We start from the raw sequence: 217,137 nt of genomic DNA on the forward strand, positions 1-217,137 counted from the left end.
AAAATTAAAATACACATTCATATATTATTCTGAATATCTTTTTATAAATGTTCTGTGGATTTTGGCTTCAAATTAAACAAGATGGAGCACATGAGCAAGAGCCAAAGGTCTCTTTGCCCGGGTCGTCCACCGACTGATTGCTAGTTATTGCCCTCAGAGATGGAAGAGTACGCTGACACAGCGCGACCTTATAAAAACTGTCCTCGTCCCACCCCGCCACATCGTGCGGGGATTCATCCTAAACACCCTGTGCCAGGTTCCTGCTATTGCTGCTCACTCATTACTCTCACCGTCAGCTTACAGTCATGCGTGCACAGTAAGTATGAAACGAGATGCGTCTTTGATCGCTTCTCGGTCCCTGAATGCATCTATTTTTGTTACACTGTCATATTTCAGGGGCAAGTTACATGGACGTGGTTTTAGAAAGACTTTATTATGCAAGTGAACACTAATGCGGCATTTCACTTAGCAGACAACACGAGACAAAGAAATAATGAAACATTTCACAGGCAAATAAAGAAGAAAAAACTATATAATTTAAACAACTTGTATAAATAAAAGTCTACACAGCAGTGAATATGAAATGGTTCATTTTACACTAAATACACATTTTCTGAGTGAAAGCCTGCTGCTCGTGTAATTGGAGAAAGCATTTTGGTTAAAAGTAAGATCAATTTCTGTGGCACATATTTGGAGTTTGCAGTGAACCTTCTGCAACTGTAATTGGTCCCATATGAACCTTGATAATATATCAATAAAATCACAACGTTAACTTTTTGAACATCTCCGTGTGATAAGAGAGTTTTTAATATTTTATGTTTTCTATATATTCAGTGTCATCTATTGCATTTTGGTTAAAGCTAACAACTAATCCAAAGAACCACTAAGTGAACGTAATGCAGGAAAACGAGCATGATGATAGGAGGTTTCTGGTCAACAGAAAAATAACAATAAATCCAGCTTTGGTCAAATCCCACTGCTCTCTCTGCTTTTTATGTTTGTTTGTTTTTTTGTTTAAATCAAGCCACTGATATGCACCTTTTCACACAGACCTGTTACTGACAGGTAGCCAGGACTGCAACACACCTATATATAACAATTTAGCAGCTAGCGGCTTTTATTAAATCAATCCTTCCTTCCGTGTAAAGGATTTGTCCACAAGCAAAAATGTAGACTTGATTGATCCTTCTTTGTGTTAATGACATAATCATTTCCACTCCAGGACAAGAAGTCCAGTTTCATACTGTTTTTGGTGTATTTTTATTTACTGTCAACCTTCTGTGCACCTCATGTCTCTTGATCCTTTCTGCAAAGCAACGATTCTTTCTTTTTTTTGTTTTTTACAATGAATGACGAACACGCAATCGACTGCTAATCTCTACCCTCTCCACCACATTGCACATTGCTTGAGCATCCAGACATTTCTCTTTGCTTTTATATTCATCCGCCAGTTCACGCCTGAAGGAATCAATGGAAAGGCCTTAAAGATCACAAGACGTGACGATGTAAAAATGAAAAATCCTTTTGAAATTGTTACTGAAGCAAACCAGGGTGTAATTTCAGGCATGCGGTAATAACACGCTGTGCTTTGCTTTTCAAGTGAGCCTATGATAACAATGAAACTGAAAAGAAAAGCATATATTTCAAATGGAGCTATCTCAGTTTGGTCTTACAGTTCCAGCAGAAAACGATAAAAAAAAAAAAAAGTCACAACAAATAATGAGAACATAAAGTCATACAGCTCATCTGTTGAATCTGTGTTACAGTGTTACTCTGAAGTGGCTTTATATGTTTATTACCTATCAGATGCATGAAGCTAAACACAAACAGCGCAGCTCAGACTGGCCTTTAGCAGCATTATCGCACGTCGCTCAAGCTCCTCGCCGTGTTCAGTTTCAAGAATGCAGAAGAAGAAAAGCAACGGAGTCATGAGTGGGTTAAGAGAATTTCTACATACAGTACATTGTAAAACAAGTAGTTAAAAAAAAATGTAAATGTAACTGCAGCAAAAGAAGAAAAACATCTTTAGCTCAAATTGTAACAGTGTACACAGAACAGAGTACATTAAGAACATTATACATACTTCCTATTTTCATCTGCAGCAATCAACTCTGGTTTTTTTGTGTCTGTTTTTTTTAAGGTAATACAATCTTTAAACTCAGCAGACATCAGTTTTTAATTTAGTAAAATATTAGGACTGGGGAAAGCAGCATGGCTTTTTAAATCTTAATAACTGTCACAGAGACTTAACCTAATTTTATCTCTGCCACAAAAAAAAAACAACCCAAAAAACAAATTATCCACAAAGTTTGACTTAGTAGCTCAAAACTCAAAAACTTGGAATTTTGGTCACGCTTTTTAATAATGTCACACTATTAAGGATTAGGAAGGTATTAGAAAGTGCTTGATTCACCATTTATATAGTAGATATAATAGATATATTATGATATGATCATGAGTATGATTATGATTATTATTAGCAGTGATATCTGTGCATGGTGTTAACACATCTGTATTTATAAATGACATAATAAGGAGGAGTAAGAATATATAAATGATGAATTAAGCACTTGCTAGTAGCGTACTAAAGGGCCAGGATTGTGCCTGTTTCATTGATATTTCTTTAAAATATCTCACAGTTTTAGGAGTAACTGTGACTTTCCTTGTAATCTTACACTTTTAAGTCATCTTGTGTTTCCAGTGTCAGATTCTACCTTTTTACTGGAATGTGTGAGAAACCCTATAGCCTCCAGCTACTAACTCTTTACAAGTGCCCTCTCTGAAAACAAGAGAACGGGTCAAGCTACGCCTCTGTTTAGCTGACAGGTAAATGTCAGGAAGGTCATCAGTGATATATTGTTGAGTTACATGGTTTAGAAGGGTGTGTCTTTCTAAAGGTGTCTGACGTCTGATATTTTAGCTCTCAGATTCCCTCTTTTCCAAGCCTGTCTGGTTATTACAGGTTTTGAGTTATAAAAAACTGAAGAAAAACAAGATCACATCCTTCGTCACCCATCTATAACATGATAATGCTTCACCAGATATTATACTGAGGATTCTGGGATGTGTGGTCTTTGGAGCAGTAGGTACCTGAGTTGCCTGATTGCAAGGCAAAGTAAAAGAACTTTAGCTTAGTTTGTCGTAGTTTTTGGTGCCATGAATCTTGAGATACACAGTCGTTCTATTAAAAGGCTACAGAGGGTGGAGAACAAGGTTCTGTATCGATCCCCAGAGTAAACTAAGGTGTAAAAAAAAAAAGAGGACTCTAAGGCTCACTTTATGGCCAGTAAAGGGGATGCGATGGCCCGCGACGCAGCTGCATAGAAAGACCAACTGTAGTTCGGACAATAATACAGGTTTTAATAGGGTTTTAAGATCTGCAGTGTCTTTAAATGTGCCTGCGGTGATGGTGGTGATGGTGGTTGTGCATGTCTTCCATTGAGATTCTGCCCCACACGCCGATCACGAATGTTTCGATCTCACACTCGTTTTCCCCACGAACAATCCGGAAGTAGCCGTTTTCACCCCAGTTCTTTCCCCAGGAGTTGGCGGCAATCTGGGGGAAATAAGATCAGACTAACTGTAAAATACAATAAAACTTTTAAAGATGACAAAAGGTTTTATTTACTAATCCCTACACCTCACCAATGAGGGGAAAAAACAGCTTTTTACAACAGACTTTTTAATTTAATATCGAATAACCACTTATAGTAATTAAGATACTGTTTGTAAACTTTAATCATATTAAAAAGAAGTTTTAACTGTTTAATCATTAAAACATATTGCCTGTGCTACAGCAGCAGGGTTTTTCAGTCAATCTTTTTAAAAGGGACCTATTACACTTTTCCTTATTTCCTGCTGCTCAGTTTGAAACTCATTTTCTACTCTTGTGTCGAGCTGACATCAGCCTGAAACAGACATCCTTATAGGATCATTTCAAGCTGGGATGAGGACTTGCAAACACTTTAAAAACTCAATTTGTGGAAGCCAGGAGAGGAGCAGCCAATCAGAAAACAGCGGCCTTTTAGAGTGGGAGGATAGAGAGTAGATTTAAAAGTACTCATTTTTATTTTAAGTCTAAAAAACAAAAGTAAGGAGCTGGAAATGAGCACTATGGGCTACCTTGAACTACTGGTAAAGAAGGTGTAAAGTGAAAACTTACCCAATATTTTCTTGATGTTCCATCAACATTTCTGTCTTCTCCCCACCTAGTGCACAGATCAGAGATGATAGTGAATTAAAGCGCATTAAAATTAAAGTATAGCTACGTCTTATTAGAGCTGTAAAAAATAATTTAAGATTTAAGACGAGTCATGCTTTACTTTGTCTCAGATATGCTCAGTGAAAAGCAGATATGCAGGGTTCAAAAGTTGGAAAAAATAAACTTTCCCCTTGTTAACAACATCCTGAGTATTTATAGCTGGACATCATTTTGTTGCACTTCTACATCATTCCAATACAAAGAAACACGGAGTTCCCCTCTTCATCGGGCATAGGTCACAGGGAAGAGGAACAGCACCTCAGCTTCGTCAGAGCACCGACACAGCAAAACACGAGCAGCCCACAGGCACACTGAACTTTATCTTTACCTTCTCCGGTGGCTGTGGCTTTGTTCTCAGGAAACCCTGGCAAAGGTCCATAAATTCCCATCATGCCATACACTTTGGTCTTAGCATAGCTGCTGCCAACCCCTGCCGTTTCTGCTTGTCATGATCAAAACAGTCCTAAAGTCAATTCTCATCCTGTTTTTCCACACCCGGCCTTTCATTTCCCAATAGACTCCCGGACCCCAATCGGTTGTTATCTTTTATAAAGTAAAGGAATGCTGGGAAATACACTGGACGGCCTCAGGCCCTGCCAACTCAGTAGCCTGCCACCAAAACACTGGCAAACTGTGCGAGGCTTCATTCAGTCTAAAATAGACCCTGGCTGGTGTTTGTGAGCATTGTTCACACCTGTATACAAGTGTGTGACCCCGTATGTTTACTTGTGTGCATACTTATTGGTATAGAGAGAGGCAGACAGAATCAGACCACTGCTGATCTCTTATCGGTCTTCCAATCAACTCACTTGCTCACTTGGGGACAATGATGGGCATACCGCTGTGCCCATGTACCCCCGCCCTTGCCCAGCGCCCCTCATCCCAGCCCTGACCTCTCCTCTCGGGCACTGATCCCCCTCTCTCTGTCCAGTGCAGTCAGGATCAGCACCCCAGACAATGCTCTTTCCGCCACAGTGGACCTCAATGCTATCTCCACAAACTTTCCCAGGCCCTGGGCTTAAATGAATACACAGCTATGGGATTTAGCCTATGTAAACATACTGAAGCTGGCAGGTTTGGAGCTCAAAACACTGTGCCTTCCACAGCCTCCATCCATCCCTAAACCTGCGCCGCAGCTACAGCCACATCCACATCCAGCCAAACCACATCCAAAGCAGTCAGAAATCACAGCAGTTGTAGAAGGAGGCTGAATCCTCATCCTCACCATCATCTCACACTGTGCATACCTCCACAGTTTACTGACAATGAAGCTGCAGAGATGTAATTACACTCCAGAGGGTGTGGTTCTAACACGAGCGTGATAAGAAAACACGAATGCTTGAAGAAAACTGAGAAAACTGTGTAGGATTTAAATAAGCTAAGTACAGGTTGGAGGATGACAGAATTTATTTATTTTTTTTTTTGGGGGGGGGGGGTATCCTACATGTGCTCATGCTTATGCATGAAAGAAAAACTACAGACAGTGAAAGCTTTGAGAAGAAATTGCTTCTGTCATAATGCAGAACTTGCATGTTTGCTGTTTTTTTGACACTCAGGTAAATGTTTACCTACAGTATGATACACACCCACACATCATTGGATGAATTAGCCGGTAATTGGGGTTTTATTATCTCACATAGAAACTGGATTAGCCGGGGATCGATCTGACAACGTTCCAATTACTGCCCATCTCTGACAGTCAAATGTTAACAAATACCAATTACTCAGAACCACTGTCACAGTTTAAAAATGTAAACTGAGCCTTGAGAGTGCCAAATATATCAGTGACATATGTCAAAGGCAGCTGGATAAACTACAGCCTGTAAAATATTCAAAAGCAAATAGCAGTTTATTCATCTTAAAGGTCAGAATATTTAATAAAACAAACCATAAAATAGTATCAGTCTGTCTGGAGTCTAAACTGATAAGAGGAATATTTTTGGCTTAAGTGTTAAGAGGAGTAAAAGAAAGGAAGTGGGACAGTCTGACGGCCAGATGAAGAGTGATGATGGAGACATCACAGAGCCAGAGAAATGCACGGCAGTGGGTGTGGGCAGGCAATCCAGGTGTGTCAGCCGTCTACCTGCCTGCATATTTGCGGTTGTTAAAGTGACTAGATGGGGGGGCAGGGGGGACTGTCTGGGGCAGATGAAGGAGTGGAGCCAAGGTGTGTCTCCGAGAGCAATAGTCTGGAAGGGAGGGAACGCTTATTCACAAGCAGACAGCTGGCTGTGTGCAAACACACGTGCAAGTGGAGCTTTGAATCAAACCCAGTACCAACAAGGACTCAATTAAAACCCTGATTCATCCTTATTAAACAACTTCTGAAGAGATAGGGCCACTGCTAAGCATGTAGCAACAGTTAAACCAGACACACTCTGGTTAAAGATGTAGAAAAGGTGAAAGCTTTTGTCTAGACAGGAGTCAGGTAAAGAAAAAAAATAGATAATTAAAACCTGGTGAGTTTATTTTAAGCCCAATCAGGTCTGTATAAGCATGTCTCAGAGCCACATTGTGACAAAGCATGATGGTTCACTAAACGGGGGCAAAAATATGAAATGTTTTGGATTGTCTCGGTATTCTGGCAACTTACCCGGTGATCCTGACTGAGTGTGTGCCATGTTTGCGGTATTGCGGTGGTTTAGTGAAACTGACATCTGTGTGTTTGTAGATCCCAGTCTTATAGACAAAGAAGTCCTCGTGGACCTCCATAATAGCTGCAAGAACAAACAAGCACGGAGAATTAGAAGGCGGAAATAACCTGCATGAGTGCACACACACATTTTGATTAGCCATTTCCCAAAACTATTAAGCAATTTCACCAAACAAATTCTGATTTCCCCCCTGAGTCACACACCCAAACATCAGAGCTGGTTTGTGTGCGTGTGTCAGTGTAAGCTGCACATGGAAGCTATGTGTGACTTTCTTATTCCAGCAGCTGTTTATGGATAAAAGAAGAAAGTTTTTAAAGCTTTATCGGCACTAGATGCAGTGTCCCCTGGTTGAGAATATAATGTAGACTTTCACTCTTTTCAGCAGACACACACAAAGGACCAAACACACTCACAACTTTCTCAAAACTCTTCCTGCCTGGACTGTTGAACAATAAGCTGGCACATGCTCCCATACACACATGCACACATCCCACGACACGTGACTCCTTTATTCAAGTGTACTTGACAGAGGTCCAGATGGGCTCCAGGCAGCTAGCCGCGCTAATATAGTAAAGTCAGATCAACCCTAGCAAGCCGCGGAGGCCGCTCGTTTCTGACGGGGTGACTGGGGTCAGAGTTAAAACTCTGGTCAAAATTAAGATGAACGGGTTAAATATGACATCAGCCTAGGTCAGATACTTCAAGCTGTGTGTGTGTTTTAATTTGTGACAAGTCACACCCACGTGGGAGCAATGTTGACAGTAAAATACAAGCATATTTGAGGAAGACATACACACACAGAAAGGCATCGCGTTACCTTGCACGGGGCCATTATCCATAATCTCCTTCATAATCTCCTTTTCCTAAGTGAGACGATAGAGAGAACGATTTATAGGCAAAGGAGAGTGAGACAGACACAATGATCATTACATGTCAGTGAAACAGAGAGGATAAAAACAACCCCCTGGAAGTTAAAAGTCAGATAACAAGATTGAGTTCAGCAGGGCCCCTTGGTCTTAATGCTTGGCTTATTGACTTCACAGGCTATCAAGAGACAGGAACAACAGGCTGTAATGATTTTGAGAAGCATTAGCCGTCACTTAGCCCTGACGGATAGCTTCTGGTGGAAACCACATGTTGGCTGCTGCTCAGCGGTTGTCTGAATTGGAGAAGATCCATGCAGCAGCGTGGAGACACTGCTTCGGGAGGCAGTTTGTGCAAATGTTACATGATACTAGTGCATGGGATGCAGAGAGGGCAGGGATAATGTCTCCATGAAGTGATTTAGATTCATCCACCCATATTAGCAACCAAAATAGAGATATTTTACTGTTTTTATTATTCTACTGAAGGATGGGGGCTTATGTAACTCACTTCTGTCTCTGAGCATAAACAGATGACAAGTAGAAACACTAATATGAAGAGGAAATCTCATTTCGGATTAACCTGCTGGTCCTGAAATGATAGCAGATAATGCGTGTTGTCTTTAAATTGGTGTAATTCACTCACTGCGGTGTTTCTCAAGGACAGCCTTTCCAAGTCATCGTACTAGAATAGTTTATAATTTAGTTTTATACACAAAGCTAACTCTTCAGTCCTGAATCCTACCTCCTGAAATATGGAAAACAAGCAGGTACACACACACACACACACAAAAAAAAAAAAAAGCACACCCCACTGCCCTTCTACAATCTCAGACTCATTCCCAGGTGAGCCAGGCACACCATGGCTGATCAGTGTAGTTTTGTGAATGAGAGTGGATGTTTTTGTGTACACTTTCTTTCGCTTACATTGGATGAGAGCCTGTAGGGTGGCGTGGACTGGTAGATGTCGTTGTGGTAGTTTTGCGTGTTGGGGCATCGCTGCGTGGCTTGCCTCTTCCCTCGTCCAACTGAGCGGCTCTGCATCATGCAGCGACCCACCTCTGCCGGCGTTTGGTGGGGAGGTTGATATGGGTAACAGTCTTCTGTCACAACTCTGAGGGAGGGATGGGAAGATGCAAGTCACTCATCATTCATTCACGAGCAGTAATAACTTTGTCTGGGATGAAGGAGGGCTTACCCCCTACGCCGAAGATACCACCAGGCTCCATCTATGCGTCCTCCGGCACAGCCTCCCTGGTTGCGTGTGTCACAGGAAATAAGATTTTGGGGAGATAGCCGAGGAGTCATGTGGCCCATGGACTGGATGGAGATTCTGTCTGATGCCACAGCTGGTGGCAACAGAAGCAAACGCATAAACATGAAAATAAAATTATACAGTTTCATGGTGGAAACTTCACTTCACAAGAAGAAACTTGAGAACTAAAGAACTTCTGTTTCCTAGTTTTCATGCACGCTTGCATGTGACACATTTTAAGGATATTTCTCTACAGTTCCCCCATTAACCCTACAGATGTCATTTTCCCTAAGACAGCACCTGCTGTTGAGAAGGCCCAGGAAGCAGCGCAGTTGCCCTGATCGAGCGGTTCGTGAATCTTCCCCGGCCATTTCTCTGCTGAATTGAAGTAGGGCGGCAGATTGTCGGTCTGAGGATCCATGTTCATCTGCGAGAAAGAAAGAAGTTTGTTCGTTCTTGCTTCAGCTCCATTTTTTTTGCATCAAGTTTAATGACTGTTACTCTTTCACAGGAGAGCAACCCACAAAGAAAACATTTATATTTCTCAGTAAAAGCAGTCATTATTACCAACTGACAGTCCAAGATGTCTGACATGAAGTTATAGGGAAAAGAAAGGAAACGGTATTTAAAAACAGCCTAACATTTACCTGCAGCAGCACGGGTTGTTTGAATGTGGTGTCAGGTAGTGTAGTGTAACTGGCCACAGCAGAACACAAACTGAAGGCTGCAATTAAAATACTTGTGGGCAGCTTTGTAATACAAGCTTGGATCATGGGCAGATTACATAAATCTGCTAATCAAACGCCACATAAAAAAAAAAGATTTCTTTACAACCATTTGAACCAGAATCCATTTCTGACGTTGCAGAATAGACAGGACCCTCTGAAGCCAATCCTCTTTGTGAAACAACGAGTCTCTTTGGTTATATTAGGGTTTCATCATGATGATAATCTTCTGTTATAGAGTGTAACTGTCTCCCTGATAGAGCGCTTTCACTCAGAGATACTCCATCATTTAATCGCCACCTATTGTCAGATGCTCTCTTCATATCTCCTGGTATTATGTGATGAACATACACTACAGCTAGCTTCATCTCTTTCTCTCTGACAAAGACTCTGGCTGCCCGTGGTGCATTCCACTGCTTAATGGTGAAGTATTCAGAGCACAGACGGCCACCTGATACATCACTAAGGAATGTGCTGCTGCTCAGAGATTTGGAGCTCTGGCAGGTCAAAGTGCAAAAAGCACCTGATCCGAAGCCATCAAAATGCTGCATTGCGTGCGTTTGACACCAGTACGCAGAAACAACAGGAAAGGGGAGAGAGTGAGAGTTTTGTGAATGGGCTGTGATCTGATTTGTGGCACAGGCAGCGGAAGGAGTAGGGGGTGTTACAAAATTTCAAGGAGGGATGGATGCACGCAGGGCAAAGTAGGGAGGCGCAGACCCAAGAGGAAGTCTTGGGTCTGCGCCTCCCCACTTTGCCCTGCGCCTCCCCATGCAGGGCAAAGTGGGGAGGCGCAGACCCAAGAGGAAGTCTTGTCTTTATTCTCAAGGCATCTTCTCTATGTGATGTTTTGGTTGCGTCTTATGTAATCTTTCTGGGTAAAATGTAAACAAAGACAGAGCAGGCTGAGGTCTCCAAACAGAGAGGCCGTTACATACCAGCAGGCCACCACAGTTAAGTGAAGCAGGTTTTGATCAGTGCTCACTTGTTTGTAATAGGTTTCAAGCGTGCAAGAGCTTGTAAAAAAAGAAGAAAAAAAGAAAAGTAAAGATATGAGTAACTTTTTCTTTTTATTCTCACCTGTCTGTAAAACTTCCTGCTTCCACCCACATCCCAGCTCTTTATGTCATACACTCACACAAGTGGGAAACGGAGTTTGTGACTAATTCAGCATATGTTCCTATCATGACTACAGAATAGAAACGATAGTTCTTTAAATTCAGCGTTGATCAAATTTCATACACTCTGATTTTAAAAACTATTTCTATGTAATATTTCAAATGTCTGTGTTTAAATACAAAAATTAGCAAACAATGTATAAAATACCAATCTTTTCTGTTGCCAAATATTAGGAATATTCTTTCCCATGAACGTAAATCTCTATTTTACTTTTTTCCTGGTATTCATGAGTGAATAAAGACATGGAATATATGGTCCAGCCAACCGGTAATCCAGCGATTCACTGCTCAGGGAACCTGAGTATGCACGCTAACCACTTGGTTATCAAATCACTCCATCGTACAATTCTGAAAATATCTAAAGACCTCATTTTGGTTTTCTCTCCATAGTTATAGTATTAGTGGAATCAGGAGATTAATGATATGTTATCCGTATGTTATGCCTTTTGTCGTTTTTAAGTGGAAAGTCAGCGTTTAAGAAGTTACAGTTATATTCTTAAAATTCCTGTAGGGATATATCAAGGGCACCTAAGTGAATTTAATTTAATTTTATGTAAAACTCAGCCAACAGCTCAATGTGTTTTATATTGCAAAGTAAAGATCCGACAATATTAGAAAGAAATCCCAGCAATCACACAACCTTCTATGAGCAAGCATCTGGTGAAAGTGGGAAGGAAAAACTCCCTTTTAACGGGAAGAAACCTCTGGCAGAACCAGGCTCAGGGAGGGGCGGAAATCTGCTGCAACTAATTGGAGGAAAAAGAAGAAAGGGCAGAGAGAGGCAGGACAAGAGCCAGACTACAGGTGAGAGATTTAAATAAGGAGTCCAATCAGTGAAGTTTTGTATCTGAGCCTTTAGAAAGTTCACCCATATATTTATTTTTCTAATGATGATTTGATGATTTAATGATTTAATGAACGAAGAGTCCTGTACCTGAATCTCATTCATGTTCATGACTGTTCTTGATGGTCTTTGTGTGCCCAGTCGGTAGCGGATGCCTTCGTTCAAAGTCATGCCATACAACTCACTGTAGTTAGCTGCCTTCCACCTGAAAACAATATGAAAGAGGCAGAAATCACATGTGTTTTTAACTACAAACAATGTATTGTAAGTACATGTCTATATTTATTTGTTTCTTACCCATAGTTTCCTCTGTTGACGGCTTGGATAATGTCCGGCTCAATCAGACAGGCGTTCTGTTCACACTCCCAACGTCCAGAAGTCCCACATGTACTACAGGAGACAAAAACAGTTGGTAGGGGACATTCAAAGAAACTACAAGTGCCTGTAAAAATGTGTATTTTTATGCTACAGTCACTAAAGTCTATTAAACAAAGGCAAGTGAGCAGAGGCTGAGTCGATTTCCCAAATAAGACATAAATTGAAAGAAGAATGTTAGCAGCCGGAAAAGGCTGGAGAAATTATGGAGTGGGATGGTTAAAAATGAAAAGCTTAGATTATTCAACCTTTTAAGGCTGCAGAATGCAGATCCATTTTTATTCGGCAAAATGGAAAATAAGTGAGCAGGATATTAAAGATGACACACAGATGTTTACTTTGGAGATGCTCAGAAACAGAGGATTTACTTTCTGATGACTCACTGCCGAGAAGTGTGCCTTTGTGTGTTTGTGTGTGGTAATACAACATCAGAATGGAAAGGCTTTAAAAAAAACCAAACCCAAACATATACAAGCAGTTCCCATCGCTATCACGCGTATTATAGTTGACAATTTCCAATGCACAGGTAGCCCTCCTGTATGTGTGCTCCCCTCCACCCCAATCATACCTCAGTCAGCAGTATCCGTCACTGGGTTATCGCTTCAATCACTTGCCTCAAAGCTGAGATAATGCAGAGTGGATCTGTTCAGTGTTATCTTTTTACTTGTACATCCAGTATGCACCAGTGGATGTTTTAGCTATTTCTAATATATTTTCATGCACATGACATGTTTCAGATTATTATTTTAAACAGAACCCCCCGACACACACACACACACACAAATCCTGCATAAATGAAACGGAGAAAACAACTTCATATTTCCCTATGAAACATAGAAAAGCACGAAAAAGAAATGCATTCTCAAATGTATAGCAGATTTTCACTGATAAATGTATTATTGCAAATTATTAATATTAAACACACTTTACATGTCTTTAAACCATTGCCTGTTTTGTGCAAACCTTGTTTTTAAACATGCTATAAATAGCTGTGTATCATACGACACATTGAGCTTGCTCGTATTTTTGTTCTTGTGACAAACTCAGTTTTAAAAATACATCAAATGTGCTAAAACTATAAACTGTCTGTGCAATTTTAAACAGACGGATCCACATATGAGTAGACGGTAAAATCTAGACACTTAATTTAAACCGAGGTGACATATACATAAAAACAAAACCAGGAACATAAAGATAAAGCAGCTAAAGTTCAACTGCTAAGAGCTCAAATACAGTCTGGCAGGGAACAGCGGAAGCGTATGAGACAGACAGGTAATTAGGTGATAAGACACGGTGAAACAAGACAGAGGGCTGTAAGTAAAGTCAACAGAAGTGAAATATTGTGATCTTAAAGTCAAATTGAAACAGAAAGAAGAATGAGTGTGTGTAAAGTGACTATATTTTTGTCTTTAACAGTCACATGATCAGCAGCAGTGTTGAGGATGTGAGCCAAACAATAACAGGGGGGTTTCTCAGATAATTATGTAGCTAGCATGAAATGTTTTACTACCCAGGACCATTACTAAACAAATGCGATGTGTGTGACTGAAGAGGAATTTGACCTCTTCAGTCACACAGAAACCTGCAGACGGTATTCCCCTCTCAAATGGCTCACTTTCCTGCTGGGACACATGTGCCACGTTCATGTTACATTAAAAGGTTACACCAGTGTGTTTTTGCTCAGCATCCTACAGGGACCATCTGATGGCTTTTGATTGGTTCAAAGCAACTGCGACCTTTCACCTCTTCCACCCTCCAGCAGGAATAGAGGCATGCAGCAGCACAGTGCCATTAGGTCTGCGATAAACACACAGGGATAGGCTTGATTTATGGAGATTGAGGGACAGAGTGGGACTGAATATAAAATATGAGGAATCTGAGGACATATTTAACATTCCCCGTCACACTCCCCATTTAAGATCTACTCGCCTGAGAGAGCATGGATAACAGCTAGACAACACAACGTGTAGTATCTCACCATATCTGGCCATTGATGCTTCCAGATCAGTCGGAGCTGAGCCATGTTTGTGTGTGTGTGTCTGCAGATACGATGCATCTACGCCATCTGAGCAAATAAATAAACTTAGAAAGTCTATGCTGGCATTGGCTGTTGTCCCATCTGACATAACGAGCCAACAGACGAAAGCAGCTGCCAAATCAAATTAGAGATCAACTGCTCCTTCAGGCTGCTACCCCAGAGACCATCTTTGAAAGGAGAGGTCGCCGAGGTTCAGATCTTTCGGGACAGATAACAAGTTATCGGGATGCCAGCAGATCTGTAAATAACCAGATTAGCTAGAAATCCCATCGAAAAGCTGACACATACTGTATTATACGTTAACACTCACAACAGTAAATATAAGCGCAGGCTGAATACGCGACACTTTTTAAAAAGCAATCTGCGGATGATTAATTTTGTGCTGCACAGACAGATGATGTTTATACTGATTGTGGTGCTGATGTCAAAGCAAAAGTGCATTACGTGCAGCTGTTAAACCAGTTAGTAATTAGAACAGTTTCCCTTTTCTGTTCAAATCAGCAAAGAAACACAGGCGGTACAGATAAGAGAATGCAGGGGCGCTGCTAATGAGAGCCTCGGGAGGGGGGAAAGGGCGAGAGCCGTTTTCTGAAAGAGCTGGAAGGACATGCATTTTAATAAGTGGAGGGAGTGGGAGTAGGAGAAGCATGTCCGCGCGTATCCGTCCCAGCCAAAGTTGTGGCGTAAATTTTCAAACTCCTGTGTGTATTGGTTTGATAAGCATGTGTGAGAGCACATGATACCGAGACTCGCTTGTTTTCACAGTGAACGGGGGAGTTAGCACATTAATGCTGGTTTTTGGGAACTGGAACACCAGAGGCTATTTTTAAACAACCGTGCAATGTGGGTTTGCTCAACCTCCACAAGACTTTCCTCAAGATAAAAATGGGACCCCCGCCCTTTATCAACTTCCATCAACTGTATTCCTTCCTAATTGCTGCCGTGATAAGATTGATACACAAGCACACACACACACACACACACACACACACACACACTTTAAAGAGCAACAACTGACACAGACGTGAGAAACCGGCGTGGAGGACAGGTGCGGAATTCAATTTCCGCTGCTCCTGCCTTCACTCACTTAACCTCCCTCCACACTCTTGGGAACTACTACACAGCTCCTTGACTGCAGCTTCTATCATGCAGAAAAATGGCAGCCGTCGCACACAGACTCCGTTCCCCTCAGGGTGCTGAAGATCACTCAGACAGAGATACTTTGCTGTCACTTAGAGTTAATCCACAATGCTCTTTGTAGAAGCTCCTGACTTCATGTCAGGGTAGTAAAGTGAATTAGAAACACAGTGAATTGGAAAAATAATACAGGACTGTCAAGGAGATTTACTCAAGGAGTCAATTACAGAGAGCTGTATTACAGTGTACAGAGTTTATTATAATGTATTAAAGCAGAGTGGTTTTCTATCTCTATTAAAGTAGACTCAAAAACTTAACTGGAAAACTGTTTCAGTCCTGATTCAGTCTATCAGGTCACTTAGAAAGGCAAATGCAAACCTCTCTTCTTCCCAAGGGAGAAAAATAATTCGCATAAGGGCTGTCTAAGCTTACCACTAGGCTATCCTATAATTTATAATAACAGAAAAGCCTTTGGAGGACAGGCAGTAGTAAGTTTGAAAACAAGGATCTACTCCTCAAAAAAAATCTTTGTCCTCATAGACATGAAGCAATGATTCTGAGTAAAATGCAACTCAAATATATAAAATCAAAGGTTTATTTATTCAAATAATTAATCATTAAGGGAAAAAATGCTTGGTATACACTCAGCTATAGCAATCAAGCTAATTATCTTTTGTGCTCGTGTAACAAAGTTACATGGGAAATTTACACGTTATCAAATTATTTAAAGTCAGCATTTTGGGCATAAGTAATTTTTGAGTGTGTAACAGAGTGCTTAGCAGGTGTGGTTTGTAGACTGTATACAAAAGATGAACACCATGACATCCTTTAGTTTGATTGAGAGGTGTCAATAGACCAAGTAGCCTAAAAATACCCTGCTTTTTCTTCTAATTTCCTCCAGATGGGACCAAAATTTACAAAATAAACTGCATTTGGTATCAAGTAACACTTTTAGCGAGGGATTGAGAGTAAAATCTGAAGTTAAACAACAAGACAGACATCTCTACAACTGGGCTTCTATTTGCAGCCAGAGCAGTCACCCCCTGCTGGCCATCAGACAGAATGCAGCGTTAAAACACGGATTCACATTTCAGCCCCAGAGGCTACATCCATCTTTTATATACAGTTTATGATGGAGGTGTGATGGAGAATCACCAGAAGTTATTACAAGGAATCCTAAGGTGGAAATGATCTCTAAACAAAAAATCATAATGAGCTGAGATATTTCATTTTTTAGGCCTAAAGTCATTTCTCTTATTTGGACCAGAGCCCTAAAACTAACACGGCTTACCTTTCATCTTATCTTATCTATACCGGCGCATTTCATACGGGCATTTAAAAAAACTCAACAAAATGATGCACACAGAGCTGGGCAGGAGGAGGCAGACAGAGTTTCAGGTGCAGGTGACTAAAGCTCATATGTGAGTAAGGATCATGTGATCAGCGAAAGATTTTCACTCAAAACAAGGATATAAAAATGAATAATGAACATTACTCCACAAAGCCACCAGCATAGTTAGAAACACATGCTGTGCAAAGGCACATTTTGCAACCTACAGCTTCATTTTAAACTGTGCAAATCCCCACAGCTTTTAGGAATACCAAGCGCTGCACGTCAGAGAGGGACTCAGAGAAACTTGATGGTAAAGACAGATTTTGCAGCTTTTGTAAAGCCAAATCCATAAAAAAAAAAATTCCCCTCCAAATGATAAAAAAAATATTACATGCATATTTTATATAATGTGTGGTGTTTACACAGGTTAAAAAAAAAACTGGAAACCTGAAAATGTTCAAACTTAAAGATACTTTAGGGGGCAATTAAAGGGAAAACTCTTGATTTAAAAGGCAGAAAGAATGCATGGAAAAGGCGGGGTGTACATACCATAAATTGCAATTTTCTTTGTATGTTTGCCCCGTCAAGAACGTGTTTCCATTTCTTTCACAGGTGCCTGAGAAAAGACAAAGAGTGGCAATTTAATATACGCAGGTTTGATGTGGCTAAACAATAAAGATCCTACCGCTAATCTCAACAAAACTACGCACAGTCTCAATCACAGAGACACAAATGAGACACATACTGTACATGGAGGCTTAAAAGCACACATACACACTTGACATTAATAACACAGTAACCACATTCCTTCACTTGCAACCACAGTAAAAGTTAACAGCAACTAGTCTTAGCAGTAACACACAGAATATGTGAGGTCTAAGGAGCTCTAAGCCAGTAATCCAGTGTAGGAATGTGGCGTTAGCTTCTTTCCTGCCTTCCCAGGCTCTCGTCATGCTTTAACCAGCTTACGCTCCACTGCACCAACTCTACTGAGATAGCGTGGAAACCCCCCACTTCCATCTATAATTAAACATCAAAAATTTTTCGAAATTTGGGAGTTGCACACCCTGCGCTGTCACAACCCCAAAAGTGGCCCATCTTACTCGACTGTTAGAACGTTGGTGTTTTGGTGACAAGCTTACCTAAAGTGGAAGATGCTGTCAGTGGGGACTCCATGTGGAATTTAAGGCATAATCTGGCTGAGAATTTACAGTGTGAGCAAGTTTTCCCGGCCTCTGGTGCGAGGCCCCGAGCCGACAGTGTGATCTGTGACTGATGCTCTCACAGCTGTCTCACCCGGTCTATCGTAATTCAAATTACTGCAGAGCTTCAGCAAATGGCAAGTTACACATTAATACAGAAGGAATGTGTGCAGACTGAACATATGTAATGGTTACCGTGACATTTTTCGTATAGCATTCCTTCAGCGCAGACCGAGTGAAAAACACAGTAGCAGTTAAGAGGAAAGACCGATCGTAACAGTGTGTCTTTCAGTGGCTTCCCTCCACGCTGACTGTGTGATCAAACATGCTTGCGTGCACATGCTTGTACGTCGGACCTCCTTATCGAGCACGGCCCACATACCTGCATCGACCTCTCTAACTTTGTAGTCCTGTACCCATTGTGTGGCCGCATACCCCACATTCTTTCTCCTGACCTCCATTCATCCCTCTACACACCCCTCCTCCCACCGTCGTGGTTAATAAGAAGCCTACTGTTCCCTACGCTGCTCTCAGGTAGCCCTTTGCCTTTGCTGGCACATTTCACACTTCGGCAGAGAGGATGGTGCTAGAACTGTGAGGGGAGTCCAAATGTAGTCAACCAACCAGTAACACAGGTGAATGAACAGGAGTTTAATCTGCAATACAATTAGATGCTATATGTAGATGATTTAAGGGACAGGGAACGTACAGATAATTATTATGTTTGATGAAATATAATTTGACTTTCCTTTATTATTATTATTATCATCATCATCATTATTATCATCATTATTATTATTATTGTTGTTACATCTGTTATATTAATACTGTTGTTTACCCTCCCACGCTGTGATTAATCACACAGAGAAGAGACATTAGAAAGATCAAAAGTTTCTTAAGAAACATTGGTATGATCACTTCATATAAATGCTGTAACAAGCTGAAGCTTTTAAAAGAAGGTTAACATGAAAGCAGGTATGCAATTCTAATCCATTTTCAGCATATTAGGGGTGTCACGCTGCTTTCCATTGTGGCCCAGCGTGGTGCTTGTCAGAGGGGTTTCCTGCAGCTCTCTGACAGAGTTTAACTAACAAAGACATGCCCACACACTCACACACATGGCTGCAACACTTTCTGATGCCCCCATAAACGCATTTGCACCTTCACATACCAATGAAAGGTGGCTGCACGCCAAGACAGTGACCCCAGAAGTCGGGGCAGCAGTCGGACACAGTGCGGTTGCAGAACAGGTCACAGTAGCAGATTGTGTCCAGGTACGGCACGGTGCACAGATCGTCTCTGCCAGGACAGCAGCCTCCTCTTCTCTGGCAGTAGGAGCCAAACGGGTCTCTGATGCCGCCAACATGGAGTGGACTGGCAAGGTCCCTCTTGGTCCTTCTGGAAAGGATTCTGTCTGCAGTGCCTTCTCCCACCACCAGGAGTAGCACGGTCACAGTCAACAGGATGAGCTTCATGATAAACCTGCAACAGGGAGGGGGCAGAAATTTAAAATTTAAGAGTTGTGGATAAAGGCAGTGTTATCCAAGGCATACCTCTGCATGATGCTCGTTATAACAGACAATCACAGGCCTGTGATAGCCACTTTTCTCAAGAAGACACACTTCAAATGCTCCACTCTGCAGGGGGAAGAGCAGCAGAGTGCAGCAGAGTAATTGGGCATTACTGCTGCCAACTTCTGAGCAGTTCATATAAACAATGATGCACACACACATGCACGCACACACACACACACACACACACAGAGGAGAAAAGTTTAAATGGACTTGGCAGCACATGGTTTAAATAGAAACCCATGTGATCCTTGGAGATTGTCTATTTATTTCCTCAACTTTCCTTTTAAACCGCCAAGACAAACAGCAGCTAAATATGAAAATACACACAGCGTGATGGAAAACATCATCTCAGTGGCAAAGATTATGTTATCAAATATGTTGAACGGTGCATGATGGGCAGGTTCTCTGACATGTGTATATGCACATGTAATACCTTCAATGCCCACGTTTAGTCTGTTTGTCCCTGCTCAAGGTCTCGGGATTATTAAAGATCAAACAATCCCGTGCATTGTTTTTTGTTTGTGTTGGTCTCAGGTCACTGGATAGGGGAGTCTCTGCAGGGTCGGACCAAGAGGAGGGCTTGCCCCCGCTGCTTACATAAACAGCATCATTAATTATCCAATCAGATCTCTGGGCACAATGGACCCTGTGCACATAAAGCACAGCTCCGGAAAAGGCCTTTGCTCTGCTGTTTTCTGCATGACTGTGCCTTTACTTGGTGCATACACACACACACACACACACACACACACACACAGTAACATATGGCAGTGTGGGATGGGCAGGTCTTGTCCTTTACACAAGTGTTTTGTTGTGGTAGACTTTGAGCAGCAATGCAATAAAACACCAGCCAGTCTGCTCATCATGCTGGTGACGTCTTTAGGTCAAGCTAAAGCTAAAAAACTTCTGCAGAGAGCATAATGCAGCTGCCTTCAGAGGCTCTTCTTTATCATCTGTAGCTTCTTTACACAAATTAGATTAGATTGTTAAGCTATAAGAACATATTTTGCTCAATTGCTTACTTAAATGAGACAGTATTTATAGATTTAGTCCATATTACCGTGTAAAATATCCTGTTAACACCCAATATTTCAATCATACGATCCTGAGAAAAAGATCTTAAAGCTTTCAGTAATGTCACAGATGGCATATGGTCCATCAGGGCTCCAGACAGCTGTAGCCAAGCTATTGATCCTCCACTTCAGCTACAGGACAGATGAACCCTCAGTAAGGGTTACCCGCTCACTTTCTAACACACACACACTATAGTGCATGGACACATAACACAGTGGCAGATGAGACATGCAGGTCAGTGTCAGCAGCTTCAGGACCACATTCGAGTTCATAAATCTGAGCACTAATTTCATTCCACAGCAGCACTTTTTTTTCCTTTTTTTTATGCAAACAATATAAACCATAAATACATTAATGCATCAACATATTTTTTATTTTTATGCTTCACTGCTGATGAACAAGAAATTAAAACCTATCATCCAGTGATTTGTGGTGGAAGTAACTCATACAAACTTTTCAGCAACGAAGCAAAAGAACCTCCAAGGCTAGGGATATTTTAAAAAACAACAACAACAACAACAACAAAAAACATAAAAACAAGGGCCAAATCTTGAACTGTAATTAAGGTGAAACAAACTTTCAGCTGCTTACACACGTGACTCGATCACTTCTTTCCCAAGGTTGAACTTTGACATATTGCTGCAACACCCAGCAGATAATTCATTCTTCAGTGTGTCGCTATAAAAGCCCTCTCAGCACCATTTTTCCTGTGTTACACAGTCCTCGACTATTCTCTGCTCAACTGTTTGAAAAAACTAAAAACTGAAAAACACCAAGCTCGATTTTTAAGGGGGAGTGGGTTGGATCGTGTATAACACCTTACAGGTGTCCAGTGAGGACTGCACCTCAACAGGTGAGTGAAGAGATTACTGGTGTCTGGAGCGGCCACTCCACCTGAACCCAACAACCCTCCATTAAAAAAAAGAGAGACAAAACAGCCTTCCGTTGATATTAATGTAGCTCTAATGTGCCCAACACACCCTGAAGATAAATATGTCGTAACAGCAAAGGCTTGACTTACCAATGCTCTGCAATAAATCTAAGTAATTATACACAGAAAGACTAAGAACATGGAAAGTGATGACAATCCTCTGAAAGAGAGCTTAAAAGTTTCCTCTTCTTCTGTTTAAAGTAACTTGATAATAGTGTAAGCCAGACTGTGACGCTCAGGCTGCACCTGCCTGGGGTCTAACAGAGAGCTCCTGCTGAAAAGTGCAGAGAAACAGAAACTGCTGTTACCTTGAGTTTAGAGAGAAATCCTGGTTTTTTAATCCAGTAAGAAACAGCTTTTTTACTGCTGGTGTGCTGCTCAGGAAGTCCCTCACAGGTAGAGAGAGTTTAGGTAAAGGTCAGCCTCCTTTTCTCTGTTCCTCACTCTCTCACAGGATCTGCTCTGACAGTCTCGGTCTTCTCTATATACAGGCAACAAGCAAGCGTAACCACTCCCCCCTCCAGCCTCTGGCTTGTCCCCTGCTTCACTGCCTCTCCCTCAGCAGCTCACACGCACTTTTGCCTTTCCCTTTGACTCCCACAGGTTGACTATCTCTGCATGCTTTTCCTCTTCTTATCAGACTGGAGCCTGCACAGTGAACTGGCTTGCACTCGGGCACATCTCTGTTCACGTCACTGCTTCTCTCAAATTTTCTTCCCACTGTCGCTATCAGTAGCCATGACCTCCCCCTTCTTTATCTGCGACTTTTCCCCACACAGGGAGGTGGACGCCATTGCACGTCCCCTAGCGGCCGCAGGTTGAGTAGCTCCACCTATCAGCCACGAAATTATGGAGCCAGAGGGAAACCTCCCTCCTTCTAGAAAGTTACAGATGAGTCTCCGGAGGTCAGGTTTTGGTACGCATTGTCGGAATGTGAGAAATATTGCGGATGTTTTTTTGTTTAGTTTTTTTGTAAGATGATGAATCTGTTTGCATCATCAGCCTCTTGTTTTGTAACATCTCCCTCTTTCCAAACAAAATAATTTCAGTGAAGGAATTTGATTTATTAAACAAATGAAGTTCATGTCTATAAAAAAACAAGTTTGACTTTATTTTCTTAAATCTTAATATTGTGTGGTTTCCTGAGCAGTGAACACAAACAGGACACATTACACAGCTACAGTGAGTGAATGACAAATGTTTAACCCTCTTCTATATTTGGTAACCAATGTGCTGAATGTCAGCTTTCCTTAAGTTTATGAAAGTACATAAATGACATAACTGCTTCTGCAGAAGAAAGCTGAATAAGGTTTTACTGAAGTGTGGCGGTGGCCCAGAAAGACCCAGCTGACCACTTTTGGGCTGATCAATAAGCTAAAAGCTGAATCAATAACTGACACCACATGGTGTTGGACAGGGTGGGTGAGGCTGCCTCAGAAAATGAAAGAAAACACTGAACACACAAAGGCACTGCTTTGCTTTTCATTCATCAACTTGTAGAATATTTAGAAAAACATGAAAAAAATGCTTTATTACTGAAAAATATCCATAAAACAAACAATTGTTTCCCATTTAATAAGTAAAAGAAAAGAAAAATCAAAGAATCTTCTATTACTACAATAACAACTCCTACTAATAATAATGATGATGATAATAATGATTACCTGTTAGCTACAGAGTCGCTGCTTGCTGCCAGATTTGGCAGGTAACTACTTAGGGCTCCAGGCCATTTTTGAAGGGTTTGGGGCTGATGTAATTAAAACTACAGCAGTGGCATGTGCAAAGTTTTCTGTGATAATAGGAGAGCCCTGACCTCCCTAAGGAGGTCAGTACATCTGCAAGTGGCATGTGTGATTCTGTTTACACAAACCCAATGACAAAAACAAAAGATATTCAGTGAAAATGAAGAGGAGTTATCCATCTGGGAGTTAGAAAGAAAGAGGATCAACAGAGGAAGAGGAGAAAAAAAGCAAGACAGAGGTGAGCAAAGGAGACAATAATGATTAAATGTAAGGCTGGATAACTAAATGCTGCTAGTTTAGCCTTTACTGTGGAGGAGAGACGCTCGTGTGTACGGAGGAGTGTTGGAATGAATGTGAGGCCATATGTGTGTCTGCATGCTGCAACATGTTAAATCTGTGGTCTTATTCAAACTGTGAAACACTGTGACTATATGATTTTTAATAGTGCCATACAAATAAAGTTATTATCATTATTATTGCCAAAATAAAGAATAAATGGTCTCTGCGATTTATAGTGTACTTTTTACATGTTTTTTCATAAGACTTGTTGTTGGTAATGTTTGCGTCAGGTTACTTACAAAATAAATGTGGTGAATGCTGGTCCGAGGGGCCCCCTATAAACTTTTGCCTAGGGCCCAAAAGGGCTCTAGACTCGCCACTGGTTAGCTGTTGAGCTGCAACAGTTAACTTAGTCAAATAATCAGTCCAAAGGGAAACTTCAGCATAATTAAATAACTGTTTCATAAGAAAAATAAGCTAATCCTCTCACAATATAAATATTTACTGGTGTACTAAAACAAATTATTATTATTATTATTACATTAGACTGTAGAGAAAAGTGAATTACTGTCTAATTTTGTAATATCTTGGATGGAGCCAACAATTTAATTGAAAAAAAATGATTCGGGGAAGCCTCAGCAAAAAGCCCACTGGGATGTTTTCTTTATTAGATAATATGCTGTAGGATTAACTTACTTGGCAAATTAATATTTATAGTCATAAGAAAAATTAAGAATTTAGAAAGCAATAAAACACAAAATTGACCACCACTAAAACAAAGCACTTTATATTTGCATTTTGAAAAATAGCTTGGGGCATCTTTGAATGTAAGTAAGTAAGTAAAGTTTATTTATATAGCACCTTTCACAGACATGTGTCACAAATTGCTTTACAAGGTAAAAACACAATACAGTCATAAATACATCATAAAAGATGTGAATGCGAGCCAAACGTGGCGTTTACAGCTTCTCGTGCAAGTCCTCTCTCTGAAAAACATTTTTCACTGACTTCAGAGATTTTTGTCAGCCTTTACTTCCTGATTGGAGCGTGTCTATGCACACGCCATAGTCTTTTGTCCAGCCTGTGCCAGTCATCCCCAAGATTCAAAGCAGCATCTCTAAATTACACATATCTGAAAAGCTTTCAGACGGCTTCTGTCACTGATGTGAGCAAAGATGAGGCCGTTCTGCTTTTCATACAACTCGGTAATTATAGCTATAACATCTCTTACACAACCTCATACCTTCTGAAGAAAGGTGCCCGAAGCGATGTATACCTCTTTTTCACAGTCATCGCCTTCTCAGTCATTATCATACCTCTTTACTGTACATGCTGTTTACCTTTTAGTGATGATTGACTCATTGGCGCTAACATGCGAGGAATGCTGTTTTGCACACATATTGGTAGCTGCAGAGTAGCGTAGCTCTGACGCTTCACTGACCATAGACATACAAAAGCTTGACTGTAGCAATCTGCAAGAGAAGACGTGTGTGTGTGTGTGTGTGTGTGTGTGTGTGTGTGTGTGTGTGTGTGTGTGTGTGTGTGTGTGTGTGTGTATGGACCTCCCTGAAAATAAGACCCCTGAGTCAGACGTCACCAGACGAGGAAGCTTGTGTGTGATTCATCAGTGAAGGCGAGGATACTAAATCATCTTGGATGGTTGCTGGAAATGTATTTCACAAGATCTGTAGGTGGTGTGTTGCAAGCCTCGTGTACATTTAACACAAAGCTCTGACCCACACTGTAGTGACTCAGGCCTTAAGAAGCCCTCTAGATGTTTAACTGTGACACATTATCTGTCAGAGCAGAAAAAAGCAACCCTAAACCGATCAGCAGTGCTTCTGTTTGTGAGGTCATTTCCCGAAAATAGACTGAACTGTGGAGGCTGAGGCCACACGTGTTAACAATAGAGGCCATACATACGGAGCTGTCAGAGCGCGCAATCAAGGGAAAAGCAGCACGTTTGCACACAGGCTAACACACACAATCAAACACGCACACACAAAAAGGAGTTGTGTGTGCATTTTGAGCGATTTGCTCTGTATGTTCCTGATAAGAACCTTCAGGAAGAATCAATGATGCTGGAGCTGACAGGCGCATGACAGCAGCCAGTCAGACAAGCATGCACACATGCTCATCCTGAGGAACAATCCCCCTCTTGAGTTTTGCCTCATAATCCTCCCATGACACTACGCAGCAAGGCCAGATATACCAGCTGCACTGTGTCGGGGTGGAGGTCTGCACTTCTGACCCTGGGAAGGAGTGGACATGTATCCATCTCCATTTCTCTGGAGCATTTCCTGTTCCAGGAACAAGCAGGACATGTGGTTGATAGTAAACAAGAATGGGCGTGCTGGCAGCACACATCAGCATCAAGTACAGAGTGTGTCAGCAGTGTCTCTGGGTGTTTTTGAGGCAGTTAGTCGTAGGTGTATGGAAAAATTGTCCACATGTCAGTGTTGATGAGAAGCACAGACGTTTGGGAGAATTTCACTGTACTGTTTGTTCTTCTCTGCAGCTGCACAGGGAGCAGTGGACGTATCTTTGTTTGGTGGATACGTATCTGACAGAGCCTGAAGATTATGATTCTCTCTATCATCTACTGGTTCAGGTCACTTTCAGGCTGAGATTCCTACTCGTGTAAAACAGATCTGGGGGGATATATCTCCATTTGCACTAAAACACTGGCTCACAGTCAGCTGGTGTTGGAGCAACAAGGGTGGAAAAGGAAGACATTTACTGGCATTTATTGACATTTAAGTTTTTAACTGTGGAAACTGTGGAAAGAGGATGTGAAAATGATTGACTTTAAATGAACAGCAACTATCGTCTATGTTCCCATTACTGGATTGATTTGCATGACTCAAATAAGCCCTGTTAAAAAAAACCTCGTATAAAGAGTTACCTGTGGAGCTCTTTCCAGAGATTTTTAAAATTAGAATAATTTCGCCACAAATGGAGGTAAATATAAGTTTTACAATCAGCTCAAAAATTTCTCCTGAGGGGAATGAGAGACTTCCCAATAAAATTTGTTCACTGTGCTAAATTTCTTGGTAATATATCTGATAGCTACCAAGAAATGTCTCCAAATTTGGAGAACCACAGATATCTGGAAAAAAACAAATCATATCAAATCAAACAGCTGTTCAGACTCAAAGTCAGGAAAAATGGAGCGACCCCCCCGCTGGCACGACAGAAGGATGTAAAGTTCAGCCTGTGTCACCCTCACGTGTCTGTCACCTCTGATTCATATTGATTGTGAAAATGCCGACTTCCATATTGATTATTGCTGACTGAAATTGAGAGATTCTGAATCATTCAGTTATACTAAAAACTAAACTGCTGAAAATCTAGAAGCTCTTTTAATGTCAGCAGAGTAACTTCTGCTTATTACGATTCAGCAGTGACTGTATATGTCTAGCAGTCTAGCAGAATTTCAGCAGTGATAATCACTTTTCTATAGAACAAAGTGCAAGAAAATGTGTGGATCATGCATAGTCATGAAACTGTTTACATGCAAACAAAAAAGATTATTGAGTCAAACCTGCTTAAATATGGGACAGATCTGGACCTGCAGTCACTTTAAATGCGTTCAGGGCCAACAGTTACATATTATGGAACAAAGTCGTAGCCTCAAGGCGTTTCTGTATAATCAAATAAAAATCTCCTTCATTTTTCCTGCCACATGAAAAGGTGGAGGTGACTGCATGTTGCATGCAGGGGCTTGTCGTTTTATTTCCTTTTTATTTGTCCTGATGCATGAGAAGTGTTTTCATGGAGCTTTTCAGATATCATGGATTAATTGGTTACACTGTGTTGCAAGCACTACATCTTATGTAATAAAAATTGATTTTTTATTTATTTTTTTTGCCTACCAAAGTAAGGAAAGAAACAGGGAATAGTGAAGGAGGAGCTGGATAGATCTGTGTCCACTGTGAGTAGAGAGGAAACGCACCCTCGAATACACACCCTTTTGCCTTGTTGATGATGTCATCTTTGGTCTTTAAAAAGAAAAAGGGAGGCCTCAGGTGGACCTTTATACAACCTTCTCCTCCAAACCCTCCCCCAGCCATATTCCATCCATCCATGCATCTCCACAGGGACTGACCCTCGCTCAATACCTGTCACCCATCCCTGTGTTCATCCATCTGAAGGCAATCATCTCTACTAATGGAGAATACATGCTAGGGCTGCTCTTTGGACCTCCTTGAAAATTCCAGCTTTTAAACAATATTCCTTTTGAATTACTTCAGTCTGTAGCTTCACTCACCGGCCCAAAGTAAATTTTTACTTTGACACTTAGATTCACACTATCACAAACCAAACTGAAAGCACACAAAGAAGAAGTGTTTAGAGGTACTTAAGCCTGCCTACAGCGGCAGCTGTCACTGACAAGCACTTTAAAACTCACCCCACCCCATTTAATGCTGCCTGTTGTTTACCCAAGAGCCTCTACAGCACCAGTGTCAAACATAAGGCCTGTAAAGAAAGTCATCTGTATTACTTAATCGTATAAAGATGAGTGATTTTAATATTTATATCAAAGGAAAAGGGCACTCATACAAAAGTTTGTGGTTTTTTTGTTTTTGTTTTTTTGCTTATTTGGCTATAGGTTTTCCTTGTGGGCAGTCTTCCAGCTGGTACTGTTTAATGTCTGCCTAGGAAAGAAAATTTCCATTAGTACGAAAAGTTTGGTTAAGTTGGTGGAAGCCAAGACTTTAACACTTACCTTTTAAATAAGATTATCTTACCTGTGTTTGCTCTTAATGGTGAGGAAGGGATTGAATAGCTACGTTAGTTTATTGTAGATTGTACAATAAACTAACTACTAAACTAAGATTGTAGATTGTTGTTGTTAGGCCAAGTGGGAAATATTTAATGAATATAATCATGGTTGTCTGGAGTATTGATTTGATGTTAATATAGTTTATTAGATAAGCAATATGTGTGTAGTTTAGTTTAGTATATAACCCCAGATAGTGGTATGGCTTGAGGGCCAGTTAGCAGCAGTCTATAAAGGGCTGCTAGTTAACATCAGAGGCTGTTGCTGGAAACAAGTCCCACCACTGGGCTACATTGTTTTATTTTGTGTTTTATGTTTCTGGAATTTTAATTTTGGTGAATAAACAGATGGCTGGTCAGCACCTCATCGCCTCACCTCTGCCTCAAGCCTCCTGTTTGAACCCAGCTACTACAGGCTATCCTAACAGGCCCAGGGCCAGAATGGGCCCACCAAAGACTCTAATCCGCCCCACTGGAAAATGTGAGATTTTGGACTTGTAACTGTATTTCATAGGTTCACAGCTTTTCCTGCTTATAAAGACCTCCCCCATAGTCACTCATAGTGCAGTAAAGTAACTAAAACTAGATTAAAAAATAGAAAAAAACATTTTTTTTTTTTACTTTAGAGATTTCTATGTTTAGTGGATCCACAGTAAAAAAAAAAAAAAATCTGTGAATTAACCAAAACTTTGCTACCAGCATTGGTTCTGTGTTTTTACACTTCCTCTACTTTTAAGATTACCCTTTAAAACTTTGGTTTTTGATAAAGCCAATAGTTAGAGCTATATCAGGTGACCCTGACAGCAGCGGGACTTCCTCTGATTTACTGCGATGCATCGAGCATCTCGTCCCCACTCACCTCTTGTCACTCCCCACATGTTTATATACCAGTTTATATACCAGTGTAGCAATCATTAACTTTTCCTCTTCTTCCCTTAGTCAGTGTGTTGTCTGTCCTTTTCTATGCTCTTCTTTTCTTGTCTTGTGTTTCTTCTTTTCTCCCTCCCCTCACCCCCAACTGGTTGCGGCACATGGCTGTCCATCCCTGAGCTTGGTTCTGCCGGAGGTTTCCTCCTGTTAAAAGAGTTTTTCCTTCCCACCGTCGCAAAGTGCCTGCTCATACATGGTCGCTTGATTCTTGGGGTTTTCTCTCAAATACTATAGGGTACAAAACAAAGTCCTTTGGAATGACCGTTGCTGTGATTTGTTGCTTTGTTAATGACAGTCTTGGAAACAAAGTAACAGTCTATGAGAATAAACCCTGGAAGGAGCAGGAAGCACAAGTTTGTGAGTAGTGCTAAGAGGATGTTTCTTGATGACTAAATGTAGCCCTACAAGTTGTCAAAAAGTCAGAAATTACCTTTTACAAGGACAAAAATTTTAGTGAAAAGCTTTCAAATTGCAAGACTCCTCACAGAATGACACGTATGCAGCACAAATATTTGTTCCATCAAGAGCGGGTAGGTTGGTCCAAAGGAAGATTTTTATTGTGTTTGGAGCAGAGAAGAGTTCAAGGGGCCAACAATGCGGGCAGCAGCATCAGCAGTGCTCCTCAGCTCTCTTATGTTTGTTATCTGTTCATCTGATCTTGTTCCCGTAAGTGTAACACAAGCCTTTCACAGGTCTCAACAGGGATTTGAGACTGAGGAAAGAGTTTATGGTTCAGGATAATTTGGTGTCTTTGTCAGTATTATTTTAGGCCATTATTGGACATTCTCTGGTAATTTTATCTCTGCACATGTCTCCCCACTCCTTTCTCAGAGTTTAGCAAGTTTTTTCATATTTCGTATCAAAGAACAGCAGGAGGGCATGGAGCTTCACGTCCAGGAAGTGAGCATGTTGGCATTTAAAATAATCACACAAACATCAACATATGCCAGGCAGGCAGCAGTACAGTACGAGCTTGTCATTAGTTGTCAGTGTCACAGAAGCAAGATTGTCTCCGTCAGAGGCTACAACAAGCTGGCAAAGACTCGAGGTTACATTCCTGGAACATTCAGCTTCATGTTCTGTGTCAGGCGACTGCACATGGGGCATAAACACGGAGATGCGGGTGCAAACAGGCCAAACAGTGGAGAACTGGGATAAGGAGGGAGTCTCACAAATGTCAAGAGAGAGGAGGAACAAGTTCAGTCATCAGCTTGAAACTCAAATGATGTAAATGGAAAATGATATCAGCTTGGTATTCAAATGTTTGCCGTCAAGGATTATAATATTGACCTGAAGTACAGTAAAAAAAAAAATTAAAAATTAAAAAAAGACAGGAGGTTGAGCTGCAGATTAAGATTTTCATTGTGAGGTACAAGATTAGAAATGAATATATCAGAGGAACACCTCTGGTTGTGCGGTTTCAAGACAAAGTCAGAGAGATGAGGCTGAGATGGTTTGGGCATGTGCAGAGGAGGGATGGGGGATATATTTGGACAAAGGGTGTTGAAGGAGGAGAAGAGGAAGACCACAAAGGAGGTTCATGGAACCTAGGGAAGGAGGACATGCAGAGAGTTGGTGTGATAGAAGAGGATGCTAGGGATCGGGTGAGATAAAAGCTGGAAAAAGAAGAAGTTGATGTCTGTGTCACTAAGGGTATCACATACTGGAGATTTCCTGAAATTAAGAGGAATTTCAGCAGTGAAAGTGGCCAATGGATGGCTGCCAAACACAGAAGAAAGCTGATGTGAGGTGGATGGCAGAGAGAAACAGCGTAAACTCCTGAGCCGGAGTAACAAGTGAAGACCAGACACTTCTAGGAGGACTGTGCCGAAACCAGCAGAGGTGTATTAGCAGATTATTACCTTTGTGATACTGAGGTGAAAGCAAATTATACTTTCAGAACCTCAGAATGGGAATCAACTGATAATTATCTCTGCAGGTTCACAGAGCTGCATGGTTCACTTATGCTACATCTAATAATTCTGACTTCTGACCCTTGCACAGCTGAAACCTCATTGTCTGCCAAACCACCACGTTAATCCTGTAAAGAGACCATAGCCACTGCTCCCCAGGGACCATCGCTATCTAATGACTCCACCTGTTATCCATCAGTAGGTTTTGAGTTGCTGACAGCACTGAGTTAAAGCGAGTGTGGTGAGGAGCCTCAGAACAGACAGTCCACAGATATGATCAGACACACGTTAAAGGGCAGGCACACTGGTGAAGGTCTTATCTTAGCAGGATTTTTATGTCTGTAGCCCTCCACCCCCACCCCTCCTCCATCCCTCTTGTGTCTTCTCTGATTTAGTCCTCCACCTCGGCATGCCCCTACAAGGCTCCTTTAGGAATCCCAGAATCTCTTTAATGCACTATCACTCAGTGAAGAAGGAAAGTAAAAGAAGAGAGTGTTCTCACAGGAAGATGGTCGGAAGTAGTTCAGGTTTCTGGGTTTGTCCGATGAGGCAAGAGCAATAAAAATAAAAGTTCTGCTCGCATGTTTCTTTCTATAATTGCACAGAGCTGTGTAAAAACCAGGTGGTAAATAGATTCAGAGTGGTGAGAAAACAAGTCTATGGGGTCATGATGTGATTACATTATGTTGATGTGTTTTCTTTCTAAGTCAGGCATTTCTCTTTTTTTATTTATTTTCCTTCGTCTTTCTAAAACTTTAATTGAAATGACTTAAAATTAATTTTAGGAGAACAAACTTTTGCCACTAAAGAATGAGCCAGACACAAATGTTAAATCTATGACGACTGAACTAACAGTGATAAATCACGGCGTTTGGGTATAGTTCCTGTATGTTGACATGTGTGATGCTGCTCCACAGCATCACAATATGCCGTGCACACACACAGCAGCTGGGTGCTGAGTGACTGAGAATAACTAAGATCCCTTTGGGACTCCCAACTTGTGCTGACTGACCCTGAACAGAATCAAAAGAGCTCAGTTACGCCATGACATCATCAGGAAAAGCTTCAGATAGTGATTCATTCATTATCAAAATACTCCAGCAGCATTTTTCCATTGTTCTCCAAGTCTGGGCACAGCCCTTTCTTTCGATTCCTTTGTTTCAACAGTGCCGTTTCGTCAATACGAGTGTTCTGTAACTAAAGCAAATGTTCATGCCTTTTTTTGTGAGCTGGAGTTTTTTTTCCATTTGCAGTATGTTTTGGGAATAGGAAACATGGCCATCACTGAGTCAGCAGCACGAACCAACATACGGTCACGACGTGGAGACTGAGCACGCTGCTGCCACAGAGGCTTCACACAACGCTGGCTTTCAAAATGTTTTTAGCATTTCAAGCACTTGATCTTGAACTTTTTGTATCTGTCTTCGTTTGCTTCGTGTCACTGTTCAAAACTGCTCCTACTCCACAACACTTTCATGTTCCCAGGCACAGTGAGCATGGAGCATGGTGAATAACTATGTGTTACAGTAGCCTCTTGCTCAGTTGTGAAGGCACAGGTAAGAAAGAGTCCCTCGATGCTTTTCAGGGATTCTTCTATTACTGTTATGCTTTTGATGTGGAAACACAGATTAAATTGGACCTATTGTGATTTTTTACTGCCTTGTGTATGCAGCATCATGCAAAGGTTTTAGCCACTCCTATGCTTATGTAACACTTTATTACTGTTACATAAGCATGCATATGCTTTTACTGCATCGGCAGTGTGTTTTGACAAGCTCTCCCCTGGTGAAAATGCGGTGCCCAGACCATGATAGAGCCTCCACCATGTTTCACACATGGCTGTAAACTTATTATTGTCATTTTGTTCTGGTAGATTTATGAAAAAAAAATTACATTTGGATTGATCACTCCATAAATCCAGTTCTTGTATAATTTGACATACCAAACTGAGAGGATGCATCTCTCAGGTCTTGTGTCCGATCTTTGCTGGATTTTTATTTTCAGGTCATGACTTTCAGATACTGTTTTCTGGAGCATTTTTTGTACATTCAACTAAAGGGAACAAATTATATGTTGTTTTTTCCCAACAGGCTGTGACTAACAAAGTGCCTGAAGATCCACTTTAAAATTGAATCTCTGGGCACTTTGCTAATTTGTGTGTTATGTGTGGATTCAACACTGATTCATCTCTTGAGTGAATGATTCATAGGTCAATGTTAAAGGGCTTGATTTTGAGTCAAAGACAGGGCTTATCTGAAGGACACAGGACTGCCTGTGAGCACATGAACCCCACATAACTAGTTTTTAAACCTGACTGCAAGAGACAACCAATCAGAAGACAGAAGAATGGGTGATCTGATCTAAAAGGAAACACTGTGCTGAGATATAAAATCACAATAAGCTGCACAGGGATTTAGTGTTACTGATGAGATTTTCTCCAGTATAAACTACTTCCTCCTTACGCAACTTATCAGGGAAACCAAAAGTCAAAAGAAAATGTATAAAATATATAGATAATTGTATTTTTCTTATGATTTATTCACTAACGGTAGGTATCAACATGCAACATGCATGCTACAATTTAATACTATTATATAATGCTCAGTATATTGAAAGCAGATTGTCTTCATTATATCCTGACATGGGTGTAAGTGAAGAAGAAGAAAAGGCAAAAAGCAGGAAATACGTATTCGTTTATTCATTCACTGTGCTGTGGTGTCACTATGTATGTACATATTAATATGATTATTGATTTTTAATAAAGCTTCAGTTTGTTTAATGAGCTCACTTTCCATTGTTTAGCCACTGTATGGCCACAAAAGCAGTGAAAATAGTATATGAAACATAATTTCTTACACAATTACATAAACATTTTAGAGTATCTGTCATGGATAAAGAGAAAGATCAAGGTATAATAGATGCAAATGATGATTTTAGTGGGTAAAATCATCATTGAATATTAACAACAGTGTTAAAAACTGACTTCAGAGTATCAGCCTTGTCCTTACTGAGAGGAACTACAGTGAGCGATCTCCTCATATCCTTCATATCTGCCCCTGAATCTGCTTGGAAAGACTGAACTCGCCTCCCAACATTTCTCAGCTCTTACATCGTCTCACCTGCCTGGGCCTCCTGTTTGCCAGGCTGCAGTGTTTTGATCCTGATAGATCTAATGAGCAGGAATCAGGCATAATTACTACAAAGCAATCAGCTGAAAATGAGAATAATTCTTTTATTTTAGTAACCTGAATCAGTTATGTTATGTTATTCCCTGGCTGTACGGTGTCAAAACAGCAATTTGGCATAATTTTCTGTCTCCTCCAATCCATTCATTGGGATGTAATTTGGCCCCATTTTGGTCCCATCCTGCATCCTGTGCTCTGAGCTTGTCACTGTCTAGACACACCGAATTATCCCCCGGCTGTGTGTTTTCATTATGACAACATGATATTTAACTATGGCTCAGTTTAATGCTCCATTTATCATCATTATTTTTAAGGATGGTCTAATGCTAAACCTGTATGGCTAATGAGGTTTCATAGAGTGGTCAGGCTCACAGGACTAGTTTTTAACCACTGTGTCACCAAATAAAACTAATTAAAAAATCCCATAATTTTTTAAAAATATTAACCCTTAGGATATGTTGAAGTGTTTTCTTTAAAATGGTCTGATATTATTCATTTCCTTCCTCATTTATCAGCCGGCTCCCTGTATGCTTCGTGAGACCGAGGCAAATAAAAAATAAAGACACAACATTATATTATCCTGTCTCCAGGAAGGGTGTCCCCATATCCTCTCTTAGAGGGATACGGTGTCCTGCACTGGAATGTGGACCAAAAGGATCGCACATCCTGGAATGTTGGGAATGTTAGGAACGAAATAAGTATTGGTGCCAGAAAGAAGTTTGTAGGGTTCTTAGTAAGACCTTCCTGGGATTTTTTTCCTTTTTTTTCCTAGAAGATTCTTTGAATGTGACGTCCAAAAGTGGCATGTAGGGTAAATGTTAAATGGCGCCTCGCCTTTGTGGTGCCCCAGGTGTTCCTGCCAGATTGTGAAATTTACAGGGAACATTTTGAAAGGTTGTTTTTTGGAATTAACCGAGTATGAAGAAAGAAAAAAAGAGAAGTTGAGGCTCAGTACAAAGAAAAATGACAGAATGAGGAATTAGTTAACAAAACCAGGAAAGAGGAATTTACATTTTGTGTTGACAGATGTCATGAAAATAAAGTCTGCTTTCTCTTTGGACGGCATCACATCGTCCTCATCAGCAAATCCCATTAAACAGCCGACAGCAGGAGTTCATCCTCATACTGATAGATTCATTTCAGTGTCACTGGTGTTTATTATCATTTGAAACCCATTACAAAAGTACCAGACTTTAAATTTAAATTCTGTTATCAACAGCAGTTTCCACACTCAGTAATAAACTGTTAGATCTGGACTGTGATCTCATTGCAGTGTAACAGGAGTTTATTACCCTGAAAAACTAACAGTTCCATGTTTGGCATGTAGATAAAGAAGGAGGAAACCAGAAGCATAAATAAGACAGTCGTGGAGATGGTAACACACGATCACTGAAGCTGAAACACGATTGAAGCACAACAAAGCAGTATCCATCGAGCTGTGGAGCGTGTTTCTGAACCCGGATAATGTCGCCCTCTTGTGGCTGACAGGAGAGGGTCGCCTGCCGAGTGAGTTGATAAACAAAATATGACAAAAATATGGTTTACGACATTTTTTTACACAATTATGTGTGGGATTTATAATATATTTTATATACATACGTTTTTATTCTTTAAAAGTTTAATTTTAAATTTAGAAATTTAAAAGTACAAATAACTATTTCGATTATTAGCGTGAACTGTTGCGCATTTGATGTGGAACATGATCATCTTTTCCAATACCCCAACATAATGACCACATTTTTGCTGTTCTGTTTTTTATTAACTGCGTGAATTTTACCCTCTACGCTAAAAATAAAAAATAAAATAAATAAATAAATAAAATAAATATGAATCAATAATTTTGAGTAAATGCAAATACACACACACACACACACACACACACACACATATATATATATATATATATATATATATATATATATATATATATATATATATATACATATAATTTAAATTGAATGTATACATATCACGTTACATTTCTTTTAACCAGATTCTATAAAATTTAATACTGTAATTTTAGATTGATCTTGTGTTTCAAAATTAGATGGAAAATTTACAAGTAATTAAATTACTTAGAGTCGGAATTTGGGACATATTTTTTATTTTACTTGAGATTATTTTATTGTGTTTTATTGGGCCTTTTTGAGTGTGTTTCAAAAACTAGCATATAACACAACTACAGCCTGTACATACTTATAGTTATAGAATATTCATAACATACTTCACACCGTGTACATTATAACATACCATAATAGACCCATTTCTGTAATATACTTACACATCTATACTATTGCTAATATATATTGTAATATATCTATATCGCGGCTAAAGCACTTCTGGATGGATGCAAACTGCATTTCGTTGCCCTGTACCTGTGACATGTGCAATGACAATAAAGTTGAATTCTATTCTATTCTATTCTAAATGTTTTTTTTAATGTAATTTTATTAACTTATTTTTAATTATTTATTGCCAATAATGCACAGTATTTGGCTTTTCGGCATTTGAAAAAGAAGCTTCCAGTCCAATTTGAGACGTCACCGGAGTCCGTTGCCAAAGCAACAAGTAAACGAAACAAACCTTGTAGTGGCTGGTCGTGAGGACACCTGTCGCTGATTGACCTGTGAACCGCCTGCACTCGTTTATGGGCAAGAAGCGAGTCCTCATGTTTCGCTTAACGATCAATTAAAGGAGTAAACATGGACGAAGAAAAATACGCGTTTGAGCAGACTTTTTCTTTTAACGCTCTTCACACTAAGACGTTTTATTTCCTACAGGACAAAGACACCTTGGCACGGTTGATGAAATGGTGACGTAAGAAGTTAAGCCTAAAAAACAAAAGAAAAATCATCTTCCTTCGTTTATCTGCGGTGTTGCTACCTGTTGGATGCTCTCTGATGGTTGTTTGTTACATTCAGGTCCATGCTGGGGAGGATTTCCGCTCAGTCGTTCAGTTTTGACCACAGTTTCTCCCCTTACAGTAGTGAAAGGTTTGCTCTGGTACGTCTCTACGATTAAAATATAAAAATGTAACGCTGCTTTGTCAAACCCAATGTGACTGATTAAAACGACGAAAAGGCGTCTTGGTGTGTTTGGTCACTTTTGAACCCCCCTCCATGTGTGCTCAGTGTTTCTTCAGAGACCCTGAGGTGCTGTCCAGCCTGAGAAAGATGGAGGCTGGAGTCTGGATGCCTCTTGGTATGTCACGTACCTTCATCACTGATATCAGGAAATTGCTCTCATCTGCTCCTGTTTTTGCAGTCCGATCTCTGTGGATGTTTAGTGGATGTGTGTGTGTGTTGCAGACAAGCCAGTGGTGTCTGTCAGTGTGGAGCCCACGCCTTGCACTAAGGTCTCCATGGAGCTGTTTGATCCAATTTATTCTTGCGGCATCTTGAGGCCCACAGGGCATGTAGTTAAATGCTTTCATGATGTTTACCCTGACTATGATGAACTCCGACAGGTGATTCTCTCATCGCTTGTCTGGCAGGCTTTTTTCTTTTTTCTTTTTTACTTTATTTTATTTTGTTGTTTTTATTAACTTGGAGTCAGTTCATGACCTCTTCGGTTGTTCCAGATGTTGCAGGACGAGGAGTCTGAGCACTACTATGTGGTTGGGAGGAAGGAGAGGGGAGAGTTTCTGTTTAGCCTCTTCAAGCACCTGTGTCTTGGGGGTGAGCTCTGTCAGTATGAAGACACCATTGATCCTTACATCAGCACCACAAAGCAAATATACAAAGATCTGATCAGGTGAGAAGCATCTAGCTCCATGTTTATTTATATGCATAAATGAGTCATGACCTAATAGTGAGATTTTGATAAATTTGTTTCGCAGTGTGCAGAAGGACCCAGAGACGAAAAAGATCAGCGTTGTCTCCAAAGTGATCAAAGTTTGTGCCTTTGTAAGTCCCTGGTTCAACCTGTTCCCCTGTGAAATATAGAGAAAATGTTGTGCTGCTCATAAATCTAGTCTAGATAAGAAGCTAGAGTCATTTTAGAAAAGCGAGTGTCAGGGGGAGGATTAACATACAATGTAAACATGCATGTACTGACAGTACATAGACTTATCACTTACAGCTATATTTTATGATGTAATTTAATATTTAGCTCATTTGAAATTTATCAAAAATGTATCATGTCAGTATTGCTTTGAAGATACTCTGTTTAATGACCCTATCTAACCTCAAAAGATTTACACACACAGGCCACTTTATTAAGTACACCTTTTTAGGCATATCTGAAACATTCCTCTGAGATTTTTGTCTGTATTGACCTGATAGCACATCCCAAAGGTGCTCTACTGGATTGAGATCTGGTGATATTTGAGTACGGTGAACATTAACAGATAGACATGCTTGGTAACAATACTCAGGTAGGCTGTGGCATTTATAAACGATGCTCAGTTGGTACTGGGGGGCCGCAAAGTAAGAAAAGAAAATATCCCCCTCACCATTACCCCACCAACAGCATGAAGTGTTGATACAAGGCTGGACGGATCCATGCTCTCATGTTGTTAATGCCAGATTCTGACCTGACCATTTGAGTGTAGCAGCAGAAATCCAGAGCAGTCTGGCCACGCTATGCTACATTCAAAGTCTCTTAATTCACCTTTCTTCTCCATTCTGATGCTCAGTTTGAACTTCAGTACATATAGTTCATTTCTACATGTCTAATTGTATTTTCTGCCATGTGATTGGCTGATTACACTTATCCGCTAACGAGCGGATGAACAGGCATGCCTAATAAAGTGGCCAGTGAGTGTATTCTTGAGACAGATTGAGACAAATCAGAGACATATGTGTTGTTTCCACATGTGTTAACCACATCATAATTTTATCGTCTGTAGGACGAGTCTGGCCGATGTTTCCCTGGGACGCAAGAGGAGGAGCAGACATTTGCCTATTTGATTGTCGACCCTTATAAACGTCACGTGACTTTGTTCTGTCACTTCTACGGTGTGGGCAACTTCACAGTGTGACAGCAAAGAACTGGAAATAGAAAACCTGCTGATTTCCTGCTGCTCACCATGTATGCATAATAGACTGTATATAAAAGATGGGCATCTCCTATGGGTCTGGAAAGTAAAGCAAATGTTAAAGTGCCTTGACCCTGCATTCTCGGCCAGGAGGGGGCAATTGTATAGAAGCCAGTGACCAAGCAAATACTACTGTTGCATTCATTTATGACCTCACGAAAATCTTCCATGGTGACTTTATAGTAACAATTTCTACTTTTAAGCTTTATTGAATACAGCATGATTTCCATTTTGTAAATTAAGGTCCTATTTAAAAAAAAAAAAAAAGACTATATATTTTTAGGTAAAGTCTCCAACAGCAAGATGGTGACAGTCAAAATGCTCAAAACAGGAGTCCACAAATCAGTGGATGACATCGTTGGAGGCTACAGCCATCTTTTATATACAGGCTATCATACATTTTCAGTTTTCTTCCTATGAGGAAAGCAGCTGAAGACCAGTTCCCTGTTTTGAGTGTAAACTGTGCAATAAAATGTTTTAATCCTGTCACATATAAATTACTAAAAGCGTGTCATTGACTGCAGCTGAATGTTTGGAGATAAACATTTAAATAAAGATGTCAATATTTTAAATAAATTCTGCATTTTTGGTCAAATATTCACCTTTAAACAATCTTGTTTCACAAAGTCTTGAATAAATTGACTTATTTCTTGTATTTATTATTCTTTATTAGTTCTATTTCATTTCTACCTAAGGTATGATATGTTGCGGTTGTCATGCGCCACCTACTGGAAGGCTGAATTAATTAGAAGTTTGAGTGTGGATGATGTACATCGGAGCCGTCAGGGAGTTGAGTAGCAGCTCTTTTTCCACGTTCGTCGGCAGACCTTGAGTATCATTTTATCTTGAAACAGAATTTTTAAGTATTTTTATAGTTCCTTTTTAAATGTTATATTATTACCAGATAAAAGACACCCAACAGCAAACAGTCCAAAGAGCTTTAATAAATTAATAATTAGTCAAGTGATCCAATTTCTTCTCCAGCAGATACACTTTTTTGTTGTTGTTGCATCTCCTATAGGATCAAATGGAGGTGCTCATTAGATTAGAAAATAAATGAGTGCCATGTTTCATTCAACCAGTAGCCACATCAATTAGAGTTGGAAGACTTTGTTCAGTTTTCTTATTGCTTGATCAGTTTGAGTTTCACTTTAACGACAGTTCAGACAAATAAGAGAGACACTACAGAGCAATGAGCTGGAATGTCGGATGGCAGCAAGTCAGTGAAAGATGGGCGTCATGAAGAAGACATGAAAAAAGAACGTGCAGATTGAGTCATGCATAGCATTCAGTCAGACGGTTAAAGTTTCTCATACTCGGGTTTCTAGACTAGCGCCCCCTAGTGGCCTCAGAGGTAGTTGTGTGGAAGCCATTCTGAGCTACGTGACATGCTTATGACGAGACATGACAGCAGAGATTCCTGCGACGACACAAATGTCCATGCCTCCAGCCTCCACATCTAATACAGAAAGGGTGTCGATGCAATAAGGACCTGGTAGGTACAATGATATCCCGAACATACAGCAAAATTCTCCATATACCAATATACCAAAGTTTACAGCAGTCAAAACAAATCTTTAGAACAATCTTGTGACCATCCTCACGTGATTTCAGTTAAACACGTCTCTTCGAAGCGGGCTTACGATAAACGAGGGAGTAGAAGGCACAGGTAATTTCCTTTCCTGTCTTAACTCTAGGTTTTACATCCTTAAAGTTGGTCTTCTAATACTGGGGCTACCACGAAACAAACAACATGCAATACAGAGATCTCGCATACATTTTCATAATGCTCGACATTCCAGGTGACAATAAAGTGACGGCGGGACTGTTCAGTTTAATAATGCCTCTAACAAATAGGCACCTCTTCTATAATCTAGGCCACGTAATAAAGCTACCGAGCGCCTCTCCGTGAAGTAAATGAGAGCAAAACTGTAAGCTCATAGTGCCATTTTATTCCTCATGGCAGCGAGAGCAACAGACCATAAACAGATCTAAAAGGACCGTGCGAGGAAGTACATTCACTGTTTAAAAGTCTAAAGTGGAGCACCTGAGTCAACGGGCGTGACTGGACCAAATGAATGAATGATTTACAGGGACAGAAGACGTGTTTTTACTGGCCAAATACAGCAAGATGGATGTTTTCTCAGTCAATTATTCGAAGACATTTTTTAAAAAAATGTATATATATATATATAATACATATGAGCTCTGCAATTCGTGTGTGTGAACCATGATTTAACTTGAAAATAAAATGCTACATTAATTGAACAATCATATCTAGCTTAATTAAATATATTAACTTAAATCCTGCATTCACAACCAAAATCGCTAAAAAAACATCCTCTCCTCTAGGTTACATGAAATCGAGTGCATGAACACAATTACAGTAAAGAAATCAAAACAAAAGATTCATCAAGTGCCAGAGTATTTAAGTAAAAAGGACTCGCTTTCATTGTTAATATATATATATGTGTGTGTGTGTATGTGTGTGCATTTGTGCACTCTCCAGTTTTTTCCATCAGCAGAGAGCATTTAGAGCGCAAAAGGGCAACGAGAAAGAAACTGGAAAAGACAAAAAGAGAGCAAAGTGCGCCGGCTGCACGCTGAGGCTGTAAGGCTGCAACCGTTTCCCAGTGCACGAGCATTCATCTGGGTAATGAAATTCATGCATTTGACCTGGATGCCTTTCAGGATATTCAATGTTTAACAAAACTGCGCCAAACTGGGGCAAAACGTCCCAGTGAGAGTAAGAGCGGGCGCTGCAGACTGCCTGAACCGGCTGACCTGAGGGTAAGGGTGAGTGACGAGAAGCTCCGGAGAAAGTGACGCGTTTGTGTCCATAAAATTCTCATTTTTTTCCTATCTGGTCTGAGGAGCATGCGTGCCGGGAACGTGGGCTGCAAGACAGCGAGTTTTAAAGGGCGGGTTTAAATTTAAATACAGGTTACTGAGATAAGTGGCATTTGAAAGCCTGTTAAAGAACATTTTGGCTCTATTAAATCCTAAACAAGTACGAGCATTCCTTATTTCAGTCAAACAGGGATGTGTGTGGGTTGTTTTCTTTCTTTCTTTGTTGTGTTTTTTTGCACGTGGGCTTTTGGAGACCAAACTTCTAAGCAAAAATGTACTGTATGCACACCAGTCCGACACATTCTCCTAACTCTGTTTCATGTGTGTAGTTTGGGCAATTAAAGCAGGATTTACACGTTTAACCCCTTCCTTTTGTTCAGATGATACCACTGAAGTCTGGTGGCTGTCAGCCGAGCCTGAGAGATCCTTCCCCTTTCCACGGGAGCACCTTGTCTCAGCTCCTTTGGTGCTACTCAAGAGCTGTGATGCCATCCTAAATTATCAAAGTACTCACAGACAAATCAGTGTCTGATGAAAACTGATGGTGTGGACAAAAGATTTCTCTAAAACTTTAAAAAACTTCAGTGAACCGCACCGATTATCTACAGCTGGAGCTTTAAAGTAGGCATCGATGTATATATAGCATGAAGTGAGCGGCTGAGAGTGGTTCAGTAGTCAAGTATTAGTCGTTCACGTGTCCTTTCTTCATCTCCATCCTCCTGTACAGTAGTGGGTTCAGAGGTGTGTGCGGTGAGCAGCTTTGGCTGTGGCTCCCTGTCAGGTGGAGCCATCTGGTGGCCTCGGGCTGGAAACGTTCACTCGAGGGGGAAAGTAAAGGAGGGACACGGAGTGAAGACTGAAATGAAAGGAAGTGATGAGAAGTCATTTAGGCTGAGTGAGGACACAGCCTTAGGAAGACATACTGTAAAGGGTTCGTGTCTTTGTTCGAACAGTCAGCTCATTGTCATTCCAAGTTGCCGCTCTCAGACTGAGAGATGTTGAGTGTGTTAGCAGAGGGGAAGAGGTCTCTTTGGTCCGTGGGGCTGTGGTAGTCAGAAGTCAGGTCGGGGTCGAGGAGGGAGGACAGGGTAAAGTTGGACGAGCCTTTCTTCAGGCACTGGGAGTAAAAGTTGAGCAGGAGGTCCAGCTTGTTTTCTATGGACTGAACCTGAACAAACACACACAGACATGAATGGCACTCAAAAGCCAAGCTACATCTCATCACTTCCTAACCGCACATGAGAGCTACAGAACACTGGAACAGCTCCATTGTTCATAAATCAAACTCTACTCCATTACCTGTTTCTCCACCTTGACTACACGGCCCATCATGCTTAGCTCATCCAGTGAGTCCAGTTCTGGCGGTGTCTTCTCTCCCTTTTCAGGACGTGCCTTCTTATCTGGCTGAACAGCTCCTCGTCCAATTATCTGGTCCACCCTTTTACACAAAAAACCCCATAAAAAGAGTAAGTACCCGAAAACTGCGAGATTGTTTTTTTGGCTCAGCATGGTTGTTGGGAGGGAAATGGAAGAAGTGAATAGTTTCACAACTGAGTTCAGGTACTTTTATTTAACAAGCTCAGTTCAGCTGCACAAACAAGCAGTCGTTGCTGCTCATCAATCTGGGAATGGTTACAGGGCCATCCAAACAATCTGAAGTCCATGTTTCAACAGTGAGGAAGATTATTCAGAAGTAGAAAACATCCAAGACAAGAAATCTCCCCAGGAATGGACATCCCAGCATATGCACACAAAAAAAAGAGCTATGACTCTACAGGCCTCAGTTAGCATGCTAAAGGTTAAAGTTCATGACAGTACATGTTTGGCGAAAACCAAATAGCCTATCAGGCAACAGATTCTGTGAAGTGCTGCCTCTGACATTCACAGATAGGACATCTTTATGATCTGATACCAAACCATTTTGGTCAGGATCAGAGTCATATTTTGGGTTTTTGTGTTCAGAGTATCTTTGGCTTCATGCAGTTAAACCATCTTTGCAGAGAGCAAAAGAGTAATGCAACTTTTTATTTTTATTAGCTTTTTTTGGCCTAAGTTCATCTGCATTCACAGTCAGACTGAAAACACTCAAAAAAATGTTTTCCATAATCCAGACCTGACTGAAGTCCCTAAACACAGATTATTACCCTAAAAGGATAAAACACGACACAAAAAGCCGGTGAGTTTCTAGACTGTCCTCATAGAGCCACAAGTCACTTCTTCTACTGATTTTTCTTTTCTTTTTTTTGTTAAATAAACAAGAGATAACATGTTGTTTGTTGAGCTTTAAAGAGTGCTTCAGAGCAGATTCACAAAAATATCTTCCTATGAAAGACACAATTAAAAAGGCTACCTGGTCTGCAGGCTCTTGATGCGGCCCAGCATGTCCAAGTGTCCAGCAGAATACTGCTCTATGACATCCTTCACATCGTACGGGCGTAGCGTCTCCTTAAACTTCCTCTTGGCCACAAGGAACTTCAAGATCCTACACACAGACAACACACAAAAAACTCACTGTTAATGCTCGTCCGTCCACCTTTAAATGGCTTCAAAGCGCACACTCACACAAACGGGGGTTGAGTGAACTTTTGGAAGAACGCAGGGGCGGGAGGCTATCACATGATGCAGCCCACCTTGACAATAACAAGATTAATTAAAGTCAGCGTGACCTTATCGTTCACAAACAGCCGCATAAAGGGAGCAGTCACAAACCTGCTAAACCATGTGGATATATTGTGACGATGAGAGCATCTCCCAGAGACATTTCCTTATCAGTATTTGCTGTTTCAGCTTTTCTTCGGACAGAAACGGGTAACTCACGCGCACATGCCTCTAGCCCCCCCTCCCCCTTCCTCTTTTCTCAGTGTGACAGCCACACTGGAGCCACTGGTGGACCACAGCTGCTCCGGCTCCCAGTGGATGCAGCTCATCATCACCATCCACATCCCAGTGTGGGGGGAGTCACAAACCGAGGATTGTCGAGCCAGCACTACTGTACCCAGCAAACACATCACTGACAACATCCGCTGCCAGAGCTGTTCTGGTCGGACGTTTCGCTGGAAGGAGCAGAGCGAGTGCAAGAGATAACGGGGAGAGAGTAGAGGAAAGTTTGAGGATGGGTGCGAGTGCGCGCCAGGCTTTCTGTGCTGGATGGGTCATTCAATTTCCTTCTTATCACTTAGTCAGCTTAGATATGCTGGACACAGATACACATTCAAGCTTTCTCCACACCCTGTGATAGATTGTCCTTCACGTCATGTCAAGAGAGTTTGGGGAGAATGAGGGAAGGAAAGGCAAGGAACCAGAAGGACGGAAGATGGGATTTTTTTTTAAAATGAGACAATCCTATCTCTCTAACCCCAGACGACTGAGTCCGCTGTAATAAGCTGGAAATCAGAAATGCTCAGCTGTTTTGGGAAATAAAAACCACACATGCATAGGTAACTGTGTGCACAAACACAATAATGTAATGGCACACATGCATACATGAATGTACCTGCTGCTCGCTGATGTACACACCAGCACAAGTGCACATGTGGGCGATGCACGAGCAGTGAAATCTCAACTCGCGAGAGGGGTCATTTTCTGTGATAACCACTGTAACCTTTGTTGAGGTCTGCAGCTCTTGCATTTCCAGTGACCGCGTGTTGTATAGTGAGCGTCCTGCAAAGAAAGGGAGAAGGTGCAAGCGAAGGAGAAGAGGAGCGCGAGGAGGAGGAGGAGGAGGAGTGGAGGTCTGCAGCTGGTGCCGAAGCAGCCGTCAGCACACTCCTCCTCCTCCTCCTCTCGCAGCACTCTATTTCTTGATGACTTCTGCGTTTGGGGGTATTTTTGCAGGCGATCTTTTCTTATTTTGCAGGTAGGTGCAGATTTTTTGCCAGGGTGGGTCTCAGGTGTGGGTAAAAGAAAAGGTTGAGACAGGACGGGAGGGGGGGCGGGCTTAGATTTGGATCCTCCAAGGATTTCTTCAAAATGCTGACTCTCCTTCCTGGCCACTGATATGGTTTTCATAATACACAGTCAGGTAAGAGCAGGGCTCCCCTCTCCCTCCAGTTAACTTCCTGTCAGTCGCAGTTCTACACTACAGCTGGCACTGCTCACAGAAAGATACCATCACCACCACCCCCCCCCCCCCCCCCCCCCCCCCGACTTCTCGGAAGCTGAGACGTAAAAACACAGTAATGACTGAAGGGATAGAAGTGTCAATTGTGCCCTAAAATGCTTGCTTAGCCAATGCAAATATTTGCAAGTCAGCAAAGTTGGATCTCTGATAGTCTCAAATGGCAAGGTTTTATCTGGGAATTAAAAACGACTGTTGTGCTGACACAAATTCTACGTGGGCCATGTAGGGTGAGCCCCTGCAGGTCTGATCCTTCACTAGATTACTAGTCTGCCTGCCAAATGAATGAACCCTATAAGCTACAGTATGTGGCTAGCTATGCTTATGGACAATTTGAAGTGTAAATCTGATAAGTTTAAAAATATTCCGCTGAAACCCTACAAAATCTGATGATTCAAGGTTAAAATAAATAGTGGCCGTGCCCAAGCTATTTTTGTCACTTCATCAGAGCCCATCGTTTCTTTTTGTTTTGCTTCCCACGAGTCAGACTTCAAAGTGGGCTTGACCAATAGTTCTCCAGGCTTCCTGAAGTTCTTTATGAGGAGAGTTATTTGTTGGACATTGGCTGCTTTTTCACTCATTTTCAGTTCAATCCTTGAACCTGATCATTTTCAGAGGAATATTTGTTTTGTTTGTTTGTTAAGCCACTTAACGCAGACCTATGAATCATTCAAATTACAAGAAAGCTTTCCTAAGAGAGTTCAGGCTGCGTTAAAGAATAAAGGCCATAACAAAAATTCACTTTGACGCTTAGATTTGTACAAACTCAGTTTTTGCCTCATATACTGTATTTCCACGTATGTTTGTGCACATTTCAATAACTCTCTGCACCTATTTCCCATTTTTCTAGCAAAATATAAACACATCAGCAGTGGCTCAAGACATTTGCACAGTACTGTAGATTATTGGATTTGTTTTGAGGAGACTTACAATAGAGGAAATACAGAAAAACACCAGACCTAATTTCCCCACACCCTCCTCCTTTCTCCCTCTACCAATCCCTTCACACATACGCAAACAGAATGGGCATTTACGCATTTATCCAGTCAGCCGGGCACTGATTAATAACGTGCACCGAAAGTGAAAGATCAGCACTAAGACCTGCTGCAAAATGTGGTGTTTTCACTTGCATCGCTCAAATACCTTTCTGAGAAGCTGCATGCATGTGTGTGTTAACACAGTGACGCACCTGCTGTTTACACACCTGCACTATATATAGGAAGCTCCTCACTTCTATTGTCTGCAGCACTGAGCAGCTGAGGTCAGAGCTATCTGCTGAGTCAAGTGAAAACCAGAGGAGAGATCATATAATGGCCTATCAGTGGCATTACACTATCAAACCATTATACATCATCCCTGCAATGGTAAACATCCATCTGCTGTGCACCCAATGAGGAGAAAGCATCACTCTATGTGTTAACAAGCACTGTGTTCAGACAGCTCATTAGTAAGTGGACAAGAGTAAAGTCTGATCGGTTTAAACAGCATCAAACTTAGAAAACCTGAGAGACGGGACAGAGATGTCCTGTTGACCTTGTGGGTCAGGAGATAAATGTGCTGCATTTCATAACTGCCTGTCTTTAGAACGGATGCAGCTTTTCTGATATGATACTGATACCAATATGATACCAGTGATAAATTAGCAAGCTGTATCCACAGATACAGACACCTAAAAAACACCATGCGACAAATCCAAGACTGGTGTTTTTATTAGTGAAATAATAAATGCGGGCAGGCCTCAGATAAATACAATAAAGAATCAAAGCTGTAATATAATCTTCCATTTTTCCAGTTTATTTCACTAGTTTAATTTCAGCATATTATCATATTAAGAGTCAATGAGTTGCAGCGGTGTGGCTATTTACACTCACACCAGCTGACAACATCTTTTGCCAACATGCACGGAGGAAAGCAACAAGTGTGGTATGAAGAACAACTTCATCAATGCATTTTGGTCTGTGGCCTTTGTCCAGGTAATCAAAACCATGTTATGTTACCATAAGTGTAATAAATATTCCAACACAATCAAGCTTTTCGGGTCCAGATCAGACTGACAGCATAAGCTGTTCACTTGCTAAGTGTCTGCATATGTACTGTTAACTATTCGATCATAATACTCTTTGAACCTTGGAAAATATACAACTGATTGTTGTTTCTCCAAGCTATGAAGTCACCATGGTAACCTGCACACACCTTACCTGCTCCAGAGCAGGTCATGTTTGAGGTAGGAGATCAGAGATAAGAGATAAACAAAAATACCACCTACTCAGATCTCCGAAAAATATTGGTGGATTCTTTCTCTAGCTTGCCTCTGTTGCAGCTAAAAAGTTAGAGGTAAAGATGATGGCTTATAAACACATAGGAGGTGTACGGTACATGAGACAGCAGCTACTCTGTACCTAATGGAAATGCTCCTCGCTGTAGTAAAGCATTCCCTATGCAGTATGGAATGATTTTCTTCACAGAAAAATATCTACAGTGTTCTATGTGAGATTATAAGAAGAGGGAAAAAACATTTCTAAAAAAGGGTGTTGATGTATAATACACAATATAAACCAAAAGAAGAGGTTTTACAAGAGAGAGGTGAGCATATATGGTAACTTACCCACTAAGCATGAGATGAGAGAGCGTTTAGCAGCTTTACTCTCCTGTAAACCTTCATACAGTAAAATAATCCTGAAGCATCAAGGCTTGAACTTGTAGTATACAATTTACTTATCTAGTTTTGCACACACTAAGTTTACTGACTGACACAGTCTGCATTTTTTCCTTCTTGGCTTTAAATGGACTTTATTTATTCAGTGCTTTTACACTGCAGGCTTTTTCACTTAGCGTACACATTCGTACCTTAGTTTTAAATAGATTACTATGGGCTGTACATCTCCTCAGACACACTGAGTGGCTACACCAAGAGTGTTGCTTTTAGCCCGTGTTACCGCTATAACCTCTTTGGCTTTTTCAGCTCACGGTTTACAGCCTCAGCTGACAATAGAAATGTTTACAATTAGTCACATGTTGTCAACACCGCTTGTTTTGTAGCTGGAGTCCGGTACCTTGAGTTGACTTACCAACTGCCTTTGTGTGATTGCAGCAGGGAAAGTGAAGTTATTCTGGATATTATGAACTTACAGGGCAGAAATCGGTCTAAAACAAGTTATTGTTGAATGACAGCTGAATTTCAAAATCCCTGATGTCGTGATATATAGATTTTTATTTTATGCATATGACCGCTATTTTTCAAAGTGCATATGGAACCACACAGACGCTGTCACGCTATCAAGAGAAATGCTCTGAGGGTACAGTGCTGACATCAGGGACCAGAAACACAGTCATTTTAATGTGCTCTCATCGTCACCCCCCGCCCACCCCAACCTGCACCCCAGGAGACCAGCTAGACCCTAACACCAGATGTTTGCTAGCAATTGTAGTTTTTCTGCCACAATGAGGAAAAAACTGTGACTCTGTACATAAGGTGGGAGGACACTGGGCCAGTGTCCACATGTCTCTCCACTTTTCTTCTAGTCTAAAGAGAGGACAGCGTGATAGGAATTAACATCAATCTCAGCACAGGTATAAACAAATTCTTATTTTTGGTGTCATTGTTGAAATGACACAGCATCATCTGGATGTGTGTGTATTCCCTAATACATTTTTCCAGTCACGCCACCTCACACATGAATGAGTCGGGCCTGCTGAGACACAAGGTCACATGGAGGGAACTAACCCTGCCTGCAGGAGGGCTCAGTTACCTCTCCTAAGAGGACATTTCTCCTCAGTCAGCTGAATCTGCGCACGCCAGCTCTTAAATGGAGGAGAGGCATGTTCACCTATTAATGAAGGCTGTGTACAATAGGAACCACCACTGGTGGGTGAGTGATCTTATCCAGTCCATAACAAGACGGACAGCAGCTCCGGCTTGTAGCTGAAAATTATGATTTAATAGAGAAACTACACTCATGTAGAAAAGAAAGCACAACCTTGTTCAGTTCAAAGATTTTACATCTCAAAATATAAAAAAGTCGCTTTCTGCTTGGCGCGTTACAACCATGTATGAACAGCAACATATTACACCGTGTCACTATTTACTCAACAAAGGCTAAGCCAAATACAGAAGCAGTGTTTGTAAAACTAAACAAATCCATGATTCAGTAGCTTGTAGCGTCACCTTTGCCAACAATAAGTTGAAGTAATGGTTTTATCACTCTCTCACATCACTGTGGAGGATTTCTGACCTGTTCTTCTTCACAGCGTTGCTTCAGTTCATTAATGTTTGAGTCCTTCGTTTAAGCAAAACTCTGTTAAGGTTCCTCCACAGCTTTTCAATCAGGTTGAGGTCTGAGCTTTGACTCGACCAATGCCACACCTTGATTCTTTTCTTTTTCAGTCATTCTGTTGTATATTTGTATATATATGCTGCCATTTTCTTTTCAGAGAGACGAGGATTTTGTCCCAACAAGTTATATTAGTTTTCCACTTGTGAATATTCACAAGGTTAATCTGCAAACATGCAAACTGCCAAAACCTCTGCATCCACAGAGGTCTTCACAGTTGCTGATGGTCAGTTAAGTCCATTCTTGCTACTACTGGAAGCAGTAAGGGTGTTTTTTGCTAAATAAGTAACGAGACAGTGTAAATACAGATGAACTAGTGTTTAAGTTTTTGATGTCAAGTACAGAAATACAATTTTAAAAATTAAGGAAGGACCTCCAAATGTTTATTTCACACTCACACAAAAAGAAAAAAAACCTCAATTTCAGGAAGTACAGCTGATGGCAGGACTCACCTGACAGCTCGTATAAGCGTCTTCACTGCTGGGATCACCTCCTCCATGGTTACGTCACAGTATGGTTTGTCTTCCACGCTGTCCTCCCCGAGTCCCTCTATTGGGCCAGAGCAGAGGTGAGTTAGTCAGACACATTTAAATGCAAAGAGAATAGAAAGTGTGTGTGGGCTGCTCACCGTCAACAGGGGGACGCGGTTTGAGGCGCAGGGAAGTGCGGAAGCGTGTGCGGTCATTGAAGCTCCAGCTCTTTTGGACCTTTCCCGGGCTCGTGGCCTCGGGGACGTTCTCCTGGCTGGGAGAGCGGCGGACGCCGGAGCTAGGGGGCAACGGCGAAGCCTTGTTCCGAATGGTTTGAGATGAACGGGAATTGTTCATCCTGATCCGATCCCGAAAGCCTATTTTACCGCTGACAGCGAAGTAGAAAGAGTTAAACATATGCAGGCACTGGTATTCACTTTGGATAAATGCAGTTTTGTCACTGATCGCAATGTCCATGCCTTTGACTTTACAGGTCACTACACCGTGTTATCCTGCGAGCTTAGGGAAGCAGGAGAAGGGCAGCCTGAGCTAGTTAGAAAGGAGTCTGTTAGTAATTGTGGAAGAACACCAAAAATGTGGCCTGTCTTTCTAAACAGTCATCACATATACAAACAGACAAAGCAAGGAGACGGACAGACATTTATATTTTGTCTCAACGAAGGACAGACTAGCTGACTTATCACGGAGGCAGTGTCCAAATGCAGCACTCTGAATTGCTAGAAACTCATTCTGCCCTGAGGATTTGTTCATTTAATGTGCCTATCACAGCACCTGAATCAGCAAAATCAAAACCTGAAACCTGATTCAAGACTTGCACTAGTGCTGGGACGGCGGAAAAATGCTCCACCTACCATCAGAAAAGCTCTCTTAATCCGTTCAACAGAGTGTATAAGCATCAAAATATTGGCTTCAAAGTGCAGCCATATAAAAGGTGTCTCATTAAGTACTCTATACCACTCACCACCAAGTCAGCCCCATACGTGAGGTCATCTCTTTACAGTACAAAAGCTATTTGGCAGCCTTTCTCTACGGATGATTGACTCCTAACGCTGTTGTTATGGCATGCACTTGTAGTCCAACCCAACACTATGGCCACTCACATGTTCCTGTCACGGATCCTTAAGGCAACGCAAACATGCACCACGGAGCAATTTCAGCCAAGTCATTCGCTCAAGAATTTTGTTTTTTACGATGATATACTCTTTGTTTTGCGTGTGTTACAAGGTAGCCGGCCATTTAAATGAAAATATAAACAGCTTGGGAGTGTTGTTGGGAACCGCATTTCATCCAAGCAATGAGAAATGCTTTGGTTAGAGTAGAAGAAATGGGGGAGGTAGAGTGAAAGGAGTGTGCATGCTGCTGGGAAAGGACGTAAAATGATTTGGATCCACTGAGGACCACGAACTTTACTGAATCTTTCCACAGCCATGCAGGAATACTGCATGCAATCAAAAGTATTTGAGCACTAAATAATACACTGTATGCAAACTAATATGACTAATATGAACAGGAAAGTGAAAAGCATGCTTAATCATTTAAGCAGTTTCTCCAAGAAGAGACTAAAAACTGAACCGAATAACTGAAATGAAAGCAGGAAGACTAGAGCATGACATTTATCAGACTTTTCAAAGAGTAAAAAGTCACTGATTTTTGAGGGAATACTCAATGTCCTCAAAATCCTCGAAATCCATGTGTTTAACTTGTCAGAGCCGTAAATCACCCACGACTTTTGTAGTGATTTTAACACATGGTTTCGTCGCTTCTTTGCCGAAACAAAAACATTCAGCTCTACATTCTCCAGCAATACAATAAAGATGAACTTGGAGAAATTTCCTCAGAATAAAACATAGGAGAGCATGTCTTTATAATAAAGGATTCACGCAAGCATTTGTGGACCAGAACGTAGTGACTGTTTGAAGTTTCACATGGTAGCTTGTTGATTGTTTAAAACAAAATGAAATGCTTTAGCATCAGCTAAGTCGTGCTACTTTAATTTAAGTGATTATTGTTAAAAGACTTTCTTTTTCCATGAACAAAACATTTAAATCACTGCACTGGCCCACAATTTTTTGGGTGTTTCAGGCAAGGTAAGGAGGATGTGCCGTTAAAGGAGGATGCTAGGTATTGATCTGTGATGTTTTAGCGTGCCCCGTGCACAGGCTTGTTGCCGTGGATACCTCTGCTTGCGGCCAGCGTGTATCCGGAAGAGACCCCGCTTTTTAGAGAGGAGTTGACTGGGGAGACACACAAGGCAGAGAGAGAGAGGAAGTGAGGGGAAGAGAGGAGTGGAAGAAGTGGGGGAGGGTGGTGGAGAAGTTCTGGGACACAACCTGAGTACGTGTTGTTACCCGTGAGGATAAAACACAGCAGAAGCAAGAAACGGAGAGAGGAGGGGTGTGGTGTAACATCTCAGTGGTCCAAACAGCCTCTTCCTTTACCTTCAACTGGAAAATATATTTCTAAGAGGCAAGTTTGGATTACTGAGACACACTCAGTTAGAGGTTAGGAGGTGGGTTGGATCAGTCGGTGGGGAAGGGTCATGCCAGGGTAGAAGGTAATGCTTCACCTGAGTATATTCATCAAGACAGTCCATTAAACATCACGGTGGGACAGCAGCTCCTCAAAAACGAGACAATCCTACCAACAAAACTTAATATTCAAAAACCTTAATGTGCTTCGCTCTCATGCATAACTCCACTGTTTACAAATTAGATAAACAGCCCTGTGTTACTTTGGTTTGAGTTTATGCTAATAAATCTATCCCAGCTATGAATGCCCTTTACTCAACAAGCACATCTCATGACTTGGAGAACAAACCTGCATGGAACTTCTGCCTTCCTGAGAACAGATGGAGGATGGAGGATGGATGGCATGGAAAAGATACGATGGAAATAATAGGGGAAGAAAGATGAAGACAGGAAGAGGAAACTGGTGAGTGAACAGCAAGAGGTGGTGGAAATGGCAGGAGTATGCGCTAAAGCAGACAAAGATGCAGAGAAGCAGGAGGGCCTGCAACACAGTGGTCTCAGATCACATTAGTGAAGAACTGTTAGATAAAAGGCGCCCATGCAGAAAGCTCTGGAAGCAGCGCGTCTTTTGCATGTGTACACCTGCTGAGTGTATTGTTCTGTGTCTTATTGCCTACAGCAGGACTGTAGGCAGACTTTTTACACCCTGCCTGAATGTACTGTGAGGCTGTTGCGTACCTGTCCCCCGACAGGTAGGGGGAGCTGTAGGGCCGCAGCCCAGACAGTAGCGTGTGGTAGGAGTTGTGGAGAACCTTCTTGGTGTTACGCTGTCTCTGGAGGTGACTGAACAGTAGTGTCAGTTCTCTGACACCCACATGCACAAATAAACAAAAAACACATGAACAAATGAACAAAAAGGCAACAAATGGAGGAAAAACTCACAAAAAGGCCAAATCGATGGTCCGAACGCTCAAAAGAAGAGGGATACATGAGAGATCTAAGATGTAGAGTACTGCGCAAATGTCTTGAGCCAAAGCTGATTTGTTTATATTTTGCTATGAAAATGTGAAATAGGTGCACAGAGATATTAAAAACACGTGAAAGCGTACATGGAAACACAGCATACTAGGGACAAGGCAAGCTTTCTTATCGTGTCTTTGAGCAGTCTTCAGGAATATTTCTTCAGACTCCTTGAAGGACATTCAAAGCTCTTCTGCTGGCTGCCTTTTGTTCTGTTCTCTGTCAAGATGATCACACTGTTTCAATAGTGTTGATGTCCGGGCTCTGGAGAGGCCAAGCCATGACTAAAAGTCTTTCCTTGTGTGTTTTCCTTGTGTGCAGGTTTGCTTTTACTCGATTGGCAATGTGTTTGTGATCACTGCAATGCTGAAAATTGAAGCCGTTACAAATCAGATGATTTCCATATGGTACTAAATTAGTGGATCAAAAATTAATGGTACTTTTTCTGTGTTCATAATTCCATCAGTTTTGACAGTTTTTGATCCCTCTGGTTTAAATGTAGCCCCAAACAAGACAGAGGCTGTTGACACTCACTGTTCTACCTCTCTCCTGACCTCCTCCATGCATTCTGAAGAGTCGACCAAAAATGCAAAATTTGAATTCATCCCTCCATCAGACCTGTTGACACTATTTTTCAGTACAGTTCTGGTGCAGTTTGGCATACCTCAGCCTTTTCTTCAGGTTTCCATTCCTTAATAATGGCTTCTTGGCAGCCACCCTTCCACTGAGACCATTTCTGATGAGGATTTAGTGAACAGGAGATGAATCGACTAAAGGGCCAGATGCATCTCTTAAGTCTTGTGTCAGGACTTTGCTGGATTTCTTCCCTATTTTAACAGCCATAGCTTTCAGATACTGCTCATCTGCTACAGATAGTTTTATTAGATCTGCCACTTGTCCACATGTTCTTTAAACTGATACAATTTAACCTTGGTTCTTTGTCGTCTGTTACGCACAGAAGCAGAACTGGTTCAGCGCTTTATTTATTTTTTTGCTTGAATGATTCATAGGAAAATGTTAAGTGGCTTAACAAATTAAATAAATGAACAAACAAAACATTCCTCTAATAATTGCCAGGTAACAAAACATAAAGAAATGGGGAGTAGTTCAAGACTTTTGCACAGTACTGTATATGTGTGAAGAGTAAGAATCGGGCAATGCAAGCCTGACTTAATTTAAATGTAAACAGATGCACGTGTCTCTTCATGTTTCTCAGGTTCCCCTCCTTTTAAGCAAATCAAAAATAGTCAAATTAAGACATAAATGCAAAATGTAAGAAACCACTGCGTAGAAGAAAAATATGAAAAAATCAACGAGGTGACAGAAATCTGAAATAATAAATGGAGAGCAAATCAAAACCATTTCTGTCACTACAACCCTCAGTTTACCTGAGAGAGGGTTACAGGTAGCAGACATGATGTGTGCAGTTTTTACACAGCGATATGAACGCATGAGCAGAAACTAAACTACAAACTTCTCTACGTGTTTCAGGATTTGCGTTTTGGGAAATGTTCCGATGCAACTCTCAAATCTCTGTCTGCCTTTACACTCCAACCAAACACTGCCAAAGGTGCCCGCAGATTTCTGATGGCTGAATCCACTCAGTGCTCAGCCTGGTAGGAGCGCCTACCTGAAAGAAGGCAACATGCTGTCGTAGAAGTACCAAGTAGCTGTTAGATAGGAGTGTTTGGCATCTGTAGAGTAGAGACGCCATGCAGCCTGAAGAAACAAAACACAAGGCAATAAAAACAGAGTGAAAGTTAGCAGCCTGTGTGGTTTCCTGCTTGAGTGCGAATGAAACAGCTTTTGTGACTCTGTGGCCGTCACCTGTATCAGGTTTGCTGCAGGCATCCTCCTCTTCTCAAAGTGTTTCTGCCTGTGTTGCTCTTGAACCTTTAAGGCAAAGCCCGACCCCAAAATTCCCTGAGGGTCAAAGATCAAATTAAAGTCAGGAGTGCAACTCGTGACTTTGGGCTATGCCGAAGGAGTCGCGAACTGTGAGTAAATATAGGAGACTTACAGCAGGCAGGGCAAAGAAAGAGACTCCCAGAAGAGCGAAGCCGGCAGCTAGGAGCCGTCCCTGCCACGTATGAGGGGTCTTGTCACCGTAGCCAATCGTAGTTAAAGTTATCTGAGTAGAGGAAGAAACACAGATCTCAAGCTCAAAACAGGAGAGGCTTAATAAATTACCAGTTTTCACAAACTGCACTGACATGTTGCACTTTCTTTTAAAAAGAGCAAATTATTTCAAGCATTATTCACAAAAGCTGAAGTTGCTCCCACACTCTACAAAAGATCTGATACGAAAGTGCACTCACTTCCACCCGTGATTCGTGTCATTAAAAAACCACAGCAATCTTTCATGACATGTTTTGCAGTGACTAGAGGTCACACGTTTTGTTAATTATGAAATCACTGTGAATTATCTCACGCTGAACCCTCCTCTAAGACTAAGAGTGAGAAGTTTAATAAAAGCTCTGTGGATCCACGCCAAAACTTAATGGGCTCTTCTTTTGCTCTTGCTCCATCGCGGAAGATTTTTTGCAGTCTTGCTGACAATCAGACAGACAAAATGCACAGCTCACATGCCTAAAGGTTTGTGAAACGCACATTCAGATAACACAACACAACAATCAGTCACCTACAGCTGAGTCTTCTTTAAACAAACTTGCCAAAAACAAGACATTTACCATTTATAGATCCCAGAGGTCCTGTGATATTTGCAAGCCCTCGATTATGTTTGTGTCATCTGGGTATACTCGAGCATTTAAATCACCGATGATAAGATGATAAAGGGATGTTTGCATAAAAGAAGGGAGTCCATATATGGGCACAGTTAGCAATACTCACAGTCCCCCACCAGAGGGAGTCTGCATAAGTGTTGAAGTCTGAGTTGATGTCTTTCTCTGCCAGGTAGACGAGGAAGGAGGCAAAGATCAGGACCAGGAAACCTATGTACCAGGCTGTGATCAACTCCTGTGAGACAGACAGTGGTATCAGTCACACCTGTCAGCAGCATCACAATCCACCACAGTCTCTGCTGTATCTCTATTATCATTGTGGGCTAAAATCTCATCATAATCACATTTGGCTTCCACTTTGGCTGCTCAGACAGCTGATGCATCAATTCATCACCATCATCATCATGACAGCTGTATATATGTGTTCTCCAACCGAATGCTGGGTGACAGGCGATGAAGTCAGCACAACAAAGTAACAGCTAATTTGCCAGAAATGAGCAGCGAGTTTGATGTTTGAGGGCTGTGAATGTAATCAAACAACGGCTGGTCATCCATTAGAGTTACAAGATATTCCTTAACGCTGAAAGCTATTGAGATATTTATCCCATTAGCTCCCATCATGTCATCGCGGGCCTTTTAATGGCAGCCCTCAGCCTCCTCTCTGCTCTTATAATAATCCATAATGCTGCAAGTGGCTACTGTGTATTAGCTTACTTTTCATTTTCAGTGTACAACTTAATCAATGAAATGTTATTGCTTAAACATAAACCAGATAAACTGTGTTTACATGGCAGAACATGTGTATGAGTTTGGACAACGTACACCACCACAGTGGGTTTTAAATCAAACAATCATGATGCCACCGAAGTGCAAACTTTCACCTTTACTTTTAACATGTAGATGAAATTTTGCATTTAGTGACTGAAGTGTAGATCCCAGGGCCATCATTGAAAGCCATGTTTACTCCTTGCTTGTTTGTGGGTCTCTCCACCTCCAGTTTTGACTTCAGTAACTGAAAAGCTGCTCTGTTGGGCTGAAATTAAGTAACTGATTTGGCCATTGTTTGATTTGAAAAACTCTTATTTAAGCTACTTTTGAAACTCTTACTTTGTGTCACCGCCCAAAAACATAGGGAGCTAACTGCATATTTATCAGCCTCTCATTCCCACCTTGCTGTGAGCATACACCACAGAGCCCAGAAGTTTCCAGGTGCCTCCTCGTCGGTCCATGCGCACCATACGCAAAATCTGAAGAAAACGCATGCTGCGCAGGGCGGACGTGGCAAAGATGTTGCCCTGCGTGCCTGCTGCAATCACTCCCAGTGACGCCACGAACACTATGAAGTCTAGAGAGAAGATGTTCACATCATGACAAAGAAAGAAACAGCATCTGAAGGATACTTTTATATGAATACATTAATAGTTTCACCTATTTTCCAGCGACGTGGCGCAGGCTTATTCCAGTGTTACATAATGTAGCTATTATAGAGGCAACTCCCATAAGAGGAGAAACATCCCTTACAGGCTCCTTCTGTGAATTATGAAATTTCACCCCCTCTTAACGCCATAAATGTCAGTGGTTCCAACTTTAAGCTGCTTTTTCAGCACCACATCAGTAGAAAACAGGTGGAAAACACAAATAAACACACTCTAACCTATGACACAAAAAGGTTTCCTGGCAAATTTCAGTCGTCCTTTCCATCCTCGGTATCTGCAGCAACATCCGGCTGCCCAAATCCTGATGAAGTACTCCAAGCCAAACACCACGATCATGACAAATTCCTGCAAGCGACAGACACAGAGAGCGAGAGAGGGGTCAGTTATGTTTGTTCAACTAATCATCATTTTACAGGGTTCCCATTGAATTGTTAAACCAGTGTCACGCTCATCGACTGCCTCCCAAACAGAGCTGTCTATTTTATTCAAAGTAGCAATCTGGTGTTTATATTGGAAACATACTTATGATCTTATGTGCCCAACATCTATCAAGTTGCCAGTGATCCATTTTGGATCATGGTTATGTTTAGCTTGTGTTGTAGCCACACGCTAAATACCATTTTCGGAAAAAGGACCATGTTACCTTTCAAGTGAACTCAACACAGCCTCTATGTTGAGCGACCACAAAGAAAAACAAAAGGAAAAATATCAGTCCTGTGGAAAGGATCATGGTAACATGAAAAGTACACAATATGTCACACTGCATGTGATGAACATCTAGCTGGGAAGTATATTTTCCATTTTTTTACAGCAACACATGAACTAATGTGAATCTTCATAACATGATTTACATTCCCTGCACTCTGTTTATTAAACCTTTCCCATGATATCATTTTAAAGGTCTTTGCTGAGAGAAAAAAACGTAGCCTGGGACATTCGTGTCATATGTTCAGCTTCTAAACTGAAAATTCAAGAGCTTTAGAGTTCTGACTTAAGTCAAACCATTTTCCACGCGTCTTTCCTGCTTTCAGGTTTCTGGACCGCACAGACGGTTTAAAATGCGCCGAACCAATCTGTCATTAGAGCAAATGTTCGTGTAAGTAAAATCCACTAATGGGTGATTGTCTGCTAATGGCCAGGTGATTGATCGAAAGAGTGAAGGGAGGGAATGTGGAAGTGAAGAGTACTCCCATTAAATAACACGTTATGAAGCGCAAGGTGGGAAGAGAGAGGGGAAAAAGGTGGCTGAGAGAGGACGAGTCAGGTTAGGAAGGAGGAAAAGGGTGTCCATTACCTTTCACTAAAGCAGCTGAAGTACAGAGGAAGAGAGGAGATTAAGGGATAGCTATTAGGATTAGTGCATCATGTCTGTGATTTCCTGCGCAGTCAACAACACCTGAATCCTCCCACCTGCTTACATGGCTATCTGCGCCGCTAACGGTAAAGAAAAGCACATACGCAAGCACGCATGGATGCACTGCAGTAAGTGAGACGGCATGCATGCAAGGACAGCGTGTGACGATGTGCGCTGGAGCTGCCATAAATGTGTTTGTATAAGTATAAACAAGAGGGCAAACTAGAGGGAAGAAAGGGGTCCTACCAGGATGAAGAGACCTTGGTTTGCGGCTTTCTGGTGGTCGGGGATGGTGGAGAACACGGACAGCACTAAGCAGCTGAACACCAGAAGAAAACTGAAACACACACAAAAACACACCAGTTGCACACACAGTTCATTACATATGTTGTTTACTCTCTGCATGGCTAACCGCTAACACAAAAAATTACTGCACACAAAGCAAGAAAACATTTGCTGATCCGTAACACAATGCAAACGGTCATATTCAGTGAGTGGGACAAAAATCACTCTAATGGAACCAAGTCTGTTTGTTTTTTGCATAAATTGCCAGGCCATTCAACTGCCACTTTATTAGGTACCCTGATTTAACTGTTCATTATTGCAAATATGAGCAGCAATGGCAGCAACTCTGTGCACAACCATCTGTACGGTTTACTGAGAATAGTTTGAAGAAGAGAAAATATCCAATGAGCAGCAGTTCTCTGAGTGAAAAAACCTTGTTGATGCCAGAGGTCAGAGGAAAAGGGGCAGACTGCTTTGATAGGAAGGCAACAGTAACTAAAGATATGCAGAAGAACATCTCTAAATACACAGATTAGCTATAGCAGCAGAAGACCGCACCCAGTCCCAGTCCTGGGAGCTAAGAACAGGAAACTGAGGTTACAATTTGCATGGACTCACCAAAATATCCCCCTAGCAACTGAATATATAAAAGGTATAAATAAATGCATTTTAAAATTGTATTTCATATTCAGATTTAATTGTATTTTTATTTTTATTATCAAAAAATAAAAATGTGGTTCATATACAAGCCAGAAATGATTTCATTCTGTTGTGAAACATCCTGAATAAACTCTGCGAACGATCAATGAAATCAATAAAACAGTTAAAGATAAATCAGAAGACGAGAAAAACGGCACCAATCACTCGATATTCTGAGTGTGGTTTGCGTATCAGAAGTACTGCTTATTCCTGCCATAAACCTTTATTGTGACATGCTAATGATATTTTAGTCTCGCTCTCCACTCACAGCACAAAACAAGCCAATCTTATACAACACCTTTCCCACCACACACGACTCAAACATCAGGTAAAGTTTTTAGGGTTGAGTATCTTGGTCAAGGACAAGTCGACATGAGGAATGCAGGAACCACAGATTGAACCACCAATCTTCCAATTAGTGAAAAAACAACTCTGCTTCCTGCCACCAATGAGCCATTAAGTTTTACTGGGTGACTCAGACGCAAGAGGCAGTAAGTTTGCACATATAACATCACAGTTATATATATATAATCATCAGGAGTAAACATATATATATATATAAAATTATATAATATAATAAAAATTCAGCAGGGTTGGTCTCATGGGACATGGATAATGTAATTATTATTATTATTCTTATGGATAAAATAACTCAGAAACCCCACAGATTAATAGTATAGTATAATATAGCACAGCATAGTATTGTCTTAATCTTTTAGTTGAATGTTAAAATTAGAAATGTCCCTTTGTTAAGCAAATGGAAACCTGCAGTTCAGCTAGGAAAAAACCTTCACCCCACAGAAGTAATGGCCACTTGAGCTGAAGAACTCCCCTGAAATTAAACACAACATAAATTCTGACTGATTCTGTCTCATGCTTAAGCCGCTCTCATGTTAATATAAACACTTAATTTTTTTCAGTGTCTCTGCAGATGTGGGAAGTCAGAATTTCCATCATTAAGTTCAGGACAACTGTTAGGGAACATTTTAAAATGCCAAATCTATTATCGCGGTAAAGTTCTCACATGCAGACATTAGCTGTGAACAACAAAACATTTGATGCTATTCAACAATATTTTCCTCACTGTGCACAGGGCATCAACTCTAATTTCATGTTAGTGTGTTTCTGGAATTGTGTGGGGCTAAAAAGAGAAAAACGCTGGCACTACTGTACCTCGCTGTCCCACTTAACAGGCGGAAAAAGTTATTGTTAGATTCAGTGTAAGTGTTGACAGTGCGATTAAAGGAAGCTCAGTATTACCCGACAGCATGCTGATTATGTTAGAAAATAATGTTTCTTTTTATTTTCATTATCCGTTAATGATGTTATTGTTTTTATATATATATAATTGGTTCCTCAAGAGAGCTACAATGAATTTATTTAATCGCATATTCTCGGTGAGAGGAGGATTAAAAACTAGCTGTCAGACAACCACAAAAACTTCATTACCCACACCGAGATTACCTCAACAATGGTAAGATTATCACAGATCACCCCAATAGCGTGATGGAGCCCAGCTGCTTTGCTTGTGGCTTTAACCACATACTGCAACTCTGCAGCTCCACAACATGATGCACAGCACAATAACAGTGAACATGGAAGGACCATTTGAGAACAAAGTGGGTAAAAGATACAGCAAAAAAGAGCTGAGAGAAATGAACAAACACACAACCACTCCCTGGCTGCCCTTTGTGCCATTTGAAATCTAGAACAGCAAGGCAGGATTATCCAGGTGGCAGCTGCTGGTCCAGCTGGTCTACATGTCACAGCCCAAAGTTAGAGAACACTTGCTGGACCCCAAACCAGTTCTCAAAGCCTCGCACAATGGTGCCCTTTATCTTCGATCGGTAATACGATCAACAAGTCTCTAACCGGGCTAATGTGTGAGAAATGAAATGCATTTTAAGCGTTTGCATTAAAAAGCTGCTTTGCAAAAATGCAGCAGGTCAGACGACAACAGCTGAACCGAGAAGCACACAAAGCCTGATCTGTATACCGTTTCCACTGAGAAATTTTCCACTGGGACAGAGGACAACAGCCAAATGTGAAACAAAAACAAGAAGAAATTGGGAACCTATTTATTAATAAATGTTCAACAGAAGAAGAAATGATAAGAAAGACCTGATTCGTCTTTCCTATCACCATCTCTTGGGTTCACATGAAGTGTAAGAAAACATCAAAAATAACAGGCAGCAGCAAGAATAAATGAGGAGATCTTTTTTGTGACCTCTTGACTGATTGATCAGGAAAAACCAACAAATGTCCAGGGAAGGCAGCACAGATAGACAGGAGGCAATATGTGGATTTATTTCTTTGGTCATGATGTGAAGAAATAGATCTACATGTTTGTTTTTAGGGGGAAAATAATCATTCAAACAGCATCGTCCATTTCTGTGTGACGCCAGGCTGTAAAGTTACAATTACAAATGAGCTGCTTTACGATGTGGCTGACGAGAATATACAGCTGCACATAGCCATTCATTGCTACATTAAAAAGCTGTAGCAAGTCGACGTAGATAAGGCTACACTGACATGTGCATGGGTATATTTTTAAATGGGGGCTTTCTGCTTTCACTCTTTAAATCCCGTGCACACAAACACCATCTAAAACACATCTGCCTCCACACGAAAACTTAAAAAACTACATCAAGCGCTGCCAAGACCACGCCAAAGCGAATGTATGTATATAACTGTAGGCCAATCAGAAGCCTGGGAGGAAATCAATAATTAGGTGAGCTACTCCCCTCTGAGGCCTTTCCCCAAAACCGCAGCCTCAATTCACGCTCACACCTCCTACAAATGTGGATGTGGCCCCAGCTACTGAAAAGTTATTTAAGACAAGTGAAATGACCACATTTGGAACATGACGACTGAGGAAGAGGAACTTATTAAAATCAGACAAAAAGGGCGGCTAAGTAATGCTTTAAAGGGCTACTATAACCTGCTAAAATGTATAGTAACACTAACCAGTATATCATTAATATCAAAAATATATTTTAAAAAATGTATAATTGTTAATAAATTATAGAGACTGACTGATTTTTAGGAATTTTAAATGATTAAAATGGAATGATTTAAAACTCTGATTTTCCAGTATATCGGCTGATTTTCTTTCTTTTTTTTATACACATGAAACAATCAGATTTGTTTGAGTTTAGTTTTTTATTTAGTTGTTCACACTCTGCCTGACTTTTCTTTGACTGTGTCTCACAGGAAAGTTGGAAAGTGCTCTCTGGTGGTCAAACTATGCAACCCCAACACACGTAACACGGTTTATGGGTGTTTCTCTCATTTCTTCTTTTATTTTTTTCATTTTCACTTATTGGCCGTTAGAAATTTCAATATAAAAACAGCTAATATCAACCGATAATATTAACCTTAATTATCAATTTAGCTGATTAAAATCCAGCAGTAAAGATTTAGTTGATCTGAATGGTTTAACTTGTGCTCTCGTAAAAAAAGAAGAAGCAGCAATTCATCAACACTTCTCATTTTCACTCTTCTCAACTGAATGTGCGTCAGTGAGCGACTTCTCAGACTGTTTTTGTTTTGTCTGCCTGCCCAGCCGCAGTTTCCCAATAGTGAGACGCTACAAATAGAAAGACAGAGCAGATCTTAGACAGCTAGAAAGACACCGGACACCACGCGTGAATAAACAGACACCTCCTAATTACCATTGTATATTTTTTTGATGCGTAAACAGTGCTCCAGCCACAGAAGGGATAGTTTGAAAAATACACTGAGATGACTCTCGGCAAACAATGCATTTTGGTCATTCATCAGCTGAGCAATGTGCTGACTAAACCCTCTCCTTCCTCTCCAATTAACTCAAAGCGTTGTGTGTAATACAGTGAGGAGGCGATTCGTTGGGGCAGCATTTCAGGGGGGTTCATTGACTTGTGCTTTATGACAGGAAACAAGTTAGAGCACAGACAGCGGGATCGACAGCTTGACTTTTACAAAATGCAGACACAACATTCCCGTAGAAACACAACTCTGCATTTACCTGAATACAATACTATCCCTTGCATACAGCAATTTCTATACACTTCAATGAGTTACCGCCAACACAGTCATCGTATCCGCTTATGCAACTAGACTGCATATTTATAAAATCTACTTCTGCTGTGATGTAACAAACCCTTCAAAACTCATCTCATCCTGTTCACAAGCCACAGATGAGCATGAATATCATCCAAACGCACATGTAGCATTAAAAGACCACAGTAGATTTTTAATCAGACAGTCACAAAGTGCAGAATTTGAGCTTTAATTCCACATGTTTGATAAAACTATTTCATTAACTATTCAGGAAATACAGGCTCCAAATTGTTTGATTCAAAATCCACGGTGGTGCTACAGAGAGGTAAAGTTACATAAATGGTGTGGACATTATCACATTTTCTCCACTGTGTTGGATATGTACCCTTATCAGTCACAACATTAAAACAAAATGTCAAGGAGGTCCCCCTTGTGCCGCCAAAAATAGCTCTGACCAATCAGGGCCTGGGTGTAGAGCCTCCGTAGGTCAAGATCGCATCAACATCTGGGGTGAACACCTCAAGTGCTCCTCAATAATACTCCTGAGTATTTTTGTTCTAATGGGGGAGGCTGCTGCCTTCGGGGAGTGCTGTTGCCATGCAGAACTCTGCTCTGCTTCTAAAATATACATTAACCCTATGGCCCCAGGTTTCCCAGCAGAGCACTGTAATGAGTGAATAAATGTTAATTATTCACTTCACCTATCAGGAGTGTGCCTGATTGGTGCAAATGTCAGAGGAAAATAAGATACTAAAATCACTAAACACAAAGTGTTACTCCCTCTTTCAGCTTCCCTCCATTTTTTGGGATTTGTTTGGATGGCAACGCTGATTAATGCTCGTTTTGGTGTGGTCATATGTGGAAGCTAGGGAAAATACAATATGCTGAAATTCAGTCAAAGAGTCCACTGATACTGCATAATATCCAGATTTTTAAAGTTATCTGACATGTATGATGTCCTTTTTCATTGCCTTCACTTTTACGTTCTGTTACGGCTCTTCTATATATTTAAGACGCCTGTTAAGATCCACCAAGTAGACGCATTTGCTTCTTTCTGCTTATCATACATTAAGATATAAATGCATAATTAAGCAAAACAGACGAGCAGACAGTTAGGCCACGCATGATGAATATCGAGAGGGAGTCACATTTCTGCTGAAGGCACATTTTCTCCATCCACCCCAGTATCACCGCACACCATCACGCCCTCCCTTTCAGGGAAATGTCAATTAAGAGCAAAGCATCAGTTGAAATCCACCAATTCAGCATGGTTGGCCTCATGGGACATTGAAAGAAAATTGACTCAGCTTTGACTTTAACCTGCCTCAATAAAATACCCTTATATTGAAGTTATTTTTTAAAGATATTCAAAATGGATTGAGATGTAAGAATTTTGAGAAGAAAGAACAGAAATATTAGAGTAAAAATGCTCTTTTGAGGTAGGCATTAAAGATATAATGTTTTTTATGAGGTAGAGATCAAAGTGCCGTTGCTTTACATATTCAGCACAGGATGATTACAGGCCCGGGTGACCTCAGAGGAAAAGGAGGTTAAAAGCACATTATAAATAAACATACATCCAGTCCTGTAAAAAAGAAAGTTTTCACAGCACTCTGTGCAGTCCTATGAGGACCTAAGTACAGCCCATGATTCAGTAGCTTATAAAACCACCTTTGGCAGCGCTAACTTGAAGTAATCATTTTTTGTTTGACTCTCACGTCGTTGTGGAGGAATTTTGGCCCAGCCTTATTTACAAACCTTCAGTTCATTGAGGATTGCAGGCATTTGATTATGCACAGCTCTCTTAAGCTCCCACTACAGCTTTTCAATCAGGTTGAGGTATGGACGTTTACTGGGCCTTTGCAGCACTTTGATTATTGTATTTTTCAGACATCCAGCTGGAGATTTGCTGCTCTGCTTGAGAGCGTTTTCCTCTCGCATGACCCACATTTGACTTGTGTTCTTCGAGGTCTTGGTCGACTCGGGTCATGTGGCTACATCTATCCACCATCATCATGACACTTGATGTGTGGTGTTTGTGCTAATATGCGGTGTTCTCCTAACTTGGTGCTGTACATCATGGCCAAACATCTCCACTTTGGTCTCATCTGTCCAAAGGACATTGTTCCAGAAGTCTTGTGGCTTGTTCAGATGCAGCTTTGCAAACCTAAGCTGAGCTGCTATATTCTCTTTAGAAATAAAAGGTTTCCTCCTGGCAACTCCTCCAAACAAGCCATGCTTGTGCAGTCTTTCTCTAATGGTACCATCGTGCACTTTAACATTTACCATGATGACTGAGGCTGGTAGATTCTGAAATGTAGCTCTTGGGTTTTTGCAGACTTTGGGGTGAATTTACTGGGACGCCCACTCCTGGGTAGACTGACTTATATGTTTCTGCTTGTGGATGATCAAAGTGTTTGGATGGCCTTGTAACCCTTGATGAGCAGCAACACTTGTCTATCTGAGATCGCTGCTGATGTCATTCCTGCTTGGCACTGTGTTAACACACACACGAATGCTCCAGACTAGAAGCGTACCAAAACATCCGCTTTTATAGCGGTGCTCACGCTTATTATTTATCAGTTAATCAAGTGGATTTGATTAGCAACACATGGTTGTTACTTAATTCCTATAGTGAGTGTGTACTTAATTTTTCACAGGACTACAAATGTGTCCTGTGAAAACTGTAGTGTAGATGTTTCACATCAAAAAGATTGCCATGATGTAATGAATACAATACATTATGTAAGTGAGCCACTCAATAAGTTTACTGAAAGGCTGTCTGCTCAAAGGCTTAGTAATTGCCCCAGAAGTTTATAAAAAGAATAATGCATGCTCTGCTTTGTGCAGAGAATATCTGACTTTTCTCCAAAATCCAAGAGTGTAATTTGTCTCGTGGACACGGTGGAGAATCAAGAAAAATGCAAGCACAGTAAGAGAGGGAGAGATAGAGAGACCAAGAAAGAAAGAGAAGCATCTCTATGCTGAAAGATCTGTAATACAGACCACAAGCCTCTGTATGTATAAAGTGCACAGAATTTGGCTCTGGGCCTTTAGACCTCCAGAGGGTCATTGGTCTGCTGGCGGGGCAGACAACAAATGAATGTTCGGCAGCTCGCAGAGCAGGAAGATTGCTTTTAATGGAAGCTAGGCAAGGTGCTTTTACTGCTGTTTTCCTGTAAGCATACATAAGTGAAAAAGGAGTTCTCACATTACTTCGGCCGGCCTGTGAGTACGCTGAAGGGAGATAAAAAGGTGTTACCAGCTCTAATAAACATACATGAAATTGTGTATTGTTTCATTACACTGTGTGTGCATGTTAGCACTCTATGCGTACACCAGCCAGTATACCAGGTCGAGAGAAACAGAGCTGGATTGTGGGAAAATGCAGGTTAAATTCAATCATGACTTGGTGATAAAGCAGCTATCAGTTACAGAAAACAGAGGATGGGGAGGACGAGGAGGCGGCAGTACAGAAGACAGAGAAAGAAAATGAGATAATGTATTCTTTATTTTCACCATATATTTATAAGAATTAGGTATCAAGTACCTAAAGTGAAAGTAAAAAATAGTTCCACAATTTCAGTCAGTGAAGGGAAAGAAGTTAAAGAGAAGCAGGAAAATAAGAGCAGGTGAATATGAACATAAACCAGGGGTGTCCAAACTTTTTTCGCTGAGGGCCACATACATAAAAATATAGGAGGGGCTGGGCCACTTACTAGAAATTAGGTATATAACCTTAACTGTAGTGTATTAAAAATCACTTAAAAGTGGTCAAATGTGTTATATTGTTGAATTAAAGACAAAACTGCCTTCATCACAGCTTTTCATAAATGGATCTTTATTAATTTATTCAGAAAAAGCTTTGGTAGCTCATTCTCAGAACAGCAGCAGATTTCTTCTTGGACAGAAGATTTACAGCACAGAGAAAAAACAATAAAGGGGAAAATGGGACGGGGACATTTCAAGCTTGTTATTTAAGTTCTTAGGCTTAGCAACACACCTATTAACGTTCGTTTGAAACGGTTATCAACATTAACAGACTGCACTGGACTTAATAACAGGAGTCCATATAATTTTAGTAAATTATTCTGGAGTATCAGCTGCGCTGGGTATGTAAATCGGGCCATCCAGCTGCGGTGCTGGTCCGACGCCACTCGTGGCAAAAATCCGGACAAATGTCACTTGATCAAGGAGCAGATCTGCATCAGATGAGATCAGCTGACTTTGCGTGTGCGTGCGCTGTGCACAGCGGTGTGTACTCTGTGTGTTAACAAGAAAAACGCATATAAGAAAGTGGTGCGCAAAAGCAGGGTAGTGACAGAATTGATGCGCATTATTGATATTTGAAGCATGTGTACCTGCACATTAACACACGGGTACTGTGGAATATATTTTTACTCACCTAAAGCGCTCGTGCTCTCGTCCACTCCCCGCAAAACAATTAGCAGCTGTGCGGCGTCTGTGGCATCGGTGCTCTCATCGCATGCGATGGAGTAAAAATCAAAAGCACAGCTTTATCAGACAGTTGCAGTTTAATGTTGGCTGACAGTCTTCAGTGCGTGGCACAACTGGATTTCTGGACATGCTGACGTTGTTGAAGTCCTGCACTTTTTCCGGGCACATTATTTCGGTGACTTTAACGAGGCAGCGTTTTATGAGGTCTCCATCTGAAAAAGGCTTGCCATGTCTTGCCATGAGTTGGGCGACCTCATAGCTGCTATTGGAGCCTTTTCCTGGACAATTTGAGCACGAAAAAAAATATACTGTTGCTGACCCTGCAGGAGAGCTACCCTTTGCTTTACTTTCTGCTCTCGCTCAGCACCAGTGTAGGATGCATAGGCCTGATGTTTGGTTTCATAATGACGTCGTACATTATACTCTTTCATAACTGCCACAGTTTCAGTGCAGATAAAACAGACACACGTCTCCTTGAATTCTTTGAAGAAATATTCACTCTCCCAAATTTTCTGCATTCACTCAACCTTTGGCTTCTTTGGTTCTGCCATGTTTAGTAACTTGGGGGTAAATTTCTTCTGTGATTGTCCTTTTTGGTGGAGCAACTGCCTTGATCAGCAGCAGCTCCCCCTGGTGTTAAAACTAAGAAGTGCAATACACTCAAGCAAAAGTTGAAGTGCGGGCCATACTCTATTCTATTTATAAGATTACTTGCGGGCCAATTAAAACTGGACCGCGGGCCGCAGTTGGCCCGCGGGCCGGACTTTGGACACGCCTGACATAAACTGAAAGGGCCATGGGGTCACGTCATAGTACCTATTACTGTACATGTGTGTGTCTGCGTGTTTGTGTGGACGGCGCCGGCCTGGATCCCTGAGGCTCTGACGACGACTCTCAGGCATTGACCTGCAATCTGTGCACATGCTCCAGGTGCACAAACACAAATAACAGCACGGTCCGATTATTGAACACACACTTGCAGTGACACCTTCTGCAAGGGCACGCACTGGCAAACATATAGACCGGCTTGAACAAATGCTCAGAAAAGCTCGGTTGGAACGTGAGATTTATTTATAGAGTCTGACAAACACATCAGAATCTATGTCAAATGCCACTGTGGCAATTTAGCATATCACAGTTACACGTAATGGGGACACAAAAAGAAAACTACAATAAACACAGTTCTAGACTTTCATTGGACTAACGAGCTGTGCCTGGAGAGGAAAAAAGGGAGGAAAACGGTGAAGTAGCAGGGAGTGAAAAGGAGGAGGAAGCGTGTCGTCAGCAGAGAAAAAGAAGAGGGAGAGACCGGAGAAAGGTGGAAACGGTAGAAAGATATTAATAGCGTTTCACTCTCCTTAAATAGCGACCGCAGGGAAAATGTGCGCAGGTTGGCTGCACGGCACCAAGCAGGCCAGCCTCTGGGCCTATTGGTTACCCCATCCCTTCCCCCTACTCCTACTCCTTCTGGGACAGCAAACTTTTTAAGGCAAAAAAAATGCAAACAAATGAGATGAAATGTGCTTTTTCACAAGAAAAGAAGCTGACTGAGCGATTCATAGGTTCTTGTACTGGCACACCAGGAAAGGCGGGAGCTGATGTGTGTGGTGGCAGCAGTGGGTGTGTGTGTGGAGGGAGGGGGGGGGCATAAGTGTCTTGTGCAGGAACAAGAGGAACACGTTTGTTTTCCTCTGAATGCTACAACCTACAGGAATATTAGACTAGATAAATTATTTACATCTTGAGAGGTCAAGAGAGAAGCGGTGCTGTGCAACCTTGGCAGTTTGCATCACGAGATGTGGCGCTACCTGACACTTGTGCCCAAACAGTTTGTTTTACATACGCAGGCTCCTGCCGCACGTTCTCTCTCAGTCGCAGGCCAAGCCTGCTGCAAAGCCAGACGATCGAACGTAGTCACCAAACAGCCACTGACTGCCACGCTGTTCCACTGTCTGTCCACAGATGATGAATTTTAAACAGAGTGCCAATTAGACTGATACATTTTCCCTGCTGGGGAATGTCACTCCCAGTCACAGCAGCCTTAAAAGTATCTGCCAGCCACACATATATACACACACACACACACAACTAATGTGACATCACAGTGTAATCGAGTCCTTTGTTCCTTGCTTTTGATTCATTGAAACTATTAGTTTAGGTGCAGGAAGAACAGAAAGCTTCTTCCGTTCCCTGGATGTTTGCTCCAGCCTCTCACTGACTGTGAACATGAAATTTAGCTTAAAGGATTATTGCAAATAACAGTGAACTTTTAAAAGGCCCAGTTTCTTTAATGGTTTTACTGTGTGTCTGAATATCAGTAACATAATGTTTCAGTGACTCTCCACCAGAGTATCAGGTCTAATTTTGTTTTTGTTTTTTTTAATCCACAAATTCATTTCCAATATTTATTATGTTAGTTTTCCAACAATTTATACTTCCAAGACATATTTTCAAACCGTATCATTTTGAAAACACTTGACTTCAAACTCCCTTGTCTAATTTTCTCCTCTTTTTTTCCACTGCTGTCAGGGTTAAAGTTGAAATATGAGCTCAAGACTGTGCACCTCTTAAAACCACAGCAGATATTCATCCCAGCAACAGTCGGTTTATAATGTTTTAACCTTTGGCAGGCAAATTTTCCCTTTTTGTTTTCAACCTCAGTCCAATACCTTGAGTTGAAGAACTCATAAAGGTACTAATAAACATGTCAGTTTTAAGGAAGGCCTAAGTAAACAGGTGAATGTGGTCTTACAGCGGATCCAGAGATGCTGGAGTTGCACACAAGCTGTCCTTTGGCTGCACAGCTTGAAGGTCCAGTTTATGGCATTAACGAGACAGGTCTCTCACTCTAATTTGTCATTTTTCAACATGCACGGTTACTTGTGTGAAGGGGCAACTTTGATCCTAAACCTGAACCTTTTCCTAAAATGACCAAAGTATGTTTTAGTACCTACATCTAACCAGTCAGTGAAAGTAAAACTGAAACAAATTAGCAAGTGACAAAATAAAAGCACACAATATGTAAAAACACACAGTCCCACTTTAATCTCATTGGTGACATTTAAAAAATATTTTTTCCTTTGTTACTTTGACCAGCGAGCAACACTTTGATTAACTGATCATTTCATGGACATTGAATAAAAATCTAGCAATCTTCACATAAATTATCGAGGACATGACCCTTGTGGTGTCAGTGGCTGCTCTGACCTTGACATTATGTGAAGACCTTACTGAAACATGTAACAGTTACATTTGAATGAACTGGAATGGCTTGGTTTCAATTTAATGCTCCTAGTTTTTTCCATTCCTGTTATTATTCTACTATGCTGGGTATTATTTCTTGTTGCATATGAGTTGATGGAGTTTGTTTAGTTCCCTCAGATTTTCCTCTTCGTCTTTCTGTGCAGAAGCTTTTTTTCTGTATTCTCGTAGTTACTGTTCTTGCTGTTCTACAGTTTTAACTTTTCGTGTGTCTGAGTATTTTGGTTGTTATCTTTTAGGTTATTTCATACTTTATTTGACAGTTGGTGGTCTCCTGTGCCTTACTTCGATCTTTGCCCTCTGTGATTGTTCTGATTGTCTGCTCCCGATTCGTTTTCCTCAGATGTCTCTGCTCTCCTGGGAGTCTATACTTCCTTGGAGCCTTTGTTGGGTTGGTCTTTGTTGGTTGAATTGAATTCAAAATCCTGCTCCTCACTTACAAGGTCTTAAATAATCAGGCCCCATCTTATCTTAATGACCTTGTAGTACCATATCACCCTATTAGAGCACTTCGCTCTCGCACTGCAGGCCTACCTGTTGTTCCTAGAGTATTTAAAAGTAGAATGGGAGGGAGAGCCTCAGTTTTCAGGCCCCTCTTCTGTGGAACCAGCTTCCAGTTTGGATTCGGGAGACAGACACTATCTCTCTTTTAAGATTAGGCTTAAAACTTTCCTTTTTCTAAAGCATATAGTTAGGGCTGGACCAGGTGACCCTGAATCCTCCCTTGGTTATGCTGCAATAGACGTAGGCTGCTGGGGGATTCCCATGATGCATTGAGTTTTTCCTTTCCAGTCACCTTTCTCACTCACTATGTGTTAATAGACCTCTCTGCATCGAATCATATCTGTTATTAATCTCTGTCTCTCTTCCACAGCATGTCTTTCATCCTGTTTTCCTTCTCTCACCCCAACCGGTCGCAGCAGATGGCCCCGCCCCTCCCTGAGCCTGGTTCTGCCGGAGGTTTCTTCCTGTTAAAAGGGAGTTTTTCCTTCCCACTGTCGCCAAAGTGCTTGCTCATAGGGGGTCATATGATTGTTGGGTTTTTCTCTGTACCTATGAAGCGCCTTGAGGCGACTTTTGTTTTGATTTGGCGCTATATAAATAAAATTGAATTGAATTGAATTGGTCTGTATGCTTCCTTGTGTTCCTTGTGTGAGTGTCTTACACCTAGTTTGTTTTCTGGAGTTATGTTTACTCTTTGGTTTATTCACCTATTGTTGCCTTTATCATGGACCTATCATTCAGCTTTTAATAGAGCTACTTTTTCTGTGTTTTTACACCATGGCCTGGTCTGCAATCAGGTCTCCCTTCAAACCAAATAATGACATAAGAAGGTTTTCATCTTTGTCTTTCTCTGCAGAAGAGTTTTTTCTGTCAAAAATTAGTATTTGATTCTTGTGATCTTGGGGCCCACAGGCAGGCAATACACTAAAAACAGGCATGATTCTGTCATAGTAATCAATGTGGATGAACACAACATCTTCTCTTCAAGGTGAAAACTGACTCAGACCAGTCGAATCAAAATCTGAATTTTTGGGGGGGATAATATGGACACTACATTATCCAATCTAAAGAGGAGAGGAACAGTTTAGCTTGTTATCAGCACACAATTCAAAGGCCTGCATCTCTGATTGTATAGGGGTGCACTAGTGCCTATTAAATTGGCAGTTTTTATCTGGAAAGACAGATGCTGAAAAGTCACATGCAAGTATATACAACACATGCTCCCATCCAGATGATGTCTTTTTTAGGGAGGGCCTTGCATATTTCAGCAAGACAATGCTAAACTGCATGCTGCATCTATTACAGCAGCATGGCTTTTGGTTTTCCCTTTTCAAATGTGAATAAAATAAAGTTTAATGAGATTTGCACATCATTGCTTCTGTTTTTATTTACATTTTATACAGCATCCACACATTTCTAGAATTGGGCTTGTATCTCGGTGACATTTAAAGAAATTTCAGTGTACTCAGAAGAATCCAGCGATGTGAACAGAAAGTAAATAAAGCCTCCCTTAAACGGCACCAGGGCTGTCGCCAGTTACTCCACTCTTGCACCCGAGAGAGATACTGAGCTGAAGAGCGAGGGAGGGCAGAAAGTGAAAAGAGAGGTGAAAAAAGAGGCAGCAAACACAAAGGTAGGGCACATAACACAGCTTACTGTTTGTGTTGCTGCTTTTATCTACTCTTTATACTTATTTGCATTATCAGCAGTGATTCACTAAACAAATTGATTTAAGAACTATAATTAAGACCCACCACAACCTCTCTTGATGCAGTCATCTTACACTTTTATATCTGTGCAGATGCATTAACTCATCCTGGAAGTCTGAGGGTTTTTTGTTTTTTTGTTTTTTTACCTCTCATACGCTACGCACACACATTTTATGCGCTAATGTAGAGTCAGCGTATTCTGATGGTTTCCTGTGGCTCAGTGTTATGACGATTCATATACAGTATACAGTACGGATGGTTAGAGACTAAAGAAATATGTCTGATGTGGTCAGCTTTTTAAATAGTAAATGGAGTGAAATAATAGTATAACCACAGACAGAGGGTCATTTTATGATGACAGAGTGGTTTCATGGGGGCTGCAAAAGCCTGCGTGTGTATTTTCTAACCAGAGTTGGATTGATAGAAATTACACATGATTTTCTTGGTGATTGTTGAGATGTTTTCACATCAAAGAAATCAGTTCAGTGTGTTTTTGTTTGTTTGTTTGTTTGTTTTTACATCTGGACAATTCAGCATAAAATTGTTTGCATGCGTTATATAAGATTTATGTTCCTGTAAACAAAGAGGCTGGAAAATTGAAACTGGGAGATTTATATAAACAATATTAGCATAAAGTATCCACTAAGCTGGAAAATAGTGACCTGAATGAGCTTATAATCAGGCTTACACACTAACCCACACTCCCACACACACAACCTCCCACTCCAGCCCAACTCACGGGGTCTATTGTCTCCTGAGTGGGGTTTTTTCTAATCAATGAAGAGTATTATACAGAACTGAGAAGCAACCAGCATGGAGACAAAGTGCTGAGGGAGCCCTGACATTTAGCTGCTGTATTGTTACCAGGAGCAGGCCAATTAGCACAGTGCCTACAAACCCTTTAGTAGGTGTATGGGCAGCCACTTCACACACCAGTGTGCTTCCATAACGCTGACATTTCACCAACACGAGCTCAGCTTTCACACAGCTTCCATTGGAGGGGCTGGAGGTTGATTAAGGGTGCTTGCTGAAACCTTGTTTTTGAACAAACATTTACATTTTTTCCTGGATATCTTGAAAACTTCTCCCAGAAGAGAAATTAGTCTTGCTCAGAAAACCACCTGACTTCACAGGGGTTTATTGGGCATACATCCCCGTGACTCAAAACACATGTTCACACTACTCTACAGATACCCCTGCCCCCCCTTGACCGAGGCTATGACTGAATTTCAGGCCAATCATCATTACTCTGTGACACGTTTAATTTGGTTACTACGGCAGCGGGGATCTCCAGTGATGGATTACAAAGGGTCAGGGGCAGCTCTCAAGGATTGAGAAACAACACAAAGAAAGCTGTGACTGTAACATTTGAACTCGGTGTAATGGGATTGAGGCAAAGAGTGTGAGAAAGTGAAGACAGGTGGGACACAACTGAGGTGGTCAGCGGATCTCAAGAAGGAGCTGATGGGATTTACACAGAAGTAAAGCTGGGGCCACCATTACCAAGGTTTGAGCGCATTTAAAGAACTGCAATATGAGCAATGACCTCACCTAAAGTCACACAGGTCTGTTAATAATACTTTGTTGGTCTGACCCTAAATTAGTGCCAATGTCATTACATCTATTAAATTATATATTTGTCAGTATATCAGTCAGGCTCATCAAGATAACTACCATTTATTTCACATTTCCTCATCTGTAAGTGCTTTGACCTGACAGCCACACAAACATGACCTAAAGTAGACTACTCCCATTAAGCAAAAAAAAATAAATAAAAAAAAATACAAACATGAATTCTTTGAATAAACAGGAACTTTAAAAAAAACTGCATATATCCACTGCTTTGTTTATTTTTTATTTTTTAATGGAAAAGGGAGTTACAGAAACGTGAAGTGAGGAAAAACAAGAGCAATGGCATGCAGTAAAACCATCCTGCAGGAGCTAAACTGGGTAGTGACACATTATGTGTCTTAATCACGACTGACTGCAGGAAAGGCCCGCACTCCAACTGCTTCCAGCAACTTGGAATCACTGAGAAGCAGCATAATATTTTGGCCTTCTATTAAACTGACACAAAAAGACAGCTACAGGTTTTCCATGTCAAATGAAGGACGCGCTGTCTCAATGCTGCTGCATGCTTTGCACTCATACTTACTATTTTAAAGGCAAATACGGCTCCATGCAGCGCACCTAGTAGCTGGATGGCATTCATATACCAGTAAAAATATGGCTGAAATACTTTACACTCCTCATTCTCAACTATCACCATCTTGGCTACACAGCAGACACCACCATCGCCACAAAATTCCCACTCAATGGTCATTTCTAATAAGCACCCAAATGGACATAGGTGATTTAAACAAATGCACTGTTAAAGCCAACACGGTGCTAGAGGTGGGCTGACTATCACATCTATTTTATTTCTAGCCTATACCACATTTAAACACAGAAGTCAACCCAAAGCGCTTTAGCAACCGGCACATTTACATTCCACGACCCATCACACAGCGCTACACAGTGCACTACTGAAGCCTATCTAAGGTGTCATGGGACAAGAAGCAGGGTACATCCTGCACAGGTTAACAGTCTAGACCAACACATAGAGGCATTCACACTTGCATTAATACCTATGGTCGATTTAGAACCACCAATTAACATAACATCCATGTGTTTCGACTGTGGGAGGAAGCCAAAGTGCCTGAGGAGAGTCCACACAGGCACAGGTAGATAAAGCAAGCAAGCAACACACAGAGGAGGTGCATTCGATCCCGAGACTTTGCTGTGAGGCGATATTGCTAAATACAGTATCACCACCACTAATTATATATGAAAATAATGCACATAATTGGGACACATCAACTTTTTCTTTAAGCTGTGGGAATGTAATGTCTCTGTAATGAGTTTAGATCGTTCTGCTAGTTTAGTCTGAACGAACTAAAAATGATTTCAAATGCATTAAATTGTATCACAATTAAAAATGCAGAATGAAGTCTCTTTGATGGTGGCCTCTGAGTTGAAACGGGACAGACGGGTAGCAGCTATAGGTGTGATGAGTTCTCTAATGAAAAACTAGAGTCTGTCTCACTATTCATTTATTAATGTCGGTTCTATTGTTTTTATGGGTAAACTCATGTATCCAGGTCGCATCACACGGAGGGGCTGCGCTGTGTTACTCCTCAGCTATCGCTTGCTGTCACACCGAATGTTTCTTTGTGTGCCTCTGCGTGGCTTTGTGTAACTGTCAGTGTCTCTATGTGTAATTTTAGGACAGAGTCCAGAGCCATTTGAAAAAGGCTTATAGTACATCACCCTCCAGTGAAGCTATTTTCCACACAGACATACCACACATATGCAGGGACTTTGCCATTTTCCATAACGACTTCCTGAGTTGCGCCACTAGCTACAAACATCTTTGGCAACACTGAGAGTTTAACACTGGGCTGGTTATAATTTTTCATTGTACACTGAGCAATATCACAATCTGAGACAGTGGGTAAAAGAGCACAGTCAGAGCAGGCTTTATACTTGTAGGGCGAAGGGCACCGCTCCTCACTGTACTACTTCGAGTAAACAGATGCTGATTAAATAAACACCAAAACCACTCTGTGAAAACTTTTGACCTTTGTTGAACGAATATAGCGAAGAAAGCATGTGTGCACTACTTTAAAAAAAGGGCCTTTTTTTCTTTTAATTTCTCTTACATTTATCTAAACTATGAGCAGTGTAGTGTTGTTTTTTCCCTCTGACACACATCCCCCTACAGACTAACAAAAACATGAAGCAGGATGGAAAGCAGTCATCAAGCTCCCACTGTGGGTCCAACACACAGAGTCCCTCCTTCATGTTGCTGGGCTGGAAATGCAAACACAAGTAAAAATCCCCAAAACTCAACATTTCCCTTCACATTAATACAGAGGACTGATTATGTGATGCTGCTGAAACAGAAATACGAGAAAGTTATGTTTGAGTAACTTTATCCATAGCTGCTCTGTGACTTTCAATTTTGATCTTTTTCTTTTTCTCTCTCTCTCTCTCTCACTCTCCCCTGCTCTTGAGAATGGACCACTTTCAGGCCTCTTAGTTACACGTGCTCCCCCTCTTTAACTCATTACAGCCAATTAGATGATAGCAGAGTAGATAACACTCGTCTGCATTATTCATTCCTATACTGAACCTCAGCATACCTCCACATTACTCCAGCTCTCCTGCCACCCAGACGTGGTAGGTTGCTCTTCTTTCTCTGTTGTCCCTTCAGATTCTTCCTCAAACTGCCGACACTGCAAGTCTCTGTACTGGGACCAGTAACTATGTGCAGTGCCAGTTTTGCTAAGCATGGCACAGTCAGTGAAGAGGCTGCATAGTAAGCTGTGAAGCTTATGTTACATTGTAGCGCTTAATTTGTGCTGAATCAAATTTGAATGAAATTAGAACAGGGTTCATTACATTAATGTTTAGAAATAATTTCAGGTTATGAAAATTGCCCTGAGCTTAACGACTTAACCTCTGCAGCTTCTGGGAACACATACTGGCACTGTAGGGTGTGCATATAACTATAAGTGCATATTATTTATGGGCGCTCGAATAACTTGATTCTCCAACACATCAATGTAAAGCTCTATACTTTAGTTTGAGATGGTTGGGTGTTCTCAGCTGGGAATGACGACGCCGCTGCAGCACGTTCACGGCTAGAGCCTGGTCACTGTTCCACGTGCGGATCATTGAGCGAGCCACAAATTCTGCACACGGGCAGCACAAAGTTTTACAGTTTTACTACTGTTTACATGCACTGCTGCCATCTTGGATTGTGAAGATGGGTCTGGTGTTTCTTCTCCTACTCTCCAAGTTGGAAATCTGACTTGAGGTTCTATCCCAGTTGAATATTCGCACACCAATAAGGTAGAAAACCACCTGCTTAATATTTACAGTTCTCTAGTGCTACCAAACACAACTTTGAACCACTTGAACCAAACTGGAAAGTGGATTTCTGGGGGAGTCCTGTGGTGTATGGCAGCTCCTTTGGCTCCTCTGACTCTTTGTTGTGTTTCTCGAGCTTGGCTGGCACTGTTTTTTGTAGTGTGACAGGGCACACTGTCCTGCAGGGGAAGCGGTTGTCCTTACAATAAGAAGGTGTGCTCGGTCTCCAACAATGATGGGTGGCAGATGTCAAAGCAACATCCAGATAGATGCCAGGACCCAAAGCTTCCCAGCAGAACGCTACAGTGTAACAAACCGATTACTGTTACTGACGTCACGCATCAGCGGTTTTAATGTTTCTTTCTTTCTTTACAATTTTATTTTATCAGAACATAAAACTTTCAGTAAAATCGTGCTTTTGCTGGTCCTGTGAACGAGTCATTAAAAAAATCTTGTACCACAAAATTATAAAGGTGATTATAGAGCAAAAATGGAAAATCTTTATATACATTCATTTACAGATTTGACAGCTTAGTGTGGATTTCTAATCACACAGTTTCATGTCGTATTCATCCTGCTCCCCCCAGTAATGTTAACTCTGGCGCACTGCTTGCACATCACAGGAAACCACAAGGTCTGGCAGTCGGAGGGCAAAATGATTGAGTGTGCAAGAGACAGCGAGAGCGCTAAGAAGAGACGGAGGATGGGAGAGGGAGAATAGATATAGTACAGTAATATATATTAAGATAGGAGGAACTGCAGTGACCACAAGGAGTTAGTATCAGTCAGACAGCGAGAAAGATAATGAGAAAAAAATAGTAGACAAGAGACAGAAAGAGGTGGCTGAATAATGGATTGGACAGACGAGAGACAGCGAGACAAGGAGAGCCAGAATGGAAAAGAGCTAGCCATCGTCTGTGAGGTCTCATCACACACTTGCTGACATTGCTTTAATCTCGGGGCCAAGACAAGACCAGAGAGTCCGCACACACTCTCACACACGCATGCATGCATGTAGAGACAGATTTACTTTTTCCCCGTGTGTGTGTGTATGCATGTGTGTGTACAGCTGTAGTTCTGAAAGCTGTTTTTTGCAAAGGAAGTGTGAAAAAAAACTTCACTTCAGTCAGTCCTGCATGACATCAAAACATGCAAAAATGAGGACAGTTTGATTTGGCAGCTTTATGTTTATGTTTGCATTTAACCTTTCGCAAGAAAACATGTCTTGACATCTTGCGTCATCAATAATCTTTCATTACCTTCAACTGCTGAAAAGAAGGGGAAGGTGAATTAGGGGGCGAAAGAAGCCATGCAGAAGAGCATCTATAGCTTGTGGGGTGGTGGAGTGGGGGCAAAGAGTTTGAAAACAGGGGCAAACTGACTAACGAAAATTCTCCCCTCCTCCTCAGCTTGCAGTGGGACTTGTTGACACAGAATCACTTCACGTAGCGCGTAACAAGCAGAAAGAGGTTAAAAGCACAGATAACATGGAACTGAGAAGAGGCGCAAATGACAAAACGGAAGCAAAACTTGCTGATGAAGACACGAAGATAAGAAAAGCAAATATATCACAACAGGAACTGAAAAAGTAACCGTCGAACAGGAAACGAAAAAAATGGTGCTGTGATCAAAGGAAGCAGTTGCAAATAAGATATTTGAGAGCAGTGGCAGGGTGTAATGGAGGAAAAGAAAACAATCTCACCAGAGTGACAGCCAGCATGACGTAATTATGGCTTTCTCGTTAACATTTGATTATTGTTTATGGTGTGCCCACAGCACAACTAACCAATCCTTCACACACACACACACGTGCAGGCAAACCCACACACACACGCTCGATAAACACACACTTGCATGAATGCACACATGTCTTGCAAAAGTGCCAATCAAGACTTCTTCTGACAGCATGCGCTTTCAACCATATGAGCAATGACACACACACACAGCTGTACCCGGCTTTTTGCACACAAGGCAGGCCTTATAAATACTGTCTTACATTGTGATTTTGTTTGAGCTCCATCTCCATGGTGCTGCTTCCTCACATGTTTATAGTGACTGCCATTATAAATTAAGATGATCTTAACAACTCTTAAGCTGGGCTGTGCATGCGGGTGCAGCCAGGCAGGGTCAACAGGAGAAAGAAATAGAGAGAGAGAGAGAGAGACACGGGCTATCCCGGCCTTTACAAGAGACAGAGCAGAATGAGAAGAGAGGGGAGAGAAAAAGAAAGGCCAAGGTTCATCCCAAACAGCAACAGCACCTTTATAATCATGCATACAAATCAGGCATGACTGCACAGTCACACCGCCTCCGCATCCCGAAAACTACAGGTTATGAAAAGTGCTCACGTGCCTGATTGGTTCAAGTTACAAATACGTGGAGAGAGGCTAAAATCTAACACCAGCAGCCAGCGAGACATGGCGTGATATCCCGAAGATGCTTGTGACCGAATCGCATCCATGAGATATCCATCCATCTCTTCTGTGCAGGGATGCACATCATGAACGAGAGCGCGTTAGAGCTTTATTCAGTATTCCGTTTGATGAGGACTACTTTAATATATTTTATGATTTTGAACTGACGTGATAATTCACTTATAAATCATTTGCCAATTTTTTATTTATGTTTATTTTCTGCTTAATCTCGTGTTTTTGATTATTTCAGTCATTAGCAGATTACATAAATCTGAAAATTCTGACTTTAAATATGAAATAAAATATATTAAATTTGTGAAGCACAGTGAAGAGAGCACTGCTGGCTCACAAGAAGACAAAGCGACCGGCTGGCCTTTCTGTGGGGAGTTTCCATGTTCTCCCTGTGCCAGCGTGGGTCCTCACAGTGCAAACACATGCATGCTGGTTTAATTGATCACTCTAAATCAGCCACAGGTAATCTAATTAATTGGAGTTGTATAACAAGAAGTTTTTGCTGTACATTTTCATTTCACTTCCTTCCAGTCTCATGGCAAATTGACAAATCAATTTAACAGGACGTATATTTCATGTGTACAGTTTCCTTAACTGGCCGTTGTATCTGAACCTAAAGCAAGTTTAATCACATCATTTTGATGCCTGGCCCTAACAAAGCATTTTTTGAGTAATAATTAACAATATTTTCAAAATAAAATGATCCAAATGTAAAACACAACAGTCTCCAGTGTGAACCTTGAAAGCTTTCACGCCACCCACAAATGCAATGAGCCTCTAAATGCAGACTCATTCATCCTTCAAAAATGGAAATATTCATTTTGTGTACATGGACACAAACCAGGAGACCGGTCAGATATAAATATATGTTATGGGCCACAGAAATAAGGACGGGAAATTTGTGCCCAGCAAAAAGAAATAAACTGGGAAGTTCACGTCCAGAAATATGAAACAACAGATTTAAAGTCTATTTCACAAACCTCTATGAGGCTGGGTTGCTCCCTCGCCAGCAGTTAAAGTCCTCACCCCTATCCCCCTTCACTTATCCACGAATGCCTCAGTGCTGTTGAAATTAATTCAGTAAATAAGATAAGGAGACACGGGCTATTCCACATTTCATATAAATTAACATGTTAATCTCTTATCAGCGGTTAGCTACAGTTAGTTTCCACATTATTCAGCATCTGCTGATCATCTGTGGTGCGCTGGTACAGCCACCCATTAGGCTGAGGCTTTAAGTGTGCTGCCGAGAGATAATGGCTAAAGCTATTGATTTATTTTCGACTTGCTTTATGGTCTTCGCAGCTGCTGGCGACACACAGACCCTGCTTCCTAAGCACTCTAAACACTCGCACAGAATACCTTTATGGACACATTCAACCTGCTCACTGCATTCACTGAAATCGCCAGGACTTGCAGTCGCAGGAGAAAATCACCCCGAACTCGGGTCCGCGTTCACACACTGAGCAAGCTGGGTCTGTCGCTGCGTAGAAGGTGCACGGTGCTTTTGTGCACAATCATATTTAAAGTAAGTATATTCAGTGGATAACGGCAAGTGATTTTAGAGAGCAGCTTTCACATGGCTGGTTGAATTGAAAAAACTGGTCTGTTTCACCTACAGAAACTGGTGGCGTGCAGCTTTAATTAAAATCAGGGCAAAATGAGAATGAGGCTCAGAGAACATGAAAGAGAAAGAGAAAAAACTATGTTTAAATCTAATGCAAATCAGAATTAAATTATTAAAGTCTCGTAATGACTTTGTCACTTGTGTGTTGATGTGTTTGTTGAAGTGTGGCTTCAGCTTTTTCCACATATTCATACGCCCTTCAAGTGAGTTATCTGACATCTAATAATTAACTTATCATACATGTGATGGAATGTGGAAATCAAACTGAAGCTACCCCACTTAACTTCAATGTGTGCACAGAAATGTATCTGCACATAAAGAAAGAGGAGCACTGTTATTTATTAGGCACCAACATTTATTTTAACAGAAGACTTGCTCTTAGCAGTAATCTAATATTCATGTTTCAATTAAAATAGTTACATTTACACTGACGATCATCCTAAGAAGTAGGAGTGTTGTGTTTTGAATTCAGTGACTACAGATATAAGTATCCCCCTACGCAGGGGGGATACTTTGGCAACAATCCCAGACAACTGCTCAAACCCCCCCGCCCCCACCACCTACTGCATTTTGGTTTGAATAACAGCTACAGTAAAATGACATATCAATTTGTCAGTATTTGCAGCTCCGGTACTATGTCTACTTGAGCAGATTCACCACCTCTGCAGAAATTTCTGTAACTATACAGCGCGTTGTGTACTGAGACATACAGCAAACTGGAGCTAGGAGGCCGTCTTTGGATTTTCCTGGCTGTCAAAGCAGAACTGGAGTGTTTAGAGGGTCTTGAATAATCAAAATAAACTCTTGGCATTCCCCTCAGAATCCTCCTGTCTAAATGTTACAGTATTCCTGGCACGCTTCCGCGGCAATAACATTACATAAACACAGATTACAGCAGATTAGATGGTGTCAACACCCCTACTAGTCAGTTATCTCCAAGAGAATAAAACAAAATCAGTGTCGGTGGCTCAAGGTCTCTGCTGCGTGTGTGTGTGTGTGTGTGTGTGTGTGTGTGTGTGTGTGTGCATGTGCGTGCGTGTGTGTGTGTGCGTGTGTGTGTGTGTGTGTGCGTGTGTGCGTGTGTGCGTGTGTGTGCTGGATTTCACCTTCAGTATTTTGACATGTTTTGCACTGCTGAGTAAATAAACAGCAGTAGTTTGTTTTCCCCCTGACCATAATGGTATGTGTGTGTGTGTGTGTGTGTGTGTGTGTGCGTGTGTGTGCGTGTGTGTGTGTGTGTGTGTGTGTGTGTGTATTTGCACTTGTCCTGCTCCTTGGTGGAAGTGAGCACAGGGAGCAGTTCTGGTTATTGGAGGGAAATCTGATTCCTGATCGGCCATCCCAGGACAGACAGTCCCCTCCCCAGGGAGACACATTTTGCCCCGAAAGGAGAAATTAATACAGCAACTAACCTCCACTTTCCTCTCTCTCCAGCTCACTGCCTTCCACTTTTTTCCTATTTCCACCTCCACACAGACACTAATCACATGTCCTGATACAAGCTCTTTCTTCCTCTGAAGGACGATCAGGCTATGAACACCAATGTCTTTCTCTGACTCTCCAAAGCATGGGTGGGTTTTTTTTTTATTCATTTCAGCTGTTTTGGGGGTATGCACTGTGTGTCCTCTCATATTTTTCAAGCCAACCTTTAGCATATCAGTCACCAACAGCAAGCATCTGCCAAACTGGCATTGTCCTTGAGCAACATTTTATACCTCAGCCAGCTGTAGCTGTTGAAGTAGGGGACAAGGGGAAACAGAATTTTCCTACAGGGATCAATAGAGTATCACATTATCATTATTATCATTCATTCTTAGCAACCAGAATGAATCTCTCTCCTGCTTCTTCCTCCTTCTTGCCCTCTGTCGCACGCTGCTGCTGTCAGTGGGTACCCAGCCGCTCGGTGGAAAAATAAACCCAAGGAGGTTAAAGCAGTGGCTCCGGAATGTGGCAGGCCTTTGAAAGAGACGTCAGGACACATGACATGAGAACTTCAGAGAAGCCGAGGTGCACGTGGGCTAGGTGTAAAAGGGCTGGGGAAGACCTCGTAACCTTTAAAGCATGGAAGGTCAACATCGGGTAACGCGGCAGCACGTTCTTAAAGTGTCACGTGGATTGTTCCATCTCAATTCTTCAAAATAAAAATTTTAAATATGGCCATGGAGGATTCGCCTGAAAAAAATAAAAATATGCATTATTCCTTTACAGGAATTCAGATCTGAGAGGAAGCTTTGACAATTTGAGTCTGTCTGTTAGCTTTCTATGTATTTCAAGGGAAGAATGAAGGGCTGTTTTAAAAAATCCATTATCCAGAAAATTGCGCGAGCTAAGGCCTTTAATTTTTTCTATGGTAAATATCTGGTGCTATGTTATTCTGTAGCTATGGACAAAAAAAACAGGAAGCTTGAATTCAATAAAATATTTGGATGGTTTACCTCTCACAGCAGATTTGGAGGCCTGCAGAAACGACAACTTTGCAAATGCAGGACTGATGTTTTGATTACAGCTTCTCATGTATAAGGCACAATATCTTCTTTAAACAGTCCAGATGACAAACTGTTGTTCTTACAGGAAACCAGGCCACACCAGATCAGACTGATCTCCAGTTGAAATGACCACTTGCATTTTCCCAAAACAGCCTTAAAAATATCAAGAACACAAAGCAGACAAAATCATGTTCTCCGAGTTCCTGCCCAATGAAGTTACTCTGGGCTTAATCTGATTAGCAGCTCAGATGGCTTTTGGTTCCTCCTTCAATCAAATCAGAGGAAATGCAAAAGATGCTCTTTCAGAGAAGCACAGCAGAAGCCGCGTTTTAGGGGGGCTAGAGTCTAAACACAAGACAGAAAACAATAGAAGAAGAAAGCCTCACCTTCATACATCATCGATGAAGGTTATTTCAAAATCTTCCATGTTTTGCTAAAAGGTGACAAATTTCACCGTTCATCGAATGATTCGAGTGGCAATCAGATTATGATTGTTTGTAAAATGTCAGAAAATAGAGAAAATCATCATTTCTGGGCAAAATCCAAAAGATAATCACTTTTACTTTATCGTGTTAAAGAAAAACATTAAGCTGTCACATGAGACAGGAAGTCAGTTATAAACACAAGAAGTTTCATTAATTAACTGACAAATGTCTTGAATTATTGACTCGTATTTGTGTATTTACATATGTATCCTTCCCATTTAAGCAAACACAGAAAGGAGGAAAAGAGATGATGAAGACGTGAGGGAGGGGAAGTCATTTAGCAGACAGGCCAGTGCTGCAAATAAGATGTTGTTGGCACAGGAATAAAGGGAAGCATGAAAGGAGACACGGACAGAGTGAAGGAGGAGACATTCTTATATTAGATCCTTATACAGATATTCCTAATGGAGCAGAATTTGCACAACATGCTGAGGTGAAATGATTGAAACAAAAGCAGCACTAAACGAACACCAAGCATCTAATCTGCAGCCGCGAGCAGGTTAAAAGTGCAGCGTAGCTCTCTCCCCACACCATTTCACGATGGCACTTCGCTCTGGTGAGACTTCCCTCTCACCTTTCTTTTTCTCTTCCTTAGTCATCAATAAAAAACACTTTTGTGTGCAAGCTAAAAACGCAAACAACCAACAAAAAGCTATTTTCCAGCATTACTCAAACTATTAATAATAAAAAAAGGTCCAGCATCAAACGCGTCAGTGCTTCTTTGGAGGGCGGCGATTTTAGCGGATTTTGTGTCGCGTGGTTGAAAACTTGGGGGAAAAAAGGACCACGCGGTTTCCCTGAGCCAGGTGAGAAAGTAGATTAGCTGGCTCAAAGTGGCTTCAGAAGGAGGCAAAACTGCAAGAGTCGACGGGATAGAGGGAGCACATTCAATCAACAAGCTGTCTGGGCTAAATGAGTTTAATAATGTCACAAAGGCAATTCACCTTTAGCTGAAAAAGCTTGCGAGATGCATTCGGTGTGGAGCTGCTCTGTTTATAGAAAAGATGTGTGAAAAATTAACTAAAGCCACACAGGCGCTCTGGGTAAACATCGGTGGAGAGGTTATGGAGAGCATTAGGCCGTATCTCCCTTAACATCTATAAATAATGTGGCTTTAGGCTCAAGCTTTCATAAACACACACCATCACTGATGCTTGTGCCATAAAAGGTTGAAGTAAAGATATTCATACATGGCGTGGAGTCTCAGTGGTTCATCTGACAAAGATTAAGCTTGCTTTGGAAATGATTGTTTACAGATCTGATAGATTAACGATCATTTCTTTAGAAACATTAACATTTGCAAGAGTAAAGTGAGCTCCCTTCAGATGTAATGTAATGTGGGTTAGAAGAAAGTCATCTTAAAAGGGTTACATTGTTTTTTAAAAAGGAACGGTAAAGCAGGAGAGGCCTTTGAAAGGCCTACGAATACTTCTCCATAATTTCTCTCACCTGTCTTTCCTTGTTAGTAAAGTCCACACCTTCACTTTTTGTGCTTGACTGGATATTTTGTAAGCTAATGTGGAAATTTGACATCTTTGCATCTTTACAAATAAAAAAAAGCTTTCAAGCAGTTATTGTAATTAGGTTGGGAGCAAAGAAGAAAGGCAGGTGGACTTAAATATGAGTTACATATTTAGAGGTCATTTTTATCCTGCAGATGACTGCTAAAATAAGCCTGGTGATTCCCCTTTGACTTCATCAGGTTTTGTTTTGTTTCTATGACTTGACAAAGCATCTGCAGAGCAACAAAAGGTATTGTATTACTGTTTTCACAGAGTGCACTTGAGCAAAGCCAGAAAAGAGAGGAGAAAGTGTCTTTTAACCTGCTAATAGTCCTACATGGAGCGTTTGCAAAGAGGTCTTCATAGAAGCAACTACTTGTAGAGGCATTTCTCTCAATTCCACTTGGTGATGACACTGCACAAGCTCAAACCAAAACCTCCATGTGATATTTTTCCTGCACATCTCTGCTCCTTCACTATAGGACATCAATAATACATGACTGGTATATTTTTGCCCTCCTTCGAGCCAATCAATCACTCTGGCTGGCCAATGCTCAGTCTCTTTTTCCCGTCCATCCTCACACACTCTTTCTGTATATTAAGAATGAAGTCCGAATGCTGCACCAAACCATAGACTTAAGATTGAGCACAGAACTGTGCAAAAGTCTTGAGCCACCTTCCATTTATGTATATTTTGCTAGAAAAATAAAAAACGCAGATGTGAAAAAGTGCAAACGGGCCTTGTATGGCATGCTTACATATTACGTAAGGCAAAAACAGAGTTTGGACAATTCAAATGAAAGTCATTTTGCCCTAATGAGTCATATGTCAGCGATAAGTGCCTTAATCCCCAAGAAGAAAATCACATATATAATCACATATATGTATATGTAACACTGGGCTGCCGCAGCACTAACAGACCTCATGTGTTGGCGCTGGCTAAAATATCTCCCTGTTTTCTGGGAAACTGTGATGGGACATTTACACAATTTTAGCAAAATAAGCAATTTTTTGAAAATCTTACAGGCTAATTATTAACAAAAACAATCATTAGTGACAGTATTAACAAATAGGCTTCTTGTCAGGCAGCTGGTCTTTAACAGAGTTAAACACCATAACAGCTGCCACTATAGATTTATTGCAGCTGAAATAAAGCTGTGGGACTCAAGGTGTCAAAGAGGTCTTGAGCTTTGACAGCGAGTAAGGGAAAGACTATCAAAGGGCACGCCAAACTTAACACGGTTCAAAGGCTCCACTCACCATTTGAACCAGAGCCTCTGCAAGAACCTGTCTGCCGTCTACACAACCGACCAAGTTTACGAGCAAAGGAACTCTCTCTGTGTTTATTACAGAACTTTCCATGAATGCTATCATCCCTTTTAACAAATTCCTGCCTTCACGCCCTTTTTTATTTAATTAGTAAACACAAAAAAAAGAGATCTGATAAGATGATAGAAGAGGCGAGCAAAGGATGGAGAGTAGAAGAGAACTTTTTGTCAGCTCTGAATCAGCTGCTGTTACATCTGCAGGAGAGAGTGTGTGAGAAATGTTTTCTCCATCCCACACACTCAAGATCCAGACATGTACAACACTAACCAAAACCAAAGATTTAAAGGGCAAAATCTCTCTGTGTGTGTTTGCAGGTTTGACAAAACAGAGGACGACTTCATTGGACGTCCGTGAGGAGTCATTACAGTGGAGACCTGCTTCAATGTTTTTCCATGCACACTCCAACAGCTGCAAAGAGAGGCCCTCTAAGCAACACATCTGTTCCAGGGTCCCCTGTTACAACACAGGATTAATTAAAGGATCAAGGGAAAGTTAGCACAGTACCCTACACAGCAGTGTATAGCTCAATTTAATTACAACAGATCAACACGGCCTTAATTGAGCTTCATTGTACAAAGAGTTTTCTTCACACACTTCTCCTCTTGGAGAGCAACACACATGTAATTAATCAAAATAAATGCCCAGCTGAGACGGATGAAGTACCGTGGGAATGACGCGCTCAGGTAGACATATGTGCAGCAAATATATTTCACGTCTTAGTGCAAGGCTTCTTGAAAAGCTTTGCGCATTTTATTCTCAGGTACATTCTGCAGTCAACGTAAAATAGGCCGCCACAGGAGCAACTCGCTTCCAAAATCAGCTATGAGGCCATGACATCTGAAACTCGATCTGGGCACCTCCGAGTGCCTGCTTTGCCTCTCTAACAGAGAAATAACAACAATGGCAGAGCCACGATTCGCTCCAACACCCCAGTAATGTCAAGGAGAATGTCACAGGCTGCCACCCTGTAAAGGCCATCGCTCTTAATGAGTAACACATCAGGTGGAAGAGGTGCATGACACGTAGTCCCGTGTGTGCTGGAAATGCATGCTCGCAGTCCTGTAGCAATGGCATAAGAAGAAACAACTGGAGAGAAGTGGAGTGGGTTAAAGTAGGGCTGTAGCATTTACTGACGTGCTCTTGTTGATATACTGACACTATAGGATGAGGACATGTGAGAATCACTGCCCTGAAGTGGGATTTCCCTCTGTTATAAACACATGATGGCACCGGCAGGCAGACAGCTGCACTTGTCTAAACAACGACGCAGAAAGCACGACCCGGTCCGAGGAGCTCCCAAACATGAAGCTCTGTCCACTACGTGCCAGCCGCAGACACAGCTGGGAGACAGGTGCCGGTGCACAGCTGCCCTATGCTTGACTTTAAAAGACGCTGAAATATAGTGAGACATTTAGGCCAACATATATATGCAGCTTTGAATTCTAATGAGATACAATTCAAACGGTATATTAATTGAAGAGACGTGAAGAGGGTAAAAACCCGACTCAGTTGGGTTTTATGTCCTGATATAATGAGTGACTTATGTCTCACATACTACTCTTAAGTTGCTGGTGTGTCAGAGGGGACCGGCACCACCAGCAGTGACCTCATACTTTCCCCGTGTTTACATGTTGTATATACATTCTTGAACATATGGCCATACAGGCTCCTTTAAAAGCCCTGACTTAATACTTTCTGCAGCAGGGGAGTTGCTTTAGTTTCACATCTATGTTTAGTACACGCTTTTAATTGTAGAACTCATCTTTAGGCTTCCGGTGTTAGGGTTCAGAATAAGTTCTTACTTCACCTGTGAGGAGAGTTTCTATTGCTTAATAGGGCTTTTTTAAAATTTATTAATCATTATCATTATAATTCACACTTTTACTTTTCAACGCCTTGAGTGAAGCATGTAAACCTACAAAACACAAACTTAAGACAGACATCAAAGTGTTTACAAACTTACTACGATTTAAAAAAAAATAAAATAAAAACTCCCCCATGTGGATTTGAGCAAATTAAATTTAACATCATAAGTCCCCCTGATGATTTAATGAGACAGAGACAAGGGGAAATTGAACAGCAGACCCCATGTTGAGATGATGTATGGCATATGACCAGGCTAATTGCCGCATAAGCAATTCTGTTGGCTAATTGGGAAATTTATCTAATAACTGCTGGCACGCAGAGATCAAAAGGTTGGACTGGGAAGTCCAACATTTCCTTCTTTTTCCAAACTTTTTGAGACTTGTATAAAGTTGTTGTTTAATGTGTCACACACACAAAATTAAAGCGATGACACACTTACATGAATGCATGGTAGATGAATGCCCATCCTCTTGGTCTTTCTAGCACGTTGTACAGGCAGTTTTGCAACTTTCTGTAGCGCTTGCTTGAAGCGGACATGTTGGCCCGAGGTCCGGGCGGTCCAGGCAGCGGGGTGCCCAGCAGACCCGTGCGGTGAGACGGGTGTCCGCGCTCCGGAGTGGACGGCTCGCTTCTCTCCGTCTGGACGGCGGTGAGAGCCACAAACTCTACCCGCCTCTCGTCGTTCGGAGCCGGAGGCGCCAGCATCCTGATGCCGCCGTTGTTTGATGGACTTCCTAACATCTCGAGGCTGTCGCGATTAAACTACAGACAACTTGACACGTTTCACTGGATCATCCGCAGGAGCGCAGAGCAAAGTTTGGACCAAGTCATAGTCCGACTGAAACTAGTCCACAGCCTCGGTTTGAGTTCAGATTCAAAAGTTATCTGCAAATAAAGTCGCGGCCGCAAAAGACGAGATGCACATGCACAGTAGATGATGTGTAAGCCAGTCGCGCTGAAACGGGACCTCCGGCGATCATTGTTAACAGTCAGGTGTAAGAAGTAATCAGAGGGGTGCAGAGAGTAATCACACACACGCACACACACCAACTCCGAGAAAACTGAAAGCAAGCTGCTAACGACCTGCCATCACTTTGCAAAAAAAATCATCAGGGCTCAATCAAGTGAAGCATCTGTTCCTGCGCACACTTCATAAAACAAGTAACCCGCGAGGACAGCGGCCGTGCAGCGGATCCATGGTCGCTAAACCGAGCCCAGCAGCCACAGTTGTTCATTAAACGAGTCTTAGCTGTTTCTTTAGTTTTAAACTGGCAGACAGAGCCTCACCACAGCCGCTAACATCAGCCTGCTCTCCCCTGCTTGTGCGTCTCTCTGGTCCAGCGCTCCTGACTGGGTGGAGAGCTCAGAAGTAAAGAACATCAGCGTGATGTCAAGAACTGCAGACGAGGAACCCTCCCCAAAAAATTATAATAATAAAATTAAGAAGAAAAAAAGCTGGAAGAAATACCAGATATCTGCATTTGATTTGGAAACGCGCACGAAGGTGAGAAGCCCGCTCTCCGCTGAGCTGACGTGCACAAACAGAAACGCTAGCGGGCAGGACTCTGCGCACGGGATGGGTACGAGCGTGGGATGCTCTCAGCGACTAGAGGTGCACTTTTTCTGTTTTGTTTTCTTAATGACGCTTTCCGGGAACCGTGAGCGATCTCTGACAGAGCAGCAAAGTTAGCTGGTAAATGATACATGCTGCTAACAGTTTGCAAGTACCAAAAGTGAACCGGACACCATCTGTGAGGCTTCCAAAAAATATACATGGAGTCTAGGGTGGGAGTGATCAGTCAGTCTGGGGATGAAGTGTAAGTTGTCTAGGGTCTTTTTGTGTCCGTTCTAATATATCTAAAATGTATTCAAATTATTTTTCAAATGTTTGTTGTTTATTTTAGAAAAATGTCCAGCAGTGTGTTTTATTATTGTTTTATTCTAATTCACTCATCACTTTTAGCTCTTTCCCCCACTAACCTCTATGCCTCCTATATATCTGTATTTATAATCCTTCCCTGTCATCATCACTGCGCGCTCTACCTCTCTCTACACTCTGAAGTCATCGCAATGATCACGACACGATATTATCAGTCATTGTTATCAGTAAAGAGGTAGTTTTGGTAACGGCATGACTCATTTTTTCTGACTTCAGTGTCCATGGTCATCCTGTCAGTATTTTAACCAGTGTGTAATCATCTGTTTCCTCGTTTTCTCACAGCTCTCAACTTCATTTTTTTCTTTTTTCTCATTAAACATACCTTCATCTCTTGGTATCTATATGCATGTATATACGGTAAACTATATGATCAGTGCAATTCACAATTCAATATCATTTTTAAAAGTGTTATATTTATACTTTTTTCTTTTTTTTGGAACTTGTTCACTAAAACTTTCACCCAGAATTAGTTGGTTTTTACACCTGAGTGTGCATTTTTTACATGCAACGTTCATGAAAATTTGACCTTTTCACCAAAAAAACATTTGCTTCCACCCCTGATGATTACCAACACTTTGATCCAGCATTACACTCCCAGCAAAAACGAATCTCCCCTCCTGCACACATTTTGATTACGTTGTTGCTTTCCAATGATAAAGTGTTCAAACAACAAAAGTTTAATTTGACTTTCCTTGAAGTGAAAATGCCACTTGTGTTTATTGTGGGAGGAGGTTTAAATCCATGGCTACAGGAGTTTTGGACAGCAGAGACAGGTGCTCTGCGACACAGCAACACTGATCACCACAGACCGCTACAGCTCCATGGACACAGCTTTCTAAATCTATGACTGTGAAGCACAGAGGGGCTTGTGGTTATGACACAAATATAGGGTTATGGAGACTGTGCCCTATAGAGACATCACCTGTCGGAGGACCTCTGAGGAATGCAATGTGAGGTAGTCCCCAAACTCCTGCTGGCCTGACTGTATCATCTGGCGGCCAAAAAAATGACATCAGGGAATAATGATATAATTCACAATGATGAGTTTTTTCTTTAAACCTAAACAAGCACTGGGTCAAATGTTCACAAGGAGAAAAAGAAGAACAACAAACCTGCTTTTTGTTTCTTCCCTCCACTACCTCATCACTTCCACCTCTGACATCTACTTCTGTCCTGTGCTGTTGAATGCGAGTGAAGTATATAATCATTCATCTTGAATAAAAGCAAACCGCACTCTCAACAACAGAAACTGACAGCCTGCCCTAAACATACATTCGGCATGGTGTAAGTTTTACGTTGTCCTACAACAATAGCAGAGGCAGGTTACTCATGCTAACTATGTGCATTCCTGTCAGTTGTCATGCAGCAGTTTATGGAACATGCAGGTCGGTGGTATGAAACGTGGGAATGCAGCTGCAGTCTTTCACAAGTCAAAAATCTCGACATTATTCCCTTGGCTCGCTCTCATTACATAACATAATATCACATAATCCTTAACTCTTTACTAGCATCTCATATAGAGACCAGCTGACAGCTGATCTTTACAGTGATGACTGGTGAACTCTTCCCAATGGATGTTCTGCTTTTAAGGTTCAAACAGTTATTTTGTATTGTTTGTTTTTTTGCTTTAGTATTGGCATTTAAATAGACCTTTGGGCTGCAATATGTAATCTGGTTATTAATTGATAAACTTTATTGATACCTGCAGGGGAAGTCAAGGTGATATAACAGAGTGAAAAAGTAACATGGCGGTCAGAATTTTCGCATAGAAAAGCTGATTGCTAGAACCAAGTATGACAAAGTTGTGATTGGAAGTTTTACAAATAACTGATTTAAAGACATACTGATTGTTAGAAATCACAGTGTTTATTAGACGGGGTAAGGACGGGTTTTATTTGAAATTACAATCATCGGAGAGGCACGCAAACTAGTCAAAACTATGCAAGTTAATTTAGGGATAACATTTAGGGTGCAAAGTTACAGCACAGCCCCTTTTAAAAACAGGCAAATGTATGATGTGTATTTCTGACTTCAAAGGGGAGACTGAGAGAAAGATAAAGGACAATCAGTGGGGGAAGATGGTTACATAACAGTAGGGTATTGTGGATCCTAACACTCCCACCCCACAATGACATCCTGTAGGAGGAATCCCCACTACACTCCAACCCTCTCTTTTAGTCCGGTCTCCTCTCCGCCCCTCAGCAGTCCTAATGAGGCCCAGCAGCAACCCAAGAAAAAGCTGTTGACAGACATGTCAGCTTTACTTGTACCCTCAGGGATTAAAAATCAAAGTTTCGCTGTGGCAAAGCTACTCCCACCCCCCCGTCTCTTTCTATTACAGTACCCTTCTTCAGCGTTGCTTTCATCTAGTAATCAACACTAAGAGCCGGGCAGTGGCCTCTGAGCTGAAGGCGGCCCCGTGACAACAAACAACAGCTGAGCGAGGACAGCGGGTGGTCGAAGGCGCAAATGTATAAACCTGACCACGACGAAGAGCTCTCGCCCTCATATGCACAGATTTGGTGGCACTCATAAACAACTCTGGTGTGAAGCTGGAATTACCCTTGGAGATGACCCAGAGTGGACTACAGGGGCCTCAGTGTTAGGAGGCTTCTGCCCTTTATGCTTGTTTTTCCACCACACTTCCACCCCTCAAAGCATACACTCACGCTCCACAGAGCCCACTGAGCTCCAGGAGCCGACAGTCACTCAGGGAATCTATGGGAACGTAAAAATACTCGCATCAGCAAATGCGCGGCACACATAGTACAGCGCAAACTTGCTCCGCTCGACCCCCTTCAACCTTTTATTTCCGCTGCCGACGTTTACTTACACCACTTAATGGCTTTCCCAGACAGCACGCTTGTTTGTCTTTATTTAATCTCGTTTCTCTGCTGCTTTTCATGTATCGTCTCCTCTTTAACACAGATCCCTTCTTGAAGGGAAGACCTCAGAGGACAAGGGAAAGAGGGCAGTCGAATTGTTGATATAGCGTCTGTTGTGCTGGGTTAATGTTGTTGTGATAAGTCTGGTTATAGTCTTCGGAGAGTTGAAATGACATTGTCAAACAGCGCTGTGTTTGGAGCAAGAACCCCCGGTGAGCTGCACACTCCAACCATCACGTAGACACTGAAAAAAGACCAGCAGGCGGATTTCCCCGTTCCAATCAATGTAACAGCTCGCCATTCAACCGTATGAATATGCCAAAGTGTCAACCACAACACCTTGTGACTAAGTCAGGAAATGACAGCATGGTGGGTAGAGACATCACTCAGTGGTCCATTCATAACCAGTCAAAAGCTCCTTTGTAACTTACTGCAACTTTTAGTGCCACTATAGAGGTGAGTGAGCAGGCTCCTCAAAGGACCCTGCAGCATTTTACTAACACTCACAGGGGGTAGAGGGGGGCACACAGTAGACACTACCTCACTTCCATCAGTCAAAAACAATCCCGAACCATAAATCCCCGAGCTAAAAAAAAAGACTACACACACACACACAAAGTAACACAAATGTTAACACTGTGTCTGATTTCTAAAAATAATGAGAACACGCACTGCCTCGTTTTATTTAACAAACGGTTAAGGGCTTAAAGGAGAGATCGGTCCTTTATTATAAACACCTATATGAGTTTGAAGTTGTATCATTTTTGCTGCATTTGACATTTTTGTGCAGTTTCAGTCAGAGTAGCAGTGCAGCTGTCAGATCGTATGGATCACGTTTTTCAGGGGGAAAAAAATCACAATGGTGACGTAGAGGTCTCAAAAACTCAAATATGATAGACTGAACGCTACAGAGTAAATATAGTTATCTCAGCCTGACTGCGAGCAGCCCCGCCCACCTGCTGCTCAAATGTGTTTGTGAGAGGCAGCCAATCAAAAGAAAGAGAGAAAACAGCATTTCTCCAGCTGTGGATCATACTGAGAAGTTGGGATAATATTTTTCTTTAAAAAATAAACAAGACTTACAATCTTTCACCTTTCACCATATTTTAATTATTATTTTAACATTTTGTTTTGCTTTTTTTTTGTATTTTTGATAAAAATCCGTAGAGTATGAGCTTTTTTTTCAGCTTCTGATTTTGCATGTGCCAATAGGGACTTTTTAAAACTGTGAATCATACTAATCTACTGTTGTGGAGTCAAAAAAAATTAAAGGGACATAATAGGCTCCAATTAAAAGATCCAGGAGGTCTCACGTGAAGAGAGGCTCATGAACTGCAACATTCCTGATTCAACCAGAAGGGAATCGGGAACACAGCTGTACCCTGTAACCAGCTTCATTAAGGAAACTGCAGAATCACTTCTTCTTTTTTTTGCTGAATAAATATTAACTAATAGAAGAGTATACATTAAATCCCAGGTACATAGTTGGAATGAAATAAATTTCTTAATTGAGATGGGAATTATTTTATACCTTCATAACTTAGAAGATCAATCACTGCAAGCATGAAGTCTTTGTCGAGGTTTACTGCCTCAAATTTTCAGGAGTGACGTTGGTTAGCACCAGAATTAAACGAATCCCTTCTTTGCCCCTGATGGTAGCTTTTGCACCATGTTGCATACGAACAAACTGATCATGTATCTCTGCCTCAGTGCTCACAACGTTCAGGCTCTTCGATGTAACTTTCCTGAGTGTTAATGCGCAGAATAGCTCAGCTGCTTAACCCTACAGTATAAGCTTATTATGAACAGACATAAGCAATAAGAAAATTACTCTACATGGATCATTGAACTGTCACATTATTCTTATACAACGCTGACATGCCAAGACCTGGGAAGAGCTCACACTGAAGCCTGACAGTGATTAAAGGAAAACATCCTGACACTTAAGAAGGAGGGAAAAGAAGATCAAACACGAAAGCCGAGTGAAAGATGATGCTCGGCCTCCAGCCGAACTCTTGACGCGGGTTTGTCACAAAGTTGGTGAGGGCATTTGGTGCTGTGGCCAAATCACAAGGTCTAGACCACAGCCAGAGCAGTGAGCCCGAGTTCATATGCTCAAAGCTGATCTTTGATCTGACCAGACGAGGCAGCCAAGAAAAATACCACCGGACAATCCTTTTCACGCTCGACTTAAGCTCAAACATTCTCACAATCCTCGTTCCTCTCATTAGAAAGAGCCGAGCATGAGTCTGCATTCATTAATGCAGTTATTGTTCACTGATTAAGTCGATTAAGAAAGGACCCCCCGGTCAGAGTAATGTTTACTTGTGCCTCTGCTACCATGGCTCAAGCAGGGAATTGCAGAGTGAGTGATACACATAAGTGCAATTTTTTAAAAACACAATTTAATTGGCCAGAATTTCAAAGTGCTTCCACTTTTGAACTTTGACATTCAGCTCTAGATATAGTGAAAATAACATTTCACATTTCGTTCTTAGTATTATTAGTAGTAGTAGTAGTATTTTCACTTCCACCACAATTACTTCTCCTTCGCTTTTAAGATTCAGTTCAATTCAGGTTTATTTATATAGTGCCAAATCACAAAAACAGTCACCTCAAGGTGTTTTATACTAAAAGGTAAAGACCTACAGCATACAGTAGGAAACCCAAATAATCAAATGACCCCCATGTGACCCCATATGACCAAGCACTTAGGTTGGAGAAGGAATGCAGTCTGATCTCGCAGGAGCTGAGCGGCCTCTAGCCAAATAACTCGTGACTCTATTGTTAACCGCTGACCCTTTGTGGCACACAAAGCTTTTCCAGGACAGCAGCACTGCTCACGTAGTCTTGTTTGGGTGTAGCGTGGATAGATACTGATGGTGCGGTCGTGAGAGCCCGTTAAAGATAGATTTGTTGCTAAATGTCTGCTATTACTGAAAAATAATGAACCTCTGTTTGGACATAAATCAGGTGCCCAATTACAGTATATCAGTAGTGTTTAAAATGTGTTAGATCAGTGCTGCCCTCCTATGGCCATTTGGGAAAACAACAACAGGTTCCAATCTGACATAGTAAGCACATGATTGTTTGAACCGAGTTTGTCTTTTTAAAGTTGTAAATGTTAATTGGATTGTTCTTTTCTATTCTGTCTACCTGAGCACTCAAAGCACTATATACAACTTGCCTTATTCACCCATTCATACAAGCACCTTTTTTCTATGCATAATTGCTTACTATCTAACATTCACGCACATTCATACTCTGATGAATGCATTGGAGAGCAACTTTGGGTTACTATGTTGCCAAAGGATATTTGGCACATAGACTGGAGCAGCCCAGGACTCATACCGCCAACCTTCCAATTAGTAGATGACCTGTTCTACCTCCTGAGTTACAGCCACCCCAGCTCATCAGGCTACCTGAAGCCTGCCTTTATCACTCATTTTCAGAAAAATGCCTTTTTGTTTCTTAAACCACCTACTACTGACCATGAATCATTAAGTATATAAAAAAAAGAAGTTTAAATTGTATCTTTAGTCACTTTGTTACCAGCAGGCTGTTACAAAAGCACATCATTTATTCCAATTTCTTAAGCTGAACTTATAAAAAGAGACACAGATGACCCAGTTTGACCTATAATATAATATTGTCGCACAAACAAGGTGACTGCCAGAGATATTAGCTGAAAACGTGGGATATCTCGGTGTGGTGTGGAGTGTTTCATTAAAAATATAACAGATGAAACAAGTGGAGCGCAAAAGAACAAGGATCAGGCCTGAAAAACTATCTACAGCAAGTGAGCAGAATCTGAAAGTCATCCATCTACTGTTCACTGAAGCCTCTTCAGAAATGGTCACAGTGGAAGGTTAGCTGCCAAGAAGCCATTCTTAAAGAAGGGAAACAGGCAGAAAAGACTGAGGTGTGCCAAATTATACAAGAACTGAAATGAAAATCAGTGGCAACAGGTCTGAAGGAGTGAAGAACCCAAATTTGACATTTTTGGTTCAAATCGTTATCAATGTGTACAGAGGAGGTCAGCAGTGAGCATCTACAGCCATCTGTAAAACATGACAGAGGCTCTGTCATGGTTTGGGGTTGCATATCAGCTAAGGATATTGGGGATCTTGTCAAAATTGATGAAATTACAGACACAGAAAAGGATTTTGATCCACCACGTAATACCATCAAGAAAGCATCTGATTGTTAACACCCTGCCAATTCGGTAAAAGCACACTGGGATAGAAACACAAACACTGGAATACCATCAGTCATGGATTGGCCTCCTCAGAAGTACTAAAGCAGTGCGGAATAATCTTGACAAAAAGCAGAGTAAAAGGCAGCCGACATCCAAGCTTTGAATGTGCTGGAGAACTATTCCTGATAACGACTTAAAGAAAAGACAAGAAAGAGATATTGCCATTGAAGCTCATTAGAATCGTACAAATTGTTTTTGTCTTATATACTGTATTTCCAATCATATGGTGTATTGTATTTTGTAAATCACTGGACCCATTTTCCTGCCAAACAGCACTATATGGCAAAGACCTCTTGTGGTGGGACGTGTCTACCTGTAAATATAGCATATGGTGATGCCTAGGTTGGTTCAGTCCTATCTCGTGGTCCTGGTGAATTTCTCTCCTGTCTCCCTGTATACTAGCAAGGTGCTTAACTGCCCTAAAACAATAAACAATGGAGACGTAGATTAGCTCTTAATAACACAAACTCAAAAATAACCAAACAGACCTTGTTGAGAAGGTATGGCTTTTAATTTTTTTTCATCACAAAGTTTGTTTACAAAAAAAAAACAGGAACATCAAAAATAAAATTGTACCCATCTATTGCATGTCATGCTGGCAGTTTGAACTACATGCAAAAACAACAATAATAATAACATTGATAATACTCATTACTGTACAAAAAAAATAAAATAATGGGCAATATATCGGGCCAAACATCATTTTAAGCCAAAAGAAAAACACAAAGGAGAGTTCTATAAAAAGGGTGCTTTTCCCCCTCCAGACGGAGTCATGTGTTTGTACATGAGACTTAAACCGGGGCACAAGACTCGAGACTCGAAAACCACCCAAGCCGAGAGGGCTGTGTGAAACTGCATAGAGGCAGAAAAAAGTTTCCCCACTAAGGACAAAGGGATGGGGGGTGAAATAATCAGAAGAGTAAGGATGAATGTGCATGTGCTTCCAACGCAAACACACCCAGCCTTTCATCACATTCACAAATAGCCTGTACAGTTTGAAGCCCTTACAACGTAAAGTCATGCGTCATCATCATTATGGAAAACACAACAAACTACATGAAAATATCCTTAAACCTCAACCTCTTCACTATCCCTTAGATTGACTTGGTGTATAAAGTGATATCTGAGGTATATGGTTTAATTTTATCCAACTACATGAAAAACAATGAGTAAGGTAGGGTTTTTTTTAATTATTAAAAAAAAAAAAAACTTCCCATGGCTACCCTAAACCTAGAGCAGCTTCTGTAGACAAAGACGGACATTTTCCAAATTCATTTCCAAATGAAGAGCAGAAAGTAAGGTGTCGGGGGGAAAAAATCAACACTTTATAGTCTAAAAATCTGTAAAAGGTTGGAAATGACAGGAAGAAGAATAAATTTAGTCTGTGCAAAGACTGTTGTCAGGGACTGTGGAAGTGGATGCACAACGTAAAGTCATCCATTCAATAAGGGTGACACAAGTACAAAAGGGTACACCATGTCTAAGATTGGATGATTATAACGTATGATTGTGAAAGAGTCAATCAGCGTCCCTTTGGTTTTTGATCCAGTGTAGTAAATTTATTACAAAACATGAGTGTTACAAGATTTCAGGTCCCTCGTTGCAATGAGCCGTGCTTAAAATGAATTATTGAGAGTCCTTTTTGTCAAAGTTGATGGCATCCGTCTGCATCGCGCAGGCTGGTGTGCGTGCTGCATGTGTGAGAGGAGAAAGTCTCCTGGCAGGGCTCATTCAGTGCTGACCTGCGTGACCTGTGTGTCAGTTGTCTGGTTGGTAGACTGGATGAACATTGGCTGGGTCAGCTCCTGTCCTGCTGGCATCGTCACCTGCTGTATCTGATACAATTGCTGAGAAAAAGGAGGAAAGATGGCGAGGTTTAAGGTTGTGTGTTCAGTTTTCTGTGGGCTTTTTTATTAGATCTTAGTGGATTATAGACCTTTCACTGTTACAAGATGACATTAAAAATGCTCAATAAGAAATTTAATTTATGATCTTCTGATAACAATTCCCTCTACTGTTTGAATTAACAGGATTTTGAAGTGCAAATGTCCACTGGTTATCAGGCAGTTGTTTAAGTAGTTAAAATGAGACAATCCAAGAAAGATAGAAAAGCATAAATAAGAACAATTTGTCACCTGAAAACAAATAAAACACTAAAATTTCAAAATTGTATTTATTTGTTGCATGTGTTACCTGGCCATCAGTAAACTGGCCGAATTGCTGCTGTCCTTGTTGTACTTCTGTCTGTGTGATCTAAAGAGAGAGCAAGTTATTCACTCACCGGGATTCACAAGCAGCTTCATACCATAACTGACAAGTGTAAACAGATCCAGTCATAGGTTATTACAGCTAAGTGCTTGGACATCAGGTGGATTTCTTGCTGTTGTAGGGTTACCTGCTGGGTGTTTGCAAGAGTCTGAATCTGGCCCTGGACCACTTGTGCTCCAGAGACGGGCTGGGCTAGGCGGATGTATTGCAGCTGTCCCGTATTTAGTTGTACCTACAGCCGATCGACACAAGGGGGAGACAAAGTTCGGTTTAGAGAAAAGGTCATTTGAGCACAGAGGTCACAGCCATTTTCCTGCTCTGGACTACAGGAATGAGAAACCTTAACGTTCCTCTAGTGAATTTTTAACCTTTTCGAACTTAACAGCTCCCATCAAACACTGATGGATGTAAAATTCACATGTTTGTCCGGCACCACAATATCAAACAACCTCATGCAGCAAACACATTACACTGTCCATCATCTCTCTTTAAAAAACAAACAAACAAACAAACAAACAAACAAACAAACAAAAACAAACAAACAAACACCAACACCACTTTCTCCCACCCCTGATGCCTGATAATTTCCTTTTCCATCCTGTCATTTCTTACTGGGATTTGCTGGATCTCTCCAGTGTTGGTGATGATCTGCTGCATGACCTGCATGGTCTGGCCTTGGGCTTGAGCTGTCTGAGCCTGACCCTGGGCTGTGGCAGCCTGGACAATCTGCACCTGCTGGCCTTCACCCACCTGCATGGCAACAGGCGCACTCTAATGCAGAGAAGAGCAGAAAAGAGAAGAAAAACACAGATAAACATTAAACAGATGCAACCGGTTGTTTATGTAGCAGAAGCATGTAGTTAAGCAAGGAAGCAGTGAATCATTATCTTTTCTGGAGTACAATCAATCTTAAACCAGGAGTTGGAAGCCTAGGTATCCTTAAATTTTAAGTCTGCGAGTAGCTTATTAAGCAGGCACAATAAGATTCAGGGACATAACGTGAAAATGCAGGTTTCACGTCCTCTCTCTCTGTTCCGTCTGCAGAGTGAGATCAGGTGGCTTTTTTTAGGATCATGTGACAATCACCCCTAAAGTCCTCAGTCACCTGAGCAGGACAGAGTTTGTAGGCGGCCATCACCTGAGAGGCTGTGGCACAAAGCAGTGGCCTCTTTCTCTGTGTGTGGTTAGCAAACATATGAAAGCATGTGTGTTTACCGTGATGGGCGTGCCCTGTGATTGCACCTGCACCTGCTGTAACTGCTGCATGGTGGCACCTTGCAACATCTGATGGCCGACAGAAAAGAAATGGGAAAATGAGAGAAAGACACATAGTGAGAAAGCAGCGAGTGCACAAACTCAACACAAAAACGTAAGCTTAACTGGCGCGTATGCAGAGAAAGATTGAAATGTAGGAGCAGCAAACGGTGGCATATAGGCAGCTGATGACATTTACGAGCATGTTTATGAAATATGCAAGTAAAACGGGAGGAGGGTGATAAAAAGGATGATGTGATAAAAATTAAAACGTGGTGGTAGTTGAACAGGTTTTTAAAAATGTATAAAATACATCAGAGTTGCATCAAGCTCAACAAAGGCCAACTGCAGATTTTAAGTACTTTGAGGGTTGTTGACCTGAGAGAAACGTGACAGAATCGGTACAGCACTGACAGTTAGTGACACTGAAAGCGCCACACACAGACGCACAAATAAAGGATGTGAAATGGGAACTCGCCTCATTTTAATCTCTGCACTGACTTATACTTCTTCATCCTGCAGGACTACTGCTAACACCTTAATGCGCACTCCAAATCTGTTGTACCAAACATGACATCTGTCTGATGAGTTAGAAGTAATCCAATCAGCTCCGTCTTTCACATGGGAATTATGTCATTTGAACAGACAACTACATAACCTTTAGTCCTGACATTACTAAGTGGATAAACAATCAGAGAAATGTTGCAAAGCTTCAAAATTTCACAGATTTTACTTTAAAACTGAGTTAACATCCCACCTTTTTAAAGTGCCACCTTGTAAACAGTCAAAGATTGAGTCTACATAAGGTTAGTGTCAAAGTGTGACTTGGGACTGCAGCAAGAGCAGGAGTGTGAATCACACCAGGTCTAAACAAGTATGACAGCTCAGCTACAGGCAGTGTGCTGAAGCAGCATGAAGCATCACACCAGCCCAGCAGCAAGGCTACATGACATGCAGAGAGCAAACCGGAGAGGAGGAGTGCTCAGCAAAAAAAGTAGTAGGAATGAAATAATTAGAGAGATGAACTGAATGGTTCCCCTACATATGCGTGCTTGTTATCTCGATGGGTGGTGAAAATGCAGAACCCTCAGGAGAAAAGCCTCATCCTAGGACTCTGAGAGTGTGTATTTGTTTGTCTATAAATGGGGACGTTGTTTCAATAAGAGGTTATTGACTCACATTGACTCACAGGAAGTATTTATGAAGTTGAGGGCAAGTTTCTAGGGCAGCATATACCACTCTCTCACTAATATGATATGCCTGCTATGCAGCTATACAACGCCTCTATTTTGGACTAAATATTACAGTAACTGTGTAAATTACTTTGTTTTGCTTCCATAATAAGACGTATTTAAAGTTGAGTAAATAAGAGATCAGGGAACGTTCTGTTCCCTGTGTGCAAGGTGTCCATGTATGTGTAAAGCTGGATTTGCTGGGTGTGTTTCAATGTCCTATTAATCCTGCTGGCAGGAGAGTGGTCAGCTCCTACATGTTAGCTACGAATAATATCAATAAATCCAGTGAGTCAATCCAAGAAATATGAGACTCCTAGGACTTCTAGGAAGAGGACTTCTAGGAAGAGGTCATCTTTCAGGTGTTACTCCAACACACAATGAAACCAAAGTACCATACATGAGTCTAACTGGGAATTTGCAGAATTTGTTTTTGCAGTTGGTTTCACTCTGAGCGTTTCCTTGTGACGTGCACTATAAAGCACATTGCTAACCGTACCTGTCCCTGTTGCGGCTGTGCGATGATGATCTGTCCAGGCTGAATGGTCGCCGCTGTCTGTGCAGCAGGTTGCTGGCCCTGCTGTGCGCCCTGCACCTGCACGGCTCCGGGCTGCTGGGCCAAGGTGAAGTAGTACTGCACCGGCTCTGCTGGAGCGACCGACTGACGCATCTCCTCCTGAGAAACATGACAAACGTACGTGCAAACATACACACATTGGACGCCTATCAGTCCGTTGCATCTCCATGAATTATTTTTACCGGTGTAACGGTAGACCAAGTCTGATAAATAACTGATGGGATGTGACTGGGGAAGAGTAACGTAATCTGGGTACAAGATCCATCCATACTGGTTGATAACATGCAATGCAAGTCCGGAGGCATGCTGAGGTGATGTGTTGGTGCTAATCAGCCTTAAAATTTCAATATTACAACTTGTAATGCTAAAGGGGTAACTTACAAATCGAATGAAACTTAATAACGTGATAACCGCTGGCATGCTTTCCCTGGTCCAGCAACAGAAATGTAACATCAGGGTCGTCAGATAAATCAGGGCAGTTCAGCACCTTAAATGCTGAGCTGGTATACCGGTGTTAAACTTAAAACCCAATAAACTGTCCATAAACACCGACCCATATCATTTTGTTTTGTAATTCACTAATGAGCAGGCTTCGTCTTGATGAGGTTTCTCCATCACCAGAAGCGTAAACACCCCTCTCCCAGCTCCATGACAACACAGCTGAGAGTGTAGGATGTTTACATGTCTGGAGAGAGTCTACGTGACAGCAAATTTAAATATCTCACTCCTCCGTCTTTGAAAGTTCTTTATACATCAATTTAATGTAACTGATATTGTCCATTAATCGCCTGCCATAACATTTTAAGCAGTTTTCTTTCAGCACCTTCACTGAGTTATGTCCTGACTGGAGCCATGGTTTTAACACTTTATTATAGCAGTAACTGTATGGTACCAGCTTCCACAAACTAGTTTAATCACTGAGGTTACTGTTGGCGGTCTGAGGCAATAAGACGCTGCAAACATCCGACTGAAAGCCCTCGCTGTCAAAACCTCAGCTTCCAGTCAAGGATGTTTACAGCACCTCCAGGTTGCCAACAATGGAAAGTACCTGAGATGAATACCCAAATCATCAGCTCTTTATCCTGTGGTAACTTTAATGAGATACCAGCTGTTTCCCTGTCACAGTGTAGGTAATAAATACTATAATGAGGCCGCTTTCCTACCTGTCGTTTGGGAGGCTTCAGGTCGTCCCGGGGCACGATGTCAATCAGGAAGTCAAACTGGTCGAACTTTGTTATTGCCATGGCGATGTCATTCCTCTGTGAATATAAAATATAAAGAGAAAGTCAAGCAAAGAGGTCAGAGCTTAATTATGCTAATTCTATATGCGCAGCCACCTATTTATAAACATGCCTCTAGGTCTGAGGTCATCACTCCCAAAACAACCACACAAGGGAGATTTGAATACAGTTCCTAGTAGTACTTAGACGGGTGTTTGCTTTAATATTTGAGTTTAAAGGATATGTTTAGAGCTTAATCAGTTAGTCTGCTCAAAACTAGCAACACATGCAGTATACAAAAGGACTGTGTTGCTAGACCAACACATCTTCATGAGGATTATCATATAATAGGTATTAATCAGGGAACCAAAAACACCCTAACACATTCATCCACATGCAAATTGACTTCTAGAGCACCCAAGCCAAAACATGCTGGTCTACCCATAAAGGTCTTTGTTCTACACGAGTTTTGACTTCTAGCAGATCAAATTGATGATTAATTGTGTGATTCAAGTAACACTGTCTCCAAACAAAACATTACTAAAGGCAAATGGAATAATAAACCCACAACCACAGGACCACAGTGAGAAACGCACATGTGTGTGTGAGATAAGTGTAAATGAACAGGAATGACATTTTCCTGCCCTCATGAGCACATGCTCTGCTTCTATACCCCTTCCTATATCCACACCAGTGTGCTGTCTCTGTGGAATTTTCCACAGGATATTGGCTGTCAGGACCCCCCACCCCCCTCCATTGTGACCCTCCCCTTCACTAGAGGCTATATTTAGTACCTTGATTAATATCTGGTAACATCAGGTCACATCCACACTTGTTCTATTGATGAGCGTTGCTATGGTGACCCCAATTGGCGTGCCCTCTTCACAAAAGGATCAGGCTCTACATGTGTATGCGTGTGGAAATGGAGGGCACCACTTTCCCTCACTTAGGCAAATGAAAAAAAAAATCCTGTATTCATGAAGTGAAGCATCACATGCAACTAATGCGTCATCTGTAGTGTACAAGGCAATTAACGTGTGCACAGTCAGTAGATGAAGTTTCTATTTTAAAGTGTGCACTGCAGAGCTCTACAAAACAGTTTCTTGTCCAATAAAAAAAAAGGACTACCATTAGGGACAGAGCTATATTAACAGCAAAATGAGTGTACTTCCAAAGCAGGCCTTCAGTGTAAGACAAACTGTGATAAGATAGATTTTCTCCAAACTCTTTCTACCCGCGTTGGCATACACAAACATATCCATGGACTGCTAATCTCTCAGAGGTATGTGAATGGATAAAGTGGACTTAAGGGCTTTCATGTTCTGCTCCACAGTTTTTCTCCACTTGACATCCAGGTGAGACATACTCCAGACTGATTTTTCTCAACTGCTCCCGTCAGTGCTTTCATGTTCTCCGATTCCTTTTTCATCTGTATCTTTCCAGGCCCCACCTTTATTCAACTCTGGTACAGCAGAGGATGCTAAATGGCACCGGGGGAAAAGTGGGTCACCGGCACCCGCCTGGATTTGCTTTTAAAGTGAATGGAGGGAGAAGGAACTTAACAGAGAGACAGTCCTCAAGGGGATGCTGGTATGGGGTCTCTGCTTGTACATGCACACTGACACAGGCACTTAGTAAGTAAGAAGCACGAAACCAAAAAGATAGCCAATTGATGTCAGAGTGTGGGAAAAGGGATGAATTTGGGAGGCAGAAAGAAGAAAGGTCAAGTAAGTATTACAACTGTGGCTGTGTGTGTATCGGGAGGTCCAATCCACTTAAAGTAGGATTTGCTAAGGATTACAAAAAAAGCATGTCGTATGGAGGAGTTTAAATATAAAGAAAGAAATGTCTATAACCTGTAGAGTGCGTCGCTTGTTGTCCTCAGTGTGGATCCACGCCCTGAGGGTGAGCTCTGTGATGAAGATCTGAGCTGCTTTGGCAAACAGGACCGGAGCTTCTGCGCTGATCATCTGTACAGTAGAGATAGTGTTACACCTGGTTAAACACACCCACAGCCCATCAATCAAACATCAGCAATTACATGAATTGCTCAGGACCTCAGTCACAGACGCCCACATCAAAGTCACAACTGCTGCAAAAATAACCAACAGATACATTCACTTGTTAAATAAAGACTCTGTAGTTACTAGCATAGATGCTTACTCGGTGGGTGGGTACCTTTAATCTATTTCTTTCTGCTCATAAGCACTGAACTCTAAAATCAATTCCCATAAAAAATGTATTTCTTATATGTTCATAAAAGCAATCCTTAAATGAACAGTTGTACTGACGCTATAACACTCACACATGCTTGCACAGATGCAGTGCAAGCTGCTGTGTCAGCACCGACAGAAGGGTCTTTCCTTCAGATATGTTAGTGATCTCCTGATCTCTTTACCGCTGTAAGCTGCTGCTTAACTAAGGGGATAGCATTCTTGACACGACATACTCGAGCCACACACAAACACAGTGCAGAGCCTTTCTTTTTAGAGGCTATGAACAATCCTGGCTGACAATCAGGTGTAATGGGGGGGGAAAAAAAAAAGAAAAAAGAAAAAAATCACTCCTCCGTGAGTCATAACTGCCTGGTGGAGTGGTTCCTTCCGACACATCGAAAAAAGCCACGTTAACCTGAGCAGATCTTCAAATGTAGCAGTGGTATTACAATATGGCCAAAATCAATGCTTTTATCTGTAATAACTTGTAATATTCTTCTGGTTCTTTTTAGCCATTAACATGAAGTGCAATTCCCAGCATAGTGGGTTATATTTTAAAAAGCCCACAAGTGGAAAAAGAGAAATCTTAAAACCAAAAAGCAGTTCACTGCTACAAATGTCTGCATTAGCAGCTTTTTACATAAGTCACATTAACTAGCTACTTGCTACACTGCAGGTCTTGCAGTTTCACAAAATGATGCCCAATTATTCCTTCACGCATCGATAATGTTTTAACGTAAACCCATTTCATACAAAAAAAAGAGCTACTATCACCAGTGGCTGCTGAATGCAAAGAGTTGATACAACTTTTTAATTGACAAATTATCTTTAATTATGAAATAATAATTGCATCTTCGAGTCCATTTATTGAGTGGTCTGAGCACAAAAAGCCACAGACCAAGAACTTGATAAGAACCAAGCTTCAAATGAATCAACAATTTCCCACACGGCAGTACGTTTTTGTCAGAAAATGAAGTTAAACTAAAAATATAAAACTGGTAACCAATTAAATGAAAACAACAGAACTACATTTTGCCATAATTTGTCCTGTCCCAGACTGGAGTAGACTCTTCCTGGAGTAGTCTCTTCCATATAGATGGATCACGAGAGGTCACCGTGTGGTCTGGTATGTGAATTATATGTTATGTAACTTCACAGTTACCAGACACAACCCAAATCACCAGCTATGGAACGTTTTGACCCAACACGCTGGACAGAGCTCTTTATTGCACGTCTGTTAAAAAACACCACGAGAAAATCTATCTGCAGGGAAGTGGAGTATCACCTCACAAGATACTTTTTTTATTTTGGGGGCCTAGGATTAAGCTATACATTTCCCGCTTTTGATAGCATATTCTTTAAAACAAGTATGGCACACCCTTCATGAAAGGCATAGTAATAAAGATATCTAGTTCTTTTTATTACACACCCTCTCTCTCAGTTTCATTATACCGGTTCTCCTCTTACCTTCACATCCTCATCCAACTTCATGATTTTCTTGATTCGGGCTAAAGGCAACTCCTGCACACGGAAATCCTTCTGAGGACAACAGATTATTACAGTTAAGTACAGAATAAAGCTGAAACTGCGACTTTTTCCTTTTTTCTGTATTATTTGTCTGTTTGCATGAGTGTTACGTACCACAGTCAAGTTCCTGATCTCCTCCATGACACGAGGCCAGAAAGACTGCAGTGTTTGTTGGGCATCGCTGCCCGTGGCTCCAAAACCATCTCCAGACATCTTCTAATCTGCTCAAAGGAAGAAGAGAAAGAAGATGAGATGGATACAAGAAAACGATCGATCATTACAAAGCAAAACACAAGCGATATGGAGATTCAGAGACAGATCAAGAATGTAACACCATTGCAAAACAAGGCCTTACTGCACAGAGCTCTTCCTGTGTGTCAGAACCACATATCCTATCAAAGTCTATAATTATAATACAGTGAAATTGAAAATAGAACCCCGGCAGGCTTCTATTATTGTCCCTGTGGGATGTTGACAAGCCTAAGAACCCACCAATAGACCGGCTGCGCACTCCATGATTATGAATGAGTCCCTCACCTTTGGCACATAGCTGCAGCTCCTCTACAAACACACGCACATCATGTGCAAGTCAACTGCTTTTGGTGAGCCCGCAAGTGAACAGTGTTGAAGCAACAGATGCAAGAGACACAGGTGTGTTTGTGCCATAAAGAAACAACCTAATTGCAAACTGACAAATTGTGAAGACACGCAGAGATACAAACCATCCAAATAAATTGAAATAAATTACTGCTAACACAGCCAGAGCTCGTACAGAGGGTCCGACGGTTGAAAGAGGATCCAGCAGGTTACTATGGCATGCCAGGAATCTGCTGGAGGAATATTAGCCGGCCTGTCTGAGCATGTAGAGCTTCAAGTGCCCTAATCGTTCCAACTCACTCTCCCCCTTTTCTCCCTACCTCGATGAAAAGATTGAGCAGGAGGGGGAAGAAGGAGAAACGTGAAGGGACAGAACAAGAGATGAGTGTGTAAAGCTACTCAAGAGAGACCGGATGTGTTTGTGTGTGTTGCTGTGGGAGGGCTAGTGGCTTGTCCAGTTCAGCATTAATCCAGCGCTAAGACAAAGTGCCAAAGGCTTTAGATAGATACTTTAGGGGAAGTAAGAGACAGACTGGGCCACAGCGACACTGCTATGCAAACCAGCTATGTGGGTCAAACAAGACAGAAAAAGGGAGACACAGAGTGGAAGAAAAGGAGATATGTCACTATAAAGAAAATGTTAAAAGAAAGAAGCCCCCCTCCCTCCCTTCATTCTTTTTCTTTTCTCACCCTGGGCCAACAAGCATGAATAGCTCCATGTCTGGTTCAGCTGACAGACCAATACAATACAAGACACAGCCTTTCAAACACGCCATCCAGTCTCTCTCCCTCTAGATTCAGTCACTGCTTTGTTGTAAGGGACTGTTTGACTTTGGGGCCACATCAGCTCCTTTAACTGCACCGCTTAAGTGCAGTTATAAATATTTTAAACCGATGAACGACTGATTCTGGATGCAGGCTCGTTACCTGATTGATTTTTGACAGGAAAGACTGACTCTTCTGCAAGTTGCATCAGTAGAATAATATAGAAGAAGCACTGCTGCATCCTGTTCTGTTGTTCAGTTTTCGACAGACAGTAGCCTAAATCGATAAGACAGAATGCCGGGTGAGTGAGGGGGGAGAGGGGGCTTTATATAAATCAATCAGGCCGCTTGTAGCTATGGCATGCCAGGCTAGTGATTGACCTTGACAGTGTCTCTCCTTCCCTGTCTGACGCTCCAGTGTCCAGTTGCATTTCAAGGTTGATTGAAAACCTGCAGTCTCCAGAACAATCCCAGCATCCCACAGGGCAGGAATGACTGATGGGAATTGTAGTTTGTTTTTTTTCCCTCCATTCTTCCCACATAAGACAGGTGGACTGACCTCTGCCAGTTCTTTTGCTGCCTCCAAGTACTTTGCAACAGCATGAACCCAAAGACGGGATGAAAAATAAGCATCATCCACATAGCACATCATCTTGTAAACATCAACTGTAAACAAGACAACCTTTGGTATCAATGAATGTGCAGTGTATGTCAGACTGTGTGGTTCAAACTGCCGAAATAGTTTGATTAGAAACAAATAATTAGGCTTAAGATTACAGAAGCCCTATCAGTGATAAAACGGCAACTATAAAACACATAAACCTCCCAAGTTCCTCCTTCTGCGCCCTTATACACTTCACTTCTCATAAACTAAAGCTGTTAGAGGAGTGTGCTAATATCAAACCACACACAAACCCCCAACCCCCTCTTTCTGACCCTGTGACCTTCAATGTAAATATACGCAACTACATTAACCACAGCGGCAAAAGGAGGGAGGGGAAGTGCAGGGGAAGTCGGTATGTGAGAAGAAATGAGAAAGCATATGTGAGGAGAGGCATGCTAAAGCATGAGAGAGGAAAAAAGCAACAGAACAATATAAGCGAGAGAGAAGAGAAGGCTAAGTGTCAACATGCCCTTGAGCATTGCTCCTCCAGCTTGGTAGCATATTCTACCGAGTATATAACTGCATAACCAAATTGCCCAAGGCTCTGCATCAATGGAAAGTTTGCGTGGGAGCCTATTCCGCTGACTTTGTGCAACACCTTCTATGGTCTGGGCCTACTCTTGTCAAATAAACACCGTGAATGGGGCTATCCTCTGCACGACAAAAAAAAAAGTTGAATCTCCCCAAAAGCTAATAAATGTCAACACTGTAAGACACGAAAAGGTCTGGAGATTGATGCAAAGTCAAGACGGCTTATTTTATCTGCAGGGATAAGCACCATTTACCTCCATATTTCAGTTCAGTAAGCTTTAAAGCACTACTTAAATGGAAACTTGTACTAGTACTAAAGAATTTTCTTGCTAGTCCAGTTCACTTCTTACTACTTATGGGGAGCGTTATCAGTCACTCAAGATAAAGTCTCTGTAAATTTTGTGCTTGTGTTTGCTTTGAAGCAGACTCACTATTGCTAAAAATTCCAAATTATTCTGTTGAATCACGCAATGAACTTGACAAGCTCATTCCTGCTGCGTTGTTCTAATCTGCTGCTGTTGCTATATTAGGGTACATGGTGTTGTTCTCTGCTGTGCTTCTCTCTTCTCCTCTTCCCTGCAGCTCTGTTGTCCTTCATCAGGTCATCGAGACAGAATCGCTGGTGTTGGGTTTCCTTCAGCTCTTTTCTATGTGTGCATCTTTGAGGACAAACGTCTCGACCTCGTCGACTTCGTTCCAACACAGCAACTTGCTCTTCCTCCTTCAGCAGCTCTACAGTCTCTTCTCCTAGCGCTTCCCTTCTCCCTTTATCACTCACGAGTATGCTTTTCTTGCATTTTCTGTCTTGTCTTACTTTCACCTGATCTCTTTGAGAAAGTCAACGTTGCTCCGCTTCCAGCAGCTGAATCAGCGCTAATGCTGTTCTGCCAGCCGGGCCCCGCATCTCTATCTCATCCTCACCTCCCTCCCCACTCTTTCTGGCACGTCACATTAAGTGGCCATTCACAGCAGCACTGGCGTCTCGCTCGAACTCTGACATCAGACCGCTTTACATGAGCTTTCAATTCCTGTCCAAATAAACCCGATAGGACCCCGGCTAGATGGCAGGCAGAAATGCAGCAAACTGGAAACAAGGAGATAGTATCGCTTGGCTGATCTGTTTTTGCTTTTTGCTTTTTTTAAAAGATAAGTGAAAGAGAAAAGAAGAAGCAGCAATGTGATTCTTTCTGCACAGTGACAATGTGCGAGATAACAGAGTTGGAATTAATTAACTGGTCTCTAGTTAAAGTGAAATGTTCTGCTTTTAATTGCTCTCTTAATGACCTGACAATCTGCGTAAACTGAGCCCAATTCTGAGGAGCATATTTGAAAGTGAACAAGTCGAGGCAGTGCGGGAGGACCTGAAGCCCTACTCGAGGCTGCCGAGTGAACTTTTCACTGAGGTGTTTCAGTATCGCTATCACAGTCATGGATGATGAAGAAGCAGGCAGCTCACCTATCCTCTGTCACGTCACGTGTAAGCAAATGTAAAGCTAAGATAAAGTGAATCATATACTGAACCTTTATATACTTATACTGAATCTTCAAAGCTGGTTGACCATTTTTAAAATAATATTAAATATGAACATAAAGAGTTATCGCTACTTCACCATTTTTTCAGATTAGTGTACAACTGCATGACAGCTACTACAGCAGCTGAGTTAATTTTAAAGAGTGACTTCTTGTTTTACAACTCTCCTTTCAATTCCCAAGGTTATCATATCTTTGCACATATAAAGACAACTGAGTTGACAGAAGAAATAGATTACTTTCGGTTTCTGTGCATATTATAACCTCAGAGTAACCTTCTGCATTGTACTCCTCACACTTTCAAACGTCAGCCTGGACAAAGAGCAAATACATACCCACATGGACTAGTTACCACCAAGAAGAAAGGTGGGAATTTTTTCTAAAATATAATACCAGCTATTGGATAGTCACTGGTCCACTGAGAGGTCTTAGGCAAGAAGTTAAATTTCCACATGCTGCTTTGTCACAAAACTGATGCAGAGTGGGCATTTCTGGAGGAAGGTCACCTAAGGTTGAAATCTGCTAGATTTAAACTAGATCACTAAGCAGAAAACCCAGCATAGTGCTCACATAAACCAGGCTATATCATTTGGACATTTGAGAATCTAACCCATGTTCAATGATGACTGTTTAATAAGACAGCTTTATCCTGATTTAGTGCACTCAGTCTGTTGGAACAAATACAGCCTAAGTAACAAACGTCACACTAACAAACTCTGATGTTAAATCGTGGTCATAAATCCAATGAGTGTATGCACAAATTCTCAAATATTAAAGCACTAACCGTGCTGAACACGATCACAAATACCAGTCAGAAATAAACTGGCAAGGATACAGCATACAGGGTAAATGATCTACTCAGGAAAAAACAAAAAACAAGAAGTTCGCAGCCAGGAATTACAGATTAACTACTCAAATGCACGCAGTTTCACAGATGGTGGTACAATTAAATATGAACAGATAGGATTTTAATGACACACATGCTCACTTTGACCTACAGTGTAACATCCTTTTGGCATGGCTGGACCGATCTAGCCGACCCAACGGCCCTGTAAACTTTGCCCTTGGTTCTGCTTCAAGCCAACTCCAGGAAGTGCTAGTCACTGATCTCCCAAGGTCATTCAACAGAGGAGAGAAACCAGAGAGGGGGGAGGGAGAGAGAGAGAGATGAAAGAGAGAAGGGGAGGGAGAGGGGGAGGATAGAAAAGAGCAGGTTTTCCAACTTTCACTGCAGCACTTAAGTGACCACAGTGGTTCAGGCTGTGTACTTTCTAAGAAGCCTAATGAAAACACCACATAATGTACATACTAGCTGTGCTCTGCATCCCGCTTTTAATTTCACTTCTTCTTGGGCCTCTCCTTCCCTCTGCATGTTTCCCTCTCGGTGCGGTTGGAGAGACTGCAGGAGTCAATCTCACATTCCTGTGACCTTCATCCAATGCTAGGCCCAGTCTCTGGCGTCAAAGTAGGCAGGGCTAAAGGCACCTGCATATTACAAGCTGGGATAAGGCCGACTCCCCCTGGGTGCAGACACACACTGTCTTTAGTGAAAGTGTACACATGTAAGAGCACAGTGGGGGCTTGAACAAAAGAGTAAACCTACAGTTGCTGTGGTCACCTTAGTGATGAGCGCAAAGGCCTAGCTATGTGCAAGAGGTTTGCGTGTTCCGTTTACTTTTTCCTGCCCTGGTGTGCCTATGGTTCGGCGTAGGGTACAAATGATATTCAAATCTCATGCAGACAGCAGCCAACCCTGGGATTTGGCAGCGAGGGCTTCAACTTAAGAGTTATTTTTAGTCTCCCTCTCTCAATCTCCCTCGCTCGCTCGCTCGCTCTCTTTCCCCAACGGGACTTTGTTTTGTCAAAGGCACCAATGGAAACTTTCAATTAGGGAGAAAAGGAGGAGAGAGGAACGGAGTCAGAGGCACAGTGAGAGAAGAGGCACCCTACACAGATTCCATCAGAAGAGATCAGATCAAACTATTAGCCTCCTCTGCCCCTGAAGCTGACAGGCTGACAGTCTGTCCCATCTGGGTGTCTGGCACTGTCATGGTGAGGGGCCTGGGGGGTCCTGAGGTCACTGCAACCAGCTGCACCTCCACCCCTGGGGACTACTGACGCCAACAGTGACAACAACTCAGAGATATCCTCTCCACATATACAGCAAATCTTCTTTTAACATGGATGTCTTCTTTGCTGCTGAACTCTGCGCCACCATCTGCCACGAAAATGTTAATTGGGACATTAGGAGAAAAAGTGGGGTCTTGGCCAGCGACCCCAAGGACACCACTGAAACAGCAGAGTGCATCTAAGCACAAAGTCAGTATCTGGCTGCCGTGCACTTCTATGCAGTCGATAACGGGGCACTGAGTGCGTGCTGAAGCGTGTTTGTGTGTGCACACTGGTCCAAAGTCAAAACAAGTGACATCCAAAGACAGTGTAATAATGCAAAGTGAAATTCGACAATGAAAACATAATGCAAAACAGCTGGATTATTTTATGAACACCATTCTGTAAAACCATATAGCACTGAAATGACAAATGAAGGACGTAGATGACAGCCATGCACGTAAATACACAAATTGCACAACACCAATCTCCCAAGGTGAGAACTACAGGACAGGTGAGGGGAGGGGGAAGGAATGGGAGGGGGAGGGGTGAGGATGGCGGTAAAGGACAGACATCTCATCGTTGCAGAGAGATGGAGAAACATCCAAAAGTGGACGTTTTTAAAAAAAAACAAAAAAACAAAAAACAAAGACAACTTAAGGTCTTCTCGCTGTGTATGTGTTCAGCTGTCAGACTTACCCCTGTGCCCTTCATGGTGAACGGCCTGGAGCACAGCAGAATAGAGAGAAACAGATAGCCCTGTCCAAGTCTCCTTGAAAGCAGCAGCAGAGGCAGCACAGAGGTTGACAGAAAAACTCTCGTGCTCCTTCACTTCCTTCAGTCCCCCTGATCGTATCAACAGACAAAAGGCACTCTGGCTGGCTTTAAAAAGGCTTTAAGCCCGGACACAGAGCGAAGAGCGAGCCCCCCCCTTCTTCCACCCCTCCCTCTTTTCTCTCTCTCCCCCACTCTGCCTTTACACATTGCCCCGTCTCCTTCAACAGCCTCCCAATGTCCTCTTCCAACCTAGACATACAACCCCGTCTCTGCTGTTTCTCTTCAGCCCAAGTCCCTTCAACTCGCTGACCTTCTCTCTCTTTCTCCTCCTTTCTGCTCCCTAACCCTCCTCCTCCTCCTCTCTAGCCGGCGACCCATGTGTTTGTCTTTGAGGTGACCCCTGGCCTGGTGCAGAGAAGAAGGTGAGAAGGAATAGAAGGACCAGCACAGCGGCAGGCAACAGCGCAACAGCAGGCAAATAGTACAGCGGCACTCCCGACTCACAGACAAAAATTTCTAGCCTCCTTCCCCTTTAACATTCAAGAGTAATCAATCTAGCATGCTACATGATACTCAAACCCCGCCTCGCAGCCAGCTCCCACCTCACTCCGATACTCGAAACCAATGAGACGACTGTGTCCTCATACACTATTGGTAGCCACACACACCAATCAGCTCTGACAAATCCCCTGCTCCTCCTCTTTCCTCTGCCCAACCCCCTTTTACCGACAGCCAACTTCCTGCTCTAAGTTACCTTGAGCTGCAGGATAGGGGTCAGGGAAAAGAAAAGAGGAAGAGAGTAGACATGAGAATAGGTGAAAAAGAGCAGATAAAGTTGTGGAAAGCTCTGTAGGGAGTGCGTGAGGGTGTGCTGGTTGTGGCTTGCCTTGCCATTGTCTGTCCTCAAGCGGTCTCTACTTCTCCTGCTGCTGGACGGATGAGAAAGCTTCCACGGGCTGCTCTCTGACAACTGGTCTCTGCTTATTTACAATGTCAAACTAAATGTCTCCCTAAGCCCCGCCTGCGCTCTGCTTGTACAGGCTGACGGCAATGTGATGCAGGCAGCTATGCGGGCACCTTATTGGCTGAACCAAGTGCCAGAATTGATGCCGCATGTTGCATCCACATGATTTAAAGTACAAAAGCATACTAAGCAGACTCCCTGTCTCATACCTGTGCACGGTCTTACATGCACACCCACACACATGCACATTTTGTCCTTGCATTCTCAGTTATCCTTGCTCACAGTCACAGGTACACACCGAAAACATCTAGCCTCCAGCCAGCCTACCTCTAACAATGAGATTCACATCACTCTTAATATTATTCAAACAGAGGAACAAATATATCTAGATGCTTGGTCATGCATTATGTATTCAGAATATTAATTAGCTAGACAAACTCCATTCAACAAATTTTTTGACTCATGTGAACATTTAGTGAGGCAACTTAATGCAACCACTATAAATCCCATGACACCCTACACAGTGTCAATCAAATATACACAATAAACTATTCTGTGCAAAACAAATCAATAGAGAGCCTTTGTACAAAATGGAACAATCAGCTGACTAGATAGCAGTTGTGGAAGAAGGCAGAGAGAAAAAAGAAAAAGAAAAAAAGAAAGAGTTCATTTGACTCTCATCCTATTTGTGGATAAACAAGACTTAAGAGATATGGGTGAAAACCCATAAACAAAGACAATGTTGTCTTGACCCCAAAAACTGTGCTCACAGCAACTTCCACAATGGAAACGTCATCAAAAAAAACCACGTCAGCAATGTCACACAATGTCCTTCTTGTTAATTCTCCATTGCTTAAATGTGCATACTTTCGACACAAAAACCTTTAGTGTGCAACTCAAGAGAGTGATTTTAGTACTCATGTGCACATCTCATGATGTTTAATGCACCACCTACGACGTGAATGCTTCTACTTCTAATGGGCAAACCTGTTAAAAGCTTAGAGAGTAAACTGCTGAGATACGACCAAGTGGCGGTGCAGCCCGAAGGTTAAGCTTTAATAAAAAAATAAAAAATACAGACTGTAGAGAGGAACACATCCAGCTACACAAGAGTCAAGGAAAGATAATAAACTGCCCTATCAATGAAAAACCGGGGTGGGGGGTGGAGTGGGGACCGGAAGGATGGAGAAGGACAGAGAGGAGAGCTGCTACAGGAAGGGAGGGGTAGAACAAGTGGAGGGAGGGCGAGAGCACAAGATAGACTCAAGAGAAACAAAGCTAAATGTTCCCTTTACTATTTTTGTGAGGAGCATGGGGACTAGAGCAGGTACTACAGACATCCAGTTAATGATTAGAGCAGAGCTGCACAAAGACTAATCTCTCCACTGCTGTTGCCATGCTCGAACAGCTCTCTGTAGCTGCATTCAGTCTACCCAAAATGCCTCAGTAATGACACCTGGCAAGGTCACCACAGAAATGAGACCTTCCCATGACCTGTACTGCCCATAGCAGGAACATGTTTGCTTTCTCTGACGCTGTTTAGAGATAAACATGCACCAACCAGACGTTGGGTTTCATAAACACAGCAGCTACCCTGAGGGTAGCCAGGCCAAGCCATGCATTCACCTGCAAACATGGAAAAACACATGAACACCTGCAAAACGACATGGTAAGCTGGGCGACTTGCACACAGCTTACTTAAGCTGTCTAAGGTGCTCTAATATCCCAGGCTTTTTAAATATGACCTCAACTGCTCAATTAAACCTACACACAAATGATGACGTAAAGCATACCTCCTCTAGAGAGATAAAGTATACTAAGTTGCACACCGTTTTTGTCCCGCTGATAAGAGCTGATTAAGCTCTCCTATTCTTTATTAAGTTCTTATATTCGTGGGAACACAACAAAGAGACTGTATTGTTTTCTGCACACAGGTCGTAGTAAGAATGGGGTGAATATCTGTTAGGTTTAAAGCATAACTAAACTAAATATTAACTTGGTGCATCTTCATGTTGTGTGACTTTGGTTAGTATGGTTGAAAATACAGCTGTATTCATTAATTAAACATTGTGTGCAAGATTTTTTTTTTCCAAGTAATGAATAGTTTAAACAAAGGCATGATATAGTCATCACAGGGAATTCACACGAGGAGTAGAGCAGCTTTGCGCTTTAACACCCCAGCATTTAGCACGGAGGTTGACTTTAAATAGTCGCTACATTATAAGGTGTTTGGGTTCAACACAGCGGCTAAAAGGAGCCAGGGAATTCAATGCTATATTCAACGCTAGCATACGGAAGCCGGTATATATTCGTCACACAAAGGATGCTAAATAAACTACAAAATACTGAGATGCACTGTAGTGCTGTGGTACCCACTGTGAAATGCTTAACGGAGCAGGCGTAGGAAGACACATACAGCATACTAGCTAATAGGATGGTCACTGCTGACCGTGACTTTATGCTAACGTTAGTGGAGTTAATGTTAGCTGGCTGGGGATGCAGACTGATGAGAGCTGTACAGCTCAGCGTGTGTAATTTTAATTACCAGCTGACAGCGAGCCCTGCCAACATATGAAAGTTTGCAAAGGTTTGCAATGCTAGGAAGAAACAGTCTAACCAATAAAGACAACGTTTGGATCTGTCCTTCAGACCAATCAAACCTCGGACTAGATTCCACCAATCAAGGTTTTTAGGGCTAAGTTCGTTCTGCAACTGGCGCCATTCGGGGTCAGGCGCAAATAGCCAGTGTGTCTGACAGTCGCTCAGATATGAGCCAAAATGGTGGACACAAAACATCAGTTTCCTGAGCGTCCGTGATCCTTTCAGCGGGCCACCAATAAGCGCCTCAGAGAGCGGGGAGGGAAATGGCGCCTATGTTCATCTTCCAAAACAATCGTCTATTGGTCAAGAACAGCAAATGAAAAGAAGCGAAGTAATTACAGCTACCTCCAGCCAACACGGACAACTTTCATGTAAACACTCCACAGATAAATGAATTTTAATTTCTTACTCACTTTCTTTATCGGGTTCGAAGTGAAGTCCAGCTCAGCGTATTATTTATTTTATTTAGCCTGCAAGGGGAAACAAGATGGCTGCTATTCGAACCGGAAAGAGTCCAACGCGATGACGTAGAGGTTACGTTCCCCGAGAAAGCGTCAGTGTGAGGTTTTTTGTTTGTTTGTTTTTTATTATTATTTGATTCACTAAACAGTTAATTGCTCAGGTAGTCTATATATCTCCAAGTCCTCATTTATAGTAAAATTAGCAAAGTGACTTGGAAAAAACAAATACATTTTATATATACATACACAGATATATACAGCATATATGCATTATATATGAACCGCTGAAGTTCAAACTGAGCACTGGAATGGGGAAAAAGGTGATTTCATTGACTTTGAATGAGGCATGGTTGCTGGTCTGAATACTTCAGAAACTGCTGATCAACTGAGATCTTCACAGTCAACCAAAAAATATATAGATCCAGTGAGTTCTCTGAGAGAAAATGCCTTGTTGATGTCAGTGGTCAGAGAACAGACTGTTTCAAGCTTAGAGGAAGGCATCAGTCACTCAAATAACCACTCATTAAACACAAATTATGCAGCAGCGTATTTCTTAATGCACAACACGTCCAACCTTGAAGTAGATGAGCTTTAGCTGCAGAAGATCACATTGGGTGCCACTTGTCTCAGCTAAGAACAGGAAACTGAGGCTACAATTTGCCCAGGCTAAGCAAAATTGGGCAACAGAAGATTGTAGACCAGTCAGTGTTTTCCTCAGAGTCTCATTTTCTGCTGCAACATTCAGATGGTAGGTTCAGAATTTGGCATAAATATGAAAGCCCTTCCCTTTATAACCAGTGTTCCCATCTTCTAATGGCTGCAGCCAGCATGACAAAGCACCACGAAGCTCAAATCATTGCAAATTAATTCAGTTAATTCAAAATAAATTCACTGAAAATATGAAATACAATGATGGCAATAAGAGTATTACTTTTCTGGCTGCTGGTCAGTAAGGAATTTGAAAAAAATGAAATGATTACAACTGCAGTAGACAAGTGTTTTAATTCTTACACCAGACGTCAACATTTGATCAACCAAGGTCTTTGCAAATATCCAACACAAACAACAACAAAAAAAAAAAAAAACAGAAAGAAAGAAAAATGAAGGGAAAGAAATTTAAACCCAAATCACATTTTAAAATCTAAGCTTTACCCTTAAAACACTGCATTATAATACATGACTATTATGGAGATTGCAGTGATGACATTTATTTCCTTGCCACAAGTTCCAGGAGGGCGGAGGTGATTTTGTCCAGGTTGTTAGAGTACCGGGGTCCTCTGGGCATCCTGGATTCTTGTTCCATGTGGAGGGGAGGTGCAGAAGAGTGAGAGTCGAAAAACTCTCCAACAGGAGGCTGGTAGTCACGAGACGGCAGGGATTCTGGAAACCTTTCAGGATAATAGGGCGGCTCATCTAAGCAGTTTGTATGAGGAGCTCCAGATTCCTCTGAAAAAACAAAAAACAAAAACAAAAAGAGGAATGAAATTGAATTACATGAAAGAAAGTGGAATCAGGCACACTTCCTCTGACACAGGGAAGCTGAATATACAACTTATTGTTTATTATCTTATTTAACGATGCAATCAAATTCATTTATTACATAAAATCAAAAGGTGAATTTAGACACCTTTGCAAACTATGCCTCATTATACATAAATTGAACTAAACTATCCTAAAAGATACCACAACAAAACTCAAAATACATTCAAAGAAGAAAATCCCATCAATTTTCATTTAAACCTCAAAGTTCATAAGGTTATTTTATTAATACGTCAATAAATTGGCATTCGATCCATACAACAACACATACAGCACAATTCCAGACAAAAGGCGTGATTATACCCCTCCCTCTCCTGTTTATCAGACCTGAACCATGCCTGTTGTTAATGTGATGAACTATACCTGTGGTTATTCTGCTACAGACACATGTTCATGTGGAACTGACTTGAAAGCACAGAGCTGGGAACATCACAGCCTGCAACTGAGCAGATAAATTCGTTTTTAACTGATGAGATATAGAAAGGATTTTGAAATGAAAAAAGCAGCCAAATGATGATTTAAGCCACAGAAGAGGATCTTTCAGCAGGACAATAATTCACAGCCTACCAGCTGCCTGCTGAAAGAATATTTTCTAATAGAGGGGCCCTCCCAGAGCCCTGACCCAAATCCCACAGATCACCCGAGGGATACCATGGAGAAAATTACGTCAGCTGGTCGAAGCTCTGGTTTGGATGAACTGAGAGCCTTGCTGAGTTGAACATTAGGGAAAACTTTGCAGGTATTATAGAAACTGATCTACCCTACCTTTCTGGTACAAGCAGCTCTACTAATGGATGAAAGGGTCTTTAAAGAAGCAACTACTGAGTGGCCTTCTACTGTCTGCCTTTATTTTGAGCTGTATATTGATTTAAAACCTACCATACTTATTTTTGCCTAATATTTTTCAAGAAAATTATGCTTGTGTTATTTTTATTGATATCTCTAACTTTTATATAAGACTATTGAACCCTAATGGGTTTAAATAAACTGCACTGTGATGTACTATACCTTCAAAGCGGCCTCTTTTTGAGTATCTGGAATCTTCGTGTGCAGGGGGGGGATAAACATTGTGCCGCTCCTCTGGAAGATGCTCACGCTGCCTCCAGTCTCTGAAGTCGAGGTCTTCTGACTGTCTGTGGTGCGAATCATCTCTCATGTTCCTCTCGAACGGCGGCTGTCGAGGGTCCAGCTCCATGTTGCTGTAGTTTCTGGGGATCCCTTCTCGACCGTGGCTGTTCTGCTACCATGACAAAACCAAACGTTTTGTTAATATAAGCAAAGTCTTTGTGTTCTTTTACTAATATTATATTAAAAAGACAGGCGGTGTGCAGAATGACTCATACCACAGCTTTCTCCATCTTTTTCGTTTTGAATTCTTTAAGCAGGTTGCAAAGTTTACTTTTCAAGAAGTCAGCCTCTTCAGCATTCTCAATTTCAATGTTGCTCTAAGAAAATGTGAAAGGGGAAAAAAAAAAACAACACACTGAGAACTGAGTGAATAGTTGCATAACAAAAACATGACTCACAAACATGTGCAAGTCGCCAATAACGACTAATTATCTTACCAGCATATCAAAGACGCCCTCCGACTCAGAGCCTCCTCTTTGGTTCATTTCAGGATGATGTGGACCCTAAAAAAGCAAAAGGTCTTGCGTCAATAAAGATTTGTTTTACTGGACATTACTCTACTGTGATGTTAAAATAAACTACCTGTGGTTCTCTGTAGAGGTCTGAAAATTGTCCTCCACTCATTGGTGCACTACCTGGCCTTGCGTCACCTCCAAACTTTGGATTTGGAGATCCATAATTATCCCCATACCTGAAAGCAGCAATCACACATGTAAAAAAAAAAATAAATAAAAGCAGCCCACAACACTTTCCAAAAAAAAAAAACAACTACAATTTTTACACTTACATTTCCCTTGTCCCTTCCACTTCCTCTGGAGTAGCATCAGAGAAGCGGCTCTTTCTTTTCCTTTTACCGTGAACATCATCTTCGGCGCCTCCTTTCAGGAACCGCCTGAATGGCTCTGGGATGTTAGAAATGGTTCTGCCAACATCCATGTGTCTCTGTGAGGCTGGGCCTCCAGCTCTCCTATCAACTGCCTCATCTTGATGCGCCTCTCTCAACTCATGACGATAATCTTGAATTATATTGAACAAATTGTCACGTGATCGGTCCCCCTCCATAGATGGAGAGAAGTTCCTCCTCCTGGCTTCTGGTTCACTTGATCCCTGTCTACCTGCTTTGTTCATACCGTCGTGCCTATCAGCTTCCCTCTCCAGGGACCACCGCAGTTTATCACCTTCAGGGTACATGGCCTGGGAGGGTGAATACTCAGAACGACCGTTCCCACCCCTGACATCCTCAGAGTGGAAATCCTGAACAGACTCTCTTTCTGGATAGGCTCTTCTATAAGGAGGTGCCCCCTCAGGGTAATAGTCAGACTGACCAAGGCCACGAGGCAAATCCTCCCTAAAATCATACTTGGGAGCATCACCTCGCTCAAGTGCCAAACTTCTTTGTGAATCTCCACCATATCCCTCTTCATACTGATGACGATAATCAGAGTCCATGTAGCCTTCTCTGTACGCATGGCCTTCCCTGAAATCCGACCTTCGCGGTTCATCTCTGGTGCGCTCATTGCTAAGCCTGTTCTCCCGCTGGCTGCGCCTGTCTACGTTCATGTTAGGTTCATTCGGAGGAAATGCAGATGCGTTTGGGTAACTTGAGGCATGCTTCCTTCGGTGATAGTCCTTGAGTTCGGGTAGGAGTGGTGGCAAATCTTGTGGGTTCGTCTGCTCCCTGTTTTGCCTCTGCCTTTGGAAAGCTAATAATCAAGTAATAATTAGAGAAAAATACAACCAAACGTTTTCCCAATGTGTCTGTAACCTTTCCTTGTATTTTAAAATTACTTTTTAACCATGTTTAATATCAATCAAGTTACCTCTTGAGCTGTTTGATCTACTCTCGTTCCCCTTTTTGAACAATGACTGAAAAAAAACAAGAACAAAACAAGAATAATAAACATTTACTGTATGTAACAAAATGTATAGAATTTTAGAAGAATGTAAAATATGGTGTGTAATTTGGGTAATTCATCTGGCATACCTTTGGAGTCCCTCTACCATCCTGTCTCTCTATTATTTCTGCTTTGGCGCGCATGATCTTCCCCCCGAGGGTTTGTACAGAGGGTCTATCCCAGGTCACCAAGTCAGGCCGCTTCAATTCCTACAGAAAGGGAATGTGATCTCTCTTTGCTTTAACATCTTATTATAAAGGAAAACAGAATAACAAAGAAGGTTTTAAGTAATGCTCTGAATGCTTTACCACATATTTCTGCCTGTGTTTGCGTCCAATCACATGACAGACCATTTCTGCAAGGACAGCTGACTGATTACAGAGCTTACATAAGTATTTGGGGCCTATTTGTCGGTCACTAGGAGGCCCCTCTTCCAAAAAGTTCAAACCTGGAAATTAAGAACAAACAAAAAGTTAAAAACAATCAAATAATCTGGTATTTTAAAAAAACATCTGCTTAAAACTTTCTGCAAAGTTATTCACCAATGATAGGCTCATCCAGATTCAGGTAATCCAGGTACTCTATAATATCCTTAAACTCCGGTACGTGTCTTCTGACAGACCGTCCTGGGAAGCCACATGCTGATAGTTAGCAAAAAGAAAAAAACTACACAGTGTTTTTAAAAGTCATCATCACAGTATAGCAATAAGACAGAGCAATACTAACTGGTGGTGACTAACTGCTTCAATTTAAACTCCTTATTAGAGGGTGAGTCTTTATTAAGGGTTAACAGGGGTAAGGGAAGATTATAAGTGATTATAAGACAAGGCCTGGTGTACTGTAGCTGCAGCTGAATGGTATAAAATCTTCAGCTTAGATCTTAACTATCGTAGATTTCTGATATACTATCATCTAATGTATGAGCTCCAGTAGAACTTCCAGTCCAGACATTTTATTTTTTTCATGTTGCTTTTTGAATGTCATCAGACGAGGAAAAAAAAATTGTTCCCATGATTTTCTGAAACATGTACCTTGTGTGGCATAATGGATTTATTAGCAAAAAACATCTGAACTCTAATGGTACCTATATTACCAAATAAGAATTTTTTTATTATTTTTTTTTTTTACAATATCCCAATATTATTGTATAAAAAAAATCCCAATAATAGTGTAAATGTTTAATTTACTTGTGCAAAGGGCATAAATAAAACCAAGTTATTAAAGTGCATACTTGTACAACATGTTCCTTTATAAAAGACAGTTACACCAAACTCTGGACAGATCTGCAGAGATGTTTACTTATGCCTTTCATCATCTGAGTGTGGAGTATTAGTGCACCCACAGATGTCCTGCCACTAGAATAACTGAATACATATGTATAGTTGCTAAATTTAGTCAGAGTGGATTTTGAGGGAGTCATACAGGCACAGGCTGGCCAGTGCCATCTAATTTTGTGCAAACAGCTCGTTTGACTGACATTTTTAGAAGTTGTGAAGATTTCCAACAAGCTGCAGCTGTTGCTTGAAGAGCAACACTGGAAAAGCTGCATTTTAGTAGCCGTGTGTGGTTTAAGAGCAGTACAGTATTTTTTCTGATCTTGATACGAAAATGCTACACATCCATTTCAGCAGCTGATCATGTAACACCATAATTAAATCACAAAAAGGCTTTTAATGCAGCCAAATTTGGCCAAAACTGCAAAGATCCAGAAAGGAAAAGAAAAACTTAAATGAGCGGAGAAAATGCAGATGCTTCTACAAGTGCACTTCATGGTAAATAGCATCCAGTCACGCTCGGCGGCACGTATACAAACGCAGGCCCAGTTGGTTCTGTTTTTGAATCACAATGGCAAGTGCAAAACATCAAAGTGGCTTTGAAACAGGGTTCATTCTTGGGACACGAGCGGCAGGAGCTTTAATCGCTTGAGGCACCAACACGCTCTGCGGCAGTGATCTAATAAGCATGGGTAGGACATCAAGTTTGATGCATGAAGGCTGTACGATAATACCTACTGACTCAAGGGCAACAATGTACAGCTGCAAAATCTTCATTGTTTGTTTCCTTGCTACATCCACCTTGTCACGGGTCCTGTTAACAGATGTAGACACATTGCAGCTGCCACAGCTCAGATATATTTTCCTCTGTGTTGGAAACAGGTAACACTTCCATTTATTCTGTTTTTTTCCCCCACATATGCTGATGTCTCTCTTGCATTCCCACTGGCTGGGTAGTAGACACAGGTCATGGCTGAAGTTTCACTGTGAGCTGTCCTAAACTTCTGACCCTGTCAGAAATTTTCCCCAGCCTCTGTTTTGGTAGAAAAGCTGTAAGAACAGCCAGCTTTGATCCTCTCTCGCTGTAAGATGTTGGCTCACCGCTTTGGAGCCACAATCAAAGATGGCACCACTGCCATCCATACCCAGCTCCCCTAATATGGGATTTTTGGGGCAGATGCTGATACTTATTTTCCATCCTTCCATTCATTTAACATTTTTTTTGTCACTTATCCAATTCAAGGTGGTGGGGGGTCTGGAGTCTATCCCAGGTGGCTTAGTGTAAGAGGCAAGGTAAACCCTGGACAGGTCATCAATCCGCGATAGGGTTAACACGGACAGACAACCATTCACACCTATGGGCAATTTAGAATCACCAATTACTTTAACCCCAATAACTGGATGTCTTTGGACTGTGGGAGGAAGCTTGAGTACCCAAAGAGAACTCGTGCAGACACAGGGAGAACATGTAAACTCCACACAGAAAGGGCCCGGGTCAAACAGTAGATTCAAATGATATGTGTATTATGCATCTGTGAAAGGCCGATATCTGCCGATTTTAATCAGCCAACCAATCAGTCAATTCCAATCCTTTTGGGTCATTAAAGGACTTTTATGAGTTCACCTATGGAAGAGTTTGGGAAAATTTGTTACATAGGTGTAACAATAGCTCCATATTGCAGTGGTTCTAACAGCGAAACATCCAGTTTAAACTCAGGAGGAGACAAACATCCCTTTTGGCTTGCCTCGGGAAGGATATCCAGAGTTTAAAAAAAAACTCAAATCATCTACCCACTGTGGCGACTCCTGGTGAATAAAAGAGCAGCTGATGGTAGCTTTTTACACAGGTGTAATCATTTTCACCATTCCAACTATGGAAGGGTTCAAACTGGGTCCACGTGATGGAAATTTGATCATCAGATGGTCAGAGCGACACTCTGACATACATCCACATCCCTCCAAGTTTTCTGTGACCCTGTGGACCCATTTACAGAGATGAGTCCACCGGGTAGAAGTCAAAAAAGTATGCCAAGACTTCTTCTCCGTAGCGTCTGCAGCTGTCCGAGTATAATCTTCTACTTACGGCTTTTCCAAGGTTTTAAATTGGTAGTTTGCAGAGTTTACCACCAGCTCTGCAGACCACTGTTACATGGTGTAGCTGTTTACTGTCAGCAGGGGGCTGACAGTAAACAACCAGTGCCCAGGCTTGCTTGGGCTGCTGTTGGTTGGTCCTTCAGGCACCTGTGGAGAGGCTTTTTTTTTTCTCCCGTTCATGTTAGACTCTGCTGTCGGTCCCTTTCCTCTTCCAGACAACTTTTCAACCAGTCCACACTGGACTTGCATCGTCCACGTTGAGCTATGTGCTGTTGGGGTTTTGGAGAACCGCACGCAAGCGCATTTGCGTAGGTTGCCTCTGTGTGGGCAAATACCTACGCAAACACAGTACTGTAATTCCCACATTAGACTGCACTTTTGACCACCACCAAAACCAAAAGATGGAGTATCTTTTGGAAGAAATGTATTAAATCCCCCCAGTTGAAATCCAGACACTTGTTGAATTAATATCCACTTCACTTCTTGGAGACTGTTTACCCACTGAGGTGATTACATACCTTCTGAGCCTTGTTTCCCATTTGCACTCACATCATTAATAGGAACTCTGAAGTCATGTAGTAGCTTTCCTGACACGTCACCCCTGTTGACATCTTACGTTTTCCTATAATTGTGTTTCATGTTGTTCACTTTCTGTTTGCATTTCTTCATTGCGTGACAGATGCCATGCACCACGATGAGGGGATTTATTTCAATACAATGTTTACGCTTCTGGTGCTGCACTCCTTTGTTTGACCAGTGTACACTTATATCTGGACCATTCACGGTACACCTTCATCACGAAAAGTTTCTCTTTCCCTGCTGGGAAAGTACCTACCCTAAAAACCTTGTGAAGAACTGTGATGATTCCGAGTTCCAGGAGTGTGGATACACAAAAATGGGGGTACTACGTCCAACAGTCAGTAAACCTAAGAAAAAGTTCCTGCAGTCCAATAGGACGAAATACCAAGGTGCTCTGAAGATGGTCTGGCCCGACGCCATAATGCAAAATAATAACTTGTCTGAATATCAACTTGGAAACATCGAAGTCATGTGACCATTTTAAAGTCCATATTTGTTGGAGCAGAAAGCTGAGTCGACGTGAATCCTCATACAGACTTCCATTTCATTTTCAAAAATAAACATGAAATCACTGCACTGTGCTAAAGAAAAAGTATAAATCTCCTCAATAAACTTCAAATTTCTAACTCTCCATACCCAAATTAAGAAAACAAAATGACTGAACACACACTTGCAGAACTAAAAGCCACAACAGCATCAGTGAGATCACACACTGATGTTCAAAAACAAGTCCTGACTTGCAGCCGAAGTTAACCAATTTGATCACTGATGTTAGGTTTGGGGCTTTGTGTCAGTGGTCCAGATATAACCTGAGATGCATCTAAGGAGCCTAAGCTAAACCACTAAAGAAAAAACAATCAAATCTGGACAAACTGTTTGTCCTTACACGTTGACTTCTGGGTATCTTTATACATTTACTTCTAAACTAAACTGCTGCCCATTAAAACCGGAATGGGTACTATTCACATGTATATTTAATTACCCATCAGAACAGACACGTGGCCAGGGAAGGAATAAAAAAATAAAAAATAATAAAAGAGGGAAGATGAATTCTACTTACCAGAAGTTACTAAGCCACCCTCTTTCTGCCAGGAACGAAAGGAGAACAATAAAAATAAAGTCAATCAGTGCTGGATAAACAACACTGGATGTAGTTCACCTCTGCTACAAACAGAAAAGGAGTTATTTTATGGAATCAAACGCATATTAAAACCAAAACCACAGCCCAAATGAGGTGGAGTAAAGGTGCCTGTCCCCACCTGTCTTCTTAGTGTGCGTTAGATCATAAAGAGATAAAGCAGTTAAGGACTAAGGAGTTTGTACTCCAGTCACTTTTCACACAACTGTATAAACTGAACCCCCACCGCAGGAGGCGGGAGTTATATCTGCATGTGAACATATGAATGCAGAGAAACAGGATGTAGCTTTCTTCAGGGTGACCAAAAGTTCTATTGAAACATCTGGAGGGATCCTTCTAGGAACTGTTTATAGGAATGAAATGCACCAGCACACTGCTGGGGCTAAACCAGGGTCCAAATAAAACTTTACCAGTACAAAAAGTGTTTTCCATATGAGACAACAGAGCTTCAGTATGGATGTGAAACTGAAGCTGTAGTGGTCTGCAGAGTAGCCTCCATGCGCCTGTTGTCGTCGTCGTCGTTGTTGTTGGTGGTAGCGCTGCTAGGAAACTATAAATGTATACCTACGTATACATCGTTCTGGCTCATAGAAAATAAAACCAGTTTTAAGTAGGTCTGCGACTCAGCGGAACTCCAAACCAGCACCATCCAAGAATTAGTAGCTGGTTTGCCACAGTGGTTAGAAGATAGCCAAAAGACACGAACTCAGGAGCTTATGTGCTACACAGATTCTGTATTTGGCAATAAGATCTGCCAAAAAATAGCTACCCAAATAACCAAACAGTGGCTGACTTCCTCTAGTGTAAAGGCAGGAAGAGAAGGGCGCCAGTTTAGTTCAGCGGGATGAGCAGGCGACCATATGCCATATGACCGGAGAGCAGTAGGCCCGGGTTTGAGTCCCACCTGCGGCCCTTTGCTGCATGTCTTCCTCTATCTCGCTCTCTCCCTGCTTTCCTGTCTCTCTACACTGTCACTATCAACAAAAAAGAGAGAGGAAGAGAAAGTAAGACGCTGATGAAATGTTGCCATGGCTACACAGTCCACTGTTTTTGTTTTTTTAAATTCGGTTTGTCTTCCAAGCTTGACTGTACAACAAGTAACTTGTTAAATCCACACGTGTGTCTTGGAAGGCACACTTCCCAACATAATGAACAAGAACAACCAAGAAAGCTCACATGACGGAACAGACCTGAACCTGGCTCAAAGGCACAGCAGACAACTTCCTGAAATTTTCTTGGGCATTAACAGGAAGAAGTTCAAAGACATATGAAGCTGACACATCATACATGACATGGTTCAAGACCATTTCCTTTATGAAACTCCACTGTCTCCACTGTGTCAGCATAGTCTGTGGCCACTATCACGCTTTATAGTTAAAAAGAAAAACAAGTTTGTTTTCCTTCCTTTAAAACAAACACAACTGTCCATTATTGGCGCCAAGTTCAGGATGCATTGATGTGAAGGGGCCCCTAAAAAAGGCAGATGGTGGTAGGGGCCTGATTTTAGTAGAACATCTGCATCTGGGGAGGTGAGCAAAGTGTTGAGAAGAAATGTCTGGCTTTTCTTTGCAGAAATCCTTAAAACCATTCACCCATAGAACCAACCAAGCCTGCCTTTTTCAAGACTTCTTCAGAACTTGCCATTTTCAGGTTGTCAGTTGCTCGCTCCAAGAGTAATTGTAGTTGTTTCCCAGACTGAAGGAGAAGAAGAATGCTGTGTGAAATACACAGCCAGGCAGGCTTACACACTGTTATAGATCATCGAACTAAATATTACCCTGTCATCCTTGCATAAACTTACTGCAATGGCAAGAGACACAGTACTCTTCTGCAATGGCCAATCCAGCTTCTTCATAGCAGTCAAACGCAAAGGTGGAAAGCATCCAGCTTTCCTGGTTGATTCTGTAGCTCAAAACTCACTGAACACTCGACGACGATGGCTGAACAGAGGCAAACCATGTCACCTTTTGTTGTCACTAGTCTTGTACTTACTGTAACACGATTTTTTTTTTTTTTTAAATCTTCAGAAGAAACAATGTATTCTACTGGCAAGACTGAAATAAGAAGAGCTGTTAGATGCAAAACCAGGCATTAAACCAGGAGGGGAAAAACTGTAGGTGGGCTTCAAACAAAAAAAATTTTTTTTTAAAGTGAGCGGCTTGGAAAACTTGTTTCTCGCAGACCTCTGGTACCTGTGAAGATCTGAGACTAAAGAGAAAGTACATGGAATAATGCAAAAATGATGATGACATCACTTTGTAATAGATTTTAAATGACTGCATTACTAGTAATGTTTAGCTTTCTACACAAGTAGATTTGAGTACCTTTATATGTCCTGGGGTGGTCAGGTGTATCTTGTACAGCGTATCACCCCTTAAGGATTTTTCACAGATCTTGATTGAAAAAGAGCAAAAAACAGACGAATTAATAACAATCAGCAGACAGACACAAATAGACACACTAAATTAAGCCTTATTCTGTATTTTAGTTGCGAATGGTAACTTAACTCTAAACTATATAACCACTTATAACCCTTATATACTGTTCATTTTATATGTTTTCATAGTATAGTCGGTGTCAAAATTGAACTGGGCCAAGAATTCCTTCACATCAAGTGTATAAAACAAATTCTAATATACATATATCTTTATAAAGTATAAATAGTCTATCTGACATTAATAAAATGATGAATAGTCTTTAATTGGTGTTTCAGAGAACAGGGTGAGTGTTTTTTAGATTTTACAACACTCGTTTTTGGAGAAAAACATTAGATATCACAAAATATGATGACCTGTTTTACCTAAGGTGAAAATGTAGCACCTGTGATGATTAAAAGATATTATACTGAGATGGAAAGAATGTTACAACCATTAAAACACTCAACTCTTCATTCTGGATCATATAAAAATGCTTATGACTACCATATATCAATTCAAATTTAATAAACACTTAGAGCAGGTACTTAGCATGTGTGGGACACATTTTAGCTTTTCGTGTACAACTGGGATTTTTGGAGACCTGCAATGTAAATGTGTCTGTCTTAAAACTGTTTAAATGTGCTATTGGCTATAAATAAAACAGATTTGATGGTCAACACAAAAAGGTTCAGACATTTTTCATAGTGTTCATGAAAAAAAGTTTTTTTTTAATGAAAACCCTTAGTAGCCTCATTTGGCTACTTACTGGACTTAGAAGAGAAACAAAGTATCAATCCTAGCGCACTAGTATCTGGTATATCAATACAGCGTTGTTATCGATACTACAGATATTTGGATCGATCCGCCCACCTCTACAACAAAGACAATTTTCGTGACTGAACAAGGGTTCCTCTGTCACCTTTGTCCCATAAAAAATACGCAGAACTTGGTATGTACAGTTTTAGTTTCAGGGTTGCCTAAAATCAACGTTTCTTTGATTTGCCCCACACTGGATCCAAAATCCTTCTGAATAGATACGCGACCCAGATCCATTCAAATTTTAATTTTATTTTTGGCACACTTCATGAAAAATCATGACATTTTCAAGCTAAAAGAATCACATGCAAGATATTCTTACTGCAGTCAAACGTAAAAACGGATGGAATTTGACCCGAACAGTATGCAATGGTTAAAAACAGCAGGACCAATTCACGTCCGATGTAATAGACTTCCAGAGGCTAGCTAAGACGTTAGCTTTGCTTGCGGCGGCACGCTTCCTTTTTTCCGTGAACGTCGCTTTCGCCAAATAATTACATGTCTCTCAGCCAACGTTATCATGCTTACCTCGCATTCAATAAACGCGATATCCTCCTCCTCGTATGGCGTTTCGAAGTTATCCATCATGAACCTTAGTTAGTGGCCGTACCCTCCAGAGGTAAAGCTACCTGCTTAGCGACTGTTTACTAGCTAAATCGCCTGAACCAAGCTAGTTAACTGTTGTGATCAGATGGTAGCAAGCGTTATTGTTGTAACACTAGCGAATTGGCGTGTTTTGTTTCTATATTAAATACTCTGTATCCTATCCAACAAATGTTTACACAGCTCTTGTATTATTAAGAAACTAGAGAAAAATAGCTACGTCTTCCTGGTTGATAGGCGGACCCTCGCTCTAAGAAACCCACGTGACCGGAGCTGTCACCACAGCCGCGGTGACACACCGACATAAAAAGGGACTCCCCCTGGTGTTCACATGTTTAATTGCATTGAATAGCACATACTGCAGACAAGACTATAAAACATTTGTGCACTTTGTTTATTTGGTTCTAAGAAGCATTTGCTTCATATTTACAAAAACAGCTTTTTTTCCTTCTCCTTTTTAAGTCTGGCTTTGGAAACCGGGGCACTTCTCAAGCTGTGTGAGGCATCTGCACAGCATTCAGGAGACTTCCAAGATAAAACTATGGAGCGATACAGTAAACAAGACAACAAAACCCATTATCTCACCCTTTCAGTACTGCGGATATCTGACATAGCTCATTAATTTGAATGAGCAACATTTTCTTCACCATGTTGACACAATTACAAACCAAAAGCACTTATGACAAGGAGCAGGTACAACTCCATATTTACATGCAAACTACAATATGTACACTGACCAATGATTTACATTCCCCTTTCACAAACAGTAAATCATAAATACACACTTGGGCTTGCTTTAAGGAACATGGCTTCCTACTCAGTTTCAGACATTTGAGGCTATTATTACAAACAAACAAGGATCTATAACCCATAACTTAAGACAGTTAAAGGGAACGCAATGCCAGCAGAATACTGCAAATTATTATGAATGACCACACTAGAGGGATGTACTCTGATGCATTATCTTAATCAGTATAAATACAAAAATATCACACCAGATTCATCCATACAACTGTAAAGCCGGAAAGTTAGGGAGCTGGGGCCAAAGCACAACAGGCCTGCATTGGGATGATTTTAAATCTTCTAAATGATAATAAGATGTTTATGTTCAAATAACCCACGTGGATAAATAATTGGCTGTAGACAGAATGAGAACCACAGATTACCGCACAGAGACACAAAGATACACCCCAAAGTCAGGAACAGAGGACTATGGCAAGGTCACAGATCAAATATTAAACAGGCGACTGATCAGACGCGTCAGTAGCACGGGAGGCGAAGTCAGTTCGAAGAGTTGTAGAGTCCTTCCGGGAGATTGTTCAGACGTGATCGCAGCTCCTTTCGAACCTGGGTGACCCTCGCCAGTTTGCGTTTGTATTCCTGAAAAAATCCACAATGACAGACAGCCATCAGACGCCAAAGATCCTGCAGTCTGAATCACACCGATTTATAGTGTTGGGGTTTTTTTGTCCTAGTCTCAGTAGCAATATTACATGAGATAAATACACACATATTGTAATTTTAAATTATAATTTAATATAAGACAAGCTGAAGTGTTGAATGTGCGTGTCATATATTACAGACCAACAGCAGCTTAAAGTTCCAGTTAAAGTTTAGATTTACATTCAAGGATTTCCAATAAACGTGTTTTATCTATTTTCATTAGTGGCCACAACTAAACAGTGTGTCAGGGTGTTTTCGTTTTATCCAAACACCCAAATCATTCAGCAAAAACGCCACTCTTTCACTTCATGTTTATGAATGACCACATTTTTGGTGCCACACTAAAGGGCACCAAAAAACATTTACCTTTGCAACAGCTTTTTTTTTTTTTTTTTACTAATAAAAGACTGACCACACAAACTGCATGCAAAGTACAGTGTAAGGGACTGAAAACAAGTCTGCAACAGAGGACTGCATGTGGACAAAATGATTCCACCTGATCCATGTATTCAATGGTTTTTTTCCCCCTAAATCTTGTCACAGTTTCTGTGCCATGTTTCTCAAATGTGTTCCGTGAATATATCTGCCAGCCAATGCATGCAGTGTGTGTAGGTCATCAGTACTTTTTCAGGATAGATAACAGAAATGTCCAAATGAGGGGAGGGGAGGGGAAAGGGAGAAAAAAAAAAAAGCTTTTGTTCTCTTGGTGTCCCATCATGTTACAAAATGACAAATCTCTTCAGCAAGCATTAACCAAAAGTACCAAGAAAGATAAATGAACAAGATTTTAATCAAATTTGAATCTCATTAATTTATGTTTATTAATCATAACAATGATTATGATTAATATCTGATCTACATCTCCCACTAATCAGAAAATCTTAAAGTGTATAACTACCATTTACTGTCAACTCCACAACCAAAAGTAAGTTTCATAAACCACCTTTAAACCTGAATATTCATAAGAGGGTAAACTGTAGGTGTTAGAGCAAAAAAAGGACTCACAAAATCATTTTCACTTTTTATTTTCAGACTTTTTTCTTTTCTTTTTTTAAAACACAAAGGTATCGACTGAGTGAAGATACAAAGATGAGACGTGGGATCCTTGTGGTGCCCTGTGGATAAGATCTGAACAATTACAGTCAACGTGAAAAGCACAGCTATGAGCAAACAAGAAAACTCAGTGGTTACATTTTTAACTCTAGCAGGTTCATTTTGATTAGTACTTACCTCATGGGCAGGACACACTGAATGAAGTGAGTAGAAAGAAAAAGGCTCAAAGAGAAAGCCAGTGATGAGGGAAAAGCTCACGTAGCTGTTAAGTCTGTATCTAATCGAGAGGCTTCCCTCAGTTTGCACATCAGCAGGGCTAACACTGAAAACATGCAGGCTAGTTTTTTTTTTTTTTTTTAAAAAGCATGACAGAAAGCATGCAGCGTGCTGAGAAACCTCTAAATATACTTCTGGAAATTTGTGCTCAAACGTAATTTGTCCACACAGCACAAAAAGATGAACACCAAGGAGAGGTGAGGCAGACAGGGCGCACACAGACGTGTAACAGAGAAAAACTTATTCACGCACTTCAAGTTTCTGCTCATTCTGGGCCAGGCCGTCCTTCTGGCTCTGCAGGAAGACCGTTAGTGTGCGTGTGAGCTGCCTTCTGTCGTCAATCTCTGCCGCCAAGCGGCCGCTGTAGTCTGCTAGCAGCATGCAGGCCTCCTCCACCAGCCGGGAAAGTCGCTCTCCTGCTTCTTTATCTAAAGCACAGAAAGCACAGAGAGAGCAGAGAACAAAGCCTAAATACGCCTCACTCAGTTATGCATCAATCCTGGAACAATGTAAACAGCATCTGTGCAATCAGTGCCAAATCAAACCTTCAATTTGTTTCTGCGTCTCTTTCTGCTGAGGTAAAGGCAAGGGCGTTGTCGGACAGATACGAGGGAGACTCAGCGCACAAACAATCATGTAATCAAATCTGTAGACGAATACTGAGTACTGCTGAGTACTGTGTGCTACACATTCATGTAAATGGTCTCTCTTTGTCATAAGGTCAATATCTTTCAGAGCCATCCCATCTCTCCCATAAAGAGCATTATAAGCCTGCAGGTGTCCTTCAGAGCGAAAGAACGTCAGTTGCAGAAGTGAGTGTGTTTGTTTCCCCCAGCAAGGGTGTCCAGGCGACTGCATATCCGATGTTTTGGTCTCGGCTCTCCCTTGTTTGTACACACCTTATTTCCTCTGAAATACAGTCATGACAAAACTAAATACACCTCGTGATTCAACAGTTTATATCAACAAAGATGTGGTTTTGATGAGCATTAGAACATTTTTCAGGTTATTCCAAGGGTAGCTGCAGAGACAGAGTCCACCCTCACTAACTTCTGATGCACACCCGGTCATTTTGTTGTGTAAGTGGGTCTGAAGTATGACAGAAACCACTCAGCTCAGAAAAGAGCCTCAAAGCTTACTCCTGAGAGGCTTTCAATGGGTAAAGAGTAAAGTAATCATTTCTTTTAAGACTTTATCAGTCTCTTGCTTTGTCTGGACGTATATTGGCCCAATCGTCTTTACATTGTTGTTTTAGTTCATTAAGACTTTGAGGCAATTGTTTATACACAGCTCTCTGAACGTCCCAGCGCAGCAGTTCAGTCAGGTTCATGTCTGGACTTTGGACTGCAACACCTTGAATCCTATTCAGCCTCTCTGTTTTAAAATTTGCTGCAGTGTTTGAAATCATCATCCTCTTGCATGATCCGATTTTAGGCAGGCTTTAGCTGGTGTCTCCTGAACTTCTCTCAGCAGAAAAAGAACACGACAACTTCAAACAGGAAACATTCTTATAACAATTCCCAGATTGTTGGCCAGGAACATTTGCTTAGAACAACTGCTCTAAGATCATTGTTGATGTTTTTCCTCCTTTCCTTCTGCTTTTATAGAGGTCCTCACGCTTGCTAATGATCAGTTAATTCCTGTGGAACACTAAGAGTATACTTCATTTTTCACAGGAATCTAGATGTTAAGTGTTTTACTGTAATGTGCAGTATATCAGAGTGGTTCAACAACATTTTCTCAGTCTTAAGACAACACGGGTTCTGTTTAAAGTTTGGTATAAAGTGCGCAGAGCTTCCTTACCTGTGATCCTGTGAAGCAGTGACGTGTCCTGCACCTCAGCAGGAAGAGAGGAGATGCGCTGACGTAGCACTGAGTCACCAGAAGCAGCGTTCTCCAGCTCCTGCAGAGCTCGGATTAACTCTGCCGTCTGAGGTATAGAGAGCATGATAAAGGCAAGAGGTGTGGGGGGAGCAGAAGAAGGTACTTAAGTCATAAAGGACACTCAGGAGGAGAGACACAAAGACAAACATGAAAATACAGACAGCTGTAAATCATTATTAACTAGCATCTGTGTGGATCAAAGTGTTATATGATTAGCACACTGTATTTATAACTGCTCTGTATAACAAGGACAGCACCTGTGGGGGCTCGGTCGGAGAGCTCTGGGAGGCAAAGCCTTCATCATCTGGCTGGATCTCCTCATATGACCTCTTCTTTGTCTTCTTTTCTCCATCTAAGATTTATACAAACCAAGAAAAAAAAAAAGTCAAAGTCCAGTTTTGAAGGTGTGCGTTTTATGTATTAAACTACATCTTTAACCACTTTAAAGCAAACTCACTCCTCCTGCCACAAGCCTGATTAACTGCATGTTTAGAAATGAAGCAAACATTTGCAAAACAATGCAAGTAATTAATATAACTACGCTTATCAAGTTTAAACCTGCAGGCACACAGTACACTTGGTATAATTGAATGGTAAGCGCAACTGATGAGTCGGTACAGGTTTTGGCTCGTTGAACTTACACAAGACTTGCGAAAGCTGATCGAGCAGGTTATTCTCATACACGGCTCTCTCCTGCCAGATGGATAAAACCCGACCCAACTGTTTCTTACAGCCCTCCTCACCATCTCTGCACGGGAACACACAGGAAAAAAAAAAAAGCACACACACTTTAAACAGCTTTGCAAACCTGAAGTCAGGACTGGGAAAAATTTGGAACAAAAAAAAAAAAAAAAAAAAAAATCAGTTCTTTGATAGAAATTCTTTAAATGGGAAAATATCAGGGATGCACCTCATTTACTTCCACGGGTCAACTGGCCACTTCTGTCACATTCTTTTTTTTTAAATGGAAATAATTTCAAAGATAGAGAGCTGATGGTCAATTTGTCATTTTAAACATTGCAATCAGCTCATAATATATCAATGTGTGCATCCCTAGAACATACAGTATGTGTGTGTTTATACAAGTCTTCTCATCAAACCCACTTATGAGTGCCACCCTTAACCAGTTCTAAAATTTTACTGAAATTTCTTACATTACCTTAAAAAAAAAAAATTGATGACAAAATCAGAAAGCTGAAATCAGGACAACTATCCATGCTGTTGTCCAATAAAAACTGACCTGTACACATGTTTGAATGCATCAACGATGACTGGAGCAAAGTCCTGGGTGAACTCTGGTCCTTTCCTCTTGCTGTTTTGGATGACGTCATTGGCCAAATACAGGAAGGTCAGCTTGCGCGATACCTGAGCTGCACATGTTTGAATAAACAAAGAAACACACATAATATCCAATTATGATTTACAAAAAAGGTACAACACAACAATGCCTATTAATTGGCAAGTGCATTTTAACCACTGAAGAACTAAAAATGAGTCCATAAAAATCATGAGATACAAAAAATGAAATAGAGCTGATTTAAATCTTCAACAGAAACGTTTAAAAGTAACAGATACTGAATTTTAATATGCAAAGCCACGTTTAAAGCACTCAAGTTACTCGTTATGCTTCACTATAAGCAGGGTTATGACCTTTACTAACTTAATATGAGCAGTGCACCAGATGCACAGGCAAACTGTGCAGTCACATCAGCTGCATGATGCAGAACAAGGTGGCCCTCCAGAAAGAATAATAATAAAAAAAAAAAAACATTTAAAAAAATTAATTACTCTGTGGATATTATTTCACAAATTTAGTCCACGATATAAGGAAGCAATCTGACAAAAATGCATGTTCAGATTTGTATGCCTCGGGATTTTGAAGGCATCAAAAAGATCAAAAACAAAAGCTAATTCTTACTATTTTTAACAATAGAGCACTGGCTCTTGCCTGACTTTGTTCTGGAGAAGCTGAGTACCCGATTGAGTTCCAGTGAAGGATACGTGCACCCCCCCCCCCCTCTCTGTTTGTTGTTTTTATTATAATCCAACTGGTGCATAAGCCTTTGTTGTTGTTGGACGAGGCACAGTCGACACTGAGGTGAGTGTAAAGCTCCGTGGAGAGCCATGTCTATCCCCACTTGCCATTAACACTGGTCTCAGTCACCACCCAAAATACCTCACCCACAAGAGGTATCATTAGGTTGTTGACTAGCACCCGGAGGAAAACTGCACCATTATTAGCTACAATTAAAGCAATGACTGACGTCCCTACAACCAAACTCACTGAATAAATTCAACAACTCCATTATGTACTGTCTACTTAATAAACTTCAAAAAAAATCATTGACAGTCATCAGATACTATGAAAATCAGAAAAAAGCTAGATACAAAAGTCATTGCTTATATTTTATCACACAACAATGTTAAATAAAGTCTTTCTCCAGTGAAATGATTGACACAGCTAAATGAGCCAAAAAAGCAATGCAATTAAAGAATAAATATGCGCTTACTCTTAAAACTGTTACATGTTTTTAATTAAAACAATGTCATGTGATTGTTTAACATTTACTTATTATGCTTCTCCTTATATAATATATGCACCGTTGCAATTATGTATTATTATTTAGGGCTTTTCACTTTTATTAGGTAGTGCAGTGATGATTAGAGAGGAAAGTGGGGAGAGTGAGTGCGTCTTGTAGGTGGTCATCTCAAGCAAACGGCTCTGGCTGTGAGCACAATCTCCACCCACGTGCTAGTCAAACCTTCCGTTTGTGCGGAGTAGCCTATCAGAAGAAAGCTGGCTTAAAACAAAGTTGGACTGTGTATGAATTGCGGTGCTTCACCAAGGGCTACTATATGATTATTTTTGATTCGTTAATCATGCAAAGCTACTGTAGCAGAGCAAAGAAATGAGCATAAGTGGGTTCCTTTATGTTTTATAGTAAAGCTCATTGAAACTGTTGATGGAGGGTAATTTAAAGCTATCCACTCAGGTGTTATAAAGTTTAATTTAACTGATCGAGACTTACTATAAGCAAAGAGGGATCGACTTCTTAAGCCTTTATGGAGGAGATTTTCTAACACAAACACAGTTAAAGGAACAAACTGCTAACTTGTCGTCACTTTTCGACATTGCTAGTCAGACAAAGCAGTGCAAACTTTTGGCTAGTGATCGAAAGTTGCCGGCCGTAAGCGGCCACGGTGCTAACAGCGACTCTGTGTTTTAACTTTAACAGCAGTTTGGTCTGGCAGCTTTAGCCAGAGCTAGCCTGCAGCTACATGTTACTCACTCTCTGAAGCACGCTCGCTGTGTTTGTTTGGAGGAACTCCAGCGGCTCACACTAGCCTTACCTTTTTTCAGTTCGTTGAACCAAACGTTGACAATGGTCTTCGAGTGCTTTCTGTGGTGGATGAGCCACAGCGACAGTGTCTGTACACTTTGCTGAGAGTTGCTAAGCTCGGACAGTTTCTTCTCTAAAGCCGCCTCGGAGAAAGCTGACATCTCGGCGAGATTAGGGGAGGGAGTGCGAGGCTAGACGCTGGGAGAGGCTGCTGTAAGGTTTCCCCCAAATGTGTGGACTACAGCACGCTAGCCGGTCACAGGGTCTTTGCAGGAGTTTCAGCCATCCAAACTAAATGTCGCAACCTGACTCTGCTACACAAAAGGATGGCTGGTAATACTGACTAGCTATCTCCGTCCTCTCTGTGACTGCTGGGTTGCCTGTGCTTGGGACTGCTTCTTCCTCTTTGTCTTAATGGCAGCTGGGGATAAAACTTTTGGTTACCTTAGCGCCACCTTCCGGACTGGAGTGCGGCTCGCATTGGTTATTATGCTAACCAATGTTAATATGCTTAAAATCTGAAGTTAAATACAAAAAATCTGCAACGTTCATCTACCATCAAATGGTAATTCATTTTTCTGAAATGCTAATTTAAATATCAATCTCTATTGTTAATATATTGGGCATCAGAAACATGTCATTCCACAAATTTCTTTACTATCCAGACTGATGAGTCTTGCATATATTTATACAGTCTAAGATTCATGATGTCCACCTCCTCTCAACTTTTACTTCTGCCTCTCATTCCTCCTACATATCTTAGGAGGCCACTGCAGTAATATCAACCTGTGTTTATTTTCTTTGTGACCACCTCTTTTGTACAATCATTCTTGCAGCCTCACAGTTTGACTTCTATTCCTGCCCTCACATTTATGAATTTTGTGCTGTCAGTCATATGCACATAATTTAAAGTTGTTAGTTCAATACTGGGAAGTACATGATATGTGTTGTTCCTGTTCCAATCTATTGCCCAGAGTTTGCATGCATCTGCATAAACATTAACATAATGTATTTTTTTAAGAATTCATTGTTCATAATAAATATTCTGTGCATATAGAAATTAGTTACTATCTAGCATTACCTGGATTTACTGGAATTGTGATTCACATTCACAGATAGCTCACACTTACAGTCCTGTGAAAACTTTTTTTCACAGGACTGTAAGACAAATTCAGTACATGCGGTTTCCATAGGAGCCAGGTGCTGCTAACCAAATGCACTTGATTAACTGATCTTTAGCAAGTGTGAGCACCTCTATATAAGCAGAAGTTTTGGCAATTTACTGGTAGGCAACTGATCTGTGTTAACACAATGCCACAATCAACTGAAACGATGAGCTTGCGCAGAAAGCCACTACATTATTGCTGGTAAACGTGGTTCTGCAAGGTATTGAATAATGGGCATACTTTGTTTTTCACAGCACTACAGAGTCAAACTTACTCCAAAGCAAACACAGAACCATTAACATGTTTTTAATATTTACAGTAAGACTGGCTCTTTACAGTGATCTGGATTAATCGTTGAGTGGAAAAAGTTTGTGTTTCCTCGCTGAATTTGAGCAAGCTTGTGAGTATTACACCACAGGACATTACATAACTTACAGTGACTGCTTGAAAGGAAAAATAACAATAAACTCTTTTGTTTGAACCTGCAAGGAAAACAATATTTGGTCACATATTTGGTTAAAGTTCAAACTCTACTGGTGCAAAAAAAAAAAAAAAAAAAAAAAAAAATCAGCCGCACAGGTCAGAACCGTTTTAAAAACTGACTGGTTTTATGAAATTAAAAAGCACAAACATATCTCAATATTTCTCCTAAAAAAAATCCAGTAAATCCACTTAAACCTAATGTGATGTTTCACACATTTCTCTTGTTTTCTGGAGTTAAAAAGGCATAAATGTAGATTAAAAAAAAAAAAAAAAAAAAAAAAACTGCTGTAATGGTCAAAAACAGAAAACAAATAGCCAGTCTGAACAACTTCACAACAAAACATAACGAAACACAATAAAAGAATAGTGGATAAGGAGTGCTGTTTCACCTCATTGGTGCTCTTTGACTTTCAGTCTCCACAAAGTTTAAACCAAAAAGTCCCAGCAGACAAAAAAAAAAAAAAAAAAAAAAAAAAAAAATTTACTGACACTGCTTATATAACTGCACCTCCATCAGCAGGCTCCCATTCATTACAGAAATCAGCAGAATTATAATAAAAAAATGTCACATTGCAAGTAAATCCCCCACTGGACCATCCAAATGTGATTTGATTCAGCTGAAATACAGATCAGTGTGGGACGCAGCACACTGAGGTTTATAAGGTTGGCTGAAGGCATAAGAGTGTGTTAGACTCCAGGCCGTACCACTGCTGCAGACCGGAGGGAGAAAGTGCTGGCCAGGGTTTGCCAGAGGGCCAGTGTTGTAGCTGGGGTAATATATCCACCCACGCTGTCCTTGGCTGGCTTCATAAGCTGTAGTCGGTATCCCATAATTGTGTGAAGCTGCCTGTGTACAGTCATTGGTGAGCGCTGTGTACTGTGCAATGCTGCTGCTGTACACACAGGGATCTACTGGTTGAGTTAGCATGTTCACACCAGCACTATTTATATAAGGACCCAGATGACCACACACATCATGATACCCACTTACACTGCCTGTCTGAAGACTTGCATTAACGCACGGCATGTGCGGATTCTGAAAGTGTTGTTGGTAATAATGTGGACCAGCGTCTATGCCGAGGTCTTTGTGTGCCTCTTCTCTCAAACCCTGCTCTCTTGTTCCATTCTTATCCTCTGCAGCTGGCTTATACCCCTGCTCAGTCCAACACTCCCCATGTCCGTAGGAAGAGTTAGAGGAAGATGCCACAGCAGGAAACACTGCTTCATTATGCATCTCTTCATTTTCCCACTTTTTATAAGATATCTCGGCTGACTTTTCTTGGCCGACATGATGCCCGTTCTCCCTTATTTTCCAGTAAATATAGTCGTTTCTCCCTGTTATGTCTTCAGACTGACTGAAGTGCACACCGTCACGGACACAACCATCTCGGTTTTGAAAATGGGGGATTGTAAAGTTTCCTTCTGGCGTGTACCCACCAGTCTCTGCACCTCCATCACAGGGGTTGTGCTGTAGTGGTGAGGTTTCTGCATGGTTAAATTCAGATGATATACCATCACAGTCTAACTCCACAATCTCTGACCCCGGGGAGGATGTGAGATCTAAATTAAAGGGAGACGATGTAGCTGACGGAGGGAGGCCGTCCCTGCTGAAAGACGTCCTCTTCAGCAGTAATAAACCTTCGGCAATAGGCAGGCTGACATTAAAACCAGTCCTCCTCTTTGCTTTTACTCTTTTCTTCCTCTTTGACTTCATTAAAGTGCATTTCTCTGGCATGCCTTCAGCGGATGTCTGGTTCATGCTCAGCCCTTAAAAATAAAGAAAAGGAATAAGTTAAAAGCAGTCTGCTAAGAAAGTGTGAACTCTAGCTTGCAAAGATACACACCTTTGGCAGCTATTCCCTTTTTTTTAATGTCAGCACCTTTCCATCCACATTGCAGCATCTTTATGCCTGGAAAATATCCAAAACAATACAGTGGCATACAAAAAAAAAAAAGAAAGAAATGCAAGGAACACTGGGTGGAAAGAAATGTATTCAAGTGGGCATTAATGAATACAAGCAAATCTAGAGAGACGCTGCACAAAACTGTGCATAGCTGACATCCCTGACAAGTGGGAAACGGCACTGAACAAAGGACACACTCCAGCTAAAGTGAGAAATTTGACCGTGTATGGTGAGTGCCAAAGATACACTGACAAAATGTGATTCAGGCAAAATTCAGAAGGCATAAAAGTTACACTTCTCTGTAAAAATCCAGTTATAGCATAACTGTACACATAAGTATAAAGTTGTATAAATATACATACACTGGCTTAATTTTTTAATTAAGTGGCGTTAAAGGTTCCACGACGTCTTTTAACATTTTTAAATTGGTTGGGTTGTTCAGGAATGACCCAGGAATACCCGAGTCACCGTCCACAGGTTTATACTGCATGAAAGAAACCTGTGCTCCAAAAATTGACACCTTCAAGCTGAACATAAAACCATAAAGTTTTATGGTCAGAAAGATTGAGCCGTTTGCAGCTATAAAGGTGAGGTTTTCGAACCTGAGAGCACGGCACCAACTTTCAAGTATTGTGGTGGTAGCAAATATTTCAACTTCACCTCAAATTAACAGCTAGACGGTTCAAATTGAACACAGTTAGATGTGCCAATAATATAATGGTTCAAAAATTAAATAAAAATTGGTTTTGGGGTGGATAAAGCAGGCTAATATTAAGCTGCTGGAATGGCCTTCCCGAAAGTCCCGACCTCAACCAATTTGAAAATTTGTGGACTACGCTTAAAAGTCTGTGCCAGGAAACAAACAGATTTAAATGAACTCAAAGAATCAATCACTCCATCATTCCACCCTGGAAAAAGAACAGCTCAAAGAAATCATTAAAAGCCCAGAATTGCCATGATATTCATGCCCAGGATGAGTGGATGTAAACTCCTCCTCCTTTTTTTTTTTTTTTTTTTTCCTCCCCCCTTAAAAAATAAAAAAAAATAAAATAAAAAAAATATATTTCTAAGAAAAATAACCTATACTTACACCAGTGGTAACTTTTGCCAGTGAGTAGCGCACAAAGGTTTTCTGGAACATGTACTACCTGAGAACGAGAGGTTTATAAACTACAAGACAGACAAGTACAGGTGAAACCAAGACTGTTTGGGGGAAAAGACACTGAGAAACACGTCACATGCGGCACAATCCCAGCAGGAAATTCTGTGCTGCAAAGAAAAAAAGGATACCTTCAACTCTCCTCGGCCCGTTTCTCGCTCCACTTTCTTTGCCAGAGACTGAAGAAGGTGAGGTTTGTCTTTAAGCTCCACAGTCACCTTCTCCACCTCCTCAGGATGAGTTTCCATCTATAAAAATGTATATTCACTAACTTTAAACTATACTTACCTCGCTTTTTGCATGCATAATACTAAAGAACGTTTGCTATAGTCCATTCTGATAACTGATCCAGAACAAACAGACCAGGTAGTTGATGAGATGTGAGGAGCTGGTCAGGTGTTCAGTGATGTCCTTCTTGTTGGATTTGATGCGGCAGCAGTGGCATAAGAAACAGTATGAGCAGCCATCTTCACTTCTATACTCGGCCACACAGTCGAGACCTATTGAAAACATGAAGAAGCAGCTTTTTAAATCAACAGTTAGACATTTTAGAAAATAAATCTCTTTTCTGGCACGTTTTAGAAGATGGATGAGTAGCTGGAGACGGGAGTACACTCAGTAGCTTGTGTAATCCATACACAAAAAATAAAGAACATTTCCATTTCATGGGGAAAAGACAGTTCATGTTTGTTTCAAAGCAGAACAAGGACTATGATCACCAGCTGCGGTTCGAGACTGGAGTTGGACTGTGAGACGAGAAACTTTACTGGAGAGGCACATGAACGAGTTTGCAGTCCGCCACAACTGTGCAACTTCAATTATTCACTTATTTTTTGTTTTTTAACTCTGTTGATGCCATTCTTTGTGTGTACTCACCGATGAGAGTCTTGGTTCCTGTGTAGTCATCAGGAAAGCTGCTGATGTGCTCTGAAAACACAAAGGGTTCGGGAGAATCCAACTGGGGTGTGAACGGGTTGACTAAGTAGACCTCTGACTTAACAGAAGGATCAAAGTTTGCATGTATCAGCTGCGGTGCTTGCTTGTTAGTGTGCGCTGAGATCTTGCCTGAGTTTGTGTCAGCCTTGAAGGATTTCTTGGACCATGTGGGCTGGTTCTGTGCAAACACTACAATCCTCTGGGATTTGGTGGGATAGTGCAAAGCTATAGTCTCTGGATAACTCTCAGTTTCACCCTGTGCATCTCTTAAGGAACCTATGAGAGTTACTGCTGCAGTATCAGAGAGATAAAAAGATACTTATGAAGGCAAAAATAATCACGTGCATGCAGAAAAATTGCCAAAAAACATAAAAATAATGAGATGGGGAAAGAACAGTCAAACATTCACTGACCGTCATTTTCACTGGATGTTTCCATCCTCCGGTATACACCATCTTCAACCTCTAACAACTTCGTATGAAGGTGCAAAAATATATATGAGCATCCACAATAATTTGCAGTTTATGACTACAAAGCATACACAATAAAAGCAACAGACCTGGATGTCTCCCGGTCCCTCTTTTTCCTCAAGCTTCTTGGCCATCTCCATCAGCGGCCACGCCAGCTTGGACAGGTCGGAGCTGTCCTGCCATTTAGATACCAACTGAGGGTGCCAGGTTTTCTGTTAAAAAACAAAACAAAACAAAACAAAACATAATCTGTTAGTAAAATCCAACGCAGCACATGATCTGCTATCACCAATCCTTCTCCAGTACTACTTACAATGTAGTTGAATCTGTGGAGACTTCCCAGTATGTGGTTACGCATGTCAGCCTTACTGAGGCAACACATGCACGCCCCACACACGTACAGCGCTTCTGTGCTCCATGCACCAGCCTTCACACATTCTGTAATGCAGCCCAAGCCTAAGTGCACATTAAAAACACATATTACTTCAACACACATTGAATAAAGAACCGTTTACACACTAAAAGTGGGATTTGCTGCAGCACACCTATTATGGGTTGTAGCCTCCCCTTGTTGCTCAGGTACGCCTTCAGAGAATCCAGCAGCTGGCTTCTTCTTAAAACACCTACAAATGGAGGAATTACAGAAAAAGAATGGGCAAATGCAGCAGGTTTACATACAGTTAGTAGAAGACATGACTTACCTTCCTGCATGCTGCAACTGTAGAAAAACACCACCTGAAAACCCAAGATGGAGTTTAAGTTTCAAGGCAATGCTGGTTTGTCCACCTCATGCAGAGTTATGGTGGAGACACGGGAGATGTCTCCTGGTAGGGAGGGGGATCCCCACACTGTGTGTGTGTGTGTGTGTGTGTGTGTGTGTGTGTGTGTGTGTGTGTGTGTGTGTGTGTGTGTGTTGGCTAATCAATCTTTGGGAATCTCCTTGTTGGTACAAAAATACTATTTTTGCCAATCGAGGTGCGTCATCGTTGGCATTTTTATAGATTCAACTAAGGGAACGGGAACAAATTATAAACCCAATTCAAAAAACTCTGCATGCTGTAAATACACACAAGTTCTTAAGCATAACAAGTTTTTTTTATTAGTAAAATATAAATAAAAATGCAATGATTTGCCAATGTTATAAACCTATATTTTCTTCACAACTGAAATTAGAGCATGAAAGTGTTGGAGTCAAATTGTTAAATGTTGCCATTATTGTACTTAAATTTGTAAGTCTTAGTTCATCAAAGACATTCCTTTGTTTCTCCCTCCCTCCCCAGTCTGTTGAATGGTGGGGGAGGCTGTAGTGTTTTATTATAGGCACATCCTAGGTGAAGGTTCTGTTTTCTTGTTTAGTAAACTTCCTGCCTTTATGACCCTTTTGGTGAGCAGGAGATCACACAAATGCACCCCCAAACACAAACAATGGGTGTTTGTGTAACCTATGTGTCACAGAAATAAAAGGCTGCAGGGGAAGCTAGTTCTTCGAAGTGGTCTGAGACCGACGGCAGAAGGGCTGCTCTGAGATCCTCCGAGAGGTTTTCAAAAGAAGAAGGGAACAAGGCAAGTGTCAGACCGACTGTCCCTCCCCGATTCTTGGATTCTGACCTGGTAAAAGAAACAACTCGAGACAGAACGCTTCAATCCAATCTTTATTCACCATGTACATGGGAGATGTGCACAGCGCGAAGCCTCCTGCAGATCCAAGGGGTGCTCCCTCAGTCTGTTACTTATATAGTATTTCTTACCAGATTTCTTCTTTCACACCTGCTTTTCCTGTATGCTTAGTACTCTGTGTTGTTGCCCCATTATTCATGCGAAGTTTCACTAAAAACACCTCCTTGCATGGTTATCCTCCCCAACTTCTGTTTCCCTGCACATGCCCTCATTTTATATCTATGCAGGTGGCTTTTAAATGAACTCTTTAGGCACATTAAGTGTCGCTACCTAGTTCTGCTTTCCACTCTATACTTATCTTTATCTATACTTATCCAGATGTGTTAGACAGCCGGTAGTGCTGCTTTTTCTGCACCATTTCCTGTAAATGCGGTTCTCTCTCTGACCATTTTCCCTCCTACAGCTACACACAGAAGGCTGTCTGTGCACAAAGGCCTGACCCTAAGATAATACGCTCATACTACAATGTAGCTAGATAATATTATTAATCTATTTAATGCAGCAAGCTAATACAATCACACTATAACATAACTCCACACAAGTCAACTGATCTCAACCAGTAACTGGAGGTGGCTGCAGTAAAGACCAAGCAGAACATCTCAAGAAACTGAACACAGCAGCTGATGATGCCCATGGGTTAAAAACATCAAACACAAGATTTTCATCCAAGTATTAAAAACAATCCTTATTTGTAGAAATATATTAGTTTCAGAATTCAGAAGTTTTGTAAAACTCCTTGAAATAAAGCTGAAAGAAAGCTGGGGAAAAATCCAGCTGCAGTTACACTGTCATCATCAGGTGGCGCTGCATGTCAGTCTGTTAAAGCAACCCCCGGGCCTCGGACCGGTACCGGTCCGTGAGTCGTTTGGTACCGGGCCGCGAGAGTTGAGGCTCAGGTGTGAAATGTATGGTTTTCAGGGTTTTTATCGGTTTTCAGCGTTATTTTGTAATCGTTTTTATCGTTAATTCGGTTTTCCTGGGTCTTTTCACCTGTGTTATGAATAAATCTTCTTTTTTTCGGTACCGGTACTAGTTTTATTTTGTTGTATTTATCCGCGACACCTTAAAGGCCGGTCCGTGAAAATATTGTCGGGCATAAACCGGTCCGTGGCGCAAAAAAGGTTGGGGACCGCTGTGTTAAAGCAGCACCCTGCGGTCCTGGACAGGACACAAAACAAAGGTCCACATATTGAACAAAATATCAGAGGATTTGTTGCTGTGACTTGTCTCAGAGTTGACTAAAAAAAAATTCAGTTTTAACTAATGAACTAATTTAACTTTGGGAGCAATGTGAGCAGGAACATTAAACAAACGCGGAGCCGCTACTTACTGGATAACAAAGTTTGTCCGTGGTGTCTAATACCGCAGTATGCTGAAGCAGGTAGGTTGGGTGCTTACCTGTGGAGCTGGAGGGTCTCACAGCCCCAGTGAGCTTTAACCGTGGATTCAAACGACACTGGTAGCAGTAAGAGAGCGTGGCGTCACATATTTATTGTTCCGTCCGCTATTAGGCTGGGTGGTAACGTGGTCTATGCCACACCCACCTTTATAATTAACGCCAAGCAATCGCATCTAACCTGCTTCGCCTCCATGCTTTGTCTAATCTGTTCATTCTTTAAAGGTAAAAAAGTGAAAGACACGCTGATCCTGCTGCAGGCTGTTAATGTCAGAAAGTTAGGGCTCTCCTGCTTGTTTCCTCGTTGAGGTATCGTGAAGTTTGTGACTTCACAGCACTGTTTCAAACACCCTTGCCTCCAGAGAGCTGGCCAAGAGCTATGCTTCAACAGCTATGGAAGACCAGGTGTGCCACAACTCTCCTCATTTCATTATTGTCGATCCACCTATGTGCATCAGCAGTTTGTAATGCATTTACCCCTTCAGACTGAATTCAACTCATCTTCCAGTCATAATCTTTTATCACAAGTCCGACACGTCCTGTTTGTCCTGTCTGTTCCCAGCACACAGAAAGAAACAGCAGTGAAAGGATGATTTTTCAAGCTGCTTGAGGAAATAAAACATTTCATTATCCCAAACTGAAGACTAATGTACAATTTGTTCAATATGAGTCTTTGAGAAATCTTTATTTGTAACTTATATTAGCTTTCTTGTTTTTATCCTTTGAGCCTACATACATTAATACGCCGTTTTCAGTTGGCTATTGTTTTATTTACATGCTTTCCATTATTTCATCCACCTGAAACTTGAAATATTAGTAGTCAATCAGCATGGACTGTGATGTGTAATATGTAGAGTTACTGCATCTGTGAGGATGTAGAGAAACTGCTAACATATCGTTAAAAACAAAGCCAGAAGTAGCCTTGCACATACTTTAGTGTTATCTCATGAGAAGGATGACCTTGTGTCTTCCACAAACACTGGTGGAGACGAAGCAAACAGGAGGGGGGCTGTTTAGACCAGCTGGGACCAGTCTAAGGACACAGCCTGAGGGATGGTAAAAAATGTGATACAAATGTATTCCTACCACATCTGATTTGTGATATAAGGGATACAGTACAAGTTTCTGTCCATGCTTGCAAACAATAAAGATACTATGACTCTATATGCACTATGATACTATATAACTAAAGAACTGGATTTCCTATCTTGCCTGTGGGAAACTGTTCATTTCCCGAACAGCACACACATACAATTTAGCTCTCATTTTTATGGCAAGTGAACTACTCAGCCTAATTTCTGTAAAATGAAAATCCTGATCTCGTCCCTTGCTGGAGTTTAGCTATGAAAAAACAGCACTTTCCAGGCATCTGTTTACCATCATCAGTGGGTCGCTCTGACCTGTAAGACCCCACTATCTCACTCCTGAGTCATCATTTAGCAGGTTTTTTTTCCAAGTTGCTATAACTGTGCATGATTTATGAGGAAGTAGGTACTGTGAAGTTCTCCAAGGTCTGGCCTTGTTTGACCTGAAAATTCCAACAAATACCTCACATGTGGGGGAGGCCAGTCACAAGCTGAAGAAAAACCCCCCCAATATGCCTCAGACATGTGGACCTTCCCTCTTTCCCACGCTGTGGGATCTACCACGCAGAAATAACTCACATTTTCAATATAAACAAAACCACAGGGGGACAAGTGGATAAACCTGAATGTATTAAGCACAGTTGTCACAGTCCTGTTCATCTGCTTAAAGTATGCACAAGAAAGAAATTCAGCCTTCAGTTTAATTCCACATTCTGGGTCGTCATCTACAGCGTTAGCTTTAGTGTTACTGTAGCGGAAAGAAAATGCAGTTTCAGAATGGTCTCAAAGTGCTTTGACGCTTGTGAGGAAATGAGGTGTTACTTTTCCTGCCATTTTTATCAGTTCATTTTACTATTTCCAGTTTCATTATTTTGTTATTGCTATTGCATCATAATCACATAACAAGCATTTGCATTGATGCATTTATTGATATTACCTTAAAGTTTGCATTCATTTCAGGTTAACTTTTATTTACTTTATTTACAGGTGCCAGTATAATTATATGATGATTTGTCATTGCAAGTGCACCTATGATTATTTTACACATATTGCATTTTTGTGTCTTTAAAGGAGTTGTGACTCAAGAAGTCGTCTCTTGAGGGTTACAAGCTTTTGGTTAGCCAATCTACTGTGAGGATGACCTGAGTTATTGAAGGATTGCACACGCTTACAATACATTTGTATTCTCTTCTTTTTATTATTTTTATCTATGTATACCTTTTATTAAGTTCTAAGTAGTGGTATTAGGTTGAAACATTTGTTTAATAAATTTTTATACATTTTACATACAAATTAAGATCATCACACACAGGATGGCCTCAGCCTGGTTGCATAAGCAGAGAGGTCAAATAAGGTGCAAGGCGAGAGTAACACATGCACAGACATACACACACCTACACGTACACAGATATAGTAGTGAGTTCATTTTTGTAGGTGAAAGTTTAAGCATGTTTTGCTAGGGTTGCAGTTTTTCTGTGGGTGTATGTGACGGTTTGATGAAAGTACAGGATGTCTAACAGCTATGTTAGGGCTGTGGTTGCGGGGACTGCACCTGGAGGAAGATGGAAGCTAATGTTCTTTTAAAATGGGTCAAAAAGTTAACTGGGGGTCTGTGGTTTTGATTTGACGTATGCAAGTATTGTATCTGCTTAATGCATGAAGGGGTGATGTATTAACCCGACCCTATAAAAACCTTTGGTTTGTTCATTGTCTGAGAGATCCACCTTTGATGTTCTGCAGGGTGTGTCTCCCACGCGTGTGTTTTTCATTAAAATCATCGCTTGAACTCATCTTTTGGACCAGTGTGGTTACTTGCATTCCTCCTGTATTTTCTTCCCAATATTTTGAACCCAACACACTCTCTACTCTAAAAAATTAAATAGAAATATTAAGGGAACATTTAAATTACACAGAACCAAAATCATAACCCATGTGAATGCTGGATTCAAAGTAACATCAAAACCAAAAGGTAAGTTAATGTCTTCTATTGATTTGTTTTTTAATATATTTATTTTTTAACGGTGTATGTTCCCCTAACATTTCCAACCTGTCATGTAGGTATAAAGTTTTAATATCTGGCGTTTGTACACTTTCCAGGAAAAAAAAAAAAAGGTGTCTTTTCACAAGTCCCTACACAGTTTACATGATCTATGTCAACGTCTGTGGGTACACATAACATCACCAGTCAAAAACCTGCCTGCTCTACCTCAGATACAGAATGCTTACTTCCTGACATACTCATTAGGCACCAACGCTGTTAATAGCAGGGCAATAGAGCAAAAGCTTTGTTACATGGTGTGTTATCATACTGGAAGCAGACTTCAGAAGATCAGTACACTGTGGTCAATGGTCTCCGTTTCCTGTTCTGAGCTGACAGGCATGACATCCAGTGAGATCTTCAGCTCCTGTAGCGCATCTGTTTTTAAATCTCCACATGTCGTGCCTTCAGAGATACTCTTCTACATACCTTGGTTAAAACCAGGGTTATGCAAGTTACTGTTGGCATTCACTTATGACCTTTATGTCCCAACAAGGCATTTTCTCCCAGAGATCTGCCACTTTTAAGAATGGAATAGCCTTTTAAAAGTTTAAAGTGCATAATAAAATCTGTGATGACTACAAAACTAAAACTACTGCTGCAGAGATAACTGAGGCAGCTTTCCTTTGATATAGCTCTCAGACTTCTTTCTGCTATGGCTCAGTCTGGAAGCCAAAACAAGTTAGTGTCCAGTTCAGGTTCTTACCATTTAACAAAAAAAAAAAAAAGTTCCTCAACTTTATGTCCACCAAATCACAAGAGTTACCTCAAGGCGGTTTATATTCTAAGGTAAAGACCCTACAATAATACTGGGAAAATATCTCAGATGACCCCTTATGAGCAAGTGCTTTGGCAAAAGTAGGAAGGAAAAACTCCCTCTCAACAGGAAGAAACCTGTGGCAGACCCAGGTTCAGGAAGGGGCAGCCACCTGCTGCATACTGTTGGGAGTGAAGGGAGGAAGAGAGGACAAAGGCACACCGTGGACAAGAGAGTGAAAATGCAGAATGGTTTGTTTTTGTTTTTTTTGTTTTTGTTTTTTTTTAAGTGAGTGAAGAAGAAACGGTGCAATCTGGGAGACATGCAGATAAGCAGGCTAGACCTACTGCAGCATGCCTATGGGAGGATTCACAGTCATCTGATCCAGGACTCACTCTAAACTCCATCAAAAAGGAAAGTTTAAAGCTTAATATTAAAAATAGAGAAGGTGTCTCTCTCCCTTCCCTCTAAACTTTGTGCCCAATCATACCCAGATCTCCCCTTAGTGTACAAGTTTCCCTCCCTTTTATTCATCAGACAATTGAAATCTATTATCCATCCATCCATCCATCCATCCATCCATCCATCCAACTGGTAAAAAATAAAAATACAAACAAACACATTTTTTTTTGTTTTTTAATCAAAATCAGACAACAAAACATAAAAACCTACAAATTTATATAAAAACTGCTATTATCAGATTTAAAAACAAGCTACAAATAAATGGGATTTCCCAAGATTTTGACACTCCCTTCATACTGAATACAAACAGTTTTAAACATAACTTTTTGCTACTTGCACAGAAAATCTGTGCGCTTTACTCAAAATGAACCACAGAACAAAAAACAAAACAAGAATTTCAACAGGCTAAATCTAGCTTCTTAAAATGTGATCAGGACATGTGCTGTACAGCAGTGCAAGTGAGAACACAAATACTGAGAAAAAGGCAGTGAAAGTGTCAATTTGCACCTCAGGTTTTCCAAATGCTAATGATAGCTAGCGCCCAACTATAAAGTATAAGATAATGATTTTTTTTTTTTTTTTTTTTTTTTTTTTTTAAAATGCATGTTAAACTATCCATTTAAACATTACTTTGAAAGAATAAAAGTAATTTATAATATGTCATTAATTCTTTTTTTATTACCAAACCAAAAAAGTATGACAAAAATCAAATGTCAAAACGCACAGCAACATTTTTTTGTACAAAAACCAAAAACCAGTCACTTATCTCCTCGTCACTGACGGGTAGTATTGCATCATCACCGCAGCTTGCCCAAATAACTGCAAACTTGAATGGCTGATGGCCAGCTGTGGACAAAAATTTGCCGGGTAGATTGTCGCTGCAGTGTATCCTTCACTTGGGTTTAAAGCTCCAGTATAAACTTGAGGGTTTTCTCCTGTTGTGTAACTTAATACGGCCTGAGGCGGTGCGTACCCTGGATGTGAACTTGCGACATAAGCCAGTTGGCTGTATGAGTCGTATCCGGCTGAAGGCACCAAAAACGCAGTGGGGTTGTCACCAGAAATTGTAGGGAAACTGCCCTGATGGCTGCTGTTCACCTCGGTGTGGTGCTGTTCTGTATAGTGTCCCATAAACTTCGGCCTCTCGGTTACAATGGTACTGATGGGCAACTGGTCAACTCCAGAGCTCTCAGCCTCTGAGTCAGCATGTGGCTGAGGGATCTGTCCTGGGTTAAGGCTGGTGTCTGTAAAGAAAACAGGGCTGAACTTTTCAAAGGCATTTTGATCAGTGACAGCTTGTGGATGCTGTGGGTCTTTGGTCTCAACAGTGGCGGTAGTAGGCCTTGCACCAGATGCAGCTTCAACTTGAAAAGGATTTCCAGTCATCAAATGGTCCAGAGAAGATGAAGTGCCTTCTGAGCTTCCACTCAGACTGACAGGTTGGTTTTCACTACCTGCATTAGCAGGGTTTCCTGTCAGAGGCATGCTTTTAAATGAGGCAGAGGAAGTTGGAGTTTTTGTCACTGTATGCAAATTCAATCTATTTTCCACACTTTCAGATGAACTGGCAGCAGACGAGTCCAAAGTCTCAACAGCATCTAGAGCTTTCATTCTAGCATTTCTCAGTTCACTAATCAGGTGTACACAGAGATTCCAGTCTATATCATTTTTGTATAGCAAAGTGTCGTCAAGCGGGTTATCGGTGCAAGTTTTAACAGATGTATCAGCTGGCCTTTTCCTGGATGGAAGACACTGATCTCTGGGAGGCACTGACAGCGTTTGGCTGACAGTAGGATGAGCAGCTGAAGAGCATGGTGGTTCCAAGTGCGCCTCTTCCTGTTTCACATGCAAGCAGAGGGCAGGCTGCTGATAGTCAGAGACTGGTGGCGTGAGCTTTGTTTGCATGGGAGGCTTATAGCAGGTCTCTTTAGGGCTGAAACATGAGCCAGGACGGGGCAACAGCGAGGCAACAGGATCATCCTTCGAGCTGGAGCCGCTCACATTAAGAGGACTCCAGAGTTGTCTTTCTTTGAACCCATCCAAGTCACCAACTGTTTGAGTTTTGTCTAACTGAGGCTCCTGTGTGAGTTGAGCTGAAAGAAATAGAATGGCACAAGAAACACACAATTAGAGCCTGCAGAAACAAAATAAATCCCTTTTTCAGTCTTCGAAAAATCTCCATCTCCAAACCCATGGAGAAGTTTCTGAATTTCAATTTTACAAATGTATAAACACATTAGTATAATGTAGATGCCATGCTGATTTGGAAAAAAAAACCCAACCAAACAAACAAAAAAAAAAACCCCCACATAGAACAAACAGTACAGCTCCAGTTGTGTTTTTCATGTTTCATGTCAAGAGCAAATCCTCTGATATTAAAGTGAGAAAAACTTGGCTGATTTCATCATACACTCGCAAACACACGGTTAAACTGTCACTGTTCATGCAGTTCACAGCATAGGGGAGGTCAGTAAACCAATCAGATTACAGCACTAATATACTAATGCTAAATATATACATTTATATCTGCCAATGGTGTTTAATGCAAAATGGAAACATGCAGAGCCGGTTTAGCAAACTTCATCTCACTTTTATTTTGAGCCTCCTCTCCCCTCCTGTCCATCACCCAGAGATTGAGCAAGGAGGAGGGAGAAGGTCTTTATCCTTTGTAAAAGCCTATGGACCTGCGATGAAAAGAATGCATCAGTTATTTATAGCCCCCTACGCTGTAAAATAAAAATGTGTTCATGTGACCGAAATAAAAGTGAACATCCGGAGCCTATCCCAGCTACCATAGGGCCAGAGTCAAAAGAACCAATCAGTCAAAACTGGAAACCTAAAGCCAATTTTGTGACACTGATGCAGGCATGCCTCTTACATCATTATTGTAACAAAGATGCACAAAGGCAAAGCAAACTAACAGTGTGAAGCTCAATGCAAGAGAAAGCCAAATGCAGAGTTAGCTCACCTGACTGACAAACCATTACACTTCAGATTACTGCAACGAGTGAAGCACAAAAACAAAATTGCAGGCTTTGTTGTCATTAGTTGCTTGTATTGCTCAAACTCAAATTAAAACTAGTTACTCAATAGAGGATGAGTCTTTGTCCCATCAACCACTTTAAATAGCACAAAAATCTAATTTATATTGGCACGTTCAAATTTAAAACTCAGAACAGAAATGTACAAGAAATTCATACATGGTTCTGCTTTGAGCTTCAGTCAAAGTTTACCGAGTTGGGATTAATACTATTATTATTATTATTACAACAACAGTTTATTATTTACAACTACCACTGAATTTGTAAGCTTGTTCACTTACAAAGAAATAAATATTAGCTAACATTTATAGTAGTTTCATTTTATGGAGAGACAGAATATCAACCAAAAATCCATAAAAACACCTTTAATAAAAGTTAGATATTGATGTGTTTGCTATGAGTGAAACAGGTATTTGATCCCTGTCAGGAGAATTATTCTAAAACACTTCTTCAGTTGAGAATCAGAGAGGAGAAACACAGTTTTACTTGTATACAAGGGCAGCACAGAGCAAGGCTCTGTGACACGCGCTCTGAGACTGCCCTGGTCTTTATTTATACATCAGTGGGTGTTTGTTCTTTACATTCGAATGTGGATGTGTGTGTGACCCCATAAACGACTTCCCTAAACCTGCTGGTCTGGAAAATCCAACAGTTCATCTATATGTAAAAAAGGCACTTAGACTAAAACAGGCATAGATACGTTTATCCTACCGTAAAACAATAAAAGAAGGTACGACCTTTCCCATGCTCCTAGGATGTGGGGGGTGAATACCAGAACACTCTGGAATCACACAAAGCCTACTAAAGATCACACATCCTATCACTACACAATCGATTATACACCTCTAAGCATATATGGAAACTTATATCATTAAAAGATTATACTGACTACTAAGTACAATTTTCCATTGACAATCCCCACACAAACAAATGACTTAGTACTTAGAAACCCTTGTTCAGTAACACAGTGGTAAGACATTTCTTGTAGTTGGTCCCCAGGTCTGAACTCAAGAGTGATTTTGGACCACCGCTCTTTACAGAAACTAAAACAGTAAAGTTGAAATAAAGCTTTCGAGTTGCCAAGCAGCAGCCAAGAAACAAAACTTCACCTCCCTGCACAGATTGTTTTTTTTGTTGTTGTTGTTTTTAAATAGGATTGAGGTCTAAAGACTGGCTAGGCAGTACATGGCCCTGACTATTGGCCCCTCAATGCAGTAAGGTCATCCTGTACCCTTAGCAGAAAAACTGGCCCAAAACATAATCTTTTCTACCTCCATGTTTGACAAGGAGGATGGTGTTCATACATTTCTCTTCCTCCAAACATGGCAGGTCGAGTTACCAAAGAGCACAATTTTGATTTCCATCTGTCCACAGCACTTTCTTCCAAGTCTTCCCTGATGTTCACTCCCAAACTTAAGATGGGCCTGCACATCTGTCTTCCTGAGCAAGGGGATCTTTGTCAACTTTCAGTCCATCACAGTATAGCGTGCTACCAATCTTGGCAACAACCTCCTAGCGTTTACTTTTGAGCTAATCCACCACCTCTCTCATGTCCACAAGGCAAGATCTTGAATGGAGCTCAAGACTGAGGGCGACTGAAGGTCATTTTATATTTCTTTAAATATTTATTTCACTGAATGACATGCAAATCAACTGCAACTTTTATGTCATGTAATTTTTTGGGAAGTTTGGTTGACATTCAGTCTCCCACCATCAATGTAAAACTACATAAAAATTAGAGAAGTAAAAAACTCAGCTGGGCATCAAATAATTAATACCCCTCTATATTTTAGTGAAGACCTCAGCCTATGGAAAAAGTTCCGTTTTGGAAAAGCGATCAGTCTCACCATTGTCACTTCTGTGGTATCGCTCAGGTCTATAAGCTGATTGCATTTCTGTGGTAAGAGACTCATTTGGAATTGGCCGCTCATCAGACTGCTGACCTGTGCAACAAAAAGCAGAGGTCACACTTCATACTCCTCCTCTAGTTAACATAAAGAAGATGAAACATCGATTTAGCCGTTTGGACTCACTCTTGTGCTGTGGTTCCAAGACACTGTGTTTATCGATGTCCTGCGCCATGCCCAGTTTATTTGATTTGTCCGTATGCATATTTTGCACCATTTTTACAGCTGCAAGAGCAAACAGCACAGTTACTGTGTATTCACTTCACCTAAACTGTGTGGACAGTTATAACTTGATCTTAGTATTACCTTCACTGAATGGAGCTGTCTGAACACGTTCATGCAACTCCTTTGTCAGCGTTGTAACCTGTGTACAAAACGGAGGGGGGGGGGAATATTATTACTATTGTCACTGATGTCAAAGCAGAAGAATACATTTAAATATATAACTGTGCACATCTTGAGTGAATTCAGCCAATCTTTCTATTATATGGACTTAACAGTCTACCTTTGGTTTTTCATCCTGCTCCCGCTCTGAAATCTTCCAGGAAACTTTCTTTAAGAGTCCCAGTCTCTTGTCCAGAGGCAGGTCTTCATCCCAGAACTTGTGGAGAAACCCAGGGTGTTCTTTCCGCTGAAAGACATATTTTAAAAGTGTAGGAACATATGCTGACCGCTTTTATTATTCAAACATTTGAAAAACCATTATTAGGACAATACACACCATGTATTCGAACTGGTGGTCAGAGCTGACCATGTGCTGACAGACGTCACGGTGAGAGAGCACCTTCTCGCAGCACGTGCATAAGAAAATGGTTTCCAAAGAAATCCCGCGGCACTCCAACACATAACCCTGACCTGATGGAGAAACACCGGGGGGGGGCACACAAAGTGAGATAAAGTAATGACAGTGGAAAGGAGTTTCGGTGTAGGATGGAGACACCTACCAACAATTGGTTCTGCATCCAGTCCCTTTGTTTTCAAGAATAGGATCAAATGGCTGTCAGAACTAGAGCGCTGATTTCTTCCCTCTGTGGTAGCACAGACACAATAACAAAATTTTACTTTCAATCATAAAATGAACAACACAGTCAACACCACCACCACCAACCTGTTGGAGTTCTTAAGAATGCCTGTGATGCGCTGTGCTCTTCAGATACTGGATTGCCTCTAGACACGTGGTCCATCTTCTGCCTTGGTCTCAGCTGGTTCTGCCCTTCTGTATAAGCTGAAGGAGCTACAGAGAACGGCTCTGAGCAGCTGAATTTTACAGGCAAAGCTGTTTGTGGGCATGCTGGCAATGTCCAGGTGTCCTGAAATTCTTCGCTCTTCAACTGCTTTGGTCTGTGGTCGCTAGTGCCTCCACCAGGGGATTCAGCAAAGATGTCCGAGTCAGTGCCATGAAGTTCTGCAAAAACAAAGTTTATACATTATGACTTCTGCTAAATTAGTGGAAATGAGTTAAAGCAGGAAGAGAACATATTGAATATTACAGAAGCAGAATATGTAAAAAAGCTCTATATTTACCAGGACTCTGTATTTCAGACATAACTTCAGTGCAAGTCTGAACCTCTACATCTTCCTCTAAATCCTCAATTTCTAAATTATGTAGAGGAGATCTGTTACTTCAACCTTAAACACTTATTTTATGTGTGATTCTATAAAAAAAGCCAGTGACAAGCATTGATGCATTACCTGCCATTTCCTCGTCTTGAAGCTCATCTAGAATCATGTCATCAGATTGTATGTCTTCACCTTCCGAGCTCTGTCCGATTGGCTCCCATGCAGTCAGGTCCGCTTCCACTTTTGAGTTAGAGCTCATTTCTGAGTTAACAGAAATATAAATGGGGTTTGAATATGATTTTTTTTTCTTAAAGATATATTCATTTGTATTTTGGGGTCTCACCTTCCTTCTGGATCAACAGTGCCTGGTGCTGGTTTTTGTTCTCCACCGTTGAACATTCGTAAGTAGAAAGTTCTGACATTTTATTTATCCCTAAGAGACAATAAATGCATTATTGAAATCAGCTGCTGGTATCCACAAACTAGGACCTGTTTGGAGCTTTTAATGTCTGATTTACCATCATCTGAGCTTGAAACGTCGCATGGACTGGCAGAGGCAGAATCAGCTGGGGAGGTTGATGAGAGCCGCAAGCTTCTCTTACTCATTGACCTCACATATTTGACAGCTGAGAATCAAAAAATGGACAGGAAAATTGTTCAAATCAGTGACTGCTGTGTCTATAAACTATACATACAGTACACTCATCAGATACATGGCTAATTAGTTACTGTGTATCTTTCTGAGATGGCTAAGGTCTTTTAATGTCTGTTGTACAATGTGTCTTTTGTGGCCATCCTCTATGCTTTTACATCTAGGACAGCAGGTTGACGGTTGCAGATGCCGACAGATTCAATAAACTGATCAGCAAAGCCAGTAATGTTTTGGGGAGTGAGCTGGACTCTTAAGGTGGTGTCGGGGACTGGTTGTTGTCCAAGATAAGGACAATGCTTGACACTACCTTCCACCCACTCCATAACATGCTGGCCAGTCACAAGAACACATCTGGTGAGACTGATTACCCAACTGCACCACTGCATAACAGCAAATCACTCCTGCCTGTGGCCATCTCTCTGTACAACTCCTCCATGTAAAGTGCAAGTACACACTGCAATATCAATTAGAGCTATTTTGTTCCATTTAGTAACTTTGTAATATGTAATGTATTATTTACTGTTCTTATTGTGTTGAAGCAACTGAACAACGTTTCCTCAGGGATTAATAAAATATTTTGATTCTGATTGCCAACTCTGGATTCTTCATGGCAAACTCAACTCACAGTCAAGTCACAGTATACTCAATGACAACATTTTTTGTTGTTGTTGTTTTTTAAAAATCATACATGAAGTCAGATTCTCTGAATGTTTGCTAAGTCATTCTGACCAAGCAGTAAAGTCTCCCCTCCCCCCCTCAGACAAGGTCTGGGCTATGTACCAGGTTTACAGTCTCAAGCATTAAAAGACTGGATTCTCCATTTTAGGAAAAAATGAATCAATCTTTCTTTACCTTCATCTTCTCGAAGATGTGCCAGCTTTTCATACATGTCCTTCTTCACTTTCAGAATCTAGCAGAATAAATATAAACAATTGTAGTTGAAAGCTTTACCTTATGAGCTGTCACTTTAATGTTGCACTCTCATGTGTATTCGTTTTACCACAAATAATGTTAAAAATGCAAAAATCTGCTAATTGTGGCCTAAATTGTCTGTTGGTAGACTTGTGAGGGCCACCTGTGGTCTGCGATGTCCGAGACTCCTCTCAGCCTCGGTCAAGGGAATCGCTATCTCGTTCAGTTTTTTCTCCATCTCTGATGGCTTTGCGGTCCATTCAGGATACTTTGTTTTCTAATCAGGGAAAAACGAAAACAAAACAAACAACAAACAACAAAGATCCAATTAACATCTGTATTACTGAACTGCTTCACAAGCTACACTGCAAAGAGGCTTAAAAGCACGCACCACATATTTTTTCCAGTGGTCTAAGCTGATTAGATGATAGTCACTGGAACTGGTTAGCTTCACTGAACACAGCTTACAGTAGACTTGCTGCTTCTCCTCGCAAAATACCACAATCAGCTCATTTAAGCCTAAAAAGTAACAATAAAAACACAGGCTTCTGGTTAAAAATGATAAAATGAAATAGTGGAAAGAAATTCACTTTTTACAAATAGAAATAATAACTTTAAATACTTGCCTATTTTAGGAAGACCTTCACTTGGCTTTGTCTTATTACTCATAGAGGTTTGGGGTGGCTCTGTGGGTGGCTTCTTGTGTTCAGGCCTGACAAATGTGCCCTTGGCCTGATGAGGAGCGTCAGGTTTGTTACTTTTATGACAATGTGGTGCATTTGGCCCCTCTGAATTCTTCACATGTACGGCCTTTGCAGGAGTCTCCACACTTTCAGATCTAACTGAGGTTCTGGGCTTTTTAGCCACAGGTGCCATTTGAGGGGTGGCTTTGGTTTTTAACTGATGAGATGGAAACTTTTCACTTCTGGAGGAAGGTGCAGTTTTGCAAGTAGCCTCTCGCACCACTGTGGATTCAGTCTGAGGAGGTGTACCGTTTAAAGAAGTAGCCCTCACTCTCGATGCAGCTCCAGTTCTGCGCACTGCTGGAGATTCTGCAGTTGACTTGACATTTGAGGCAGATACCTTAGAGGTGGAGGCAGTTCCTATCCGTTGGGAAGAAGTTGCAGGATTTTTAGCAGTGGCTGCAGTGCACATGGACGTAACCGGTCTCACTTCTTCCATGTCAGGCTTGGAAGCAATTTTTATTGATTCCACACTTGTGTTTGGAGTAATACCAGCTTTGGAGGCAGTCTTTGTGCCACTTGCATTTGACACACACGGGCTTACGTTTTCTCCACTTTTGGGAGTAATTGGACAAGTGACAAATTTGCTAGCTGGCTTGGGTGCTTTGGTACTCTTTTTGTCCTCTTCAGTTGATTGGAATAACTCAAGTCCTGCCTCAGAGGTGCCTTTAAATAACGCAGACTCCTCCTGATTGTCATCAATCTCCATCTTCACCACCTTCACAATGAAACAATAGCATTTAGTAGCAGTGGTTAGGTTTTTTAAAGCAGTCACAAGTATGCAGTGTTCAGGTTGTGGATTTCAACCATGCACATCAATGCAGGAAGGTTTGGTACCAGCGTTATTTGTTTGAATCCGTGCAAATATCTCTGTTTGAAAAGTCTAAAAAGTCTGTTTGGATGGAGCCGGGAAGGAGACTCGGCCAGCTCTAACATGAATATACTTTCATTCATGTCTTCAGTTTGTGCTTTTACTTCAACAGAATTTTCCATTATCTCAAATCTCACATGAATATCACACGTAAACTCGATTCATAACACTTCACTTACCTTCATGCTGCCCTTTGTACTGTCATCATGTTGGTCGACTGAAGTGTCCACAGGTTTTACGCAGGTAGGAGCTGAGGATGAAGTCTGAAATGCCTTCACTGTCTCTATAGCTGTAATGATAGTGGGAACCAATGAGGAAATGCTGCACTTTGGTAGTTCTGTCTCTTCAGTTATTCATACCAAATTAGCTTCACTGACGTGAAGTAACAACAAAACAACCCAAAAACAGAAAGAAAGGTGCATCCTTACCCGATTGAAAGCTTTGTTTTGAGACCTTACTGTAAACTTCTTCATTTACATAAACATCCTGCAGTCAAGACAAAAAAAAAAAAATATTAGTACCTCAAATTAGGAATTTAACTTTAGATCTTAGTGTGCAAATATAATATAATTATATTTGAAGTTTCAATAATTGAATGAAACTTCAATTATTGCTCCCGACCATATGATCTCAGAAATTAGGCAGCATATCAGCTTCTTAGACCCTTCTGTTAAATCGAGCCTTAGAAACCTCTGTGTTAGAGTGAATTGTTAAATGTTGTCATTTCTATGCTTGCCAACTCTGATGAAAGGGATTCCACTGTCCTTCCCCCCAGATTCTCGAGGTTCTGGTTTGGGGGGGGGGGCTGTAATGTTTTATTGCAGATACATCCTATCTGGAAGATCTGCTTCTTTTGATGTAAGCTTCCTGCGCAGCAGGAGGTCTCACACTCACTCACACACACACACACACACACACTCTCTCTTACTTACATATAGAAGTTCACACATATACATACAATGCCTTAGAACCATGTGGGCGTTGCTTAGCTGTGTTTTGTGTGAACTGTCTCTCAATAAAAGGCAGCGAGAGGAGGCCATCGTCGGGGTCATTTGTGATGAGCTAAGATACCAACGAGGCCTCCCTTGCGCAAGTAATCAATCGAACGCTGTTGCCTTGTTTTTCTTTCATGGGAATAAGTCCTGGATACAGCGGGGTCTGAGTTTAGACCCAACACTCTGTGTCATATTTGACAGCTCGACATCGCTTGAGCAACATGCCAAACAGCTGATCCACAACTGTTTTTATCATCTAAGGAATATCTCAAAACTTAGACTAATGGTGTCAAAGGCTGAACTTGAGATGATTATTCATGCTTTTATTTCTTCCCGTTTGGATTATTGGAATGGTCTTTTTACTCATTTTAACAAATCAGCTTTAAATCATCTTCAGACTGTGCAGAATGCTGCAGCACAACTCTTAACAGGCACCAACAGAAGATCTCATATCGCTGCAGTTTTAGCCTCCCTTCACTGGTTGCCTGTAAGTTTTAGGTTTCACTTTAAAATTTTAGTTCTAAGGTCATCAGGTCAGAGACTGCTGGTGGCCCCACGCACCATTTAAAACTTGTGGTGATCAGGCCTTTCAGGCAGTGGCTCCACAGTTGTGGAGTTCTCTTCCACTGTTTTTAACGCTGTACTGAATCCACTGATTCTTTTAAAAAGCAGCTGAAGTGTATTATAAATATAACATACGAGCATTGCACTGAGATAAAAAGAAGCCCAACTTAAAACTGAACATTTACTCACCACCGGCTGGAGCTTGTGATGATCAAATCCAGTCAGATGCCTGACGATGTCCTTCTCTGAGATCTTCAAAGAGCAGGACTCGCAGAGGTAGACCGGCTCATGCTGAGGACAGCAGCATTTAAGCAGGGCGCTAAAACCTGTGGGACACATTTGTTTACCATTAACAGGGCTCTAGACTAACTTTTTGCCATGGGCGCACCGGTGCGCCTAACCTTAAAAAGTTAGGTAAACCGGCACATAAGTTAGGCGCACTCAAATTTTTCAACCGCATCGCTTAACACCGCAGTTTTACATGTGCACTTTTTTGGGGGGGAAATTGCAGTCCATACAGACAATATTCATTTCTAAATTATTAACTAACAAACTTGTGCTTAAAGTGCTTTGGCAATATTGCAGACAATGTTAAACTTAAACATCATCTCGGCCTCCTCTGACGACCTGTTTGCTGCTGCCTGCCGCTGAAAGGCAGTGGGGAGAGGGGACACTTGGGCAGTGCATTTATTGCAGCATATAATGTGTTTTCAGGATACACTGTGCTTTTTCAGCATTCAAAGATTGATGGCACCGTGTCAGAGCTGGCTATGAATTTCAGACGGATCAGGCCTTAACTTAACACAAAAGTTATCAATAGTTCTTTTCATCTTTTCTTATTACCCACAGCTACATCCACTTCTGTCGGGCCTAGGCTGCTCACTAGGGCTGGGTATCATCACTGATTTCTATAATCCATTCGATTCCGGTTCTCAAAGTCCTGATTCGATTCAATTTAGCCTCAGACAGTCAGAAATATTATAATTCTGATCATTTATCAGTACTGATACATGTGAGACTATCAGAATTGTGAACATCACAGCAGATGCCTTTGAGTGAAAGTGACTGAGAATAAAACACAGAAAAACATGAAGGAGCGACAGCGCTGTAAACAACGGTAGACTGGCCATAATTAAAAAAAGTCTATTACACATTATTGAAAACTAAGAGGAGAAAACCAACTCTCTTGACATATCAAAACAAAAACAGTAAGATATAGTCATCAAAACTTTCCAAACCTTTGTCAATTGCTGCTTTGCAGGCTTCATCTTCATTTTTTTCCTTCTTTATTCTAATATCAGACATTTTTGGGGCTTCATCACACGAGTCTTCTCTGGAGGTCAGACGCTGTCTTTTAGGGCCCATTTCTCTCCCCACACACTCAGCAGGACATGAGTCCTCTTGCGATGTTTCAGACACACCGTGCTGTCTTTTTCTTTCCATTTCTTTGTAATTCTTCAGCTGTGCTGGGACATCTTTGCTACTTCTGCCATCTTCTATCCCAGCATCTGCACCATTATCTTTGTTGGTGTTGTGGCAGCCTTGCTTCGCCCCAGTTGATCCTTTTATTTTAGCCTCTTCTGGCTCCTGCTTTATCGCCCGACACACCTCACCTGGATTCGCCATCACTTCTGAAGTAGTTTTGGAAGCCACCTCACTTTTCAACGCCGAGTCATTTTCACTTGGTGTCGGTGTTTCCTCGTCACGCTCTTTTTTGATTTCTTCTACACCGGCTATGCTGGTGCTGCTGTTTTTCTGACAGACAACTCTCACACATTGCTCATCTTTTACAGTTATCCTCGGAACTGAGAAAAAAAAAAAAAAAAAAAAAAAAAAAGGGATATACAAGTCAGTCTGAGTACACTTATCATATTAGGCATCCATTCTGTAAACAAAAAACAGCAAGTCAGTTTTCCAAATAAAGACAATGCAATGCCACCCTGGGAACCCAAGCTACAAGAGAAAGAAAAAAAGAAAGGAGCCACACATGCATATTTACTGCTTGGACAATACTGAACATTTAATATGATTCTTAAAACGTTTTAGTGTACTTACCCAGTTTTCTATTACGTTTTATTTGGGGTTTAAGCTTTTTGTTCCCAGTTTTCCTATTTACACATTCCAAGATTCTTGTTGCTGGAACAAAATACATGAGAAGTGTCCAACCCAATGTATCTGCAGATGCCACTGAAAACAAACATTAACTGCAACATAAATACTCACCTTGGGAGTAGGAGTATGGCTCCTTAATCGGACGCTGCAAATATATTGCCTTAGGAAGAAGACGGATTCAAAAGCACAAATGTGTGAAAAGAGCAAAAGTTTAAATTAAATCAACCATCTTTATCAACTGTTAAAAGAAAATTGTACATAATGTGATCAGCTACATGAAATGTGCTCTTTTATGGATCACTAAGCAAACCACATGTTTACGTGACTTTTCATCTAATAACTTTTGTGATGGTAAACTTATTTACCAACTAACAGCTTCCTCTATTGTGGAACATACAGACTTAGAGCTGCGGGGTGATTTAAAGAAATCCCCTGTCATCAACCTAGTAGAGAATACCTGTATGTGAGATTTATTGTGAATTGTTGCTGCCTGTTTTGCCAAGTCCAGTAGTGTCTCTGCATCAGCGTTGGAATCCAGTGAGCCTGGGTGGAAACAGTCCTATGCACACAGAGATGAACACAAGCTTTATTGACATGTCTTCAGCTCAGTTCTTGGGGATTCATTTCCCTACATTATTTGCATTTACGGGACACTTCAGACAGTAGGAATTAAATCTGATACAAAATTTCCAACTTGCCTTTCATGACTCAATAAGCTTCATTTTTCCTGCAGTTGCGCATATGACTCCAAGCTGCAAGCTTTTACATCGTCTTCAGCTAACATTTCCTAATAAAAGTTTCTAAACTTTGTTACTTTTGTTACCGATTCTTTAAGTGAAAGACTCAGCATTAGTTCTTTTTAGTTTTGATCTGCAAGTTAGGAACATCACTTACAGTTACAGAAGGAGGAAGAAAAAAAAACATTATCAAAATGTTTGAATAAAATGTTTTATGTAGTCTCAGATTTGATTTGAAAACAGAAATGCAGAATACACTTCTGGTACCGCCTGTCACAATTTTCTTCAAATTTACTGCAAATGATGAAAGTTAACAACAAAAAAAAAACACAAAAACAAAAAAAAAATGTATTTATGAATAGTGTGTGAGTGTATGTACCAGTATCGTACCAAGAGTTCTCCACATACAGCTCTAACTGAAGTGAGAGTGAGACCACATGCACTCTCAGGTTTCTCTCATAGTAGGCAGATGGGCTAATTGGCTTGGGATACACAGGGCCAAGGGGCCTCATAGGAGAGAGTTGGAACCATATAGGGATGGGAAGTAGGGAGAGCTGGAAAGTACTAGATTTTCTGAATTTCTGGCAGGGTAAGGGAGTCACTGATTCAGCGACCTTGGTAGAGCTTCAATAATTTGGAGTTGCTTTTTGTCTACCCTTTTCAGTTTAGTGTCACTATGTTGTGTGAGTACAAGAAAATAATGATTAGAATAAAATGTGCTCAAGTCTGTTTAGATGATAGGGTGCAGCTGTAGATTAGAGAAATAGGAAAGGATTTGGGTGTGTGTGTGTGTTTTAGGTTGGTTTAGCTATAGGCCTAGGTGTGTGTAATTGTAGAGAGAGAGGAATTTATTGAGAGTGGGGGTCTGCCTATCATAAAAGGAAACAGGAAGAATAATATGCACAGAATAGGGTAAAAGCAGACAGATGTCATGAGCTTACAATGTTTCAGTAAGATGTTGGTTACACAAATGTTTTTTCTCATTACTGATCATGCGCCCAACATCCACTCTGCACATGCTTACGTAACACATATACATACACACTCAAGTATCAGTACAGGCTGGTACCGCGCACGCGCGCACACACACACACACACACACACACACACACACAGGCCATGAGTTGCTTTTGTTGCCATCTAAGGGAATCCCCAGGGTTTTATATGTTCTCATGTTTTAAAGCTTCTGGGGATCCTCCCCCAAAGTGTGAGGCTGAACGTATACGTGTAGGACTGAGGGATTCCCCTCAGATCTGCTGGTTAGAATTGTATGATCTCCCTCTGCGCAGAGGCTCGGTTTAAATAAAAGCATTACAAGTGTTTGTGATTTCAGAATGTTTCTTTTCAGCTGGGTGACAAACGGACCAGAGGTATAGAGTGATTTGTAACGATTGCCAGAAAAACAACAACAAAAAAAAAAAAATTCCCATCTGCAATTTGAAGCTCCAGTGGGATTTTTTGCCCATTTTAAAATAAAGCAGCGATAATTTTGACAAGTGTAGTTTAAACAAATTATCAGTTCTCTACCTTCAAGTTTGGGGTTTCTAAAGCTCTAAATCTGCTGACATTGACCATGAAAACATATTAGGGATGACTTTAAGGACTTTAGGAGCCATTTAAAAAAAATAAATAAATTTAAAAAAAAAAAAAAAAAAAAAAAAAAAAAGGGGGGGGGCTGTTCTGAAGAGAAGATTGTTTCCACTGATAAAATGACATTACTAAGCCAATATTTACAAGTTAAAAATAAATGTAAAACAGAGAAACAAAATTACAAAATATTAAATTACTTTTACCCTATATCCAGTTCACTGAAACAAGTAACGCGATACAGAGCTGTCCCATTATCTTTTTAAAATCCTACAGCAGTATTGAGTATCATTAGCTAGCATTAATTTAGTTTGCTAATAGCAGAAAACCATTAGAGCCACAGTGTTAGCCCACAAGCTATCACAACCAACATTCACACAGCTAATTTTAACTAGGGGAACAAAAGAGCCAACATTTAGACTCGTTTTGCCAAGGAGCTTCATAATTACATAGTCACTTTCTCATGTTTTTTTTGTTTTTTTTCCCCCCCCCATTTGTTCAATTAATAACTACTGACTAGCTTAGCATGATAATGTTACTGTGGCTAACCTTATATTCCTGGTTGCTAACAAGTTAAAGTAAAGATGGTTTTACACTCACCTGGACAAAAAGAAAAAAAAAAAACTGTTGCTGGCACTTATTTTAATAAACCATTTGTTAGTTTTGTCTTTTTGGCAGTTGTTTAAGTCTTTAAATATAAGTTAAATAGAAATAAAACGTAAAGTTACTAAATAAGGTTGCCATGGCGTCATGACTTTTCCCCAGGGTCCTATGTTCACCAGTTTTTAAATTTGGAGTTTACCAAAAATATACAAGTAACTCTTCCACAGTAACACACTTTACTCCTTTGTATCTAATATCTAAATCAGAATCATGCATCCATGCATGCTGGCATGGATAAGCGGGCCTGCTTCAACAGAGTTCAAACAGAGCATGTGAATGGGGAGGAAAGGTGATTAAAGCTGGTTACTGGTACCAGATGGGCTCTGAGTATTTCAGAAACTGCTGATCTACTTGGGATTTTTACAAAAACCAACTTGGATGTTAAAAATAAAAAGAAGATATTCACCAGGAATTTTGCCACGTGTTCACGGCTGAATATATGGTCGTGGCATTCGTGCTCTGACAGCCTCCTCTCACAGAGCAAACACAGAAAATGTGCTTCTGGGGAATTGGGTTCTTTGACAAATAAATCATACATCACGATGAACTCGATGCCTGCAAAGAAGAGATTAAAAGGAAGAATGTAAACAGCAGTTACAATCTAAGTGAGTAAAATTTTATGTCTATAGCACCTTTGGAGAGAAACATCCCAAAGTGTTTCAGAACAAAATACCCAAGCACAAAACCAAAACATTAACCAAACCCAAGTCTTAAAAAAAAATATATATTTTTTTTTTTAGCCATTTCTGTTATAGTGCCAGCATGTGTGGGGGAGTGTGGGAATAAAGAAAATATTTTACTGCTACATATAGCTTTCATCATTAGCATTGTATTAAAATGTTTATTAAAACCACTGGCATTAGATTAAAACTTTTATTAAAGGTGCAGCATTAAGGTCTTAAGCTTCGTTTGGCGTGACGTCCCGACGATCTATTGTGTAAGTGACTTGGAGCAGCAGAAGGTCAATGCATGCACGCTTACAAACACAGGATTATAGAGGATAGTTAGGCCCAAGGCCTGGAATTCATTTAGCTTCTAACTGCATTTGAGTTTGCCTAGCAACCAGTGACAGAAGAAGAATCAAGAAAACTGTAAGTCAACAGGGACCATCTGGAGGGTGAAATAAATTGCCATGTATGGAAGAATGTTGCTGAAAAGAGGAACTTCTGTCTGTTTTTAGCTTGTTTAGTGCAGCATTAACTGTAATTGATGCATGAAGGGGCGGAACCCTGATATATTAAAAGCATTCTTAAGTGTATGTTTGGGTGGAGACCTATGCTGATTGTATTGCAGTATACATCTCCCTGTGCGTGTCGTTTGACCAAACTCTTCTGGACCATTGTTGTTTAGTTCTCATCCTCAATATTTGGAATTCGGGACAGGAGGCAGAGGCCATCACATCCGCTCTTTAGGGCAAACACATGCGGGTATCAATATGAATACAAGTATGGATGGGAGCAAGTAAATCTTTTGTTGCACTGTAGAATGGGAGACGTTCATGTGTGAAATAAATATCTCAAACCATCTTGGCATTACTCTCTTCATTGTCTCCTTCCTCAACTCAACCAGCATCATTACAGTGGGATACAGAATTGGTGATATTCAGTCTCTTCTGAGTCATAATAGGAAGACTTTATAGAGACCTTGACAGACAATCTTATTTTAGTAGTACTTACCAAGTAGAGGAAATGATTCATTTCCTTGGAGTTTGCTATATGTTTGACAAGGTGGAACTGCAGAGGCATAAAACAAAAACAAATCATTAAAAAAAAAAACAACAAAAAAACAAAAGGAAGAAGTTGAATTTAGTGACCCTTTCAATTAAAAAACAAAAAAAAACACTTATCACCAACCTTCATTCTTCAAGACCTTGCGCTGCTGTTCAAGTCCCTCCAGTACTGCAGTCAAAGAACAGAATTTTTTTAATCTTGTGTTTTTATTTCTTTTTTCCCCCTGTAATAGCAGATGTTCACTACAGGGTGCATACAGAATTTTATCAAACACATTTATACATGTTGAAGTTTCAGATTCATCTTAAAAAATGCATTAATGTTTCCCCTCCTCAACAAGCACAAAATATCTGGCAAATATAAAACAAAAATAGTTAAAAGTGTGCAGGCACAGGAGCAGGGTACACAAAAGCCCCACTTGTTTGCTTCTAATAGACAACACACCATGTGCAGTATTTTTGATATTAGCAGAACAGACTGCTCAGCATGTCTGGTCTCTTCCTGTTATTCAATCACTATAGTCAAGTACAGCTTGGCAACTCCATTTAAAAGGTATTGCTCAATTTTTAATTACCACAGACCAACATCAGCACACGAAAACAGGATGTTAACCATGACAAGAAACAGTGCAATATCAGTATGTAGTGGTTAGCACATTCGCCTTATGCACGAAAGGTCACCCCGGGGTGAGACTGGGCAGAGACAAACAAACCCAGCCAGTGTGGGCCATGAGCTCCTAGCTTGGATAAATGGGAGGGTTTTGTCAAATCAATTATATGGATCCATCCCACTCCCATGGAGGAGCTAAAAGCACCTCTTTCTATAAGTGTTGAATTACATACTTATGTAGGAAGGACACTCACTCCACAACTGTTTGGTGTATTTTGCATGATTTACAAAATTTTAAACCCAATGTAAAATTTACATATTTATTCAGTACTTCTTCACTTCATACTTGAGTCAAATTTATCTGGCAGCATCGAGCCTTGTTGAGAACGATCTACCAAATTTGGCACACCTTTGTTCTGTTTGCCCCATTCTCTATGGCAAGTTTTTTTGCTGAAGCATTTAACTGCTCAGGCCGAGATCCTGAGCAGAAAAAGGTTTTCATTAAGAACTGCCAAAGCTATGCACATCTGTAGCAGATTTGATTGCAGGGATGATGCGCCAAAGCAATCCTCAATGCACGTTTTCCCACTTTGGCCAAATACTTTTTTTCTTCTCATGCTCTATGAAATATTTAGGTAGTTTTTGGCAAACTTGGAGTGGGTGCTTTGGCAAAAGTGTTCTTTTACCATAAAGCCTCTTACAGAAATGAACTCTTCAGTGCCCACCCCAGTGTACAAATAAACACTCCTGCTTTTTTGCCACCATTATAGTCAGATCTTATTTGGCATCGTTTCCATCATGTTTTCACCCAGTTTTCTGTCATAAAATCTAATTCTTGAGTCTTACGTTAAAACAAGTTTTGTAATCTCTATATAAGGAGTTGTTTGTGAGAGTAGAGTACTCATTTTTGGTCACGCCCATTTTTTTTTCCCCTTTAACTTTACAGATATGGTCTTGCCCAAATCATTTAGCTAACATACTTCCTAACACATGGATTACACAACATCAGAATAAGTAATGAATAAGATTAACTGTGAAAGAATGTGCAACAGGCAGTCAGTTTGGCTGGACAGCCGTGTCTTAAAAGATTGCTGCTGGTTTCAAACCCTTTTCATTGGTACTACTGCATTCTTCGACACCTTCATACCATATAAACATTACTTGAGTCTTTTATCTCGCCGACGACAGTCTCATTTTTCAAGTCTGAGAACAATTGTTTGACAGTTTGGTTTTCACTTTGACATAACTGAGACCTCACATGAATACTTTTGTGCCTTTCCTAATTTAATTCCCACATCATTTTCTTAAGATGATTTTTCCTTTCACCTACTACACTAGCTAAACACATCCCTATGTACACATACAACTTCATACAGGCATGAGCACACAGACACACAGCATAGGCACAGGCCTAAACACACATACTGACGGCCATATAAAGAACTTCCAGCTTTGGGCACGTTTGCATGCTTAATATATGGTTCTGGTTCAGACCCACGTGTGAATAAATATTTTAAAAAATTGGAAGTCTCTTTTTCATTGTCTGGAGATGGATTTGCAAATTTTGATTTGGCACACCAGATGGTCTTCCTGACTGGGAAGGACAAACCAAGGATCTTCTGTGTTAAACAGAATGTGTTAACCACTACACTATGGAGCCACTGCCTCGTTTCTGACCCCTAAAAATGCCATTTAATATAGTTTTGTTAACATGCTCATTCCGGAATAGATAATTTTTGTTTGTTTTAATCAAAGAACCTGAAAAAAAAATGGTTTAAATAATCCAACAGAACACAAAACTGCACAGTGGTCATAGCGTTGCTCTGAGCTTCAGTACTGTTTGCGTGAAGAGAATTTTTCTACTTTATTATAATGTCTTGCATTAAACTAAAGCTGTCTATATACAAAAATATATATATAGTTCTCTTATATATAGTTCTTACCTTTTTCAAAAGTAGGAGGGGTGAGCCTGTAAAATACTGACCATGGCATATCAAGAACCTGGGAAAGAAAGATTACATTGCAATACAAAATATTAAAAAAAAAAAAAAAAAAAAAAAAAAAAAAACACACAAAAGAGAAAAATAATGATAGAATGAGCAGGAAATGATTCCCCTTACATTACAACTACATTAACAGGTGTTTTTAAAAATTTGGGATTTTCCTGCTTTAATTTTGAAACACATCTCCATTCACATAACGTGAATGTTAGTTCAGTTTTACTTTCTGGATTTATAAAAAGAGCTGAGCCCCCTTGGTTCATTAATTTGCATTTTACCTTCAGAACCACCTCCTTTGGTCTTCTCTCCATCTCCTCCTCCCACGCCTTTGACTTTAGTGTTTGATCATCCTGCAGATTCTCCCAGCCGAAAGGCAGCCGCCAGGGATTCTCAAACAGCTAAGAGTAGAAGACCAGAGTCGCTCATTACAAACAATACGTTTCATCAGAGCCCGTCTATGTAATATAGAGTACTGTGCAATTAGGGGCTTGAGCTGCCCCTAATTTCTCGATTTTGTAAGGAAAGTGTCAATGGAAAATTGTACATAGTAGTCAGTATAAGCTTTTAATGATATAAGTTTCCATATATGCTTAGAGGTGTATAATCGATTGTGTAGTGATAGGATGTGTGATCTGTAGAAGGCTGCAAGGACTTTTATGTGCATTCCAGAGTGTTCTGGCTTTCACACCCACATTTTGGGAGCATGGGAGAGGCCGTGCCTTGTCTTATTGTTTTATGGTAGGATAAATGTATCTATATCCGTTTTAGGCTAAGTGCCTTTTGTTTAGATGAACTGCTGGACTTCCAGGCCAGCAGGTTTAGGGAAGTCATTTATGGGGTCATGCTTTGACCCCCCCCCCCACACACTATTCTTTGTTCACATGTATACCTATGTAAGATGTTATATGTTAATGAAACTATGCATATTCATGTAACCACAATAAAAGAGCAGTGTTACGGGAGAGCGGAGAGAGCAACTGGGGTCAAGCGAAGGAACGGCGCCTGTCCGGTTCTCTCCCGTGCACGTAAAACATAAAGAACGTTGCCTACTCGTGTCTTGCTTGCTGTGTAATTACATTGCCTTCAACGTTCCAGCGAATAGGGTTAAACTACAAACCTATCAGAAAGCTATGAACTAACTGTAGGAATTAATACGATACTTGTGATATCAGTACACTGGAGCAACAGCACAAATAAAAATATAATTTCAGCTACATCACTGTCGCTTATACTAATCAATGCAGTAAATAATAACTTAACCTTACCAGCGTGTGTACAACATGTTTTCGGGAGTTTAAGTGTGGCTCGATCAAGGACTGACAGACACACTCCTGACAAGCAAAGCATATGTAAAAAGGCTCTGCCTGAGCTTCTGTGGTAATGCAGGACACAATCAAGGATGTACCTAAAAGAAAAACAGAAACCAAAAAACAAAATTATATCAAACATTTTTCAAATCTATTGTATGAAAACACAGCAAGCAAACTTACCAATGACTGGCTGTTTTTTCTTGAAGCACTCCATGACATACGAGTGTAAGTGAAGGAAAAACTGAGCTGTGATAAAGAGAATGAATTGAGCAACAGCAGAAGGCCATCTGTGACTTTTCTAAAATACAACTATACAAATATGTGAAAATAATGAGTTCTGTGATATCAAATCAAATACTTGTGTGTACCTTTTTTCTCATAGCCTTCAGATCCTTCTGTTGTAAGAAGAAAAAAAAAAAAAAAAAGTTAAGATCATCTAATTTGAACTCTTATTACACAAAACGTGAAAAAGAAAAGAAGTGTACCTTCAAAGAGTTTCCACAAGATCTGGAGAAGATCAAAACAAAGAGTTTTTACTACATGTTTAATTAGCAAATATCGGAAAAAAAAAAAACAAAAAAAAACAAAAAAAACCCCCAAAAAACCAAACAACAAGAAAAAAAAAAAAAAAAACCCACTAAGGAAATCAAAAAAAACAAAAAAAACAAACAAACACAAAACAGTCACTGTACCTCCTTGTGTATTGGTTTTGACAGATGATTGAGATATTGAGATATGCTTTTCAACGTCACACGGCAGTCCTGTTGCAAAAGAGACAGATGTGAAACAAAAGACTGTCCAGACGGTCGGTGCATTGGAAATTTAAATGTTTTTATTATTTTTTTTTTTTTTTAAAAAAGCAACTAGTGGTACAGCAGCAACATCAAGGCTATTAAAGACAAATTATCACCTGACACAGCAGTTTACATCTTGGGTAGTATGTGAGCAGCTTTGAAGGTTCGCTTGCAGGTGCTGACTGATTTTTGACAGCATGATACTCTGAAAAGAGAAAGTATTGTAATGAAATTAAAAAACTGTTTTGAAGGTTTTAAAGGACATAAAAACATGTATTTTCTGTCAACTGTGATTTCTTTAATGAACTTATCCAACAGCCAAACACCAACTGAAGTTTTGAGGAATTTTTGGCAGGTCCTAAATTTTGTCTTCTTTAGACAGTGTGTCAGTTTATTATACCAACTTATTACACTGGCCTGCCATTTTACATGCGTGTCCACCTTAGTGTGTGTCTCTGGCCCGCATTTAAGTGAAGCGGTGTCGATGTGTTCTCCATGAGCCAACTGTGTGGTTTATGTGCTTAACTATAACCAGTTTTCACTCAATTAGAAGTACAGATGCACTTTTATCAAATTCAGGTGGTTTCAGTTGCATTGCCACAGCTGAATGAGATCAACTGATTAGCCATGCAATCAAACATACGAACACTTGTGAACAAATGGGTCGCTCTCTGGAGCTCACTGGATTTGAACGTGGTACTGGAATAAGGGGAACTTGTTACAGAATGTCTGCCTGGGAAAAGTCTTCCCTGCTAGATATTCAGTTGTAAATTGTGTTGTTGCAAAGTGAAAGCATTTAGGATTCACAGCAACTCAGAAGACCACGTAAAGTTACAGAGCAAGGTTCGGCAAGTGCTGAGTCGCCGACAGTCTTCTGACTCAGTGGCTCAGAGCTCCAAACCACCTTTGACTTCAGCACAAAAACTGCCCCAGGAGTTTCATGCTTGTCTGATGTGTAGGTGGTCCAGGACTTTTGTCCTTATAGGATACCAAGCAAAATTTAAATATAAATTGAAGATGGATAGAAAATGAAGCACCGATTCATCTACTTTACTCAAGTAAAAGAAAAGGACCTGAAATGTACTGAAATTACACATAGTAGCTCTTTGAAGCACATTTTACCAGCTACTTTTGTGGCACGCTAACTGACCATTGTCTTCATTTTCTGCCAACCATTATTGGTAAAAATACTTTTCTGTCACAGATAAGTCTTTGCACTCATTCTCCTACTGATACAGAGTATACAGCATTCAGATAGAATATATAGAGTAAAAGTACAAATAGTCATATTGGCTACAGGTAGCTGAAAACTCTACACATGTACAGTAACAAAATATATTTGTACTTCAATTTGAGCATCTCCCAGTTTGATATAGCTGTGCTGAACACAGCAGTTACTCAAGTCTGATAACATAAGACTCCCCGATACATTACCCAGCTTCTTCCCTGGTTTGATGGCTGGTTTCAAGCTGCACTTCTTGATCAAGTTCAGGGTCGTCAAAGCTACAAGATTAATTGGCACAACATTACTCTACACTGCACTAAAAAGCCAGTTTGTGCAGATGAATAAATCCTAAACCAGGGTTTAAAATTAGACACCCACCTTCTGGGTAGCTATTAAAGTTTATGGACTTGAATTCAGCAGGCTCCAGGCTCACTCGCTGTAACAAAAAGATAAATACATAAAATTATTTTTTGACATTAAGAAAAATGAATGCCTTCAATCATTTTAAAAGCCTGAATAGAAACCTCACATATACATACTTTCAAATCATTTTCTCCATGAATCTTCTCCGTCTGCTTTGCCAAGTCAAGCATCATGGATTCAAAGGAGGGCGTGTAGTCTGTGTAGCACTCTTTTGACATCAATGTAGAGGGATGCCACTCTTTCTGCATAGAAAGAAATTCAAAGTAATTTACATATTACTTCCCACCTTTCTACAGTGAAGGCCAAACATGGCTGTTCTTAAAGTCGCAGGAATGACAGAGCACCACAGGTACATTCACACATACATTTGACACACCTTAAAATCTCTGAGGATAGGCAGATTATTAAAAACAACAACAACAACTAAGGAGCAAGTATTAGAGCATCTGATGTTCTCAAGAGCTCCCAGATACATTAAGGAAGAAGCTAGGGGGGGTTAAAAAAAGAAAGAAAAAAGAAAAAAAGATTTCTGAGAGTGTGGAGACAGGGTGGAGCCTGTTCCAGCTGTTCCAGGTCATGAGCCCAGCACAAAGCTGATATACTCAAACTGTCAAACAATAAATAACCAAACAAGCATGTTGCTGGACAGTGCACGCAGGCACAGAAAAAAGGAAACTCCCTACCACCCAGCCAACCAGTGATTCAAACCAATGAGCTTTTTGTTACGCAGCACTCACTTCCCCACCACTCTGTCTTGTAAATCTTTCTACTGACAGCAAAGTCATTCAGATTGGCCTGAGGCTTTTAACCCACTTTTCATCAACTGACTGCCACAGGAGCAGATCAACCGATACAAAACCTCCAAATTTCATTGCTAAAAGCAACTCAAAGTCCTTGTATCTACGTCAGAAAGAGACAACTGCACATTTGATTTGTAAAGGAAATGTGCTGGGAAAAGCCTTCCTTTTAAAAGGCAAGTACACTTTAAGTATAAACTATAGTTTACCAATGAACATAAGCAAAATAGACAAATCAAAGACAGGGTTGGTTAGCCATCATAGTAATAACAGTAAGTCATTTAAAGCTGAGGAGCCTCATGAACTATAGAACTAAAAACGTGGTACAAATACAATGCACTGCCTCTGCCTCAGGGCTGGGCATGTGGCAGATGTAAATGCTCTAAGAAGTGTCTCAAAGACAAATAAGAGACTGTTGTGGAACGATCTGGTGGGTGGAGTGCAGCTGGACTGAGAGGCAGAGCTGGAAGGCAAAGACGAATCCTCTGGACACAGGTGGCAAATGCTTGAAATCAGAACGCTGCATGAAGATGCTCCTCTGAACGGAGGTCACGGACCATATCACCCTCTGGAGCCAGAAGGCGGCTGGCCGTGTGAAATGACACCTGCCGTCGGTTTTGTTCCAACGATGCTGGGGACAGGTGAAAGTTGGAAGGGACACAGAGGGGAGGATTTAGGAAGAGATGAGAGAGTTGAGAGCCAAAGGGACAGAATCTTTTTGGAAGGTTTGGTGCAAATAGTAGTGGAAGCAATCCCCATATAGGTGATTCCTGGGAATTATGAAGGGAAGCTGAAAGGTTCTTTGCAAGTCTTTGAACAAAGGAAGCTAGCAGGCTGGAACCAACAAACTGGAGGCTCAGGGCTTGACTGGAAAGGAGACCATCGTTGGCTTCAAAAGTCACTGGAGTAATCCAAAATGAGCACAAAGGCACCGATCTGTCACATGCGGGTATTCTAAAAACCTGAGCTTAGAAACAAAATTACCAATACAGTGGGCTTCAGTTTGTGTTGAATCTCTTCAGGGGTGTTAATGCTGGAGAGGAGACTTCTCCTTGAAGACCGCACCTTCTTGGCTCTCTGCAGGAGCATTCTACCGTCCGCTGTATCCATTGTATGCTAGATTGAACTGAGCTGGTCACAGAACAAACAGACGATCCACATGCAATTCCAAAAGGAACTTAACAAACAAAAAGCGAGCTTCTCTTTCAGAAAGCTGATACAAAAACCACTTGGTCAAGTAAAACATAGCGAGAGAGCCAAAAGGGAAAACAAAACACAAGAACAGGTAAAAACAAGTAATCCCCAAAGAAAACCAACACCAAACAGGAACACACACGGAAAAAAATCTGAACCAGGAATGGCTGGAAAGTTTGAGTACTGAATCATACACATACAATCTAGCAAATGAGCAGCGCAAATCAAGAAACTTATACACAGGGCGGACTGATTGGATAATCAACCACATGTGTGAAAGATACAAAAGCAGGAGTAACCATATGTAGACACAAAGGGTAGGGAATTTACAAAATAAAACAGGAAGTCGTTTGAAGTGATGTCACAGAGGGACACAGAGTGACTCTGGTGGGTGGAGGGAGTGAACCAAACATAAATAAAATCCGAAATCAAAGCTTAGATTTCAATCCCAAGCAAACTGGTGCCATAGTGGTTGGCACTTCCGCGAAACAGTCGCAAGAAGTTCTTTCTGATAAAGAGGGTATTACTGACTTCTGAGGTGGAAAAAGTGTGCTTAATTTCTTGCGACTGTTTAAATTCATATCTATTGATCATTTTGCTGACTGATTGAAAGAGTCTAGCAGTGATGTTCAAGCGTACCACAATTAGGTCCAGGAGCGGAATCAAAGAGAATCATCATAATTATGCAAATTCTCATGACCACTGATCAACAACCACTGGCCCACTGATCAATGGCCATGAGTACCATTCACAAACCAAGTGTGTTTGGAACTGCGTCTTCATTCCACCTACTTCACATACAAGGGTCAGTTCTACAGGCAGAAACATGGGTGTGCCATGAGTTCCCCAGTTTCACCCATCGTGGCCAATTTGTACATGGAAGAAGTGGAAAAGAGGGCTTTGCTATCCTACCCTACACAGCGGCCAGGGAAGCAGAAGAACATCACACCAAGACGGCCCTGAGTAAATGTGGTTATCCCAGCTGGACTTTTGTCAAAGCTGGGAAGGCGCCAAAAGAAAGCTCCAGCCGATCCAGGAGAGAAGGAAGACCACTGCCCAAGCGAAAACCTGTAGTGACCCCATATGTGTCAGGAGTATCGGAGCAGTTGAGACGAATTTTTTCTAAACACCGCGTCTCTGTGGCTTTTAAAACCCAAAACACGCTGCGCCAAAAATTGGTCCATCCCAAGGATCGGGTCCCCCGGCACAAACAGAGTAACATAGTGTACGCTGTTAAGTGCAGGAGGATTGCCAGGATTTATACATCGGGGAAACCAAACAACCTCTGGCGAAGCGGATGGCACAACACAGAAGAGCTGCCTCGTCAGGCCAGGACTCTGCAGTCTATTTACACCTACAGGCCAGTGGACACTCTTTCAATGATGAGGATGTAAACATCCTGGACAGGGAGGAACGCTGGTTTGAGCCGGAGTCAAGGAGGCTATTTACGTGAAAAGGGAAAGACCATCTCTGAATTGAGGAGGGGGCCTAAGGGTACATCTTTCACCATCTTACAATGCTGTGACTGCAGCCATTCTCCAACTCTCTGTGAATGGTACTCATGGCCATTGATCAGTGGGATTTGATCAGTGAGCTTTGATCAATGGTCATGAGAATTTGCATAATCATGATGAAGGAACTGACCTCACAGCCCATTGTTCCTTCAGTGGTGCTAGTTTCAGTAATTATGCAAATGTACTATTTATAAGGTTGGGGAAACCTGCAGTCAGCAGAGAAGACGTCACTTGGATGAGTGACGAAACATTTCTCCCACTGAAGACGCTACGTCCAGACGAACAGAATCAACTTTTGGACACAAATTCAATTACATTATTATAATAGAAACTAACATCCATGTTCAAAGCCATGGTGATAATGTTATAATATATCCCAAACTAAAGACTCCCTGCACATCAGACACTGGGTAACTGGGTTTTATTCATTAAGTTTTAGTTTCAAAACATTACCCACACTCTGAAGGACAAACAGACATGCTGGTGTTGTTTTTGAACAGAGTGAAAAAAATGTTTGATGTTAATAATTATTCAGAAACATTTTACAAGAGTTATGTGGTTTCTCTTGGAGAAACCACATAACTCTCTCTGTCAGTCTTGTAGTTTCATTTGAAGATAAAGAGTTTGAAAGTCTGCATGATGACACATCCACTCATATCTCAAATCTTAACTTCCCATTACATTAGCCCGACTACCTCAAATCATCTGATTGCCTTCTAAACAACTCATCTCAAGCAATTAACTTAATTACTTACAAAATACCAAAAGATGTGGTCAAAGCTCAGGATGTGTTTGATGATCACGTGGGCGGCCACTGTAAGGCCACAGAGCGTGCAGAGGTAATACTTCTCCTCCTCTGCTCCGACACAAATGCACTCGACGAGGTGCTGCATGCCTGTAAGATCACGATGACACGGATAGTTTAAACTCTGCCTCGCTGGTATGTCAAGGACGAAAAAAGGATTGCTGATCATGTTGTTGAAGTGATCCAATACAAGCATTCTTTTACTTGAGCAAATGAATGAATGAGTTTATTTAAAAACAAATATGGCTTTGTTATTTTGGCGGATGTTACTGACCAAGAAGCGGATGCTTCCTGTTGCTGTCTTTTTGGTAAGCCAGGATCGTCTTCCTCTCTGGCTTGAAAGCTAAGGAGGAAAATGATTAGATTGGAGTGATTAAACACTGACTGAAAGACATTAATAAAGAGCAAATGTGAACAGATATATATTTGGTAAATTGAGGTGTCACAACAAGATAAATGACAGAGCTTTGAGTCATAATATGAAAACATAAACCACGTAATGTGGCTGAAACATCATATGTGCGATACCACCAAGAGTGTCAGACTAGCCACAAAACAGACTTTGTGGTGAAGTTGCCATTTCTATTGAGAAAAACAACCTCTGAAAACAGCAGATGGTGGCAGTTTTGATGCCAATTAAGCAGATGTGAAAACACTGAATTCACAACTTGACTGATCAGTGAGAAATAAAATGTGCACAAACCTTGAATCAGCTTGAGAAGCTTCTCATTTTCACCTAGAGTGAGCATCACTGCAAAGAAGATTCAGATCATTTTCAGCAGCACAATCTAAATAAAACCGTCACACAAACACTACTTGGATAAATCTTATACCTTCTGAGTAGGTGCAGGTTATTAGCTTTTCCATAAGATGATCAGGTAAATGCAGCATCTGCAGAGAGAAAATGCAGAATATTACTGTAGAACTTGAGGAAAAGAGGAAATTGCTTTACTGCTACAATATATTAGATAGCATATTAATCAGCATTAATATTATCTCGTATAGCTTTAAGCTGGCCAGGTGACAGTTAATACCTGGACACCATAATAATCATTTAACACACTGACACCATATTAATCCTTATTACTGGTGCAGCATAACCACTTTCAGTATTATTATGTCTTTATACACACATGGCAGTCCTGTGCTCATAAGGAGTTGAAGCTTTCCCAGGTAATTAAAGGTCTCAAGCTTCACTCAGCGTGACTGTCTGGGTGACACATTGGTTAAGAAGCCGGGAGCTTAAGGGAGATTGCACACATGCTTACAAAACACATATATATATCACATATAACCTAGAACCAGATTTAAGCATAGGCCTGAATGTATTGAGCAAACATGTTGCACTGGAGCTTTCTTGACAACAGGTGACGCGGGGAGAGGACCAGCCCCTGGAGACTGCAGAGGCCCGGGTCCATTGCCTTTTTTGGAAGAAGATGCCAAAAAGAGGAACCTCTATGTTGCATTTTATGCTTAAAATACATGAATGTTCTGTACATGCAAATTATGTGCTTGTAAACGCTAGAAGGGGCGTCATAATACCCTGATGCTATAAAAGCAGTCTGAAGTATAATTTTGGTGAAGACCCTTGCTGACATGTGCAGTGACTGTCTTCCCGCGCGAGCACTTCAATAAAAGATCGCTTTGACCCAAATCTTCTGGACTGTCTTGCCTTTGTACTCTCCACCAATTCTGAACCCTTAACAAACTGAACTGTAGCTATAAAAAATAAAAACCCTTTTGTGATCAGCCTGCATTTCTCAAGATATTTTTGTATACCAGATAAAAACAAAGCGATCCACCTGATAGACAAACACACAATTTCCCTAAAAATATTTACTAGAAATCAGAAGGATTATGTGCTGGATATACAGAAACTGGACACTTTATTAGGTATATCTTGTTAGTATCAACTTGCCCCCTGCCACTGCAAATCTCTTGGACAAGTCTGTATAAAGCCTAGAGATGGTCATGTGGGAAAAACCCAGCAGATCAGCAGCTTTTAAAACACCTGAACTAGCCAGTTTGGCACCAGCAACCACACCATATGTTCTGTCACTTAAATCATCTTTCCTCCTCATTCAGATGCTCAGTTTGAACTTCAGCAGGTCATCTTAACCATGTCTACATGCATAAATGAACCGAGTTACTGCCATGTGATTGGCTGATGAAATGCTTGTGCTAACCAGTGGGTGAACGGGTGTACCTAACAAAGTGTCTCATGAGTGTAGCTCATGATACGTTTACTTCCACGCTTAAAATCGCCCAACTCTAATCTGGTACGTGAATCCTCCCACATTACTTCCACACGCACACACACACACCTGCAAGTCCATAGGCCCTTCTTCTTTTACTCTGTTTTTGAGTTCAGTCTCTTTCATTTGCTTGCTGGGGATCCAGGAGAAACTCATTGCATTGGGATCCATGCAATTCTTATCAAAAAGCAAACAAATTTAATTAATCTTACAAATAAACATTAAATTTTCCTGCTTTATATTTTATGTTGTTCAATACTCACAATGTAGTTGCTGTAATGGTCCATAGAAAAGAAGTGCCTTAAAACATCACTAGGTAAATGCTTCTCGGCACAGATGTGACACAAGTAAAACGAAGACCATGACTGTGGACTGAAACACAGAGTCAGCGCAGACAAGCCTGAAAGAAAGTCAAAGAAAGTCAATTAGGATTACTTCAAACATCAAACAAGCCGTTTTGTTTTAAACAGGCTGATCTAATACAATTCCACATTCATCTACATTTGGACTCCGTTACATCCAGCTGATAAATCCTGTGTCAGTGTATGTTTAAGTGTGTTGTTAAACAGTGTGCTATGGTCTAGAATACAGCCTATGTTTGTCCAGTAGCATAAAACTTAAAATTTAAGTTCCCAAACTCGCTTAAATGCTGCTACAGTAACGTGAAAGGCAAACAAGTGTAGAAATCAATGACGATTTACTTTTAATACTCATATAGGGGCTAAAAATGCTTCATCACAGACAGAAACAGACTAGATTAATCTATATTGTGCTGCACATATAAGCACACAAGTGTGTCTTGGTCATCAGCTGATTCTGCTAAGACGTCTCCCAACTAAAATCCTTCCCAGAGAACACTGCTATATCTGTCCCATGAATTAAAATACATTAATAAAAGGTGCCTTCAGTTCTTATGCAAGCTCGCAACACTTACACATATTTGCATGAACTTTCATACAAAAATCCTTCTAAAAATGGCAAACAAAACCCATATGGGGACCCAGTCATGGAATACACATTTTTCCCTAAAGGCCAACTGTTTCTGCTCACAAGCACAACCACATTACAAAGTATTGAAGACCAGAGATATGAAGCTTATGAGCAAACATTGAGCTACGGCTATTTTTTGGTAAACTACCAACATAAACTTTGATTCATTATTTAAAACTTTTCTTTACCTCCAAACCTGTAGAGCAGGGTAGGTGCACTATGAGAAAATGTACTCACCCACAATGGGATGTTTGAAGCAATTCTTTTTTTCTGGATCCGCAAAAATGATATGGGGTACACCTTTGGCTTTAAAAAGCAAAAACACATGTCAAAGAGAAAGAAGAACAGACTACCTTAAGCTTCCAATAAATAGGGGAGCCTTCTACACCCCGCTTTTTAAACCTTATTTAAAGAAAAAAAACTTCAGACAACCATCTCCTCAGGACCACCCTAAGCCTTTAGTTGCTAGTTCCAGTGCAAAAACTCTACGCATTGCACAGCAATAAATACAAAATAGAAACACTGAACACCAAAACGAAAGAAAAAAAACAAACTTACCAGCATTCTGAAACTTATCTGAAAAGAGGTAAACATTGAAATGAAAAACAGAGAAAAGATGAAAATGTATAATAGATCAGAGTTAACATGAACAACAGAATGACTGTCAAGTAAAAACTGAGCATTACCATTTGGGAAAAGGTTTTTCAGTTTCTGTGGGTAAAGAACACAGGAAACATGCACAGATGGTTTATTAATACTTAGGCAAATGTGGGGACTGCGTTAATACACTGTACCATAGTTAACTAATCTTCTCACTCAAATTAATTCTCCTTCTCCTCCTACCACATAACAGAGATAAATTAACGGGTGCATTTAGCCTTTGGCTGGTGTGAAGAATATATCATTAAGGAGTATTGCAGCAAAGGCCATATTAACCCAGCAGCTAATTAAATGTGTTAGATCATAGGGGATTACCAGAAGTGTTTTGCTTGTAACGGTAGTAAGTGTAGAAGATCACCAACAAAGGAATCACATCTAGCTGTCACTAACTGAACTGATGCATGTTATGTTATCTGCTTACACACAAAGCCTGACAAATAAAACTGTATCAGAGTGCTTTGAGATCTATGCGGAAGGTGGTAGTGTGTACATCTCCCATGCATGCTAAATAATTGTTGATTAACTGGACCTGCTCTGAGTATTGGTTGTTTGTTCTCAGCCCAACATCAAAAAATTCGGGACACTGGTTAGCACCTTTCTGTACTGGTTTGGTGTGTTTACATGCAACTTTGGGTAAACAACAACAACAACAAAAAACGGGAAAACAGCCCGAGACAACAGTCAATGCAAGGTTACCTTATATTCAGGGGTGCACATAAGTGGTCCGCAGGTGCGCATTCGCTGTCAAAATAAAAGACGCGCACCAGATAAGAAGGTGCAACGCACGTTTGCATACATAGGATTTTCTGGAGGAGGACAGACATTTGTTTAGAACTCTTAAAGATGTCGAAGAAGCAATTACTTTGGTGTTCCTCCACCTCCAAAGACATGTCAGAAGGAGTCCGAACCGCAAAAGAAGCGCGTATTCTCGGAAAAGTGGTTGCAGGAGGTGAGCTGGCTTCAAACAAGTGATGAACGCACAGAGATGTGGTGCAGAATATGCCGTGAAAATCCCACTCTAGCGGACAAAAACAGTGCCTTTTATATGTACGCAAACAAGCATTGCAACTTCTTATGTGGTGCGCATCTTTTATTTTGACAGCGAATGCGCAACTGTGGACCACTTATGTGCACCCCTGCTTACAGATAAAGCTGTTTTTTTTCCCATTACTGAAGAAAGAATGTCATGCCAAAAAAAATAAATAGATTTGAAAAAAAAAAAAAAAATGTATATTAAGTCTAATGCCCACCTGGTGATGTACATCTGATAATATGTGCCTCTTGTAATAGCCCAGCCTTCTAAATGTGTCGAGGCAGAGCTGTGGGGGGGGGAAGAAAGAAAAAAAAAAAAAGATGCATTAGTCACAAAGGTTTTTGCTGCACAGCTGAGAGTTTGGCACATGTTATGGAAATTTAGTGCTTTACACTGTTGCCAGGCAGAAAGCCAGTCATTTTAAAGAGTCTTTTACAGAGACAGGAAGCAAGATACTGCCTTAATTGTGAAGATCCTGCAAGCCAGAACTCAAGGGATTAAACACAGGTGCGGGACAAAGAAAGCTGCATCTTAGTATATAACAAAATTATCTTCTACACAGGTTATTTAGGATTTAACAAACATAAGGCCCATGACCAAAGCCATATCAGCACACATTCAAAGTTCTCTCGGTTCTCTCTTTTCCCCCAATGTGCAATCTAGGTTCAGTATAATGATTTAAAATGATATTGCCACTTAAAATTGTAGCCATGCCACTGTGGAGCAATGTCTGCTACCCTTACACCCTGAACCATGCAGGCAATTTAAAATGAAAAAAGACCCATGGAAACTGCTATGTAGACTCTCTAAACGACAAACTGATTCATCCATTAAGATGTGTATTTAAATGCCATGATACATTTTTGATCAGCAGTTTATTCACTTTTTACAGAGGTAGTGTCGAGATGACACCAGTGTCAGAGTTTCATCCCTGATACTGCTGGATAAACGGAAATCTACTCAGGAAGGAGATCACACAGAGTTTTCACTCGCGAGACGGATGTAGTTGCCTCCAACCCACTTCAACTTCCTTCCCTCTGCAAGCTGCTTTTATTGTTTACACTCATGAACATTCATAACAATTGCTGCCATGTTAGCTAAGGCAGATTACTATGAATAGTAACAAAACATGGAGTGAGTGCAGCCCTCCCACGGTGTTCGTCGTTATCTTATCACGCCAGGTGGTTTTCTTCATCGAGTGCAGTTTCCTCTTGTTCCCTTTATGAAGGTTGTGCATGTGCTCACATGCGTGGGTTACATAGGGAGCAAGCCAAGCCATTTTAGCTTTTTAAATGGCAACCTATAAGATATTAACTCTAACAACCAGTCTCTCCGATCCTTTTGTCTTGGTAGAGATCACGCAGAGACGTTTCCAGGTTTCATACAGTCCTTTTATTTCCCATTTTCCTTACAAATGCATCTCGAGATCAGCATACTGCATCCTATGCAGTCCTATTCTAAAGGCTGATCTGAAGTATTGCTGCACAGCAGTTACATTAATGGTCTAATGTCTCCAACCCTCCGGGAGTGGACACTACCCACAATGGAAAAGTACTGGTAAAGTGATTACACAACACACATTAGAGTTATATGACTGTGCTATGGCAAAACACTGAAATTTGCTACGTTGCCATGAACATGCCCTTCACATATTCAATCTGGGAGTTTCTCTTTTTATCCTAGTTAGAGTTTATATTCATCCTCAGACCAAAGTGAGCCAAATGTTGTAAAACCAGAATCCTAAGCTCCTTTTCCATTAGTACCTACTTGGATCGACTCACCATTAGTTCCCTTTCAGTCGATTCATTTGGTACAACATAAGTATGGGATATCACGCCCTCGCGTGTCCTGACTGAAGAAACCTTTATTCGTAAACACTACTGTCGGCATCGAAGCAGCAATGATAAGGAGATAACGGCGCTATTGCAGAAAAGAGCAATATGAGGTGTCCCCGAGTCGTCCCATCCTCGACCTGCAAGTCCTGAACAAGTATCTACAAACGTACAAGTTCAAGATGCTAACACTCAGACAGCTCTTGAATGCAGTCAGCCCAAGAGATTGGGCGATCTAACAGATGCTTATTTTCAAGTGGCTATGCACAGGTAGTTTCTGAGGTTTGCATTTGAGGGTGTAGCCTACAAAGACCTGGTGGTAAATGGACTGGTTCTTTTCTACTCTGAGCACTCGAGGCACTTTACACAACTCGTTCATTCACCCAATCACACAAGCACTTTTCTATGTTTTTAGTGCTGTCTAACTAACATTCATACACACATTCACACTCCGATGCATGCATCGGAGAGCAACCTGGGGTTAGGATATTTGAGATGCAGACTGGAGCAGACTAGGATCACCAACCTTCCGGTTAGTAGGTCACCTGTTCTACCACCTTAGCTACAGCCACCGTTCAGCTTGTCACTCGCTCCTTTGCAAAATGTGCAGAGGCAGTGCTAACGCCCCTCAAAGAGAGAGCCATCCGCATCTTAGCCTACCTAGACGACTGGGCTTTCATAGCTTGCTCCAGAGAGCAGGCGGAGACACAGCTGTCACTGGTTTTGTCACACATTCAGACACTGGGGTTCTCTGTTAACTTTCAAAAGAGCTCAGCAGATTTCTTTCCTCGGTTTGGAAATATGCTCGCTTCCCAGCCACGCGCGTTTGTCGGAGCACAGACTGGCTGCATTTCCTCGCTCAGTTTCAGCTGTGTTTCCAGACAATATTACGTTTGTTGGGCATGATGGCGTCTATGATCACCGTAGTGCCACTTGGACTGTTAAAGATGCGAGCGTTTCAATGCTGGACTCTCTCTCACTGCCTATGTGCATCGCGTCACCTCTGTGGGAGGCTGATGGTAACCGCGTCTTGCATGCTAGCTCTCAGTCCCTGGAGGGAGCCCGGGCTGCTGCATCAGGGCTCTTGGATCGGGAGGGTGTTATTTCGCAAGGTGGTGTCCACAGATGCTTCCCTAAAGGGGTGGGGAGCGCTGTGCAAGGGTGCATCAGTGAGAGGGATTTGGTCTGCAGCCCAGCACGAGCTGCACATCAACAGCTTAGAGCTGTTAGCAGTGTTCTTAGCTCTCAAACATTTCCATCCAGTCCTGGAGGGCCAGCATGTCTTAGTCAGGACGGACAATTCAACAGTGGTCTCTTACATAAACAGGCAGGGAGGAACACGTTCCCTTCCCCTGTTGAAGCTGTCTCACTCTCTGCTGTTATGGTGCAGTGTTCATTTTCTGTGTCTAAGAACCACTCATGTTCCAGGCCACCAGAACCTGGGGCCATACCTTCACTCCAGGGGGGGTCCTCTGGTGAGGGAATGGAGGTTACACCCTTTGATAATGGCTCAGATTTAGGATCTATTTGGCAAGTCAATCTTTTCGCCTCCAGGGTAAATACTTACTGCCCCCTGTTCTTCTCCATAATCGACCACGATGCACCCTTGGGCATGGACGCGCTAGCGCACCAATGGCCAGACGTGCTCCGGTATGCATTTCCCCCAGTGGAAATGATATCTCCAGTTCTAGAGAGAGTGTGGCGGCAGTCTCCCTCTCTGATTCTAGTGGCCCCTTTGGTGGCCCACAAGGTCGTGGTATGCAGAGATAATCCACCTGCTAGCAGCGAGTCCTTGGCAGCTTTCTTGCTGCAGGGACCTCCTCTCTCAGGCGGGAGAAGTGGTTCATCCGCACCCAGATCTGTGGCGCCTTCATGCTTACCTGCTGAGAGGTCAAACTTGATTGCTAAGGATTTGCCACCTAGTGTGATAGCGACAAGTCCGAGCCTCATCCACTAGAGGCTTGTACACTTACAAATGGCGAGCCTTCAAGCAATGGTGCCAGGACTGCCACACTCTCCCATTTCAGTGCTCTATTTTGGATGTTTTTGACATTCCTCCAGGAGCTGCTGGACAAGGGCCTTTTGTTTTCAACAATTAAGGTTTATTTAGCAGCTATATCTGGTTGTCATATCGGCTTTGATGGGGTGACACCAGGTGCACATCCCCTCGCCATACCGAAAGGGGTTTGCTGGCTCAGACCCGTGCTTAGGTCCAGTGTCCCTGCTTGGGACTTATCTTTGGTGCTTGAGGCCCCTTTCCCAAGATCATGCCGGCATCTTATAGCTCAATGGAGTTTGGGTTTCTGAGCTTTTGTTCCCCTCTCTTTGCATCTGAAGAGCAGAGGAGGATGATTCTCTTTGTTCAGTGCGTGTCATTTTTTTCTTAGGTGCACCAGCACAAAAGGTAGGTGCACCCAAATTTTTCAACCACATCGCTTAACACTGCAGCTTTATATGTTCACTTTTCTTTCTTTTTTTTGCTGTACATACAGACAATATTGATTTGTAAATGATTAACCAAAAATCTTGTCAACACAAAGTTTTATTTGGAGCACATTTCTACAAGAAAGATAAGTTACCATATTTTTTGGACCATAAGGCGCACCGGATTATAAAGGCACATGAAGCGAAACCAAACGGTTAGATAAGTCAAATTTTACTCAACTCATTCTTTTTACTTCCTCCACTTCTGTACCATTGATTCATTAATGGTGAATTCTCTCGCAGCTGCTCTATTCCCATGTTCTACTGCGTGACTGATAGAGTTTGAAATCCGCTTCGTAAGTATGTCTCTTAACAGGTGCCATTTTGAGATCCTTACACACACACACACACACACACACACACACACACACACACACACACACTCTACGGAAATACTATGTTGAAGTACAGTACTCCGCGAGGCTCCTGACTACGGGAGCTGTAATGCTCCAACAGTCCATTAAGCGGTGCGGCTTCGTAGCCACCAAAAAGTGCTTTGGTGGCTATCTGACGGACAAAAACCCAGTTCCACATCACTGAACCTGCACGTTTTTAAAAAACAATTCTGGTTCAGTTTCATTCAAAGATCCGCTTTTGCCCTGCTCATTCTCTGTCGCCGCTATGCTTTTTCCGCCATGTGCGTACAAAAACAAAGGCACTGCGCACGTGCGTTTTACCCATATTCTATCGCGATATTTCATTTTCTTATCATTGCCTAACATTATACCGGTCTTCCAATGAACTGTATAATATGGCCCAGCCCTAGTACCAGGAACTTCGTTTTCCCTCTTTTTAAAATACCTTCTCAGTTGGGGCTCCAAGCAATCCGAAAATAACGTCAGACTGCATGTCATCGATTGGCTTGTCAGTGGCAATCACATGATGAATTATGATACCATCTCCTTCACGAAAATCAAAACCACCATTTTTGAAGTGCAGCAACAACGGAAACGGCTACACAAAATACAACACCGTGGTCCCCAAGTCTAAGAAAAAGCCATAAACCAAACACCTGCTATACCATTGCCTTGACGTCCTCCTTTGTTGTGGCATTTGTGTGTGAGGTCGAGCATTAATATAAATCTTACTTTATCTGCATCGTTGTGATTTTGCCTGCAACATGGTGAGCAGTGATGAAGCCCAGAGTGGGTATGCATATCATTGTGACAGATGCACCTCTCTGAAGGTTTTGCAATTTATGACTTTGCCCATATTAGGAGAGCTAAATTTGCGTACATATATTTGGCTGTGCTACGCCTAGACATATTTAGAAGTTGTTTGTGCAGATCAAAGTGGAGATTGACTTCCCCCCCCCCTTTGTTTGTCTCTGTACCCAGAGTGCAGAAAAAAAGAGAAGCATGCCCAAAAGTCTGGGGCCAGCCTGTGAGTTGTGAGTCAAGTCTAAACCATAGCCTCGCCCCAGTTTTGACCAATTACACAGAAGCACAATTGCTTATATTAAAATATATTATCTTGTGTAACGCCAAATTAGGGTCATTCTTTTTCAGGAAATTGGCTACAGCTAACTGCTTGCAGACTGTAACCTTGTCACAGACAATTTCATTTATACCACTGATAAGGCACATGAGGCTGCCGCAGTATTCTCCTGAACAGTGTTGGGAAGGTTACTTTTAAAATGTATTCCACTACAGATTACAGAATACATGCCCCAAAATGTATTTTGTAACGTATTCCGTTATGTTACTCAGAGTAACGTATTCTGAATACTTTGAATTACTTGATATATTATGCTTTTTACAACTACATGAATGTACTATTGCTGTGCAATTTATTACTATTACTGAAGGTTATTAGCCATACCAATACCAACTAGATTTTAAAATCTTAATATAAAATGAGTAACAGTAGGATGGACATTAGGTAAGGCTGCACTTTTTGCAGCGACCTCATATAGAAAACTATTCCGCGCGTATATAAAAGATATACATATAGGAAAACACGAACACAGTGTACTAGTCTGCGCTAGATTCTGAAGCTGCATGTTTCAACACTCTCCAACCAAAATTGACCGAACCAGCAGCAAAAGAAGATCCAAACTATGCTTCATATAAACATTGTCATGAATTACTTAAATGACTTCCAACAAGAAAGCCTCATTTCTGGTGTTCAATACTGAAGGAATTTAAACTTTTTAAAATTATGAAAATTTACAAAATGCTTAGCTATGTCTCTAATAAAACCTCTTTAACTTTGCTCTGCTTCACTTCATCAGGTAATGTTCATATTTTGATCCATGTTTTTGTTCTATTGCAGAATATTTTTAAGGTTATCTGGCATAAAAAGCCAGGCCAGGAAAATCTCCATGTTTTTCTGCGTTTTATCCTCAGTTACTTTGACACAAAGGTATCTGCTGTGATGCTCACACCTTTGATAAAGTCTCACAAGTCTCAGCTTTCTTTTTTAAAGATATAAAAATATGGATATGTACTGATAAGTTATCAGAATTATAATATTTCTGACAGTCTGAGGCAAAAATTCCCCGGTTCAACTGGAATCAAATCATGGATCGAATTGAATCGGGACCTTGTGAGTCGGAATCAAATCGATTCTGGAAATCAGTGGCGATAACCAACCCTAATCCCTACTATGCAAGTTTATTCCCTACTATACTTGCAGCTTGGCTTATGGACTTTATGTACGCCTCTTACTACCATCCTCCACCTCATCCTCTATGGAAAATATATTATGTAGCAGTATTTCAGCAAGTGTCATAGTAATCCAGAAGCTAATAAATGTGCAAATCATAGGGCATTAAAATAAGTGGTCTGCTTGTACATGCCTGCATATGGTGAAGTTAGAACAGAATGCATGTCAGCATGTGCCACATAATATGATCATAATGTGACCATGGGGCCTCACAATGAGGAACAGGAAACCGCTGGGGGTGAAAGAGCGTTGAAACCGTCAGTGAGGTATAAACACCAATACCATAAAAGGGGTTGCAGCTAACTCTCACTGATGCATGATAATATACTCTGCTTACACATACAGGGCGTGTACAGCCCTTTAAATAGTGAAGCTTGTGTATTTCTTTATTGAGATCTACCGGACTGCACTCTGGGTGGTATCGTGTACATCTCCCACATATGTGCTTAATAAAAGATTGTTATTGATTGAACGTGATCGACTCTTGCTTGTTTGTTCTCAGCCCAACATCAAAGAATCGGGACACCTCCTAAACCCAGCCTGGTGGCCCCTCTCTCCAATCCTGTTCCTGATTCAATCTACCAAGTTAAGTTGCCATGTGTCTTTTAAATCTATCATCATCCAGGTCAATTGCTATGTCTTCTGGACCAAAGTTGGCAGTTTCTTTCTGGCTCTTGTGCCTATTCTGGGTGAAGAATACTATAAAGTCAAGAGAAAAATGGTCTTCCTGTGCCAGCTGAAGTGTCTGCCGGTTCACTTTCCTGAAATTTGTCCTGTGCTAGCTGAGGTCTTTCTGCTCCTGAATTTGTTGGACATGGTAGTCTGTAGGTGCTACGCAGACTTGCGTCCACATGTCCCCGTCTTTGGTACTTTATGATGTAGGTCTTCTCTTCAGCAGGGGCAAAACTAAAGAACCCTGTATTGGGTTGAAACAAATCCCCCCCCCCCAAAAAAAAAAAAATCCAAATACGGCCTTCTCAAGCCTTCTCTTCTTGTGCATTTCTTTGATCACTGTTGGTTTTTCCACTTCTTCGTTTTTATGGTAAACTCTTCTATGGTTCCTCTTCTTTTTCAATCAATATTTAAACATAGCATTACCACCATAAGGCAACTCACTGTTTGCTTTTTAGATGATTCCAGTTCATAGCTTCAGCTTCCATAATGCTTCACTCAAAGGAGAGACTGAGGATGCAAATATCCAGCTCCGATGAGCTGAAGTATCCCTTGTGTAAGGTCACATCTATAGATATCAACTGTACAGATGCACATTCGTGAGCAGATATTCCCCTGTTCAAGGGATGATCTGATATCGTCGTGTTGGTGTTGTTCCCAGATCATCATGAAAATGTTGTTCCAGGTTTGTTAAAAGAAAATTGTACATAGTGTGATCAGCTACATGAAATGTGCTCTTTTTATGGATCACTAAGTAAACCACATGTCTACGTGACTTTGTACCTAATAACTTTTGTGATGATAAACTTATTTACCAATTAGCAGCTTCCTCTTTTCTGGAACATACAGATTTAGAAAAGGGGAACCTCAGCTCTGAGTTCTTAGAATAACTTTGTTATCTTTGTACACACATAAGCTGCTTGTCACTTGCAATGTTGATCCTGGAACAACATTTAGTATGATGATCTGGGAACAACACCAACACGACGATATCAGATTGTGCGTTCTCAAGGCTGTTCCTGATTCTGCAGATATCTCCAGCTCCTTATTCAGAGATGACTTATATCTTACCTGTTCTTTCAGAAATGGCTTTTTCCTAAATTAAAATCCTATCTGCTTAGTGATCTGACAGCTCTCCTGCCAGACAGTTTTTCCCTTTAATACCAAGCCTACAAAGAGTCAACTGCAGCCTAAAGAACCTCTGTTCCACTGCTGCACCTTGCCACCTTCTCAACCACATGATGGTTAACATGCCTCCTGCAGGGCCCTTGAAAAGTTTCCACCTTTGGCCTTTCTTCGGGGCGATCGTCAGTTGCTGAGTCTGTCTGATTTGCCCTAGAGCTCCCAGCTGACAATTTCCTATTCCTTAACCTAGAGCTGTCCATCTAAGGCAGCTGTTCCCAAACTTCTTTTGCTAGGCCCTCCTTTGTTTTTACAATAAAATCTTCGCCCCCCACTACCACAAACACATCCTCCATCCACACACACTCAGATTCCATTGCAGTTATTTCACATCTGAAAGCAAAAAAACCCCCAAAAGATGCCATTGTGCAAAATTGCTTTAAAAACAAACAACTGTGGGATACTGTTTGTTCGTGATTTGGACAGCCCAACACGTGCTCCCGATGCAGGGGAAACAAATCCTGTCGGGGAAACCTACCATGGCACCACTGTTGTGCAGGTGAAGCCAAAGGCAAGATATGCTTAATCTTATTTTCTAGTCTTTGGCTTGGAAAGAAGTTGGTTTGGAAGCATATTTGGCAATGCTTCATTCTGTTTTTGCATTTGTGTGGGAGCCCCGGCAAAAACTTGTCCATTATGCTAACAGTGTCCAAGCATTTTTTTTTTCCTCAATTCATACTGCACCCCACCTGCAATGGCTCTGCCCCCCCCTTTGGGAACCACGGATCTAAGGTTTTGACTTCCTGTGTTCTCAATCTTTTAATATGTTCATCCAGATCCTTGATATCTAACCAATAGGTCAACCATCTGGTTATCCAGCACTCCTGTCCTCATGCCACCTGGCCATCTTTGTGATACATTTAACTCATATCCACTCTAATTCCCATATCATCTGTCCCTTCTATTGCTATCAGCTAACAGACAATTATTAATCACACAGGCACAGTATGTGTTTCGTTGTAATATAGTAGTTCTTGTAGCCATTAGTAGTAGCTCTGATGGGTTAGATCTTGATAAATCTGTCTTTAGCACAGTTGTTACTTACTCTACAGCAAGATCTATTACAAAATAAAACTACTTCAAACTCCAGTCTTAGCCACATGGTTTGGAATTTCCCTAGTCGAAACCATGTGCTTCTCTTCTCCCTGCATCTTCCCCATCGCTCAAACCCCCCTTCCCACCCCATCGGTGTCATATAAATCTGCATTCCTGGGACCCGAGGCGCGATAAGTCCTAAAACAGCGACTCCTTTTGGTTTCTCTTCTAAGGGGTCTTCTAAAGGACTGAAACAATTGCCAGTATCTTTAAAAGAAAGATAACTACTTAGAAGGTGAAGAGCAGTTGCTGTAAGGATCAGAGGGTGACAGCTTGAGGGTATTGGTGTCCTGTGCCCCGAGTCAGGTCAGAGCAGCTTTGCTGAGAGTGAAGGAAGCTGTGTGAACACGAAGAATCAAATTTTTCATGGTGCTGCCATTCACCCACTGTCATCTTTCAGTCCATCATGGTGGGTGGATAGCAGAACAGCAGGTTTTTCCCCAGGTGGCACAAACAAAGCAGTTTCAGAAACTCCAGGATGGAAACAATAAAAGCAGATCGATTACTTTACACGGAACAATTTGAAAAAGAAAATCAAAACAAAAAAAAAAAAAGGAGAAGTAAAATAAATATAAAAAGAAAATTAAAAAAAAAAAAAAGTAATAAAATAGGAGGACACTGAGCCACTTGCACTCACTGGCCACTTTTTTAGCCAGACCTTGCTAGTATTAGGCTGGACACCCTTTTGCCTTCAGAGCTTCCTTAAATTGTCATACCATAGATTCAATAAGGTACTGGAAAAATTCCTAAGAGATTTTGGTCCACATTGACATGACAGCATCACACAGGTACTGCAGACTCATCGGCTGCACATCGAGGATGGGAATCTCCAATCCCGCTACATCGAAAATAAGCTCTGTTTGATTGAGACTGTGGGCCAATTTGAGTACAGGGAACTCATTGTCATGTTCAAGAAATCAGCTTGAGATGATTTCAGCTTCGTGACACAGTGCGTTATCCTGCTGGAAGCAGCCGTCAGAACACAGGTGCACATGGACAGCAGCAATACTCAGGTAGGCTGTGGTGGTTAAATCATGCCAAGTTGGTACTAATAAGTCCAAAGTATGCCAAGAAAATGTCCCCACCCCATTACATCACCAGCAGCAGGCTGAGCTGTGGCAACATAGTCAAGAGTCATGAGACTAGGCAATGAGTTCACAATCTTCTATTGTCCAATTTTGATGAGCTGACAGGAGTGGCACCCGATGTGGTCTTCTGCTTCTGCAACCCACCTGCTTCAAGGTTCAAAATGTTATATATTCAGAGATGCTCTTCTCAAAACCTGGGTTATAACAACTGGCTATTTGAGCCACTGTAACATTCTGGAGCATTGTAACGCTCGGTGTGAACTTCAGCAAATCATCTTGACCATGCCTGCATACCGCACAGCACTGACTTGTCATGAGATTGGCTAAATAAGATAGTTGCACTAACAACATTACAGTTTGGTACGGAAGCTACTCTGCCAGAAGCCATAAATCACTACAGAGGGTGGTGAAAGCAGCAGACCACATCACTGGCATGAGGCTTCCTACCACTAAGGACATTTATCTTCAACGATGCCTCAGAAAAGCACACAGCATCATCAGGGACCACAGCCACCCAGCACGTCAGCTGTTCTCCTTGTTACCATCTGGCAGCTGTTACAGGAGTCTGTATGCTCGGACAACAACACTCAAAAATAGTTTTTACCATCAAGCCATTCAACACCTCAACTACAACACTTTAACACGCACACACTTCACAGGATGCACACAGAAGCGGTCCTACAGTTTCACAAGCACATACTACACTCTGCACTGGCCACTCCATTTTTATTAGTAATTAAATAAAAATAAAAACCCTTACTCCGTGCAACACTGTACTAACTGCCACTCTAAAATCTTGTACTGCTCAGTTTGTACTGCTGCTCACTCCTGCCACCACCCCCCCGGGTCCAATATCCTATTTGCGGATTGACTTTTCTTCTGCTCGTCAAACACATTTCATTGCAATGTTGACCCTGTGCTAACTGTGGCAGATAAAAAATAAATAAATAAAACTGAACATGACTGTCTGGAACAGAAAACGCATTGTGTAGTACTATTAGATGTACTTGTATGACCTGTGTGTGTAAATGATTCAAAGTGGTCCTCGGACACTTCGATTTTTTATTCTAGCAGCTGCAGCGCCCCTAGTGTTTGAGAGTCGCCTAAAGATTTAATATACACATTTAATTCAACGGCACATGGAAAGCTGTTACAAGGGCCACAAGTATAACAATATGATTGAAAAAAAAACAAAAAACAAAAACAGGGCACCCTTTGAGGCTAACAGAACATATCAATTGTTCTTGCAGCCATACTTTAAAAAAAGTATCCTTGAATCTATTTTTGCTGTTGGTGGCCATCAAAGACAGACAATGACTTCACACCATTAAAAAAAAAAAAAAAAAGCCTTAGACAGTTCAACTATCTGCACACACGGAGCTCCAGGGCTCTAATAGATATTGGTCAGCAGGCGGTGAGTTCATACACGTTTTTCTCAGAAAATAACCTGCTCCGGAGCAAATTACCTTCTAACGTTTAAATCTGAGTGCAAAACACTTCTTTAGGCTACGTCTACTCTAAGTTTCATTTTCGTCAAAAAACGCTCCGCGTCCACACTATCGTTTTCCAACATTTCCGAAGAGTTGTTCATCCACACTGAAACGACTGAAAACGCTTACGTTCCTGTACTGCGCATGCGTGAAATGTAAGATGATTCGATCTGCGTCATTTCTGTCTGCCGTTTATTTCCAATGCTTTGAAACATCGTGGCATAATGTCGAGGAAAAGCACAGAGCTTTTTTTAAATGAGAGGTGGAGTTGTTGCTGCGAGTAACACAAGAGTACAAAGTTGCAAAAGCGAGGGAGAATCGAAGAATAGCCATCTGGAAAAAGTACAAACTGATGTTAATCTTTAATAGGGCTGCCAAAATTGAAGCAAATGAAACAATTGCTGTACAATGCCGTCCACCATCTTAGTTGAATTGGTCACATGACTGCATCATAATTAAAAATGCGTCATCGCTTTCAAAAGCCTTTGTTTTTTCAGTCCACACTGCGATGAAAAAAAACAAAACAAAACAGTGTTTTCAAATTTATCCACTTTGGAGAGCGTTTTCAAAAAGCTCTGTTTTCATTAACCAAAAACACCATCTCAGTGCGGACGGAAGGCCAAAACCGAGAGAAAGAGATGTGTTTTCAAACAAAAACGTATTAGTGTTGACATGGCCTTAATCTAGCCTCCAAGTGTCCAGACCTGCGTCAGCCACTCATTTGTAGTTCAGGTAGTATTTGTATTCAAGTGGATTATTTATACTTCACTGCTGTTGCTACAAAAAAGAAACAGGTGTGTTGGATACACATCTGTACCATGAACTAGTGATGGGTCGGTTGTGAACGAAGCGGCTCTTAGGGACGGCTCTTTGAAGTGAACGACAGGAGCCGGCTCCTTGTTGGGAGTAGTGGGAGGTGTTCTCCCTCTTTCTCTCACCCTCTCTCTCGCCGCATGTGAGCCTTGTGTTACGCTGAGCAGAGGGGGGGGGTAGGGTGCAAAAAACCTTGTGTTTGTGCTGAGCAAAGGGGGAAGGGGCTGAGGGAAGAAGAGGAGGTTACACTTGCAGCAGCAGTTACACATGAACAGAGCAGGAAGGTGAGAGAGAAAGTGAGCAGGGGACAACAACAAGAGACAAAATCAACACAGTCATCTCTACCCTGGCAGTTAAAATGCACCGGTTGACCCTCTGAGCCAAGAGGAATGGGAGGTACTACAGGAGAACTGTCCAGTTCCGCAGAATGGAATATAACACCGTTTTCTCTGAAACCACCACTCTTGATCCAAGATTCAAGAAGCTGGTCTTTTAACAGAGCGGTGGATGAAGCTCTTAAGAGAATAACTGCAGCAGAAAGATCCAGCCAACCAACTCCACTGCCAGGGGACCAAGATTGAGAAGAGCCAGAAGAGGGTGAACAAAAGGAGCAACAAGCATCTGCTGTTTGGAGGTTCTTTGAGCAAGTAGAGACACTATCAGAAGGAATCCCTCACCAGATGTAGTACTGGAAGTGAGATACTACATTGACGAGCCCCTTTGCCAGAGAAGTGCAGACCCACTGAGCTGGTAGGAGACCAAGGCTTCAATTTATCCACGTCTTACATTGTGGCAACATCAGTCCCCTCTGAGAGAATCTGATCTGGTTTCTTCCTGATAGAAGAAACCGGATCAGCTCCTCAAAGCTGAGGCACTTGGTATTTCTAAATGCCAAACTTTACCTAAATTAAAGAGCTGGGTGTTCATTTTTACTTTTTATTTATTTAATAAACGTATATAATTTTTTTTTTTTTTTAAACACATCTTTTTACATTACTAATTCATCTTGTGCATAATTTTATATTGTTGTTGATAATAAATTAATTAAAGCAACAAAACAACCTGAAGAGCCACTCTGGAGTCGAAAGTGCTAGCTCTTTTTAGTGAATCGAGCCAATAAAGCCGGTTCTCTAAAAAGAGCCTGAATTCCCTCATCACTACTAGAAACCTAGGACAGCCGCGAGAGAAGCCTGGTCACGACGCTCGTTACCGCCGCGATACCCTGATATTGATACACGAATCAATGCACCCACCTGGCATTTAAAGCTGCACTCCATGCTCAGTTTACTGGCGCTGTAAACCAACTAAAAACTCTTCTCTCCAGGCAGGAAATGTTAAAAAAAAAAAACCACACAAAAAGGAAAAAATAAGTCGTCGCATAAGGGATCAGCAGGCAGCTCCAATCCAAACACCAGTACACAGAGCGAAGTGTTTCGCTCTAACCTGGGCTCTCAGCTGGCGGGAGATCGCTTTTTAAAGCAGCAGCGGTCTGACTCCTCCCTCCTCTGACGCTCAGTTCGTACCACCAGGAAGTTGTGTGTAAAAGGCGGGCATGGAGAGAGAGTGTTGTTGTCGTTCTACCGCTTTTTGTCGGAGAATTTGTTAGTACTCAAGGAAAATAAAGTATTTTAAATAATGTGTCGCTCCTGTACTGAAACGAAGAAGGTGACGCACTGTGAAACGCACCACAGTTCCGTCTCACAGTGTTGTTTTATGCAGGTGACATAAACGAGGAAAATATCCGTTCACTAAAAGGTAGAATATGAAAAGAAGGTTGGAAAGCTGTGGGGGTATTTTTGCAGTGTCGCGATCCTCTCTCGATTGCTCCCGATTCTTTTAATTCTGGCACACTTTACTGCAGTACAAAATCCCTTTATTACCAATGCGCATTGGGAGATCAAACACAGTGCAGAGACTCGTGCAGATGTGAGGATTCGTTCCTCAGCTGCTACTTTGTATACTTTCTGGCTCAGTCTTAAAGACCTCACTCTTCCCAAAACACGTCAATCACGTTTCCTCCTGAATGGCTAATCATGAACATAAAACGTCTTGATGCATGCTCAATCATCCAGGTAAGTAAATCCCCAACACTCTGTGAATGGTACTCACGGCCATTGATCAGTGAGCTTTGATCAGTGATTGTTGATCAATGGTCATGAGAATTTGCATATTAATGATCAAGGAACTGACCTCCCAGCCCATTGTTCATTCAGTGGTACTAGTTTCAGTCATTATGAAAATGTACTATTTATAAGGAAATCTGCAGTCAGCTGAGACTGAAGAAGTCATTTGGATGAGTGACGAAACGTTTCTCCCACTGAAAACGTTATGTCCAGATAAACAGAATCAACTTTTTGGCATAAACATAAAATAATAGCAATCTTACAAAAACAACCTCCTATGCCTGCTGCAAATGTCATGACACCCTGATCTGAAACCACCCGCTCCCTATCTTTCTTGTTATGCAGAAACTGCCATGTACCCCCTCCTCCTAACCTCACAGACAAACTCCCATCCTGTCACATCTCTACTCTTAAGCACGCATCCTTATGTGCTGTCGCAAAATCAATCAAAATGCAGAGCAGTGAAACAAACCACGGAGGCCCCAGAAGACTGCAATCAAACGGTGAGTTTATTACACACAGGAGAAGAGATATCAGCATATATCTCCCAACAAAAATACACTGGACGCTGATTTTATAGCATTTGGGGATCACGCCCCCGCGTACGTCAATTACAGATTAAAAATACATTGTTTGCAGTCAATGGTACATCTTGTACATCTTTAATGGCTATAAACAGACATAAAACTTCTCTTTTCTATAACACCTTCCATACAAGGCAATACATTTCAAGCTTCAGGGTCTCTAAGGGCTAATTATTGACCCTCGTCATCAGTCACCAAGTAGACTAAAATGCAACAGGTTACAAAAGAAGCAGAATACATTTGGGCCTTCGCTCAGGCCTATTACTAGATTTATGTGTATTGTAAGCATGCATGCAGTCAGCCTTCTATGTTCTCATCTTCCCTCAGTATATATCACCTGGACAGTCGCACCAGTGAAGCTTAAGACCCTTTTGGATGGAACATCAACTCCAAATAAGCACAAATATGCAAAGTGTATAGAATGATCATAACTAAACCTGTAAATAGAAAAGGTCAATGTGATGACAAACATCTTCAATACAATATGAACCCTGTAAGAAATATTACTAATAGAATAATGCTGTAAAATATGTTATTAATGCAATTATAATAATGCAGGTTATATGGCAGCAATAAAAGAATTTCTGTATCTCCACAGTGCCTATTATTCTACTCTATGTGAGAACAAAGTAATGGTGCTCGATCTAATACTTTATCTGACTCCTACATGCTTCCCTTTACATTGTTTGTTTGTGTGTGTGTGTGTGTGTGTGTGTGTGTGTGTGTGTGTGAATCTCCACATAAACAAAATGAAGAGTAAGTTGTCATGAGAGTGAGTCATGCTGAGAGTCACTGCTCACCTAATGCGGAGTTTTTAATGGTCGAATGCAGACCGTATTATCTCCCCAGAGAACTCACTTCTATCATACTCACTGCAGTGTATATCCCCCCTGATGCTAATGCTAGGTTGGCCATGAAAGAACTTTCTGCAGCCATTAACAAACACCAGAATAAACACCCCGAGGCTGCTTTTATTGTTGCTGGCGACTTCAACCACACCAACTTAAAGACAGTCCTCCCCAGATTCCACCAACATGTCTCCTGCCACACCAGAGGAGACAAGACTTTAGACCATGTTTATTCCAACTTGGCTGGAGCCTACAAAGCAACACCCCTCTCCCACATTGGACAATCGGACCATCTCTCCCTGTTCCTCACACCTAGGTATTCACCACTCATCCAACGTGTGAAACCTGCTGTGAGGACAATTAAAGTGTGGCCAGAGGGGACAGACGCAGTGCTCCAGGACAGATTTAAAAACACAGACTGGAATATGTTCACCCACACAGACCTGGACCAGTACGCCTCATCTGTACTGGATTACATCTCCAAAACCACAGACAGTGTCACCACCCAGAAACGGATCATCATGTACCCCAACCAGAAGCCTTGGATGAACCGGGATGTTCGTCTCCTCCTGAAGGCCCGCAACACTGCCTTTAGGTCATGAGATGCACACACCTACCTACAGTACAGCCAGGGCTAATCTAAAGAAGGGCATCAAAAAAGCCAAACACCATTACAAAAAGAAGGTAGAAGAACACTTCTCCAACTCCAACCCCCGACGCATGTGGCAAGGACTCCAGACCATTACAGACTACAGGACCACCAAAACCTCCCCCGCATCCTCTGATGTCTCCTTGCTCAACGAGCTCAACAACTTTTATGCTCGTTTTGAGCGAGGGAACCCCACAACCACAACCAAAACAGATATGACGCCAGACCACCAACCTCTGACTCTCTCCCCCACCGATGTAGGAGCGGTGCTGAGCAGGATCAATGTCCACAAGGCTGCAGGTCCTGATGGCATCCCCGGGCGTGTTCTCAGAGCGTGTTCTGGGGAGCTTGCAGGAGTGCTCACAGACATATTCAATCTGTCCTTGGCCCACGCTGTGGTACCGGCCTGCTTCAAATCCACCTCCATCGTCCCGATACCCAAAAACTCCAACCCATCTAGCCTCAATGATTACCGCCCAGTAGCACTCACCCCCATCATCACTAAGTGCTTAGAGCAGCTGGTCCTAGCACACTTCAAATCCTGTCTCCCCCCACCCTGGACCCCCACCAATTCGCATACCGCCAGAACAGGAGCACAGAGGATGCAGTCTCCATCGCACTGCACTCTGTCCTCTCACACCTGGACAACAACACCACCTACGCCAGAATGCTGTTTATAGACTTCAGTTCAGCGTTCAATACAATCCACCCCTCACAACTCATCAGGAAACTGACAGACCTGGGCATCAGTTCCCTCATCTGCAAATGGTTACTGGACTTCCTGACCAACCGCCCCCAACATGTCCGGCTGGATAACCACTGCTCATCTACAATCACAATGAACACCGGTGTACCACAAGGCTGTGTGATGAGCCCTTTTCTCTACTCCCTCTTCACCCACGACTGCAGACCTGCTGATGGTTCCAACACCATCATTAAGTTTGCAGATGACACCACGGTGATTGGCCTCATCAGTGACAACGATGAGACCGCCTACAGGGAGGAGGTGGATCGTCTGGCTGAGTGGTGCGACACAAACAACCTGCTGCTTAACACCGAGAAGACTAAGGAGCTCATCGTGGACTACAGGAGGAATGCTGACCCACATCCACCCATCCACATTAAGGGGACGGCTGTGGAGCGTGTGAGCAGCTTCAAGTTCCTGGGAGTCCACATCTCCGAGGATCTCATCTGGACGACCAACTGCTCCAAGCTGGTCAAGAAGGCTCACCAGTGCCTCTTCTTCTTGAGGACTCTGAGGAAGAACCACCTGTCCTCAGACATCCTGGTGAACTTCTATCGCTCCACCATCGAGAGCATCCTGACCAACTGTATAACAGTCTGGTACGGGAACTGCTCTGCCTCGGACCGGAAGGCGTTGCAGAGGGTCGTGAAAACTGCCCAACGCATCGCCGGAGCACCGCTTCCTGCCATAAAGGACATCTACAGGAAGCGGTGTCTGAAAAGGGCTGGGAAAATCATCAAAGACCCCAGTCACCCATCACATAGACTCTTCACCCTCCTGCCCTCTGGGAGGCGCTACAGGAGCCTCCGGACTAAGACCACCAGGTACCGGAACAGCTTCTTCCCCACAGCTGTCAGACTCCTGAACTCTGCCTCCTGACATCTGACCCACATTAAACTCATGGACTGAGCATACACACACCCACAACCACCTACACACACACACACAATGGACAACTGTACCCTCAAACACACAATAATAACATGGACTGAACCACCACTCACAACCACTAGCACTAGCACTTTATATAGCCTCTGTAGAAATTATCCACATATCTAACTTATCTTAACTGCACTACTGTATAGTTCTGTGTAAATAATCATTGTGTACATACGATAATTTTTAATCCTACAACTGTTCATAACTTGCATAGTTCACATTTCTGTATAACTGTATATCTCATATTTCTGTATAGTTTTTTATTTCATATTCTGTATAGTTTTTCATATTTATATCCTGTTCATAGCCTGTACATAGCTTGTACTCACTACAGCCTGTACATACTTATAGTTATAGAATATTCATAACATACTTCATACCGTGTACATTATAACACACCATAATAGACCCATTTCTGTAATATACTTACATATCTATATTATTGCTAATATATATTGTAATATATCTATATCATGGCTAAAGCACTTCTGGATGGATGCAAACTGCATTTCGTTGCCCTGTACCTGTGACATGTGCAATGACAATAAAGTTGAATTCTATTGTATTCTATTCTATCAATCCCATGCTATAGTGACCTTTGACATCTCCCACAGCAGCTATTTTTTATGGCATGTGTATTTGCAGGACTTTCCCTTTCATGAAAAGAATAACTAAACTGGGCTAACGTGATTTACTAACGTTAGAGGCATGTAATTTACGAAATCTAACTAACAAAAAAGCAAGTTTTATTCCTGTTGTGCTTGGGATCGTTGCTTCAAGGAGTGTTTATTTATTTGTTTGTGATGAGGGAGGGAGATCAGATGAGATGAGATGTTATCAGAACCAGTGTGTAATTGGCACAGTGGATGGATGTCAAGCCCCACTTATTTTTGCTCCTCAATAATAGTGATACATTCATGGAACAGAGAAGAAATGAACTGGAGTGAGCTTTCTTTTTCTCAGCAGTGCACACACAGCGAGAGACTTCTCTGTATGGAACGTGTAGCGACCCCAAGTAAAATGTCTGTCTATTTATGAGTTTATGTCAGCATGTTAGATCAATGTCTGAATGTTGCAGTGTGCTGGAAAAAAGAAAAAACACACACAAGCTCATATTAAGCATGTGGCAGAGGGGTGCAAACATTTGGTGTTCTTCTACGGTTCATCACCTCAAACAGGGCAGCTGTCACACAAGGATTTTTAGGTTTTAACAGTGGAGCAGTTTGTATTAACACACCTGTCCTTTCCATAAATCTTCCACTCAACCTAAGTCTGGGACAAAACTTCACCACAGTGCCGGTGATTCATGTCAGAAGACACGTTGTTTCTCCATCTTCCTCTCAGTGGCCTGAATTTCTGCACTAAGAGAAACACGTGTATTGTTTTGGTTAGCAGACCTGCTCACTCTAGCCCAGAGGTCGGCAACCTGCGGCTCTTTAGTCCTTATACTGCGGCTCTGCGTGGTTTGGAAAAATAAGTTAAATAAGTATTTAACTGAAGTGTATTTCATTGTGTGAATGCCTCACAGGCATTCACAATATTGAGATCCTGTTTCTCTTTCTTCTTTCTTCTACCTTATTATTCTAGTTGCTCAGACCTTTGCTGGTTAACTACTCCCTCAGTTTTCAGCCGATTTTCACCATTCAAACTTTAAACTGTTCTGTTCCTTCTGCTGATGCATGTTATATGTGGTGCTCATAACTTTTATACTTTTTCAGATATTAAGCTTTTTATGCCATTTTTTGGCCCATTTTGCTGAATGGGACCAGAGCCATGTTTTAGCTCAGTGAGATGAGCTGCCGTTCTCAGAGCAGGCGGGCCGGGTTTGAATCCCGCTTATGGCAACATTTTCTTCAGTAAACAGTTCAACTGTTTTAACTATTTTCAACACAATTTTCATTTTTTTCATCTCTTTTTTGCTGAACATTCAGCTTCTTCACCTCTTTTCAGCAGAAAGTTCTACTTCAGCTTTTTTCAGCAGAAGGTTCAGCTTTTTCACCTCTTTTTTCACTTACATGCGAAACAGTTTGGCTCAGTGAGATGGGTAGCCGCATTGAGACCAGGAGGCCTGGGTTCAAACCCAGCTGATGGCACCATTTGTTTTCAGAAGACAATTAAACTTTTTCACCTCTTTTCAGTACAAATTTCAGCTTCTTCACCCCTTTTCAGCAGAATTTTCAGTTTTTCACCTGTTGTCAGCAAAAATTTCTGCTTCTTCACCTTCTTCACCTTTTCGGCAGAATTTTTAGTTTCTTCACCTCCTTTCAGCACAGTTTTACTTCTGCTGTTTGCAGCAGATTCCACATTCCATTTTCACAGGAAATGCAACTTTTTCTAGTTTAAAGAACTAAAAAAGAACTAACACAAGAAGATTAGAAGATTGTGATCTTGAAATATCTAAATATAAATATTATATAAAAATAAAGTTAGATTTTATTATTTTTCATTGCTCAAAATAAGAGTCACACTCATGGAAGCTGGTATATCCGCCGAAACAACGTGCATTTACCGAGACTTTCAGCCCCAGGTAGGCCAAGTATGGAGAAATGTAAGAAAAGAAAAATATCTGAATGTCATGCTCCTAGGTCATTTGACCCAGCGTTTTGTGTTTATTTTTATTATTATTATTCTGTTGTCGTCATTATGATCCTTTGTTGTTGTTTATGCTGATTATGTGCTTGAGGTTTACACCTTTTTGTTCTTAGAGGTTTGGTGTTGCACTCCCTCTGTTTTGTGTCTGCCCATGTGAGTCTAGTCTGTGCATTTTCTGTTTTATTTTGATCCGTGTCTTTATTTTGGTCTGTGTCTTTAGTTTGGTCTGTGTCTTTTGTCAGTGTGTTGCGTTTGTGCTCTCCCTGTCTCGTCAGTGTAATCAGCGTCAGCCGTGTCTCCCAGCTGTTTCCTCTTACTCCTGTTCACCTCTTGTATTTAGTGTGAGCGTCTTCCCCAGCTCATTGTTGCGTCGTACCATCAAACTTCGCTGTGTGTTCCGTTAACCTGTCTGCCTGTCCGTTAGTTTATGTTTTTTCCAGTTTAGTTAGTGTCCTGAACAATCTGCAACTGGCAATAAAGCTGTTTATTTTGAGTTCACCCTCGCCTCCGTGAGTCCTGCATTTTGGGTCCATTTCCCTGCCTGCCTGCACACAGTCATGACACTGAAGACAGTACAACATTTAATGATGCCTGGGCAGATTTACTTCTGAGGAGAGTGGCCTACCAGTATGCCTAATTTGTGGACTGTCGATCTTCGGATCCACATATGTGAGCAGCTATTCTCCACCATGAACTATGTTATAAACAAACACCGCTCACGCCTCACAGACGACAGCTTACAGTCCTGCGTAAAGATGAAAGTGACTTCGTACAGCCCCGATTTGCAGACGCTGTGCGCAGAGGTTCAGGAGCAGAAGTCCCATTGTAAACATATCACGGCAGACCCGACGATGTTTACATGAACATGCTCTTCAGCATGTCTTTATTGACCACTTTTCACACTCACAGCAGGGTGTAGCTTTCCAGCTCACAGCCTGATGTGGTGTAATCTGTTCGTGTATAACCTGTTTTATTGTGAAAGGGGGTTCTGCGACAGGAAGTAAATAATAAAGTTTGAGTTTGAGTGGCTCTACAGGTTGTCGCTTGAACGTTTGCCTACGAAACACAACATGGTGTCAGAAGTGCGATTTGATAGCGCTGTTAAGCAGGCCAGCAAGTGTCAAGCTGAACCTTGTGTGTAGAGCAGACAGTATTGACATGAATGTGTTGAATGAGAACTACCCAGAGCTGTGTCAGGGATTAGGTTTAATGCAACAACCTTATACTGTTAAGTTGAAACCCAATGCTGTGCCTTTTTCCCTGGCCACACCAAGATGGGTCCCCATCCCTTTTTTTAGGAAAGGTGAAATGGGAACTGGAAAGAATGAAGTCCATGGGAGAAATCAGCAGAGTTGAAGAACCAACAGAATGGTGTGCAGGTATGGTCCCAGTGCCAACAAAAAATGACTCTTTGCATATTTGTGTTGACCTCACTCACCTCAATGAAGCAGTGTGCAGAGAAAAGTACATCCTGCCTTCGGTTGAACAGACACTTGGATCCCTGGCGGGAGCAAAAGTCTTCAGTAAGTTAGATGCAAAAAGAGGCTTCTGGCAGGTTCCATTGTCACCAGAGTCAGCACACTACACAACATTCATTACCCCCTTTGTGCGCTACCACTTTAACAGACTTCCCTTCGGAATAGCCTCAGCCCCAGAACATTTTCAGCGTAGAATGTCAGTGATCCTTAATGGGCTGCCAGGAGTGGTTTGTCACATGGATGAGGTCCTCATTTGGGGACAGGATCAGCAGGAGCACAACGCCAGGCTGCACACAGTGCTCAATAAACTGCAAGAGGCCAGTGTCACACTAAACCTGGAGAAATGTGACCTGAGCAAACCCAAAGTAAAGTTCCTCGGACACATTTTGTCTGCGGAGGGAGTACAGCCAGACCCAGACAAAATTAGAGCGGTTAGCTATGAAAGAGCCATCAAATGTCAGTGAAGTGCGCAGCTTTCTTGGGATGGTTAACCAATTAGATAAATTCATCCCAGGACTGGCTGAAAAAAATAAGCCCCTAAGAGACCTGCTCTTGGAGAAAAATCAGTGGGTTTGGAGCTGCGCAAAGCAAAAAGCATTCAATCAGCTGAAAGGCAAACTGACGTCAGCACCCATTCTCGCACTCTATGACCCAAACAAAGAGTTAAAACTGTCTGCAGATGCTTCATCCTATGGACTGGGAGCAGTCCTATTTCAAAAAGAGGGAGAGCAATGGAGACCTGTGGCATACGCATCTCGTTCTTTAACAGAAACGGAGCAGAGGTATGCACAGGTGGAGAAGGAGGCGCTTGGACTAACGTGGGGATGTGAAAGATTCAAAGATTTTCTCATCAGAGACACTTCTCCTTGGAGACAGATCACAAGCCACTCATCAGCCTGCTAGGACAACAAGCTCTAACCGAGCTTCCACCCAGAATCCAGCGGTTCCGTCTAAGGCTCATGAGGTACAGTTACACCATTTCACACACTCCAGGCAAAGCACTCCTCACAGCAGACGCACTGTCACGTGCACCTGTAAACCAAGACCCCGATTCTAAGGCTACAGCTGAACTACTGAATGACACAAATATATATGTGGATGAAATAGTCAAAAGCATGCCTGCTAGCTCGACATACATCACACAGTTAAAGGAACAGATTAAAACCGACAGCATATGCTATGAAGTCAGAATACAGCCATCTCACAGGCCCAATTAAAGCATATTGGCCACACAGAGACACCTTAATGGTACATGACAATCTGCTAATGAACCTGTGAAAAACTGCACCATATGCATCAAAGAGCGTACCAACCCAGTGGAACCTTTAATGCCAAGCGAACTACCTGAGAGACCATGGCAAAAGGTTGGAGCAGACCTTCTTACGTTTAACAACAGCAACTATGTACTTCTGGTGGACTACTACTCTGAATTTGTGGAAATAGCCAAACTGACTCCCACAAGATTGGATGATGTTATAGTGCATCTAAAGTCAATCTTTTTCAGACATGGGATTCCAGAGCTTCTCTACAGCGACAATGGACCTCAGTTTTCAAGCCAACAGTTCAAAGACTTCGCAGCAGCCTATGGGTTCAGGCATATAACAAGCAGTCCAAGATTTGCACAAAGCAAGGGTGAGGCTGAGCGTCATGTCCAAACTGTGAAAAGACTACTAAAGAAAGCAAAAGACCCATATCTTGCACTTCTAGCTTACAGGGCAACCCCATTGGCTAATGGATATAGCCCAGCGCAACTACTAATGGGACAAAGACTACGCACGCCAGTTCCCCAGCTTCCTTCTTTGCTCAATCCCAGCCTGCCCAACAAGGCTGCAGTGTTGACAAAAGCGAGAGAGAGAGTGATGAAGGACAGTGCTGCGTACAAAAGGGGAGACATCGTGTGACAGAACTTCCTCCACTCTCATCGGGACAACCGGTGCGGATTACAGACACTAGGCGTGAAGGGACTGTCTTCTCCTCTCACTCCACACCCCGCTCGTATATTGTAGAGACCCCTTCAGGAGCCATCGGGAGAAATAGGCATCACCTCTAGCCATTGCCAGATGTCACACCAAAGTTACAAACCCCAAGTACGCCAGTCAGTCCAACAGAGAACGCCCTGCCTGCTTCAAACCCATCGGCGCCTACAGCTCTGACTCCTAAGACAGCTGACCCAGGTCCTGTCAGAACGAGGGCTGGCAGGGTTGTCAAAAAAACACAAAGACTGGACTTGTGAAAACAGAACAAAACAAAAAAAGACATGGGTTTAAAAGTAAAGGAAAAGGGTGAGGAGAAAGGAAAATTTCTATAAAAGGTTCTAAGAGAAAAAAAGAGTACAGCTTTCTTATATGCAGTAAATGTTCTTGTAAGTTTGATGTTTTCAGCGAAAGGAGGATGTGGTGTAATCTGTTTGAGTATAACCTGTTTTACTGTGAGCAGGGGTTCTGCGACAGGAAGTAAATAATAAAGTTTGAGTTTGAGTGGCTCTACAAAGTGTCGCTTGGATGCTTGCCTAAGAAACACGACACCCGACACATACAAACAACAGTAGAGAGAGCACAGACTTTAAGTGGCGAGGCGTGATTGCAGATGAAGCTCAGGTGCGTCTGCCTCTCCTGCAGCGGCACTGCGGGCCACGCCCTGCAACACACATTAACCAGGTAAAATAAATATTATGCAGATATTTTGCAAATATTTATTTTTAATTTTTTAGGAGCATAGTGCTTTTTTCCAATTATTTTTTAAATACAGGTCAAGGCTCCGCTACACTCCGAAAGCTCAAAGGCAATATAAAGATGACAGCTCACAACAGTTTTTGTTTGCTACATGGAAAATTTAAATTCAAATAAGCAACACACTATAGTTGTTTATGCAAAGCATAAAGGTAAATAAAAAAACAATATACACAGTGTTATCTTCATTTTAGATGTCAAAAAGTATTTGCAGCTCCCAGTGTTTTCTTTTTTGTAGAAACCGGGTCCAAATGGCTCTTTGGGTGTTAAAGGTTGCTGAATGGTCCAATGATTTCTTAAATTAGTCTAGATGCATTTCCCCTGCATCTGCAGAGGAAATGAAA

At 41.3% G+C, this 217,137-nt stretch overlaps 8 protein-coding genes and 3 long non-coding RNA genes across 38 annotated transcripts; 2 read left to right on the forward strand and 9 right to left on the reverse strand.

Moving 5' to 3' along the window:
- Nucleotides 1–414: 414 nt before the first annotated feature.
- tinagl1 (tubulointerstitial nephritis antigen-like 1) lies at nt 415–22,254 on the reverse strand. Its single transcript, XM_005478558.4, has 12 exons — nt 21,753–22,254; nt 19,037–19,347; nt 17,213–17,279; nt 12,078–12,170; nt 11,871–11,985; nt 9,334–9,460; nt 8,977–9,127; nt 8,706–8,892; nt 7,733–7,778; nt 6,855–6,978; nt 4,163–4,208; nt 415–3,556 (listed from the first exon to the last, which is right to left on the reverse strand). Exons 2-12 carry the CDS (start codon nt 19,338–19,340, stop codon nt 3,389–3,391), a joined length of 1,428 nt encoding a protein of 475 aa, XP_005478615.1. The 5' UTR covers nt 19,341–19,347; nt 21,753–22,254; the 3' UTR covers nt 415–3,388.
- Nucleotides 22,255–36,824: 14,570 nt separating this feature from the next.
- cfap300 (cilia and flagella associated protein 300) lies at nt 36,825–39,580 on the forward strand. 5 transcript variants are annotated; one of them, XR_003215899.1, is made up of 8 exons: nt 36,828–37,087; nt 37,197–37,278; nt 37,407–37,476; nt 37,584–37,741; nt 37,856–38,028; nt 38,114–38,180; nt 39,125–39,376; nt 39,436–39,580. XR_003215899.1 is itself a non-coding variant. In XM_005478561.4 (7 exons), the coding sequence occupies exons 1-7, from the start codon at nt 36,978–36,980 to the stop codon at nt 39,254–39,256; spliced, it is 681 nt and encodes a 226-aa protein (XP_005478618.1). In that variant the 5' UTR covers nt 36,825–36,977; the 3' UTR covers nt 39,257–39,580. The 5 variants fall into 5 exon arrangements, 4 of the variants coding, with proteins under 4 accessions (XP_005478618.1, XP_005478617.1, XP_025758116.1 ...); XM_005478561.4 differs by having other exon boundaries at nt 36,825–37,087; nt 37,584–37,630; nt 39,125–39,580; XM_005478560.2 differs by having other exon boundaries at nt 36,826–37,092; nt 39,125–39,580.
- Nucleotides 39,581–40,237: 657 nt separating this feature from the next.
- On the reverse strand, nt 40,238–101,231 carry kcnq4 (potassium voltage-gated channel subfamily Q member 4). Of its 4 annotated transcripts, XM_025902325.1 has the most exons (15): nt 92,153–93,446; nt 60,368–60,458; nt 58,986–59,112; nt 58,501–58,676; nt 57,441–57,566; nt 56,611–56,721; nt 56,418–56,513; nt 56,221–56,309; nt 53,920–53,940; nt 53,280–53,336; nt 51,240–51,469; nt 51,064–51,160; nt 44,514–44,645; nt 43,463–43,601; nt 40,238–43,331 (listed from the first exon to the last, which is right to left on the reverse strand). In XM_025902325.1, the coding sequence occupies exons 1-15, from the start codon at nt 92,452–92,454 to the stop codon at nt 43,128–43,130; spliced, it is 1,998 nt and encodes a 665-aa protein (XP_025758110.1). In that variant the 5' UTR covers nt 92,455–93,446; the 3' UTR covers nt 40,238–43,127. The 4 variants fall into 4 exon arrangements, with proteins under 4 accessions (XP_025758110.1, XP_019206110.1, XP_025758111.1 ...); XM_019350565.2 differs by lacking the exons at nt 53,280–53,336; nt 53,920–53,940; nt 92,153–93,446 and adding exons at nt 54,309–54,434; nt 101,109–101,231; XM_025902326.1 differs by lacking the exon at nt 53,920–53,940.
- Nucleotides 69,282–69,583, reverse strand: LOC112843512 (uncharacterized). Its single transcript, XR_003215900.1, has 2 exons — nt 69,552–69,583; nt 69,282–69,409 (listed from the first exon to the last, which is right to left on the reverse strand). It is a non-coding gene; the product is annotated as an uncharacterized LOC112843512 (long non-coding RNA).
- On the reverse strand, nt 84,383–91,225 carry LOC112843513 (uncharacterized). Its single transcript, XR_003215901.1, has 2 exons — nt 86,481–91,225; nt 84,383–86,217 (listed from the first exon to the last, which is right to left on the reverse strand). It is a non-coding gene; the product is annotated as an uncharacterized LOC112843513 (long non-coding RNA).
- Nucleotides 101,232–101,287: 56 nt separating the features above from the next.
- nfyc (nuclear transcription factor Y, gamma) lies at nt 101,288–122,188 on the reverse strand. Of its 12 annotated transcripts, none has more exons than XM_005478567.4 (11): nt 122,040–122,188; nt 111,204–111,310; nt 111,030–111,098; nt 109,203–109,316; nt 107,290–107,385; nt 106,049–106,225; nt 104,279–104,347; nt 103,676–103,834; nt 103,191–103,295; nt 102,989–103,048; nt 101,288–102,642 (listed from the first exon to the last, which is right to left on the reverse strand). In XM_005478567.4, exons 2-11 carry the CDS (start codon nt 111,300–111,302, stop codon nt 102,523–102,525), a joined length of 1,068 nt encoding a protein of 355 aa, XP_005478624.1. In that variant the 5' UTR covers nt 111,303–111,310; nt 122,040–122,188; the 3' UTR covers nt 101,288–102,522. The 12 variants fall into 12 exon arrangements, with proteins under 12 accessions (XP_005478624.1, XP_003444187.1, XP_025758112.1 ...); XM_003444139.5 differs by having other exon boundaries at nt 111,030–111,101; XM_025902327.1 differs by lacking the exon at nt 122,040–122,188 and adding an exon at nt 118,948–119,062.
- Nucleotides 122,189–122,600: 412 nt separating this feature from the next.
- On the reverse strand, nt 122,601–135,847 carry si:ch211-13c6.2 (uncharacterized). Of its 5 annotated transcripts, XM_013270651.3 has the most exons (14): nt 135,496–135,847; nt 134,059–134,127; nt 131,657–131,681; nt 127,192–127,290; nt 126,958–127,097; nt 126,739–126,858; nt 126,575–126,620; nt 125,542–126,457; nt 125,337–125,445; nt 125,192–125,257; nt 124,970–125,071; nt 124,635–124,866; nt 123,990–124,068; nt 123,502–123,533 (listed from the first exon to the last, which is right to left on the reverse strand). In XM_013270651.3, exons 1-13 carry the CDS (start codon nt 135,553–135,555, stop codon nt 124,004–124,006), a joined length of 2,049 nt encoding a protein of 682 aa, XP_013126105.1. In that variant the 5' UTR covers nt 135,556–135,847; the 3' UTR covers nt 123,502–123,533; nt 123,990–124,003. The 5 variants fall into 5 exon arrangements, with proteins under 5 accessions (XP_013126103.1, XP_013126104.1, XP_013126102.1 ...); XM_013270649.3 differs by lacking the exon at nt 123,990–124,068 and having other exon boundaries at nt 122,601–123,533; nt 124,635–124,863; XM_013270650.3 differs by lacking the exon at nt 123,990–124,068 and having other exon boundaries at nt 122,601–123,533; nt 127,192–127,275; nt 135,496–135,846.
- Nucleotides 135,848–135,949: 102 nt separating this feature from the next.
- LOC100699823 (regulation of nuclear pre-mRNA domain-containing protein 1A) lies at nt 135,950–144,033 on the reverse strand. The gene is made up of 7 exons (XM_003444138.5): nt 143,578–144,033; nt 141,467–141,596; nt 140,868–140,974; nt 140,484–140,578; nt 140,146–140,272; nt 138,595–138,770; nt 135,950–136,950 (listed from the first exon to the last, which is right to left on the reverse strand). Exons 1-7 carry the CDS (start codon nt 143,726–143,728, stop codon nt 136,852–136,854), a joined length of 885 nt encoding a protein of 294 aa, XP_003444186.1. The 5' UTR covers nt 143,729–144,033; the 3' UTR covers nt 135,950–136,851.
- A 985-nt stretch (nt 144,034–145,018) lies between these two features.
- LOC102083293 (uncharacterized) lies at nt 145,019–153,120 on the reverse strand. Its single transcript, XM_005478574.4, has 13 exons — nt 152,761–153,120; nt 150,387–150,420; nt 150,231–150,308; nt 149,999–150,141; nt 149,775–149,897; nt 149,629–149,686; nt 149,345–149,506; nt 149,156–149,206; nt 148,643–148,779; nt 148,411–148,527; nt 148,211–148,268; nt 147,061–147,126; nt 145,019–146,983 (listed from the first exon to the last, which is right to left on the reverse strand). Exons 2-13 carry the CDS (start codon nt 150,394–150,396, stop codon nt 145,830–145,832), a joined length of 2,157 nt encoding a protein of 718 aa, XP_005478631.1. The 5' UTR covers nt 150,397–150,420; nt 152,761–153,120; the 3' UTR covers nt 145,019–145,829.
- Nucleotides 153,121–157,260: 4,140 nt separating this feature from the next.
- On the reverse strand, nt 157,261–205,572 carry LOC102078555 (uncharacterized). Of its 6 annotated transcripts, XR_002058041.2 has the most exons (50): nt 205,360–205,572; nt 191,001–191,069; nt 189,777–189,801; nt 189,649–189,666; nt 189,328–189,396; nt 188,364–188,500; nt 188,170–188,277; nt 186,679–186,736; nt 186,549–186,596; nt 186,120–186,188; nt 185,796–185,935; nt 181,652–181,777; nt 181,491–181,548; nt 181,322–181,390; nt 180,004–180,092; nt 179,786–179,854; nt 179,579–179,600; nt 179,462–179,488; nt 179,274–179,339; nt 179,049–179,188; nt 178,062–178,181; nt 177,727–177,784; nt 175,298–175,342; nt 175,121–175,177; nt 173,851–173,999; nt 170,915–171,016; nt 170,569–170,617; nt 170,401–170,481; nt 169,584–170,150; nt 168,535–168,671; nt 167,215–167,272; nt 166,966–167,075; nt 165,799–166,633; nt 165,564–165,691; nt 165,336–165,449; nt 165,113–165,170; nt 164,127–164,234; nt 163,952–164,041; nt 163,741–163,869; nt 163,573–163,644; nt 163,157–163,453; nt 162,993–163,076; nt 162,770–162,903; nt 162,554–162,679; nt 162,355–162,412; nt 162,175–162,273; nt 161,989–162,084; nt 160,069–160,098; nt 159,690–159,784; nt 159,055–159,193 (listed from the first exon to the last, which is right to left on the reverse strand). XR_002058041.2 is itself a non-coding variant. In XM_019350885.2 (49 exons), the coding sequence occupies exons 1-48, from the start codon at nt 205,381–205,383 to the stop codon at nt 160,091–160,093; spliced, it is 5,400 nt and encodes a 1,799-aa protein (XP_019206430.1). In that variant the 5' UTR covers nt 205,384–205,572; the 3' UTR covers nt 159,059–159,193; nt 160,069–160,090. The 6 variants fall into 6 exon arrangements, 4 of the variants coding, with proteins under 4 accessions (XP_019206427.1, XP_019206428.1, XP_019206429.1 ...); XR_002058042.2 differs by lacking the exon at nt 160,069–160,098; XM_019350885.2 differs by lacking the exon at nt 159,690–159,784 and having other exon boundaries at nt 159,059–159,193.
- Nucleotides 201,321–207,776, forward strand: LOC109196627 (uncharacterized). The gene is made up of 3 exons (XR_002058043.2): nt 201,321–204,856; nt 206,575–206,732; nt 207,141–207,776. It is a non-coding gene; the product is annotated as an uncharacterized LOC109196627 (long non-coding RNA).
- Nucleotides 207,777–217,137: the final 9,361 nt, after the last annotated feature.

The sequence above is a fragment of the Oreochromis niloticus genome, linkage group LG22, assembly GCF_001858045.2.
Source record: "Oreochromis niloticus isolate F11D_XX linkage group LG22, O_niloticus_UMD_NMBU, whole genome shotgun sequence".
In the NCBI taxonomy this organism is placed as follows: Eukaryota; Metazoa; Chordata; class Actinopteri; order Cichliformes; family Cichlidae; genus Oreochromis; species Oreochromis niloticus.

Bases quoted from the DNA above. Each gene is read 5' to 3' on its own strand.
- cfap300 (XM_005478559.4), top strand. From the start codon at position 36,978: ATGGACGAAGAAAAATACGCGTTTGAGCAGACTTTTTCTTTTAACGCT. The intron at 37,279-37,406 runs GTACGTCTCTAC...ATGTGTGCTCAG, and splicing joins GTAGTGAAAGGTTTGCTCTG to TGTTTCTTCAGAGACCCTGA. The intron at 37,742-37,855 runs GTGATTCTCTCA...CGGTTGTTCCAG, and splicing joins ACTATGATGAACTCCGACAG to ATGTTGCAGGACGAGGAGTC.
- LOC100699823 (XM_003444138.5), bottom strand. From the start codon at position 143,728: ATGTCAGCTTTCTCCGAGGCGGCTTTAGAGAAGAAACTGTCCGAGCTT. The intron at 140,975-141,466 runs GTCAGTTTTTAT...GTTCCCGTGCAG, and splicing joins GCATTCAAACATGTGTACAG to AGATGGTGAGGAGGGCTGTA. The intron at 136,951-138,594 runs GTGCGTGAATAA...GGATTTTTTCAG, and splicing joins AGAATGAGCAGAAACTTGAA to GAATACAAACGCAAACTGGC.
- si:ch211-13c6.2 (XM_013270648.3), bottom strand. From the start codon at position 135,555: ATGATGGATAACTTCGAAACGCCATACGAGGAGGAGGATATCGCGTTT. The intron at 125,258-125,336 runs GTAGTTTATTTT...TTGCTTTTTTAG, and splicing joins ACCTCTACAGAGAACCACAG to GGTCCACATCATCCTGAAAT. The intron at 123,534-124,634 runs GTATAGTACATC...TTGTTTTTTCAG, and splicing joins AAAAAGAGGCCGCTTTGAAG to AGGAATCTGGAGCTCCTCAT.
- LOC102078555 (XM_019350882.2), bottom strand. From the start codon at position 205,383: ATGGAGTGCAGCTTTAAATGCCAG. The intron at 191,070-205,359 runs GTGGGTGCATTG...CCCCCCCCACAG, and splicing joins AGTGCAGCTTTAAATGCCAG to CTCTGCCTCGACACATTTAG. The intron at 179,340-179,461 runs GTACACACAAGT...TCTTTATCACAG, and splicing joins TGAAGGCTATGAGAAAAAAG to CTCAGTTTTTCCTTCACTTA.
- kcnq4 (XM_013270644.3), bottom strand. From the start codon at position 92,454: ATGTTAGGAAGTCCATCAAACAACGGCGGCATCAGGATGCTGGCGCCT. The intron at 59,113-60,367 runs GTAGGACCCCTT...TGTCGCTTGCAG, and splicing joins ACCAAGGTCTCTTCATCCTG to GAATTTGTCATGATCGTGGT. The intron at 56,514-56,610 runs GTAAGTCTCCTA...TTTGACCCTCAG, and splicing joins CTTTCTTTGCCCTGCCTGCT to GGAATTTTGGGGTCGGGCTT.
- tinagl1 (XM_005478558.4), bottom strand. From the start codon at position 19,340: ATGAAGCTCATCCTGTTGACTGTGACCGTGCTACTCCTGGTGGTGGGA. The intron at 9,461-11,870 runs GTACAGGACTCT...TCTTTCTCGCAG, and splicing joins TGAACATGAATGAGATTCAG to ATGAACATGGATCCTCAGAC. The intron at 9,128-9,333 runs GTGCTGTCTTAG...TGTTGCCACCAG, and splicing joins CTGGGCCTTCTCAACAGCAG to CTGTGGCATCAGACAGAATC.
- LOC102083293 (XM_005478574.4), bottom strand. The intron at 147,127-148,210 runs GTAAGTATAGGT...GATATTTTCCAG, and splicing joins TGGCAAAAGTTACCACTGGT to GCATAAAGATGCTGCAATGT. The intron at 146,984-147,060 runs GTGTGTATCTTT...TTTATTTTTAAG, and splicing joins AAAGGGAATAGCTGCCAAAG to GGCTGAGCATGAACCAGACA.
- nfyc (XM_003444139.5), bottom strand. From the start codon at position 111,302: ATGTCTGGAGATGGTTTTGGAGCCACGGGCAGCGATGCCCAACAAACA. The intron at 111,102-111,203 runs GTACGTAACACT...TGTTGTCCTCAG, and splicing joins AGATCAGGAACTTGACTGTG to AAGGATTTCCGTGTGCAGGA. The intron at 103,296-103,675 runs GTAAGAAATGAC...GATCGGCTGTAG, and splicing joins GAGAGATCCAGCAAATCCCA to GTACAACTAAATACGGGACA.